General features: G+C 45.2%; 2 protein-coding genes and 1 pseudogene across 6 annotated transcripts in view; 2 read left to right on the forward strand and 1 right to left on the reverse strand.

Annotated features, from left to right (window-relative positions):
* The first annotated feature begins 48,435 nt into the window (after nt 1–48,435).
* On the forward strand, nt 48,436–212,088 carry LOC147464337 (uncharacterized). Of its 5 annotated transcripts, none has more exons than XM_086514216.1 (22): nt 48,436–48,592; nt 48,674–48,861; nt 48,920–48,978; nt 49,066–49,130; nt 99,455–99,498; nt 99,584–99,626; nt 121,101–121,161; nt 121,257–121,324; nt 121,443–121,509; nt 121,609–121,673; nt 141,954–142,020; nt 143,267–143,315; nt 143,410–143,468; nt 143,590–143,670; nt 162,296–162,407; nt 174,901–174,989; nt 175,078–175,134; nt 175,266–175,389; nt 175,475–175,632; nt 175,755–175,827; nt 175,914–176,031; nt 211,705–212,088. In XM_086514216.1, exons 1-22 carry the CDS (start codon nt 48,576–48,578, stop codon nt 211,859–211,861), a joined length of 1,821 nt encoding a protein of 606 aa, XP_086370342.1. In that variant the 5' UTR covers nt 48,436–48,575; the 3' UTR covers nt 211,862–212,088. The 5 variants fall into 5 exon arrangements, with proteins under 5 accessions (XP_086370342.1, XP_086370352.1, XP_086370329.1 ...); XM_086514226.1 differs by having other exon boundaries at nt 121,458–121,509; nt 211,705–212,086; XM_086514203.1 differs by lacking the exon at nt 48,436–48,592 and having other exon boundaries at nt 48,599–48,861.
* A 53,971-nt stretch (nt 212,089–266,059) lies between these two features.
* Nucleotides 266,060–268,803, forward strand: LOC147464338 (uncharacterized; annotated as a pseudogene).
* Nucleotides 268,804–284,316: 15,513 nt separating this feature from the next.
* The window catches only part of LOC147464339 (ADP-ribosylation factor GTPase-activating protein AGD2-like), a 36,199-nt gene continuing 32,157 nt past the window's right edge, over nt 284,317–288,358 (reverse strand). Inside the window, exons 2-4 of the mRNA XM_086514253.1 lie at nt 285,763–285,862; nt 284,865–285,376; nt 284,317–284,779 (exon numbers count right to left, since the gene is read on the reverse strand). Of these exons, the coding sequence (XP_086370379.1) occupies nt 284,656–284,779; nt 284,865–285,376; nt 285,763–285,862 (736 nt within the window). The 3' untranslated portion in view covers nt 284,317–284,655. The remainder of the gene's footprint in view (nt 284,780–284,864; nt 285,377–285,762; nt 285,863–288,358) is intronic.

A 288,358-nucleotide genomic window follows, 5' to 3' on the forward strand; every position in this document is an offset into this window, starting at 1 on the left:
ATGACTTTTGGCTTGACTAATGCACCGAACACATTCAATCTATTGATGGAGAAAATATTTAGACCCTACCGCAAATTCACTAGAGTGTTCTTTGATGATATCATCATCTACTCCAAGTCCCTGGAGGAGCACAAGCAACATCTCTAGGTAATTTTTCAAGCTTTGAGGGAGAACAAGCTTTTTATCAATCAAAAGAAGAGTGAATTTTTCCTTCAAGAGATTCAACACTTAGGTCATATTATCTCTCAAGATGGTATCCATATGGATCCATCAAATTTGGAAGTAATAAAAGCATGGCTTCATCCAAGGAATCTACATGAACTAAGAAGCTTTATTGGTATGTGTGCATACTATACACGCTTCATAGCCAAATTCTCTCAAATAGCAGGACCATTGCATGACTTAACAAAGAAGAACATTAAGTACTCATGGATTGCTAAGAAATATCGACTAGTGACTAATGCTTTATCTCTTCTACCTCATAGTCGAGGATGACTATGATTTCAAGGGAGAGGTAATGCCATAAAATCTAATATCTAACCAACCCAAATTATTTTCTCATATTATATTGATCATTTAATGTGAGAGAATAAACGGGAACAAGGGTTAGAATATAGACACGTGCTTATGGATCTATCTCAACACGGGGTCAAGGTTAAAGGGGTCCAGATGAGAGAGGGTATATCAAAGAGCAAGGTTACCTAATGGAGCTTAAAGACCTTAGGGTGGGGGTTTTCAATCAACGAGCAAAGAAAATCAAGCGAGGCCAATTTTTGAGCAGATATGAGCAATACCGTTGACAAATTGATGTGAGTGTTAACCCTCACACACATTCCTATAACCTACAACGGATGCCGTATTATTTATCTGGTAGAGTCAGGTACCGGGCTTGTCGGTCCAATAGGAAAAGGGTAAGAGTGATCGCCGATGAGAGGTGCACTCTAATTGGAACATTCAAGGGTTAGTTGGCTAAGCATGGGCACCCAAGTGTGAATGGAGCGAGCTCATATAAAAGTCACCTAAACCTAAAAATCATTCATTCTTTCATTTGTGCAATTGAAGAGTGCTCTTGCTCAATCTCCATCTTCTTCTTCTTCATCTCCTTGTGTATGTGTGTGTATGCGTGAGAGAGAGAGAGTGTGTGGGTGATCGAGCATTGCGATGACGCCACAGCGGCGGTGAAGCAGTTGAGCGTGGCGTAGTGGTGGCTCCTTCTTCTTCACGGCGAGGAATCCTCCACGACAGCAAGCGTAGAGTGGTGAGTGACACACCATCGTCATCTTTGAGCTTACTAGTTTAGGCTAGTTGCGTGCTGGGAGCCATTTGTGGCTCGCACACAGTGTATCGGCAAGTACCTTGCATTGACACGTGTGACAGACGCACACATTTTTGGCATTGCTGTCGGGAAATTCCATACACTAAGCTTGAATGGCACTCTGTGCTTCTTTGTGGTGCAATTTCAAGTGTAGGAAAGGTAGAGAAGGAAGGTGTGTGTGTTGAGAAGGAGTTTGTTTTCCTGCTGTGTATTTTTTTGTTAATAAAGAATTGAAAGGTACTGTGTTTTATCTATGATAAGGTGTTAGGATTAAGGTGGTAGATCCATAATACTAGTTCTGTGTAAAGTACAGTAAGTAGTAAGTAGATATGTTAGATCTAATGAGTTACTGTAGTAGTGTATTAGTGTGTAACAGTAGCTGTATTAGTTGTAAGTAAGTGGTTAGGTGTGTGTGTGTGTGCTCGCCTGCACTGCGCGGCTGCAACGACCTTATCCCCACAAAAAATATATATATAAAAAAAATTAAAGTTTTAAAGGTAGGACCGGGATCGAGAATAACCCTCATACCCAAGCCCAAGCTCACGCTCAGGCTCAGGCCTCAGTCGCCCTTTAAAATTATGTATTTTAGCTTCACACGTAGCTAAAAATTGACCTTTTTGAGGACCAATGGAGCTTCAGGTGATGGAACATTGTGTTGTAAAGCACACCATGACCCTCTGAGTGATACGCTCGTTTCGAGCTATCACACACTTTAATCAAAAAACCAATTATAAATTAAAAAATATCAAAAAACGAGTGAAAACGGACGCCTAAAAAAGTAAGCGGTTAACCTTCGAGGTTATTCGCCGACGCTTGTAGGGTGCCAAAGGTGCATGCATATGCGCTCTAGTCGTGTGCTAGAGACGGAGCAATTAGAGAGAATTTTGACTTACGTGAGTTCTGAATATCCACCTACCTTAGGTTTCGGGCCCTCGGCGAGGACCCAAGGTAGTACAAACCAAGACCCAAACATAGCGGCTAGTGACTCTTCCTCTGACTACGACGTCATGGAGGGTTTCCCAATGCCTAATCCCGATAGCTCAAGCCAAAATACATGCATGCCATGGGTCCACGGTCCGGGTTGAGCATGCTTAGCCGCTTGAAGGAAACCTTTAGTAGAGCCACTCGCTCCGAACATGGAGCTAACGATGTAAATGAGGGGGGCGGGGAAGTAAATTCTCCATTCATGACCAACGTAGACCCTATGCTCTTAGAGAGTGTGCACGTGAATACTCCATTCACTGCACCCCCTGACTCTTCAGAGTTATTTCCCTCCGAGGTTATATTACTTGATGGTAGAAGCCTTGCCAAAGTGCAAGAGGTTGAGCAATATATCATCGCGGCTAGGGAAAAAAAAATTGAGAGCTTACGCAAGGCGGAGCAACGAAGAGAGTTAAAAGAAAAAGCTCCTATGTCAATATCTTTGCTAGGAGAGCAATCGAGTGCTTCGTAATTAGCGACCACTAAGGGTCAACCCATAGAGAGCCACATTGCATCTAGTTCAAAGGACACCCCTAGCACCTCAAGCTTAGATGCAGCGTTCCTAAATGAGAACTAGGAGAACGAACTACAAACGGAAACTCTAGCTGACCTATACACATGTCACACCTATCATGTGGGTTGGTTAGATGTCCTACAATCCACAACGGGTGCTACTAGTGTGGAGGATCAACAACAAAGAGTTTGTGAGGTCATCCATAGGGTTATTGAGCTAGAGAGACAGAACAAGGGGATCCACATGCCTTCAACGGGTCTCATGAGATTCTTGGATATAGAAAAGGCTAAACAACCAACCTTATCACAAATGGAGACTCCCCCGGTAAGTCCGATGGATCCCCCATATGTTGTTTCACCAGGGGTCTCAATGCAATCTGAGCCTACAAGTGATAGCTTTACTTTTCCAGGTCTAGCTCATCTTTCTCTTGATGACACCACAACTACCATGCCTACCCCAATGATGGGCATGCCAAGAAACACGCCATGGACCTCATTTGTTAGTAAAGCACCACTACATGGTAGCTCAATGCCTGCAACAGTACCTACAAGTGTGTATCAATCGTATGCACCTATGGGTCCTCGTACTCATGTAGTCCCTACACCTCCCATTGTTTCAACTACCTATGCTCCACAACCACAACACCCAATTTTTTATTTCCATGGGACGATACCGGCTAGCATTAGCATGTCACATCCGACGTCTGCTATGCCTAGGGCCACACATATGAACTTTCGATCGCCACATGGCACAACATCGTACCAAACATGGAATACAAGGGCTTCCTATGTGCCAAGCCCAATGCCAATACCTACTCCACATGTAGTCTCTGGAGCACCTTCACCCACGGTGCCTACTGACTTAGGTGACTTGGCAACGTTTGCTCAAGCTATCGGTCGATCTATTGCTGAGAATATGCGTAACACGCCTTATAGAGAACCTAGAAGTAAGGCAGTACAAATAGCCAAGCTCACACAAAAATTTAGTGGAGACGGGGATGTGAGAAATCATATCGGAGTGTTTGAACAAATATGCGATTCTCTAGGAGAACACAATGACTTGCATAAGAGTAATGCTTTAAGCCTAACCTTAAGTGGGAAGGCAGTGGATTGGTATAGAACCCTAAGGGTGGAAGAAAAAATGATTTACCCTACTATTGTTCTTGAAAGAATACATACGAGAGGGAGTGCTTTGGGGTGTAGCCTCTTAGCTCCCAAAAGCCCAACGAGAGGAAGGAGAGTCGGTGAGAGAGTTTATCAGTCGCTTGAAGCATTTGAATTCTCATTGTAATCCAAATGAACGCTTCAATAATAACCAATTGCTCGATAGATTCATTAGGGGATTACAACATGAGGATATCTACAATGGCCTAGTATCACCACTTGGGAAGCAATCACAACCAATGCGATCAAATTGGAGGATAATTTAATGATTCAAGGAGAAAGAGTGTCTATTGAGCCTAAATCTATTAGCTCACAAGCATCGGGGCATCAGCCAATGACCCTAAAGCCTACTGCTAAGGAGCCAAAGATATCTGAGATGACTTTAGCAGATCTCACCAAGGCAATTCAAGAGAGTCTTAGAGACAATCGTGCTCCGCAAAACAATCATATGTATCCAAGAAGGGAGCAACAATGGTGCTCAGTATGCTATGGACCGCATAGTACCAGTGAATGCCCTACTCTTAGAGTAAAATTCAATGGGAACTGCAATGCTTGTGGGAGGTATGGTCATCAAGCTAAGGATTGCATAGTATTTAAGCGCGCGATGGCCAATAGACCAACCTTAGCATGGACAGACACACCTTGAGTGCCTGCATTGATGCCGACCCCACCTCTTGAACAAACGTCACAACACATGGTCTTTAGGGCCCAAAATGTTGTTCAAACGACACCCTTACCACCTGCAGTGCTAGGACCGCAACCACCACATCCAAGAATCACTTTTGTGAATCAAGTGGATTATGAGTCATCTATTGCTTTTTTGGAGGGCTGTGAAGAGGATATAGAGCCTAATATTGCCTATGGTATGGATGCGCTTGAAGAAAGTCCACAATAATTCATGGAGGACTATTGGGGACAAGTCAAACCTATCTATCAAGTAGCTGCTCTTGCTGCAAGAGGCCAAAATATCAATTAAACTGCTAAGAGACCACCTCTTCAATGCTATGAGTGTGGAGGTCCACATCGTGTGGCCGAGTGTCCTATTAGGGTACAAAAGAATGCCACACTAATGCAAACCAATCAAGCGAGCACGTCTACAATGCCGATACTCATGTGTAATCGATGTGGCATAGATCATTTGATTTCCCAATGTCCAAATAATCCAAATGCATCGAAGATCATGCCATTAAGCTTGATTGAGGTTACCAAGGAGCTATCACAAAGTACACCTGTGGTATCGGTAAATGTACTCACCCGATCGATGTGCCAAAAAAAAAATTATATGCTTGAGGAAAGAGACACGGCATCAATTGCCCAATCTCAAAAAAAGAAGAAAATATGAAGGAAGAGATCGCAAAAAGCAGCGAAGTCAAACCCCAGTTCAAAGACCAACATAGGGACTGGTGACGACCCCGTATATATGAACGACGCTGAAGAGGATTCTGATTCAGGTGAAACCATGGAGACCAAAACGACCACTAAGATAGAAACCAACAAGGAAGATCTTCATGAGCCACAATGGCAAGGATCCGAGAAGAAGATAGGAACTTATCCAAACCCTATAGAGGAGATCGATCGAGTCAAGCAATTAAGGAGTTTGGTAGAAGATACCCAAAGGGATCTAGAACCAGCACCTAGGCAGATCCAGATTATAGACACCGTGTTCCCTACGCAACAACAACCTCACCAAGTCCATAGACCCTTAGCCATACCTAGTGTCATTCAAGAAGAAAGTGACTTAAAGTCATGGGAAAGTGGACGTACTCACTTCTTGATGGAAAGAATGTTTACATAGGGACTACCTAATCCTATCGAAGAAATAGAGATCCCATCTTCCCCACATCAAGGGGATGAAGCCCAAAAGGTGTCGTTAAACATTGCCAAATTGATGGATTTCATGTCTTCAGAAGTTAGAACCACCATCATGTCCAAACTATATAAAGACCCTAAGCTAGTCTCAGCTCTTCAAGCCTTCCTCAATGGAGAACTGAAGTTTGGGCTACCACAATTTGCACAAATGGATGGAGCTGGCGAGATGCCAATAGAGGAGGAGCACTTAGATCCACAACCCAACCTAGATGAGAACCTGTTATAGAAATACATGTTAACAAATTGGGACAATACTTTGAGGGTGATGAATCCAATGCAACCATACTAATCACTACTAAGGGATTAACTGTGAAGGGAATCCTTGATGGTGGCGTTGGGGTTAGCATTGTGACTAAAAATTATTGGGAAACTATGGGAAGACCTCACCTTGCTACCACAACCATAGTAGTGAAGATGGCCAATGGGTCTATTGTTAAACCTATTGGGGTGCTAGAAGATCTCAAGATCAAGGTCTTTGGACATAAAATAAGAATTATCTTCATTGTTATGGATTTCTCCAAGCACACTATGGCATCGGAGATGATCTTAGAACGTCCTTTCATGAGGGTGCATGACTGGTCTAAAAACCATGTCTACCTGCAGTTCCAAGATTCTGTCATTCGAGTGGATCTTGTAACTGGTTAAGCACATCCCCTAGGAAACAGGTTTATAATTGATTATAGATCTGACACCACAGTTCACTCGGCCCCATTGTAGTATTGTTACACGTGTAAAGCGAACACTGATGTTGGGGAAGATTCTCCTTATATGGATGTACTACCTGGGATGACTGAGTCGGACAATGTGGATTGGGTCCACCTAGCAGCAACCATAGACACTTGGGGAAATAGGGGGACGACCTGGGTAACACCTGAGGGGGATGAAATGCCACCACTCGTACCCTTAAATATGCTAGAAGCAATGCATATAGCTTCTGATGACCTACAAGATGAAGGTTTGACTGGCATTGGAACCAGTAGCGTCTCACAAGACTATAGCCCACCCGATTTGATGTCAAAATCATCAATTGAAAATGACTCTGAGGACGAAGAATCTGAGTTAAATCTTAGTGCAAATGTGGGGACAAACCTTTCAAGCCCTAGTGGTACCCTAGATGACAATGTATCTAAGGGAGCAGAAGACACAAGAAGCCATTCATCTAGTGACTCTTCACTAGAGATCGGTTGTAATCAAAAATTAGACAAGAAGAGTAAGAGATATAAGAGGCGACGATATCGAGAAAATGTGTGTGCTAGAATAAATGAAAAGAAATCTACCGCAGAATGGCTTAATTATATAGAGGCATGTGATGCTCATCGGAAGTTGGTAGATAACTGGGGTGAATACCTTCAAAGCGTTATGTGGTGTAGTCCACAACCCATTGACATCGCACAACTAGAGGCTACAAAGAAGCCAAAGTTGAGCCATACCGTAAGGAGACGACAAAATCGAGAGTTAGTTCAACAACAAAAGGAATTGGAAGTGAAATGACAATCCACAGAACAAAAGGACACACCCTGCACACCTGAACATTTCAAATCCTATACCATAGAGGAACGTAAGGTTGTGTATACAAAGGCTCAAAGAAAACCTATCGATGGGAGCAATGGAGTCTATGACGGTCCAGCGATAGTTAAGGAAATAGAGTTAGCAAGACCCAGGAGAAGAGTCCAAACCTGTTTTCATTGCCCAAGATCTGACAGAGACTGAGGAGTGTGTACTTAAAGAACTTCTCAAGGAATTCAGGGATATATTTGCCTGGACATATCATGATATGAAAGGTGTTCCACCTTCCGTGGTGCAACACACAATCCCCATGAATAGCATGGCTAAACCAGTTCAACAATGACCCTACCCAATGAATCCTAAATATGCAAAAATCGTTCAAGAAGAGATTGAAAAGCTTGGAAATGCGGATTCATATACCCTATTGATCACTCAGAATGGGTGTCTCCAATAGTGATTGTGCCAAAAAAGAATGGGAAACTCAGAGTGTGTGTGGATCTCAAGAAGGTCAATGCCGCCACTAGGAGGGACCATTACCCCTTTCCATATTCAGAACATGTGCTTGAAAGAGTTGCAGGGAAGGAAGCATATAGCTTTTTAGATGGGTACTCTGGCTACAATCAAATCACAATTACACTGGAGGACCAAGCTAAAACAACGTTTATAACCGAATTTGGAGTGTTCGTATTTCATGTTATGGCTTTTGGCTTAACCAATGCCCCTGCTACCTTTCAAAGATTAATAAACACTGCTTTTAGAGAATATTTGAGGGAGTTTTGTGAAGCTTTCTTAGATGACCTTTGTGTTTATTCCTATTGGAAATAACATCTATCATGCTTACGAAAAGTGTTTGAGAAGTGCAGATTGTATCGCATCTCCTTAAACCCTTTCAAATGCCAATTTTCGGTTAAACATGGAGTCATTTTAGGGCATATAGTGTCCAAAAATGGGATTTCCACATATCAGAGCAAAATTAAAGCCATTGCTGAATTGCCACCACCTAAAAACTATAAAGGAGTTCAAAGGTTCATGGCCATGTTGGTTATTACCGATGGTTTATTTTAAACTTTGCCGAGATAGCTCATCCTTTGTACAAGCTTCTTATTGAGTTCCAATGGACCGCGGAGTGTGACCATGCTTATGAGTCATTGAAAAAGACCTTGACTAGTGCTCCTATTCTACGAGTGCCTGATTGGAATGTAATTATCCATGTGCATATTGATGCATCGAACTTTGCTATTGGGTGTGTTCTGAAGGAGTACGAGCGGAAGTGCGACGCAAGAGAGAGTGCGAGAAGAAGAGCACGACGATATGGTGAACTCGCTCTATTGTAATGTGTAGATCATAGTGAGTTCTTATTAGGTTTTTACAAAAGAATATGTGTACATACCTGGCGGCCTGCCCACTTACCTGGGCAACCACATTGGGCTTTATACCCCGACAACCTCCCACTTAAAGTCCAATGTGGTACTTTAAGTGTGAGAGAAGTTACTATACAAGCTAATATACAAGATATGTAGAGAAGTAATGTACTACCCTACACCTAACTGCTGGCAAAAATGCGCAAAGCTCTCTGAGGGAAGTCCTTTTGTAAGTAGATCAGCAGGATTTTCTATGGTGTGAACTTTGACAAGCTAAAATTGCTTATCCTCGAGCATTTCCCTGATGAAATGATACTTCACATCCACATGCTTTGTCTTTGAGTGATAAACTGAATTGCGAGCCAATTGTATAGCACTTTGACTATCACAATATAACACAGGCATCTCGTCTTTGATTCCCAAATCTGTTACTAGTCGATTAAGCCAAATTGATTCTTTGCATGCCTCTGATGCTGCAACATATTCAGCCTCTGTAGTAGACTGAGTAACACAATCTTGTAATCTAGAACGCCATGATACTGCTCCACCAGCCAATGTAAAGACATACCCTGACGTAGACCTTCGGTTGTCTAAGTCACCTGCATAATCTGAGTCTGTAAAACCCTTTACACTTAGCTCCTGACTCCCATAGCATATACGCATACTCTTTGTAGCTTTCAGGTATCTCAATATTCCTTTCACTGCCTCCCAATGTTTCTTGCCTGGGTTTGACATGTATCGACTTACTACTCCCACTGCAAATGCAATGTCTGGGAGAGTAGCAATCATTGCATACATCAAACTACCCACTGCAGATGCATATGGAATCTTATCCATTTCAGCCTGTTCTTCCTCAGACACAGGACAATCTTGTTTGCTAAGTTTCACATATGGTGGCAATGGAACACTCAGTTTCTTTCCCTTCTCCATATTGAAACGTTGCAAAACCTTGTCAATATACTCTGTTTGAGATAACCAAATCAATTTCTTTGATCTGTCTCTCTCAATGCGCATACCAAGTATATGACTTGCCTCACCCATGTCTTTCATGTCAAACGATTTTGCCATCTTTGACTTCAAAGCTGAAATTTCTTCCAAGTGCTTGCCAGCAATCAACATGTCATCCACATACAAAATAAGGATCAGCCAACTACCATCCTTGGCCTTCTTTGTATATAGACAGTGATCGAACTCACTACGTTTGTAGCCTTGAGAAAGCATAAACTTGTGGAATTTATGGTACCATGCCCTCGGTGATTGTCTTAAGCCATAAAGACTCTTTAACAACTGGCATACCCAATCTTCCTTGCCTTTCTCAACAAACCCTTCTAGCTGTTGCATGTAAATTTCCACATCTAAATCACCATGCAAGAGCGTTGTCTTGACATCCATTTGGTGCAACACCAAATCTAATATGGCAACCAATGCAAGAAAGCATCTCAATGTAGTCATCTTGACCACCGGAGAGAAGACTTCATCAAAGTCACTGCCTTGGTCTTGCTTAAAGCCCTTGGCAACAAGCCTTGCTTTGTACTTTGGCTGACTATCATGAGCGGTGATCTTATACCTGTAAACCCATTTACAAGGTAGAGCCTTTTTGCCGTGTGGTAATTTAACTAGCTTCCATGTCTTGTTTTTATGCAGAGCTGTCATCTCTGACTGCATGGCCAATTGCCAATTCCCGGAGTCCTTCATTTGCACTGCTTCCTTGTAACATGAAGGCTCATTGCAATCAGTCAACATGACATAGTTCATAGATGGAACAAACCTATCAAGAGGTCGCGTGACACGTCCAGATCTACGCACAATAGGTGGCTCAGGCTCAGCCACAACCTGTGGTTCCAATCTATCCTGTCCTTTCTCCTCTTGAGCCCTGACATTTTGTCTTGCACGTGCAGGTCCATCTTCTTGGAAGAAAACTCTTCTAATCTCCTCAACCCTCTCTGGTTTAGAATGATATTTGGATTCATTAAAGTGAACATCATTGCTGCGGACAACCTTTATGGATTCGGGATCCCAAAGTCTGTACCCCATCTCACCAGAATTACCATAGCCTAGAAAGATGGACTTTCTACTCTTTGGCTCAAGTTTGTTCCTAAATTCCTTTGGAACGTGAGTATATGCCTCACAACCAAAGACTCTGAGATGTTTGTATGAGGGAATTTTGCCTGACCATACCATCTCTGGCACTGAATCCTTCTACAAAACCTTGCTAGGAGATCTATTTACAAGATGAACAACTGTTGATACAGCTTCAGCCCAAAACCCATTTGGCAGCTGTGCATTAGACAACATACTTCCGACCTTCTCTTGTATGGTCCTATTCATCCTCTCAGCAACACCATTTTGAGGAGGATTGTAAGGAGCAGTAAGTTCACGTTTTATCCCTTTTGACTCACAAAAGTCCTGAAAGGCCTTTGAAACATACTCTCCACCATTGTCAGTGCGTAAGCATTTAAGCTTCTTGCCACTCTGATTCTCCACAAGTGTCACAAACATTTTGAAAAAACTAAACGCTTCATCCTTGTGCTTGAGAAAGTAAACCCATACTTTCCTCGAGTAATCATCTATAAATGTCATAAAGTAAGAAGCTCCCCCTAGAGATAGGTTAGGCATAGGTCCACACAAATCACTATGAACAAGTGCCAACTGTGTATCTCTTCTACTGCTTCTATGCTTATGTGGCTGCTGTGTTTGCTTACCATACAAACAATGTTCACAGAATTCAAAATCATTAAATGAAAAGCCAGGCAAATAACCAGAACGAGACAAGATTTCCATTCCCTTCTTGGACATATGTCCTAACCGGCTATGCCACAAAGAAACGTTCAGCTGCTCGGTTACATTGATTACATTTTTAGAGACATTTGATACATAAATCATGTAAAGTCCTCCAGACTTTACTCCATGTGCTACTGTCATAGAACCCTTGGATATCTTCCACATGTTCTGTACAAAAGTGGTGACGTAGCAAGCATCATCAAGTAAACCTGTGTTGATCAAGCTCTTTGTAATTGCGGGAACATGTCTCACATTCTTCAGCGTGAAAGAAGAGCCATTCTGAAACTTCAATTGAACATCTCCAACACCTAAGATCTCACATGTCTGCCCATTGCCTAGCCGAACATGATCTTTAGTGGTCACATAAGAGGTAAACCACTCCTTGTTTGGAGACACATGAAGTGATGCCCCTGAGTCTATAATCCAGTCACTCAGTGCATTTCCATCAGATGCTGTAAGAAGAGCTGAGTCCATTGTATTCTTCAAGAAGTAGATGTCTCCTGACACTAGACTGTCATCCTCTGCAGCAGTGTTTGTCACATTTATTTCTTGAATCTTCTCTGAGGACTTGTTCTTCTCACCATGGTTTCAGCTTTCTCTTTGCCTTTTTCTGCTTTCCATTCTCTGCAGTCTCTTTTCATGTGACCCTTCTTGCCACAATGGTAGAATTCTATGTCACTCTTGCCTTTAGCACTGCGGGACTTGCTACGAGACTGATTCCTCTTTCCACCTTTGTACTTTTCTTTGGTCCTTCCCCTGACAACTAAGGCTGTTCCTTTGACTTTGTCCATTGTCTTTCTATTGGTTTCTTCAGTAAGTAGACTTCCTTCTACACCTGCTATGTTCAAACCATCTGGAGGTGCATAATTACTCAAAGCTGTGCGAAAAGTGTCCCAACTTTCCGGCAATGTGATCAACAGGAACATAGCTCTAACAGGTTCATCAAACTTGGCACCTTGAGCTGACAACTCACTATAGATTGTGTTGAATTCATTCAGATGATTGGACATAGGTGTCCCTTCTTTCATCTTCAAGTCAACAAGCTTCTTAAGCCAGTATACCTGTGAAGCTGCACTCTGCTTCTCATAAAGATCACTCAGCTTTAACCATGCTTGATAAGCCGACATCTCGTCTGCTACATTGAAGTAAACTCTTTCTGCCAAAGTCAGCATAATGGTAGAAAGTGCCAATTCATCCATTTCGCTCCATTCATCTTCGTCCATATCTTCTGGTTTTATCCCCTTGAGCTTTATAGGTTTTATCTGCTTCTTTTGTACCAACACGTGCCAAATCTGCTTCTTCCACAATGGGAAATTGGTTCCATCCAGCTTCTTGATATTGTAAAGAGCAGTGTCTTGTGATCCAGCCATAGCTACGCTTCACAGTAGTTTACTTTTCTGGGAAAAATTCGACAGAGTTTCCCCTATAAACTGACCTCTGAACCAATATCAACCTGTCAAATGAACCAAGAAAGCTTTAGATTCTGCAGAAATTTTGGCAGAATCTCCTTTGTAAAATGGCTCTGGTGTACTAAAAACAAACCCAAAAAATAGCTCAAAAAACCACTGTCTCTCTAACACTGTAAGCTGTGGGTAAACCTGTCCTGCACTTGTACTGTCTCTGACTGTCCTGTCACTATCCTGTAAGCATAGACTGCGACAATGCCTCAACGGCAGTAAAGCAAAGATAAAATCCCAACTGTCTAACTCACAGTCAATACATCCTAGCTGCCTATCTAATGGTGCTCGAGGGATCGCTCCAAGACCTGTATCACCGAAAGGATCTCAACATTCGAGAATCCCCCAGCTCAATAAAACCTCACTCGACCCTCAACAAAGGCTGAAGTAAATCTGACAGTACCTAGACTTCCCACAAAGTCATACATCCACAAATTTCCCACTGTATGCTGTAACCGCTGCGGCGGTTGTTTGCTGCGTGGCTCAGAGCCAGCAAACCCTCAACAGACATACATCATCTCTGACAATACATCCCATGTGGAAGTACCTGCAATGTCAGGATGAAATCTGGAATATCAAGCAGCAAACACAAGCTACCTGATGAACTAGTGGATGTCGCCTACAGTCTGTGTGTAGATGCGCCCATGTCGTATGTGACACGCCTCCAAGAACTGTGAGCCGTCCTTCGATGTGTAGACAGCCACAAATCAACACTCTGGGAGTGTCGATATCCTCAGCACCTGCAATCGTAGGCCGAAAACCCCAAATTTGCAGAGTCGGATCTGCACCCGCTGAGACCACGTAGTCGAACATGACCTGCGTAGAACTTTGTCGAAGCCGGACGGTGATCGAGATGACCTCAGAATGAAATTCTTAGCACACCGAGCCCTAAGGGTTCGCACAAGATTTGGGGCCGTGTCTTTGCCTGTCGAATTTCACTCCAATCTGAGCTGGTGACTCTAGCCTCCTGCAGTGCTGCCCCGAGCCTCGATCTGAGCTCTGATACCAGTTGAAGGAGTACGAGCGGAAGTGCGACGCGAGAGAGAGTGCGAGAAGAAGAGCACGACGATATGGTGAACTCGCTCTACTGTAATGTGTAGAGCATAGTGAGTTCTTATTAGGTTTTACAAAAGAATATGTGTACATACCTGGCGGCCCGCCCACTTACATGGGCGACCACATTGGACTTTATACCCCAACATGTTCTAGCTCAATCAAGAGAACATAAACTGGACTACCCTATTAGATTTGCAAGTCGTCGATTGAATGATGCAGAGAGAAACTACACCACTACAGAGCGAGAAGGTTTAGGTATGATTTATGTAGTGAAGAAATTTCGCTACTACCTTCTGGCCAACAAGCTTATTTTCTATGTTGATCATCAAGCCTTGTTGTATCTAGTAAATAAACCTTGTTCCACACGAAGAATTACACGATGGTTGTTAATTCTCCTTGAGTTTGATTTTACCGTTGTGGTGACACCTGGTAAAAGGCATGTCATAGCGGATCATTTGTCTCACATACCCAATGGTGAAGCCCCTTATGGAGTCGATGATGAGTTGCCCAATACTTCTCTATTCCTAGTCGAAACCATACCTAAATGGAGTGAGAAGATTGTGAACTTTCTAGTTAATGGTTTTCCACCCAAAGAGCTTTGTAAGGAGATAGCTCAAAAACTGTTAAAAGAATGTGAACCTTACTCTCTCATTGCAGGAACTCTCTACAGGCTAGGGAAGGATGATATTCTTAGACGTTGTGCTTGTGAGGATGAGTATTTATACATACTGCAAGAAGCCCACATCGGTATAGCCAGAGGACATTTCTCAGGGGAACTAACAGCTAGAAAGGTGTTGCAATCAGGCTATTGGTGGCCTACCTTATTCAAGGATGCATCACTGTTTGCAAAAGGATGTGATGAATGCCAACGTTACAAGATCACACAACAAAAGGATAAGATGCCCTTACATCCTATTAAAGTGACTTAACCATTTGAAAAATGGGGTTTGGACTTTGTAGGCCCAATTAGTCTGGCAGCTCGTAGCACTCAATCTCGATATATTATCGTTGCCACTGGCTATGTGACAAAGTGGACGGAAGCCAGGGCGACACGTAAGGCCGATGAGAGGTCAACTATCAAGTTTCTCTTTGAGAACATTATTACAAGATTTGGTTGTCCCTTTGAGATTGTGAGTGACAATGGTACTCATTTTATAAATGGAGTAATAAAAGAACTCACTACCAACTTTATGATAGCTCACCATAAGTCTACATCTTATTATCCACAAGCAAATGGACAAGCTGCGAGCACCAACAAGACCTTAATCTCTATCTTGACCAAAACGGTGGAGGCTCATCACATAGATTGGGATTTAAAGCTTACGCCAACTCTATGGGCTTATCGTACTGCGTACAAAGTTGCCATTAACTGCACACCGTTTAAGATGGTGTATGGCCAAGAAGCGGTTATGCCATGGACGTTTGTCGTTCCTAGTCTTCGAGTAGCTTCTCAAGAAGGTTGGGATGGTAACCCCTTAGTTAAGCAATTATATATCCTTGAAAGGCTAGATGAAGAGAGGCAATTAGCTATGCAAAATGCATTTGTGGAGAAAGATAGGAGGAAGAAATGGTTTGACCATCATCTAAAGAACAAAGATATCAATGTTGGTGCTAAAGTCCTTATGTATGGAGTGCGTAACGAAAAGAAAAAGTTGAAATATACGGGAAAAGGACCATATAGAGTATGTGAGATCACCCCACAAGGAACCATTTGTGTGGAGACTTTTGATGGAGTTGAAACCATTGGATTCCTCAATGGGAGCAAATCTAAAAGATACTATGATTCTTTAAGCCAAGAGGAGCTACATGCCATCCATACAAAAAAAAGTAGCCAAGGCACAAACAGAATTGAAGAAGATACAAGCTCAAGCTGAGGCTAAGGAGCGACAACAACGCATAAGACGAAAACAAGAGGCTAACCTTGGAGTTACACATGCATTCCACGTTGAAACCGATGAGGATTGGTTGGACTTTGACACACCTCTACGATACCCTATTGAGCTAAACAACGCCTATGGAAAAGTGCTATATAACGCCTTATTGGACACGGGTGCTAAATATAATCTACTATCATATGGGGTGTGGTGTCAGTTAGGGAAGCCACCTCTATCTAAGATTATTATCCAAGTCAAGGGTGTCAACAAGAAAAAAACTCTGGTTTTTGGAATCTGGCATACTTTTGTCAGTTTTGACAATGGGGTTGTAGCTCAAGACTTTTTGGTCATGCCTGTTGGAACTATGGAGAGTAATATAAACCTAGAACGCACGTGGATGATAGCCACCAAATGCACTATTGATTCGGGAACAGGGGGTGTCACAACACAGAAAACAACTCTTAGCCTTGCCACTCAAGCCATAGTCCCTGAGATATTGCCTCTTAAGGAAATAAAACCCAAAACATTGCATGCCCAAGAGGTTGAACTATATGTCCCCATAGCCCAACTCTCTAGAGCTTCAACTGATGTAGGTTAAATAAAGCTTGAGACACACAAGATCCATCCCAATATAACAAAGAAAACATACAAGTGGGTCCCTAAAGCATATTTAGCGACCATAGCTAGTGGTAAAAGATAGGAGCCTGGTAAGAGACCTACCATTCGTCGCAAGAAATGTAAGGAAACATTGTGTTGGATTCCTAAAAAACTATTGGAAGCTCAAGGCTACTATAAAGGAAATGATCAAATCTGGGTGCCAAAAGGTAAATTATGCTCTTACTTGTCACACCGGGCCCATGTGAGCTCAATCATGCGGCTCCAAAACAAATTGAAGATCGCGGAACGGAAAAAATCACAGAATGCTACACACCCTCTCCAGAGTTAGTTTTGGTACCGAAGAAAGAACAATTTGTTCCACCTAGCTCAGGAACTGGGAAGTCAAATGAAGCTTCTTTCTCTTCATGTAGTTCCTATGTGGAAATAGAAGCTTTGACACAACCTCTACCCACCATTGTACATATACAAAAAAGGAAGATTTTGCACCAACCGTTGTAAGTTCACCACCTACAATAACGTTGCAAATAAAATCATGGGAGAGTACCGTACCACCCTTGCAACTAGATGAAACGCATAGGGCGGTCAAAACTATTAGTTAAAGCCTTCACCCATAAAAACTTGGAACAATTGGTTTCAAAAGGTACGACATCATTCCAAAAGGTATGATCTACCCAAGGAACGGGGGAGTGTTTGTTGACATCCATCATTCACTTGCTTCCCTCTCAACCTTCCTCCCTAAACTCTCAATCTCCCAATCTTAGGGAATGTATATATATAAAGCCTTATACTCACAAAAAACAAAAATAATAAAGAGCAAGAGCAATTAGCAAACGAGTATGCACAATAAAAGTCAAAACATTGACCTAGACCTACACATTCACATCCGGTACACTGAAACAGAAACCTATGTCATGAAACACCTTTGATTCTCATCACTCAAGTGATGGAGGGTAGGTAGGATTAGTACAATAGGAGTTCTATTTTACAGTAAGTGATTAGCAAAGTTCTTTTTTTCCACCGATGTGCCTCCTAGAGGTATTCTTTGTGTTTCCTAGTGTGTACAGGAACGTGTTGCTGTTGTTGTTAGGATTTGGACCTTCATGGGATATTTCTCTCATTCACTCTTCAAATCAAACACGATCATCAACACAAACAGGTGTTTCTTGTCCATTAGCAATTCCCCTTATCTTTTTTGCATCCATGTTTGTTTTCTTTAATTGTAATTGGTAGCATAATATTCAAGGCATTTGCTTAGTATCAAACATTAAATTCAATGTAATTTTTTGTCATAAGCACTTTTCTAGGTTTTAAAAATCAAGCAGTTCGACTAAGCTAGTTTAACCAAGCTAGGTGCTAGAGATCTTCTCTTAATACCATGGGGAATGCATTCCTAATAATCAATGGTTACTTAGATTCTTAATCCGATTTAGGCAGCATTGTGTGAAATGTACTAGGGCTTTCTAGTGGGCTTAGTCCCTATTGACCTTTAGCTTACGTATTATAAAGGGAGTTTACTAGTGTGATGAGCCTGGGGAGGGTAATAATGTTATATGACCCCCCAAAGTTACAAAATTAAAATGCTGAAAACGAACAAACAAAAAAATCAAAGTGCCACAATGTAAATCTTAAGCTGGAAGAGAAATCTCAGCTTGATTTGGTATTCCATTTACATGTATCGCCTATGGTACTAGAGCCCTAGAGGTTCCCAGTGTGGGCGCTTTTCCTTGAAAAGCAAAAAACCCAAGGCATACAAAATAAGCACGCACATCAAAATTGAATCACTGTGAAAAGACTTTAGGGGGTCAAAGAAAAGTAAATAAGTCAGGCGATGATTTCATGAGAATTCCTTTTATCATAGCTTAACTACAAGGTCTTCTAGGTAAAGCCTCTAGTCAACCTTCAAACATGAAATACTTGGCTCTCACGATTAAACAACTTAATTGACCAAAGAAAATTGAGAAGCTTACCCATGGTATTAATAGTCAATGTTTAGTGCCTTTCAACCGTTAAATTAGCGCCCCCAGACCTGTTTAATTTTTTATCTTTACAACTATTTATGCGTTTGATTATATTGCAATTTAATGTCTATTGCTAACAAATGGTTTTAAATTCTGTTACCAATCAAATTGTCTGCCTACAACTGCATATGCTTTTTAATTGTATATAAGAATGCAATTAATGTGCCAATTTTGTTTGATTTTGCAGTGAGGACTGAAGAAGGCTAACGACACTCATCTCAAAGGCTCTTCCACCTCGACAAACGAGCTTCAACTCAATAGCTTCCAATGACGGAATCTACATCAGGAAGGGGGACATGTTAACCCTCATGCACATTCCTATCACCTACAACGGATGCCCTATTATTTATTTGGTAGAGTCAGGTATCGGGCTTGTTGGTCCAATAGGAAAAGGGTAAGAGTGATCGCCGATGAGAGGCGCACTCTAACTGGAACATTCAAGGGTTAGTTGGCTAAGCATGGGCGCCCAAGTGTGCATGGAGCGAGCTCATATAAAAGTCACCTAACCTAAAAATCATTCATTCTTTCATTTGTGCAATTGAAGAGTGCTCTTGCTCCATCTCCATCTTCTTCTTCTTCATCTCCTTGTGTGTGTGTGTGTATACGTGAGAGAGAGAGAGAGAGTGTGGGTGATCGAGCATTGAGACGATGGCACGGCGGTGGTGAAGCGGTTGAGCACGCGCAGCGGTGGATCCTTCTTCTTTGCGGCGAGGAATCCTCCACGATAGCAAGCGTAGAGCGGTGAGTGCTACACCATCGTCATCTTTGAGCTTACTAGTTTAGGCTAGTTGCGTGCTTGGAGCCATTTGTGGCTCGCACACAGTGTATCGGCATGTCCCTTGCATTGACACGTGCGACAGACGCACACACACACATTCCTATCACCTACAACGGACGCCGTAATATTTATTTGGGCACCCAAGTGTGAATGGAGCGAGCTCATATAAAAGTCACCTAAACCTAAAAATCATTCATTCTTTCATTTGTGCAATTGAAGAGTGCTCTTGCTCCATCTCCATCTTCTTCTTCTTCATCTTCTTGTGTGTGTGTGTGTGTGTGTGTGTGTGTGTGTGTGTGTGTGTGTGTGTGTGTGTGTGTGTGTGTGTGTGTGTGTGTGTGAGAGAGAGAGAGAGAGTGTGGGTGATCGAGCATTGCGATGACGGCATGACGGCAGTGAAGTGGTTGAGCGCGGTGCAGCGGCGGCTCCTTCTTCTTCGCAACGAGAAATCCTCCACGACAGCAAGCCCTTTAGCAGTGAGTGACACACCATTGTCATCTTTGAGCTTACTAGTTTAGGCTAGTTGCGTGCTTGGAGCCATTTGTGGCTCGCACACAGTGTGTCGGCAAGTCCCTTGCATTGACACGTGTGACAGACGCGCACAGTGAGCATAAGGTATATCGAAGAAAATACTCATGTCATTTTGGATTTGACTATCTTCTCAACACAAATGGTCGTGCTTCTAAAATTACCACAAAGCAGCGGCCCTAATATAATGGTTAATTATGTATACATCAAAACACCAAAAGGTTAGAATGAACAAACTTCCAACAAGTCTATGAGAAGTAGATAGAACAACCTTGTAAAACTGAGAAACGTCATGATCAAGAGCATAAACATGCTCTCCTATATGATTTTCATTGCACTCAAGCTTTACATGCTCTCTGACAAAGTGAGAGGGTGGAGAGAGAAATCTCTACCATCAATGTCTAAATGTTGCTTAATAGTGTCAACTTTGATCACTTGTGTGTGACTATCAAATGTAAGGACTAGTCTCTGAACTCGTTGAGGGCCATACAAAGTAATGTGTCTGCTTATTGCAAACTCATTGCACACAAGAGATGTTGAACGTAAAGTTGCAAACAAATTTTTGAAGACACAAGTTTATGTTCCAAGAGGAAATCGTCCTTTTGGTCAAGTCATAAAAAATATTATAGAAATGGCCATGGATAGGGTGTTAATTGGCAGAAATGATATCCTAATTATCATTGCACAACCAAAACATCAAAGCAATAAATGTCCACCACATAACGTAAAAGGCGTTTAAAATTTATAGTGGCAAATAAATTTAAATAGTAAAAAGCAATAAAACCCACGAAGCCAAAACATTCATCAAGGAGAAAAATCCGTTACAAAATCACCATCAAATCCATTAGGAAATCAAACCTGACATTCGTTCTGATTTTTTATTAAAAAAAGCACCAAATCTCAATTGATCGTCACATGTGAACCCACTGCAAAGGTAGGGTTTTATAACACTCTTTGTATAGACCTCTCTATTTAAAATCCTCTCTTTGACTACCTCTTTGTTCAATGCTCTCTCCCATATCACTTTGCTTGTCTCGCTCTTGCCTAGCTCACTAGGTTTTCTCTAATAGATCTTGACTCGACAACGGCCCCGCTCGACCATCATAGCCCAGCCCTGCTAAGCTCTTCCCATCATAGCTCAACCTCCTAAAATCGGCTCAACTCATTCCCTTTCAAACTAGGTTCAAGCTATAACCCTATTCATGATCTATGGAAAGCCATGCTAATGAATGTCCTTCTAATCGGTGTTGAAGAGTTGCACCTAGTAATGTGGAAGCATGTGAAGAGGTTGAGCCTTGATATGTGGAAGGCTAGGCCAATGAGCGATGTGTGACGCATCCACGTACATGTCACCAAAGATGTCCATGTGAAGGAGGGACATCGGGCATGCGGATGATGCCGATGGCCAGCTATAAAATGGGGCAAGCAGGGATGCCATGCATGAGCAGGTTGCCACTGTGGCACAACACCCTACATTGGATGTCACGATGGGGGCCATGTCAAGTCATGGCGGCATTATTATTTTTACATGATCATTATTTTCGCACCGATATCTACAACATGTATATTGTGAAGACCAAATTCGTAACAAAGCAAACACTACCGCCATTGATCAAGTAATGGCCTACGTGTCTGAGGTAGCGTGTGTATCTGTGTGTGTGTGTGCATGCCCAAACACACTTGCTCAATGACACTCAGCCTCACTCAACAATGCTCGACCTCACTCAGCTCTTTGGAGCTCCACATGCCTTGTTGATGCCCTGCAAGGAACGCTAGTTTCCATAACAAATTTGAATTATCCACTCATTTGGATCCAGGTGTCGTCAGTGCTCTATAAGCCAACACGTTTTGCCACAATTGGAGCCAACAAGTCACTAGATTCTGCCTCTACCATAGCCTTGTGTAAGCTGTCGAAACCAGTCCGCGCCGGTGCGGACCGATTTCAACAGCATCAGCAAGCTGCTCCTTTATATGTTTTAGTCGACAAATACCCATTGGCCCTTTGAGATTTGTCCATGGCCATGTGAGCGGCGGCAACGGGGCGAAAACCTTGAAATCTCGTGAGGTTTTGTGTGTTTGCAATTGCATCATCAAGTCTCGACCAATAGCAGTTGGCGTACCACAACCTACAACAGCTAGTTACCGACTTTCATTACGACTGACTGCTCGTAGCTCACCCACACTCTTCTATTGTGGTGGTTGCCTAGTGCAACCTGCAGCAACCAATCCCATTCACTACTTCATAACCTGCACAATGTAGGTCACTCTGCCATAGCCTTATGTAAGCTGTCAAAACTAGTCCGCGCCGGTGCGGACTGGTTCCAACAATGTCTGCAAGCAGAATTAGTGCTCCTTTACATGTTATACAAATGAGGTCTTTTGTATAATGACTTGATTAAGAAAAGGAAAAATTACCAAAATATCCCTGTAATTTGTTAAAAATCCCAAAATACCTTTTAAATTTGCAAAAGTCCCATTGTACACCTTGTATATGGACAAAATTTCCCAAAATGCCGTTCAATTTTGCCAAAATACCCCTAGTTAATCTCGCAAACATTAATAAACACGATTCTTTTCAACTCTTCATAGGAAGATTGGTTCTCCTCAATAGAAGACAATAGAGCTAGGATCTAAGATGGTATTGAGGTCTCTTCATATGAAATTGCTCATCATTTTTAACATAGATGCCTCGGTTTGTGAGCTTGTTGGTGAATAATCTTGTCTAAGATGCTAAAAGATAAATCTCCATTGTCATTAACATTATTAGACTATGCAAAAATTGGGGCAAATCTATCCCAAAATAAAATAAGGGTATATTGGGAATTAAAGTGGTGTTTTGGGAATTTCCAAAAATTATAGAGGTATTTTGGTAATTTTTCCTTTTTTTAATCAAATATTGCATTTAAACCTACTCCAAACTAGTCCGTGTTAGCATGGACTAGCTCCATCATGCAATGATGAGTGTTATTTTAGAGGGCTGCAAAGGCCGTCGCTCCATTTTAGGTTACTGCTATTTCCAACACCTGTAGCAATAGAAAGGAGTAGCTAATGGATGGGGAGAATTAGATTTGTTGTTGGTTGGTTTACTCACACTAGATGAGCTATTCAGCCTTATAGACATGCAAAGAGGAAGATATCCACCAAGCTAAACGACACCACTAAGAAAGTGAGTGCCATTCTTTGTTTAAATGGGGCATGAAAGGGTCTGCTTTGCTAGCTGCTGGGGTGATTCTTGTTGTTTCAACTAGATGTGCTCATCAAAGAGTTAACACTAGGCTATACATGGCTCTAGATAAAGTTTAATCAAAGCGCAATTATTTGAAAGTCCCAAATTAACGAGATAAGTTGTAGACAATGATAATGCGGCTATAAATCAACACTCATCATCTCTGTTAAATCATAACGACTATAATACCACTTGGGATTGTCATTAATAGTAGCAACCCAAATAGTGCGAACGCCTTTGCAACCCTCTGAAATAGCACTCTTCATTCCCATCAATTAAAAATTCACTAAAATTGAAATTTTTGTGAACACTGTGCAAGAGAACAACATCTTTGTGGCGTGTTATATATGAGAAAAATATTGAAAGTAGGTTATAATCTTGAACAAAAAAAAAAAGAAACATAGGGCTAAGTTTACATGAAGGCATCAGGTTCACAAAGGGCGGACGCAAGTGCATAGAAAGGTCTAACCTAAAATTTCCTACACGTTGTTTTGTCTTCCAAATTTTTTCTTTGTAATTTCTTAGAGATCCATGTTTGCACTTCCCACACAAATGCAAGATGGAAGACATTGGTTTCTAGGAGAGAAAACAATGGGAGGCTTGACAACCAACCCAGATTGCTTTGCCAATCAAAGCAAGTGACATAGAGAAAACACCCCTTAACATAGCCTTAGGATGTGTCCCTAGGATAGCGAGGAAATAATCCTTCTCTTCCATTGGCTATAGTTGTCCTGACAGCACCCCATGGACACATAGGCTATTTGTGAGGCCTTATCTGTTCAAAAGAATCTCACATTGGCCCACAATTCCCTTATCCTTCCACAATAGCCATGGCTCTTGTGTACTATATTGTTTGAAAAGGCATTGTCATGTCACTTGATATACATTGGTTTGTATGTAAGACTCTTTTGGTTTGTAAATGTGGTTTGCAATGTTTCTTTAATTATGTATTTGCTATACTCTAGGCCCATCTCTTTTACCTTATTATCACTTTTGAAAATCTCTCTAACTTACATAAAATTTATTGAGAGACTCGCTCGTTTTTTTTCTCGCTCGGAAAAACTTGCTCGCCATCTTGTAGGACTCCCTTAGGGTTAGCTTCATTAAAGACCTCCAAAGGTCAGTGTTAAAAGTGCTTTGACCTTAGGAAAAAAGCTAGGGTTGTGATTGAGGTGGGAACCCGACCCAAGCTTGAGGTGCTTGTCGTGCTTGCTGACTAAGGTGCTTGAGGTGCTAGGGGTGAGCTTGAGGTGAGAAACTTCTCCAAGCTTGAGGAGCTCAAGGTGTTCCAAAAAAGTCAACAAGATCCCTACTCTGGGGGGGGGGGGGGGGGGGGGGGGGGGGGGGGGGGGGGGGGGGGGGGGGGGGGGGGGGGGGGGGGAGCCTTCATTGTCGGAGCTAGAGAGAGAACACACACACCCTCACACAAGTCAAGCCTTGCCTAATGAAGCAATAGGGACACATGTCAAGTTCCTCTCCATGTTGCCCTCATAAGGTGCCTAAAGTCGATTGGCTCCCTATTGGTTGGTCTCTCAAGGGGTCCAATGACAATTTAGGTAATTTGATAAATTGAGTATGCATTTATCAAGTCCTCTCTCTCAAAGGGCAAAGGAGGACACTTATCCCAAGGATAACATGCTTGCTTGATATGCACTCTGCATCTGATTGGCTAGGCTTGAAGGGCTCCAATGAGCTTCCACCATGGCTAGAAGAGGGGGTTGACCAAAGCAAGGAGGGGGCTTGCTTGGGGGGTATACTCTCCCTCTCTCTCTCTCTCTCTCTCTCTCTCTCTCTCTCTCTCTCTCTCTCTCTCTCTCTCTCTCTTATTGTGTGAAGTGCAAGTGAAAGAGCTCCATCTCCTTCTCCAAGATTGTTGAGAAGTTGAGAGCCTACACCAACACTCTTGGCTATGGAATGCAAATCCAACCAAGAGCCATGCTCCAATGCTTAAGCTTGCCATCTTCTTCATCATTATTATGCTAGTATGCTATTCTATGCAAGAAGAGTGATGATAAGTGAGGAACTATCTCTTTCTGTATGTTACTTCTTCTTCCTCTTCCCTACCCTCATTCCCCGCTAGCTCTCTCCACCTTCGACGGAGTTCAAATCCAACCAAGAGCCATGCTCCAATGCTTAAGCTTGTCATCTTCTTCATCATTATTATGCTATTATGCTATGCTATGCAAGAAGAGTGATGATAAGTGAGGAACTATCTCTTTCTCGTATGTTACTTCTTCTTCTTCTTCCCTACCGTTCTCAGGAGTTTTTTGGAGCAAGGGATTGCGCATATGTACATACACATGCATGGTGCATCAAATAAGGATTGCCCATTTTCCTTAGCCAGGTGGTTATGTGGGGCCCACATGTGTACAGGTAGGACAAGGTGTACATAGTGCATCGATTTTCACTATTACCAGTACCACTGTGTTTTTCTACAATAACGAGGATTTTATAGCGTGTAAAACTTCTCGAGGAAGCTATCCGCGGGCCGACGACATGAGGTAAGCAGGTGCGTCAGATGGCATCTAGTGGCGTCAGGAGGGCGAACGAGGTCAATATTTGCACGCGGATGAGGACGGACACAACGTGGGTGTTTGCTTGTGAGAATTATGCAGAAAGGTCATCATGAGGACCTTTTTTTGGGGCCACTTCACGTGGTTGCGGGATGCATTATTGGGGAAAGTTGAGTGCTAGGTGTGCGGATGATGCAAAAAAGGTGACAACTATGCACTGCGAGGTCAGTTTTTGGCCTGTTCGGGGTCCGTTTGAGGTCATCTAAAAGGCCAAGGGTGCCCAAGTAATAAAGCTAAGTGTGGGAACTGAAAAACCAGAGAGAAGACCAGAGAAAACGTGGAGAAGAGAGGAGGAACAGCCGCAGGTGTGTTTTTGCTCATTTTGGAGCCTGTTTTGGTCGTAAACTGCTCATCCGAGGTCGGATTTGAGCACTTTGACATTGTAGATTGGGGTTTTGGGCTGTTCCGGACGCGATGGCGCTGTCCATTTTGCCAAATTCCTCACTCTTTTCCTGCTGTTTTTCTGTGTAAGTTTCTCCTGTGAGCGAAGTTTCTGCTCTAGTTTGTGATTGTATCTGGCTTATTTTACCCATATTGTGTGAGCTATTTGCCCCATTGGTGTTGGCCCAAGCTAAATTGTATCTAAACATCATAAATTCTCCTCTTTTGAGCTGAGTTTTTTGGGTGTGTGTGTGTGTGTGTGTTTGTGTGGAGTGGGCAAGTGGATAGTCTCTCTCCTCTCACTCCCGAGGTGTGTTCCCTGTCTCAGCCAGGTGTGTTGTCTAAGCCGAGTGGTGCCCCATAGTGTGTGTGTGTATCTTCCCAAGAGTGTGTGTCGGGTCGTTATAGAGGCGCTGTGTGTGTTTTCATCCCGCTCACATTCTTTTGGTGCCCCCACGGAGGATCTTCTTCGAGTACCTTCTGCGTCGAGCTTCAAGCTTCGAGATTCGGGGTTACAGGTTGCAGGTTGCAGATTACAGGTTACAGGTTACGGTTACAGGTACAGGTACAAGTACAGGTGATTCACATAGGTACAGGTAGCTGGAGTACAGTGATATACTAGCAGTGATGTCACTTCCAGTTGTTGTGGGAATGCATCACTTGGCGCCTATTTGAGCGCATTGTCTGCTGAATTGTACGTTACTTGTGGAAACTGCCATTGTATGCATTTGTGGAGCCATACTTGGTTGTATTTGGCAGTCCCAGCCATTTCTGAGACTTGGTCTGGAAGATAGTCATTTCTGAGACTTGACTATATGCGATTTGCATTAGCCTTCGTGTGAGGGTCAATAGCGTGAGGTTTTTATTGAGCTGGGGGATTCTCAAATGTGGAGATCCTTTCGGTGATACAGGTAGCTGGAGCACCCTTTTTGTGACCTCGCCATAGGCTATGTACTAGTGATTCCTACTTGATGCTCGGGTTCTATTGTTGACAGTTTATGCATACATAGACAGTCTATATTTTGGGTTCCTACTGCTCTACTTCTGGGGAAACTCTGTCGAAATTTTCCCAAGTTATGATGGCTGGTTTTTTGGTATTTTGAGCCATTTATGCTGTTATGCTGCTGAAATTTTGGCAAAATCAGAGGTTGAGTCAGGTGTGCCTTCTTGGGAGCTTCATGGTTGGCTTTAATGGATGATCAAAATGGCCCTCGGTTCACTCCTTTTCATTTAACTCAAAGAATTCAGATTAATGTTCATGTGTCCAGGAAGATCTTTTTCCAGCAGCGCATAGTCTTTATGTTTGGGCCAAGAAGATTGAGAGAGATCCTGGAATGTCCTTTGCCTGTTGTAATTCCAATGATCAACTACGAAAACTCATTTGATGTGCATGTGTTTGTCCTTATCTAAAGCTGAGCTCCATTGAAGTTTCTAGGGATTGGGTAGTGAAAAGTTTTGGGTTCTTGCACGTGTGTTCGAAAGGGTTCTCAAAGCATCATAATTTGGGTAGCCATGGCTTTTTCTTATCCGGAGTTTCATGGAAGAAGTGATGAAGATGTGGAAGAATTTTTGGAAAAGATGGAGGTTGCCTGCATTAGCAACCAGATTCATGACCCTACGCAAATGTTACGCCTTCTCCAAATTTGTTTGAAGAGTGATGCACGAGTTTGGTCCAAGGCATTTGAAGAGGAGTTGCGTGCAGCAGATCCACCTATAAGATTGAGTTGGGACAATCTAAGGCATGGATTGGAAGTGGAGTTTGTGAAGATAGAAGATCCTGACAAAGTGTGGCAAGAAGTACAAGGTTTGATGCAGAAGGAAGGTGAGCCAGTAGATGCGTACATACGTAAGTTTTCATTGGCATGGGAGCGAATGTGCAAGGCTTTAGCACCACAGGTACCCCCGCCTGACATGATGAAGAAGGACAGGTTCTTGGCTGGTCTTTGGGAGAATATACGTTGGAGAGTGGAGCTAAAGAAGCCTAGGACATATGAAGATGCACTAGAGGTAGCAAGGAACAAAGAGTGGAAGCTGAGGAAAATGAGCCAGTTAGGGGTGGAGTCTTTGCCAATGAGGTCTGAATTTCAGCCTATGGACTCTTTACAAGGTCGTATGTCAGGGGTTCATCATGAACCAGTAGTTCCTGTTACTACTCAGGTTATGCCAGCAGTGGTCACTACAGCAGTGCAAGATGATGGGCTAAGGCAAGACATGAGGCAAATGGTAGATTTGATGAAGAATCTCAGCCTAAACATGCTAGGTCAAGTGGGAAATACTCGAGGTCGAGGGCGGTTTGCAAATCAGCCAGTAGGTGAAGAAAGACCTAGGAATGGTGCTGGACAAAGTAATAGTAGGTTTTGGAGGCAGACGCCCACATGTTATAATTGCGGAGAGTTGGGCCACATCAGCCCGCAATGTGATAAGCCACCAAGGATGGGGGGAGACATGTATCCATTGCCAAAACAGGTGCTAACTAGGTCGCATGATTATGGCATCGAAATTAAGGGAGACGAAGGAACCACTGGACTGACCCAAGAGGAAAAGGGAAAGACAAAAGTGCTAAGTGTAGTCACCTTGGAGAAGGCATCAAAGCTAGAGGATACATTAGTGATGCCTATTGGGAAGAGGACCACAGAGGATAAGGAAGGAAGAAGTGCCCCAGGTCCTAGTAAGAAGAAAGGAAAGAGCCATGAAGACGAGGATGTCAAGGCCAAGAGGAAAAGGAGAGCTCGTCGAAAGTTTCATGTTTCAGATTTTCCATTAGGGGATGGGCAATTAAGCTATGACTTGAGGGAGGATCTGACGAGCAGGAAGGCAGATGTTACTTTTGGGCAGCTTATAGAGATGGTGCCTAAGCTAAAGCGACAGTGGAAGAGGATGGTTAACCCAATGGAGAAAGAGCCAGAGAGAGGTTCAGTAAAGGTGTTGGCAATGGATGAGCTACCAGACATTTGTCCAATAGTAGATGTGTGGCATAAAAGGAAAAATTTGGGACAAGGTTATGTGGATGGCGGAGCCCAAATATGCGTCATAACACACTCATGCGTTGAGAAGATGGGTCTCACAGTGGCTGGGGTGTCAGGGTTTCGGATCAAATTGGCAAACCATCAAAAAGTAAAATGCTTAGGTGTTGTAAAGAGCTTAGAAGTGGAGGCATATGATGCAAAGGCAGTGGTTGATTTTCATGTGATGCCAGCAGGGTTGGGAGCATATCCTATTATACTGGGCAGACCATGGTTACGTGCAGTGGGTGCTGTTCAAGATTGGCGACATGGTACAATTAGCCTCTATGGAAAGACAGGTACCAAGAAGCTTTATAATATGGACACAAGGAAACAATTAGAGGAGCTTTATGAAGATGAGGATGAGTCTAGTGATGAAGACTCTTCCACGGTGACAGATGAGGACAGTGATAGCACTACCAGCAGTGATGAGGATGCTGATGTTGCATTTATTTTGATGGATAAAGAAATCCAGGAGTGTGGTTTAGTCGCATTTGCGAATGAAGTTGAAGATGAAAGTGAAGGGCCTTATGAAGTGATTGAAGGGCTGATGCAAACCAAGGTTGAGTTGTCAAAGAAGCAGGAATTAATGACGCAAATGATTAGTGGAGACCTCTCAGCTATGGAGAAGGATATATTTTTGCATATGCTGGCTAGTTTTCCTGATTTGTTCATTACTTCATATGAAGAGATCAGAGGGTTCAAGGGTGAAGAGATGCATATAGAGCTGAAAGAAGGTGCTAAGCCAGTATGGCAAAGGCTAAGAAGGATGGGTCAAGAGCAAATGGAAGCCTTGCGGGTAGAGGTGGACAAGTTATTGAAGGCAGGGTTCATAGTTCCAGTGGAGACCACAGAATGGGTGAGTCCAGTAGTAGTCAGTCCAAAGAAGGATGGGAAGTGGAGAATTTGTGTAGATTTTAAACCCTTAAACGCAGCCACTAAGAAGAACCCATATCCTCTTCCATTCATCGATCAGATCTTGGATTCAGTGGCAGGTTATGAGAGGTACAGTGTGTGTGATGGTTTTTCAGGCTATTTTCAATTGAAGATTGCTCTTAAAGACCGCACAAAGACAACATTTATTACGCCATGGGGCTGCTATTGCTACACAGTGTTGCCGTTTGGGTTGTCAAATGGACCATCTTTCTATCAAGAAAGAGCAAATTGGGTGCTGGAACCATTCATTGGTAGTTGTGTTAAGGCTTTTATGGATGACTTCTGTGTTTATAGCAGTAGGGCTGAACACCATGAGAAGCTGCAGATGGTATTGGCTCGATATGATGAATGTGGAGGACAACTAAATCCAAAGAAATGTCATCTAGCACAGCCAAGGGTGAAGTTATTGGGCCATATGGTGTCAGAAAATGGCATTGAGGCTGATCCAGATAAGGTTAAGTCTATTATTCTTCTTCCATCACCTATGAGTACGAAGCAATTGGCAACCTTTATACACAAAGTGAAGTACATGGCACGGTTTATTCCATTGTCTTCGCAGCTTCTTTATCCATTACAGCAAGTGGCAAAGCATGATCCATTGCAATGGGATGACAAGTGTGAAGAAGTGTTTCAAGAGGTGAAAGAGGTGTTAGGGGGGTTGTCAGCCATGCAGGCTCCTGATTGGGAGAAAGTTTTTTATGTAAATCCATCTGTAGGGGATGATGCCATTGGAGCCATGCTATTGCAAAAGGGGAAGGGCAGCCACTATATGAGGCCAGTGTATTGTGCAAGCCGAGTGAAGTTGGTAGCGGAGAGAAAGTTATCGGAAGTAGAGCTAGTGATGGCCAGTGTAATATTTGCTTGTCGACGATTTCGTCATTACTTGCTACCACGGCCTTTTGTTTTCTTGACGAGTTATGCCTTTTTGCCACAGTTAATTAATGGTATTAACATGTCAAATGTGGTGAAGAAATGGGTAATTGAGCTGCAAGAGTTTGAGTTCTCTTTTCTAGTGGAAGATAGTACAAGGGCTACCCTAGCTGATTTGTTGACCTACAAGGAGAATCCCCTTATTGTTAAGGAAGAGGTGGTGAGAAAGGTAGTTGAAGAAGTGCCACAGATCAGCAATGCACATGTGTTGTTCTTTGATGGTTCATACAGAAAGAGCCACGATGCAGCTTCAGGGGGTATAGCACTTTATGATCCAGAGGGGAAGCTAGTATGCAAGAGAGGGTTCAAATTGGATGCGCATAGTAACAATGAGGCTGAATATGCTACATTGGAAGCCGGATTACACATTTGTTTGAAGCATGGGGTTCGAAGGTTGAGCATAAAAGGTGATGCCTTGTTAGTGGTGAAGCAAGTGCTGGGTGTGTGGAAGAGCAAGAACACCTCATTGAAGGAAATGTGCTTTAGAATTAAAGGCCTGTTAAAAAAGTTTGAAGCATGGAGCATCAAACACATTGAACGTGCTCTAAATGGAGAGGCACATGAAGTAGCTCAAGGCATGATTGGGGAGCTATTCGTGTTAAGGACCAATTTACCTCTTTATCATGGTCGGGAAAGTTTGGCTCAAGAAGAGGAGTTTTTGCTAACAGGAATCATTCCAAAGGAGATTCAGAAGTCTAAGAAGTATGGCTTTGTGCGTAGAGCATACAAGTACAAATTGATTGGTGATGTCTTATACATGAAAGGGGATGATCTCGTGTTGAGACGTGTACCTTGGCGGGAGGAGCTTTACAGAGTGTTGGAAGAGAATCACGAAGGCGCATGTGGTGGCCATTTTGCTCTAAAGATCACCTTGCATAAGATTTTGCAAGAGGGGTATGTATGGCCTAGTTTGCACAAGGATGTTCACCATTGGTGTAGGTCTTGCAATAGGTGTCAAGCATTTGGGAAGAGAGTGTTGAAGTCAGAGCTACGAAAAACCATTATGGCGTTTGATGTGTTTGAAAAGTGGGGGATTGATGCAATAGGCCCATTACCTATCACAAGCAGGGGCAAAAGCTATATTTTGACGGCAGTGGACTATCTCTCTAGATGGGCAGAGGCTATAGCAGTAAAACAGATCACTGCAAAGGATGTGGCAAAATTTGTGTATGATGAAATATGTTGCAAGTTTGGGGTGCCACTGGAGCTACTTTCAGATAAGGGGCCTGGCTTTAGAGCTAAACTGCTAGATTTTTTATGTGCAAAGATGAAGATTAGGCACTAGCATACCACTCCTTATTACCCGCAGTGTAATGGCTTAAATGAAAGGTTCAATGGTGAGTTGGTACAAATTCTTTCTAAAGTGACAGAGCACCAAGGAAAGAATTGGGATTTGGAATTGCCTAGTGCATTATGGGCTTACCGTACTTCAGTGAAGACAGGTACAGGGTTTACTCCATTTCATTTGGTGTATGGAAAGGAAGCACTATTGCCTGTGGAGGTAGAGTTGCCTGCGGTCAAGATGTTAGAGAAGTTGCTTGGGCCGCCTAGTGATGCATTCAAAGAGAGGCTCTTGCAGTTACAAGAGGTCCAGTTGGATAGGATGAGCGCATTGGAGCATTATGGGCAGATGCAGGATAAGGCTTTGGCAAAGATAAATGAAAAGGTCAAAAGTAAGGGTATCAAGAAACATGACTTGGTTTTGCGCTACAACAATAAGCTGGACAGCACCTTCCAAAAGAAGTTTCAAATTAAGTGGGAAGGCCCTTTCAAGGTAGTAGAGTGTTTTCCAAATGGCACATATCAGCTGGCTAACCTGGATGGTGTTCTACATAAGTCAAGGGTAAATGGGTTGCGTCTTAAGTTGTATCATGCCAGGTTGATGATGGTGGAGCAAGATGAGTTTTCTGAAGAGCGAGTGATGTCTGTGAGGGATGAGGAGACCTGTGATGCGGCGAGTCTCATATCTCTCTTTGCTGCTGCTGATCATGAATGATCTAGCAGGCTAGGGGGTGGGCAAATTATGTCAGGAGTTTTTTGGAGCAAGGGATTGCGCATATGTACATACACATGCATGATGCATCAAATAAGGATTGCCCATTTTTCTTAGCCAGGTGGTTATGTGGGGCCCACATGTGTACAGGTAGGACAAGGTGTACATAGTGCATCGATTTTCACTATTACCAGTACCACTGTGTTTTTCTACAATAACGAGGATTTTATAGCGTGTAAAACTTCTCGAGGAAGCTATCCGCGGGCCGACGACATGAGGTAAGCAGGTGCGTCAGATGGCATCTAGTGGCGTCAGGAGGGCGAACGAGGTCAATATTTGCACGCGGATGAGGACGGACACAACGTGGGTGTTTGCTTGTGAGAATTATGCAGAAAGGTCATCATGAGGACCTTTTTTTGGGGCCACTTCACGTGGTTGCGGGATGCATTATTGGGGAAAGTTGAGTGCTAGGTGTGCGGATGATGCAAAAAAGGTGACAACTATGCACTGCGAGGTCAGTTTTTGGCCTGTTCGGGGTCTGTTTGAGGTCATCTAAAAGGCCAAGGGTGCCCAAGTAATAAAGCTAAGTGTGGGAACTGAAAAACCAAAGAGAAGACCAGAAAAAACGTGGAGAAGAGAGGAGGAACAGCCGCAAGTGTGTTTTTGCTCATTTTGGAGCCTGTTTTGGTCGTAAACTGCTCATCCGAGGTCGGATTTGAGCACTTTGACATTGTAGATTGGGGTTTTGGGCCGTTCCGGACGCGATGGCACTGTCCATTTTGCCAAATTCTTCACTCTTTTCCTGCTGTTTTTCTGTGTAAGTTTCTCCTATGAGCGAAGTTTCTGCTCTAGTTTGTGATTGTATCTGGCTTATTTTACCCATATTGTGTGAGCTATTTGCCCCATTGGTGTTGGCCCAAGCTAAATTGTATCTAAACATCATAAATTCTCCTCTTTTGAGCTGAGTTTTTTGGGTGTGTGTGTGTGTGTGTGTCTGTGTGGAGTGGGCAAGTGGATAGTCTCTCTCCTCTCACTCCCGAGGTGTGTTCCCTGTCTCAGCCAGGTGTGTTGTCTAAGCCGAGTGGTGCCCCATAGTGTGTGTGTGTGTATCTTCCCAAGAGTGTGTTTCGGGTCATTATAGAGGCGCTGTGTGTGTTTTCATCCCGCTCACACCGTCATTCCCTGGTAGCTCTCTCCACCTTCGAAGGTGTTTGAGGCCTTGGGACTGAGGTTGGGGATGGTTAATGCTTTTGCAAGTTTATGTTATGCTCGTGATGCGTGAAGCTTTCCATCTTCATCGCATCACCCAGGTCCTTGTCTCTCTTGATGGGAGAATCTATAATATAAAAGTCTATAGGAGGGGGGACTGACTCCACATAATCCGGTCCTCAACTATTGTCAAGTTCTCTACTCGTGATGAATGAAGCTTTCCATCTTCATCGCATCACCCAGGTCCTTGTCTCTCTTGATGGGAGAATCTATAATATAAAAGTCTATAGGAGGGGGGACTGACTCCACATAATCCGGTCCTCAACTGTTGTCAAGTTCTCTAACTCTCTCTCTTGCAAAATTTTTGTTCATGCAAAGTTAATTAAGTAAAATGGTTATGTTGCTACCTCTAATTAAGTTCACCCTCTATGTTATCAAAGTAGTCTCATGAAAATTCTCACCCTAATTCTCTTAATTCTGCTATTCTCAAAGTTCTTAGGCCATTTCCATTATAGGCAATCTTCATGTTGATTGGGGTATGGAGTCTGTATATATCTCTTGTCTCTCCATGTTGGAAGACATTTAGTTTCCAATGCTCTCCAAGCAGAGTAGCTCCATTGTAAAATGTGGCATGATCGTCATCTTCTTCAACCAAAACTCAAGCCAAGGTGAGAAAGTCCAAAAAGCTCATTGCATCTTGGCAAGGTCTCTATAGAGTGCGATATATTTTCCCCTAAGGAGCAATACAATTATCCACCGTGGAAGGTGTTCCTCTGACCCTAATCAATGGGTCTAGAATCAAGTACTATCATTCTGCAAATTGAAAATCTTTACTAGCTCTCTACTTCTTCAGATATGAACAGACCTCAAAGGTTCATCTGTAGAAACCCATCTCCCTCTCACAATCATTATATAGCTTGTGCTGGGTACCTTGTTATGCCTACTACTATTGATGGTCGCTATGTGTTCTACCATTTATATGTGGTACCTCCATCACTCATTTTGTAGCTCATTCCCTTGTCTACCACCGAAACATTCTCCAATCTCTCCCCTAAGGACACTGCTAGTGCCTGCTAGAAGTTGTTGACACATTTACGTGCGGAGTATGTCAGGAATCATCAACTCTACTCCATCTTCTAGTATTACATGTTACTGTATGCAACCGACAAGGTAATCGTTCCATCATCTACAATAGTCTATGATGCATATGTTTGTCTTTTCCATTGTCTACCCTATCCTTTTCACCACCTACTCTTTAATGCACTGCAAGACAGGGTGAAGTGATTTAGGACATAGAGAAAAGGGAAGGTAGAGAAGCTCAATTGCTATGCCGCTCCCATTATGTATTGGGTGGTTCAACATATGCAAAAGAAATTAGATGCTACCACTTCTACTCAGTGAGATGATGGTACTGCTAAGCCAGAAAGCTAAGGGAAAAAGGCAGTAAAGGCAAAAGAGAAAAAATACTTAAAGAATCAATCAAAGAATTATCAACCTTACCTTTCTCAAAGTCTTAGGTAGACCAGGTTGACTCACCCGCTCCAAAAAATGTTACAAGGGGCCACTTCCTTTGCCACCTCTACATTTACCCCGCCTATTGTCAGTGTTACAGGTGCCCAGACACACAACCCAGTTGCCCTGACAGTGCCCCCTACTATTAGCTTGCCTCCTACTACAAGTGCAGAGGCACCTAACTCAAGGCAAGGTGATCCATACGTCAACTTTTTGGCAGAGGCCAACAGACTTGTGGATGTGAATAGAAAAGCACTTCAGAGTATTGTAGATGCGGCACTCACTTTGCAGGGTACTCATGGCCTGCATCGTGTGGTGTATCAAAGTATGCAAAGGGAATTTTGAAGCCACATTCAAAGATCGATGGACAACAATGTGTTGATTGCATAAACCCAAGATTGCATGAGAATTTTCAATAGATAGGTGCAAGATCTCAAAAAAGTGGTTAGATTTTACACATGCAACTAAAAGAGGCAAATGATATGACAAATGTTCAAGAGCTTCCTTTGGTAGTAAATCAAGTGTGTCCCTCCTTCGCCCACACACATTCCATAGCAATTTTGCAATCACCTCCATCCCAGACTACTATCTCTCCAAGTACTATTAGTGTTGCTACAGTAAAAATCCAAGAGCATGTATCAATAAATAACTCTGTGGGTTCAGAATAACCCGCGACTACTAAATCCTTGCATCCAATGTCTACTTCATCTCAGTTTGGAGGACCTTTGGTAGCCTCGCTCTCCCACTTGCCGTAGTCACATTATGCTTTGTTTTACGGTGGCTTTCTCGACTATCCACCATTCCCTGTTGCTCCACCTTCTCACACTACCTAGTGTACCTCCCTCCACGATATCGCCACTACCCTCCACCATACGCCTATTCTCCATCCTCGTACCCACCATTCTATCCGCCTCCAACTCCATCGTCTTTACACCACTAGATAGCCGCATATGGGCGTCTTCACCGCCCATATGCACATACCATAGTAGTGTTCTTGTAGATTTTATAGTACCACCACTCTCCAAAATGGTGAATGGTCTTTTGGCGGGCAACCTGTAGCTAGGCTAAAGTGTCACTTTGCATGGAAAGACATTACAATTGGTCGTGGGTTCACACTAGACTTGACACGTGGTAGGAGTGGTGGTCTAGAGGATAGCGTAGCTAGTTTTTCCTTGCCACAGTTTGGAGATATTCACAACTTGACTATCATGTATATTTGAGTTACTCGTTGGTTGCTCTTTACATATATATGCTCATATTTTCTTTAGTGCTATTCTAGATGGTTTTAAGTCTGAGTTCAACGTTGTGTGTTCAATCTACCACCACACATCTACACTCTCCCTGCATAGTTGAGCCTTGACACCTCCATTGTACTCGTGAGTCTTGGGCTTAGCTGAGTGTGCTGCCAGCCAGAGTTTGTACTGGTTCACATGAGTTAGTCAAGTCCCATGCTATTCGGAGTCTACTGCTGAGTCATTTGCGTTTTCTCCGTTGTTTACGGTATTTTCATTCTATTGGAGTGAGGTTTCACACACATTGCACTAAGGAACACGACACACTATTCTTGCCACAGTCTTCAAGGACATCATATTGGATATGTGATCTTGGTTAGCTTAATTAATGTTAGTGTGGGCATTATTAAGCTCTTGCAAAGGAGTTCTATTAGAGGTGTTTGGGAAATGAGCTTCTGTACTCTACGTTCATGCCACCACTCCTCAAGCCATCAGCCAAGTGCTCCACCCCTAAAGCACCAATCGTTTACACATCAAACTATTGCTTCCCAACAATTCTCCAAAATGGATAGGTGGCTTTTACATGGAGATAACACGTCATTTCATAAATATGAAAACGTAATATAGTATCAATTGGATGCTAAAGATGATTGGTTGAGATGTTGTTTGTCTCAACCCATGGCCTTGTGGGTCAAGTCAAGTGGACGGGAGCTAGAGGGTACTAAAAATAGGGATGCCCTCTTTGGAAAAGCCAACATGCAACATCCATTTGACATCCATGTCAAACTACAGACACGTGCATCATGTTTGGGCCCATAATGGGTGACCTCCTTGAGCTATGAGCATGAGCATGGGCTAAGGCTAGATTCAAACAAATTGGCATTGCAAGTAGTGCTTTGCTTCCACGGACACCCTTGCTTGTTACTTGGTAAGCCTTAGAGTCTGCTTTTTGCCAAGTATTTGTGAGACGGTCGATCTTGTGTGTGGTGTAGTCTTAATTGACATTAGAGGCCATATTGTTGTATGTGTGTTATTATGTTGCCTAATGACGAATAGCCTTAGAGTAGGCAGGTTCCTCCTTGGATAGCCTACAAATGGGCAGTTCCAAGTATGGGCGTGGCACATGTGCAAATTTTTTGCAAGTATTTGAATTATAAAAAGAGGACTTTAGAGGTTAGCTTCGGTGAATTGATCGTTGATCCATTGCATCAAGTTGTCATCGTTTGAGAAGAAGAGGGACGTTGTCGATACGCACAAGAATCATCAACGTGGGAACCGTCACCAAGGAGGATATTTAATGGAATAATTTTATCATAATCAAGATCTATGTGTACAGAAAGCGAGGCGAAAGAGAAGGGAGTGCCGTTGGGAGTGGGCAAGTGGGCACGTCAGGCTTCCAGGAAAGAGGTCGATGCTACCATGTTGAAGCGTGATGAGGGGTGTTAAACACTCATAGACAGAGAGATGTGGTGGCGCTGCAGCAGAGAGAGAGAGAGAGAGAGAGAGAGAGAGAGAGAGACGACACTTTAGGTTGAAATCTTATTGATTAATTCATGTGTGATACATTTATAGACATGTCTTGCAACACCATTTCGTTGCCCTGCACCTCATAATTAATAACAAAGTATTATTTTCAATATTCCACATCCTACTGTTGCGCTTTGGCAACGAGCTCTGGTCATACCAAGATCGAGGCACTCGTGCATCTGCCAGAAAGAGGCGTGGAGTTCTAATTTGTGTAGATATCCAACTTCAAGTTCCCTATCTTGGGTATCTAAACGGAGGCTACATGCACAGAACTCGGCCACATATGTGCCATCATGGCGATCAAAAACTCTGTAAAGGCCATCTTTGTAGATTCAGCTTTCTCAGGGCCTTTTGTCTTTGATAACAGCGAGAGAATCAAAGATCTACAAAGGAGGCTAAGTGGAAAGAAGAGGAACAACACAAAAGTATTGGCGATGGTAGACATGATGGAGGAAGTGAACACGACAGTCGACACAATGGTAGAAATTGCAAAAGAGATTGATAATGGAGATTGCAATAACATGATTGACAAGATGATGGAGATCATGGTAAACATGAGGGAAGGTATGAATTATGAAGAGACCATGACAGAATGGATGAATATGGAAGGAATCATAGCCATAGGGATGCGGATTGACGGATCCATGCAAACAATAATGATTGCACAGGGATAAATACTTTAGACATGGTGGAGGTGGCAATGATGATGAGCGCAGAGACTGGAGCAGGAGGATTGAGATGATACAAACCCTATCTCTTCAAAAGGGCATCAACCTATATTTTCATTTCACTAAGGCTTCCTTTAGTTTAGTTTAGCAACGTGTTTTCCTCACCAATAGATACTCGATATCAATCATCATATATGTTTACATGCACTTCTGTTTTTTTTACAATCTAACAATGCATCTTATATACTACATTGTCCAAATGCTTACTTTTAGTACGAGATGCTTGATGTCAATCTGCATATGTCTTGTTACTTGGTGAGCAAAAGGCTCTTTTCTCCCTATGTGATTGCACAAGCCACCAAGTGGCGACGTCTCACTAGCTGCTTTCACGCTACCAAAAAGCTAAGGACAGATTAATAAATAGAAAAAAACGTCGTTGGAGCTTCTCACGTAGACAGTGTAGACTTATACAGCGTCGCAGGTTCCCAGAAGACAGAGACGGATGGTCCCCACTTCATCAAGCCCTTCTGCCATGCGCTCATATTTGATCTCCTCTCGTAGAGACTCGAGGAGCAGCCTGCTTCGTCCTCCTACGCACCCAATATGTGTAAGAAGAGTCCTCCTTTGAGGCATCTGGAGCCGCAGCCAACGAAGTACGGTCAATTTGCAGGACACAGAGACGTCCACCAGTACTTCGAACTTCTCCACAAGCACAAGTACAGGCAGTTCACAGGTTGATTCCCAGAAGCAACAGGTTTGTGTGTGTGTGTGTGTGTGTGTGTGTGTGTGTGTGTGTGAGAGAGAGAGAGAGAGAGAGAGAGAGAGAGAGAGACCCTACTACTGCATTCATCTGAGTTCATTTATACTTACTTAGTGAGCCAAAGGCAATGAGTTTTGGTGATTCGACTCCAGATTAGGCCAACTGATCATCGATTGAAATCTGATATCTTTTGTTTCAGTAGCACTAGAACAGACCTCTGCAATGGCTTAATCACACGAAATATATGATCTAATCTCCAGCTTGACGATTTGCGAAATATAACCAGGGTTTACAAGGTCGTATTTTGATGAGTAGAACATACCTCTGTCATGGCTTGATCGCACGAAATATTTGATCTTTGAGAGTGCTCATCACGTCGGGAAGCATCCGAAGTACCTTCCAGCTTGATGATCTACGAAATATAACCAGGTTTTGCAAAGTCTCCGGTACTACTTTCGATTCTGTCCGGCTTGCTGCTGTATGGGCAACAACGTAGAAAAAAATGGGGGTAAATCTTGAGAATTAGGCATCGGGAGCTGTGTTGAGATTAGTAAGGAATCATAAGAATGCCTAGAAAAATGAAATTGTACGCAAATAGGGACAAGTATATGCAAATATTCTCAAAGCTCTTAATCAAGGAGTTGTAAGCAAGGGCATGGAATCCAATTGTGATTTTATAAATACTTTGCACTTACCCAAACCCATTCCTTTGAAACACCTTAGTGAGCCAAAGGCAATGAGTTTTGGTGATTCGACTCCAGATTAGGCCAACTGATCATCGATTGAAATCTGATATCTTTTGTTTCAGTAGCACTAGAACAGACCTCTGCAATGGCTTGATCACACAAAATATATGATCTACTCTCCAGCTTGATGATTTGTGAAATATAACTAGGGTTTACAAGGTCGTGTTTTGATGAGTAGAACAGACCTCTGCCATGGCTTGATCGCATGAAATATCTGATCTTTGACAGTGCTCATCATGTCAGGAAGCATCCAAAGTACCTTCTAGCTTGATGATCTGCGAAATATAACCAGGTTTTGCAAGGTCTCCGGTACTACTTTCGATTTTGTCCGGCTTGCTGCTGTATGGGCAACATCGGATAAAAAAATGGGGGTAAATCTTGAGAATTAGGCATCGGGAGCTGTGTTGAGATTAGTAAGGAATCATAAGAATGCCTAGAAAAATAAAATTGTATGCAAATAGGGAAAAGTATATGCAAATATTCTCAAAGCTCTTAATCAAGGAGTTGTAAGCAAGGGCATGGAATCCAATTGTGATTTTATAAATACTTTGCACTTACCCAAACCCATTCCTTTGAAACCCTTTTCATTCAGGAACGTTAGTGGTTGCTTATCTCCTAGACATGAGGGCATCAACCCCAAACAAGATTTTGATCAGGCTGCCCAGTCCCCATGTCAGCCAACGATTTCAAAACTCTCCCTTGAGAACTTATTCTATATCGGGTCAAAAAGAAAAAGTAGTTTTTCCTCTTCAACTCTTAAGAGTAACAAACAAAGACGAAATATATCACAAATTCCACCTCGAGAAAATTACTTTGTGACCTCCAAAACGCTGTCAAGATCAAATACAAGTTCGTGCTTTGAAAGCTTTTTCCTTCACTAGTTTAGACGCAGGCGGAGATAAACAACTTACATAACTCCCTCAACAAATCAGGTTGCCTCTGATCTTTGCGCTATTGGCCGCAGCAACCAAAAACACACTCTCCGCACTTCACCTTGAAAAGGGTATGGTAGTAGAAACTTTTCCGAGGGGAGGAGGTGAAGGAGTACGAGCGGAAGTGCAACGCGAGAGAGAGTGCGAGAAGAAGAGCACGACGATATGGTGAACTCGCTCTACTGTAATGTGTAGAGCATAGTGAGTTCTTATTAGGTTTTTACAAAAGAATATGTGTACATACCTGGCGGCCCGCCCACTGACCTGGGCGACCACATTGGGCTTTATACCCCAACAACCTCCCACTTAAAGTCCAATGTGGTACTTTAAGTGTGAGAGAAGCTACTATACAAGCTAATATACAAGAGATGTAGAGAAGTGATGTACTACCCTACACCTAACTACTTGCGAAAATGCGCAAAGCTCTCTGAGGGAAGTCCTTTTGTAAGTAGATCAACAGGATTTTCTGTGGTGTGAACTTTGACAAGGTGAAGTTGCTTATCCTCGAGCATTCCCCTGATGAAATGATACTTCACATCCACATGCTTTGTCTTTGAGTGATAAACTGGATTGCGAGCCAATTGTATAGCACTTTGACTATCACAATATAACACAAGCATCTCTTCTTTGATTCCCAAATCTGTTACTAGTCGATTAAGCCAAATTGATTCTTTGCATGCCTCTGATGCTGCAACATATTCAGCCTCTGTAGTAGACTGAGTAACACAATCTTGTAATCTAGAACGCCATGATACTGCTCCACCAGCCAATGTAAAGACATACCCTGACGTAGACCTTCGGTTGTCTAAGTCACCTGCATAATCTGAGTCTGTAAAACCCTTTACACTTAGCTCCTGACTCCCATAGCATATACGCATACTCTTTGTAGCTTTCAGGTATCTCCATATTCCTTTCACTGCCTCCCAATGTTTCTTGCCTGGGTTTGACATGTATCGACTTACTACTCCCACTGCAAATGCAATGTCTGGGGGAGTAGCAATCATTGCATACATCAAACTACCCACTGCAGACGCATATGGAATCTTATCCATTTCAGCCTATTCTTCCTCAGACACAGGACAATCTTGTTTGCTAAGTTTCACATATGGTGGCAATGGAACACTCAGTTTCTTTCCCTTCTCCATATTGAAACGTTGCAAAACCTTGTCAATATACTCTGTTTGAGATAACCAAATCAACTTCTTTGATCTGTCTCTCTCAATGCGCACACCAAGTATATGACTTGCTCCACCCATGTCTTTCATGTCAAACGATTTTGCCATCTTTGACTTCAAAGCTGAAATTCCTCCAAGTGCTTGCCAGCAATCAACATGTCATCCACATACAAAATAAGGATCAGCCAACTACCATCCTTGGCCTTCTTTGTATATAGAAAGTGATCGAACTCACCACGTTTGTAGCCTTGAGAAAGCATAAACTTGTGGAATTTATGGTACCATGCCCTCGGTGATTGTTTTAAGCCATAAAGACTCTTTAACAACTGGCATACCCAATCTTCCTTGCCTTTCTCAACAAACCCTTCTGGCTGCTGCATGTAAATTTACACATCTAAATCACCATGCAAGAACGCTGTCTTGACATCCATTTGGTGCAACACCAAATCTAATATGGCAACCAATGCAAGAAAGCATCTCAATGTAGTCATCTTGACCACCGGAGAGAAGACTTCATCAAAGTCAATGCCTTGTTCTTGCTTAAAGCCCTTGGCAACAAGCCTTGCTTTGTACTTTGGCTGACTATCATGAGCGGTGATCTTATACCTGTAAACCCATTTACAAGGTAGAGCCTTTCTGCTGTGTGGTAATTTAACTAGCTTCCATGTCTTGTTTTTATGCAGAGCTGTCATCTTTGACTGCATGGCCAATTGCCAATTCCCGGAGACCTTCATTTGCACCGCTTCCTTGTAACATGAAGGCTCATTGCAATCAGTCAACATGACATAGTTCATAGATGGAACAAACCTATCAGGAGGTCGCGTGACACGTCCAGATCTACGCACAATAGGTGGCTCAGGCTCAGCCACAACCTGTGGTTCCAATCTATCCTGTCCTTTCTCCTCTTGAGCCCTGACATTTTGTCTTGCACGTGCAGGTCCATCTTCTTGGAAGAAAACTCTTCTAATCTCCTCAACCCTCTCTGGTTTAGAATGATATTTGGATTCATTAAATTGAACATCATTGCTGCGGACAACCTTTATGGATTCGGGATCCCAAAGTCTGTACCCCATCTCACCAGAATTACCATAGCCTAGAAAGATGGACTTTCTACTCTTTGGCTCAAGTTTGTTCCTAAATTCCTTTGGAACTTGAGTATATGCCTCACAACCAAAGACTCTGAGATGTTTGTATGAGGGAATTTTGCCTGACCATACCATCTCTGGCACTGAATCCTTCTGCAAAACCTTGCTAGGAGATCTATTTACAAGATGAACAACTGTTGATACAGCTTCAGCCCAAAACCCATTTGGCAGCTGTGCATTAGACAACATACTTCTGACCTTCTCTTGTATGGTCCTATTCATCCTCTCAGCAACACCATTTTGAGGAGGATTGTAAGGAGCAGTAAGTTCACGTTTTATACCTTTTGACTCACAAAAGTCTTGAAAGGCCTTTGAAACATACTCTCCACCATTGTCAGTGCGTAAGCATTTAAGCTTCTTGCCACTCTGATTCTCCACAAGTGTCACAAACGTTTTGAAAACACCAAAAGCTTTATCCTTGTGCTTGAGAAAGTAAATCCATACTTTCCTCGAGTAATCATCTATAAATGTCATAAAGTAAGAAGCTCCCCCTAGAGATAGGTTAGGCATAGGTCCACACAAATCACTATGAACAAGTGCCAACTGTGTATCTCTTCTACTGCTTCTATGCTTATGTGGCTACTGTGTTTGCTTACCATACAGACAATGTTCACAGAATTCAAAATCATTAAATGAAAAGCCAGGCAAATAACCAGAACAAGACAAGATTTCCATTCCCTTCTTGGACATATGTCCTAACCGGCTATGCCACAAAGAAACGTTCAGCTGCTCGGTTACATTGATTACATTTTTAGAGACATTTGATACATAAATCATGTAAAGTCCTCCAGACTTTACTCCATGTGCTACTGTCATAGAACCCTTGGATATCTTCCACATGTTCTGTCCAAAAGTGGTGACGTAGCCAGCATCATCAAGTAAACCTGTGCTGATCAAGCTCTTTGTAATTGCGAGAACATGTCTCACATTCTTCAGCGTGAAAGAAGAGCCATTCTGAAACTTCAATTGAATATCTCCAACACCTAAGATCTCACATGTCTGCCCATTGCCTGGCCGAACATGATCTTTAGTGGTCACATAAGAAGTAAACCACTCCTTGTTTGGAGACACATGAAGTGATGCCCCTGAGTCTATACTCCAGTCACTCAGTGCATTTCCATCAGATGCTGTAAGAAGAGCTGAGTCCATTGTATTCTTCAAGAGGTAGATGTCTCCTGACACTAGACTGTCATCCTCTGCAACAGTGTTTGTCACATTTATTTCTTGAATCTTCACTGAGGACTTGTTCTTCTCACCATGGTCTTCAGCTTTCTCTTTGCCTTTTTCTGCTTTCCATTCTCTGCAGTCTCTTTTCATGTGACCCTTCTTGCCACAATGGTAGAATTCTATGTCACTCTTGCCTTTAGCACTGCGGGACTTGCTACGAGACTGATTCCTCTTTCCACCTTTGTACTTTTCTTTGGTCCTTCCCCTGACAACTAAGGCTGTTCCTTTGCCTTTGTCCATTGTCTTTCTATTGGTTTCTTCAGTAAGCAGACTTCCTTCTACACCTGCTATGTTCAAACCATCTGGAGGTGCATAATTACTCAAAGCTGTGCGAAAAGTGTCCCAACTTTCCGGCAATGTGATCAACAGGAACATAGCTCTAACAGGTTCATCAAACTTGGCACCTTGAGCTGACAACTCACTATAGATTGTGTTGAATTCATTCAGATGATTGGACATAGGTGTCCCTTCTTTCATCTTCAAGTCAACAAGCTTCTTAAGCCAGTATACCTGTGAAGCTGCACTCTGCTTCTCATAAAGATCACTCAGCTTTAACCATGCTTGATAAGCCGACATCTCGTCTGCTACATTGAAGTAAACGCTTTCTGCCAAAGTCAGCATAATGGTAGAAAGTGCCAATTCATCCATTTCGCTCCATTCATCTTCGTCCATATCTTCTGGTTTTATCCCCTTGAGCTTTATAGGTTTTATCTGCTTCTTTTGTACCAACACGTGCCAAATCTGCTTTTTCCACAATGGGAAATTGGTTCCATCCAGCTTCTTGATATTGTGAAGAGCAGTGTCCTGTGATCCAGCCATAACTACGCTTCACAGTAGTTTACTTTTCTGGGAAAAATTCGGCAGAGTTTCCCCTGTAAACTGACCTTTGAACCAATATCAACCTGTCAAATGAACCAAGAAAGCTTCAGATTCTCCATAAATTTCGGCAGAGTCTCCTTTGTAAAATGGCTCTAGTGTACTCAAAAACAGACCAAAAAACAGCTCAAAAACACTGTCTCTCTGACACTGTAAGCTGTGGGTAAACCTGTCTTGCACCTGTACTGTCTCTCACTGTCCTGTAAGCATAGACTGCGACAATGCCTCAACGGCAGTAAAGCAAAGATGCAATCCCAACTGTCTAACTCACAGTCAATACATCCTAGCTGCCTATCTAAGGGTGCTCGAGGGATCGCTCCAAGACCTGTATCACCGAAAGGATCTCAACATTCGAGAATCCCCCAGCTCAATAAAACCTCACTCGACCCCAAACAAAGGCTGCAGTAAATCTGACAGTACATAGACTTCCCACAAAGTCATACATGCACAAATTTCCCACTGTATGCTGTAACCGCTGCGGCGGTTGTTTGCTGCGTGACTCACAGCTAGCAAACCCTCAACAGACATACATCATCTCTGACAATACATCCCATGTGGAAGTACGTGCAATGTCAGGATGAAATCTGGAATATCAAGCAGCAAACACAAGCTACCTGATGAACTAGTGGATGTCGCCTTTAGTCTGTGTGTAGATGCGCCCTTGTCGTATGTGACACGCCTCCAAGAACTGTGAGCCGTCCTTCGATGTGTAGACAGCCACAAATCAACACTCTGGGAGTGTCGATATCCTCAGCACCTGCAGTCGTAGGCCGAAAACCCCAAATTTGCAGAGTCGGATTTGCACCCGCCGAGACCTCGTAGTCGAAAATGGCCTGCGCAGACCTTTGTCGAAGCCGAACGGTGGCCGAGATGACCTCATAATGAAATTTTGACAACACCAAGTCCTTCGGGCTATCCCACAGGATTTGGGGCCGTGTCTTTGCCTGTTGAATTTCACTCCAATCTGAGCTGGTGACTCTAGTCTCCTGCAGTGCTGCCCCGAGCCTCGATCTGAGCTCTGATACCAGTTGAAGGAGTACGAGCGGAAGTACGACGCGAGAGAGAGTGCGAGAAGAAGAGCACAACGATATGGTGAACTTGCTCTACTGTAATGTGTAGAGCATAGTGAGTTCTTATTAGGTTTTTACAAAAGAATATGCGTACATACCTGGCGGCCGGCCCACTTACCTGGGCGACCACATTGGGCTTTATACCCCAACAGGAGGGAGCACCAGCTCTGGCAGCAAAGTTGATTGGTAAATCTTAGTATGCAGCTCCCTTTACGTTCGCACTTGCATGACTCTCGCCCTTAATTCCACATATAGTTTCTGGATAGCACAAGGTAGTGAATTTGATGTGCATGCAACAAAGTGAATATGATGCCTTCTGCTATGGGGACATCGAACTCAAGACGTCCATTATCATGGACAATTGGAAATGAGGATACATAACGTAGGTTAGTCATCATGGAGCCAAGAAGACAAAATGACGACGGAAGTAGCTTACAAAAGAGAGACACACAGAGAGAGAGAGAGAGAGAGAGAGAGAGAGAGAGAGAGAGAGAGAGAGAGAGAGAGAGAGAGAGAGAGAGAGAGAGAAGCTAATATTGATCAAAGGACATAGAACATAAAGTTACATCTGCTTCTCTTTAAGCTTAATCAATATCCTACATCTTTTGTATTTGTCTTAACGTGCGTTTTGTGTATGGCAGGGAGGACATATTCACAACACTGGATGTTGTGATTGCAAGCACGTCTCTAGCTCAAAAACACTACAAGGTCAATTTGCATCCAATTTCTCATGCGCATCCGTTTGCCTGGCGCAACACATAAACGCTATGGGGCAGGGCATGGCTTCCGTTTCTTATAATTTTTTGGAGAGACCACAGTGCCAACTCTCCACCATACTTTTGTATGGCACCTCTGCATGACGTGCACTGTATATTTTACACTTTCAGTCTGTGAGGTTTCATTATAAGACGATATGTTTAACTATTCACATTGCTTTTCTGTAGCTTGACTCAAATATCGGCCTATAGATTCGACAATCAAAAAGCACAAGTACAATATTGCAGGTCAGTAAAGCACCGCATTTCTTGCTGCAATTCATTGATGCACTTAACTTTGTATCCTCCCATGAACACAATAACAATTTTAAAATGTGCATGCTTCTCTTTGAAACTCAACTAACTCTCTTAAAAATCACCTCTATTAAATTGATCCCACGTAACTTTGTTTCCGACCAAAAATATATAACATTTCTAAACGTATTACCCTCTCAGGCAGTGCCATCGTTGCCGAGTTAGTCACAATCTTGTTTCCTTTAGTGCTAGATAGTAAACATATGTCTTTTATATTCTATAGTTGTTATATAGCAAGGCCCACCAAGCAAGACTAGTTATCTTTAAATTGCTCCTAGGTCTTTATAATGTCTTCATTTTCATGTGATGGAGTTAAACTGATGATATCTCTACAATACATTCATTGATAAACATATCGTTCCCAACAACATTCTATGGCAATGCCTACCAAGCAAGACGAGTTCACACCAAGGGGCACAAAGCAACCTGTCCGTAGGAGTGAGTTGCAACTCGTGCCCCTGCAATACAATGGCAAAAGGAACGACCTGTCTCTCTCTCTCTCTCTCTGCGGGTTGTTCCTACGACGTTAAAAATTTCTCTCTAGAGAGTGGAAGCTTCAATCGGGCATGCACACCACCACCACGTGCGACCCCCTCCCCCCCCCCACTTTTTCTTCGCGGCGCCGTTTCTGTATGTGTAAGCTGTTCACTCATTGTGTGTGCAGCGCTACATGCCACATCCTGGTGGTAGGCCATCCTTATGGAGCCAAGGGCATTGCAATGCAGCAGCAGGGTACGAGAAGAAGAGAGAGGCAAGCAGCTCTTTCAGGCCCCCAGCTGTTGTGTTGCGCCAATATGGAACCCAACACTCCTCCCATACCTTCCCTTGCACCTCGTCGCCCCAAGGAAACAAGTAAGCTATCAAGATGTTTGTCCTTCCGCAATAGAAAGAAACCAACTGTTGCTTGCAGGTAACTTGCTACAAGTAGCGGCCTCCATTGGATTAGCAACCACCCTCAGCAAGGCACTTGTAAGTTTCCCTGCATACCTTGGATAGGTTTTCCTCTTCCTTTTGCATCATTGTAGACTTTTTGTTCAACTACGTGGTCGCACGCAGGGATTGCTTAGGGAGGCTTTGTTGGCTGCAGTCTTTGGCGTGGGCCCCGTCATGTCTGCATTCAGGTACTTCTTCCCATTCAGGTTTTCTGAAAAATGGTAGAAAGAAAAACATCATTGTCTAAAGAAGTGATTATCCTAGTTCATTGTGTCATGAATGTGAAACATGAGTCACATAGAAGACTTGGTTTGAGCTAAGATTGGAGAGTTTACTGCAATGGTGGTCCATGGTAGCTTCTTATCGACTTGGTCTCACTATTGATGTCCACTATGAGCTGCATAGAGGGTGTGTTTTTGGCATCTCGAGTGAACTGCCCAGAGTGAGCCCAATATTTATTTTGGCTTTTAGGGATTTATTTCACTTATTTGTCAAAGTCTGGGTAGGACAATTTATTGAGGTTGCTATATAAGCAACCCCTTGCCTCCATTGTATACACATTCTGTTATTCACGGCCAAGGTTGATTGGTTCAGGAGACTCTCTCTCTCTCTCTCTCTCTCTCTCTCTCTCTCGTGCTCACTCCCCTTGGTCTCTACGCTTCCGCAATTTGACTTTGACAAGCCGATGGTTGGTGTTGGTCAGCATTGTCGCTTGCGCTCGAGCAAGGGGGGCCATACTGAATTTGGAAATTTTGGGTTCCTTCTCGCACTCCAAGGGATGGCCACAACAATGCAAGCAATTCGCCAAATAAAAGGTTTACCAAGGCGTATTCTTGGCCAAACACCCTGTCACACAGATGCTCCAAAACTCCTAGGCTACAGTCGATTTTAAGGTCGATGTGTGTCAATCGTCAACAATGTGCATTCATCCAAAACCAATAGCTCCGGACAGGGCGCTATTGGACGGGCTTGCAGAGGCGTGGTGCACTTTGATGAAGCACCTTTCAAAACGTTGCTCATTGAAGGGAGTATAGCGAGCAAAACTGTCACTAGCTTATCAAAACGCTCTAGCGTTCAAAGTGGTCGAACCTCAAAGCACTCACCTCGTACCAAAAACGCAAGGGCAATGTTTTTTTTTGGGGGGGGGGGGGGGAGAGTGTTGTCGGAAAGAGCTTGAGACGAACGTTTTGATACGCTCGGTAACGGGGCCTCTAGTTGGCAGGGGATCTCCATCGTGCTGCTTGAGCACTTCAGCACTAAGGAGCAAGCGTTTTAAAACGTTGCAGGGGGAGATTGATCACCGCCAAGGGAATGAAAGGTATGGCGCCGCTGGGAAGGGAGGGGTTCTTCACGCGTCTTCTCCGAGAGTTGCCTTGCTCCACCAAGGCTCTGATACCATGTCAAAGTGGACGATGCGGAAATGAGAGAGAGAGAGAGAGAGAGAGAGAGAGAGAGAGAGAGAGAGAGAGAGAGAGAGAGATTTTATTATTGTCCTCAGAGGTCAGATATGACCTATGGGACCAAAGTTACATGTGATGTAGTATGTGTATGGCTGATGAGTGTCTCTTGATGCTCCAAAATTGTGGTGATGAGAGTGGCAATGGAGAGCCCACACTGTGGCTGGGAGAGGAAAGCGTGTAGGTCTAAGTCATGGCTGAAAATGTGAGAGAAGCAAGTTTGGATGTGACCAAAAGCTGAGCACTCTAGTAGTGTGTGGTACTCAACTCTCGAACTTGCAGTGAGCATAATGTGCACAATCAATTTGATTCTTCTCCATTGCCCCAACGCCTTGTCTCGCATCGAAGGAAATGGGAGCTAAGCCGAATGACTGAATAGTGCGCATTGCCGACAAGGGGATAGGCTCAAGCATGTAAGTGTGAGTACAGTTTCCTCTTTCAGCGAAGAACATGGTTTTATAGTTGGGGGCAATACATGGTTTTATAGTTGGGGGCAATACGGGTAGTGTAATGTATGAAGCGTGAGCCACCGGATTTCTCCCTCGCTGTAATACATTGGCATTGTAGAAAAGCTTCATTCACTTGGGAGTCAATTGAAGCATCATGTAGCAAATGTAATGCATCCCATCTCCCAAATCACTTCTTTATGTCTTGCATCCATCCCGTGCTTAAGATCTTGCTTTTATGCGTCTTTTGAACTTTTTTGCTTGCTTCCCATGCAATTGTAGGAAGTCGATGTGAGGGGTTTTGACGCATTTTTATCATGTACTTCACAACCCTTTCCACTCCCATAACCTCAATTGGAAGAGATCGCGACTCAAGAAGTAGGAGCATATATAGTGTTTGTGTCTTAACTTGGAGAAAGTTTGTAAGAAAACGCTTTTCGACATTCTCAAACTCTTTCCAAGTAGACTTTGAGATGCTCCTGCCCCACACTTCAACTCCATAAAGAACAACCGGTGTCACCAATGCATCAAAAAGTGTAAGGTGCAACGGAAGTGAATGTTGAACTTTGCTCAAGATGAGTGCTCCGAACTGTGCTCAAGGTTCCTTTTGTTCTTATGGAAGGTAGAGCCTTCCGTTCTTAATGAGAGAGTGCTATGATCACAAACAAAGTGAATGGACACTGTGCGTGCAAGTGTGAGACTGAGAGATAGAGAGAGAAGAGAGATACGACACCATAGACATTGTAAAACCCTCCTCCGAAGGCCCCACTCTCGTTGGCGAGAGTGGTCTACTTATGATTGCACAAACTGGTACAATGGGAATGCATGTGACTGATGCAAGTCTAGGCTATGTCGGTGATGACGACGGGGACGACGAGACCGGCCTAAGGGCTGAAATCTGCAATCTTGTATCTGCTGTCCAAAAACGCTATGGACTGAAATCTGCTGCTAGTCCAAAAACGCTGATTTTGGGGGCTGTTTCTGTGGGTCTTTGTCGTTGGAATTCTGCAGGTTTAGGGCTGAAAACTGAGGTTCTTAAAGGCTGAAAACTGATGGTCTTTCCGGGCTGAATCTGCTACTCTTTTAGGGCTGAATAGGCAGATGCTTCATTGCTGAAAACGCTGCCTAAATCTGTCAAAAACGCTAGGCCAGAACTGATGTCAAAAACGTTAGTTGATGGGGATTTGTGGCGATGATCCTGATGCAAAACGCTAGGCCTGCGATGATTTGCTGATTAGAAAACGCTAGGGGCAAGGGTTTGATGGCGATGGCTAATTGTTGGAGAAAACGCCAATGGGGGAAGATCCTTCTTGCTTGGAGGGGGAAACCGCCATGGTTTCTTGTTGAGAAGTTGCCTGCTGACCTTGGCTCCTGTTGCCTCTTCTGCCATTTACTGCTAGTCTAGGTTTGCTTATATACAAACTTACTCAATTTGCCCTACCTACTTTCCAACAAAAGTCACTTAAAAATAATAAGTGAAAAATGTCAAAAATAGGTAAAATAGGCTAAATGCACTGGAAAATTCCCTTGAAGGATTCTGATGGGAATGCTTATGATCATGCTGTGTGCAACTAGAGGATATGCATCTACACTAAGTGATTGGGCATGCACGGTCTATGAATAGACTCACAAAAAGTGCCAGATCACTTCTAATCTAGACTGACTGGACTAAACTGAACCCTGTTATGCTGTAGCTTGTCCACGGACACATAGGGTTGGATGAGTCACGTGCATGACATCCCCTCCTTTTCAAAGTGAGGTACTGGTACCGAATTGTATGGCGTCGAGGGAGATTGCTAACAGGGTCTGGAAGAATCCCGGGAAGGACTCTTCGCCAGCCCACTTTGATGCGTGGGTCGTGCGATACTTGAACTTCATAAAGGTCTACAACGCCTTCTTCTTTGGGCCGCACCGAAAGCGACACAAAGTCTGTTGTGGCTCCTTCAATGCTTCAACTTCGTCGAGAGTCCTGCTTCTTTCTCCTTCAAGAATCTCCATGGCTAAAAATTCCTGAAACCACTTCCAACACAAAACCATGAACATACCTATTCCATGTAAAGTGAATGGAAAAAATCTTGTCTTTCGAAAAGACTGTGCATGCAATGTAGATGAACAAATAGACGGAGTGCCAAACCGTTCACCACACATACGCAAACCATGAGACCGAATCTTTCTCTGCGGATCTAAAGCAATCAACTGTGGCAATTCACAACGAAAATGCCCATGCTTAGTGCTCATACTTTCATGTGCTCTTGCTACAACTGTGTCGTGCCAAGGAAGAGACATGGGATGTGACTTCCTTATATGCATACTTTTCAACTTTTCATGAAAAATCCGCATACATTCGTGCTCATTCATGAGTGAAACGTGCTCAATGTACAATATGTCATGCCTAGGAAAAGGGATCACACAAAGGCGCTGACTAAAATACAAGAAACGATTACGAATGAAACACTCGAACAATGCATGTTGACCAATCATGCGAACACATAGTACTTCCTGTAAGGGTTCTTTGGACCTAGGCTCGAGAGCCAAGATTGCTTTTTCTTGAGGGGGTTCTTTGGACCTCGACTCGAGAGCCAAGATCTATCCTTCGTGATTGATCGAATCTGCAACGAGGTTAGCTTCGCTAGAAAAAGCATCCACTAACGCATCATCCTTGTGAACAATCACATCATCTTCATGCAACTCATCATGCTTGTGAGAAATCACATCGTGATCATGCAAATCATCATGCTTGTCATTATCATTCAATTCATCATGCTTCTCACAATCATGCAAATCTTGTGTGTCATGCTTTGGAGAAGAAGAGACTGAGAGAGTCTCCTTGCCCCAAATCTCTTGCATCTGTGCGTGAGCTTGAGAAAAGAGTCGCAAGAACTCTTTCATGTGTTGGTCGCTCTTTCCTTTGACGGCGGCTGCTATTCTTTCTTGGTGTTTGCGCTCCATTTTTGCTTTTCTTTCTGCTCTTCTTTCTGCGTGTCTGCGTTCCATTTGTGCCATTCTTTCTGCATGTCTTGCGTCGCATTCTAACTTCCTTTCCATAAACATCTTGTCCAAAGCCTCCATAGGAGTTAGTGCAATTCTTGACGTAGATGGGGAAGGGGGAGGGTCGGAAAAACCTCTTGGTGGGGAAAATTCTTCCTCGCCTCTCATGCTTATCACCTCCAAGCGAAGTATCCATTCTGCTTCGAGTGATGATCATTCTGATGTTGTGGGTTCTTGTGGTCTTGGGTTCTTGAGTTCACGAGGAACTTGGGTTCTTGGGGGTCTTGGTTCTTGGGGTTCTTGGGGTTCTTGAGGTTCTTCTTTCGCTTGCAATCTGTGTTTGAGAAGGATCTTCTGTTCACCCGAGTTCTACTCCTTTCCGCGGGCGCACCCCTTGGCGGCCTTGCGCTCACACCAAGGTTGCTTTTTCCCACCTCACGTCCATTGGCCGGCCGCTAAGTGCACGGTCCGCTCTCAATGAGTGAAAGAGACACAAGGGGAGGCTGGACAAGCCCTTTTTTCTTGGGATTCTTGTCACTCTTCAAAAACTTTTTCAAAAGATAACAAATAACTCAAGCATGCGAAACGACTCCATAGGATTTAGTAAAAAAATATGATGGGTGTCAACAAAAGCTGGTAATAATAGAGGGGGGAGGAGGAGTACCACCAAACGCGTTTCGCTCTTAAGAGCTCATCATTGGTGGTGTTGCTGGCAAAGTGTGTTTGTAAGGGAGGAGGGGAAGGTAGGGGTGTATAAAGGGTGCTTGGTTGAGATTTTTTTTGATAGCTAACAATATTTTTGAAAAGAGTGGAATTAAAGACTAGGTACCAGGGTACATGGTGAGGAGTGAAATTTAAAACTGGGTACTTTGGTACATGGAGAGGAGTGTAATTTAAGACGAGGTACAGGGAGAGGAGTTAAGGTGATTTTAGGTGTAGGTCAAAATCCAAGGTACCAGGGTACAAAGTTTAAGAGAGGAATTTTTTGGAAATAAGAGGGTGGGATAGAAATGAGAAAGAGGGGCTACTTTAGGTGAGAAGGACAGTATGCCAAAATTAAAGTGGTTAGACCTTTATGAAGGTGACATAAAAAGAGTTTAAAAGGTAAGACTAGGGAAGGGGTTCAAATGTCTCCTAAATTTTGAGACACATAGAGAGAGAGAGAGAGAGAGAGAGAGAGAGAGGGAGAGAGGGTAAAATGAAGGGAAAAGATGTAAGGAAAACTGACAAATGGAGAATTTTTAGGAAGCCAAAAGAGTGGGTAGGGGTGGTGTGGAAGGCATAAAGAGTGGGGTAAAAAAGTTTGTATCAAGGGGGGTGTACGCTATGTACCAAAAGGCTATGAAGATTGGGTCCGGAGGTCCAGCAAATGGTAGGTCTAGGGAGGTGGGAAAGATTGGCATTGAGTTGGTAGGCTTTAGAAATGGGATTGCTAATACATTGGGAGGGAAGCATTTTTCTAGTGGTGGGTGTGAAGGGAATTTTGAGCACAGTGGGTGGATTTTTTGTTATTTTGTGCGATGGTAAGAGGAGTGAAGTGCGATTGAGGTAAGAGGCTTTGCAAAAAACTTTTAGAAGAAAGTTGGTTGGGTAGCCCTTAGCCCGAAGGCGTAGGTAGAAAAGGTTGCGGAGGTGGAGGTATCCCTTCATGGTTGATTCCCGAAAATATACCTTTTGAGCTCTGAGATGATGAAGGCAACCTTTTGATGGGTAGGGTGCCATGAGATCCAAGGGATGTAGTTGTAGGCATTCAAAGGTTTTTGATAGCAGTGGGAGTCCAAGAGGCTAGATGAAGTGAAGCGGGTACCTTTAAAGAATTCAATGTCAAGGATAATGGCATGGGTATTGGAGATGGTACTGGAAATTTTAATGTGCTCTTGAAGAGGTTCACCATAAGAGTTTAAGAGATGGGTAAGGGTATTACGGAATCCCGTCCATAATCCAAAAGCATCATCAACATAACGTTTGAAATAGAGAAGGTTAGGGTTGAGTAAGAGGGGGCAAGGGGTTTCCAAGTGACAGAGGAAGAGACAAGCATATACCACGGCAAAGTTTGAGCCCATGGCGGTGCCTTTGGTTTGTTTCCAAAATTTTCCTTTAAAAGTGATGTAATGATGGGATAGGATAAGGGAGGCAAGGGAGAGGATAAAATGGGTTTTGTGAGGGTCAAAAACATGAGAGATGGTAGATTTGAGTGCGGTGAGGCCTTGAATGATGGGGATGCTAGGGTATAGGGCTTCTATGTCAAAAGTAAAAAGGAGGGTGTTAGGTGAAAGGGGGAGTTTGTCTAAGTCTTGGATTAGGGTGAGGGAGCTTTGTAGGTGTTGCTTTTGGCAAAGGAGGATTGGATAGAGCTCAGAATGGAGCCAAATAGAGGCTTTCTCAAAGAGGTAACCTTTATAGGAACATATCGGTCGAGAGACGATGGATGGTTTATGAAGTTTAGGGATGAAATAGATAGGACAAGGTTTAGGGGGTTTGTTAAGGGGGGAGAGGATAAAGTTGCGTTCAATAGAGGGGAGGGAGGAGTAGCGGAGTGTGATAGAGGAAAGAAGGGAAGCTAAGAAGGCAAAAGGGATGTTAAGGCAAGGCTCATAAGTGGAGCGGTCATTGAGATGTGAGAGGGCATCTTTCTCATACCAATCTAATGGTAGGATAACAACACCCAGGTTTTTGTCGGCAGGTTTTATGATTATTGAAGGGTCTAGGGAGAGGTTAGATAAAGCTTCAATGACAAAACGGGGTCGTTTTGAAAATGGAAAATTGCAAGCATTCAAAATGAGGTTAAAGTTATGTCGATTAGAGGACAAAATATGGTTAAGGTTGGGATTTAAAAGAGGTGGTTTCCAAAGTGGATTGGTTTCCTTAAAAGGAGAGGGGGTGGAAGGTTTAAGGTCTTTGAAGAAAAGCTTAAGGTTGAGATTTCTTGATAAATTGTAGTGTGAGTTGAGGAGCAAGAGGGGGGAAGGGTTTGGAGGGGGAGGGATGTATTTTAAGCCTAAGGCTAAGCAACGCCTTTCAGAGAGGGAGAGGGCTTGAGGTGCCAGATTGTGGATTTTAAAGTTAGAGATATCATGCTCCAAAGTTGAGACTTGGTATTTGCCAAAGAGCAAGAGTTTGTAGCCTTGTGGATTAGTGAGTGGAAGCCACATCTTTTTTCTTTTTCTTCCTTTGTGAAGTGGGGGCTCAAGAGTGGCTTTTGAAATCCATAGATATGGGAGGAGGGGGGGTTTGGAGAAGCAGAGGTGTACCCAAGTGTATGGGTGGCTAAACCCTAATCCCTCCTCCCTTTGTCTTTTCCCGAGTGGTTTGCCTTGTGGTGGGTGGTATTATTACGGGAGTGATCCTTATTGTGTGGGTGTGGGTAAGGGTGGTTGATGATTTTTTGTGGTGGAAAAGAAGAGGAGGAACCAAGGGAGATGGGTGTAGGTTTGAGGGTTTTGAGAGGGTACAAAGGATAGGCGGGGGTGTTGGGGAAAGGTGAAAATTTTGGTTTTTTAGATAAAGGGAAAGGTTTTTCAAGGGCGGGTTTGTAGGATGGTTGAGGAGGCCGTTTAATGGGGGTTACATAGGAGGGTTGGGGATGGGGTTGGTGGTGGTGGTGGGGGAATGCTCTAGGCGGTAAAAAAGGTTTTTTAGAATATGGATGGGTGGATTTTTTGGGGGGTGGTGACAATACCGGCTTAGGTGGGGAGGCGGGAGGGGAGGCTTGAGACGTGGGGGGTAATGAATGAAATTTTTCTTTGACAATTTGTTCTACAAGCTCTTTGATGGTTTGCTCCTTGGGGAGTGAGTAATTCTTCTTCAATGTTGTTAATGGCCTTTTTTCGGGCAAGTTTAGCTACATCCTCTTTTGTGGTGGCAAGGTGTGCATTTACAACATGGGTTTGAATATCCAAGAGGAAGCTATGGAGGGATGCGGTTTTCCATTGTTGTAGCTTGAGGCCCCAAGCATGCTTGGAGACTAAGGGGATAGAGACTTGGAGGAGCTTAACAATGAGATCGTTGAGCCGTTCTTCTACTAAAGCATGATAGCCGTCAAGGTAGGTTTGTAGATTATTAATGAGGATGGTTTGTGCTTGTACCAATGCTTTTGTGCAATCTAGTGGATATCTTATGGTAAGTGAGGTAAACTTAGCATTGAGAAGGGCTTGAGCTTGTGTATCCTCTAGGGATAGTTTGGGTAGCTTCATACATAAACTATTGGGTGCTCTTTGATTATTAAGAAGATCTTTGAGGTGATTAAGGAAGCTTTTAGCTTTACCTAATTTACCATAAAGTTTCTTATATTCGAGAAGAGAGTTGGAGATAATACCCTCGAAATCCCGAGGTTGCTTGAGGTGTGGAAGCACTTCTTCATTGGTATGGGGGTTGATCGAGGATAGGCCACCATGTTGAAGGGTTGGAAGATTGTCGGTTTTGAGTGGATTGGTTGTAGGCAAAGAAGGGGTGTTTTCATTATGGTCCGTTCTTAATGAGAGAGTGCTATGATCACAAACAAAGTGAATGGACACTGTGCGTGCAAGTGTGAGACTGAGAGATAGAGAGACAAGAGAGATACGACACCAGAGACATTGTAAAACCCTCCTCCGAAGGCCCCACTCTCGTTGGTGAGAGTGGTCTACTTATGATTGCACAAACTGGTACAATGGGAATGCATGTGACTGATGCAAGTTTAGGCTATGTTGGTGATGACGACGGGGACGACGAGACCGGCCTAAGGGCTGAAATCTGCAATCTTGTATCTGCTGTCCAAAAACGCTATGGGCTGAAATCTGCTGCTAGTCCAAAAACGCTGATTTTGGGGGCTGTTTCTGTGGGTCTTTGTCGTTGAAATTCTGCAGGTTTAGGGCTGAAAACTGAGGTTCTTAAAGGCTGAAAACTGATGGTCTTTCCGGGCTGAATCTGCTACTCTTTTAGGGCTGAATAAGCAGATGCTTCATTGCTGAAAATGCTGCCTAAATCTGTCAAAAACGCTAGGCCAGAACTGATGTCAAAAACGTTAGTTGATGGGGATTTGTGGCGATGATCCTGATGCAAAACGCTAGGCCTGCGATGATTTGCTGATTAGAAAACGCTAGGGGCAAGGGTTTGATGGCGATGGCTAATTGTTGGAGAAAACGCCAATGGGGGAAGATCCTTCTTGCTTGGAGGGGGAAACCGCCATGGTTTCTTGTTGAGAAGTTGCTTGCTGATCTTGGCTCCTGTTGCCTCTTCTGCCATTTAGTGCTAGTCTAGGTTTTCTTATATACAAACTTACTCAATTTGCCCTACCTACTTTCCAACAAAAGTCACTTAAAAATAATAAGTGAAAAATGTCAAAAATAGGTAAAATAGGCTAAATGCACTGGAAAATTCCCCTGAAGGATTCTGATGGGAATGCTTATGATCATGCTGTGTGCAACCAGAGGATATGCATCTACACTAAGTGACTGGGCATGCACAGTCTATGAATAGACTCACAAAAAGTGCCAGATCACTTCTAATCTAGACTGACTGGACTAAACTGAACCTTGTTATGCTGTAGCTTGTCCACGGACACATAGGGTTGGATGAGTCACGTACATGACATCCCCTCCTTTTCAAAGTGAGGTATTGGTACCGAATTGTATGGCGTCGAGGGAGATTGCTAACAGGGTCTGGAAGAATCCCGGGAAGGACTCTTCGCCAGCCCACTTTGATGCGTGGGTCGTGCGATACTTGAACTTCATAAAGGTCTACAACGCCTTCTTCTTTGGGCCGCGCCGAAAGCGACACAAAGTCTGTTGTGGCTCCTTCAATGCTTCAACTTCGTCGAGAGTCCTGCTTCTTTCTCCTTCAAGAATCTCCATGGCTAAAAATTCCTGAAACCACTTCCAACACAAAACCATGAACATACCTATTCCATGTAAAGTGAATGGAAAAAATCTTGTCTTTCGAAAAGACTGTGCATGCAATGTAGATGAACAAATAGATGGAGTGCCAAACCGTTCACCACACATACGCAAACCATGAGACCGAATCTTTCTCTGCGGATCTAAAGCAATCAACTGTGGCAATTCACAACGAAAATGCCCATGCTTGGTGCTCATACTTTCATGTGCTCTTGCTACAACTGTGTCGTGCCAAGGAAGAGACATGGGATGTGACTTCCTTATATGCATACTTTTCAACTTTTCATGAAAAATCCGCATACATTCGTGCTCATTCATGAGTGAAACGTGCTTAATGTACAATATGTCATGCCTAGGAAAAGGGATCACACAAAGGCGCTGACTAAAATACAAGAAACGATTACGAATGAAACACTCGAACAATGCATGTTGACCAATCATGCGAACACATAGTACTTCCTGTAAGGGTTCTTTGGATCTAGGCTCGAGAGCCAAGATTGCTTCTTCTTGAGGGGGTTCTTTGGACCTCGACTCGAGAGCCAAGATCTATCCTTCGTGATTGATCGAATCTGCAACGAGGTTAGCTTCGCTAGAAAAAGCATCCACTAACGCATCATCCTTGTGAACAATCACATCATCTTCATGCAACTCATCATGCTTGTGAGAAATCACATCGTGATCATGCAAATCATCATGCTTGTCATTATCATTCAATTCATCATGCTTCTCACAATCATGCAAATCTTGTGTGTCATGCTTTGGAGAAGAAGAGACTGAGAGAGTCTCCTTGCCCCAAATCTCTTGCATCTGTGCGTGAGCTTGAGAAAAGAGTCGCAAGAACTCTTTCATGTGTTGGTCGCTCTTTCCTTTGACGGCGGCTGCTATTCTTTCTTGGTGTTTGCGCTCCATTTTTGCTTTTCTTTCTGCTCTTCTTTCTGCGTGTCTGCGTTCCATTTGTGCCATTCTTTCTGCATGTCTTGCGTCGCGTTCTAACTTCCTTTCCATAAACATCTTGTCCAAAGCCTCCATAGGAGTTAGTGCAATTCTTGACGTAGATGGGGAAGGGGGAGGGTCGGAAAAACCTCTTGGTGGGGAAAATTTTTCTTCACCTCTCATGCTTATCACCTCCAAGCGATGTATCCATTCCGCTTCGAGTGATGATCATTCTGAAGTCGTGGGTTCTTGTGGTCTTGGGTTCTTAAGTTCACGAGGAACTTGGGTTCTTGGGGGTCTTGGTTCTTGGGGTTCTTGAGTTCTTGAGGTTCTTCTTTCGCTTGCAATCTGTGTTTGAGAAGGATCTTCTGTTCACCCGAGTTCTACTCCTTTCTGTGGGCGCACCCCTTGGCGGCCTTGCGCTCACACCAAGGTTGCTTTTTCCCACCTCACGTCCATTGGCCGGCCGCTAAGTGCACGGTCCGCTCTCAATGAGTGAAAGAGACACAAGGGGAGGCTGGACAAGCCCTTCTTTCTTGGGATTCTTGTCACTCTTCAAAAACACGATACGATTAGGAACCGACACGCCCAAGCGAACTTGGGTTTGTGCGATCACAAGCAAAACAAATTCTTGTGATTGTTGTGGTTCTTTGCTTGAGTGATACAGAACACTACCAAAGCTCTGATACCAATGTTAGGTGCAGCGGAATGAATGTTTGCGCTTTGCTCAAGATGAGTGCTCTGAACTGTGCTCACGGTTCCTTTTGTTCTTATGGCAGGTAGAGCCTTTCGTTCTTAATGAGAGAGTGCTATGATCACAAACAAAGTGAATGGACACTATACGTGCAAGTGTCTGAGACTGAGAGATAGAGAGAGAAGAGAGATACGACACCAGAGACGTTGTAAAACTCTCCTTCGAAGGCCCCACTCTCGTCGGCGAGAGTGGTCTACTTATGATCGCACTAACTGGTACAATGGGAATGCATGTGACTGATGCAAGTCTAGGCTATGTGATGATGACGACGGGAACGACGAGACCGACCTAAGGGCTGAAATCTGCAATCTTGTATTTGCTGTCCAAAAACGCTATGGGCTGAAATCTGCTGCTAGTCCAAAAACGCGGATTTTGGGGGCTATTTCTGTGGGTCTTTGTCGTTGAAATTCTGCAGGTTTAGGACTGAAAACTGAGGTTCTTAAAGGCTGAAAACTGATGGTCTTTCCGGGCTGAATCTGCTACTCTTTTAGGGCTGAATAGGCAGATGCTTCATTGCTGAAAATGCTGCCTAAATCTGTCAAAAACGCTAGGCCAGAGCTGATGTCAAAAATGTTAGTTGAAGGGGATCTGTGACGATGATGCTGATGCAAAACTCTAAGCTTGGCGATGATGTGCTGATGAGAAAACGCTAGGGGCAAGGGTCTGATGGCAATGGCTAATTGGAGAAAACGCCAATGGGGGAAGATCCTTCTTGCTTGGAGGGGGAAACCGCCAAGGTGTCTTGTTGAGAAGTTGCTTGCTGAGCTGTTGCCTCTTCTGCCATTAGTGCTAGTCCAGGTTTGCTTATATACAAACTTACTCAATTTGCCCTATCAACAAAATTCACTTAAAAATAATAAGTGAAAAATGTCAAAATTAGGTAAAATAGGCTAAATGCACTGGAAAATTCCCCTGAAGGATTCTGATGGGAATGCTTATGATCATGCTGTGTGCAACCAGAGGATATGCATCTACACTAAGTGTCTGGGCATGCACGGTGTACGAATAGACTCACAAAAAGTGCCAGATCACTTCTAATCTAGACTGACTGGACTAAACTGAACCCTGTTATGTTGTAGCTTGTCCACGGACACATAGGGTTGGATGAGTCACGTACATGACATCCCCTCCTTTTCAAAGTGAGGTATTGGTACCGAATTGTATGGCGTCGAGGGAGATTGCTAACAGGGTCTGGAAGAATCCCGGGAAGGACTCTTCGCCAGCCCACTTTGATGCGTGGGTCGTGCGATACTTGAACTTCATAAAGGTCTGCAACGCCTTCTTCTTTGGGCCGCGCCGAAAGCGACACAAAGTCTGTTGTGGCTCCTTCAATGCTTCAACTTCGTCTATAGTCATGCGTACCTTCTTCAAGAATCTCCGAGGCTGAAAATTCCTGAAACCACTTTGAACACAAAAACATGAACATACCCATTCCATGTAAAGTGATTGGAAAACTTCTAGTCTTCTGTAAAAACTGTGCATGCAATGTAGATGAACATATAGACGGAGTGTCAAACCGTTCATCAAACACACGCAAACAATGAGGTCGAATCCTGACTTTCTGATCTAAATCAATCAACTGTGGCAAATCACAATGGAAATGCATATGCTTGATGCTCAATCTTTCTTGTGCTCTTTCGGATAGAGTGTCATGTCAAGGAAGAGACATTGAATGTGAATTCCTTGGGTGCAAACATTTCATCTTTTCATGAGAGTTCCGCATACATCCGTACTCATTCATGAGTGAACCGTGTTCATCATACAATATGTCATGCCTATGAAAAGGACGGTGACTAAAATACAGGAAAACATCACGAATGAAACACTCGAACAATGCGTGCTGACTAATCATCCGTACACATAATACTTCCTTTGGGGGTTCTGTGGACCTCGACTCGAGAGCCAAGATCGGTTCTTCGTGATTGATCGAATCTGCAATGAGGTTAGCTTCGCTAGAAAAAGTATCAACTAAACCATCATCCTTGTGAACAATGACATCGTGATCTTGCAAGTCATCATGCTTGTGAAAAATCACATCTTGATCATGCAAATCATCATGCTCGTGAGAAATCATATCTTGATCATCATGCAAATCATCATGCTTGTCATTGTCATTCAAATCATCATGCTTATCATTGTCATTGAAGTCATCATGCTCATCATTATCATTCAATTCATCATGTTTATCATTATCATTCACATCATCATGCTTATAATCATGCAAATCATGTGTGTCATGCTTGGGCGAAGAAGAGACCGAGAGAGTCTCCTTTTCCGAATCTCTTGCATCTGCGCCTGCACTTGAGAAAAGAATCGGAACAAGGCAGCTTTCCTTTCATGTGCTCATGCTATGCTCTATGGCTGCCATTCTTTCTTCGTGTTCACGCTCTATTTCTGCTTTTCTTTTTGCTGTTCGTGCTTCGCGTTCTAACGTCCTTGCTTCGCGTTCTAACTTCCTGTCCATCATCATCTTGTCGAAAGCCTCCATAGGAGTTAGTGCAATCCTTTGCGTAGATGGGGAAGGGGGAGGGTCGGAAAAACCTCCTGGTGGGGAAAACTCTTCTTCGCCACTCCCATGCTCACCACCTTCATGCGAAGTATCTATTCCGCTTCGGGTGATGACCATCCACTGAAGTCGTGGGTCCTTAAGTTCACACGGAACTTGGGTTCTTGTGGGTCTTGGGTTCTTGAGGTTCTTGAGTTCTTGAGGGTCTTGAGGTTCTTGACGTTCTTCTTTCGCTTGCAATCTGTGCTAGAGAAGGATCTTCTCTTCATTCGAGCTCTTCTCTTTTCCGCGGGCATACCCCTTGGCGGCCTTGCGCTCACACCAAGGTTGCTTTGTCCCACCTCACGTCGATTGGCCGGCCACTAAGTGCACGGTCCGCTCTCAATGAGTGAAAAGAGGCACAAGGGGAGGCTGGACAAGCCCTTCTTTCTTGGGTTTCCTGTCACTCTTCAAAAACACGATTAGGAATCGACACGCCCAAGAGGACTTGGATTACGTGTGTGTAGTGCGGATAATGTGTCGTGCTCTCTACAGTGGGTAGTCCTCAGTGCAATGTGCGTGACAATCTCACTCAAACAGACTGAATCTCCCTCAAACAGACTGAACAGAAGGGAAACAATAGACGTCAACAGAGCTCGCAAAGACACAACAGCAGACCAGAACATATGACTTGACTATCTCAAAGACTGATACAGACTCTGGCGTGGCAGCACACTCAGCTCCAGCCCAGGACTCACAGGTACAATGGGGGTGTTGAGGCTCAGATGTGCAGGGATGGTGAAGCAGTGCTCTGTGCATAGACTCACTCTAGACGACTACGTACAAGATAATGCCACTGGCCCCAAAACGACTACTCATATGTACAACCATAAAGAGCCACCAACGGCTCATAAATATCCAGTCAGCTAAGTCTATCTCTAAACTAAGTGGTGGTGGTGACCTAGCCACGATGTCCACTAGACCACCGTCGGTACCCTGCAAGGTTGTAAGGTACGTAGTATTCGGTACGTGTTCGGTACGTATTGTACGTTGTACCGTATGGATAGGGCCATAAGGTACGTAAAATTCGTAGTATATTTTTAAAAAGCTAAAAATACAAAGAATTTCAAATTTATATACAACCTATCTAGTTTAAAAACACTGCACAATACTTAAACATAGCCACAACTTTCAAAAAACACTTAAAATCACCCCACAAGTTAAGTAACCGCTAGATAACTCTGCAACACAATTAACGCACACTTCCAAGTTGAATACAAAACTTACAATCTTTCGCGAGGTCAGGACTCTAGAGTGCCTCCTTGCAGACTCCAAACACAAAGAGATGGAGGGAGGGAGGGAGAAAGAACCTTATCGGTGGCGGCAAATCCTTCCTTGGTCTCTGTGCAAAGACTCTGTTCTACTCTCTGATTCTCTGTTGTGATAATAACCAGTATAGGATAGGTGGACTTATTAAAGGCCTCGCCCACCTAATCCGACCACGGGGAATAGGCACTGTTGGCGATTTTTTATTTCCAGAGGTTTATTTTTTCAGAGTTTTTTTTTTTTTTGGGGTACGTACGGAATCATACGGTGCGTATGGATACCGTACGGACGTACCGTACGGTACGGAACCATACCGTACGTACGTACGGAAACAACCTTGGTACCCTGCCATGTGTCACTCCCAGCCCAGATGGTCCGTCCAGTGTGAACCAGACCAACTGTAACTAACTGTCCAACTGTCTGTCTGTCCTGTGAAGTGACACTGTAGCCCTGGTACAGGTTGTTGCCCGCCACAAGACCGCTCGCCGTCTCGGTGAGAGGAAGACTGAAACTGTGAAAGAAAACTACTAGTATGTACAATGGTGAGCTCTTGAATCTGTCATCCAAGAGATAGAGTGGTGGCCACTGTTGCATCCGAAGTATCAGCCTCTGGAGGTGGAGCCATCAAATCGATTGTGGGTCCCTGCTGTATGTGAGCTCTCCTGTCACTAAGTGTGCTTCCTAGGAAATGACCAGCCACTTGCTGCTGGGTAGATGGGAGCACCTGTCCTGTAGTGTACTGAGGACGTCGAGTAACACAGCCATGGCGATGCGCTCCAGCAACTCCGTCACAACAAGTCATATTTTGCATCTGAGGCAATGGTGACGATTGAAACCCCTGAGGAGGATACCGTTGTTGTTGATTGTAGTACTGAACGTGAACTGGAGTCTATGAGTAAAGTCCCATAAACTGCTGAGAAGGACCCGTTGCTGCATGCTGCATTGGTGTACCTCCTCCAGTCTACCCATATCCCATACCCATCATCGAAGGCTGTGTTGTCCTATTTTCATGTAAGAGCAATTCTCTAAATCCTTGTACTTGATTTTGAAGGTCACTAATCACTTGAGACTTTAACTTTAGGGCCTGTTGGAGTGCGAAAATAGTGGCGTCCCTATCGGTGATGGCGCTCTCAGCAACCTTCAGAGCTCCCTCCATAGCTACGTAAGTAGCTGCATGACGCTGGTGTGTGGCTGCTAAATGCTCTACTCCAAGTTCAATGGTGGCAATGGCTTGCCTGGACTCCTGCAATATATCCTCAGATAGCCGAAAAAATGATGTAGAGTCCGACCCTGTGGAAGGTCCTGTAACATTGTTAGGGTGAAGAGAGCTGGCAAGTGGTACAGCTGGTACTGCTCGTGGTGGACTGGGCGCATGCCTCTCTGTCGGAGTAGAGATGGTGGGAGTGGATGCAGCAGGACTAGGCATAGGAGAAGAAGCAACTGCCACTTGGACGTGGGAGCTAGTCACTGTGGTAGGGGTAAAAATAGCAGCAGTAGAGAGAGGAACACACACTGTAGAAGCCACAGCTGTGACATGCATAGTGTGATCTGCACCACGTGAACTTACCATCGAATCAGTAGCGACCGTATGCGAGGAAGTCGAACAGGTTGCTTCACTGGAAGCTGTTGGCTTTCCGAAACTGGCAGGGAGAGTAAAGACTGCACTGTATCCTTCGCCACTTTTGTCTTTATCTTCTTCCTCTTGGTAACTGTAGGGTCAGCCTGAATGCTTACAGATTTTCTTTTCCCTTTCGAGGGTTCCTGTGGATCTTCAATATTTATGACCCATGCCAAAAGAGGTGCTGCAAAACATTTGAAACTTACTGCACAGATTGCACTTGGGCCCGAAATCTTTTAGCCCTAGACTGCAATGAGGTGAAGAGAATCTGGTGGAATCCACAGGGTATGGTGTGGATTAAACAGTAGAGGCCGTCGCAGTGGGAGAAGATAGTGGGAAGATCACTTTTTTCTTTATCTTCTTTGGCTTCTCTAGCGAGAAAGTAATACCTGAAGATTGCCAGAATCCGTTTGTTCCTTTCATAGTTTGGGTGATCCGAACTGAGCAATTCTTGACATGCTTGAATTGTGGCATCCTTGGACAGCTTAGAAAAAGTGCGTGTAGCCGGCTTCACAGATGGAAAGCTAGTCATTCCCATGGCATGGCCAAGCCTCTCAGCTGTCAACTTGTGGCCCCTTACTTTGGGAAAATCCTGTAACATTTGATGTATCATCTCCACAGGAACAGTGTTAGGTAGATTGGCATCAACCAATGCTGTGAGACCTAGAGTGTGCAGCTGAGCATTGGAAAATACCTCGCTCAGAGATGGTCGAGATTGTTGTAAATAAAAATCCAAAGAGAATGCGGTGCGATTTTTGGATGTTGCAGGCCTCTTGATTATATGACTCATGATTGGCTGTTTCCCTTTCTTTTGAGCTGTTCTTGTATGGTCCTCTTGATCACTCGAAGCATCTGACTCGGAGTGTGCTTCTGACTTGGAGGGGAATCTGCTTTGTAGCTTTCATCACTTGGATCGCTGGAAGTTATGTCATCCAAGCCGTGGCTACTGCTGGGTTGACATCTCTTCACTCTCTGATTCCTCTGATTCCTCAGCCACAGCTTTCTTCTTTCGCAACAATTCTTTTTTGCTGCTACTACCTTCTGCTGTCTGTTTCTTGCTACCTCCTGCCATAGTGAGTACAATTGAAAGTTTGTCAGGTGCGAGATCCCGACAGTAGAAAGAGGTTGATGTAGGGAGCAGTAGATTCTATAGACATGTTTCTGAGTATTCTGGTTTCTGGTATCTCTGAGATTTGTGGTACGTTTTTTAGCCAAAGGGAATAAGGCGAGGGGTGGGGTAGAAAGGTAAAGGAAATAAGGCGATGGGTGGGTAGAAAGCCAACGGAAATAAGGGAGAGGGTGGATAGGTGTGAAGGAAGGGAGAGGGTGGATAGGTGCGAAGGGCAAAGAGGGTAGGGGCCAGGTACAGAAAGGTAGAGGCTAGGGGGTGGTTATGGGCGAGGGCGTGGGTAAAGGGTGGGGACTACCTTCTGCTGTCTGTTTCTTGCTACCTCCTGCCATAGTGAGTACAATTGAAAGTTTGTCAGGTGCGAGATCCCGACAGTAGAAAGAGGTTGATGTAGGGAGCAGTAGATTCTATAGACATGTTTCTGAGTATTCTGGTTTCTGGTATCTCTGAGATTTGTGGTACGTTTTTTAGCCAAAGGGAATAAGGCGAGGGGTGGGGTAGAAAGGTAAAGGAAATAAGGCGATGGGTGGGTAGAAAGCCAACGGAAATAAGGGAGAGGGTGGATAGGTGTGAAGGAAGGGAGAGGGTGGATAGGTGCGAAGGGCAAAGAGGGTAGGGGCCAGGTACAGAAAGGTAGAGGCTAGGGGGTGGTTATGGGCGAGGGCGTGGGTAAAGGGTGGGGGCGAGGGAGAGAGTATGAGCGAGGGTAGAGGGTAGGGGCGGGGGAGGGTAGGGTATGGGCGAGGGTAGGGGCGAGGAGGTGGGTAGAGGGTAGGGGCGAGGGGGTGGGTAGAGGGTAGGGGTGAGGGTGGGTAGGGTAGGGGCGAGGGGGTGGTTAGAGGGTAGGGGTGAGGGGTGTAGGGTAGGGGCGAGAGGGGGTGGTTAGAGGGTAGGGGCGAGGGGGGTGGGTTGAGGGTAGGGGCGAGGGTGGGTAGGGTAGGGGCAAGAGGGGGTGGGTTGAGGGTAGGGGCGAGGGGTGTAGGGTAGGGACGAGAGGGGGTGGGTAGAGGGTAGGGGCGAGGGGGTGGTTAGGGTAGGGGCGAGTGGAGTAAGGGGAGGGTAGGGGCGAGAATAGGAGGGTAAGGGCGAGGGTTTAAGGGGAGGGTAGTTGGAGAATAGGTATGGACGAAGGAAGTAAGGCGAGGGGCTAGAGTAGGGTAGGGTTGAGGGGGTGAGGGAGAGTAGGGCGCTGGGGTTGAGTAGATGGTAGGGGCGAGAGGTTGGGTAGAGGGATAGGGTCCAAGGAGAGAGTAAGGGTGCAGATAACCGGGAAGAGAAGGACGTAGTGGGCAGATACAAAGAGAAGACAATTTTAGGTTCGCAAGCGATCGTTGGAGCACAAAAGTACAGAACTCTAATTGCCCCTGCCTGCCGCTAGAATACTAGCTGCACTGCTAATGGGACCAAAGGTTTTCTGCTGCTAATGGGATTAAAAGTTTTTTGACATAAACTCTGCCATATTCTTCACATAGACATTATTGCATTGTGAGCCTCGTCAAGTGTTTGATTACATATTGTTCCCTGTCTCAATCGCCATCTAAGCAGATACCACTTGTTCAAACTGAACAAAACCACAACTTTTGGAGACTCCTGAACTGGAAAGACCTTAGTACTTAACGGCAAATAACACCGAGGATAGAAACAATTAGAGGAGGAGTGATTGGACTGTAGAAGTTCACGACAATACCCAATTACCAAGACTTAGTGGAGAAAAGATATCTTAGAGGAAAGGCGGAAACTTACAGACATAGCAGAAACTGAGACAGTAACAGAACGGGTTAACAGAACACCCGTTCTGATGGAAAGATAGTGAGGAGGAGAGAGATGGGACATAGAACCTACAGATGGTGGAATACTTGATTCTGGAGCCATTTACCAATGGCAAAGGAATGCCTTCCAAAGTGACTAGTTGGACAGCCCCCTGTGGCAAAATCTCCTGTACTCTGAAGGGCCCTTGCCAGGCTGGGATCAACTTCTTAGCTTTCTTCAGATACTTAGCTTGATAGAGTGGCACCAGCGAGCCCTGCATTATTTTCGGCCTTCGGAGATGGCGATCATGCCACGCTTTGCGACGAATCTGCTCGGCTTGGAGAGCATGTGAAGCTAATCTCCTGCTTTCTTCTAACATTGAGAGTCGCGAGAGGTTTGCTGAAGCACTCCCGGATGTGACACAAATGCTTCCCACTCTTGCTGAACCTGAGTTGAACTCATATGGTGCAATTGCCTCTAAGCCAAAAGCTAGCTGGAATGGGGTGTAGTTAGTGGTTGCCTTGAAGGAGGTGCGATAAGCCCAAACTGTGCCGAGGATAGCCTGAGCCCAAGAGGTTGGATGCAGATGACAAGCTTTCTTAAGAAGCGCGATTAGCACTTTGTTAGTGCTTTCAGCCTGCCCATTTGCTCTAGGATAGTAAGAGCAAGATTTGTGATGAAAAATCTTGTAATTCGTGAGGAGAGTGGAGATCAAGTCGTTGACAAAATGACTACCTCGATCACTGGTGACTTCAAGAGAGTACCCAAACCTGCAAAAAATATTTTCATATAAAAATTTTGCGACAGTGGCGGCTGTGCAGTCGATGGTAGCCACCACTTCGGCCCATTTCGTTGCATAATCTGTTGCTACCAAGAGATACTTACGATTGCCTGGTTGAGCAAATGGAGTAACTGGACCAACAAAGTTCAAACCCCATCTCTCAAAGGGCAACCACGCCATAGATATCTGGAGAGGGCGATTTGATTGCTTGCTAGGCTTAGGCGCACATCGCTGGCAGACATCACAAATCTTGACATGAGCAATAGCATCTCGAAATATATAGGGCCACCACAAGCCCGACTGTAAGATTTTTTGTGCCGTGATTTGACCTGGATAGTGGCCACCAGTAGGACCACTGTGTGCATCCTCTAGAATGTGGTCTACCTCATGAGGGGAGACGCACCTTCGCAGCACACCATCTGGCCCTGATTTATAGAGCTGTCCACCAATCAACGAGAACGGCCTAGATTTCAGCAAGAGTCTTCTTTTTTGCAAGGGAGAAGCATTCTCAGGATATAGGCCAGTAGAGAGCAGATGTAACACATCTCCATACCATTCTGGGGTTGTGTCCACCTTAAAAAGATGACTGTCAGGAAAATCATCATCAACCCCAGTATTGGGCTCACATGTGTGTATGTGAGAGAGATGGTCGGCCATGACGTGCCGCTTGCCTGGACTAAGAACTACTTCGAAGTCGAACTCTTGGAATATGAGTAGCCATCTCCACACTCGTCCTGCAACTTGGGGTTTATTTAGAAGATAGCGTAGCGCATGATGATCTGTGATGATAGTGAAGTGAACCCCTAACAAGTAATGACGAAACTTTTGTGAAGAATACACCATAGCCAAACCTTCCCTTTCTGTGGTGCTGTAGTTGCGCTCTGCTTTGGTGAGCAGATGACTTGCATAGTGAACAGGGCGATCCAGGTTGTACTCTTTACTAGGCTGAGTCAGCACAGCCCCCACTGCCAGCTGACTGGAATCCGTATGCACATGAAAAGGAAGAGACCAATCTGGAGCCACTAAAATAGGTGCTTCAGTGAGGTGCTTTTTTAGGTATTCAAATGCTTCAACTCAGGTTTTGACCATTGAAAGGGAACTGTAGCACTAGTCAGTCGGGTTAATGGTTGAGCCACCTGTGCATACATCCGTATGAACCTACGATGATATCCTATGTGGCCTACAAAGCTCTGAACACCTTTCGGATTGATAGGAGGTGGTAACTTCAAGATTGCCACGATCTTCTCTGGGTCTGGTGCTAAACCTTTGGCAGACACCACATGGCCTAGAAGTGTGCCTTCAGTGACCAAAAGGTGACATTTGTTAGGATTGAGTTTTAGCCGTGCCTCTCTGCACCTGAGGAAGACAGCAGAGAGCTGAGCCAGGTGTTCCTCTAAATTTTCCACTGGGGTTGAACATTGAGCACCTGAGAAGGTCGAAAAATTGTCCATGAAGATGCGAAGATGATCCGTAAGCAGAGGACAAAAGATGAGATACACTGCTTGATTGAAAGAAGGTGGAGCATTTTTCAACCCAAAAGACATTCTAGTGTAGATAAAAATACCCCAGGAAGTCACAAAGGCCGTTTTCAACTGATCACCTGGATGGATACCCAACTGATTGTATCCACTAAACCCATCCATGACACTGTACAATACATGCCTTGCTACATCTTCGAGCACACGCTCAATGAAAGGTGTTGGGAAACCATCTGGGATAGTTATCTTATTCAGAGCACGGTAATCTACGCACACACGGATTTTGTTGGACTGCTTCTTAGGCGCTATCACCATGGGTGATAACCACTCAGAGTGCTCCACAGGTACAATGATCCTTGCCTCTTGCATTTTTTCCAACTCTGACTTGACCGCCTCAGCATACTTCGGGTTGAGCTTGTAGGCTCGGCCTCTTACAGGCTTAGCCCTTTCAACCAGAGGTATAGTGTGGACACCCAATTCTGGTGGGATCCCCTCCAAATCCTTGTAGGACCAAGCAAAAACATCTTTAAAAGAGTGTATGAAAGAGACTACCTGATTGAGTAATGCGGGATGCTCCCATAACCAAGCTGCTAATAGGACGTGCTGGGGGCTGTCAGGGTCGCCCATGTTGACTTTTTTGACAGGGTCAGGAGGTGTAATTGTGGAGGGTACTTCAGAAGTTGAAACATGAGTTGCCTCTTGGAGCTTCGAGACATCATGTGTTGGCGTATGATCGATTGGAAACTCCGCATACTCTTCTTGTAACCATCCAGGCGGAAGCTCATCGAAAGGTAAATCTTCAGACACAGACATAACCAGGTGCTTTAGAGTGGGCGGGGCATCCGACCTGGGAGATGTTAGAGGAAGGGGGGAATCATTGGCGAGTTCATGCAGAGGAGATTTTTCCCCCCTTCGGTGATGTGTGATAGGTTCCCCGAGGCCGACGGCTTCCATAGGAGGATCATCTGACTCTTGAGAATTTGGGGCTGACCCACTTACTGCTTGGACTGGTCCACTGTCTGCTTTAGGACTACTGTCTAGTGTAGGATTTGTGACATCTGTGTCCACCTGAGGAGTTGGAAGAGAGAGTGTTACCGGCACATGTGAGGTTTGAATAGAGACCATATAGCATGGCATCGAGGCGGTAGCTTCCAACCACTGCAGCAGGTCCTCGTCAGACCCGTCAGGTCCTCGTCAGACCCGTCAGGTGGGATGGGCTGCTTAGGGTCGAGGTTGGACTGTAGTGACAATGAGCTGTGATGAGCCACTGGATCCATCCCTCCTTCAAGCCGAATTGGTTGCATTTGGGAGCCAGGAGTATGTATCCACATGGCGTCGTTTACCCAATCATGAAGTGCCTTAGTATGCCGCAACCATGGTCGACCAATCAGCAAAGGAAATCCTCCCTCCACCTGAGGAAGACTGACCACCACAAAATCCAAGCTAAATGTGAAGTCTTGTACCTTCAAAGGCACCTTCTCTACTATGCCCACATGGTAGACTGTCCTCTGGTCTGCCAATGTAACAGTGAATGGAGCAGGGCGGGTAGGCTGCAGACCTAAAGCTGACATGGTAAATTCGGGCATTAGATTGATCCCAGATCCACCATCCACTATGATGCCTGAGAATTGATGTCCAAGAATAGACACAGTGAGACCAGGACTTTTATAGTCGGTGAGGGGAGCAGCTGGATATGAAATCATGTAGGACTCCAAGGGCTGCACAGGTAGGTGCCCGCCACTAGGCCCTGCACCAGGGTACAGAGACTGGATGATGGAAAGGGTGTCACTTCTAAAATTTGCATCAAGTCGAAGCATGTTGTACAGTGACACTTGTTGAAAAGTGTTTTTCAAGATAGACTCTGTTGTGGGCTTGTTTCCTTTGATTAGAGCTTGCTCTGGTATGTTAAGCTTTTGCAAGTCCTCTACTGCTTCGATGAAAGCACCATCAATATCTGATAGAAGCGAGGTAGGCTGGCTCTTGACACTACCTGCTGGTTTGTCAGCTACTACTGGAGGTTGACTCATTTGTGTGACAGGAGATGGAAAGATTGGACCACCAGGGAGGCCGAGGCCAAGAGCAGCTCTTTGTGCCCGTGTGAGCACCCCAGCTGGCTCTTCCACTTGCTTCAACCCTTCTTGAGAGGCAACTACAAGAGTGGAAGGCGGTGCCTGTGAAAATGAACTTACTGTGATGAGGTTAAGCTTTGGGAATGTAAACTCCTGTTGGCTTGTGCTTGCAGATGTGGACGCTTGTTGTTTTGGACAATCCTTACTATAGTGATCCTTAGCTTCAGGGCAATGTCGGCAAGGAGGGGACCCTTCTGGTAAGGGACATTTGCTCTGATAGTGTCCATACTCCCCGTACCTGTAGCACAAAATTGGCCTATTTGAGGGGAGAGGTGGTCTCTGCCCTTGTTGCATGGGACCGGAGGCTGACGTGTAGAAGCTTTGGGGAACTGAAGGAGTACTAGCATGATAAAAGCTGGGAGATGCAAAGTTATTGTGCATACCTTGCTGCATAGGAGGTGTTGTCAGCAGAGGTGGCAATGGGTTTTGATAGCCATAGGGTGAGACCATATTCGATGCAGGTGCTAGCCCTTGTTGGAGAGAAGGACCTAGACTTTGTTGTATTTGCAGCAACCCCTTGATATAGTAGCAATCCTTGTCTTCGTGCCCAGATTTTTCGCAGAAGTGGCAATAAGCCCGAAGGGGACAGTCGTGTGGAGGATGCCTTGGAGAGCGACACGAGCTGCACCATACCATAGCCTTAGTCTCTTGTTGAGACTTAAGCTCTTCTAGCTCTCTCTTGATTTGATCCAAAGCCTCAAGATGTGGGGGTTTCTCCTGGCGAAGAGAGATATTTTTCTCCTCTTGAAGAGCGCGTTGTAGTTTTAGGGCTTCAAGTTCTCTCCGTAAAGAAGTCAATGGATCAGCAGGACTTTCCGGAAACGCAGAGCAGGTCTCTATGTGAGGGGAGTTGTTGAACAACTTCCTAGCCCCCTCTATCCTAGTAGCAGTTGCGATGAACTCCTCCAAAGTGGTGTCGGGCCGGAGACTCTCTCGGAGTTTTTGTTGAGAAGTTTTGGGAAGCGCCTTCTCCACCCACTTCTTCACCATAAATTCACCGGGTTGCTGAGGAAGCTTGGCAACCAGAGACTTGGTCTTAGTCATAAGCTCTGCAAAAGTCTCCTCTGGCTGGAGCACCATGTTGGCTAACTCATCCAACACCTTCTCCTGGTAGACACCGGGCGTGAAAGTTGCACAGAACTGTTGCCTTGAGGCTGCCCAGGTTGCAAAATGGTTCTCTGCAAACTGGCTGTACCATTTGTCTGCTAAGACATCCAAGGTGGATGGAAAGAGTACCAAATAAGCGTCTTCCCTGTTAAGACCACGACCCCTACAGAGAGATACAAACCTCCTTGCATGGTCGTCAGCATCTTCAGAAGAGAGTCCTTTGAATGTAGGGAACTTGATGTTTACCTTAGCCAAAACGCTAGCCAATGGCTCCATGGCCCCTTGCTGAGCCTGTAGCTCAGTAGCCTGTAGCAGAATAGGAGAGAGCTTTACTGGAGAAGGAGATCTCGAAGATGTGGAAGCGGATGAAGGAATGGGCGATGTATGTGGAGGGATATATGATAAGATTGATGGACTTCTACTCGGTACCAAAGGTCGTCTTCTGTTATAGTACTTCAAAGGGCTCAGTAGTGCGCTTTGATGCTCGATTGACCGCCTTGTATGTGTCATGCAGTGACAACCAATCCAACCAACCTTCGGGCAAGAAAACCGTGAACTGACTGAAGACTGGTCTAGACTCTACTAGACCAGGCAAGTGACTAGACCAGGCTGGACCAGGGACGAGGAGGACTAGACCAGGGTCGAGGAGGTCTAGACGGGGACAAGGACAGGTTGGACCAGGGCGAGAGAGGACTAGACCAGTTGGACCAGGCGAGAGGGGAACAGTTGGACCAGGCTACAGAGAACAATGCACGGCAAGGTCGGCAAAGCTAGGCAAGGTAGGCGAAGCTAGATAAACCTAACTAGCTTCAAGATTTGCACCTCACAGAGTGAGATTTCTGTTGAGGTCCCACCGAGATCGCCAAAATGAGAGCACCTGTAGCGCGGATAATGTGTCGTGCTCTCTACAGTGGGTACTCCTCAGTGCAATGTGCGTGACAATCTCACTCAAATAGACTGAATCTCCCTCAAACAGACTGAGCAGAAAGGAAACAATAGACGTCAACAGAGCTCACAAAGACACAACAGCAGACCAGAACATATGGCTTGACTATCTCAAAGACTGATACAGACTCTGGCGTGGCAGCACACTCAGCTCCAGTCCATGACTCACAGGTACAATGGGGGTGTCGAGGCTCAATGTGCAGGGATGGTGAAGCAGTGCTCTGTGCATAGACTCACTCTAGACGACTACGTACAAGATAATGCCACTGGCCCCAAAACGACTCCTCATATGTACAACCATAAAGAGCCACCAACGGCTCATAAATGTCCAGTCAGCTAAGTCTATCTCTAAACTGAGTGGTGGTGGTGACCTGGCCACGATGTCCACTAGACCATCGTCGGTACCCTGCCACGTGTCACTCCCAGCCCAGAGGGTCCGTCCAGTGTGAACCAGACCAACTGTAACTAACTGTCCAACTGTCCGTCCGTCCTGTGAAGTGACACTGTAGCCCTGCTTACAGTGCGACCGCAACAAGCAAAAAAATTTTCTTGTGGTTCTTTCCTTGAGTGATACAAAACATTGCTAAAGCTCTGATACCAATGTTAGGTGCGGCGGAAGTGAATGTTGAACTTTGCTCAAGATAAGTGCTCCAAAGTGTGCTCAAGGTTCCTTTACTTGCGGAAGGAAGAGCCTTCCGTTCCTTTAGTGGGAGAGTGTAATGGACACAAACAAAGTGGATGAACACTGTGAGTGAAGGTGCTGAGACTGAGAGATAGAGAGAGAAGAATACGACACCAGAATGTTGTCAAACCCTCCTCCGAAGGCCCTTCTCTCGATGGTGAGAGAAGTCTATGCTATTGATTGCACAAATCTCTACAATGCTTGGACTTGCGGACGATGTCGACGACATGAGACGGGCTGAAATCTGAAAATGCTAAGGGCTGAAATCTGCAAATCTTTATCTGCTGAATTCTGACTCTATGTCAATGACGATGTCGATGGCGACGATGCAATGACGACGTGCTGAAAACGCAGATGCTGAAATCTGCGTTTTCCGGGCTGAATCTGCAAACTTCACGGGATTTGACCGTGCGGCGAGGATCTGTTGCGGGAAGGTGAGATCTGCAAGGTTTGGGGGTGGTATTGCGGACACTGACCGCTGAAAACTGAAAACGCTGAGTCTAGGGCTGAGCGTTGCGAAGATCGGCAAAAACGCTGAGGTTGATCTGCAAACCAAAAACGCAGGGGCTGAAATCTGTCTTTGCTGAGGAAACTGCTAACGCTAGGGCTGATTTGCCATCGCTAGGGTTGATCTGCTGTGTCTTGTGGTCGTCGAGGCTGATCTGCCATGCAAAAACGCCAAGGGATGATCTGTGGTTGCAAAACGCTAGGTCCTTGCTGCTGTGTGGCAAAAACGCTAGGCCTGCTGGGGTCCTGCTGAGAAGGTGCCTGTTGAACCGAAGTCCCTGCTGCCTCTTCTGCTAGAAAGTGCTAGCGCTAGGTTTCTATATATACAAACTTAGTAAATTTGCCCTACCTAGTTCCCAACAAAAGTCACTTAAAAATAATAAGTGAAAAATAGGGAAAATAGGTCTATGCATTGTAAAAATGCTCCTGATGGGTTCTGATGGTTATGCTGTGTGCAACTAGAGGATATGCATCTAAATTTAAGTGTCTGGACATGCACGGTCTGTGAACAGACTCACAAAAGTGTGAGATCGCTTCCTATTCTAGACTGACTTGACTGAACTGAACCCTGGTCATGCTGTAGCTTGTCCACGGACACATAGGGTTGGATGTGTAGTGTGACAAAAAGATACTTCTTGAGAACCCACACTTGATGTTTCTTGCATTACACATGTTCTCAAATGCATTCTTTCTCGCTTCCAAATGACGCATAGCACATTCATGCCACTTGTGATTGGATAGAACCTCAAGGCCAAGGTACTAAAGCTCCAACAACTTCAAGTGTCTCATTGTTGTATATAATGCATGGCTTCTTCTTATGGTTGGTTTTCACAAGCATAATCTTTGTTTTGGATTCATTCACAATTAGCCCATTATGCAAGCAAAGTTCTCAAGGACAACCATAAGCTTTTGTGCATCTTCTAAAGTGTGTGCTAGAAGCACTACATCATCTGCATACAACAAAAGCATGATTACCGCATTGCAAATAGTGACCTCTTCAATGCCTTCTTCTTGCATAAAGTCAAGTACCATTTGTTCCAATTGATCGATGCATAGACCAAAGAGAGTTGGTGACAACGGACATCCTTGTTTAACCCCGATAGTGTTTACAAAAATTTCTGAAGTTTCTCTTCCCATGCGCAATTGACAAATCACCTTCTCTTAGATTTGAAAAACCGCAAGCCTAAACTCGCTTGGCACTTGTAGTTCTTCCATCCTTCTCCACAAATTGTTACATGGAATCATATCAAAGGCTTTCTTAAGTCCACAAAACAACAATACAATCCCTTGCCTTTCAACCGACTTTCCTCCATGAGAACACGAAGAGTGACAAAATGATCAATGGTGCTATGGCATCGACGAAAACCCGCTTGCCCTTTTGCACGCTTGTCATTCTCTTTAGTCCAATTACTCAATTTCATCTCCATTATGCACCCAAACAACTTTGCCATAAGAGACCTAATCATTATAGTTCGGTAGTTGTTTACATTCTTTACATCCCCTCCTTTATGCAAAGGCTTAACCTAATTAGTACTCCAATCATAAGGTTATCTTCTTTTGAATCAATGCCTTGTATGTATGCAAATGACTTTGATAGTTGTCTTTGTCCATAGTTGCATCAAGCTTTATGCAGAACTTTTGAGCATTTTGACATTCTTTATCAAACCACCTTTTGCGTGATCTATCTTTGTTGATAACATGGAGATGCTTTATGGCAAAGCATTCTTCGGCACAAGAACAAATAACTTTCTTGAAAGCTTCCCATTTAGTTTCCAATGGTGCGTCATATTGAAGCTTTGTCATCCATAACTTTTGCTCAATCATTTCAATGTACATTGGTGCCCGTTTGAAATCCATACATAGTGATAATTTCTCTTTCCTTTGGCTGAGATTATCATGCTTAGTTGCTTCTCCACATGAAAGGTCAATACATAAAGTCCGACGGTCGGATTTCGGGGTCCATTGGCTAAACATAAAACTCTTTATGTGATACGTGATGGCTTCAGAGAGTAGCATATAGTCAATCACACTGTCCCCATTATGTTTCTTACATGTAAATCCATTTGTTTCACTTCACAAAGATACACCATTGGCAATGAGCATACCCGTGCTATTACACATGTGTGAAAGTAACTTTCCATAGTGATCCAGCTCTTTCTCATCCATTGAAGTACGATCATACAAGTGAACTTCCTCCAACTCCCTTGAAATGTATGGCATATCAAATTGTTGAGTATCATGTTGCAATGTGTTTGTGCGAGCATTCATAATCCCAAATACAATAACATCACCTTCGCTTTTGAAATAAGTAATGTCCTCTTCTAAATCCAAAAATGGCCGATCTCTATCCATGCAAGCATAAAAGGGGGAATCATGATGAGGAATGTAGCAACCGGCTATAAAAATGGATGCTCTTTTTGGTGTCATAATTTTCAGCCATACATAACGTTTGTACTTGTCATCTTTCACAATTGATACAAAATCTTCCAATCCTTTCTTAACCATACATGCTACCCCTCCTTGTCCTCTTCGTTGCTTGAGATTCTTTGACCACATCAATGAATGTACGTTTGTAATCCTCCAAGCCGTTAATCCTTTGTGTATCATGCTCCCAAGTTTCAACAAGAAGTACAACATCGGCTTTGCTTGTTAGTTCATCAATGCCAACCCCCACATTCCATGGGTATCCATTTCAATTCCAAAAGCATATTTTCAATTGTAACTCGGTCTTATAGGTCACGCATCTCTATTTGCTCGAGGGACTTGCCTCCTCCTTGGGCACATTTTCTTCGTGAGAGATCTCCTTGTTTTTCTTATTTTTTTCCTCATATGCCTTATGACGCTTATTTTGTTGCTTAATAGTACGATCTTCACATACAAAACATTTTGTCTCTCTCAAATAGATCCAACTATTATTAAGGATAATCTTTCGTTTGGTCTCATCCGGCATGGTGCATACAATTGGCTGTTCTCCCGAGTGAGGAGCTCCTTGCTTCCCCACTCTATGTGCTCTATAGACCATAACTCCGGACATGCCAAAGTGGGTTTTGAAGAAATCTTCAATAACAATGGCAAGAGAAGGAGGTGTCTCTAACTTCTCTTCGGGAATTCCACGAATAACAATGTTCTTGGAACGTCGCTTCCGTTCCTTAAACTCTTCCATATCCACATTCTCAACATTCTTTGTTTGAAAGAGAGAGAGAGAGAGAGAGAGAGAGAGAGAGAGAGAGAGAGAGAGAGAGAGAGAGAGAGAGAAAGAGAGAAATGAAATGTTTTATTAACGTCTCCAAAATGTCAAAATGACCTATGGGACCAGAGCGTTACAATGTGGTGGATCTGATACAAAGTCAGAGTAACAAAATGAAATACTATGAAATTCTAAGCTGTTAGGTGTGAACTAAGCAGCTAGCCGGGATAGCTAAATCACAAGTCACAAGAGATCCAACATTGGCCGCTGGTGGATCTTATCAATCTCCTCCATGGTCAGCAGTCTGACCGGGCGCGTCGTGCATGTTGGGCCAAAGTGATCTGAATCCTCTGATGTAGCCTCCCTCAATGTTGTGTAGTCCTCTGCAGTCGTGGGCGTCTGGATCTCCCCAACTCAGTCGCTCGGTTGATCAGTGTGCCTCTTGTGTGAGGCGACAAGATCTGCTGTGGTAGTAGCTCCTCTGGGTGTCCAGTGTCTGCTCTAAAGAAGTCTGTGATGTGTCTCTGAGATTGGCTGGCCTCTCCTCTCATCAGGCTCTCTCTGTGTCTACGCAGCTCGAGCAGAAACAAACCCAGGCATCTTTGATCCTCGTACCTCATGACTGTGGAGAGTGTTCCAAAGCCCTCTTTGAACAAGCAGTGGAAGTGGCCTTGTATCTCGTAGTAGACGGGGCAGTGACATGTGTAGTGTAACTCTGTCTCAAAGAGAGAAATGAAATGTTATATTAACGTCTTCAAGAGGTCAAAATGACCTATGAGACAAAAAAGTTACAATTGGTGAATCTGATACCATGTCTGAGTACGGAAATTACAAAGTTACAGAGAACTAACACTAACACTAAGACACTAAAACCCTTTTTGGGGGGGGGGGGGGGGGGGGGTGGTGTGGGTACAAATGAAATCTCTCATCGGTCGTTGTCGGATCTCATCGACCTCCTCCATGGTTAGTACTCTGGTTGGGCGTCTTGCATGTCGAGCTAGAGTGATCTGTATCTTCTGTTGTAGCCTTCGTCGGTAGTGGGAGACCCCCCTAGGTCGTGGACGTCTGGATCTGCCCAGCTCAGTGGCTCGGTCAAGCAGTGTACCTAGTATGAGTAGGTTCTGAGATTTGCTGTAATGACTCCTCCGTTGTCTCTCCTCTGGCTAGTGTAAAGAACTCTGCGATTCGTGTGTGTGTGTGTGTGTGTGTGTGCGTGTGTGAGAGAGAGAGAGAGAGAGAGAGAGAGAGAGAGAGAGAGACAAGATGAGCAGGCTGTATAATCCTCAAAAGAGCTAAATCACAAGAGATCCATCGTCGGTCACTGGTGGATCTCATCAATCTCCTCCATGGTCAATTGTCACAAGACGGGCACCACGTCCAATAGAGAAGAACAGACGGAACAGACTTTTAACACTTCAATAAATACAAAACTGAGAGAGAGAGACGACACGTGACACGGAGTGGCGGAATTCCACCCCAGAGAGTATTGGCCCCAAACCTTGGCGCCCCTTTCGGTATTTCTTTATATTGCATCAACACAGTACAAGCCGGTACTCCAAACTCTGCACCTTCGCCAGGAAGCATGCCAGAGAATGAACCCTAGCCTCATATTTAAAGGCCCTTGGCCTGAAAAACAGTTACAGTAAAAAGCCTTTAAAACTCAAAAGCTTCTGGTCCAAAAGCAAAGCCAAAAAGCTGCTAGCGCAATTTACGAAAATCCGTACAGCCTGCCACGTCATCAGCCAACGCTAAACGCGGAAATCCGTACAGCCTGCCACGTCATCATGTCAGCGCAATTTTCGGAAATCTACCACGTCATCAGTTTTTGCGTGTGCGGGTCCTGCTTTATTTTAATCCCTTTATGTCACTAGGGCCCCATCGGACGGGGTCCCCATAAGTTGGTAGGACTTCTTCTTCTGTTCTTGTTCTTCTTAGGGTTTAGGCCCCTCGGCCACATCTGTAAGTTGGCTCCATTCTTTAGGCTTTGACACGTCAGCAGTTTGTTACATCTCCCCTTCTTGAAAGAGAGTAATCATCTGCGATTACAACATATCTGCAAAACAACTCAAGTTAGCTCAAAAATTTCCGAGGGTCATTCCGAGGGACAATCAGTTCGCTCTTTTTATTAAGGATTTAGCTTCTCGTTTCTGCTCTTTTGGTCAAGGAGTTAGCTTCTCCTTTCGGCTGTTTTGATCAAGGAGTTAGCTTCTCCTTTCTGCTCTTTGATCAAGGAGTTAGCTTCTCCTTTCGTCCAGATCAGAACTCTTGATATTCCGGCGTAGTAAAATTAGCCATCACACCCAGACCGTATTGATCTTCCATGGGTGTCTTGATGCACTAAGAAATTACATACCCATGCAATTTCATCCATTTAGGAATATTCAGTAATTGGCAAATCACAATGCAATACAAATGCTTACATATGCATGTTACAAGACACATCAAACAACGTCGCTGAGCACTCCCCGAGACAAACGGTCTGCGGTATGAAGCTACTCAACGACTACCTCGTTACTCCCCCCGCAAATAACCTAAAAAGGTCCGGGCCATGAGCTTAGAGGACTGTACAACCAAACGCTCCCTAGACCGCAGTCTGCGTCGCTTGGAGATTTAAGCATACAACCAAACGCTCCCCAGGCATCCGCATCCGCCTGCGTCGTTTACAGGTTTTCTAGCATACAATGGAACACTTCCCAGGCATCGGCCTGCGTCGTTCCGAGGTTTTCAAACATACAACGAAACGCTCCCCACGCATCGGCCTGCGTCGTTCCGAGGTTCAAACAATACCAAAACGGTATTTCTCACTTCTCCACCCGGGAGTAAAATCACCAATTATTGAAACCAGTATTAAAACCAGAGTCAAACAATTCAAATCGGCACCAAGACAAGTTTAAAACAGATATCATCCATTTCAAACAAATTTTAAACAATACCTTCTCAAACAATGTTCAAAGGTATCTAACTAGAAAACAACTAGAGAGGTCATTCGGGGTTTTGTTCGGACAACCGAACTTTGAGGACAACGGGCTTGCCCTTCTGTATCACGGTGATGGTTCGGTTCCGGACGTGGAGAGTTGCATCATTCTTGTCATGCCAGGGCATGCCCAAGAGAACGTCGCAATTGCCCAACTTCATAATGTGGAAATCGGCTTTTCCATGATAATCTTGTATAGTCATTGGAAGTGCACCAATGAGCGGTACCACTTTCTGAGTTTGCCCCGTGGCTAGCTCAGCTTCAATTTCTCCACCCTCTACATCATAATCAAAGTCCATCTGCTTCAAGAATTCTGGATGGATGAAGTTCTTCATAGCTCCGGGGTCAAAGAAAATAAGGGCTTTCAAGCCGTTGACTTTTCCATAAGCTCTACATAATTCATTAAAACTCTCGAGGTGTATACCATAAATATCGGGTACTAGTCCAATAGCAGGTCTAGCCTTCTTGGCCGGAGGTGGTGTTGGGGATCTGTCTGTTGTGGGAGCAGAAGGTTGCACTGAGGACGTCGAGGCTCGATCAGGACATGTATTGAACGTATGCCCTGTTTGGAAACATTCAAAGCATCTGCCTTCTTGTAACAAGACATCTCGTTGACGTTGTGTCAGACGAGGCCGTTGAGGTTGGTTTTCATGGAATTCCCGAGAATTTGTTCGTTGTTGCCGGGTGTTCTGGTTAGTGGCCGGAGGTTCTTGTGTGGTAAACTCCAACTTTCCTTTCATGAGCTTGTAGCCGACCGCGGCATGGTCCATAAGCTTCTGCATGGTAGAGACTTGCTTGGAGAGACAATATTCCTGCAATGGTGATGGTAGTCCAATGGTGTAGCGCTCGCACTGGTCCTCCAAGGAAATGAACTTAAAGAAGGACACCGGAAGGTACACGTCGAGAAACCTTTGGTTATAGTCGTCCATGGTTTCGGTGGCAAGCATTTTCAAGTTGCCCCACTTTGCCAAAATCCGGACTTCAAACATCGAAGTCATGTAAGTACGTGCAAACTGTCTTGAAAGCTTGCCAGGTCCTTGGAGCATGCGGTTGTGTCGCGATTGAACTCCACCAATTGCATAGCATTATCTTTAAGAAATCTTGCTGCTCCGGAAATTTTGGATTCTTCTGTATAGTTCCCCAAAGCATAGATGTTGTCGAATTGCTGTAGGAACTGCAATGCTTTCTTGCGATCTTTCACCCCGGAAAAAGTGAAAAATTTGACTGCCACCATCTTTGAAATCTTTGGGTTGGTTAGGCGCATATCCCGGGTATGGATAATAAGGGTATCCATATGGGCTCCAACCATTGTAACCTGGTGGCGGTGGTGATGGAGGTGGGGGCAATGGCGGTGGCAAAGGCGGTTGCACTAGATCAGGGTCAGATGGCTGCACCATATTCTTGAAGACTCCCCCGATTGCAACAGACGGCTGAGAAGGTCGCCGGTTGGAAGCTCTCGCGCTTTCTGGTGCCGGAGGAGGAGGTACCACCCGGGGCATCAGAGGGGGTAACATGTAACTCAAAAATTGTTGAGAACTTTGCAGCATCGGAAGATTCTGCTGAGGATGCCGCGAAAGAATGTAGTGAAGCTCGTTAAGCAAAAATTGCAAATATTCTGCAAATATTCAGCTGAATCCATGAATTCCAAGTCTTGGGTTCTTTATGGCTTATGCCCTGTAAGACACAGTGATGAAGACGGGAGCGCGCCCGATGCGCGATGAAGTAAGGGTGGAGGTGACTAATAAGGCCGGGGTCGGAGGCCGAAGATACCTCAAATATAATTCCAATAGCTCTGTATGCTCTTTTGTAGGACCGGTATGCTTTCAGAAAAGCACACGCCTGATGCTCTGATACCACTGTCACAAGACGGGCACCGTGTGCCAATAGAGAAGAACAGACTGAACAGACTTTTAGCACTTCAATAAATACAAAACTGAGAGAGAGAGATGACACGCGACACGGAGTGGCGGAATTCCACCCCAGAGAGTATTGGCCCCAAACCTTGGCATCCCTTTCGGTATTTCTTTATAGGCCCTTGGCCTGAAAAGAAGTTACAGTAAAAATCCTTTAAAACTCAAAAGCTTCTGGTCCAAAAGCAAAGCCCAAAAGCTTGTAGCAGGCTACAGTGTCACTTTCACAGGACACAGTTAGTACAGTTGGTCTAGGCTGTTTCACACTGGACGGCCCCCCTGGGCTGGGAGTGACACGTGGTTGTGGTGGCAGGGTAGCGACGGTGGTCTAGTGGACATCGTGGCCAGGTCACCACATGGCTGACATTTATGAGCCGTTGGTGACCCTTTATGGTGGTACATAGGAGTAGTAGCGTTTGGTGATCGTTATCATCTTCTTCACCTTTGGTCCAGCATCGTCTCTCGAGAGCAGTGAGTCTATACACAGAGCACGTCTTCACCATCCCTGCTCATCTGAGCCTCGACACCCCATTGTACCTGTGAGTCCTGGGCTGGAGCTGAGTGTGCTGCCACGCCAGAGTCTGTATCGGTCTTTGAGATAGTCGAGTCATATGTTCTGGTCTGCTATTGTGTCTTTGCGAGCTCTGTTGACGTCTATTATTTTCTTTCTGTTCAGTCTGTTCGAGGGAGATTCAGTCTGTTTGAGTGAGATTGTCATGCACATTGCACTGAGGACTACCCATTGTAGAGGGCACGACACATTATCCACGCTACAGGTGCTCTCATTTTGGCGATCACGGTGGAACCTCAACTGAAATCTCACTCTGTGAGGTGCAAATCTTGGAGCTAGTTGGGTCTATCTAGCTTCGTCGACCTTGCCTTGCATTGTTCTCCTCTCGCCTGGTCCAACTGTTCACTCGTCCTGGTCATCTCTCGCCCTGGTCCAACTTGCCCTCGTCTGTGGTCTAGACCCCCTCGGCCTTGGTCTAGTCCTCCTCGTCCTTGGTCTAGTCACTTGCCTGGTCTAGTACTCCTCGTCCCTGGTCCAGCCTGGTCTAGTCACTCGCCTGGTTTAGTAGAGTCTAGACCAGTCTTCAGCCAGTTCAAGGTTTTCTTGCCCAAAGCTTGGTTGGTTTGGTGGTCGCTGCATGACCCATACAAGGAGGTCAGTCGAGCATCAAAGCGCCCTCCTGAGTCCTTTGAAGTACTATAACAGAAGACGACCCTTGGTGTTGGGGTATAAAGCCCAATGTGGTCGCCCAGGTAAGTGGGCGGGCCGCCAGGTATGTACACATATTCTTTTGTTAAAACCTAATAAGAACTCACTATGCTCTACACATTACAGTAGAGCGAGTTCACCATATCGTTGTGCTCTTCTTCTCGCACTCTCTCTCACGTCGCACTTCCGCTCGTACTCCTTCAACTGGTATCAGAGCTCAGATCGAGGCTTGGGGCAGCATTGCAGGAGGCTAGAGTCACCAACTCAGATTGGAGTGAAATTCTACAGGCGAAGACACGGCCCCAAATCTCGTGGGCAAGCCCGAAGGGCTTGGTGTTGTCAGAATTTCATTCTGAGGTCATCTCGGCCACCGTTCGGCTTCGACAAAGGTCTGCGCAGGCCATTTTCGACTACGTGGTCTCGACGGGTGCAGATCCGACTCTGCAAATTTGGGGTTTTCAGCCTACGACTGCAGGTGCTGAGGATATCGACACTCCCAGAGTGTTGATTTGTGGCTGTCTACACATCGAAGGACGGCTCACAGTTCTTGGAGGCGTCACATACGACACGGGCGCATCTACACAGAGACTGTAGGCGACATCCACTAGTTCATCAGGTAGCTTGTGTTTGCTGCTTGATATTCCAGATTTCATCCTGACATTGTAGGTACTTCCACATGGGATGTATTGTAAGAGATGATGTATGTCTGTTAAGGGTTTGCTAGTTGTGAGTCACGCAGCAAACAACCGCCGCAGTGGTTACAGCATATAGTGGGAAATTTGTGGATGTATGACTTTGTGGGAAGTCTATGTACTGTAAGATTTACTGCAGCCTTTGTTTAGGGTCGAGTGAGGTTTTATTGAGCTGGAGGATTCTCGAATGTTGAGATCCTTTCGGTGATACAAGTCTTGGAGCGATCCCTCGAGCACCCTTAGATAGGCAGCTAGGATGTATTGACTGTGAGTTAGACAGTTGGGATTGCATCTTTGCTTTACTGCCGTTGAGGCATTGTCGCAGTCTATGCTTACAGGACAGTGACATGACAGTGAGAGACAGTACAGGTGCAAGACAGGTTTACCCACAGCTTACAGTGTCAGAGAGAGTGTTTTTGAGCTGTTTTTTGGTCTGTTTTTGAGTACACCAGAGCCATTTTACAAAGGAGACTCTGCCGAAATTTATGCAGAATCTGAAGCTTTCTTGGTTCATTTGACAGGTTGATATTGGTTCAGAGGTCAGTTTACAGGGGAAACTCTGCCGAATTTTTCCCAGAAAAGTAAACTACTGTGAAGCGTAGCTATGGCTGGATCACAGGACACTGCTCTTTACAATATCAAGAAGCTGGATGGAACCAATTCCCATTGTGGAAGAAGCAGATTTGGCACGTGTCGGTACAAAAGAAGCAGATAAAACCTATAAAGCTCAAGGGGATAAAACCAGAAGATATGGACGAAGATGAATGGAGCGAAATGGATGAATTGGCACTTTCTACCATTATGTTGACTTTGGCAGAAAGCGTTTACTTCAATGTAGCAGACGAGATGTCGGCTTATCAAGCATGGTTAAAGCTGAGTGATCTTTATGAGAAGCAGAGTGCAGCTTCACAGGTATACTGGCTTAAGAAGCTTGTTGACTTGAAGATGAAAGAAGGGACACCTATGTCCAATCATCTGAATGAATTCAACACAATCTATAGTGAGTTGTCAGCTCAAGGTGTCAAGTTTGATGAACTTGTTAGAGCTATGTTCCTGTTGATCACATGGCCGGAAAGTTGGGACACTTTTCGCACAGCTTTGAGTAATTCTGCACCTCCAGATGGTTTGAACATAGCAGATGTAGAAGGAAGTCTGCTTACTGAAGAAACCAATAGAAAGACAATGGACAAAGGCAAAGGAACAGCCTTAGTTGTCAGGGGAAGGACCAAAGAAAAGTACAAAGGTGGAAAGAGGAATCGGTCTCGTAGCAAGTCCCGCAGTGCTAAAGGCAAGAGTGACATAGAATGCTACCATTGTGGCAAGAAGGGTCACATGAAAAGAGACTGCAGAGAATGGAAAGCAGAAAAAGGCAAAGAGAAAGCTGAAGAGCATGGTGAGAAGAACAAATCCTCAGTGAAGATTCAAGAAATAAATGTGACAAACACTGTTGCAGAGGATGACAGTCTAGTGTCAGGAGACATCTACTTCTTGAAGAATACAATGGACTCAGCTCTTCTTACAGCATCTGATGGAAATGCACTGAGTGACTGGATTATAGACTCAGGGGCATCACTTCATGTGTCTCCAAACAAGGAGTGGTTTACCTCTTATGTGACCACTAAAGATCATGTTCGGCTAGGCAATGGGCAGACATGTGAGATCTTAGGTGTTGGAGATGTTCAATTGAAGTTTCAGAATGGCTCTTCTTTCACGCTGAAGAATGTGAGACATGTTCCCGCAATTACAAAGAGTTTGATCAGCACAGGTTTACTTGATGATGCTGGCTACGTCACCACTTTTGGACAGAACATGTGGAAGATATCCAAGGGTTCTATGACAGTAGCACATGGAGTAAAGTCTGGAGGAATTTACATGATTTATGTATCAAAATGTCTCTAAAAATGTAAGCAATGTAACCGAGCAGCCGAACGTTTCTTTGTGGCATAGCCGGTTAGGACATATGTCCAAGAAGGGAATGGAAATCTTGTCTCGTTCTGGTTATTTGCCTGGCTTTTCATTTAATGATTTTGAATTCTGTGAACATTGTCTGTATGGTAAGCAAACATAGCAGCCACATAAGCATAGAAGCAGTAGAAGAGATACACAGTTGGCACTTGTTCATAGTGATTTGTGTGGACCTATGCCTAACCTATCTCTAGGGGGAGCTTCTTACTTTATGACATTTATAGATGATTACTCGAGGAAAGTATGGGTTTACTTTCTCAAGTACAAGGATGAAGCGTTTAGTGTTTTCAAAACGTTTGTGACACTTGTGGAGAATCAGAGTGGCAAGAAGCTTAAATGCTTACGCACTGACAATGGTGGAGAGTATGTTTCAAAGGCCTTTCAGGACTTTTGTGAGTCAAAAGGTATAAAACGTGAACTTACTGCTCCTTACAATCCTCCTCAAAATGGTGTTGCTGAGAGGATGAATAGGACCATACAAGAGAAGGTCAGAAGTATGTTGTCTAATGCACAGCTGCCAAATGGGTTTTCGGCTGAAGCTGTATCAACAGCTGTTCATCTTGTAAATAGATCTCCTAGCAAGGTTTTGCAGAAGGATTCAGTGCCAGAGATGGTATGGTTAGGCAAAATGCCCTCATACAAGCATCTCAGAGTCTTTGGCTGTGAGGCATATACTCACGTTCGAAAGGAATTTAGGAACAAACTTGAGCCAAAGAGTAGAAAGTGCATCTTTCTAGGCTATGGTAATTTTGGTGAGATGGGGTACAGACTTTGGGATCCCGAATCCAGAAAGGTTGTCCGCAGCAATGATGTTCACTTTAATGAATCCAAATATCATTCTAAACCAGAGAGGGTTGAGGAGATTAGAAGAGTTGTCTTCCAAGAAGATGGACCTCCACGTGCAAGACAAAATGTCAGGGCTCAAGAGGAGAAAGGACAGGATAGATTGGAACCACAGGTTGTGGCTGAGCCTGAGCCACCTATTGTGCGTAGATCTGGACGTGTCACGCGACCTTCTGATAGGTTTGTTCCATCTATGAACTATGTCATGTTGACTGATTGCAATGAGCCTTCATGTTACAAGGAAGCAGTGCAAATGAAAGACTCCGGGAATTGGCAATTGGCCATGCAGTCAGAGATGACAGCTCTGCATAAAAACAAGACATGGAAGCTAGTTAAATTACCACACGGCAAAAAGGCTCTACCTTGTAAATGGGTTTACAGGTATAAGATCACCGCTCATGATAGTCAGCCAAAGTACAAAGCAAGGCTTGTTGCCAGGGGCTTTAAGCAAGAACAAGGCATTGACTTTTATGAAGTCTTCTCTCCGGTGGTCAAGATGACTACATTGAGATGCTTTCTTGCATTGGTTGCCATATTAGATTTGGTGTTGCACCAAATGGATGTCAAGACAGCGTTCTTGCATGGTGATTTAGATGTGTAAATTTACATGCAGTAGCCAGAAGGGTTTGTTGAGAAAGGCAAGGAAGATTGGGTATGCCAGTTGTTAAAGAGTCTTTATGGCTTAAAACAATCACCGAGGGTATGGTACCATAAATTCCACAAGTTTATGCTTTCTCAAGGCTACAAACGTAGTGAGTTCGATCACTGTCTATATACAAAGAAGGCTAAGGATGGTAGTTGGCTGATCCTTATTTTGTATGTGGATGACATGTTGATTGCTGGCAAGCACTTGGAAGAAATTTCAGCTTTGAAGTCAAAGATGGCAAAATCGTTTGACATGAAAGACATGGGTGAGGCAAGTCATATACTTGGTATGCGCATTGAGAGAGACAGATCAAAGAAGTTGATTTGGTTATCTCAAACAGAGTATATTGACAAGGTTTTGCAACGTTTCAATATGGAGAAGGGAAAGAAACTGAGTGTTCCATTGCCACCATATGTGAAACTTAGCAAACAAGATTGTCCTGTGTCTGAGGAAGAATAGGCTGAAATGGATAAGATTCCATATGCGTCTGCAGTGGGTAGTTTGATGTATGCAATGATTGCTACTCGCCCAGACATTGCATTTGCAGTGGGAGTAGTAAGTCGATACATGTCAAACCCAGGCAAGAAACATTGGGAGGCGGTGAAAGGAATATTGAGATACCTGAAAGCTACAAAGAGTATGCGTATATGCTATGGGAGTCAGGAGCTAAGTGTAAAGGGTTTTACAGACTCAGATTATGCAGGTGACTTAGACAACCGAAGGTCTACGTCAGGGTATGTCTTTACATTGGCTGGTGGAGCAGTATCATGGCGTTCTAGATTACAAGATTGTGTTACTCAGTCTACTACAGAGGCTGAATATGTTGCAGCATCAGAGGTATGCAAAGAATCAATTTGGCTTAATCGACTAGCAACAGATTTGGGAATCAAAGAAGAGATGCGTGTGTTATATTGTGATAGTCAAAGTGCTATACAATTGGGTCGCAATCTAGTTTATCACTCAAAGACAAAGCATGTGGATGTGAAGTATCATCAGGGAAATGCTTGAGGATAAGCAACTTCAGCTTGTCAAAGTTCACACCACAGAAAATCCTGCTGATCTACTTACAAAAGGACTTCCCTCAGAGAGCTTTGCGCATTTTCGCAAGCAGTTAGGTGTAGGGTAGTACATCACTTCTCTACATCTCTTGTATATTAGCTTGTATAGTAGCTTCTCTCACACTTAAAGTACCACATTGGACTTTAAGGTGGAGGTTGTTGGGGTATAAAGCCCAATGTGGTCGCCCAGGTAAGTGGGTGGGCCGCCAGGTATGTACACATATTCTTTTGTTAAAACCTAATAAGAACTCACTATGCTCTACACATTACAGTAGAGCGAGTTAACCATATCGTCGTGCTCTTCTTCTCGCACTCTCTCTCGCGTCGCACTTCCGCTCGTACTCCTTCACTTGGAACCTGTTAGAAGTCCATTAACCTCATCACCCATACCTCCACATACGACATCATCCATTCCTTCCCCCGGTTCCACATTTTCAGTGAAGCTCTCTCCTATTCTGCTATAGCAGGCTACTGAGCAACAGGCTCAGCAAGGGGCCATGGAGCCATGGAGCCATTGGCTAGCGTTTTGGGTAAGGTAAACATCAAGTTCCCTACATTCAAAGGTCTCTCTTCAGAAGATGCTGACAACCATGCAAGAAGGTTTGTATCTCTTTGTAGGGGTCGTGGTCTTAACAGGGAAGATGCTTATTTGGTACTCTTTCCATCCACCTTGGATGGCTTAGCAGACAAATGGTACAGCCAGTTTGCAGAGAACCATTTTGCAACTTGGGCAGCCTTAAGATAGCAGTTCTGTGCAGCTTTCCGGTTAGGTGACTACCAGGAGAAGGTGTTGGATGAGTTGGCCAACGTGGTGCTCTAGCCAGAGGAGACTTTTGCAGAACTTATGACCAAAACCAAGTCTCTGGTTGCCAAGCTTCCCCAGCAACCAGGTGAATTTATGGTTAAGAAGTGGGTAGAGAAGGCACTCCCAAAAGTTCTCAGCAAAAACTACGAGAGAGTCTCCGACCCGACGCCACTCTAGAGGAGTTCATCGCAGCCGCTACGAGGATAGAGGGGGCTAGGAAGCTGTTCACCAACCCCCCTCACATAGAGACCCCCTCTGTGTTTTTGGAAAGTCCTTCTGATCCTTTAACTTCTTTTCGCAGGGATCTGGAAGCCCTAAAGTTACAGCGAGCTCTTCAAGAGGAGAGGTCCTTCTCTCTTAGACAAGAGAAGCCTCCACATCATGATTCATTGGAACAAATTAAACGCGAGCTAGCAGAGCTCAAGTGTCAGCAAGAGACTAAGGCTACAGTTTGGTGTAGCTCATGCTGCTCTCCAGGGCACCCTCCACAAGAATGCCCCCTTCGGGTTTACTGCCACTTCTGTGAAAAATCTGGACATGAGGACAAGGATTGTTACTACCTCAAGGGATTGCGACAAATACAACAAAGTCTTGGTCCTTCTCTTCAGCAAGGGCCAGCACCTGCATCCAACATGGTTTCTCCCTGTGGCCATCCACACCATATGCCACCTTTGCTGACAGCCCCTCCTATGCAAGGTATGCAGAGCACTTTTATCTCTCAGAGCTTTTCTCATACCCATGCTCCCTCACCACCTCACAGCTTCTATGCCTCCACCTCCAACTCCATGGAGCAAGGACCACCTCGTCCTTCGACTCGTCCAGTGAATCGGCCCATTTTGTGCTACAGATGCGGGGAATATGGTCATTACCAAAGCAAATGCCCTCTGTCCGAAGGGTCTCCTCCCTACCGTCATTGCCCTGAAATGAAGGATCACTACAGTAAGGATTGCCCTAAAATTCGTGCATCTACGGCTTCGAACCCAAGTCAAAGCCAGACTGAGTTTGCCTTTCCCAAGCTCAATTTGATAGCAGTTAGCATTGTTTCTCAGCTGCCCCCTTCTACCCACGTGGTTACCCCTCAAAATAAGCCACCGCAGTTGCCAGAGGAGCCATCAGGCGTCCTCACCCGGGCCCAGAGAGCCGCTCTCGGTCTTAGCATTCCATCAAGTTCAACTTCCCCACACATCGTCACACCACTGGATGCCCTGCGTGCAGCTGTTAACAAGCCATCCCCTAGTGCCATGAAAGAATCCAAATCTTTGCTCTCGGATATTGATGAAGCTTTCTTGGAAGCAGTTTCCGATCTACAGAAGATCAAAGTACCAGAGGAACAACAACAGGTAGAAAAAGCGAAGCATACAGCAGAGACAGTCTTGAAGAACACTTTCCAACAAGTGTCCCTCTATGACATGCTGCGGCTAGATGCGAGTTTAGGAAGTGACACCCTTGCAGTTATTCAGTCACTTTACCCTGGAGCAGGTCCTAGGGCGGGCACCTCCCAGTGCGACCATCAGAGTCCTATATGATATCAATCCTGCTGCTCCACTCACTGATTATAGAAGCCCTCGCCTGGCAGTGTCCGTTTTGGGTCGACAATTCTCAAGAGTGATAGTGGATGGTGGATCTGGCATCAACTTGATGCCCGAGTTCACTATGTTAGCTCTAGGTCTACAGCCTACTCGCCCTGCTCCCTTCACAGTTACACTGGCCGACCAGCGGACAGTCTACCCAGTGGGCATAGTGGACAATGTGCCTCTGCAGGTACAAGACTTTATTTTAACTTGGATTTTGTTGTGGTTCGTCTTCCCCAGGTTGAGGGCGGATTTCCTTTGCTCATTGGAAGACCATGGCTGTGACACACTAAAGCACTTCATGATCGGGGAACGGCGCAATGTGGATACAAACTTCTGGCTCCCCGATGCAACCCATCCTCTTAGAAGGAGGTATGGATCCAGTGGTGCAGCAAGTTTCTTTGTCAATGGAAACCAACCCTGAACAAGAACAACCTACTACACCTGAAGGGTCAGACGAAGATCTGCTTGAGTGGTTGGAGGCTACCAAATCTATGCCTTGTTATGGAGTCTATATTCACTCTTTGCCTGAAGGTACACCCTCTTCAAATGTTTCCACACTAACTAAACCTAATGGGCCACCTAAGCCTATGAAGAAGCATAGAAGCAGTAAGAAATCTCCTCTACGGGAGTTCACACCCCCTCAGACATCAACACCTTTGGTGTCTGCTTCTCCGACCAGAACAAAGCTCTCCTCTGTGTATCGCAAACTCCCTTCATAGAGCGCGTTTTGCAAGATGACTTCCAAAATCAAGATCGTGATAGCTATATTACTAATGATAGCTGTGTGCTCCTCGGTTGCCCCTATCTACCCTCCCCCTCGCCCCCTCCCCCCCCTCACCCACTCACCCTCGCCCCTACCCACCCCCTTACAACCTCTCGCCCCTACCCTCTCCCTCACTTACCCTCGCCCCTACCCTCCCCCTCTCGCCCCTACCCTCCCCCCACTTACCCTCGCCCCTACCCTACCCTCTCCCTCTCGCCCCTACCCTCCCTCCCCTTCCCTCGCCCCTACCCACCCCTACCCTCCCCCTCACTTACCCTCGCCCCTACCCTCCCCCTCTCGCCCCTACCCTCGCCCCTACCCACCCCATCACCCCCTCACCTTCCCTCGCCCCTACCCACCCCCTCACCCCCTCGCCCCTACCCTCCCCCTCTCGCCCCTACCCAGCCCCCCCTCGCCCTATCCGCCCCCTCCCTTCCACTTGACCCTAACCAGCCCCCTATCTATGCCTCCCCACCCCTCTCAGCCTCAGCATGTTTTTCCCCATCCCGCAAGTTTTCCCCCAGCTGAGATGGCTCGATGGTTGCTATCCTGTTGCTGCTGAGAAGGCCTTTCTGTTCTGCCATCATGATGGAGCTTAACCCTATAGCTTAACCCTATTTGCGGTGTTACTCGGGCTAATGGTCATCCCTCCTTTCGAGAAGAGTGTTGTTGCAAAAAGTGTGGCATGGTTCATCTGCAACTGCAAGCATTGACCATATCATTTTCCTATCACTATGGTTAGGGCGGATAAAGACGCGCTGGTATCTGAGCTTATCTCTTTACTGTAGAGCATCATTTTTTGCCAATTGGGATTCTTGGATTATGCAATCATACGGAGTCCCGCCTATTCAAAGCTGTAAACGTTTGCAAGCAGTGCAGTGTGTCTAAAGTCCAATTTTGGGCCTAGAACCTGCTTCAAGAAAGATGTACAGATGCAGTACCTAATGTTTTCTTTCACAACTTTTTTAGTATTCCTCTCACCGGGACGGTGAGCGGTCTTGTGGCGGGCAACCTGTAGCAGGCTACAGTGTCACTTTCACAGGACACAGTTAGTACAGTTGGTCTAGGCTGTTTCACACTGGACGGACCCTCTGGGCTGGGAGTGACACGCGGCAGTGGGGGCAGGGTACCGACGGTGGTCTAGTGGACATCGTGGCCAGGTCACCACATGGCTGACATTTATGAGCCGTTGGTGACCCTTTATGGTGGTACATAGGAGTAGTAGCGTTTGGTGATTGTTATCATCTTCTTCACCTTTGGTCCAGCATCGTCTCTCGAGAGTAGTGAGTCTATACACAGAGCACGTCTTCACCATCCCTGCACATCTGAGCCTCGACACCCCATTGTACCTGTGAGTCCTGGGCTGGAGCTGAGTGTGCTACCACGCCAGAGTCTGTATCGGTCTTTGAGATAGTCGAGTCATATGTTCTGGTCTGCTATTGTGTCTTTGCGAGCTCTGTTGACGTCTATTGTTTCCTTTCTGTTCAGTCTGTTCGAGGGAGATTCAGTCTGTTTGAGTGAGATTGTCACGCACATTGCACTAAGGGCTACCCACTGTAGAGGGCACGACACATTATCCGCGCTACAAAGCTGCCAACGCAATTTACGGAAATCCGTACAGCCTGCCACGTCATCATGTCAGCGCAATTTTCGGAAATATGCCATGTCATCAGTTTTTGCGTGTGTGCGGGTCCTGCTTTATTTTAATCCCTTTATGTCACTGGGGCCCCATCGGACGGGTTCCCATAAGTTGGTAGGACTTCTTCTTCTATTACTTGTTCTTCTTAGGGATTAGGCTCCTCGGCCACATCTGTAAGTTGGCTCCATTCTTTAGGCTTTGACACGTCAGCAGTTTGTTACATCAGTAGGCTGACTGGGCGTCGTGCATGTTGGGCCAATGTGATTGGGGCCCCATCGGACGGGTTCCCATAAGTTGGTAGGACTTCTTCTTCTATTACTTGTTCTTCTTAGGGTTTAGGCCCCTCGGCCACATCTGTAAGTTGGCTCCATTCTTTAGGCTTTGACACGTCAGCAGTTTGTTACATCAGTAGGCTGACTGGGCGTCGTGCATGTTGGGCCAATGTGATTGGGGCCCCATCGGACGGGTTCCCATAAGTTGGTAGGACTTCTTCTTCTATTACTTGTTCTTCTTAGGGTTTAGGCCCCTCGGCCACATCTGTAAGTTGGCTCCATTCTTTAGGCTTTGACACGTCAGGAGTTTGTTACATCAGTAGGCTGACTGGGCGTCGTGCATGTTGGGCCAATGTGATCCGAATCCTCGAGACGTTTGTTAGAAAGAGGCTGATCATATTGTGGCTGCCCAAAACGCAACAACATCAGAACGGGAGCATGATCAGATAAAAGCAAAGAATAATCTATGCTCATTTCGCAGATAAACTCATCAAATTGCTGCATGCCGTGGACATATCATTGATCTAATCTTGCACGATACGCAGAATGAGCATTATGTTGAAATGTGTATCCCGAAATATTGGGATGTAATAGGGTCCACAAGTCCAATATCTGCGTGCATGTAACGAGATTTGTCCAGGTGTGCAATTTCATATTCAGCATGTGCGAATGTCCTGTGGTGTTGTCAAATAAAGTGGGTGTATAGTTACAATCACCACAAAGCAGTGCATTGGAAAGCCATGGATAAGAGGACATCTCACGCCACAAGACAACTCATTGCCCCGAGGCCGTATACCCATAGACACCACCAAATTCATAAATCTGGCCATTGATCGTACATTGGACCACCATTGTCACGTGCACATCTAACCCTATGTGCATGTGGACAAGCTACTTGAGGTCCAGGGTTTAGGTCAGCTTAGGAAGTGTTCTGGCACCTTTGTGATCCTGTGCGCAGGCCGTGCATGTCTAGACACTTCAAAGTAGTTGCATATCCTCTGGTTGCACACAACATGATTATCAGAATTACAATCAATAGCCATCATGAGCATTTTACAGTGCATAGAACCTCTCTCCCCCTTTGTGTTTTCTCTCTCTTGGCGAGTAGTGTGCCTCCACTGATTTCTCTCTCTCTCTAGCGTTATTCCTCTCTTTAGGGTTTTTGTGCCAGATTGCCCTCCTCGTAGTTCCTTTGCGTTTTTTTTGTAGGTGCTCTCCTTCTGTGCCCTCTCTTGCCCTAGGCGACCCTCCCTCTGCGTGTACACTGTAGATCGTGACATAGTTGCTCTCGGAGGTTACTACTTTCCACCATCGGATCCAAGAAATTGTGCATGTGTTGCTGTTGTTTTCAGCCATATCCGTCCATCTACCGCTGCCACTTTTCACGCCAGACTTGACTGAAAATTTATATGCATGGCCAGTTTGGTCATACAACCAAGAGGATGCCACGATTTGGTGACGACATATCTCCATCAAGAAAAAATGTTGCTATATACTTTAATGCAGCCGGAACAGAACTGGAAAGACACTTTCATGCTTGAATCTATTAGAACATAGAAGAAGCGTAGTTCCTCTTAGAGAGTGCTGGTCCTTCAATAGGCGCCAATGGTGGTATATCTCTTTGTTATTGCTAGCAACTACGTACAATTGCTCTGTGAGGCCATTCACATAATCTGTTTTATAACTGGTGCCTTGGCCACATCTTATAGCTCTTCAAAGCCCAAACAATTTTAAAAGCACCGTAATTTACAATTGGGGTATAAAAAAAAACTAGGATTAAAATTGAACCCACAAGGGGTTCTGAGGAAAAGCAGAGCAAGCTGCCATGTCAGAACGGTCTATGTTGCCACATCATCTTGCGTACAGCGCACTGCATTGTGCGTCGGCTTGTCCGCTCACAACACCACGTCATCAAGTCCATACAAGTCCATGTCAGCAATTGCCACATCAGCAGGTATTTACAAGTCCACGTGAGCAGGTTGTCGCATTCTTTGTGCTTCAAGCTTCAACGGATACATAAAGAAATCTTGTTCATAAAAAACAATTGGCATGCCTGCCAATTGAAACTAATGAATATCTAACCTTGATTTCCAGATGGCAACGAGCCAGGGATATGCTCGAGTTTCCTGGGTTCCTCACTTCAAGCATCTTTGCAAGTGTAGCAATTTGTGGCAGGCGTGTTATGAGTGAGAGGGAGGCTGATTTGATAAATTGGGTTAAGGAATAATCTGTATAACCATCAAGAAAGAGAAAAGTGGCCTTGTGTAGAATTAGAGATCAAGATATGGGGATATGGTACCCTTCTCTGCATTTTTTCAGATGCTGTTGTGCCTTTTCGTTTCATTGATCTTTACTGGCTCTAGCAGTTGTTCATTTTTCTTTCAGGATACGAGAGGACAAATGACAGTTGTGCATTGATTTGTCTCTAGAAGATGTTAACTAAATCTTTGTATCTTTCTTTCTTTTTATTTCGGTAAGTGGTAAGGAGACCAACGTATGTTTGCTGGCATCAGTTCGTTGTTAATCTGGATAGATGTGCATACTGTTGTTTGATGTTTCTTGTGGTTGTTTGATTCAGTTATTCCTCAATGCTGCCTGGATTTTTCATGGCGGTTCTTGGAGGTATGTGATAGATTCTGGTCATGAACCATTTTTTCCCCTGGACTGTAATGCCTGAGCAGTTGCTGGTTTGTTTCTTTGTTTTTAGGGATAAATGGGCCATTACAAGTAACAGTGCTGTCTTTCATCAGGTAAAGCGCTGCCTTTTCTTTATTATTGCAAGCCAAACAAACTGTAATCTCGCTAGAAACTGCTATTTCACAAGGGACATTAATCCTTGTATACCAGCCTTAGCAGTGGCATTGGGCAAAGCAGTCCTTCTAGAGAATCTTCAAAAGCACATAAATAAACAGACGTTTGAATGCTACCAAGACAACACAAACTAAATTTAATGGTAATCTCCATCCTCAGAGTTCTCTTGGTGCATCAAAGAGAGACTCAAGAACACAAACAATTTTTGTTTCTCTGCATGAATGTTGCAAGCTGTTTCAGTCAAAATTTTCTTATTTTTTGCAAAATCAGGGATTGAAGAAGCTTTTAAAGAAGCTCTGTGATTGAAAAGTAAAACATTGCTGACGTTCTGCAAAGTTTTTTCTTTTGCAAGAAAAAGATCCTTCCACTAGTTAAGAATAACTGCCCGAAGGCTACAAACCACCTCTGCAAGAGAGGGCTACATCAGAAAAATGGGGAGACTTCGAGTGAGAAAAAGTATGTACAATGAGGGCTAGATCACGAGATGGGAGGAGGAAAAAGCCACACTGGTGGCTGGTAGTGCCATATGGGCACACGCTGAACCATAGTGAAGAAAGGCCCTGGGTGCTAGAGTCGCAAGAAGCCTCTCGGCGCTTCCGCATGCGGTCGGAGCTGCCCTGAAGTCTCTCATACTCCTGAGTGTATGAATCAGCTCCAGCCAGATGTCACAAACAGTCTCTGCCGCGGTGGAACAGGGCGAGCCTCGAGGATAAACCAAAGTGTCACGCCAGATAAACCAAAGTGTCACGCCGCAGATGAGCTCCCAACACCACTCTCTATCATTGCACCACTCCTGGGGGATGAGCTCTGTGGCCAATTGAAGTGTAGAGCTGGCATCAGCCGGAGAACCCGAAGCCAAACTTGCTGTGCCACGGGGCAGTCCCACAAACAATGACGCTGACTCTCCAAAGGATGGCCATAGGCTGCGCTGTGTACCAACCAACTCCCAACTGCTGTAGCCCTGTGCGCTACTAGCCATTGAAACATGGTAACTCTCTTCAGCTGCCTGTGTTGGGTTAAAGGCCTAAATAATCCCCTTTATGTACATTTTTATACTTTGTGAACCTGGACACATTTTTTAAAGTCACTTATAATAAAAGTGGAAAAGCCACAAAACCCAATAAGTGGGTTTCCTAAGAACGTACGAGCTCTCTCTCTCTCTCTCTCTCTCTCTCTCTCTCTCTCTCTCTCTCTCTCTCATACACTTACCTTGGGGTTGTCTTCACTGGGCCAAGGTTTTCTTTGGGGAGAGCAGCAGAGACTAGATTGACTAGAGCTTTTGCGGCCTTGGGAGGCTTGGAGAGGATGTGTTCGCAGGTTCAGTTCCAGGAACCTCGGACAAAGTTATGGCTCTTTGATACCTTAGCAGCCTCAGCAATGTTGTATGGGGTGCAGACATGGGGACCTTCTGTAGGCCAGGATGGTTGGGACTTATGGAGAGGCCCTTGGAATCTATGATCCCTCGATTGATCAAAGCCAAGGCCTCCGTACCCCACGCTATCATTCAAGCAGAGCTAGCTGCCCCTCCTATGGAGATTGAGGCGCTTACCAGATCAGTCTCCTTTGTGCACAGCTTGTGGGATACTACTAGAGACAGATATGCTAGACTTGCCCTTGAGTCTTCCAGACAATTAGCTCTTCAGGGGGACACTTCATGCTGGTATGCACAAATGACATCATGGTTTCAGACGCATGGTTTCACCATGGACAGGCTGCTCCCTTTCCAGTACTCTCTTCAGGCACCCTCGATGTCTCTTACACGGGTGGAGATTACTAGACTCATTCGTCAGATACGATCAGCTGGATACGAGGAGGACATGGATAGAGCCGCCATAGGAGTTGGGCACGAAGATGGCTTTCTATAGAGAGCATCTTCTCCACCTCACAGGAGATGGGTTTGTGATTCGACCCAGCTACATGGACACACATATGTCTCATGGTTTGCGGTGTGCCATTGGTCAGATACGCACATCCTCACATCAGCTGGAGATTGAGACTGGTAGATTTAGAGGGATACTAGTAGCCAGTAGGATATGCCGCTTATGCCAGTTAGAGCCAGAGACAGAGCTACATTACATATGTCATTGCACATGTACTATGAGATACGGGGCTGTTTCCATTGCTTATTTAGAGAGGGTTTCGGTCCTTTCTCTAGGGTCATGAGTTATGAGGATCAGAGATGTCTTGGGCTATATCTACTTGAGTTACACAGATATAAAGACAGTTTACAGGGGAGAGATAGAGAGAGACAGTCCCAGAGACAGATTACAGATTTCTTTCACTAGATATGGGACAGCCAGAGGAGCAGTCATCATTGCATAGCTCGGCCCACACTCATTCGACTAGTACCGACACTCTCATCGACCGAGCACTGGAGCTACGGAGATCCAGACGGCCACGATTGAGGAGAGGGGCTACACAGCATCGACGAAGACTACAGCAGAGGATTCGAGCCACACTCTCGATATCCAGAGTGCAGATGGGGAAGGATTCTAGTAGTAGTATCTAGTTCTTTTGTACCCAGACATGGTATTAGATTCACCATTTTGTAACAGATTGGTCTCATAGGTAATTTTGGCCTTTTGAAGACGTTAATATAACATTTCTCTCTCTCTCTCTCTCTCTCTCTCTCTCTCTCTCTCTCTCTCTCTCTCTCTCTGCTCTCCTTCTTGCACTCACGCCTGGCTCTACCCAACCCAAACCTGCACTCTTTCACCTCGCGCATCTCCCAGTAGCCTCTCCTTCGCGCTTTCAACTGGTATCAGAGCCCTAGGGTCCGAAGCAGGACCTGCACAGGCTTCTGCACAGCAAGTTATATTGCTTTCTCGTGACTATTTTCACTTCCATCGCGAAGCTCCTTGCTTTCGGGGTCAAGAAGGTCATCGAAACTGCCAAAACAGCCCAAAACAGGCTGTTTTTAAGTCAAAACAGGTGATTTACAGGTTGTTATAGGTTATAACAGCAATACGCAAGAGTACCAAATTTATGGGATAACATGTATTGATGTTTGGTGCGAGGATTTGAGTGAAAACCTGAGTACAATGGGAGTTGTTAGTCGATACATGTCGAATCTTGGCAAAGTGCATTGGGAAGCTGTCAAATGCATTCTACGATATTTGCAAGGTACACAATCAAAGTGTATTTGTTATGGTAAAAGTGACTTAGAGTTGCAGGGCTATTGTGATGCAGACATGGCAAGTGACATGGATACTAGGAAATCTACGAGTGGATATGTATTTGCTATTGCCGGTGGTGTAGTCTCTTGGTGTTCTAGGTTGCAAAAAATTGTGGCATTGAGTACTACTGAGGTCGAATACATTTCAGCCACAAAGGCTTCAAAGGAAGCCATTTGGTTGGGCAGACTTGCAAAAGAACTTGGTATGCCTGCTCATACTTCAGTGTTGGGATGTGATAGCCAGAGTGCTGTCTATTTAACCAAAAATGCCATGTTTCATGCGCGTACCAAACACATAGATTTCCGGTATCACTTCATATGTTAGGTATTGGAGGATGGTCTGATCACCTTGACTAAGATCCATACACAGGATAACCCTGCAGATGTTCTCACCAAGAGTCTTGCTAAGGCTGAACATGAGCATTTGTAACAAATTGCTGACGTGTCAAAGCCTAAAGAATGGAGTCAACTTACAGAAGCCGGCCGAGGGGCCTATACCCTAAGAAGAATAAGTAACAGAAGAAGAAGTCCTACCAACTTATGGGGACCCCGTTTCGATTTTAAAGCAAGATTCCGACACACGCCAAAACTGATGACGTGGCAGATTTCTGAAAATTGCGCTAGCATGATGACGTGGCAGGCTGTACGTATTTCCGCGTTGCGTTGGCTGATGACGTGGTAGGTTGTACGGATTTCCGTAAATTACGCTGGCAGCTTCTGGCATTGCTTTTTGGACCAGAAGCTTTTGAGTTTTAAAGGCTTTTTTACTATAAACTGCTTTTGGGGCCTAGGGCCTTTAAATATGAGGTTAGGGCTCATTCTCTGGCATGCTTCCTGGAGAAGGTGCAGAGTCTGGAGTACCGGCTTGTACTGTGTTGATGCAATATAAAGAAATACCGAAAGGCGTTCGAAAAACGCTCGCTGCTGCTCGCGCCTCGTCCGCGTTACTTCCTCGCCATCGCCTGTCCTCCCAGCCTTACAGCTTGCGCTGCTTCTGCCTCCCCTTATCCTATGCCTGCGCTGCGCCCCCCCCCCCCCCCCCCCCCATGAGTTGCCGCAAACAGTCCCAGCCTGCCCACCCGCCACACTACCAGCCCGCCCGTCACACAGCCTGCCCGCAAGCCACATTGCCAGTTCGCCCGTCACACTGTCGGCCGTCAGTTGCAATTCGCTGCCAGCTTGCACAACCAGCCAGCCAGCCAGCCCGCCTGTATTGCAGCCCTACGCTCGCCACGTTTCAGCCCCCCTCCCCTCCCCCCCCCCCCCCCCTTCTTTTTTCGCCGCACCATAGCCCGCCAGCCCCGCCTCGCAATCCCACTCTCTCTGCATTGACATTCTTCTCTCCACCCCTGTTTTCTGCTCGGTTGAAGTCGTCACTCGACTTATTCAATCGTAGAAGGCCACCTTTCGTCATCGACTCTTCGCCCTTTCTTCACGGTAGCAGACACTCATGGAGGCTCATGCTCCACCTCAGAGGGACTCTCAGGAAGCCCCCTCGCCCGACCCTGCAGAGCCCACCATCAGACTTGCTCTATCACCGACAGAGCAAGCGAGCCTCGCAGCAGAGGTGGAGCGCCTTCGGGTGACTTCCGTCATCTAGAAGATGTTCGGCACTAGACCTAGCAGAGGAGAGCTGCGTGACCTTCTCCAAGCCTGTTGCTTGCAGAGGTGGGCAAGATCTTGGACGTTCAGATCCTCGGATGAGGCTACTATCAGATCGAGTTTGAGACCTCCGAGATGGCGTCCAAGGTCATTGCCATGAGCCCCCTGACCATCCGAGCAGTCCGGGCCTACTTTTGACAGTGGAGACATGGTTTTGGCCCTGCTTCAGATGTTTTGGTAGAGGAGGCAGACATTGCCATCTCCGTCTGCTTTCCTGGTTTGAGGAGGGAGTACCTACCACTTTTGTCCAGGATAGGCTTAGCGATTGGGACCGTCCTGGAGACACCTCGCATGGCAGCATCAGTAGCTGCCAAGGCGGCCGGTATTCCCTCAGTTCCCATTCTGGTTAGAGACACACACTCTCTCGAAGGTCATCCTCCTTCCTCGGGTGAGCGGGGGTTGGTTTAGACAGAGCGTGGAGTATTCGGGCCTCTCGAATTAGTGCTTCATTTGTCGACAGATGGGCCATCTTGCGAAGGCCTGTCCACAAAGGAGGCCCCAACATACACCACAGACTCAGTCCTAGCCTGCAAGGGCTGGCCAGCAGTCACAGGTAGAGACAGCGCACACATGCAGAGCCACCCTCCGAGCCTGGGGCTCTAGCGGAGGAGGGATGGCAGCAGGTCTGTGGTCGACGACAGCAGGGGCCACAATGACAGCCTGGCACTCAGAGTGGTCCTCAGGCGCCTGCCCCGCAGCAGTGGGTTCCCACGGGGAACCGTTTCGGTCCTCTTGAGCAGAATGAGGTTCCTGCCCAAGCCCCCACCTCAGCTTCACCCTCGACAGCCCCTCCCCCCCAGAGTTCTTCCCCTCCTCATCATCCTGCCGCCCGCCTCTTGCTCCCGCCGCCTCTTCCCCTCGCCCCTCTTCCTCTGCCGCTCCTTCCCGCCCCTCTTCTACCCCTCTTCCCCCTGCTCCTACACCCCCCCCTCCCGCTCCAGTTCCACAGTCGACCCAGGGGGCAGGGACATCTCCGGCTGCTAGGAGATCTCTTGGCAGCGCCTTTGCCATGAGTCGCTTGGCGAGAGAGGGACAGCCTTTCTTGCGACCCTATCTACAGGTACAGACATCTCCCTTTGCCGCAGTCTCTCGTGGTCTGACGAGCTTCGACATTCGGCGCCGATGGGACTTCTTTGACTACGACTTTACACGTTTTCTCGACGACGCCTCAGCAGACCATGAGGCAGCCTGCTTTAGGGTTTATGTTCTGTTCCTTGCAGCAGGATGTAGACACAAGACTTGGACTCAGCGGTTGGCTTCTCTTTTCCCCTTTGCGGCAGGAACCAGACTGAGTGGACTCTCGCGAGGAGATGAGCTACTGGACGTTGAGTTTGCTGACGACTCAGCCTTGTACTTGGATGGCCACGAGGCCAACCTTCACAGGTGTGAGCAGGCTCTTGAGACCTTTTGTTGTGCATCTGGCGCACTGATCAACTGGTGAAAGACAGTGGCTTTCTCGGTTGGTATTGCTCCAGGGCCTGACTGGATGCCAGGTGAGGATTTCAGGTGGATTCCCCCTGGGACTGCAGTTCGGTACTTGGGCTGTCAGGTTGGTTTGAACTTGTCTCCCGAGCAGCAGATTGCTCCTCTCCTCCTGTGTATGAGGAGAAAGTTGTTACATTGGAGCTCCGCAGGACTTTCTTTGGTTGGCAGAGTTGTAGTGGCCAACCAGGTGCTGTTGGCTACTATGTGGTACATCACTTCTTGCTGGATCTTCTCAAGTTCTTGTATCAGCCAGGTAGAGCGGCTGATCAGGAATTTCCTTTGGTCAGGGCGAGACACTATGACAGCCCGGGCCAAAGTGGCTTGGCAGGTCATCATTCTTCTTTGTTCACAGGGAGGGCTTGGGATCATAGACCCAGCACAGCAGAGCAGAGCCCTTCTTGGGAAGTTCATCGTCCGAGGTCTTCTTCCAGGTGAGGAGCCCTGGAAGGAGTTCTTGTTATAGCGGCTTCGTGCTAGGGTGCCTCAGGAGGAGGCCCCTGGCAACCTTTGACCAGATGGATCTTCCCAGAAATGCGTAGAGTTGGTTTGAGGAGGAGACTGGAGGATCGCTTCGCTGTGGGGTTACGTTGATCTTGGGAGCACTTGCAGCGAGGCCTGGAGCAGCGTTAGCCTACTTGCACGGAGGAGCGCGTGCGACGACAGCCCCTTGTTTGAAACCCGATGGTTAGCACTCAGAGAGGTCACATGGTGGGTAGTCGGCCTCATGTTTCCTGGGGTTCCATGGCAACGGGTCCAACACGCTCTTTAGGTGACTGGTTACAGTTTTCAGGCTTGTCAGAGGAGCTACAGGGCATGAGAGGGGTGCAAAGCATGTGCTAGGACATCTCAGAGGCAGTACCAGCTGAGTGGTTCACGTCTCTCGAGTCAGCAGCGCCCAAATGGATGGGAGCCTTCACGCGACTGGAGGTACTCATCTCTGTTCGGGCTTGCTCAGAGACTGTTCCCTCCCTGTTTTTCGAGCTACAGGGTGAGGGACGCTTATAGCGAGTTGCAGTAGAGGCCCCGCACGTGGCCGAGTGCTGTTTTCAGAGGATCCGAGTGGTGGGCATCTGTGGGAGGACTTGTGTCATCGACCCTGACCCAGTTGCTCTTACGACTGGACATCGGAGACTGTGGGCTTGGGAGTGCTGTCCACTGGCACGAGTACAGTGGGATCCTGGAGAGTGGCTCTGGAGGGACCCCTTCTCTTCTGCAGACCACCCAGGTTTCCCTTTCTTTCAGTACACTGTTCGACTGGGACGTCACATACAGAGAGGCTCGCCCTGTTGTAGCACCTCATTGGCAGGAGGAGGGTCTCACAGCTTAGTTCTTGGCAGCTTTTTGGGAGAGGTTGTGGGACTCCAGACTGCCGAGGCGAGTCACTTTGTTTCAGTGGCTGGTCGCACACAGAGCTACAGCAGTCGGGAGCTGGCTTGTGCATAGTGGCCTCTTGTCCGCATGCACAGCTTGTGACCACCTTGTGGAGAGTCAGCGTCACTGTCTTTGGGACTGTCCCTTGGCACAGCAGGCGTGGCCCCTGCATGGCTTCGTGTTCTTTGGCTGATGCCTGCTCTTTCCACGGCTCGGCAATACACTTGGGGGGCAGCTGCTTGGTCCACTCTCACGGGCCCGGCACTTCAGTTTGAGCTATCATCCACCAGCAGGATGATAGTGATGCAGGGGGGGGCGACCTACACTCCAGCCTGCCAAAGAGCTTACTCCACAGGAGTGGTGCAGTGAGAGAGAGGTGTGTTGGGAGCTCATCAGTGGCCTGACACTTTGGTTCATTTGGCGGACCCGTTGCTTCCGCATCTTCGAGGCGCGGCCTGTACCACCAACAGAGACTGTTCGGGATCTTTGGCTTGAGCTGGTTCATACTCTCAGAGGACAGTTCGAGAGACTCTAGGGAAGTTCCGACTGCACGCGGGAGCGCAAAGAGGCTTTCCTTCGACTTTGGCGTCTTGGGCCATTTTTCACCATGGGCCAGGGTGTGCTCAGATGGCACTACCGTCCACCTATGTGGCTCTTCCCTCCTCCCATCCCCTGATCTAGCCTCATTGTACATATGTTGTTTTTTCATTGGGAGAGTCTCCCCATCATGATTGTTGTAGTCCTCTCTTGTAGAGGAGGTTGTAGCCCTATGGGCAGTTTCATTAACTAATAGAAGGATCTTTTGCTCGGAAAAAAATTAAAGAAATACCGAAAGGGGCGCCAGGGTTTGGGGCCAATACTCTCTGGGGTGGAATTCTGCCACTCGGTGTCGTGTGTCGTCTCTCTCTTCCAGTTGAGTTGTTATTGAAGTGCTCAAAGTCTGTTTAGTCTGTTTTTTTCTATTGGCACGTAGTGCCCGTCTTGTGACAGTGGCAGCAGAGCATCAGGCGTGTGAGTTTCTGAAAGCATACCGGTCCTACAAAAGAGTAGACAGAGCAATCGGAATTTTATTTGAGGGATCTTTGCCCTCCAACCCTGACTTATTAGCCACTCCCACTCTTACTTCATCGTGCATCGGGCGCGCTCCCGTCTTCACCGCTCATGTCTTTTAGGGCATAAGCCATTAAGATCACTTGCAGAAGGATCCAAGATTTGTTTCGAGTTACTGTTTTTGTCAGAGACAGTGCCATGCAGATGTTGACGTCTACAACTACCAAGCCGCACACTTCCAAGGACTTCGCAAGCTTTCAAGAAAATTTTTGCCCGAAGTCATATGGTTTCCGACATCTTTCTTCGGAGTGCAACTTCTGGCAGAGTGGGGAATCCTGAAATGCTTGCCATGGAAACCCTAGCAGATTATATCTTGAAATTTCTTGACATCTCTCAGTAGATGTCTCTTCTTGAATTGATAACCTTTGAGGTTCGGTGCGATAGTTATGTCTTGGGATTACCATCGCCGCCAGACGAACACTGTCTGTCCAAGAGCTGACGGACCATGCTCGGCTACGACCTTATGGAATGAATCTAACCCTAATGTTTGGTGCAGGTTTTAGGATGAAAAGTCAGTCGACTTTTCGAGCTCAACTAATGTCGAGATTGCTTTTTAAGTTTGAATTTTGTCTGAGAATCTATTTGAGAACTTGTTTGGTGATCCTATTTGGAATTTGTTTGAAATGGATGGTATCTGTTTTAAACCTGTCTTGGTGCCGATTTGAATTGTTTGACTCTGGTTTTAATACTGGTTTCAATGATTGGTGATTTTACTCCAGGGTGGAGTAGTGAGAAATTATGTTTGAGAATGCTTGTTCATAGTTATGGCCCGGACCCTTGTGGTTATTTGTGGGGGGAGTATTGAATGATTGAAAAGTGCAGTTTTTTTTAACTCATGGCCCGGACCCTTGTGGTTATTTATGGGGGGAGTATTGTTGTTGTGACTCCCTGCCCAGACTTGGATGGTTATGCGGGAGGAGTATTAAGAAGTCTGAGTAGTGATTACTCTCAGCACCTCCAAACGACGTAGGTTGCGGTCTGGGGGCCGGGCGTTTGGTTGTAAAAGTCCTCTATATCTCTCGGCCCGAACCTTTTTAGGTTATGCGGGAGGAGTGATGAGGGAGTTGTTGAATAGCTCATGGCCTGGGCCTGGATGGTTATTTTTGCGTGGGGAGTGTTCATTGGCGGCTTTATGTTTCTATGTTTTGTAACATGCATATGTAAGCATTTGTGCTGCATTGTGATGTGCCAACTACTAAATATTTCTAATTGGATGAGATTGCCTGGATATGTAATTTTAGTGCATCAAGACACCCGTGGAAGATCAGTACGGTCTGGGTGTGATGGCTAATTTTACTACGCCGGAATATCAAGAGTTCCAATCTGGAAGAAAGGAGAAGCTAACTCCTTGATCAAAAGAGTAGAAAGGAGACGCTAACTCCTTGATCAAAACAGCCGAAAGGAGAAGCTAACTCCTTGATCAAAAGAGTAGAAAGGAGAAGCTAACTCCTTAATACATGTGAGAATCTGCAGCCTTAAAGACAAAGATAATGTGGACGAAGAGGTAAAAGAACTCATGGCTTTGATGGGGGTTCATGAGCCGATGCACACAAGAGCATGGAGAGTGGGCAACAAGAAAAATGGGAGCAAGGGGGAAACCTCGAAAGAAAGGGCACTCATCCTTCGTTTTTCCTCCATGGAAGCAAAGGACTTTTTGAAGAAGAGATCAACCCTTAAAAAAACGGGCATCTTTCTCGGGGATGATCTTACCCTCTCACAGATCGCTCATATGCAGGAGGTAATGCCAGAGATTAGAGTGGCAAGAGAAAAAGGTAAGATCGCTTTTTATCGAGATGGAAGAGTGGTGATTTTGGAGCCATGCTCCACATGACGTTGTGAGACCTATGGGATCACACTCAAAGTTGCTACTTGGAATTGTAATGGATCTATGCGTCTTGATGTGGGTGCTTTTGAGGATAGTTTTACTGGTAGAGACATCATCTTCTACTCTGAGACACATCAGGCCCTTGGGCAGTCTATGCCTCACATTAGTGGATACAGATGGGAGACGGTTTGTAGACAGGAGACATGATCAGAGCACAGAGGACGGGGCTCAGGAGGAGTGGCAGTGTTATTCAGGGAGGAGTTGCAACCATTGATACATATAGCTTGTAGGGATGCGCAAGCTAGGTACATGTGGGTGAGATTGAGAGCGGAGACTGGTAGATATCTTTACATTGCCATTTGATACTTTCCCCCGAGTACGTCAGTATATGCACCACCCAGAGGACAGTCCCCCTTCTCTATTTTGGATGATGACATATGGGAATTTTCTAGAGATGGCGATATTATCATTCTAGGGGACTTCAATGCTAGAACTACCCATCATCAGACGGTATTTTATGATACTTTAGAGGAGATGCTGAGAGAGCTGGATATTGCTGAGATGGGTCTATCCAGAATATCACAGGATGGGGATCATACTGAGTATGGACGGCACTTGATAGACATGGGGACTACACATGGATTGACCATCTTGAATGGCCTACAAAGATTTCCCGATGCGGGAGGCTTCACATGCTTTCCACAAAGACATGGAGCCAGCACGGTGGATTATGTCATGGCACAGCCGAGCCTCATATCTAGTATATAGGATCTCACAGTTGGGCCTAGACCCGTGGGGGTGGCAGTGGATCATGCTATTGTGTCGCTGACCATCTCTTTCCAATTCAATGTAGCACACATTCCACGGGTAGTAGCCCCTACTCGCTACACCTTCATGTGGGAGACGGACTCTGTATACATAGACGGGATTTACAGGCGCCTATCCACTGAGGAGCCTGGGCGACCTCTGGAGGAGCTTACTACCATACTGACACATACATTACATGATGCAGCAGCAGAGGCATACCCACACACAGCCTGAGCAGAGACGTCGTTCTGGGAGCATGCCTCAGAACAGCTGGTACGATGAGGAATGCCGTCAGACTAGAGCTAGACTTCAGAGGGAAGTGCTTTTGGGGGACATCACACACAGACAGTCACAGATTGACTTTCGACGCCTAGTGCGGCGGAAGAAGAGGGCATTTTTGGCTCGACTAGAGCAGGATTTATACCAGCTATTCTTGAGTCAGGACTCGCGTGAGGCATGGAGACTCTTTCACGAGCACTCTTCCCCCTCTGCCATTACCTCTACAGAGACCTGGGGTCAGTACGCATCATTTTTGTACACAGTTTTCGGACAACAGCCCCTTCCCGACCCCCCTGATCCATGCCCACACACATGTGCATTTTTCACCGGCTGAGATGGTGAAGAAGGCCATTGACAGGATGAGGACTGGGAGAGCATATGATCATGATGGCTTAGTGGCTGAGCATTTCATGCATGCCAGAGATCTACTAGCAGAGCTTCTAACAGTTATGTTTAACCGTGCCATGTGTGAGGGCTTGCCTGATACTTGGAGCCTGTCTACGATCGTACCTATCTTCAAGTCAAGAGATCCTATGGAGCCTGGAAATTACCGCACTATCATGATTGAACACACATTGGCACGGTTGTACGCATCCATTCTTGAGCAGTAGCTGAGTAGGTGGGCAGAGAGGGAGAGAATGCGTGCTGTTGGGCAGGCAGGGTTCAGGAGAGGTTTCTCCATGCTTGACCATATTTTGACACTCAGGGCCATCATCGAGGAAGGCAGATCCCGTGAGAGACAGATCTATTGCAGCTATGTGGACTTCCGCAAAGCATTTGACACAGTGCCCAGAGCTAGATTGATGCGCAGATTACAGGAGATGGGAGTACCCACAGAGCTCATTGGGGGATCATGGCACTGTACAGATCAGTAGTAGGGCATGTACGCACCTCAGAGGGTCTATCTACACTGGTCCACTCCACTATTGGGGTGAAGCAGGGATGCCCGCTCTCTCCTACTCTATTTGGTATGTATGTGGATGAGGTTTCTGACTACATTGAGAGAGATGGCGATAGAGGTGCACCGCTGGCAGGACGTGGATTCCGCTATTGTTATATGCTGATGATATTGTGTTGATCTCCGACTCTCCGGAGGGGATGCAACGTCACTTGGATGCTTTGCATAGGTTTGCCCATGAGAGTGGCTTGTTTGTCAACCTTGGTAAAACGAAGGTCATGGTTTTTAATACCACCCCACAATGGACCGGGGGGGTCGGCGCCCGTATTCACAAATGGCCAGGAGACGGTGGAATATATAGATGCTTACACTTACCTTGGAGTGGTTTTTAGTGGACCATCATTTTCTTTGAGGAGAGCAGCAGAGACTAGATTGACCAAAGCCCATTCGGCATTGGGGAGATTGGAGAGGATGTGTTCAGAGGTTCAGTTTCAGGAGCCTCAGACGAAGCTCTGGCTCTTTGACACTTTGGTGGCTTCTGTATTGCTCTATGGAGCTGAGATATGGGGGCCTTCATTGGATCATCATGGGAGAGTAGGTCGTATAGATGGATGGGGGGACATGGAGAAGCCTCTGGTCTCTATGATCTCGCGGCTCATTAGAGCCAAGGCTTCAGTACCACGTGCCATTGTCCGAGTAGAGCTAGCTGCCCCCCCACTAGTAGTTGAGGCGCTCACCAGATCTGTTTCCTTCCTACACCGCTTGTGAGAACTTCCTCTCGACAGTTAGCTAGGCAGGGAGACACAACATGTTGGTATGGGGAGATGATGTCATGGTTCTAGGCACATGGATTCAGTATAGAAAGATTGCCCCCCTTCTAGTACTCACTGGATGCACCCTCTCTGACTCTTACACAGTCCGAGACCACCAGGCTCATCCGCCAGGACCTGATTCAGCTAGACACCAGGAGGACATGGATACAGCCAGGCACATGAGCTGGGCACGAAGATGGCTTTCTACAGAGAGCATCTTCTCCAGCTTACGGCGGACGGTTTTGTGACGAGGCCCAGATACATGGACACCCACCTGTCTCATGGGATACGGTGTGCCATTGGCCAGTTACGCACATCCTCACACAAGCTGTGGATCGAGACTGGGAGATACAGCGGAGTGCCAACAGAGGATAGGACATGCACCTTGTGTGACATGGAGCCTGAGGCAGAGTTACACTACACATGCCACTGCCTCGTCTACTACGAGATACGAGGCCGCTTCCACTGCTTGTTCAAAGAGGACTTTGGACCACTCTCCAGAGTCATGAGGTACGAGGATCAGAAATGCCTGGGTTTGTTCCTGCTCGAGTTGTGTAGACACAGAGAGAGCCTGATGAGAGGAGAGGCTAGCCAGTCTCAGAGACACATCATAGACTTCTTTAGAGCAGACACTGGACACCTAGAGGAGCTACTACCACAGCAGATCTTGTCGCCTCACACCAGAGGCACATTGATCGATCGAGCGACTGAGCTGGGAAGATCCAAACACCCGCGACTGCCGAAGACTACACAGCATAGACGGAGGCTACATCAGAGGATTCGGATCACTTTGGCCCGACATGCACGACGCCCGGTCAGACTACTGTCCATGGAGGAGATTGATGAGATCCGCCAGCGACCGATGTTGGATTTCTTGTGACTTGTGATTTAGCTATCCCAGCTAGCTGCTTAGTTCACACCTACCAGTTTAGGATCCCATAGTACTTTTATTTTATCATTTTGTCATTTCATTTTGTTACTCTGACTTTGTATCAGATTCACCACATTGTAACGCTTTGGTCTCATAGGTCATTTTGGCCTTTTGAAGACGTTAATATAACATTTCATTTCATTTCATTTCTCTCTCTCTCTCTCTCTCTCTCTCTCTCTCTCTGTGTGTGTGTGTGTGTGTGTGTGTGTGTGTGTGTGTGTCCCACAATCGCTCCCCAAAACCTGACAAGAACTCGGCTTTGAGACTCTCCTCCTACCAGTGAAGTGTTGCAGCTGGACGAGCCTCTCTGTGTGGTGTCAGTATGTGTCGTCCCAAGCGAGCTGTGTACTGGAAAAAAGGAGTCCATAGGTGATCGATTGAAGAGAAAGGATCCCGCCAGAACCACTCTTCCGGGTCCCAGTGCACTCATGCCAAAGGGCGGCTCTCCAAAGCTCAAGCTGCCAGTGTCCCGACTCAAGATCTGCTCGGTCAGGAACGATGACACAAGTCCTCCCGCAGATGCCCACTACTCAAATCCTTTGAAAACAGCAGTCTGCCACCTGTGGTGCCTCTACTGAGATTCCGTGAAGCCAACCCTCTCCTTGGCTCTCGAAAAACATATGGGGCATTGTCTCCGAGCAAGCCCTAATTGCAATGAGGACCTCCAGGCGCGTGAAGGACCCCATCAATCTGGAAACTGCTGCCTCAAGAGGGGTATGCCACTCAACTGGTATAGCCTCTGTAATATCCTGACACATACTCTGCACCCCCCTCATGCCTCGTAGCTGGATGCTCTGAACCTCCTCGGGAAGGTTTGAAAACTATAGCTGGTCACCGAGAGTGCGGGCTAGACCCTCGGCCATGGGACCCCAAGAAACATAAGGCCTGCTGCCAACCAAATGGCCTCTGTGTGCTAACCATGGGGTTCCAAACAAGAGGCTGCCTGAAGCGCTCCATGCAAGTGGGCTGGTGTTGCTCGAGGACACTCTGCAGTTGCTCCTAGGACTTAAGCAGGCTCTAGCAGGCTCGTAGCAAAGCTGTCCTCCTAGCTCTTGCTCACGCCAACTCGGTGCATCTTTGTAAAAGTCCACCTGATGGACGGGCTCCAAGGGCCGCCCATATGAGTGACTCGAGCACGATCCGGTGTAGCAAAAATTCCTTCCAAGGCTCCTTCCCTAGAAGAAGTCCTCTGACCACAAGCTTCCCAAGGAGGGCTTTCCTCTGCAATACTGGGTCGATGTTCCCTAGCCCTAGCTGACTGGGTGTCGCGCCCTGACCACAGAAAATTCTTGATCAGCCTCTCCAGCTGGCTGATATAGGAGCTCCAGCAAGAGATGATGTACACATAGTAGCCAAAAGCACCTGGTTGCCCACTATGACTCTACTAGCCAAAGAGAGCCGTGCAAAACTCCAATGAAGCAGCTTCCTCCTAATAGAGAGGAGGGGAGCAATCTGTTGCTCTGGAGACAGATTGAGGCCAACCTGACAGCCCAGATAACGTACAGAAGTCCCTGGGGAGATCCACTTGAAGCCCTCTCCCGACGACCAGTCAGGCGTAGGAGCATTGCCAACCCAGAAATCCACACTCTTCCTCCAACTGATCGGTGCACTGAATGCACAACAAAACACCTTGAGAGCCTGTTCACACATGTGCAGATTGGCCTCATGGTCCTCCAAGTACATGCCTGAGTCGTCAGTAAACTCAGCGTCAAGCAACTCGTCTCCCCTAATAGGGAGCTCTAAACCATGCAAACCAACCTCCTGTAAAGTCAAAAATCTTCTCATCACCTCAACATAGAAGAGAGAAAGGAAGGGGGCAAGAGGGCAACCCTGTCTAACCGAACACGTGAGCATGAAGCGTTCCCCTCTTCCCCCTACCAAGAGCACCTGACTGTGCGCACATCTGTAGAGAGATGAAACTCCTCTGATCCAAGCGTCTGAAAAGCCCATCTTGCGCAGAGTGTCCTCGAGGAAATCCAAGTCAACTCTGTCGTAAGCCTTCTCAAAGTCGAGGAGTATCACAAGATCCTCTCCTCGAAGACGTGCCAGGGCAAACGCCTCCCAAAAGGTAAAGATGTTGTGAAGGATATTGCGCTCCTTGACAAAACCTGTCTGAGTCTCATGTATAATGCTCTCAAGTAGCAATTGAATCCTCAAACTCAAAGCATTTGCTAAGATTTTCTAGGCTGAGTTGAGAATAGTGATGGGCAGCCACTGCCGAATCTTATCCAAGGAGCCTCTCTCCTTGGGAATAAGGTAAATCAGACCCTCACTCATGTTGTCAGGCATCTCACGAGTGTGCAAGATGTGCTGGTAGGTGCTACATAGATCCGAACGAAGCAACTCCAAGTACTCAAAGAAAAATCTGGGAGTCGAACCATCCTCCCTTGGGCAGCTACATCGGGGGAGTGCTCTAAAGTGCGTGGAAAGTCACTGTTTACTTGGGATTTTGTCCGTGGAGACTTCTATTGTGGTTATGTTGCTGAAATCGGGTTAGAGTAGGAGAATTTCATACCGATAAAAGTGGGATAGCTTGTAGAAGTTTAGAGATTTTTTTCAAGTGTAATAAGAATAAAGAAATACCGAAAGCGGCCCCAACCTTTGGGGCCAACACGGTGTCACTGTCTGCTTGGAAGCACTGTAGCTACCAAGCCGTGGTTTGTTTGAAGTGTTAATTCCAATCACACGTCTATTCATGAAGTTCCTTTGTGTCGTAAAGTTGAAGTAAAGTTCTTCAAGTAAAGAATCGGGTGAAAGCTAAAGTCTACCGCCCTACGGGCCCGTTTCAAGTGCCCTGAGGGCCTCATGGAGCTCCTCTAGTTGGAGAGGCATCTCTAGTCTGACGCGTCTTCTCAGTAACTAGGCAAGGCTTTGTGCCCAAACGTGCTCTCTGCATGCACCCTAGCGCTTTGTTTGTGGCTCACCTGAAAGCAACCCATGGTAAAAGTTAGTAACAACTGCACACATCCTTAGGCTCTGAAGCAATTTACCTTGAGGTCTCCTCAACTGGCAAACACTGGTGTGCGCATAGCGAGGCCCCGCAGTCTCAAAGAACTCACCAATAACTTTTGTCGCCTACCTGGGTCCACTGAGATGCTAGTCGATGAAAGGCAAACTCGTGACGCCGCTCCTCAATGGTGGTCAGCTCCTGTGGAGCTTGCTGCAGCTACTCCTCTAACCAAGGACTGTCTGGATGGTGCTCCTGCATGCGCTGTAAGGAAGCAATGCCTCGTCTGAGCCGCTTCTTCTCCTGCTTGTTGGCCGCAGCCCAGTGAGCTGCAAATCCCTGAAGGAAGAAGCGACTAAGCTCAGCAAGTCCAGTGGCCACTCTGCTAGCAAGGGTACCTTGAGTGCCCCAACTCTCTGTCCAAAGTGCCACCCACCCGCTTTCTGAGCTCTGTATCTAGCAAAATCCTCTCGAGGATGCGCTACATCGCCCTCCCACTCTGTCCGTTTGTCACAGTAAGAATCACTGGCGCATGATCTGAGAAAGAATTCCCTGCTAGAATGCAAACAGATCCTCCCATGTCACCAATGGGGCCACTCGTGTAGAAGCGAATTGTTCGAGATAGATTCTCTCCTCCTACCACGCGGTCAGAGCGAGAGAAAATTAAGTTGTCGATGGGCCGCACAGCGTTCAAACCCTGCATGCTGCCAAACATTTAAATCCTCAAGGTCATAAATAAACGCTCGCAAGCTGCCAACTCAGCCCCATGCACAGTAGCATGGCTACTCTCAATTCTATTTGAGGGGTCCTCAACATGTTGAAGTCTCCCCCGACACACCACTACTCTGCATGCGGCAAAGACTCTACAATATGTGTCCAAAACTTAGCTCGTGCACTTGCCACGTTGATCACCCTAGACAATAATATGTCAAATGATTAATGGGCCCTATTTATAGCTGTCAGACTGGGCCTCTGATTGACTATCAACTATGCAATTATCACAGTAAGACTGAGCCCGGTATTTACCACTTCCATTGCTAGTCTGACTTCTTGATTGGGGGTTGATCCCACTATCTACATTTCCTTCCCCTCTTTCTTTGAATTTTGGAATATTTCCAAAATTCTAGTTGTGATACTAAAAATGAATGATATCTCATGGAATGGACCTAAATCCACCCAATTTTCTTTGAGCTCTCTCCTCTGCAATGGATCAGAGACTCAGCTGGTGTTCCTTCTTGCCAGCTGAGGTAAGGTCTCTCAGCTCTCTGTGCTTGTGCACTGGTTTGCTTACGTGCATAATAATCCATTGGGCCCAGCCTAGCACAATAATACCTCTACCTACAATGGCCTGCTGCCATGAGTCCACAATAGTCATACATACTCTTCCGTGAATGCCTCCAAGCCCAAAAGCAGCTGACCAAAATGTCTCATAGCGGCCTCGTAGAATCTGACATTGCCGAATGTGGCTCTCACAAAGATGGTGCTCTTGAAGCATAAGAATATCAATCATACCACCCACAAGGCACCTGACGCAAGCGACCCCTTTGATGCTGAAATTGGGGTCCACCTAATCCCTACACAGTCCATGAGACAATCCTCATGGGATCAGTGAGAAAAAACCGATGCTGCAACAACAGCCAACCTCGCTATCTTCGAGACGGCTTGGATGGGGAGTAATCCGCATCCGAGTGACCCCGAGATATTCGTGATTGTAGAGATTGTCCAACCCCAGCCCAGGAAGAGTGTGTAGTCCGTCAGACTACAACTTTTGTCCTTAATTCCTCATGTACATATACATAGCAGGGTGTACTCTGCGTGTCAGCAAAAATGTGTACCACAATGTCCCTACATCCTGCTGTATCCGGATGTGTCATAGAAAACTTGGCCAATGGCCAGAGAGTCTGTATCAAATCTGTCACCCCCAAGTCTCCCGTGTGATGAGGGAACTCGAGAGCTTGAACCTGAAGCCAATCCATCAATGAATCCAAAATCTACTTAGTCTGATCCCCGCCACACAGTGGGAAGAAGAAACCAATTGCCGTGTCCAGGGCTTCTATCCCTCTAGCTGCTATAAACGGTACGTGGACTCTGGAGTCTGAAGCAAGATGCCTCGGGAGAAGAATCATCGAGGAATTGTAAGCAAAGAAGTCCCACCGGTGACGGATGTCAAAACTAGTCAGTCCTCTGTAAAAGGTGACGTCTGCAGAAATGGCCGCTCCTTTTGCGCCACGCGGATCGCGGCAAAAGCACTGCCAAGAGACCTCCTAGCTGTCGATGAAGGTCCTGTCCTCTAGGCTGGCTGTGAGATAGGAGAGGGAGAAGATGACGGAGCAAGGAGGCTAGTGGGTGGGATGGGAGGGGCGGCAGCGGGGGGGAGGCGGTGGTGATAGAGGCGGGGGGTAGGGGCGATAGGCGGAGCGGGAGGAGGGGCTGTCCGTGGTGAAGCTGAGGTGAAAGGGGTATCCATGGGCTCCTCCTGTTGTAGGGTCGAAACGGTTCCTTGTGGGAATGTTGCTGGCCTGGTGCAGGTCGACTACCAGGGGCGCCGAACTGGCGTGGCGGTCTCTGGGGACGTCGACCACAAACCTACTGCCACCCCTCCTCCGCTTGGGCACGAGTCTCGGAGGAAGAACCTGCCTAAGCTCCTTGTGTCTCTGCCTACTAGCCTTAGGAGGCAGGGTTTGTGTCATGGATCGGGCCTCCTCCATGGACATGCCTTCACAAGATAGCCAATGAAGCACTGATTCGGGAGGCCCGAATACTCCACATTCTGAAGGAGCCAACCACCACTCACCTGAGGTAGTAAAACGACCTTCAGGAGGGTGTGGGTGTCTTGAACTAGAACGCGTAGTGTAGGTATGCCTGCCGCCTTGGTAGTGACAGACGCTGCGGTGTGTGGTGTCTCCAAGACAGGTCCAATCAATCTCGGAGCCTATTGTCAGGCCAAGGAAGCAGAGTGAGATGGGTAGGTCTCCCTCCTCGACAAGAGCATCGTTAGCCGGATTGAAGCCATGGCGCTACTGTCGAAAATGAGCTCTGGTTGAACAGATGGCCAAGGGGCTCATCGCAAAGACCTTGGATGCCATCTCGGAAGTCTCAAAGTCAAATGTGATAATAGCCCCCTCTGCTAGGTCGGGTGCCGATGATCTTGCACATAACAGAGGTGGCTTGAAGGCGCGTCGCCTCTGCCTCTAAGCTCACTTGCTCTGTCGGCGAAAGAGCAAGTCGGATGGTGGGTTCCGCGGGGTCGGGCGAGGGGGCTTCAGTGGAGTCCCTCTATGGTAGAGGAGAATCCTCCATTTGTGTCTGCTGCTAGGAGTCTAGGACGACGAACGAATATGGGGCGAAGGCGAAGTTGGAAAACGAAGACCCTGCCCATAGAGAGCAGGAGCCGGGGAATGAGGAGGCGGGCTGGGGGCTGCGTGGGGGGGGAGAGGAGGTCCTTGGCGGGCTGGGGCAGCAAGGGCGTGAAGGCAGGGGGCATTGCGGGAGAGCTGGGGCAGCACGGGTAAGAGGGCAGGGGCAACGCAGGCTGAAAGGATGGGGAAGGATAGCGATGGCAGGGGATAGCGCAGGCAGCAGGGAGCGACCGTGTTGCAGGCCGGTTTTCTGCTTGTACTTTCGCAAAGTTAATTGGACTAATTTTCTACTGCCTGCCAACATCCAATTTCTAACAGAATGAAGTAAATTGAAAGCTGAATTTATTTTTACCCAGAAGTTAATTTTACAAACCCACCTGATCAAACTCCAGCTATGCGACAGCTGATAGGGGTTCATTCTATTGACAGTCTTCTGTAAACAACCTGTCAGACGCTTGTAAACAGTCTTCTTGAAATGAAGTGGCATCCATTCTACTTAATTTACTCTCCTTTGACATTGTGAGGCCTTGTCTTTGACATGTCCAAGTATGCTGCAAGTTCATCTTCCATATGCATCATCGAGCAATACATCTCTATCATTCTGAATGTAGTAGAAGAGTTTGACACATTTCACACTGAATGATACAAACCTGTTCAAAATGCTCGACAGACTCTATTCTCCTAATTCTACTTTAGCCTTCATGTTTAATTGAAACTGACTGTTTATTCGGTTAGTGGTGGTTCTTTTTCAGTAAGCATGAAGAAACAGAAGGGCGACTATTAGCAGGGAAACTTTCAACAGCTATATGTTTGGTAAACATATCTCTCTTGTGGCTGGAAAAATTGCACCTGCTTGGTATTCTAGATTGTTGCAGGCGAGGCATGGCCTGATGATGAGTTTATTGCAGATTTGTGGTGGGCTTTCTTTGGCAATTTTTCTCTTCTCAGGTGCCATTATTGATACAACAGCCCCTGGGTACTTCCTTGCCTTGAGTATTATTGTTAGGGTGTCTGCTTCATTTCAAGTATGTGTTGTCTACTCTAGCTGCCTTACGGTTTCCCATTTAGATCGCCCTTTTTATCACTTGAAGAAGTGTATTTGAATGCAGCCTGTTGACCTTGCCCAATGGTTCTGTTACCAGAAATTTGGCAATTTTACAGGTGATGATGATGTTTGTAAAGTCCTAAACTTGAAACGTTCATTAACGCTTATTTAATATGCATGATCGTTGCTCACTTTTTCTGGTACTCTTCAACCAGCTGAAAATTATGGCTCCATGCACCTTGCTGTCAGGGCTTATAGGTGTTGGTTTTGGGACTCTAAGGTTGGTATTTTCTTTCTTTTCTTTAAGCACCTGTAGCAATGAAAGGTGCACACCCTATTCATGCAGGAGACTCTTAACTTGATAGTGGTAATGCCTATTTTGAATATTCCAGCTCTACTCTGTCTCTCTTTTATCACATCAACGAACAGCCCAACCTTAGGGAAAGAGCTTATGTTACCGGATTTAATATGCACCTAAGGTGCTGCAGTCGCCCAAAATGATTCTGTCGATCCAGATAGCAAATGAATCTGATCCTAGAACTGTTGTAGTCTCACACAAAGCCAAAAAATCCCCTGATCTACTCTGTTTCTGTATGAAAAATTCACACTGTAGGTTCGCTTTTTAATTCTCAGCATTGGCCCCATAATTTATAGTCTTTTGCCTGCAGAAAGGGTGTAATTCTACATGGACAGTAATCCTACATTCTCAGCAATATATATTTTGTCTCCTTGGGTTGCTGCGCATAAATTGTCCCTCAGTCAAAGGTCCAACACAGACAGTGAATTTTGTTGAGGCAATTGTTTCTGTTGATTTTCTGAAAACATACTCATTTGGGCGACAGAAGGAGTTTCCAAGTTAGAGTGTCTGAGCCACATTAAAGAATAAGTGAATCTGCTAACCGACCCTATGAACTTAAGGAAGAATCTTCATGCTGTTCTTGAAGGTGGTATTGTCTAAAATTGTTCCCAAATGCAAATTTTCATTAAAGAGAGCTCAATTTTGAATTTCTGGATCAATTTTGTGCAATCATATAAGTCCTCGATGAGGCAGTTGAATGAGGAGGCATAGAGCACCAAACTACTATCAAAACTCCAGCATGTCTTGTGCCATCAGAACCAGCCCAAACATAGTTGTTTACCAGGCTCCTTAGCTAATATCTCTAGACAGCTTCCCCGGTAAACAATGTTTGTGTTTTGCACAGTCCTCTGCACAATGGCAGGTCCTGTAATTCCAAGGGTGGGAGGAGTCTTCCTTGGGGATCCACTAAAAACCAACAATTTTTTTAATATTTTTTTTGGGGTTATGGTTAGTATAGTATCAACAAAGAAACTCTCAAAAAACAAAAGCTTTGATACCATTTTCAGATGCCGGATGATATAAACATGACACAGAACACACTAATCCAACCATCCCTTCCTTTCCCGGTTGTGCAACTACTTAGTCCTTTGGTTCTTTGTGTAGGGAAAGTTCCTTGACCTTTAAAATTCCACATGCACACTGGCTTTGTGTGCCATGTGGACATGCTACATCCATGTCGAGAGTCAACTAGCAGTGTCGTAGAGCTTAGGGGTATGTGCCGGCAATTTTGTGTGCCAGTTCGTAGGATTTGCAAGGCCGGTCAAGTCCATTAGATTTTGTTTCCAGATTTGGAACCCTCTTGCATAGCCCAGCCAATGCGTGTCCAATCATGATAGTGCGTTAGTTCCCAGGCTCCATAGGATCTCTTGCCTTGAAGATAGGCACAATAGTGGCAATATTCCAAGTGTTCGGGAGAACCTCACACATAGTGCGGTTGAACATCACTGCTAAAAGATTTGCAAGCATATCTCTGGCATGTATAAAGTGCTCTGTCACCAGGCCATCATAGTCATATGCCCTCCCAGTCCTCATTTTGTCAATAACTTTTCTTACCATCGTGGCAGTAAAGAAAGTGCATGTTTGAGGGCATGGCTTTGGAGGATTTGGTAAAGGTGGCTGTCCCGGGACTATGCTGGATGCTTACCCCAAGTCTCAGTGGAGGTGATGGCTGGGGGTGGGAAGTGCTTATGAAAAATTCTCCATGCCTCACGTGAGTCCTGACTCAAAAATAGGTGGTACAAGTCCCGCTCTAGCTGAGCAAGGAGGCCCTCTTCCTCCGTCGCAGTAAGCGTCGGAAGGTAGTGCGTGACTGTGTAAGTGGTGACCCCCAATAGTACCTCCCTCTAAGTCCCACTCTCGTCTCTCTACACTCCTCATCATACCAACTGTTTTGGGGCATGCTCCCAGACCGTCGTCTATGCTCTGGCTGAGTGTGAGTACGCCTATGTCAATATGTGGGTGAGCTCCTCTACTGGCTGTCCTGGCTCCTCTGTGCACAATCGTCTGTAAAGCCCATGTGCACACCGTCAGTCTCCAGAGTGAAGGTGTAGTGAGTCGGTGCAGATACTCGTGCCACACAAATTGAAAAGAGATGGTCAGTGTGAGGAGCACATGGTCGCCTGCTATACCAACAGGCTTAGGGCCGACTATAAAGTCCTGAATAGAAGATATAAAGCTGGGCTGAGTCATGACATACTCAACTGTCCTGGCCCCATGTCTATGCGAATAACAAGTAAAACTATCTGCTACTGGGAATCTAGATCTATAGGACATTCAGTATAGTCAACCCATGTGCAGTGCCCATATTTGTCAAATATCTCCCATGCTTTGTGTGTTCCTCATCTTGGGAACATATAGCCAGTCCTATGTCACCGACATCTAGCTCTCTCAACATTTTGTTTGCAGTGTCATAGAATGTTGTCTGGGAGAGGCCTGCCGTCTTGGCATTGAAGTCCCCCAGAAGGATAATATCTCTTTTCTTGGAAAATTCCCACAGGTCATTATCCAAACCCGAGAATGGGGACTGTCCTCTAGATGTCACATAGAGTGAAGTACTGGGAGAAAAATAGCATATAGCAATATAGAGGTATTTGCTAGTCTTTGCACTCAGTCTCACCCATATGTATCTAGCTTCTTCATCTCTTCGAGGCCCGTTGCATCTCCTTCCTTGGAAAATTCCCTGTGTCATTATCCAAAACCGAAAAAGAGGATTGTCCTCTAAACGTCGCATAAACTAAAGTACTAGAGCAAAATAGCATATAGCAATATAGGTATTTTCCAGTCTGTGCACTTAATCTCACCCAAATGTATCTAGCTTCCTCCTCCCTTCGAAAGATGTGTAAGAGTGGCTGTAGCTCCTCCCTGAAAAAAACTCCTACACAACCCCCCCCCCCCCCCCCCCCGGTGACCCTCGACCTCTGTGCTGAGATCTAGTTGCTGTTCAGCATGTAGTCTCCCATTTGTAACCAGTCACATGTGGCAAAAGCTGTCCCGGTGCGTGATGTGTCTTTGGGTAGAAGACAACGTCTCTCCCAGTAAAGCTGTCCTCAAAGGTGTCTACATCAAGGTGAAGTGACCCATTACAATTCCAGGTTGCTATCTTTAATGTGGTCCGATAGGTCTCGCACCGTCATGCGGAGCGTCGCTCCATTATCATCACCCTCCCATCTCTGTAAAATCAATCTTTCTTTTTTCCCTTGCCGCTCTAATCTTCGGCATTACCTCCTTCGTGTTAGCAATCTGCAAGAGTGTGAGGTCGTCTCCAAGAAAATTACATGTCTTCTCAAGGGTGGGTCGTTTCTTCAAAAAGTCCTTCGCTTCCATGGAGGGGAAGTGGAGGATAAGCGCTCTTTCCTTTGAAGTTTCCCCCTTGCTTTCACTTTTCTTGTTACCCACTCTCCAAGCCCTTGTATGCATCGGCTCGGTAACCCCCATCATAAACATGAGTTCTTTGATCTCTTCGCCAATGTTATCTTGTTCTTTGAGCCCATAAATCCTCACATATAAGGCACTTATACGCCTCCTTTGCTCCTCTGCTAGTGTCAAGTTAATGGTGGTGAGTTTGGGGGTTGACTCATTGCCTTTGCTTTTGTTGGTACCTCAATCCATTTCTCGGCCCTATCTGCTTTTTTTTTTGGTTTTTGTAATTATATCCACCCAAGAGGTCGTCATTTCTTGTTTTGCTCACTCTGACTGACTTTGTATCAGATCCACCCCATTGTAACTTTCTGGTCTCATAGGTCACTTTGGCCTTTTGAAGACGTTAATATAACATTTCATTTCATTCATTTCATTCTCTCTCTCTCTCTCTCTCTCTCTCTCTCTCTCTCTCTCTCTCTCTCTCTCTCTCTCCGAGAGATCATGGACTCTCGAGATCAGAGACAGCTCGGACGTTTCTTACTAGAGATACAGAGCCATCGGGACACACTACTACAGCCACACACAGCTACACAGACAGAGGGGAGACAGTCGCAGCTCACAGGCTTCTTTCAGAGGATTGCCGCCCCTCCCTCACCAGACACTCAGAGGGGAGTGACACTCCCACAGGCGGAGGTGAGCCGAGCTAGACGACGACCACGAGTCACAGGCTACAGGGGCGCGAGCTCCCACCACCGACAGATCGAGGAGATCCGAGCCCGGGAGCGCCGTGCCACTGAGGAGCGAGTGGCTCAGATGAGGGCCGACCCGACAGCTTTCATCCGGGTAGCCTTGGCACCAGACCCGCCCATGTACCACATCTTACATCCCCCCATTAGTACAGGATGGAGCTAGATAGCTTGACGCATTCTCATGATTGTACTACCTTGAGCATATAGACATGCATATACCCCTAGAGATAGAGCTCCATCCCTCCTCAAATACTCCACTACCTACATTCAGTTCAGTTTTGTATGAGTTTTGTTTCATTTGTCTTTCCGATAGACGGATGACATACACACCATGTACATTTGATTTGTCTCATAGGCCGATTTCGGCCTGACATAGACGTTAAAAATCTTTCTTTCTTTCTTTCTTTCTTTCTCTCTCTCTCTCTCTCTCTCTCTCTCTCTCTCTCTCTCTCTCTCTCCATCCCTTTTGAAGACGTTAATATAACATTTCATTTCATTTCATTTCTCTCTCTCTCTCTCTCTCCATCCCTCCTCAGATACTCCACTACCTACATTCAGTTCAGTTTTGTATCAGTTTTGTTTCATTTGTCTTTCCGATAGACGGATGACATACACACCATGTACATTTGATTTGTCTCATAGGCTGATTTCGGCCTGACATAGACGTTGAAAATCTTTCTTTCTTTCTTTCTCTCTCTCTCTCTCTCTCTCTCTCTCTCTCTCTCTCTCTCTCAGGTTCAGTTCCAGGAACCTAGGACAAAGTTCTGGCTCTTTGATACTTTGGTTGCCTCTACTTTGTTATATGGGGTGCAGGTTTGGGGACCTTCTATAGGCCAGGATGGTTGGAGACGTATGGAGAAGCCCCTGGTATCTATGATCTCTTGGCTGATTAGAGCCAAGGTTTCCGTACCGCATGATATCATTCGAGTGGAATTAGCTGCCCCCCCTATGGAGATTGAGGCGCTTACCAGATCAGTCTCCTTTGTACAGAGTTTGTGGGATACTACCAGATACAGATATGCCAGGGTGGCTCTAGAGTCCTCCAGACAATTAGCTCTTAATGGGGATACATCATGCTGGTATGCACAGATGGCATCATGGTTTCAGACACATGGTTTCACCATGGACATGTTGCCTCCTTTTCAATACTCTCTATAGGAACCCTTGAGGTCTCTGACACGGGTAGAGATTAATAGACTCATTCGTCAGGATCTAATCCAGCTGGACATGAGGAGGACATGGATAGAGCCATTACAGGAGTTGGGCACGAAGATGGCTTTCTATAGATAGCAGCTTCTCCACCTCACGGGGGATGGGTTTGTGATTCGACCTAGCTATATGGACACGCATCTTTCGCATGGTTTGCGTTGTGCCATTGGCCAGATACGCACGTCCTCACATCAGCTCGAGATTGAGACTGACAGATTCAGAGGGACACCAATAGATAGCAGGATATGCCGCTTATGCCATCTAGAACCAGAGACAGAAGTACATTACATATGTCATTGCACAGTGTACTATGAGATACGAGGCCGTTTTCATTGTCTATTCAGAGAAGGTTTTGGGTTTTTATCTAGGGTCATGAGTTATGAGGATCAAAGATGTCTTGGGCTATATCTACTTGAGTTACACAGGCATAGAGAAACTTTACTTAGGAGAGCTGAAGAGAGACATCCCTAGAGACAGATCACAGATTTCTTTACATTAGATATTGTACATCCAGAAGAACAGACAGAGGAGCAGCTAATGGTGGAGAGGTCTACCCGCACTACTGGCATTCTCATAGACCGAGCATTGGAGCTAGGGAGATCTAGACGACCCCCATGGAGAAGAGGAGCTACACAGTTTCGAAGGAGGCTACAACAAAGGATTCAAGCCATACTCTTTCGTCGTCCAGAGTGCAGATGAAGATGGATCTCTACTCCCCTCCCATATTATCTTCACATTGTACTGCTTAGTTTAGGGTCCTGCAATATTGTAGCAGGCTACAGTGTCACTTTCACAGGACACAGTTACAGTTAGTACAGTTGGTCTGGTCTGTTCACACTGGACGGACACTCTAGGCAGTGACATGTGGCAGGGATACGGATGGTGGCCTAGTGGACATGTGGCCAGGTCACACTTAGCTGGCTGACATTTATGGGCCGTTGGTGGCTCTTTATGATTGTATCTATGAGTAGTAGCCGTTGGGTCATTATCATTATCTTATATTATCTGGTACGTAGTCGTCTCGTGGGAGTCTTACACAGAGCACTGCTTCACCATCCCGGCACATCTGAGCCTCGACACCCCATTTGTACTTGTGAGTCCTGGGCTGGAGCTGAGTGTGCTGCCACGCCAGAGTCTGTACATGGTTCTTTGAGTTAGTCGAGTCCACATGTTCTGGTCCACTGTTGTGTCTCTGTTGTTATCCATTGTTTCTGTGTTTCATTCTGTTTGAGAGATTTTCCATTTGTTTGAGTGAGATTGTCACTCACATTGCACTGAGGGGCACCCACACTGTAGAGAGCACGACACATTATCCGCGCTACAGGTGCTCTCATTTTGGCGATCACGGTGGTAGTTAATCTTCCCCAGGTAGAGGGAGGTTATCCCTTGCTGATTGGTAGGCCATGGTTGCGACATACGAAAGCACTTCACGACTGGGGAACCGACGCCATGTGGATACATACTCCTGGCTCGCCAATGCAACAAATTCGTCTCGAAGGAGGTATGGATCCGGTCGTTCAGCATAGCTCTTTGTCAGTAGAGTCCAACCCTGACTTGGAGCAGTCGGTCCCTCCTGATGGGTCCGATGAAGACTTACTGCAATGGTTAGAAGCTACCTCTTCGATGCCATGCTATGTAGTCTCTCTTCAACCTTTGCCCACAGATTCACCCTCTCCCCCTGATCCTATACCTGAAGCGAGTAATCTCAGTCAGCCAAGTGAGCTAGAACCAACTGGACCGGTCTCTGGTGCCCATCCTTCAGAGGGTCCCTTAATGGAAACCATCGGTCTGGGTGAGCCTATAATCCACCATAGAAGGGGGAAAAAGTCTCCCTTGCAAGAGTTGGCCAACACCCCAGCTGCTTCCTTAGCCTCTACCCCATGTGACTCTCCACCCATGCCGGAGCACTTTGAAGTATCTGAGGATTTACCATTTGCAGAGCTTCCATCAGGATGGTTGCAGGAAGAGTATGCTGATTTCAACATTGATCAGACGCCAGCTCATAATGTCCAGAAGCTAACAGAGGCGGCAAGGTCTTCTCTCCCTAACGCAGCCTCGCCTATTGCACGGCCTTACCCAGTCAGAGAGGTCAACCTAGGCGGCCCTGACAACCATCAGCCCATCTTGTTGGCCACTTGGTTATGGGATCACCCCGCTCTACTCGACCTGGTAATCTCTTTCGTGCGCTCTTTCAAGGATGTGTTTGCCTGGTCTTACCATGATTTGGAAGGAATCCCAGCAGAGCTAGGAGTCCACACAATTCCTCTGGTTGAGGGGGCTTAGCCGGTCAGAGGACGGGCTTACAAACTGAATTCCAAGTATGCAGAAGCAGTCAAAATCGAGTTGGAAAAAATGCAAGAAGCAGGTATTATTGTACCAGTAGAGCACTCAGAATGGTTGTCCCCTATGGTTATTGCCCCAAAGAAGCAGTCCAACAAAATTCGAGTTTGTGTCGACTACCGGGCTCTGAATAAGGTTACAATACCTGATGGATTTTCGACACCTTTCACTGAGAGAGTTCTCGAAGATGTCGCTGGCCATGTATTGTATAGTTTTATGGACGGGTTCAGCGGCTACAGTCAGTTAGGAATACATCCTGACGACCAAATCAAAACAGCTTTTGTGACTCCCTGGGGTATTTTCATCTACACTAGAATGTCTTTTGGGCTTAAAAATGCACCACCTTCTTTCAATCGCATAGTATATCTCATCTTTTGTCCTCTGCTTACTGATCACCTTCGCATATTCATGGACGACTTTTCCACCTTCTCGGGTGCTCACTGTTCGACCCCAGTAGAAAATCTAAAGGAGCATCTTGCTCAGCTCTCTGCAGTCTTCCTCAGGTGCAGAGAGGCACGGTTGAAGCTCAATCCGAACAAGTGTCATTTTTTGGTCATAGAGGGCACACTGTTGGGCCATGTGGTCTCTGCTCAAGGTTTAGCACCTGACCCAGAGAAGATAGTGGCTATCTTGAAGTTACCTCCTCCCATAAATCCCAAAGGTGTTCAGAGCTTTGTGGGCCACACCGGCTATCATCGCAGGTTTATACTTATGTATGCATAGGTGGCTCAACCGTTGACCCGGCTCACCAGTGCTGCTGTTCCCTTTCAGTGGTCAACACCTGAGGCCGAAGCATTTGCATACCTCAAAAAACGCCTCACTTAAGCGCCTATTCTAGTTGCCCCGGATTGGGCCCTACCTTTTCATGTGCATACAGACGCCCAGTCTGCTGGATGTGGGTGCTGTGCTGACTCAGCCTAGCAAAGAGTTCAACTTGGATCGCCCTGTACATTATGCAAGTCGCCTGCTCACCGAAGCAGAGCGCAACTATAGCACCACAGAGAGGGAAGGTTTGGCTATAGTGTATGCTCTACAAAAATTTCGTCACTATTTGCTAGGGGTCCACTTCACAATTATTACGGATCACCATGCCTTGCGCTATCTGCTTAATAAGCCACAGGTCGCAGGTCGAGTATGGCGATGGCTCCTCCTATTCCAAGAGTTTGATTTTGAAGTGGTACTCCGTCCTGGTAAGCATCATGTAATGGCTGACCACCTCTCTCGCATTCACACAGGTGAAGAAGCTACCGGGATTGCGGATGACTTTCCAGATAGCAGTCTTTTTAAAATCGATACAACACCGGAATGGTACGGCGAGGTCCTACAATTTCTATCTACTGGGCTGTACCCAGAGAAGGCCTCTCCACTGCAGAAGAGGAGATTGCTGTTGAAGTCTAGGCCTTTCACTTTGATTGGGGGCCAGCTCTACAAATCGGGACTAGATGGTGTTCTCAAGCGTTGTGTCTCGCCTCATGAGGTGGAGCATATTCTGGAGGATGCCCACAATGGTCCCACTGGTGGCCATTACCCTGGTCACATCACGGCCCAGAAGATTCTGCAGAGTGGTCTATGGTGGCCCTACCTTTTTAAGGATGCAATAGCATATTCTAAGGTTTGTAATGTGTGCCAGCGCTGTGGGCCGAAGCCAAGTAAGCAATCCAACCGTCCTCTGCAGGTCTCGATGGTGTGGCTACCTTTTGAGAGATGGGGCTTGGACTTTGTGGGTCCAATATATCCCCCGGCTCAACCAGGTAATCGCAAATATCTGCTAGTGGCTACTGACTATGCAACAAAGTGGGCGGAGGTTCTAGCGACAGTAGATTGCACTGGCAATACAGTAGCCAAATTTTTATATGAAAATATTTTATGCAGATTTGGATGTTCCTTAGAGATCACCAGTGATAGGGGTAGTCATTTTGTCAATGACATGATCTCAACTTTACTGGCAAATTACAAGATTTTTCATCGCAAGTCGTGCTCTTATTACCCTAGGGCCAATGGGCAGGCCGAGAGCACCAACAAGGTTCTGATCGCACTCCTGAGGAAAGCATGTCATCTCCATCCAGCATCGTGGGCTCAGGCTGTGCAAGGCACTCTTTGGGCATACCGCACATCTTTCAAAGCAACAACGAATCACACTCCTTTTCAACTCGCTTTCGGTTTGGAAGCCATAGCTCCATTTGAGTTCAACTCCGGATCCCCTAGGGTGGGCAGTCTGCGTGCAAGTTGGGGCATGGGAGCAGCTTCTATATCCCGTCTTACCTTATTGGATGGAAGCTGCCTTTTAGCTTCTCATGCTCTGCAAGCGGAGCAACTTCGTCGCAAAGCGTGGCATGATCGCCACCTCAGAAAGCCGAAAATAACGCAAGGCACATTGGTGCTACTCTATCAGGCAAAATATTTGAAAAAAGGAAAGAAGCTTGTTCCAGCTTGGCAAGGGCCCTTCGTGGTGGAAGAGATTCTGCCACAGGGGGCTGTCTAGTTAGTCACCCTGACAGGAGTTCCTTTGCCACTGGTCAACGGATCTAGGATTAAGTGCTATCACTAGTCCTAATCATATACAAAGCTAATGAGGATAGCCATCTCACCACCATATGATTATCAACTCCTAGCTCGGTATTTCTCTAGGGCTTACCATCTTCATCTCTTCTCCAACCTTCATCATGGCAGTTCTTATCTTGGAAAAATCCCCTTGTTGCACTGATGCATCATTTATTGTTCTAACTCTGTCTCGGGTACATTCTGTTCTTGTAATTTTCGAATTCAAGTCTCATTTAATAGCCATTTTGATTATGGGATAGTGTTGAAGATTAAAGCAGCTCAACTGCATCCCCCTTTTTCGTCTCTAACTTAATTTTATTCTCTATCTCTCACAGCATTTATATCTAGCTCTTTCTCTCCTCCTTGTTCCTTCCTTTTCTACCGCATTGTTCCCTTGCTCAATAAGTATCTTAGCATCTCTTAACCTGCCCCATGTTCTCTCCTCAGCTGTGTTCATTGGCTTAAATGAGTACCACATAACCTACGGTAAGCATCGGCCCAGATTCTTAATTCCCGTCGCTTTTTCCCTTATCTCACCTCATCCTAACCATTCAATTCTCCAGCCCTTTTTCCACCTATTGAACCCCTAGACCTCCCCTCTCCAGCCTCGCCCTCGCCCTTACCTATCCAGCCTTCGCCCTCGTCCCCTACCTATCGACCCCTCGCCTCAGCCCTGCAATATTCGCCCTACCCTACCCAGCACATAAAATTCGCCCCTACCCTATTTTTTTTTGGACTCGCCCCAGCTGGTAAAATTCGCCCCTACCCACTTTCTCTCAACAATTCGCCCCTGCCTATTCTCAATTCGCCCACTCTCAAAATTTGCCCCTACCTCTCAGCACCCCTCTCGCCCCTACCCTCCCACTCTCGCCCCTACCCTCTCCCAGCACCCCCTCTCGCCCCTACCCTCTAACTCTCGCCCTACCCTCTCCCACCAACCCCTCTCGCCCCTACCCTCCCACTCTCGCCCCTACCCTCTCCCACCAACCCCTCTCGCCCCTACCCTATACCCCTCGCCCCTATCCTCCCACTCTCGCCCCTACCCTCTCCCAGCACCCCCTCTCGCCCCTACCCTCTCCAGCACCCCCTCTCGCCCCTACCCTCTAACTCTCGCCCCTACCCTCTCCTAGCAACCCCTCTCGCCCCTACCCTATACCCTCGCCCCTACCATCCCACTCTCGCCCCTACCCTCTCGCCCCTACCCTCTAACTCTCGCCCCTACCCTCTCCTACCAACCCTTCTCGCCCTTACCCTCTACCCACCCAATTTCGCCCCTGCCCTAAAAACAATTTCGCCCCACCCAATTTCGCCCCTGCCCTATTTTTGTTCGAATTTGCCCCTACCCTAAGTTACTCGCCCCAGCCTAAATCGTTTTGCAGATTTTCCAACTTGGTCTGCATCTGACTGAGCCATGAAATAGATGACTTTACCTCCAGTGACCCAAGTGATGAGAGCTACAAAGCAGACTCAGCAGCAGCATGTGATGATTCAAATGTAAATTCTGAGTCAGGTGCTTCCAGTGATCAGGAGGAACATTCAAAAGTGGCTCTGAAAAAAGAAAAGCAGCAAATCATCACTGATGAAATCAAGCGGCCTGCTTCTTCAAAAAATCGCACAGCATTCTATTAAATTTTCATATGCAGCAACCTCAACCATCTCTCAGTGAGGTGCTTTCGACTGCTCAGCTACAGACTCTGGGCCTCACAGCATTGGCTGATGCAAATGTACCTAATACAGTTCCAGTAGAACTGATATATCAACTGTTGAAAGACTTTCCAAAGGTCCGGGGCCACAAGCTAACAACTACAAGGCTTGGCCATGCCATGGGTATGACCACCTTTCCAGCTGTGAAGTCTACTACTCGCACTTTCTCTTTGTTGTCCAAGGATGCGACAATTCAGGCATGTCGAGCTGTTGAGCTCGGATCACCCAAATTATGAGCGAAACAAACGGCTTCTCGCAATCTTCAGGTATTACTTTCTGGCTCGGGATGCCAACGAAGATAAGGTAAAAACAGATCTTCTTGCTATATTCTCCCACTGCGATGGGCTATACTGCTTAATCCACACTATCCCATGTGGATTCCACCAAATTCTCTTCAGCTCTTTGCAGTCTACGGCTAAAAGATTTCGGGCCGAAGTGTAGTCTGTGCAGTTAAGTTTTAAATGTTTTGCGGCATCTCTCTTGGCATGGGTCATAAACATACCTATTAACATAAATGAAGTGGATGAGGAACAGGGAACCTCGAAAGGGAAAAGGAAAACCGTGAGCATGCAAGTTGACCCCACAGTCATCAAGAAAAAGAAGATCAAGGCGAAAGTGGTGAAGGATACAGTGAAGTCTCTACTCTCCTTGCCAGTTTCTGAGAGCCAACAGACTAGGGTACATCTTCAGCGTCATACGTCTACTTCTACACCTGGTTCTGCTGTGCTGGCACCAGTGTCTACTGCCGCTCCTCAGGATAGGATGGTCACTTCACCCATACAGGATCCTCTTCCTTCTCCTCCCATCTTCACTCATACACCGGTCAACATATCTCTCGCGCCACCTACAACAACAATCTCCGAGGCATCTACTACACCAACTGTACCTACTTCTAGCTCGCCAGCTGTGCCACATGTGCGCCCTCCAGCATCACATCCATCTGAGGGATCTTCAGGTAGGACCGACTCCACTTCTTTGTTTCAGCTTTCAGAGAAGTTACTTCAGGACTCCAGAGCTGCTATTGCCACCATCGAGATAGGTGCGGAGTAGCTAGCTGCAACCCACCAGCATCACTCCGCTACATACGCAGCTATGGAGGGATCTCTGCGAGTTGCCGAGAGTGCCATCGCAGATCGAGATGCAACGATTTTTGCACTACAGCAGGCATTGAAGATAAAGTCGAGGATTATTGATGACCTAAAAGCACAGGTGGAGGGATTTCAAGAAATGCTTATGTATGATAACAGTCCTACCCAGGCTCCTGTGGGATATTGATGGACTGGGCCAGGGATACAGGTCCAGAATCCAGCAGGCTTTGCAGCGCCAGCAGGTCCCTCTCAGCCCTCTCAGCAGTTCATGGGACAGTACCCATAGCCCCAGTTCCAGTACTTCACTCAGCAGGGGTCTCAGGTCCAAATGCCACACATGCAGAGCCAGATTGTTCCTTGCTGTGACGGTGTTGCTGGTGCACACCGCCATGGGTGTGTTACTAGGCATCCGGAGTTCACTTCAGGGCAGGTGCTTCCATCCGCTGTGCAGCAGATGGCTGCTACAACCTCTACTGCTACAACCACAGGAAACCAGGTTATGCAGAGCACAGTACAGCAACCACATAGTTACACAATCGATTTGATGGCTCCTCCCGATCCAGATACTTCTGGAGCAGCAGTGGCGACGACACTTTACCTTGGGTGACAGGACTGTGCTCTTACCCCACCTTTCATTGTACATATAGTTACTTTTGCAGTTTCATTCAATTTTGACTCACCGAGACAGTGACCAGTCTTGTGGCGGGCAACCTGTAGCAGGCTACAGTGTCACTTTCACAGGACCTAGTTACAATTAGTACAGTTGGTCTGGTCTGTTCACACTGGACGGACACTCTCGGCAGTGACACGTGGCAGGGATACGGATGGTGGCCTAGTGGACATGTGGCTAGGTCACACTTAGCTGGCTGACATTTATGGGCCGTTGGTGGCTCTTTATGATTGTATCTATGAGTAGTAGCCGTTGGGTCATTATCATTATCTTATATTATCTGGTACGTAGTCGTCTCGTGGGAGTCTTACACAGAGCACTGCTTCACCATCCCGGCACATCTGAGCCTCGACACCCCATTTGTACTTGTGAGTCCTGGGCTGGAGCTGAGTGTGCTGCCACGCCAGACTCTGTACATGGTTCTTTGAGTTAGTCGAGTCCACATGTTCTGGTCCACTCTTGTGTCTCTGCTGTTATCCATTGTTTCTGTGTTTCATTCTGTTTGAGAGAGTTTCCATTTGTTTGAGTGAGATTGTCACGCACATTGCACTAAGGGGCACCCACACTGTAGAGAGCACGACACATTATCCGCGCTACAAATATTTATATTTTGTTATCCTAGTTTAATTTATTTTGTTAATCTGACTTTGTATCAGATACACCGCATTATAACTTTCTGGTCTCATAGGTCACTTTGGCCTTTTGAAGACGTTAATATAACATTTCATTTCTCTCTACGCTAGTTTTTTTCCCCCTCTTTCTCTCTCTACGCTATTCATCTCTCGTTTCCCCCTCCCCCCCCCCCCCCCCCCCCCCCCCCCCCCCCCCCCCCCCCCCCTCTCTCTCGCGCTCCCCTCTCTCTCTCCCCCCCTCTTTCTCTCTCTACTCAATCCCCGCCCCCCCTCCCCCCCAATGGAGGAGATTGATGAGAGCCGCCAGCGACCGATGCTGGATCTCTTGTGATCTAGCTATCCCAGCGAGCTGTTTAGCTGCTTAGTTCACACCTAGCAGTTTAGGATTCGATAGTATTTTATTCTGTCATTTTGTCATCTTGTTACTTTGACTTTGTATCAGATCCACCACATTGTAACTTTCTGGTCTCATAGGTCACTTTGGCCTTTTGAAGATGTTAATATAACATTTCATTTCATTTCATTTCTCTCTCTCTATTGTATTTTGTCATCTTGTTACTTTGACTGACTTTGTATCAGATCCACCACATTGTAACTTTCTGGTCTCATAGGTCACTTTGGCCTTTTGAAGAGGTTAATATAACATTTCATTTCATTTCATTCTCTCTCTCTCTCTCTCTCTCTCTCTCTCTCTCTCTCTCTCTCTCTCTCTCTCTCTCTCTCTCTCTCTACGCTACTTTTTTTCCCCCCTCTTTCTCTCTCTACGCTATTCATCTCTCGTTTCCCCCCCCCCCCCCCCCCCCCTCTTTCTCTCTCTACGCGATTTTCTCCCCTCTTTCTCTCTCTACGCAGTTTTTTCCCCCTCTTTCTCTCTCTACTCAATCCCTCCCCCCTCACCCCCCTCCTGTCGCTTTCTATGTAGCTAGATTGGGGGGGGTTGCGGGGAGAGCCCGAGGGAGCAGCAGGGGCAGCGGAGGGAGCAGGGAGCGGGGAGCAGGCTAGGCAAGGCTGCGGAGGCAAGGGCAGTGGGGAGCAGCAGTGTGAAAGAGGGGGGAGGGGCAGCGGGAGCGGGGGGGGGCTAGGCAGGGGTGCGGAGGCAAGGGCAGCGGGGAGCAGCAGCACGAAAGAGGGGGGGTGGGGCAGCGCGAGCGGGAGCAAGGGAGGTGGAAGCACGTGGGGAAGCAGGGGCAGTGGGCGGGAGCAGCAGAGAGAGAGGGAGCAGCGAGCGGGAGGGGAGCAGGAGTAGGGGGCAGGGACGTAGGGGGCAGGAGCAGCAGAAATGAAATGAAATGTTATATTAACGTCTTCAAAAGGCCAAAGTGACCTATGAGACCAGAAAGTTACAATGTGGTGGATCTGATACAAAGTCAGAGTAACAAGATGACAAAATGACAGAATGACAAAATGACAAAATAAAATACTATGGAATCCTAAACTGCTAGGTGTGAACTAAGCAGCTAAACAGCTAGCTGGGGATAGCTAGATCACAGGAGATCCAGCATCGGTCGCTGGCGGATCTCATCAATCTCCTCCATGGTCAGTAGTTTGATCGAGCGTCGTGCATGTCGAGCCAAAGTGATCCGAAATCCTCTGATGCAGCCTCCGTCGATGCTGTGTAGTCCTCCGCAGTCGTGGGCGTTTGGATCTCCCCAGCTCAGTCGCTCGGTCGATCAATATGCCTCTAGTGTAAAGCGACGAGCTGTGCTGTGGTAGTGACTCCTCCGGGTGTCCAGTGGCAGCTCTAAAGAAGTCTATGATCTGTCTCTGAGACTGGCTAGCTTCTCCTCTCATCATGCTCTCTCTGTGTCTGTGCAGCTCGAGCAAAAACAAACCCAGGCATCTCTGATCCTCGTACCGCAGAGAGAAATGAAATGAAATGAAATGTTATATTAACGTCTTCAAAAGGCCAAGATGACCTATGAGACCAAAAAGTTACAACTGGTGAATCTGATACCATGTCTGATTACATAAATTACAAAGTTACAAAGTTACCAAGTTAACAAAGAACTAACACTAAAACACTAAGGAGAAAGGAAATAGGGGGGGGGGGGGGTGGGGGCTCGTGGGTTCAGATGAAATCTCTCATCGGTCGCTGTCGGATCTCATCGACCTCCTCCATGGTCAGAACTCTGGTTGGGTGTCTTGTATGTCGAGCTAGAGTGATCTGTATCTTCTGTTGCAACCTTAGTCGGTAGTGTGAGACCCCTCGAGGTCGTGGACGTCTGGATGTGCCAAGTTCAGTGGCTCTGTCAAGCAGTGTACCTCGAGTATGAGTAGGCTGTGAGATCTGCTGTAATGACTGCTCCATTGGCCTTCCTCTGTTTGGTGTAAAGAACTCTGTGATTGGTCTCTGAGACTGTCTTTCCCCTGATGTCCTCAGCAAGCTCTCCCTAAGTCTGCGCAGCTCTAGCAGGAACAATCCGAGACACTTCTGATCCTTGTATCTCATGACTCTAGAAAAAGGTCCGAACCCTTCTCTGAACAGGCAGTGGAAGCGGCCGCGTATCTCATAGTATGCCGGGCAGTGACATGTGTAGTGCATCTCTGTCTGTGGCTCTAAGTTACGTAGGTGACATAACCTGGCTCCTGCCGTCACCCCTCGAAATCAGCCAGTCTCGATCTGGAGCTAATGTGAGGATGTGCGTATCTGTCCAATAGCGCATCTTATCCCATGAGATAAGTGTGTATCCATGTATGCTGGCCTAGTCACAAAGCAGTCCTCCGTGAGTTGGAGAAGATGCTCTCTGTAGAAGGCCATCTTCGTGCCCAACTCCTGTGTCGGCTGTATCCATGTGCTCCTGGTATTTAGCTGAATCAAATCCTGGCGTATGAGCCTAGTTATCTCTGTCTGTGTGAGAGACAAGGAGAGTGCATCCAAGGAGTATTGAAGCGGGGGTAATCTATCCATTTTGAGACCATGCGACTGAAACCATGATGTCATCTGTCCATACCAACATGTTGTATCGCCTTGTAGAGCTAGTTGTCGAGATGACTCCAAGGCAAGCCTAGCGTATCTGTCTCTGGGAGATCCCATAGACCGTGCATAAAGGAAACTGATCTCGTCAGTGCCTCTACCACGAGGGGGGGGGGGGGGGGGGGGGGGGGGGGGGGTGGCTAGCTCGGCTCGAATAATCTCATGTGGTACTGAGGCCTTAGCCCGAATTATCCGAGCGATCATAGAGACCAGAGGCCTCTCCATACATCTCCATCCATCTGTGTTGCCAGATTTCCCATGGTGGTCTACTGCGGGTCCCCATACCTGAACTCTATATAGCATAGGTGGAGTTACTAGCGTGTCAAAAAGCCAAAGCTTTGTTCGCGGTTCTTGAAACTGAACCTGCGAACACATCCTCTCCAGTCCTCCCAAAGCTGCATATGCTCTCGTCAGTCTAGTCTCTGATGCTCTCCTTAGTGAAAACACCGGTCCACTGAATACTACCCCAAGATAGGTATATGCATCTGTGTACTCCACCATCTCCTGGCCATACATAAATGAGAGAGAGAGAGAGAGAGAGAGAGAGAGAGAGAGAGAGAGAGAGAGAGAGAGAGAGAGAGAGAGAGAGAGAGAATGAATGTAAATGAAATGTAATATTAACGTCTTCAAAAGGCCAAAATGACCTATGAGACCAAAAGGTTACATGTGGTGAATCTAATACCAGGACTGGGTACAAAAAGTACAAAGAACTGAAAAGAAAATAGTGGGTAGGGGTGGGTTTAAAGCTGATACAATGGAGCTCTCTGACAATCGAGGCATCATATACATATACATCAATATCCAAAAGGCTATAGAGGAAGAAGAGAGTTTTAACTTCGTAGGAAACTATCATACCAAGAGACCTTAAAGATCTAGCCGAGGACATGACACTGCGGAGATCCAAGCCAAGACGCACTAGCCCTAAAGATTGGCGCCCCTTCTGCTCTTCGTAAAATACAACTCCCGATGGTTCCAACTCTCTCTGAGACTTTGCGTCCGTATGCTCTGCGAAAGAGTGTCCCGAGGGGCACTTATAAACTTACAAGAGATGCCCAAGAGCAGAGCCCCAAAAGCATCAGATCCAAAAGCACTTTACCCAAAAGCTTCTGCCACCAAAAGCTCACGTAAAATTGCCAAAAACAAGCAGCACAAATCGTGGAAATCCGTACAGCTGTGCCATGTGGCAGCCAACGCGTTTTATGGAAATCCCAGCCAGAGATGAATCTTTATGTTTTTAGGTGGGCTTCTTGGCCGGTGCTCTATATGTTTTTCAAGTCAGTAGGGGTTAGGTGTTTAACTCCTAACCCATTTTAGGCCTCTCGGCCACATTTTGTGGGTTCAAAGCTTATTCAGTTCTTCTGGTTCCAGTTTCTCTTTGTCCTGTCTGCCATTTTAATTTTTTATTCCAGCTGGGCACTCCACATCATCACTTTATGACAAGTACCATCTACTCCTGCAGATGAGACCACCGACTTGACCTCCACATAGGCAAGGGATGTCATATTGGTCGTTCTCGTGGCATCACGAAAAAAATGGGGAGAGAGAGGTACATGCCTCAAGGCTGCCGGTGTGGCTGCTCTCTAGGGGTTATGGAGGTCTTTGCTCTCGTAGGCTTGCACCAATAGACAAGTGCTTTGCCTCTGCACTTGATGCCCACCAAATGGGCTGCCTTGACGATAAAACTCGAAGGAGGTGTAGTGCTGCCCATCGCCTAACTGAAGAGCCTACTACAGAGGATTAGCTCTTTGGAAATTTAAAAATGCTAGCGCCACGTTTGATTTGGCTTAGGGGTTTGCATAAATCTGGTTTAGTACTTTAGAAATTTCCACATATGATGTTCGATTGGCATCTGAAAAAATTATGCTTGAATCACTCTCTAGTTGCTTTTGCCTACTTGGAACTCCTTTCCATTAGTCTCTTTAAAGTGCGACCACTGATGCAAAAAATGTGTTACCCCACTGGTGTGTTATCACTATAGCTGGCTGCACTCCTCGTAATACCATGCTAGTAATTGTAATTGTCTTTTTTCATGGACCTAGCCCACACTCCAAGGCATTATTCCTTCATGTGCAAGGGAGCCCTTGGCATGCTTGAGTTTACGACCACCAGTCCTCTATTGGTCATCTAGGTGGAAGTGTGAACTTTAGTATTTCAACCCATTACTTTGGTTCCACCACCTTTTGATGTATCATTATCTAACTCAAAGGAAAACTTTAAAAGAGCATAAAACATTAACTTAAAAATCAGGATATAAGGGGATTCAATTTATTCATGGGGTTGATACCCATTAGGTTCCCGCAAATTGATTTCTGCTCCACTAGCACAAGAGCACAAGTTCAAATCCATAGCAACTTTGGTACGGGACGGGACGTATAATGCACGTACTAGAGGTATTTTTTGAGGGTAAAACTAAAATATGTTGTTTTTTAAGAAATATATTTTCTTATAAAATACTAAGTATAGGTAACCCACTTGAGGATTTTGTTTGCACAAAATTTGATTGAAAATTGAAATATGTAAAGACTAAAGTACACTTAAAACTTAAAAATTCCAGCTTGGCAGCGTGCAATCACATGTGCGTGGCTTAGATGGCCTTTTCAAGAAGGCCCCTTAAATGAAAGGCCCAGTCCCTGACTTTTAGAAGGGTCCAAGTTTTTTGTCAATAGTACATACAATACGTTTCAAAACATGGTTAAATAAAATATGCGTATTTTAGCTGCTATGTTTAAATCTGACTGTATTGTTTCCATGCCATCTTGTGAGAAGATAGGATAATGATGTTTCATCGGCAGGATTTACTATTTTGTGGTTTTTAATAGGACGGTATTTAAAAGGTTTTGGTTTGGAATTTCCCTATTTCTCGATATGGTGTGCTGGTTCCTAGTTAGAGTTTATGTTTTCACATATGAAACTTTTTAATGGTGTTCTCTCACAGTGCAGCAGGAGTTTATGAAATACTCGCGCTAAGTCCAATAATCTCCAACTTGTCTGTGATTGCCGGGGTGTGTTCACTACCTTATCTCCAAGTCCCTTGTCAGTTCATTTATGTAGATGCAGAGATTTAGACCTTAAGATCAACTGTACAAGTTTTAGCATTTTGCAATCAATTAAAGTCTCAATTTGTCTGTTATTCCACTGTGGGTTAACAAGGTGACTTGTAAGAGTCTTCAAGGGCCACATCATCTAGGATTCAGAGATTTAGACCTTATGTAGATGCAGAGATTTTAAACCTTAAGATCAACTGTACAAGTTTTAGCATTTTGCAATCAATTAAAGTCGCATTTTGTCTGTTATTCCACTGTGGGTTAACAAGGTAACTTGTAAGAGTCTTCAAGGGCCACATCATCTAGGATAGACAAGTTAGGATCATTTTTGAGTAATGTCACCTCCCTTCTTTGGGATTTGCACGAATATTAAGAGGTTGCGTCCCTATATTATTGCGCATTATCACCAGCTATGCTGAGGGGAACCCTGTAGGCACACGAGGGAAGCCAATAGTGCTTGGAAAGCAAAAAATATGACTATCAAGGTTGTGCAGAAGACTTCTGTACTGTCTTACAGTGGGTACAATGTGGATTTAACGCAGTAATTTTCTAGAAACTCTTGTTACTGTTTCAAGCTGTAAAAAATATAACTTCATGCTCTTTGGGTTTGATCCAGCACTCTAATTGCTGATTGTGATTTTGGACTCCAACAATGAGCAGGATCAACCAATATTTCATTTTTACTATGGAAGATTGGAAAGTTCGGCGGTCTATGAACTTTTTAAACATCTGTTGTGTAAAGTTGTACAGTGTTTCCAACAAGCTTACATAAATGATTGAGAAAACCCTTAAGGATAATAAGCAGTCAAGCCTAATTGAATCACAGCATAGCTGGCACATCTCTTATGAAAGGGCCTTGAAAATTGTGCTGTTTCTAATGGATCAAGAAGCATTAACAAGCCTTGTTTCTCGATGGTTACGGGAATTGACTCCTCAAATTCTAAACATGTTCTTGAAAGTTCGTTCACCTGCAGTATCTCAGAGATGCTTGTTAATGGAGATAATCACGTGTGGATTGTGCAAATGAATTGAGGAAACTGGATTGCTTAAGAACTTAATATTGAACAGCTGACAAAGCCCTGAAACTTGGCACAATAGAAGAAAGACCGTTTTTTTCCACTGGCTTTGGGGCTACAATTGCTTTTGTTTCTCTTTTAGTCTTTCCTTTTGTAAAGTGACCAACTTTCCTGATGTTCACTTTCAGGTAGTCGTGTATCTGACATTATCAAAATCTGGCAAAACTGCATTAAGAGGTCTCAAGGTCTCACTGAAAGTGCTGTTTTTGACGTAATGTCTTATCTGTAGTTTAACGCTAAGCTCGATTGTATGGTTTGGTTTGTGGTTCAGGAGCCATTTCTCTGGCATTGGGAGTGACAATTGGTGCATTTGGTCAATGGATTTGGCAGGTACAAGATTTTGGCAACTTTACAATCTTTGTAAGCTGCTTATGTAGTCATTCCTTGGAATGTTTTCAGTCTTAAACCCAGGTATGCAAGAGATGCTCATTTTGAATTTCAATGCATTCAGGCAAAAGCACAACAAGAGTTGGGACTCAAGTTTTTACCATTCCACTCAGTCAATCCACTTAAGGACAGAGATTTACAGGAGGTTGGTGCTTCTCTGTTGGAACTCGATATTTTGATGCATTATTGGAAGGCTGTGTAGCTCCAATGTTTTTCGCACCTTATGAGACTTAGTACTGGAATAGAGTGCTGACAATCAGTGAAGACATGTCACCCAAGATTTAAAAAAAAAACAATCCTGGTTGCTTGGGTCCCTCCGGATTCGTAGAAGACCCAAGCTATAGCCTGCTCTTATCCCAGCAGATTTCTTAAGCTTCTGCAGAACCAGCAATGATGGAAAGTGCTCTTCATATTGAGAACTACCTCCCTCCTGACCATTGCTAGTGATTAGTTTTTTGCTATATCTCCATGAAGGCTTTGAACGAGGGTGGGTATGAGATAGGTAGAACCATATGCAGGACAGGCACATTACCTGTTTGTGGAGCAGCTGTGCACCTCTTCTTAGATTCTCTTTTTGTAGCTTTTCTTTACTTCGGGCTTTGATTTCATCCAATTTTTTTGTTAGTGCCTGATGGTTACATTGTTTTGTGAATGACTACCATGAGTCTATAACTTGTACTTTTCTTTATATTTGAATCTGGGTTTGAACCGGGTTAATTCTGGAGTCATCTATGCAGATATAGAGTTCTTGTTGTGAATTCATTTTCTTGCTCAATTGCCTGCCAAATATGAACCAAGGTTACCTTCTCTAAGTACTATCCGGCCACGTCCTTTTTCTCTTGTAGGCAGTATAATGTAGCAGGCTACAGTATCACTTGCACGGGATAGGCAGTTGCAGTCGGGGTCTTGGGTTCACACTGGGTGGACTCTGGCCTGGGTAGTGACACATGGAAGATACAGGGAGTGGTGGTCTAGAGGACACCCTGGCGAGTTCACCGCCACCACAGTTTGGAGATAGGTGCAGCTGGATTGTCACAGATATTGTGTTGGCCGTTGGCTACCCTTTATAATTGTATATATGCTCAGTTGTTTTATGCATCCTAGACATATGAGTCATTGAGTCTAGAGATTTGAGTTCAGTCCAACACTGCACACTTGCACCCTCCCTGCACAGTTGGAGCCTTGACACCCTCATTGTACCCGTGAGTCTGGGCTTGGAGTTGAGTGTGCTGTCAGCAAGAGTCTATACTGGTTCCATGAGTTAGTCAATCTCCATTAGGTTTGAAGTCTACTGTTGTGTCATTTGAGTTAGTCCTGCTTGTTCCATATTGTTCTACAGTGTTCATTTCTATGTTTGGAGTAAGGTTTCTTCCACGTTGCACTGAGGAGCACTTACAATAGAGACCATGAAAAAATTTTCCCGCTAGAGGTGCTCTCATTTTTGGCACGCCCGGTGGGACCTCGACTAAAGTCTGAATCTGTTGAGCGAAGGAGCTAGCTAGTTTAATCTCTTGGCTCGTCTAGTCTGCTGGTCTAGATTTGTCTGGTCTAGTCCACCTTTGCTTTCGTCCAGCTTGGTCTAGCTGGTCTTTACCTTTGTCCAACTTGATCTAGCTGGCCTAATCTCTCGCCTTGGTCTAGTCTGCCAGTGTAACTGGTTTGGTCTAGCCTGGTCGAGTCCACTTTGGCCTTCTTCCAACTTGGTCAAGTTTGGTCTAGTCCACCCTTGCCCTCGTCTAGCTAGCCTGGTCTAGTCGAGTCGGTCTAGACTGTCCAGAAAGTTCAAGGGTCTTATTCCCCAGAGATTGAGTGGCTCTGTTGCTACGGCATGACACATACAAGGCAGTCTAGAGATCCACCAAGCCCCCTACGGAGTTCTATGTAGTACTACCATAGAAAGCGTCAGCCTTCTTACCTAGTAGAAATTCTCCACCCCCGCTTCCACTACCCTCTCTGGCATCTATCTCAACCAGCTCCTCACGACCCATGCCACCTCCCCCAATATACTTTCCACCGTGTTACAACTGGCTGTTGAGCAGGCCGCAATGGAGGAGCTGACAAGCATTCTGGTAAAGTTTTACTTTCAAGGGGTTCTCCACAGAGGATGCAGACGACCACGCATGGAGGTTTGTATCTCTTTGTAGAGGTCGTGGTTCAACTAAGAAGCTGCCTTCCTAGTGCTCTTCCCGTTAACACTAGATGGCCTAGGAGACAAATGGTACAATTAGTTTTCTGAGAACCGCTTTACAAATTGGGCAACACTTAAGGCAATAGTTTTATGAAGCTTTCAGATGACCAGGTAATTTTCAAGAGAAGGTTTTAGGTGAGTTGGCAAACTTAGTACTCCAACCTGATAAGACTTTTGCGGAACTCATGACATGAACAAAGTCTTTGTTTGTCAAGCTTCCCTAGCAACCAGGAGAATTCATGAGCAACCAAGAGAATTCATGGTCAAGAAGTGGGTGGAGAAGTCTCTTTGCAAAACTTCTCAACAAAAGCTGGCCCCTGGCCAAAAGCATATAAGTGAAAACCCTTGCTCCAAAAGCCATTGCTCCCCGAAAGCTCTGCTTCAAAAAATTACACCAAAAACTCCTTAGCGCAAGGTGCGGAACATCCGTATAGGGTGCCATATCACAAATTGGTGACGTGACAAAGCCACCCGATGCTGACGTGGCAGCCAGTACGGACGCCCGAAAAATGCACCTATAGGCTGACATGACTGTATCGATTTCTGCGATACTCGCTGACTCTGCTGACGTGGTAGCAGTGTACGGACTTCCTCTTTTTGCACTGACAGTGTACGGGTTTTCTGCAGATTACGCAGACAGCTTTTGACCAGTTTCTTTTGGAGATTATGGCTTTGGATTTTAAGATGCTTTTGGGGCTTTGCTTTTAGCAACCCTTTGTACTCTCTTTATAAGTGGCCTTAGGGGCTCACTCTTCAGAGCATCTGGACGCAGAGTCTGAGAGCGAGCACCCGTGGGTTCAGTTGTACTTTGCTCAAAGATTAATGTAAAATTAAATACCGAAAGAGGCGCCAGTCTTTGGGGCCAATATCTCTTGGCACGGAACTATGTCGGGCGGTGTCGACTCTCTTGTGATAATTAAACTAATTTGAAGTGAATCTCTGCTGTGTCACGGTAGAATCTTGACTTGGGGTGTCCAAAGTTATCATGCCAGTGCAATTTTCGGAAACCTGCCACGTCATCAGTTTTTGCGTGTGGATCCTGCTTTATTTTAGATTCTTTGTCACTGGGGCCCCATTGGACGGCCCCCATAAGTTGGTAGGACTTCTTCTTCTGTTACTTGTTCTCTTAGGGTTTAGGCCCCTCGGCCGACATCTGCTAGTTGACTCCATTCTTCAGGGCTTTGACACGTCAGCAGTTTGTTACATCTCCCCTTCTTGAAAGAGAGTAATCCTCTGCGATTACAACATATTTGCAAAACAACTCAAGTTAGCTCAAAAATTTCCGAGGGACATTCTGAGGGACAATCAGTTTGCTCTTGTTGTTAAGGAGTTAGCTTCTCCTTTCGTCCAGATTGGAACTCTTGATATTCTGGCGTAGTAAAATTAGCCATCACACCCAGACCGTACTGATCTTCCACGAGTGTCTTGATGCACTAAAATTACATACCCAGGCAATCTCATCCAATTCGAATATTCAGTGGTTGGCACATCACAATGCAACACAAATGCTCGCATATGCCTGTTACAAGACATAGAAACATAAAGACGCCGATGAACACTCCCCCCGCAAATAACCATCCAAGTCCGGGCCTTGAGATGTTCAACGACTCCCTCAGCACTCCTCCCGCAATAACCTAAAAAGGTCCGTGCCATGAGATATAGAGGCCTTTTACAAACAAACGCCCCCCAGATCGCAGCCTGTGTCATTTGGAGGTGCTGCTCCCCCTGTGAATAATGATGCAGGTCCGGGCCATGAGTAACAACACTTTTCAATCATTCAATACTCCCCTGGCAAATAACCACAAGGGTCCGGGCCATGAGTATGAACAAGCATTCTCAAACATCATTTCTCACTCTCCACCCGGGAGTAAAATTACCAATCATTGAAACCAGTATTAAAACCAGAGTCAAACATTTCAAATCGGCACCAAGACAGGTTCAAAAAAGAGACCATCCATTTCAAACAAAGTTTCAAGCAACACTTTCTCAAACAAAGTTAAAAAATATCTAACTATTAAACAACTTGAGAGTTCATTCAGGGTTTTGTTCGGACAACCGAACTTTGAGGACGACTGGCTTGCCCTTCTGCATCACGGTGATGGTTCGGTTCCGAACCTGGAGAGTCGCATCATTCTTGTCATGCCAAGGCATGCCTAATAGAACGTCACAATTGCTCAACTTCATGATGTGGAAATTAGCTTTTCCATGATAATCTTGAATAGTCACTGGAAGAGCACCAATGAGCGGTACCACTTTCTGAGTTTGCCCCGTGGCTAGCTCAACTTCAATTTCTCCACCTCTGCATCATAATCAAAGTGCATCTGCTTTAAGAATCCTGGATGGATGAAGTTCTCTGTAGCTCCGGGGTCAAAGAAAATAAGGGCTTTGAAGCCATTGACTTTGCCATATGCTCGACACAATTTGTTTGTACTTTCAAGGCGTATGCCATAGATGTCAGCTACTAATCCAATAGCCGGTTTAGCTCGTTTGACTGGAGATGGTCCTAGGTTTTTGTTGACTGTTGACGCGGGAGTCGGCTCCACGGGTCTGTCAGTGCGTTGGGGACAACCAAAATAGTTATGTCCTGTTTGAAAGCATCTGAAACATCGGCCTTCTTGTAGTAAGGTGTCTCGTTGTTGAGGTGTCAAACGAGGCCTTTGTGGTTGACTTTCACGAGACTCTTGAGAGCTTGTTCTTTGTTGGCGAGAGTTGTGATTAGTGGCCAGAGATTCTTCTGTGGTAAACTATAGCTTTCCCTTCATCAGTTTGTAGCCGACTGCGGCATGGTCCATAAGTTCTTGCATGGTGGAGACTTGCTTGGATAGACAATATTCTTGCAATGGTGATGGTACTCCAATGGTGTATCGCTCGCATTGGGCCTCCAAGGGAACAAATCTAAAGCAGGACATCGAAAGGTACACGTTGAGAAACCTTTGGTTATATTCATCCATGGTTTCATTGGCAAGAATTTTCAAGTTGCCCCACTGCCAAAATTCGGACTTCAAACATAGAAGTCATGTAACTACGTGCAAAAACTGTCTTGAAAGCTTGCATGGTCCTTGGAGCATGCGGTTGTGTCGCGATTGAACTCCACCATTGCATAGCATTATCTCTAAGAAATCCTGCTGCTCGAGAAATCTTGGATTCTTCTGTATAGTTCCCCAAAGCATAGATGTTCTTGAATTGCTGTAGGAATTGCAATGCTTTCTTGCGATCTTTCACCCCAGAAAAGGTGAAAAATTTGACTGTCGTGCCGCCATCTTTGAAATCTTTGGGTTGGTTAGGCACATATTCTGGGTATGGATAATAAGGGTATCCATATGGGCTCCAACCATTGTAGCTTGGTGGTGGTGGAGGTGGGGGAATGGCGGTGGCAAAGGGGGTTGCACTAGGTTAGGGTCAGATGACTGCACCATATTCCTGAAGACTCCCCCGATCAGAACAGACGGCTGAGAAGGTTGCCGGTTGGAAGCTCTCGTACTTTCTGGTGTCGGAGGAGGAGGTACCACCTGGGGCATTAGAGGGGGTAACATGTATTTCAAAAATTGTTGAAAACTTTGCAGCATAGGAAGATTCTGCTGAGGATGCCGCGAAAGAATGTCGTGAAGCTTGTTGAGCAGAAACTACAAATATTCTGTTGAATCCATGAATTCTATGTCTTGGGTTCTTTATGGCTTATACCCTGTAAGACAGAGCGATGAACACGGGAGCGTGCCTGATGTGCGATGAAGTAAGGGTGGAGGTGACTAATAAGGCTGGGGTCGGAGGCCGAAGATACAGACACTTTAAATATAATTCCAATAGCTCTGTCTGCTCTTTTGTAGGACCGGTATGCTTTCAGAAAAGCACATGCCTGATGCTCTGATACCATTCTCACAAGACGGGCACCACGTGCCAATAGAGAAGAATAGACTAAACAGACTTTTAGCACTTCAATAACAACCGAACTGAAAGAGAGAGACGACACGTGACACGGAGTGGCGGAATTCCACCCAAGAGAGTATTGGCCCCAAACCTTGGCGCCCCTTTTGGTATTTCTTTAAATTGCATCAACACAGTATAAGCCGGTACTCCAGACTCTGCACCTTCTCCAGGAAGCATGCCAGAGAATGAGCCCTAGCCTCATTTTTTAAGGCCCTTGGCCTGAAAAGCAGTTTACATGAAAAGCCTTCAAACTCAAAAACTTCTGGTCCAAAAGCAATGCCAAAAAGCTGTCAGCGTAATTTACGAAAATCCGTACAGCTTTCACGTCATAAGCCAACGCAAATTGCGGGAATCCGTACAGCCTGCCACGTCATCATGCCAACGCAATTTTCGGAAATCTGCCACGTCATCAGTTTTTGCGTGTGGATCCTGCTTTATTTTAGTTTCTTTATGTCACTGGGGCCCCATCGAACGGGGTCCCCATAAGTTGGTAGGACTTCTTCTTCTGTTACTTGTTTTCTTAGGGTTTAGGCCCCTCGGCCAGCATTTGCAAGTTGACTCCATTCTTCAGGGCTTTTACACGCCAGCAGTTTGTTACACAGTCTACTTGTGTATCCGGTATATTTGTTCTCCCTATGTGGATGTCGATGTATGCTAATGTGCAAGCTCGAAGGTGATTGGGTGCATGCCAGAGATTTGACATGGGTTGGAGTATTGTTGGTTATTGAATTGCCTATCTGTGGGTTTGTGGTGCTCTGAAGGGGTATAGGTGGATGCAATCTTGATATGTTTTGCAATTGGGGGTGTGTAGTCAGGGTCGATTGGGTATGGGCACAGGTAGCAGAGGTGGACAGATTGGGTGTTTGTGCGTTTGCTAATCAGGGGACAGGGTGCCGTGGAAACCCTGGGCTATCGAGAGGCATTTGGATTGTGTGTTGGGTGTGTTCCCATTTCCCCCTTTCCATCTTGTGGTGTCCCCACTGAGGACCACTGATTGCTCCTTGGCAAAGCGTTCGTGAATCAAGATGAAGCAAAATTTTGGTGTGGTGTTCAAAGGTGATGAAGATGCGGACGAGTGGATTGCAGATTTTGAGCTATTTATGTTATCACTATGGATGCCATGTGATGAAGGGTGGTGAAATGAAGAGGAAGTGCTTGTTCCAGAATCAGCAACGAGAAAGGTAGCAGAGGCAGTGTTACCGTGGAACGCCATCCCATGGGCAAGGATCGCCGGAATGGCGTTCCAGGGGTGTATTCATGGCCTAGAACGGCCCAGAACTGCCAGACGTTCCAGACAAGCATGTGATACCAAAACAGCCGGCCTGGAATGGCTTGGAAAGGTGAGACTTTCAGGTTTGGGTGTTTTATCTTGTGAGCCTCCCACTTATCAAATGCCCCTCCCCCCATCCCTTACTGTCACAATGCACACAAGCTTTCAAGGGCCAAGGCTCAAGCTCTACCCTCTCGAGTCTCGGCTCTCAAGCTCTAGCGTCTTTCAAGCTATCAAGTCTAGACTCTACAAGGCTAAAAGCTCTCTCTCTCTCTCTCTCTCTCTCTCTCTCTCTCTCTACTTTCAAGCTCCCTCGCTCTCCCCCTCTCTCTCTCCCCTTCTCAAGCTCTCAAGTCTACACGACATACGTTTGCCATAGTAAGGTTGAATGGTCTTTAAGTCAAGTTTTTTGTGAGTATCAGAGTCAAAGGACTCTATACTACTTCTATTCAATCACACAGAGCTAAAAATTGCATTGTTTGGGTGTGTTTATGCCACCCGTTCGGCGCCGTTCCAGTTTCGGACCCCTTGTCGTTCCCCCTAGCCGTTCCCGTTCCGGACCCCTTGCCGTTCCCTGGTTCTGCAGGGATCCAGTTGCCTTTCCCGTTCCGGGGCGTTCCAGGTAACTCCGAGCAGAGATGCCAGAACCGAAGAGTTCAGAAGAGGAATCCGGAAGTGTCTATGTCTGAAACTTATGATGTTTTGCATGTGGATGTAGTGGTAGAAGGTATACACGAGTTGCATACAAGCCAATGGAGGTCAAAGAAGAGCTAGTGCAGATGCAGAGGTACCCTATGTGAATCAACCAATTGAGCAACTCTCTCTTGTATCTTGTGATGGTGAGTCCCTTCTAGAAGAGGAGGTATGGTTTCATTGTACATCTGACTTGATTGAAGAACAGGCTCTTGAGAATGACTTGTAGGAGTTGGAAACAATAGCAGAGGTATGTCAAAGTGATTTGTCTAGGTAGGGGGTGGGGAAACCTTGCCTTGATGGGCATGTAGAGGTGCACTATAGGGTTCCAAAGTTGGTGTGTGGCCATGTCACAAGACGGGCACCACGTGCCAATAGAAAAGAGCAGCCTGAACATACTTTTAGCACTTCAATAACAACTAAACTGAAAGAGAGAGACGACACGCGACACGGAGTGGCAAAATTCCACCCCAGAGAGTATTGGCCCCAAACCTTGGCGCCCCTTTCGGTATTTCTTTATATTGCATCATCAAAGTACAAGCCGGTACTCCAGACTCTGCACCTTCTCCAGGCTGCACCTTCTCCAGGAAGCATGCCAGAGAATGAGCCCTAGCCTCATACTTATAGGCCCTTGGCCTGAAAAGCAATTATAGTGAAAAAGCCTTCAAACTCAAAAGCATCCGGTCCAAAAGCAAAGCCAAAAAGCTGCCAGCACAATTTACAGAAATCCGTACAGCCTGCCACGTCATCAGCCATCGCAAAACGCGGAATTCCGTACAACTTGCCACGTCATCATGCTAGCGCAATTTTCGGAAAAGCTGCCACATCATCAGTTATGCGTGAGTGTGTATGTGGGTCCTGCTTTATTTTACTTCCTTTATGTCACTGGGGCCCCATTGGACGGGGTCGCCATAAGTTTTAGGACTTCTTCTTCTGTTACTTGTTCTTCTTAGGGTTTAGGCCCCTTGGTCCACATCTGTAAGTTGGCTCCATTCTTTAGGCTTTGACACGTCAGCAGTTTGTTACATCTCCCCTTCTTGAAAGAGAGTAATCGTTCGCGATTACAACATATCTGCAAAACAACTCAAGTTAGCTCAAAAAATTCCGAGGGACAATCAGTTTGCTCTTTTTGTTAAGGAGTTAGCTTCTCCTTTCGGCTCTTTTGATCAAGGAGTTAGCTTCTCCTTTTGGCTGTTTTGATCAAGGAGTTAGCTTCTCCTTTCGTCCATATTGGAACTCTTGATATTCCGGCGTAGTAAAATTAGCCATCACACCGAGACCGTACTCATCTTACATGGGTGTCTTGATGCACTAAAATTACCTACCCAGGCAATCTCATGCAATTAGGATTCAGTAGTTGGCACAGCACAATGCAACACAAATGCTCACATATGCATGTTACAAGACATAGAAACATAAAGCCGCCGATGAATACTCCTCTCGCATAACCTAACAAGGTCCGGGCCGAGAGATATTCAACGACTCCCTTATCACTCCTCCCGCATAACCTAAAAAGGTCCGGGCCGGGAGATATAGAGGCCTTTTACAACCAAATGCCCCCCAGACCGCAGCCTGCAGAGTAACCACTGCTCAGACTTCTTAATACTCCTCCCGCATAACCATCCAGGTCCGGGCCGGGAGTCACAACAACAACTCCCCCCGTAAATAACCACAAGGGTCCGGGCCATGAGTAAAAAAAAACAGCACTTTTCAATCATTCAATACCCCCCCCCCAAATAACCACAAGGGTCCGGGCCATGAGTATGAACAAGCATTTTCAAACATAATTTCTCACTACTCCAATGGGGAGTAAAATCACCAATCATTGAAACCAGTATCAAACCAGAGTCAAACAATTCAAATCGGCACCAAGACAGGTTTAAAACAGATAGCATCCATTTCAAACAAATTCCAAACAGGATCACCAAACAAGTTCTCAAACAGATTTGAAACTTAAAAAGCAATCTTGACATCAGTCGAGCTCGAAAAGTCGTCTGACTTTCCATCCTGAAACTTGCATAAAAAATTAGGGTTAGGTTCCTTCCATAAGGTCGTAGACAACCACAGCATGGTCCATCAGCTCTTGGACAGACTGCTGGAATTAGGGTTGCAGAGAAACACACACAGCTTGGAGAAGACGAAGGAAGCTCAAGGCACACAATAGAGAGTGTGTTACGTAGTGTGCAATGGAAAGATAGATAGCCCTAGAGTGATGGGCGTATATACAATGCTCGGGGGAAAAAACCTCCTAAAGAGGGAAAAAATGCCCCGGCGGTCCTAGTGTGTTTACACACATCACTACCACATGTATATGGTAACAAATCCCCCCTGGAGTGATGTGGTGAACGTGAGCTGGCACATGAGTAAAGGGAAGTGCCATGCCCTGAGGACAGGATCAATCCACAAAGGGGAGTAAGCCCAAAGCTTTGCGGAAAGCTTCAAGCTTCTCACGAGACAATGCCTTTGTGAAAAGATCTGCAAGGTTGTCCTGTGTTGGCACATAAGCCAAGCTGATCTCTCCTGCTGAGAGCCTCTCCCTGACATAGTGGTAATGCACCTCAATGTGCTTTGTGCGAGCATGAAAAACTGGGTTTCTCGCAACTGCCAATGCGCTCTGACTGTCAGTGTAGATAGTGTTGGCAGTGTCCTGTCCAACACCCAAATCAGCCATAAGGCGTCTAAGCCATACACACTCAACCGTAGCTGTGAAGACTGCCCTGTACTCAGCCTCACAACTTGAAGTGGCCACAGTAGGTTGCTTCTTGCTCAACCATGATATACATGAACTGCCAAGTATGAAACAAAAACCACTTGTGGACACTCGCGTGTCAAAGCAACCAGCCCAATCTGAGTCCGAAAAAGCATGTAAGTCTTGCGGCAATGATCCCCCCTTGGGATAAAACAAGCCAAGATGTAAAGTGCCACTAAGGTAGCGGAAAATCCTCTTGACAGCCTGCCAATGCTTAGACCCTGGGCTATGCATAAATCAGCTGACCTGTGAGACTGCAAACTGAATATCCGGCCTCGTGTTGCATACATAGATGAGGCAGCCAACAGTAGTTTGGTAAAGAGTGACATCAGCAGGATCGCCTGCATCATGTAGACTTAACTTCAAACCTGTTTCCATGGGAGTGGCAATAGGTTTGCAATCCTCAAGTCCAAACTTACATAGCAATGTCTCTATGTAACTTTTTTGACACAAGGCAATACCACCATCACACTGCTTAAACTGTATACCCAAGTAATGATGCAACAACCCCAAATCTTTCATCTTGAAAGTAGCATTCAAATCAGCCTTAAATTCAGCAATATGTCTCTCATTTGGTCCAGTGATCAACAAATCATCAACATAAAGAACCACAATGAGAAGTACATCACCCTCACGCTTTACATACAATGTGGTTTCTGTTGGACTGTTACGACAGCCTGGTTTGACCAAATGAGTGTCAGCTTTCTCATACCAAGCACGAGGAGATTGCTTCAACCCATACAAAGCCTTCTTACATCTGCACACTTTGTCCTCTTATCCTTTTATGACAAAACCGCGAGGCTGCGTTACATAAACTTCCTCAATTATGTCACCATTCAAGAAAGCTGTAACAATGTCTGATTGATGTACATCCCAACCAAAATGAGCTGCCAATGGACATAGAAAAGGCATAGTAGTCATACGACAAGTGGGAGCAAAAGTCTCTTCATAATCTATGCCTTTTTGCTGTGCATAACCCTTTGCAACAAGTCGAGCCTTATGGCGATCGATCTCACCATCCGGCTTGCGTTTCAACTTGTAAACCCACTTCGTACCAATGGCCTTTTTGCCAGGAGGCAAATCACATAAAGTCCATGTGTCATTCTCTATAAGTGCATCATATTCTAATTGCATGGCAGCCATCCAATTTTTTGAATTCTGTGTTTCATCAAAAGATAGAGGCTCCTCAACATCATGTAGACTAGACACAGCCAAAGCATAACAATCTGATGCATAAGATGCATGGCGAGAGCCTGAACGAGTACGACTAGACAAAGGTGCATCCAATTTACTGTCACGCAAAGTGTGCACCAGCCATTTTGGCATACCTCTAGCCTGCTCATTTTCAGCCCTTTCCTCATCAAGTACATCATGTACATCTATATCAGTAATAGGCTGATCTGAAACATTTTCAGAAACCCCCATAGGCTGTACATTTGCCTCATTGGAACTTACATTCGTATTTCCACCATTGAAAAGAGGCAACAAAGTGTCATAAATGTCCTGTGAGCTTACATTACCGTCTCTAGTACATGACAGCAAGGGCTAAACAGAATCTTCCACAAACACTATATCCCGTGAAACCAGAATACGTTTTGTTTGCGGATGATACAACCTGTAACCTTTGCTTTCAGCACTATAACCAACAAAAATACATTTGACAGCCTTATCATCCAATTTTCTGCGCTGCACTTGTGGCACCAAAGCATATGCCAAACAGCCAAAAACACGCATGTGCTCAATAGAAGGTTTTCTATCATGCCATGCTTCATATGGAGTAATAGACTGCAAAGCTTTCGTAGGACACCTGTTAAGTACATAAGTGGCACACATAATGGCCTCAAGCCAAAAAGAATGCGGTAAAGCTTGACTTTTGACCATACATCGTGCCATTTCCGTCAGTGACCTGTTTTTCCTCTCAGCAACACCATTTTGTTGAGGTGTATAAGGCACTGTACATTGGTGTTTTATCCCAAACTAGCCAGAAATGCATTAAATTCATGAGACGTATACTCCTCCCCTCGATCAGAACGGAGGGTGCCCATAGTACATTTCGAGACATTTTCTGCCATAGCCAGAAATTGTTTGAAGCACGTAAACACTTCGGACTTCGCTTTAAGCGGAAATACCCATGCATGCCTGGAGTAATCATCAATGAAAGTCACGAAGTACAGGTAATTTCCCAAGGACGGAGTTTGCATGGGTCCACAAACATCACTATGCACAAGCTGCAACCTGCATGTGGCCCGAATTGAACCATCCTTTGGAAACTTAGAACGCTGCATCTTACCCAAAATACAGCCTATACAAACATGTTTGACAGGTGCTTTAAGAGGTGGCAAAGAAGCAACCATATCAGATTTCTGCAAACGCAGCAAACTGGCAAAATTCAGATGACCAAAACGTGCATGCCAAAGTTTTGCATATGAAATAGTCCTTGAATCTGCAACAGTATTTGCAAAATTTTGTCCACATTTGTCATACAAAGTGAGCTTATACAACCCACGGCACAAAAGCCCAGATGCAACAATTTCATCATCAAAACTGAGATCATGAACTGTACATCTGTCATCCACAAATTTGACTACAAGTCCAAGCCTAGCAAGTGCGGATACAGACAAGAGATTCTTCTTGATCCCAGGTACATAAAGTGCATCAACAAGTGTGAAGGAACTGCCAATAGCAGCAGTGAGCACAATCTTTCCAACTCCCTGAACTGGATAAGAGGCGTTGTTGGCACAAGTGACTGAATTCCCATGAGGGACAGACTCAACAGAGGTAAACAATTCACGATGTGAGGTAATGTGCTTTGTAGCACCACTGCCGAAATACCACACATGTGAATCTGCAGCAACTGACAAGCATGCATCATGGACAACAGGATTGTAAGTGCACTCTGCGCTAAAAGCCCATTCTGCATCAACATCAGCAACACAGTCTCCTTTCACAGAAGACTCAACAATGGCTGCATTTGTAGTGGAACCAGCATTTGCAGTGGAACCACCCTCTTTCTTCTTAGCCTCTTTGGCCTTCAACTTAGGACACGACTTGATCAAGTGATCATTGGCTTTACAATAATGGCAACGCATCTTCTTTTTGCCCTTATCACCAGAATTGCCAAACGAAGTACTGCCAGCAGAAGCATTAGGAACATAATTTTTGCCACTCGCAGCAGAACCATAAGAAGTGGCTGCATTACTGTTACCACCCTTTCTTTGAGAAGCAATAAAAGCCTGTTCAACTGTACGCTGCCTAGTCCTGTTTTTTCTAGAAAGTGACTCTTGCAACAGCAATGTGCATAATGCATCAAACTTGACAACTTGAGGATTTCCTTGGGTCATCAATCTCCAAGTACTAGCAAAAGTCTGGTAGGAATTTGGTAAGGCATCAAGAACAGTCTACACAAGGGAGCTGTCTGAAATGACTTCACTTGCAGAAATAAGCTGCTCATTGATATCCTTAACACTAGCAAGGAAAGTGTCCATATCATCTTCCTCATGCATAATCTTCGACTCCAGCTCTTTACGCAGCAAAGCAATTTTAGCCTCATTGCGGCTTGCATAAAGACCTGCTAAAATATCCCAAGCTTGTTGTGCAGATTTTGTTGAACGGATGTGAGGAACAATGGTGCGCTTCACAGACAACGCAATCAATGCATGAGCCTGCGCATCCTTAAGATCCCAACGAGCTTGTTCTGCCGTAGGCAAAACAACTCTAACAGCTGCAATCCTTGCAGCAAGACCTGCAACATCCTCAACATCGCCTACATCCTCAGAACCAGGACGTACATCAATGCCCTGCACAATGTTCGAGACACCCTTTGACACAAGAACATGTTGCATCATATAAGACCACATAGGGTAGTTGTCCCCATCCAACCTGTCCTCAGCAACAAACATCTTGAACACATCTGTGTTGTTGTTGTCAGCCATGGTAAATGCTGCACCTAATGTGAAAACTGCCCGAAAATAGGAGAAACGGAGCGGGAACAACCTGTGCTATATAGCACAAACCGTAGAAGATTATAAGGCACCTGTTATGCAGAAAACGGCATTGACAGAAATTCTGCACTATATGATGAAATAGCCTGTGCAGTACTGCCTGTAGTGGAAACGGAGGTTGAAATGAGCCCAAATCAAAATTCTGAGCAGACCAAGCTCTTCGAGCTTGCCCAAAATTTTTGTCGACCTGCGAACGCTCACCAAAGCTCACTGAAATCGGAGAAAGTGAGCAGGCGTGTGCTGGAGCAGCTGGCGACTAAGCCCGGGAGGACGTGACCTGCTCTGATACCAATTGTTGGAATTAGGGTTGCAGAGAAACACACACAACTTGGAGAAGACGAAGGAAGCTCAAGGCACACAATAGAGAGTGTGTTACTTAGTGTGCAATGGAAAGATAGATAGCCCTAGAGTGATGGGCGTATATACAATGCTCGGGGGAAAAAATCTCCTAAAGAGGGAAAAAATGCCCCGGCGGTCCTAGTGTGTTCACACACATCACTACCACATGTATATGGTAACACAGAGAGTGTTTGTCTGGCGGCGATGGTAGTCCCAAGACATAACAATCGCACCGGACCTCCAAGGTCATTTGCTCGTGAAGAGACATCTACTGGGAGATGTCGAGAAACTTCAAGTTATAATCTGCTAGGGTTTTCATGACAAGCATTTTAGAATACCCCACTCTGCCAGAAGCTTCACTCTGAAGGAAGATGTCAGAAACCATATAACTTCGGGCAAATTTTTTTTTTTCTTGAAAGCTTGCCAAGTACTTGGAGTATGCTGCTTGGTAGCTGTAGACATTAACATCTGCATGGCACTGCTTCTGAAAAAAACAGTGACTTGAAACAAATCTGGATCCTTCTTTTGCAAGCGATCTTAATTGGCTTATGCCCTGTAAGACATGAGCGGTGAACATGGGAGCGCGCCCGATGCGCGATGAAGTAAGGGTGGGAGTGGCTAATAAGTCCGGGTTGGAAGGCGAAGATACCTCCAGTAAAATTCCAATAGCTCTGTCTGCTCTTTTTCGTGGGACCCGTATGCTTTCAGAAAAGCATACGCCTGATGCTCTGATACCACTGTCACAAGACGGGCACCACGTGCCAATAGAAAAGAGCAAATTGAACAGACTTTTAGCACTTCAATAACAACTGAATTGAAAGAGAGAGACGACACGCGACACGGAGTGGCCAAATTCCACCCTAGAGAGTATTGGCCCCAAACCTTGGCGCCCCTTTCGGTATTTCTTTATATTGCATCATCAAAGTACAAGCCGGTACTCCAGACTCTGCACCTTCGCCAGGAAGCATGCCGGAGAATGAACCCTAGCCTCATATATAAAGGCCCTTGGCCTGAAAAGCAGTTACAGTGAAAAGCTTCTGGTCCAAAAAGCAATGCCAAAAGTTGCCAGTGTAATTTTCAAAAATCCGTACAGCCTGCCACGTCATCATGCGAGCGCAATTTTCAAAAATCTGCCACATCTTCAGTTTTTGGCGTGTGTCCGGATCCTGCTTGATTTTCTTCCTTTATGTCACTTGGGGCCCCATCGAACGGGGTCCCCATAAGTTGGTAGGACTTCTTCTTCTGTTACTTGTTCTTCTTAGGGCTTAGGCCCCTTGGCCCACATCTGTAAGTTGGCTCCATTCTTTAGGCTTTGACACGTTAGCAGTTTGTTACAGGCCGTGGAGGGGTAGCTCTGTCAATGGGCTTTGTGGAGACCGGTGTAGGTGCAGCCTATGAGAGCGAGGCTCCATGCAAAGAGAAAGGTGTTGCCAACCTTGCAGGAGACGAGCTATTGGATCCGTTTTCGTCTTGCTTGTTCAATGATATGGTGATTGAGCCTGTGTTTGAAGAGTAGGTTGAAGGTTTAGCAGGTCATACTCTTGTGGCTAAAGAGTTGGGTGTCAGATCGGTCCTTAAGCAATTATAGAGGTTGTGGAAACAGTTTTGCAGGGAGAACAGGTGTGCTTGGCTAGGCAGCAAGTGAAGGCAAATGGCAAGGTATTGCAGCTGTGTGTTATATCCTTGATGGATATGCTATTGGAGGTTGCTTTACAGGTAGATTTGCATCGACTGCAAGGCTTTCTTGTTGTGGATTATGATATGGAGACTTCTCTAGTAGATGGCTGGACAATTGTGTGCTGTGCAGGTGATTCAAGGGTTGGTATACATGCTCACCATGTGTGCAAAGGTTTGTGGATGCAAGTTCCTAAAGAACCATGCTATGAAGAGCTGCCGGGATTGGTATACATGCTCACCATGTGTACGAAGGCTTGTGGATGCAGGGTGCTAAAGAACCATGCTATGAAGAGCTGCTAGGGTGGTTTATTTTTGGGTTTATAGGTGCAGACACAGGCTTGAATATAAATGATGTGCAGGTGGATGGCTATGGTAAGTGCCGCATGTTTGATCTTGGGGATGATGGCTATTACCCACGGAAATCGTATGCTTTCGGTTTTGACCCACGCTACAAGTCTTTCACGCATTGCGTGATCATAGATTAGTTATCAATGCCAAAAAGAGCGAGTTTTTGTTGTGGCAGATACACTTTCTGGGACACATCGTCTCAGCAGCAAGAGTACAGATGGACCCGGTCAAGATTGAGACTATCCGCCATTGGCTAGACTAGAAGAATGTTCATGAAGTTAGAAGCTTTTGGGCTTGTGTTCTTACTACCGGCGGTTCATTCAAAAGTTTGTAGAGGTAGCATCCCCTTTGCACATATTGACTCAGAAAGGAGTCCGGGGACCGATAGAGGTGACTGCCTTTCAGACACTTAAGGAAAAGCTGACTACTGGATCAGTGTTTGCTTTGTCAGACTTTCAAAAGCCATTCGAAGTTTATTGTGATGCTTGTGGTGGTAGTCTGGGAGCGGTCTTAATGCAAGAAGGCCGTGTGATTGCTTATGAAAGTAGAATGTTTTCAAGGCCAGAATTGGTAGCACAGATTTATGACAAAGAGCTATTGGCAGTGATCCATGCTCTTACTTAGTGGCTACATTACCTACTCGGAGCCGATTTCACGGTCTTTACTGATCATCAGAGTTTACGCTACTTCTTGTCATAGAAGCAGCTTTCGGAAAAGCAGACGGGAAGGGCTAACATCTTGTCACATTTTCACTTCCAGATTGTCCATGTTCAGGGTCAGAAAAACTTAGTGGCAGATGCATTATCTCGAAAGTCCCTAGTTTTGGCTATTTTTGCGATTTATCATAGAAGCTTCGAGGATATGGTTGATCAGTACGCCACTAATCCGGATTTTTCCGGTTTGTTTACTCGGATACAGAATGGGGAGATAGTACCGGGGTATTCCATACAGGATGGCTACTTGATGAAGAAAACAATGTTGTGGTTGCATAGCCGTTGAGGGAAAAGGTTTTGACTGAGTGCCATTGTCCACCTTTTACAGGTCACTGGGGCATTGACACCACCTTGAAAGGTGTGGAGCGTTATTTCTTTTGGCCGAGACTCAAGAAGGATGTGGACGATTTGCTCGCAGTTGTTTAGTATGCCAGAAGGTCAAGTTTGACAGGCATAAGACACATGGATTACTACAGTCTTTACCCATTCCTACCTGCAATGGCTTTCATCTTTGATCTCCTGAAGACATAGGAATATAACCAAGAGCCAACAATGCAGTGCATAATTCCATTAGGGTAAAACTCCTCTGCAAAGGCCACCAAAGCTGCTCAAAACACTCTGGTAAGTGCTCTATTTCTTCCTGAAAATTGGCGCAAATAAAGAGGTCCATTAGTTATTGTGAGAGGAAACAAAGCCGGGACTGTCCTATATCCTTCCACACGTACCACACTTTTTGTGAAGTCCTATGCTAAGCTGTCAAGTCATAGCACAATGTCTGATATTGGATGCAACGTTTCTGTGAAAGTGACACAAGCTTTTGTTAATCTGAGGCTGGGATATTTTGAGAATTTTGTTTCAATGATTGAAGGTTTTACGGATGCTACTTCCTGCTATCCTTGGATCGAGTATGCTTCAGCTCGCCACTCTCACAGACATGTATTTTGCATCATTCATTCCTGGAGCTGCAGCAGGGCTTGGCTGTAAGTCTCAAACAGTCCATACTCTATTTATTTGCATGTGAGCCTCTTTAAGAAAGTGCTAGTCGTATTCACATTCATGCAGTTATAGCAATAATAAAACAGCTGTTACCATGTAGTCTTTCTTTGCTCACATGCATTATGAAAATTTATGAGTTAAAAACTTCGTAGAAGTGCACATGACTGAAGCAGAGTGAGAATATTCACAGGGAAGAAAAGATCGAGTGTGGATAAAGATAAGAAGAACCTGAAGACAGAAACTTCTTTGCCATGGTTTGGTGAACAAATCAAGCTGCTGCACCAATAATTGCAAGTGCATGCCCACATTACGCTGTTTGTAGATGGTATTGTTCTGATTTCTGAGTCACAGGAGGGACTACAGCAGGACGGACATGTATCAGAGGTAGTACAGATGGAGGTATCAGAGTGAACCTTGGTACAACCAAAATTATGATCTCACTTTTGAGGGTAGCCAGATAGCATCTTCATCAACACAAAGATTGACATAGAAAGATGGATCCCCATTTCGAGCTTGCATAGCTCGCAAAGCCCCAAGCACTGTTTTCGACACTTGGAAGATACTCTCACAATATTCTGTAAAAAGGTAACGGCGAAGAAGATGAACCACGACATGTATTTAAGCTTTTCAATAAGTAATGGCAATGTCGCCAACGGGAGCGCACACGAATAATAATCAAGCTGAAAATAAATAATCTTTCAACGAAAAGAGTTGAAGGAGTTTGGGACCAGAAGATGGGTTGGTTCCCCCCCTTAAAGAGAATCCTTTTTAGGGAGAATCCTTTTACAAGCACAAGAACCGGAGTGACCCCTCCGTTCTAGATCTTCCGACAGGATGGTCAATTTCCTTCCCCTGCGGGAATTTCCCAAGAGACGAGCTCTGAAATCTATTTCCATCTGTTCGCAGAGCGTAAAAGCTCTACAGACCGTTCCGATTCCGTTCCCGGAATCTCCGAGCATAGGCCAAAGCCTCGTTGCTCCTTCTCCGTGCAAATACGAAACAACTCGAATCACGAATTCACGATTGGTACCTATAGCACCTTGCACGGAAAAACAACCTCCGTGCTCCGTAATCTCGCGATCACTTGCATCTCCTTCCTGGTGGAATCTTCCTCCAAGCTAGCGTTGGCAAAATTTGGAAAAGTGGGAGAGAGAAGTTGCTTTTATAGGCTCCCGCACCCGACAAGAATAGCCGGTGGGGGCCGGTGGGATTAGGGCCAGCCAGGTAGCACAACCTTGCGGGCTGTTTTTTGCGCAAAGAAGATAGCGTCACTCGTAAGCAGCTCGCGTTGGTGTTTTTTTAAAAGGCTTCTTTTATTTTTATGTGAACCTAGTCAAAACTCAATAAAACTGAGTGAGTTGAAAATGGATGCTATGCAATCACATTCCAGGCGTCCCCGGGTGCAGTTCTCAGGCACAGATGCAATGCAAACATAGATTTCTCATGGGAAAGCGTCTGCTTTTCTCGGGAAACAATTAAAAAATATTCCTCTTTTTTTAGAAAAAGCTTCTCAGAACCCATCTTTATTCTTGTGCTTGTGTCTTTACGCGTATCCCTTTTCCTAGTTCGGGTTCCCAGTTTGGGTTTCCTGCGGGATCAACGGAATATTCTCTTTCCGATGTTCTCGTCACCCATTACATGACGCATCAAGAATATCCGTTTTCCAGTCTCTCCTACCAAATTAACGGTACAACCCCTTCGGGATGCTTAATGTCACCCAATATATGACACATCAAGGTTGTCCGTTCCTGATGGCTTTTTAATAATTCCAGTAGATCTACAGTTCCTAACCTTATGGTTCAAGTGCACACATATAAATATCCTAATTTCAATAAAAAGAAATTACTCGAGAAAATAAGAAAATAGCCGATTTAGCAACATCCCTCTAGCTTCTAAATAGTTGTCCTCAATTGTAGTGCTTGTACATATCCTTCCAGTTTCGTGGGATAGAGTGCTAATTCCTGCTCGGTTGTCCCTTGAGCATCCAAAGTGTAATCTTTCTAAACTTAAGTGTCTGGTCCTGATGATGGATGATCTGTTGCAGTAGGAGTATCTCTTATGTAGTTAGATTGTAGGTCCTCAACAATGATTGCTGACTCCATCATCCTTTGAAGGGTATTATGAGGATACACCTTCACGCTCTTCCGAAGCTGTGGTACGAGACCCACTTCGATTTTTTGCATCTTTTCCTTGTTGGAAATCTTTATGAAAGAAGTAACCTTTAGAAGAACCAACCAATACTTGTCAACATAAGTGGTGACTTTCTCATGTCCTCTCTAGGCCAGCCAATCCATTCCTTTTGGCTATCCTTCTTGAAATCCGGTGGAAGGAATTGTTCATAAAACTCAGCTTTGAACCGAGTCTACGTTTTGGCTTGAGAGCCTTCGAGAATCTTTGCTAACCACCAATTGGTTGCCGTCTCCTTGACATACATTCCAACATGATGCAACTTGGATTTTTTTTTGAAGTGCTCATTTGCAAAAGCACCTTCAACTGCCTGATAGAGGATAGTGCTTTAGAGATATCTCTTTGTCCACTATAGGTGTGAAACTTGACATCCTTGTCGCTAGATTTGAAAATCCTCAGGCGTCAATGAGACTTACGACTATCCTTCTTGAATCTGGGCTTTTCTTTAGTTTTACGTAGGGCAGTAGTAGTCGTGATTCTTTCTTCTTGGGAGAAGATTTAGATACTGTATAAGAAGTGGAAGTAGTATAATCAGGAGAGTAAGATGGAGAAGAGATAGAGACATCCTTGCTTTCATCCAGCAGAGAGAGTTCCTTTTCTTGGGCTTTGCTCTTGTAGGCCGTTTGTTCTGATCCGAAGATCCCTTGTGCGTATCGGCACCATCCTCACCATGTTCATCCTACGGTTTTGTACCACCCACAGTATATTCTTGATGCCCACCGGCATTTGTTCCTTGCGTGTTCTTAAGTCCATCCAAAATCTTCTGGACATTTGGCAATGTGAGAAGTTGTTGCAATTCTGCAAGCTGAGCTCGCACTTGCTGAAGTTTGTAGCAGGGCTACAATGTCACTTTCACAGGACACAGTTAGTATAGTTGGTCTGGTCTAGTTCACACTGAACGGACTCTCTGGCTGGACAGTGACACGTGGCAGGGATACGGACGGTGGTCTAGTGGACACCGTGGCCAGGACACTGATCCTTCCGGTGCAGTTATAGCGACTACTCTTTCTCTGGGATGATGATTGACAGTCTTTTCACCATGACAGTACAATCGTCATTTATTATCGCAGTTCAGTCTTCTAGCAGTTTCAGTAGTTCTCTCACCGAGACGGTGAGTGGTTTTGTGGCGGGCAATCTGTAGCAGGGCTACAGTGTCACTTTCATAGGACACACAGTTAGTACAGTTGGTCTGGTCTGGTTCACATTGAATAGACTCTCTGGGCTGGACAGTGACACGTGGTAGGGATACGGACGGTGGTCTAGTGGACATCGTGGCCAGGTCACCACCACTCAGTTTCGGGATAGACTTAGATGGCTGACATTTATGAGCCGTTGGTGGCTCTTATGGTTGTATATATGAGTAGTAGCTGTTGGGTCATGGGTATCATCTTCTTCATATCTGGTCCAGCGTCGTCGTCTAGAGCAGAGAGTCTATACACAGCACGTCTTCACCATCCCTGCACATATGAGCCTCGATACCCCATTGTACCTGAGAGTCCTGGACTCGAGCTGAGTGTGCTGCCACGCCAGAGTCTGTATTAGTTCTTTGAGATAGTCGAGTCATTTGTTGTGGTTTGCTGCTGCCGTGTCTCTGTGAGCTCAGTTGTTGTCTATTGTTTCTTTCTTTCAGTCTGTTTTGAGTGAGATTGTCGCGCACATTGCATTGAGGAGCACCCACTGTAGAGAGCATGACACACTATCTGCGCTACAGGTGCTCTCATTTTGGCGATCACGGTGGGACCTCAACTGAAGTCTCACTCTCTGTAAGGTACAAATCTTGAAGCTAGTTAGGTTTATCTAGCTTCGTCTACTTTACCTTGCACTGTATAGCCTGCTGGTCTGGTCTTCTCTCGCCCTCGTTCTCTCTTGTCCTCGTCCAACTGGTATGGTCTCTCTGCCCTGGTCCAATTAGCTCTCGTCCGGATCTAGTCCTTCCTTGTCCCTGGTCTAGTCCCTCCTCGTCCCTGGTCCAGGCTGGGTCTACTAGAGTCTAGACCTGTCTTCAACCAGTTTAAGGTTTTCTTACCCAAAGCTTGGTAAGCTTGGTTGGATTGGTGATCGCTGGATGACACATACAAGGCGGTCAGTCGAGCGTCAAAGCGCACTACTGAGTCCTCTGAAGTACTACGACAGAAGACGACCCTTGGTACCTAGTAGAAGTCCATCAACCTCATCACCCATACCTCCACATACGACATCACCCATTCCTCCATCCGGTTCCACATCTTCCAGATCACCTTCCCCAGTAAAGCTCTCTCCTATTCTGTTACAGCAAGCTATTGAGCAACAGGCTCCTGAGCAAGGGGCCATGGAGGCGTTAGCTAGTGTTTTGGCCAAGGTAAACATCAAGTTTCCTACCTTCAAAGGACTCTCTTCAGAAGATGCTGACGACCATGCAAGGAGGTTTGTATCTCTCTGTAGGGGTCGTGGTCTTAATAGAGAAGATGCTTATTTGGTACTCTTTCCATCTACCTTGGATGGCTTAGCAGACAAATGGTAGAGGCAGTTTGCAGAGAACCATTTTGCAACTTGGGCAGCCTTAAGACAACAGTTCTGTGCAGCATTCAGGCCGGGTGACTACCAGGAGAAGGTTTTGGATGAGTTGGCCAACATGGTGCTCCAGCCAGAGGAGACTTCTAGGCCATGTGGTGTCTGCCAAAGGTTTAATACCTGACCCAAAGAAGATCATGGCCATCTTGAAGTTACCACCTCCCATCAACGCGAAAGGTGTTCGGAGCTTTGTAGGCCACACAGGCTATCATCGCAGGTTTATACGAATGTATGCAAAACTGGCTCAACCTTTGACTCGATTGACTAGTGCTATTGTACCCTTTCAATGGTCAAAACGTGAGGCTGAAGCATTTGCATACCTCAAAAAAAGCCTCACTGAAGCACCTATTTTAGTGGCTCCAGATTGGTCTCTCCCTTTTCATGTGCATACTGATGCGAGTCAACTGGCTGTGGGTGCTGTGTTGACTCAACCTAGTAAGGAGTACAACTTGGATCGCCGTGTTCATCATGCAAGTCGCCTGCTCACCAAAGCAGAGCGCAACTACAGCATCACAGAAAGGGAAGGTTTGGCTATGGTGTATTCTTTACAAAAGTTTCGTCATTACTTGTTAGGGGTTCACTTCACTATCATCACGGATCATCATGCGCACCCCAAGTTGCAGGAAGAGTCTGGAGGTGACTACTGATAAACTTGGAATTCGACTTCGAAGTAGTTCTCGATAGCACCTGTGGTACCCTCGTCATTCTCTCCCATCTCTAGCTCACCCACTGAACCTGCTACCACTGTCACCCCGACCACTGTAGTGCCTCTGGGACACCCTGCTACTACTGTCACCCCGGCATCAACTGGAGTGCCTCATGGGCACTCTACATCTCCAGGTGCTACTACCGCTTCTTCTAGTGGAGGCGACTCTACGTCGTCATTCAAAATCTATGAAGGAAACTTGCAAGAGTCAAGAAATGCCATAGCAATGATTGAACTTGGTGCAGAGAAATTAGCAGCCACCCACCAGAAGCACTCGGCCACATATGCGGCCATGGAAGGCTACTTGCGAGTTGCAAAGAGTGCCATTGTTGATAGAGATGCTACAATTTTTGCCTTGCGTCAGGCTCTGCACGTAAAGTCACAGATAGTTGATGATCTCAAAGCTCAACTGCAAGGATTTCGGGACATGCTAGTCCAAGGGGACATGCAGTTTCAGCAGCAGCCTCAGGCTACCATGGGGTATGGGTGGGTTCGTCCAGCTAGATCAGTACAGCCGTCTATGGAATATGGTGAGTACAGTCATCGACAGTTTGGGGGAGGTGCAGCTTCACAGCAGCAGTTTGACTACTACCCTCAGGGATTTCAGAAGCCTGGCACCTTTAGCTCCTTACCGCACATGTCATCCTCACAGACGGCTCCTTGTGATGGCTTCGCAGGCGCACATCGACATGGGTGTGCGAATCGGCGGCCTCAGTACACTTGAAGCCAGGTACTCCCATCCGCCGAGCAGCAGGTGGCTGCTCCTTTCGCTGAGAGTCGGTTTGTGGATAGCACTCATAGAGTACAGAGTTTTCCCATCGATTTGATGGCTCCACCTCTAGAGGCTGATACTTCGGGTGCAGCAGTGGCCAGCACTCTATCTCTTGGATGACAGATTCAGGAGCTCACCATTGTACATATGCAGTATCTAGTGGTTTTCATTCACAGTTTTTCAGTCTTCCTCTCACCAAGACGGTGAGCGGTCTTATGGCGGGCAACCTATAGCAGGCTACAGTGTCACTTCCACAGGACAATTAGTACAATTTGGACTTTACAGTTGGTCTTTGGTCTAGTCGGTTCACATTGGACGGACTCGCTGGGCAGTGACACGTGGCAGGAATACGGTGGTTTAGTGGACATTGTGGCCAGGTCACCACCGCCACTCAGTGGAGATAGACTTAGATGCTGTCATTTATGAGGGATAGGGTGGTTTAGTGGACATCGTGGCTAGGTCACCACCGCCACTCAGTGGAGATAGACTTAGATGCTGTCATTTATGAGCCGTTGGTGGCTCTTTATGGTTGTAAATATGAGTAGTAGCGGTTTGGTCAGGATCATCTTGATGTAGTCTTCTAGAGTGAGTCTATATACACATCACGTCTTCACCATCCCTGCACATCTGAGCCTCGACACCCCATTGTACCTGAGAGTCCTGGGCTGGAGCTGAGTGTGCTGCCACGCTAGAGTCTGTATCAGTTCTTTGAGATAGTCGAGTCGTTTGTTGTGGTCTACTGCTGCTGTTGTGTCTCTGTGAGCTCAGTTGTTGTCTATTGTTTCCTGTTTTCAGTATGTTTTGAGTGAGATTGTCACGCACATTGCACTGAGGAGCACCCAGTGTAGAGAGCACGACACACCATTGTACCTGAGAGTCCTGGGTTGGAGCTGAGTGTGCTGCCACGCTAGAGTCTGTATCAGTTCTTTGAGATAGTCGAGTCGTTTGTTGTGGTTTACTGTTGCTGTTGTGTCTTTGTGAGCTCAGTTGTTGTCTATTGTTTCCTGTTTTCAGTATGTTTTGAGTGAGATTGTCACGCACATTGCTTTGAGGAGCACCCAGTGTAGAGAGCACGACACACTATCTGCGCTACAGATTGTTGTAGCCCTCTCTAGTAGAGGTGGTTCTAGCCCCATGGGCAGTTTCATTAACTAATTGAAGGATCTTTTCTTGGGAAAAAAGCTGTTTTCTGGTAGACTTCATAGCAGTATTCTATTGAAAACAACCTTAAAATCCTTCACAAATATTAACACTCAAAAGCACCCACATCATCAAGAATTTTATCTATAAACGAAGATGATATGGATCTTTCTTTTTTGGTGCATTGGGTGGCTTAAAGTGCACACATCTTTCCATTATAGCAGGAAAAGTGTGTAGTGCTTCCTACTCTGGGTACTTCTTAGTGCAATATCTGTGGAACCTCACTCCAATAGAAAGAAAACGCGACATAGCAATGGAATTGGCAACTTAAAACACCATGGAATTTGGCTAACTCATAGAACCAGTACAGACTCTGGTTGGCAACACACTCAGCACCAAGCCCAGGATTCACAGGCACAATGGGGGTGTTGAGGCTCCAATGTGCAAGGCAGGTGTAGATGTGTGGTGCTAGACACAAGACTCAAGACGCTAGACCATAGAAAGTAGATGAAGCGTCTGATGACTAGCACCAATCACTCATATGCACAATCATTAAAGAGCCTCCATGGCTAGCAAAATATCCTAGTCCAACTTCGTCTATCTCCAAACTGTGGTGGTGGTGGTCTGGCCACGGTGTCCATTAGACCACCACCCATATGAATGCCATGTGTCACTGCCCAGGCGAGAGTCTATCCAGTGTGAACTCCAGACTAATTGTAACTAACTGCTTGTCCTGTGCATGTGGGTGCAACAAAAGTGTTTAAGGATTTAGCTCGGATCTAGTACTCTGCACAAACACAAGGGACAATTTACTTCTCTTGAAAGACTGAAATGAATTGAATGAAAGAGAGAGACACAAGAACATAGAAAAGAGACGACACCGAATGTCGGGTCCCAAACCCTCAAGGGCCCCCTTGCTCTGTTGCCAGAGCAAGTACTTTCTTTATTCTTGCACAATGCTGATACAATGACTAAATGCTGAGATGCTGATGCTAATGGGTACTGATGCTACCAATGGGTACTGAGGCACTCGTGGGTTATGTGTTGACGACGATGACGACAACGACGAGGTACTGATGGGTTCTATGTCGACGACGGGGTTCTTGATGGGTCTATGTTGACGAAGACGATGTTGACGAGGAGGTACTGATGGGTCTCTGTTGACGACGATGCTGTCGACGACGAGGTACTGTGGGGTCTATGTCGACGACGAGGTACTGTGGATCTATGTCAACGACGATGAGGTTCTTGCCGGATCCGTGGATCTGTGTCGACGACCATGATGACGGCGACGAGGTTCTTGACGGGTCTGTGGATCCTTATGTCAAGCCAAGGCACAAGGGGTACTAGGTGCTTGGGTACTATGTCGATGACGACGACGGGTCTGTGGCTGAATGCTAGAACTGCTAGCGGTGTCGATGGTAAGGGGTCTGCAACCACGACGAGGCTAGGCTGAATCTGTTGGCGACCGAAGGCTGGAAATGCCGGCCGCCTTGGGCCAAAAATGCTGGTTTCCTGGCTGAAAGCACTGGTTTCTTGGGCTGAAAACGCTGATCATGGAGGGATGAAAACGCAGGTCATCATGGCTGGAAGCGCTGAGGAAATCTGAGGGAAAGGCTGGACTTGCTTCTCCCGCTTCGTGCTCTACAAACGTTGCCCCCTGGCTGCCTATATACCCACCAAAGGCTGGGTTCAGCAGGCTAATAGGCAGCCCACGATTTTATTAATTTGGTAAAAGTCACTTATTAATTAAGTGTCCAAATAAAAGGCGGTTTACGCGGTAAAAATGCATGTATGTATGCTGACTGCTTTGTGCAAGAGAGCGTATGCAATCTATTGATCGGCTTGGACGAGCACGTCCTGCTAGAGGCTCACAAATTGCCAGGCTCAGTCCTAAGCTAAGACTCATGCTAGACTGTAGCAGAAGCATGTCCACAGCGCAAGTGAATTGCACACCTGACATCCCCCCCTGTTGAAGGTGAGGCAAAATTGTCGAACTTCTATCTAGATTCTTGCTGTACTTCTAATGCTGATTGCTTCTAATGCATGTAGATACATAACTGATGAGAACTCCTCCAAATGGGTGGATACTACGGATGTAGATGTGCTACGATGTAAACACCGACCAATCGAGTTACCAGGTAGCTCTACTACAGTGGCAGCATACCAACCTTCCTGTTGATTCTTCCTTGCGAGCAAGTACGACCACTCAAATAGTCTTGTCGTGAAAACATTGCGGGTGAAGCTGAAAGGTAAGGGTGCTCGAAGGTATTTCCAAGGGTTTCTTGTCGACGAAAGTGGATACACGCTACATGCGAATGCGAATGCAGAAGAGTGTCAGGGATCCTGTCTCCAACTTCCATATCCGCATAAGAGGCAAGTAGATACTAGTACTCAAGATCTGGGTTCTTGTGTATCGATGTCAATCTTCCTTCAAAGGCATAGCAATGCAGATGGGATCTAATAAGTCCATGATTGGGACTCGAAGATTCTTTCAGGAAAAAAAACCATGAGAGGTTCCTTGGGTTCTTGATGGTCCTTGGGTTCTTCTTCCCTTGACTTCGCGAAGCCAAAGCACGCACAAAGCTTTGATACCAATGTTATGTGCAGCTGAAGTGTTTAAGGATTTAGCTCAGATCTAGTCCCCCGCACAAACACAAGGGACACTTTACTTCACTTGAAAGATTGAATTGAACTGAAAGGAAGAGAGAGACACAAGAGAGAGAAAATGAAATGAAATGAAATGTTATATTAACGTCTTCAAAAGGCCAAAATGACCTATGAGACCAATCAGTTACAAAATAGTGAATCTAATACCATGTTTGGGCACAAAAGAACTAGAAAAGAACTAGAAGTGGAACAAAATACTACTACTACTACTACAATCTAAAACTACGTGGGTGTAGCAGCTGATACAATAGGTACCCGGTAAACTGGATGTAACAGTGTGTGAAACAAAGATGGAAGAAATGGTGAGGATCCATCCTCATCTGCACTCTGGATGTCGAGAGAGTATGGCTCGAATCTTCTGTTGTAGTCTCCGTCGATGCTGTGTAGCTCCTCTCCTCAGTCGCGGTCGTCTGTATCGCTGTAGCTCCAATGCTCGGTCGATGAGAGTGCCAGTAGTGGTCGAATGAGTGTGGGACGAGCTCTGCAGTGGTGGCTGCTCCTCTGGCTGTCCCATATCTAGTGAAAAGAAATCTGTAATGTGTCTCTGGGACTGCCTCTCTCTAGCTCTCCCCAGTAAAGTGTCTCTATACCTGTGTAACTCAAGTAGATATAGTCCAAGACATCTCTGATCCTCATAACTCATGACCCTAGATAGAGGACCAAAACCCTCTCTGAATAAGCAGTGGAAACGCCCCCGTATCTCATAGAACACTGTGCAATGACATATGTAGTGCAACTCTGTCTCTGGCTCTCTCTGGCATAATCGGCATATCCTGCTGTTTGCTGGTATCCCTCTGAATCTACCAGTCTCAATCTCGAGCTGATGTGAGGATGTGCGTATCTGACCAATGGCACAACGCAAACCATGAGACATATGTGTGTCCATGTAGCTGGGTCGAATCACAAACCCATCTCCTGTGAGGTGGAGAAGATGCTCTCTATAGAAAGCCATCTTCGTGCTCAACTCCTGAGGCGGCTCTATCCATGTCCTCCTGGTGTCGAGCTGGATCAGGTCGTGACGAATGAGTCTAGTGATCTCCACCCGTGTAGGAGACAGCGAGGGTGCCTGAAGAGAATATTGGAAAGGGGGAGAGAGAAAAGAGATGACACCGAATGTCAGGTCCCAAACCCTCAAGGGCCCCCTTGCTCTGTTGACAGAGCAAGTACTTTCTTTATTCTTGCACAATGTTGATACAATGACTAAATGCTGAGATATTGATGCTAATGGGTACTGATGCTACTGATGGGTAATGAGGTACTAGTGGGTTTTGTGTTGACAACGACAATGACGACGAGGTACTAATGGGTTCTATGTCGACGACGATGATGTCAACTACGGGGTTCTTGATGGGTCTATGTCGATGACGATGATGTCGACGACGAGATACTGATGGGTTTATGTCGATGACGATGATGTCGATGACGAGTTACTGATGGGTCTATGCAACACACTCAGCTCCAAGCCCAGGACTCACGGGTACAATGGGGGTGCCAAGGCTCTAATTGTGTAGGGAGAGTGCAGATGTGCTAGTGCCAGACTGAACCCAAGGCTCTAGACTTAGTGACTCATAAGACTATCTAGGAAGCGTACAACGACCCAACCCAACCGAGCATATGTACAACCATAAAGGGCAGCCAACAGCTACCACAAATATCTTTGACAATCCAGCTGTGCCTATCTCCGAACTGCGGTGGGAGTGAACTGGCCACGGTGTCCTCGAGACCACCACTCCTTGTGTCTGCCACGTGTCATTGCCTAGGCAAGAGTCCACCTAGTGTGAACCCAAGACCAACTCTAACTGCCTGTCCCATGCAAGTGACTCTGTAGCGTGCTACACAATTGTCGGTCCATCACCGACCTCAAACTTGCAGGTCGACCCGCACTGCAACCTCTCTCACCATTCCCGTCATCTTTTTTGCCCCCAAAAATGATGGGCCTTTGGTTTTTGATAAGTGAGGTCTCATGGAATATGTGGTTGACTTTTATAAGGCCAATTCCACTCTCCTAAGTAAACTCAGAACTCGAGTCATCTCCACCAACTAGTTGCTGTTTTCCCTGCCCTCAATATTTAGAAGGTATGAGCTAATTAACTTGAGTTCTTTCAGCCATGGCCACATGAGCTGTGCCTTTACCAGCTTCTGCCTAAGTGAAAGGAACTTGTAGAGGCAGGCTGGAGAAGATGCACAGCCATGGACAAATCTTTGTTTGTTTTGTCTTATCCTCATACTCTTTTAAAGCCAGAGGGGGTTCACATCAAATCACATAGTCCACATTTTTACTGTCTATTTGTTTTCTTTGTTAGATGAGCCCATTGGGAATTGCTCAACACCACAAAGAGCGATTGTGTGGGACTTATGTTCCATGTGTGTGGAACTTAACTCTTCATTATTGTATATTAGGAGCAGATGATACATGTGATCGAAGTTTTAAACGCAGTTCTGTTTTTTCTAGATGCCTATCTTATGGTCATGGCTCCCCTAGGAATTCTTTCAAGCGCAATCCTATTACCAATGTCATCTCTCTTTGCCAGGCTTTTGGAGGTACTGTATGCAAATGTACTTCAATTTTCTTTTCACCTTTTCTTGTGCTTATCTCAATATTATATGTTCTGTTTTTCTGTCCTACCAGCCGTCAAAGAGGGCAGAACTGAAGAGCAGGGTTGGTGAAGGTCTTCTCGTTTTACTGGTAAGATTTTCTGTAGCATCTTCTACCTGTAATGTCTCTGTATAGGAACTGCTAGCATAAGTGTGTTTCCTTGTTTGTGTCTGATGGTACGCAGCGACTAAGTGTGTTTCCTTGTTTGTGTCTGATGTTAGGCAGCGACCTTGCCAATTACAGCTGTGGTTTTATCTTTATCCAAGCCATTGGTAGAGGTTGCATTGCAACGCTCAGCCTTTGATTCATCTGCATCTATCCTGGTCTCCTCTTTAGTGGCATGCTGTAAGAAAGCTAAATGAAATTTCATTTGATTTACGAAGAATAAAACTCGAGTTCAAATGATTTAACATATCATTGTTTGGTCCAGATGTTGCGGGGTCATTTGCATCCTTAGCTCGAGATCTACTAACTCAACTTTTCTATGCTCTTGGCGAGGGATATATACCATGTTGGATAAATATGATTGCCCTTTTTATCAATGCTATACTTGATTGGAAGCTAGTGCACATTGGTCCTGTTGGCCTGGTAGGTTGAAAGTTCCAATTTCTTGCCACTGCCGCTCGTTTTTGAGTTTGGATTACCGCTCTTTTCTGAAATCAGTCGCCAACTCTTGGATCAAGCATGGATAAGTTTGTGTGATGATCCAGGTTCTCGCAACAATTTTTGCCAATGGGTTTTCGGTGTTAGCACTGTTGATACTTCTTTCTAATAAGCTCCAAGGTAACAGCCAGATTTTTTAATAGTGAATGACAATGCTTTACATTACACATGCATCAACCTGAGTGATTTTGATTGTTTGAAATCAGGCCTTCCTTTCAAACAGTGGATTCTCTCCTCCCTTAAGATGATTGGAGCCTCAATCGTATCAGGACTCATTACAAAGTTCACTTACTCGTGGTTAACTGTTACCTTCATATACATTCGGTAAGTTTAAAATCTGCAGTAGAGTCCACTTGTCCCAAAGTAGCTACTACCTTGTCCCTTATGTGAATAGAATGATCACTCTTAAAACCTCTTCTTGGTTAGGTCTTTGCTGGCTCTCCATGCCTTGGTGCAGGGGGTTGCCTCTTCTTCTTTGTACCCGAGTTTGGTACATGGCTCTCTGCCATCTTGTTCTGGTGTGGATCCCTCCTCCTCTACTATGCTGGTAACTTGTATGCGGAGATGGTGGGCATGTTGCATCTTCTCCTCTTTGAGGGTGGTGTGCACGAGGATAATCTCTTCTTTGTGTGCCCCTTTTGATGTTCTTCTTGATCACCTCTACTCAGCCCTCTTTGGTGGCCTCTAGTTTCCCATCAATGTTCGTCGTGACAGCTTCGGTGACCTCCTCTTTGATGGCCTCCTTTGTGCCTCCTCGGGGGTAAGGGATGCCATTGAAGCCTTGAGAACATAGTTACCCGAACGCGGAACGGGAACGGCGACGGGCTTCCCTGCGGAACGGGGAACGGCGCGGAACGAGAGGCATAAAAAACACCCAAATAATGCATTTTTTAGCGTTATGTGTTTGAATACAAGTAGTATTAGAGTCCTTTGACTCTAATACTCACAAAAAACATGATTTGAAGACCATTCCACCCTATTATGGCTTGATTGCATCGTGTGGTGATGCACGGCCATAGTACATTCACAATAGCCAGAGTGCATGCTTGAGATAGAGAGCTTGAGAGAGGCTTCACTTCTTGAGACCAAGGGAGAGAGAGCTTGAAGGCTTGAAAGTTGAGGGAGAGAGAGCTTGAAGGCTTGAAAGTTGAGGGCAAGCCCGAGAGAGAGCTTGAGAGCTTGAGGCCCGAGCGTGAGGTAGAGCTTGAGAGCAAGGAAGAGAGAAATGAAATGAAATGAAATGTTATATTAACGTCTTCAAAAGGCCAAAGTGACCTATGAGACCAGCGGTGTATCTGATACAAAGTCAGATTAACAAAATAAATTAAACTAGAATAACAAAATATAAATACTGCGGGATCCTAAACTAAGCAGTACAATGTGAAGACAATATGGGAGGGGAGTAGAGATCCATCTTCATCTGCACTATGGACGACGAAAGAGTATGGCTTGAATCCTTTGCCATAGCCTCCTTCGAAATTGTGTAGCTCCTCTCCTCCCTCGGGGCCGTCTAGATCTCCCTAGCTCCAGAGAGCCTTGAGGCTTGTTGCATTTGTGAAGGAAAGGGGTGAGGGGGAAGCAATTTATAAGGAAACACACACACCCGAAATCTGCCTCTTTATGCTTTCTTACCATTGCTGCCGTTCCGGGCCATTCCGAGACGTTCCGGGCCGTTTCCGCCCTGTCCCCCCCTGCCGTTTCGGTGATGCCTGGTCTGTCTGAACGCCTTGTCGTTCCGGGCACCTGCAGCCGACCGGAACGCCGTTCCGGCGTGCCAGGCCCTAGTAGGGGCATTCCCTGGTAACTCTGCTTGAGAATGGCCATTTGGTCCCGCATCTCCTCTTTCTCCTCCTTCCACTCCTCTTGGGTTGCCTTTCTTTCTCCAAAATCTCCTTCTCTTTTCTCCATTCCTCCTCCTCCTTGGTCAATGCTTTGACCTCTTTTTCAAGCTTTGATAGCTGGTTGATGATGGTGTTGAGGGTGGAGTCGATTGTCTTCTTGGTGTCCTTGATGGAGGTGGTCATCTTGTCCTCAAGCTTTGCCACCTCCTCCTTCGTGGCGTTCTTCGTCATGCCTGGGTGAGGGTTTTTTCAATGCCGTACCCTCATAGGTGTCTATTGTGTGAGAGTTTGTGTGTGTCTGTGGGGGGTGGGGTGGGGGTGCGGGGAGGATGTGTATGTGATGTGTGTGGAATATGGTGCATGTGTGTGTGGTGTGTATCTGTGGGGATGAATGTGCGTGCGCGCGCGCGTGTGTGTGTGTGTGGGCGCGCGTGTGTGCGAGAGAGAGAGAGAGAGGTGTGTCAGTGCAAGAGAGGGAGACTGCGTGACCTGTGTTGCTGTGCGACCTGTACCCTAGGCCCTGCTCAGCCTGCACCCCTGTGGGTTGATCATCATCTGCGTAGCAGTTTTGTCCTCAGAGTGCTCAATCCTGCCTGCGCGTACTTACCAGTGCGATCTTGCTGTCTGCAAGTGCCTAGCTGTGTGGCAGCGTTTGCACCCTTCTGTTCCGACTCGGCACCTCCTGCTGCAAAAGACAGTTGGGTACCCCTGCGTGGTTGTAGACCTACAGGTGTTTTACGTGCAGTCTGTGATACCTTTAGTGTGGGTTAGATTTACTGTGTGTGTGGTGTGTGTGAGGGGCCAAAAGTTCTCCAGCGGCAGCGTTTCTGTACAGCGAGCCTGCATGTGTGTGTGTCTATGTCGTGTGTGTGTGCGTGTATGCTCGTGGGGGATTTGGGTGTGGTGAATCCTTCTGCCCCCCGTCTATCGCGCGACTCTGTTCTGCACAACATCTACCCTTTGCAGGCCCTTCACACTGCATCGGTGGTTGAAGTTTGATTTCGCCTACATGCGGTCCTTCCGTCGTTTTGTGTGAGAGAGAAAGGTGGGAGTATTTCTGTACAGCTAGCCTGTGTGTGTCGGTCTGTGTCTATAGCAGTCAAATTTCAAAAACCTCCCAAAAAATTGTGTGTGTGTGTGTGTGTGTGAGCTTCACATGGATTCGACTGATCAGTGTATATATAAGCGCCGGAAAGCCATGGAATCTTCGGATATGGATGCTTTAAGCCTTATCAAAGAATGTTTGCATGAGGACTTCGAGAATGTAGTCAAGCGTGGGAAGGGTCCGCTCCCGTCATGGAAGTGCGCATCCCTATACAGGAGCTTATGGATCCTGTTGCTCAATATGCACTTAACGCGGTGATTCTTTTTTTCCCGGGTAGAATGCCTACGGCTCAGGATGTAGGCCAATGGGTTGATTTCCTACTCAAATGGCAAGCAGTCCGAGGGGTTTACTTTGGCGCGCGAGGGTTCTATGAAGTCTTGTTGGCCAACATGGATGCTCGAGATGCTCTGCTTGAAATGTCTTCTCTTTTTTCAATACGCAGATGACTCATGTGCTGCCCTGGGCTCTTACCAAGGACTATCAGAGTCTCATTCGTCACAAGTGTCCCGTTTTGGTTGAGGTGGTCGACTTTCCTCGCACTTCGCGTCAGCTGAGCAGTCATTTGCCCTCCTAAGCTGGACGCCAACACAAACCGTTTTTGTATTCTGTGGGACACGGATATCCCCACACTAGCAGGTATTTCGATCGATTTTGGGGATGTAGTGGTTGGAAAGCGTCCATTTAAGATTAAATGGAGCAAGTTTGCAAATTCTTGCTTCCATTGTGGCAAATTTGATCATATGCAGTCCGAATGTCCGGAACCAAATCTGCAACCACCTCCTTCTGTCACGGGGACGTGGCAGTTGTTAACTATGTCACAAGGACGTGGCAACTGCTAACCTTTTTGTTTAATTTTTGAGACCCTCTTTTTGAAGTAGCAAACGGTCGGACATTGTATGGCCAATGTGAACGGTAGTTTCACCCGCAGATGGGAAGTGGTCGACACTGGAATTCGTATAGTAAGCCCCCCGTCGCACTTCGCAAGTTGGTGGATACTAGGAAGTGAACTCAATAAAGGCATAAAGTCAAGGTGGGACTACCAACTGAAAGTATCCGACAGTTGGGCCACATTGCACTTTTGGATGCGGTCCCAATGAGGATAGATGGTCAGAAGACCAGTGGAAGCCCAATGGAAGCATCTCCTAAAATTTAGGGAACTGCTATTTTGGGCCGTGAAATGTGTTCGCGTCATTACCTCCGGTATAACTAGGGGAACATTTTACAACTTTGCCGCGAAGTCAACTGAGCAACCAGTCGAGTGATTTTTAGGCGGCAACCCCGAAACGGGAAAATACATGTAATCATGCCAAGTGGCACATTTTAGTGAACTTTCACATTGCAAAGAAGAGGTAGCGCTGAATATATAGCTGGGAGGCTCGTTTTTGAGTTTCTTGTCACAGGTTAAGAGCTATGGAGTGCTTGCTTTCCCTCTATGTACAGTGTGGTGCTAGGAGTGATGACCTGCACACTACACACTGCTCTCTCTCTCCCCTGCGTGCAATTATGTGATGCCCCACAAGAGGGCTTTTCATTTGACTAATGTACAGTTGTGTGGGTTCATGTGCGATTGCTGAGGCAAGAGCCTCTTGCACAGGTACTGGATTAGCTAGTGCCTACTCCCCCGCACGTACAGGTGAATTCGGAGAGGTTTCACGTGACAAATCTCGTCCGATTCAAAGGGCAAGTAGCCCTACGGGTGCGGGAGCTTGAGGACTTACTACGGATGTGACCGGGAGGGGAAACGGAGCCCAAAACAGGGAATTACAGCCTGCTGTGTATTTTTGCAGGTTTAGGGTTTCGGCCCTGAACGGTCCCTAATATCCCCTAGGAGGTTCGGGGACGCAAGTGGACCGCAGTAGAGGTGAACTGGCACATTTTCGAGGCAGAAAACAGAGAATTCAGTGTGCTGCAGATTCTCGCCAGGTTTTGCAAAGTGTCCGTATGCGTCGGGAAAGTCATCTATTGCGTGGGGATACTGACCGTGAAGCGTCCTAGTACAGCTATGTTGCTGAAATCGGGCCAGAACAGGTGTATTTCAGCCCGAATGATGTGGGACAGCTCGTAGGAAATTACAGGTTATATTCCCTCTGTTAAAGAATAAAGAAATACCGAAAGGGGCGCCAATTTTGGGGCCTACAGGTTGTCGACGTCTGCTCGGAGCATTATAGCTTCTGAGCCGTGTGTGTGCTTTAGTGTTAATTCCAGTCGCAAGTTTCCTTTGCACGTTCTCTTTGTGTGTATCTAAAGTAGAATTTTGGGTGAAAGCCAACGCCTACCGCCCCAAGAGCCGGTTTCACCTTCAGCCATCCTTGCTCCTCAATCTCGCTCGCCTCCGAAATCTTCTATTGAGGTTCAAACCAAAGGAGCTTCAACCTCCTCCCCGACAGCTGGGGAGATTATAGGCAAAGGGAAACAATTACAATTGTCTGCACTTTCTGCTTCTCCAAATATTAAAGACAAAGGAAAAGAACAGGTTTCGACCTCTCAAACTTGGATAGTGCCGAAGAAACCTGCCAAAGCTGCTACAACTCGTGTTCTGGCATCTTCTCGTAATTATGTGCCTCCGTTGAAGAATGTTGCTCAGAAAAAGATCCCTTGTAATGACAACACTTCTTTGGGTGAAGCTTGGGACAAGGTGGTTCGCTCTTACAAGGAACTTGTTATAGGAGACGCCTCTCCAAGGTGCCTTTATTTTCAATCATCCGGGTCCAGGTCTTAACCCACGTCCTCAGGCACCTACAGCTGGGAAGGATGTGTCGATGGGCACTGGTACTTGAGTTTTCTCTCCCCTTTTCCCGTTTCCTCGCCCATTGTATATACCATATAGAATGCATAGTTCTTTGAATTGCATCTCCTATAATGTAGGTGGGTTATGCAATCACGACAAGTGGGGGTTTACTTGGCACTATGTACATACATGTGAAGCGGACATTGTGGTTCTTCAAGAGCACCAATTTGGAGGACAGACTTCTTACTTTGCGGGCTACTAGATAGCTTATGCAGGATCAACTGGCTATTCTGAAGTGCTTATGCTTGTTCGACATGAACTCTTCTTGACCTTGGTTTTCAATGACCTGCTGTCTGGGAGATGGATGGTCATTCAATGTATTGTTAATGGGGAAGTTTTCAAATTTGGAGGATTATATGTATACATAGCTTCTGCAGATAGAGCACGGTTGTGGAGTGCTATCTCTTCTTATTGTTGGCGTTCGAATGCCTTTCTCTGCGGGGTTTTTAATAATGCACCAAACTTTGTGGATAATACTACTGGCCATTCTCACATGCTTCATATGGAACGGCAATCATGGCACCAATTTATGTCGACCTGTAATGGGCTTGATTTGTGGCTCTTTTTGCATGTGACTGATCCAGGATTCACTTTTCAGTATAATGCTCAATCTATGTATCGCGCTCAGCTGGATCGCTAGTATCTTTTTCACATGCAACAGTATGATGACTTTGTATGCGAGATGAGGATTGATTATGCTATGTGTCTCTCGGATCATTTTCCTGTATGCTTGAAACTTCGTTTTGGCTCTTTTGATGTCAATGATCGTCTACCCAAGAAGAGACTTTTGCATGTCAATAATGCTCATCTCAAGCAGGAGCCTTTTCGCGCTATAATTGCGGATATCATCCCGCCTTTGATCTCCTAGATGTATGTTGATATGGACATAGCCTGGTTCCGTTTTGTTATGCGTGTTCAATCGGCTATCCAAGATTATGGGAGGGATTATTTGTCACGTCTAGGGAACAGGTTAATCAGGCAAAGGATGCTTGTAGCCGATTAATGCACTTGGCTAATCATTCTTCTCTTATTGACGCTCCAATGACTGAGTTGTTTTCTGCTCGTGCTATGTTAAGGCACAATGATGAGAGGAAATTGGCCAAATGGTAGACTCAAGCTCGTTAGCAGGCTTTTCCAGATAAAAGATGTGCTTCTAAATAGTTCTTCCAGCATTTGCATCACTCGAGGTAGTCTCAAGCTATACGGAGAGTTAAATTACCGTCAAGGGAGTGGGCCTCCACTTTTCGAGAGCTAGCACTAGCCCTACACTCTCATTATGGCAAGATTTTTGAGGCTACCATGAGAGAAGCTCTCCAAGCGCGTCACATGTTTCTATCGCATGTTACTCCCATTCTCTCGATGTGTCAGGCTCAAGACTTGGAAGGTGTTTTCACTGAGTCCGAATTGTATGCTAGCTTGCTTGATTTGGGTCGATGGAGAGCTCCTGGTTGAGATGGTCTCTCTGTGGAATTTTTCTTGTCTTTCTAGGATTATTTGAAGTTGCCTCTGTTGTTCATGATGAATACAGCTTGGGAACAACAGGAACTGCCCTCCTCTTGGAAAGAAGGTTTGCTCAAGCTGATACCTAAGCATGCATTGTGTGAAGAATTCTCACATTGGCGGCCTATTACACTCATGCTTGTGGTATATAAATTAATGGCAAAAATGCTTACTAACCGATTGAAGTGCTTTCTGCATGAAGGCTTGCATCAATCTCAATACGGCTTCATTCCAAGACGCAAATTACTGATAACCTCGCAAATGTCATCATTGGTATGGAATATGCAAAATATACTCGACACGATGTCTTGGTCATGCAGGTCGACATTAAAAAGGCATTTGATACTATTCTTTGGAATTACATTGCGGATACCATGCAACATTTGGCTTTGGGCCTAGGCTATCCCGTGTCGTGCTTTTCTTGTATGCACATAGTACTTCTGTTGGCTTGTTGGATGGTTCTCAAAGAATCTTGGCCTTTGGAACGGTCGGTAAGGCAGGGTTGTCCTTTGAGTGCTTTCTTTATGCGATCGCTACTCATCCCTTGTTTATGTATTTGTATTCCTTGACTTCCACTGGTAGGCTACATGGCCTGACTTTACCTTCTAGTCGGCAGTTTGCTGGTCAAGCTTATGTGGATGACTCTTTGTTCATGACTCGTAATAACTATGATGATGTACAGCAGACTATGCATACTCTTCACTTGTTTGGATTGGCTACAGGTATCAAGTTAACTTTTGCAAATCCAATCTATTGCCTCTAAAAGAGTGGATTGGCATAAGATATTGTGGCCTGGGGAGATTGTTCCTCCACATGTTCTGGTTCGCCATTTGGGTTATCCACTGGGTTGGAATGTATCGGCTATGCAGAAACTGGATTGGGTGCTCAACGTCTGCATTCCAAGTTGAATTATTGGAAATTGTCCACCTGGCCACTTCATGTGCGTCTCAGGATTGTCCAATGCATCCTTGTGGCTTATGTGCAGTTTTACTTGCCTTTGTTATCCTGGCCTCGTTTGCGCTTGCAATCCGTTGTGTCCAATATTTTAGAGCATTTTTGGTGGACCTTGTCTAGCAAGAGGGGCCTTCGGCTTCTATCTATGGACAAGCTGTGTCCTCCCAAGCGGCTTGGAGGGTTAAATATTTTGGACTTGAGACATCATCTTCCGGCTCAAAAAGCTATGTTGTTGCCAGTTTTGGTGGAGCAGCAGCAACCTTGGGCTCTCATGGTCACACATTTGTGTACGCACATGTCACCCCTTCTTTTGGTCATTGAAAACCGACTTATTGGGATGCTGTTTTTGGGAAGCTTGAAGGACACATTCCTGGATGTCCCTTTACTTCTTCTCAAATTGTTGATTGGAAGGTTGTCACTTCGCATTTGGCTTGGGATGGTCGACAATCCTCTATGGGTAGCTCTCTTCTCTTGGAGAGTGTGCATTGGAGCAGGGCTTTCGCTTCGACTTTGGTTCAACTGTCTCCTTGCCCTATGTATTTTCTTTCCCAAAAAGGAATGTGTTAGGTGCATCAGGTGGTTGATGACTCGGGTTATGTTCTTTCTTTCGTTGATGCTGTCTCCCGCTTTCGGTTGGGCCTTCACTATTCTCCTCTCTGGCGGGAGATTCAAAGGATGCTTGCTGCTCACTCACCCATTCCTCCTCTGGATGTGGAATCTCGCTTCTCTGATTGGAATCTGGCTACTACTAGATTGGATTGCATCTCAGCTGCCAGTGTCTATGCCATCCTTCAGTCTGACGTATGGATTGTGCATCAAGGTAATCAGCTGTGGTCGCTTTCCGAGTCATCCTTGTGGTGACAACACACATTATCTCGCATTTGGCAGAGTCATCTGCCTTTGAAGGAACGTGTTTTCTTGTGGCGGTGCTTGGTGGGAGCTCTACTTGTTGGCAGTGTGTTGCATGCTCGGCATATTGTGCCTTCTCACTGCCCCAGATGCCTTGAAGCTGAGGAGACCGTGCCACACTTACTATGGTGTTATCGTTACTCCAGAGCCTTCATTCGGCAAGTGTCGACTGCTCTTCGGCTGTGTTTTCCTTCCGGCTCTTTTCACAGACGATTTTGGCTTTTTGGGGTACTTCGGTCACCGCAATCTCAATTTGCGGTGTTCTTCACCTGGGTCAGATTTTGGACTATGTGGGCCATCTGGCACCATAGGAACTCCTTAATGTTCCAAGGCACTTCTGTTGACCCCTTTCCCTATTTCAAATTATCTCTTGGTCAAGCGCTGCATTTTGCCTATGACGGTGGAGACATCACTCTTGATACCTATAGGATTTACTCTGACTGTTTCTAGCCTTCAGAGCCTCAAGGTGCTCCGCTTTTTGTATCCCTTTCTTTTTGTGGGTTTTCCTCGCTTTGAGGTTTCCCACTTGTAAATTAATCAAAGCAGATTTACAAAAAAAAGTGTGTGTGTGTGTGTGTGTGTGTGTGTGTGTGTAAAGCTATATTGTAACCAATCTTGGTGCAACAGCAGTAGCCCTGGACACTTATGGTGTATGCGTGAGCATATTGTTACGCCATCCTTTGGTCATTGGTAGCCGACATATTGGAAGGTTATTTTTGGGCAGCTTGAAGGACACATTCCAAGATGCCCCTTTACTTCTTCTCTCATTGTGGGCTTGAAGGTTGTCAGCTCGCATATGCAATGGCATGGTTGCCAACACCTTCTTGGCAGTTCCCTTCGACTGGAGAGTTTGCATTGGAGCAAGGCTTGCTCCTTGACTTTGGCTCAGCGGTCTCCTTGCCAGGCCTATTTTCTTTCGTGAAAAGGAATATACCAGGTGCATCAAGTGGTGGATGATACTGGATATGTTCTTTCATTTCCTGACGCGGCATTCGCTTTCGCTTGGGGCACCATTACTCTTCTCTCTGGCGGGAGATTCAGAGGATGCTTGCTGATTTTTCTCCTATTCCTCCTTTGAATGTGTACTCACTTTTTTTAAATTAGAAGCCTTCTGACTTGAGGCTGGACTGCATTTCTACTGCCAATGTTTATGCTCTATTACATTTTAATGTATGGATTGTGCGGCTTGGTAATCAGTTGTGGTCCCTCTCCAAATCAGCCTTGTGGCGGAAGCGAACCTTGGCTAGTATCTGGCAGAATCATCTACCGTTGAAGAAACGTATTTTCTTGTGGCACTGCTTGGTGAGAGTTTTACCTGTTGGCAGCTTGTTGCGTGCTCGGCATATTGCGCCTTCTCATTGTCTCAGATGTCATGATGCTGAGGAGACTATGCCGCACCTATTGTGGGGTTGTCGTTGCTTTTGGTCCTTCATTCGACAGATGTCAACTGCCTTCGGTTGCGTTTTCCTTCCGCCACTTTCCACAGACGGTTTTGGCTTTTTGTAGAGCTTCAGTCTCTACAGTCAGTCTTTTTTCACTGGGTAGATTTTGGGTTCTGTGGACCATTTGGCACTTCGAAACTCCTTGATGTTTCAAGGCATTGCTGTTGACCTGTTTCCCTACTTCAAATTTTCGTTGGGTCAGGCGTTGCATTTTGCCTATGATGCTAAGGACATCACTCTTGATGCCTATAGGATTTATTTTGATTGTTTCTAGCCCTTGGGCGTCATAAGCCGCCAAGTTGGATGGCTTGATTAGGAAGGATGCCCCTAGGAGGGTGATGGCTCGATTAGGAAGGATGCCCCTAGGAGGTTGTGACTTGGCAACCTGTGGTGAGCCATCCCGAATAGTCCTCTCGAAAAAGTGGTGATCTGCCTCTGTATGTGGAGAGAGAGAGAAATGGAATGATATATTAATGTCTACAGAAAGCTGACCTATAAGACCAAAAAAGTTACGAGTGGTGAATCTAGTACAATGTCCAAGTACAGCTAAAAACAAAAAGGGGGTGGGGCGGGGTCGGGGGGATGAGAGTTGATACAATGGTACAATGGGTGATATAAAAATAAAAATAGTAGGAGAGAGAGAGAGAGAGAGAGAGAGAGAGAGAGAGAGAGAGAGAGAGAGAGAGAGAGAGAGAGAGAGAGAGAGAGAGAGAAATGAAATGAAATGAAATAATATATTAACGTCTTTAAAAGGCCAAAGTGACCTATGAGACCAAAAAGTTACAATGTGGTGGTTCTGATACAAAATCAGAGTAGCAAAAGTAACATATTGACAAAATAAAAATACTATGCTATGGAATCCTAAATTACTAGGTGTGAACTAAGCAGCTAGCTGAGAGAGAGAGAGAGAGAGAGAGAGAGAGAGAGAGAGAGAGAGAGAGAGAGAGAGAGATGAAAATGAAATGATTTATTAACTTCTTCAAAAGGCCAAAATGACCTTTGAGACCAAGCAGTTACAACATAGTGAATCTGATACTATGTCCGGAATCAAAAAGAACTGAAACAAAAAATACAACTACTACAAGCTCGGACCGTGTGAATGTGCCAGCTAATACAAAAGGTGTCCAGTACAATGTGTAGAGCAATGAGAGAGGCGGTTTGGGGGGTGGGGGGGGTGGGAGGGGGCGCGAGGCGAGAGAGAAAGAAGATATGGTAGAGGTCCATCCTCATCTACACTCTAGACTTTGAGAAAGTATGGCTCGAATCCTCTGCTGTAGTCTCCATCGATACCTTGTAGCTCCTCTCCTCAATCGCGGTCGTCTAGATCTCCCTAGCTCCAATGCTCGGTCTGTGAGATTGCCAATAGTGGTAGTATGAGTGCGGGCAGAGCTAAAACGACTCAAGCAAGGCAATACCTGCTAAGCAATGTATCCTCACTTTCAACGAAAAAGAAGACCAGATGAAGCTACTGCGACAATCCCACCTTCTCAAAGGAGGAACGCTCTAGATCACCGAGGAATTGATCCCAAACCAGCTTAAACTCAAGTCGATCTAGCTTAATAACTCAGCCCGTCCCCTTCCACCGTGGGAAGCCCCCCCCCCCCCCCCCCCCCCCCCCCCCCCCCTCTCTCTCTCTCTCTCTCTATATATATATATATATATATATATATATATATATAACTGTCTCTCTCCAGCTCTCCTTGGTAAAATGTCTAAAACCGGCCCGTGGGGCGGTAGGCTTTGGCTTTCACCCAAAATTCTTTACTTTAGACACACAGAGAGAGAACGTGCAAAGGAACCCTGTGAGGGGAATTAACACTTAAGCACACACATGCCTCGAAAGCTAGAATGCTTCGAGCAGACGCCGACAACCTGTAGGCCCCAAAATTGGTGCCCCCTTTCGGTATTTCTTTATATTTTGAGAGGGTAAATTACAAAGTAGAGTTCTGGGAATCCTTTACCTGTATTCAGCTAGATACCACCTGTTTTGGCCAAATTTCGGCAGCATAACAGCCCCAAAACTCACGCAAAACCAATTCCCCTACTGGAACTCCCTTCCATTGACATAAACCCTCTAATTCCTGCCCAAAAACAGTAAATTCAGCACGCTGTACTTACTGGTTTTTGCCCTGTTTTCAGCCCCAAACAGTCCCCTAACTGTCCTCTGCCAGTGGGGCACTATTCCCAATGGTTCTAGCGTCCGTATGGCTGAAAAACAGTCAATTTACACCGCATACACAGCGCTGTTAACGCACCTGTACGGTGAGGTTATGACCCTCACCGGTACCTGCTTGGGAGTAGTAGTTAGCTACCCCTGTTCCTGCTCAAGGAGGCTCTTGCCTCAACACAAAAGCATGAAACCACACAGTTGTACATCCTTGTCAAATGAAGAGCCCTCTTGTGGGGCATCACATAACTGCACATAGGGGAGAGAGAGAGAGCAGTGTGTAGCGTGCAGGGCATCACTCTTAGCACCACATTGTACATGAGAGGGAAAGAAAGCACTCCATAGCTCTTAACCTATGAGACTGAAGCGTCCCCCTAGCATAAATCGAGCGCCCCCTCTTCTGCGCTTGACCTGTAATGCATCTGTGAACGAATAGATGCAAAAAGGGGAAGATTTCCATGGTTGCCAAAACCTGTGTATCGCTGAAAACGCAGCAAAACAGCCTTGTAAACACGCAGCTGATGCCTTCCAATGTTGCAATCGAGCTCCTTGGTCCTAGGTGAAGTCATGGGGAGCTGAAAAATGGAGAGAAATGACTGAAAATCACAATTATCAGCCTCCAAAACTGCTCTAATAAGTCAGTTACGAGTTCTGCTCTCCCAAACTTGGTAAATTGGCCAAAAAGTGCCACTTGGCACTCATGCATGCAATTTCTCCGCATTGGGCTTCTTGCTTAAAAATCTCTCAACTGGTGCATCAATTGACTTTGCAGCAAAGTAATAAAATGTTCCCCTTGTTATTTTGAAGCTAATGACACGAACAAATTTCGTGGCCCAAAATAGCAATTCCCTAAATTTTAGGAGATGCTTCCGTTGGGCTCCTACTGGTCTTCTGACTATTTATCCTCATTGGGACCGCATCCAAAAGAGCAATGTGGCCCAACTATCGGATACTTTCTGTTGGTGATTCCACCTTGACTTTATGCCTTCATTGAGTTCACTTCCTAGTATCCACCAACTTGCTAAGTGCGACGGGGGTACCTACATGATCTTGAATTGAGCCTAGACATCCTTTCACTTTACGAGTTCCAGTGCCGATCAACTTTCCGTTTGCGGGTGAAACTACCGTTCACATTGGCCATACAATGTCCGACCATTTGCAACTTCAAAAAGAGGGGCTCAAAAATTAAACAAAAATCATTGGAAAGAAACCAACAACTAAGGTTAGCAGTTGCCACGTCCTCGTGACAGTGTCTCTATGCCTGTGTAATTCAAGTAGATACAGTCCAAGACATCTTTGATCCTCATAACTCATGACCCTAGATAGAGGCCCAAAACCCTCTCTGAATAGACAATGAAAACGGCCTCGTATCTCATAGTACACTGTGCAATGACATATGTAATGTAACTCTATCTCTGACTCTAGATGACATAAGCGGCATATCCTGCTATCTGCTGGTATCCCTCTGAATCTGCCAGTGAGGATGTGTGTATCTGGCCAATGGCACAATGCAAACCATGAGAAAAATGTGTGTCTATATAGCTTAGGTCGAATCACAAACCCATTCCTTGTGAGGTGGAGAAGATGCTCTCTATAGAAAGCCATCTTCGTGCCCAACTCCTGTACCGACTCTATCCATGTCCTCGTGTCCAGCTGGATGAGTGAATCTACTAATCTCCACCCGTGTCAGAGACATCAATGGTGCTTGTAGCATAGTTACCCGGAATGGGAACGGGGAACGGGAACGGGAGGGCTCGGAATGGGACAGGAACGGGGAGAAGGGGGGACCGGAACGAGAACAGGGCCGGAACGGTCAACTAAATTAATGTTTGAATTACCTCCATTTAGGTTAGTCCCAAATCAACTCCTAAACAACCCCAAAACTGCCCCAAACAGTCCCAAATCTGCCCCCAAATGCCTACTTTTACCCATCTCACCTCGCGCTCCGCCATTCCGTGTCACGTTCCGCCCCATTCCCCCTCGTTGCGGAACACCATTCCTGTTACACCCTGTTCCGAAACGGTGTTCCGTTCCCGATTCCATTTTGGAAACGGGACTCGTTCGGAACACCGTTTCGAAACGTTTGGGCTAGGTTCCGCCCATTCCCTGTTACACTGGCTTGTAGAGAGTACTGAAAAGGAGGCAGCCTGTCCATGGTGAAGCCATGTGTTTAAAACCATGATGTCATCTGTGCATACCAGCATGATGTATCCCCCCTATAGAGCTACTGTCTGGAGGACTCTAAGGCCAACCTGGCAGATCTATCACTGGTAGTATCCCATAGGTTGTGTACAAAGGAGACTGATCTGTTAAGCGCCTCAATCTCCATAGGTGGGGCAGCTAACTCCGCTCGAATGATATCATGCGGTACGGAGGCCTTGGCTCTAATCAGCCAAGAGATCATAGATACCAAGGGCCTCTCCTTCCTTTCCAACCATCCTGGCATAGTAGAGGCAACCAAAGTATCAAAAAGCCATAACTTTGTCCTACGTTCCTGGAACTAACCTGCGAACACATCCTCTCCAATCCTTCTAAATCCGTATAAGCTCTAGTCAGTCTAGTCTCTACTGCTCTTCTCAAAGAAAATCTCGGCCCAGTAAAGACTACCCCCAGGTAAGTGTATGCATCTGTATACTCCACAATCTCTTGACCATATGTGAAAGTAGGTGTTGATCTCCTGATCCACTGTGGTGTGGTGTTAAACACCATAACCTTGGTTACACACAATCCACTATCCTCTACAAAACTGTGTAGTGCATCCAAATGTCGTTGCATACCCTCTGGTGAGTCAGGTATCAACACAATATCATCAGCATATGTCATCATCTAGTATAGAGAAAGGCGACTGCCCTCTGGATGCAGCATATATTGACGTACTGGGAGGAAAGTAACATATGGCAATGTATAGAAATTGACCTAGATCAGCTCTCAGTCTCACCCACATGTATCTAGCATGCTCATCTCTCCGTACAATATGTTGTTGTGGCTATAGCTCCTCTCTAAATAGAATGTAATCAGAAACCTCATCTATATACATACCAAATAGACTAGGAGACAATCGACAAACCTTGTGTCACTCCAATAGTGGAGTGAACTAAATCAGATATCCCCTTTGGAGTGCGTTTGTGTCCCACCATTGATCTGTATAGAGCCATAATCCCCCAAATCAACTCAATGGGCACTCCCATCTCTTGTAGTTTGCACCTCAATCTGGCTCTGGGCACCATGTCAAATGCTTTTCGAAAATCCACAAAGCTACAATAAATCTGTCTCCCATGTGTCCTCCCCTCCTTAATTATTGCTCTGAGTGTCAGAATATGGTCAAGAGTCGAGAAGCCTCTCCTGAAATCGGCTTGTTCCGCTGCCTGTATGCCCTCACTCGTTGCCCATCAACTGAACTGCTGCTCAAGGATAGATGCATAGAACCGTGCCAATGTGTGTCCAATCATAATAGTACGGTAGTTTCCAGGCTCCGTAGGATCACATGTGTCACAAACTGCTGATGAGTCAAGCCACTGAAGAACGGAGCCAACCTGTAGATCCCAGCCGAGGGGCCTACACCCTAGAAGTAGCAAAAGAAGAAGAAGAAGCAACAAAAGAAGTTTCACCAACTAACCCGACCATGTAACATGGCTAATATTTGGAAGGGATAAGCGCCTCCCCTTGTGGCCCATTTGGAAGTGTGTCGAAAAAAATAATAATTCACCAACTTACAAAGTCTTGCCGAGTGGCCCATATTTAAAGAAGAGTTCCCACCAACTTATGGACCCTGTCCGATGGGGCCCAACAAGTGACCTAAAAAAATTAAATAAAGCATGACCCACTTACACACACACACACACACACAATGGAATCTATTGGTGTGGCAGCTGTACGGACGCTCGCGTTTTGCGTTGCAATGCCACATGGCAGACTGTACGAAATTCCGCGCTTCACGTTGGTGGGTGATGACGTGGTAGGTTGTACAAAATTCCTTGAAATTGTGCTAGCAGCTTTTGGACCAGTTGCTTTTGAGTTTGAAGCTTTTCATGGCCAAGGGCCTTCAAATGTGAGCCAAGGGCTCATTCTTTGGCACGCTCCCACGTGGAGGTGCAGAGGATGGAGTACCAGCGTTGTACCTTGTTCAAGCAATATAAAAAAATACTGAAAGGGGCGCCAAGGTTTGGGGCCAGTGCTCTTTCGGGGTGGAACTCCGCCACTCCCCGTCTTGTGTCGTGCATCTCTTTCCATTCAGTTGTTATTTGAAGTGCTTAAAGTTGTTCACTCTGTTCTTTTTCCGTTGGCACGTGGTGCCCGTCCCCGTGACGTGGTATCAGAGCTTCAGGCGTGTGCTTTTCTGAAGGCATACCGGTCCTACCAAAGAACAGACAGAGCAAGGTGGCGTTTCTAAAGTTTACACGAAATTTTATTAAAAAATCTTTGTGTCCCGAACCCTGACTTATTAGCCACTCCCACCCTTACTCCATCGTGGTATTCTCCGAAAATCGAAAAAGTCGTCTTGAAAGCTGGCTTCTAGACATCTCTAGGAGCAATACAGATCTGATGATAATCACTCTTCATATCAATTTGGCAAGTAGAATTCTGAAGTCTGTCGAGTATATCATCGATCCTCGTAATGTGGAAATCTGTTTTGGTTCATTGCTTCTTTATTTGGACCTCGGCTAACTCTGTAAGGTGGCCGGTTCAGTGTCGTACTACCAAGAATCAATCATGTGATCTTCACGACGTAAAGGAGACAAGTCGCTTTGGACTCCTTCAAATAAATAGTCAGCCCCTATTGTAGAAAATCTTGTCGTTCTTTTTCGAGGTCAAACATATTCGACCTTCAATCATCATTCAGTTCTCTTAAGAAAATCAAGTAAAGAAACTGAATTTCATCAAGTACAATCTCTTGTGCCCTTCATTTGTCAAAAAGTCGCTTTCTTAGCTCGATAGTCAACCACGTCGTCGTTCTTGTGGTACCAAGGGATTCCTCGGAGGACATCACACCCTTCCAAAGGCATGATATAACAGTCCTCGTGCCCTAAACACTCCTAACATTGCTATGCATAAAAGAGACTGATCGAGTGAGCGCCTCCACTACCAACGAAGGGGCAGCAAGCTCCACCTTGATAATCTCATGTGGTACTGAGGCCTTGACACTAGTCATCCGAGAGATCATAGAAACCAAAGGCCTCTCCATACATCTCCATCCATCAGTATTGCCAACTCTGCTGTGATGATCCATTGATGGTCCCCATATCTCCACTATGTAGGCAGAAGTGACCAAAGTTTTAAAGAGCCAAAGCTTTGTTTGAGGTTCCTAGAACTGAACGTGCAAAGACATCCTCTCAAGTCTCCCTAATGTTGCATAAGCTCTGATCAATCTCGTCTATGCTGCTTCCCTCAAGGAGAATATTGGGCTAGTGAAGACCACCCCGAGATAGGTATATGCATCCATATACTCCACTGTCTCTCGACCATATGTAAAGGTGGGAACTGATCTTCTGACCGACTGTGTTGTGGCGTTAAACACCATTACCTTGGTTGTAAATGACGTTGCATCCCCCCGGAGAATCTGAAATCAGCACAACATCATCAGCATGTAACAAGATCAGAGTCCATGTCCTTGCTAGCTGAGCACCTATAACCGGCCTGTACAACGTAGAGGGCGGTACTATTTCAATTACCTGTTAACTTTACACAGAGTACTGAGAAGGGAAGAGAACACAGTTGCCTCCAACGACTAGAATGTCACTGCGCACACGAGACCGACACCCTATCGGCCCCAAAGACTGGCGCCCCTTTCGGTATTTCTTTATTCAAATTAAGGTAGACGATCCGACCACTTAGCACAAGCTTTCACAAAGCTGTCCAAACCTGGCGAGGGCTGAAAACGCAGGTTTTTGACCGGATTTCGGCAACATAACGGCGCAAAAACCCCTGTAGGTTAAAAGCACCTGTCTAGGACGGATTCCCTCGCTATCTGGAAGCTTTCTGGTGAGCTGTCACAGAAATTCAGCGGGCTATAATTCTTTGTTTTTCACTGCCGGGTGCCCAAAAGCCTGTACACGCATCCCAAGGCTCTTACGAGGCTCCCCCGGGGTTCCCTTGCTGTTTAGGTGCGAAACCCTAAACCTGCAGGAAAACACAGCAGGCTGTAGTTCGCTGTTTCGGATCGTTTTTTGCGGAGCGAACACGCCTACGCGTGTCCCAAGGACTCCCGCACACAATGGGACAGTTCCCCTGTGAATTGGACGAGTTTTCACGCGAGAAAACTCTCCAAACTCGCAATCTTTCGTGATGGAACTGTGCGTACCTGTGGGGGATTAGCAATTAGCTAATCCGGTTCCTGTTCAGAAGGCTCTTGCCTTGGCAAACGCACATAAACCCCCAGAACTGTACATGTTCATCTGAGTAGCCCAACTAGTGGGGCATTACCAAATGTGCCAAAGGGGAGAGAGATGCACGAGAGCAAATTATCGCGCTACATGAGACAGAGGAGAAGGCAAGGTTTCCATTAAAGCTGTAGACGTGCACCCACTACTCACACACACACTGTAGGTCACTTATTGAGCAAAAAACAGTCCCCCAGCCTCAAATGGGCGCCTCCTCTTGCTGAGGTGTCCTGCAGGCTGCTCTCCTCCTGCCAAGTGTCCAGTTTGCCCCTTTGAGTTAATTCCCTAGTTCCCACTGACTTATAAAGTTGTAAGTGACTTTCCGAGTGGCCCAGATTTCGTTTAGCGGGCACAGGCTTCCATACTCATCAGAATTCAGTGCTAACTGGCCCGACCAGTCCCAGACTGACCGACCCACTCCCGATGTGAGAAACCTATTCGGCCGCAGCCGTTTCACATTGGCCATGCAATGTCCACTTGCACCTTTTCAAGGGTCCCGGGAAACAAGTAAAAATAAAAATAAATAAAAATATCTAGTACTTATTTATTGAAGGCAACAGTAAAAATACACCTCCTGGTGACACACCCCACCCTTGAAGTACTGCAAGCGACCTCGCTTGCATACCAAAAATACATGCGGTATCTCTTGATATCACATATATTCTATGATGGGAATCCAAGATATACATGCTTCCGGAAATGTAGCGTTGGACGATTAAACAATCCCACCAACCTAGCTACGACACATATATCAAGCATAGAAGCCTTCTAGTGTACTCTGAAGCACAAATTTCTCTAGCTAAATTCTATATGGAAAGAGTAGATACAATTGCTTAACTACTCTCTTGAGCATCATGAACCATGCTCTTGCCTTGCTCCAAAAAGGCTATATCAAGTCACTGTGGGTTCCATCTGAAAGGCTTCAAGATACAATTGCAATAGCTGAGGTGAATCAAGCAATTCAGACTCTTCCATCCATTTGGCATCCAACGATGGATAGTTCTTGAACTTCACCAAATAGCGTCTTGCAACTTTTCCTCTAACCTTTCTTTCCTTATGTGCCAATATCTGTTCAGGAACAAGGATCTCATCCAATTCTTCCACTTCGGGTTGTTCCTCATCAAGCATATTCTCTGGCACATTACCAACAAAGGGTCTTAGAAGGCTGACATGAAAAGCATTATGTATTTTCCAGCCTTCTGGTAGCTTTAACCTGTAAGCTATATTGCTGATCTTTTCTGAAATCTGAAAAGGACCATAGATCGCATACTGAGCTTAGGAAATAAGCGTTCCTTGCCTTTCCTTTTCCTTAACCTTGCCTTTTCAAGGCGCAAAAGCACCCAATCACCAAGTGAAAATACAAGTTCACGACGGTGACGATCAGCAACTTTCTTTTGCTTAGCCTGAGTCTTCTCAAGAGCAATCTTTATCTTCTTGTATGTTTCATCCATATCTTGCACATACTTATTTGCCTCAAAAATCTTGTCCTTAGTCTGCAAAATGGGCGGGACTTTCTTCCCTCCTTCCACTATCTCAAATGGTGCCTTACCTGCTGACGTATGCACAGTGTTATTGTAAGCATATTCAACCAATGGAAGGTGGTGTTCCCAAGTTGCCTTGTGCTCTGACACATAACATTTGAGCAGATCCAGGACAGTAGAATTTGCCTCTTCTGACTGTCCATCAGTTTGCGGATGAAACGAAGAAGAGAATTTAACGTAGTGCCCATGTTCTCAAACAATGCCTTCCAGAAAAGACTGGTCATACTTGGATCCTTGTTGCTGACAATTGACTGAGGCATCCCGTGATATTTAAAGATATTGCTCATGAATATCTTGACCATGTATTTTGGCTTTATCTTCTTCCTCACAGGAATGAAATGGGTCTGCTTACTGAACCTACAAATGATAGTCCAAATCCCATCATTGCCTGTTTGCGTCCTTGGAAGATCAAAGATAAAGTCCATTGCTATGCTTTCCCATGGCCTATCTGGGATCGGCAATGTCTGCAACAATCCCGGTTGCTTTTGTCTGTCAAATTTGACTTTTTGGCATACTAAGCATGATCTACAAATGTATCAACATCTTGACGCAAAGCTGGCCAATAGAAGAATGCCTCAACCCCTTTCACTGTCGCATCAATTCCACGATGCCCAGCATAAGGTGGAGCGTGACTTTCCATCAAAATCTTTGGCCGTAACTGTTTTGTAACGCATAACTTTCCATGCATCATGAGAAAGTCATTCTTAAGCATATAGTGCTCATGATGTTGCCCATCAACAAGCTGGTCATAAATCCTTGCAAAATCTGAATCTTCAACATATTGTGTCTTCATTTCGTCTAGTTCACAATGGTACGGAATTGACACTGCTGAAATTTGGGGCTTTCGTGACAACGCATGAGCCACCACGTTCTTTTTCCCTTGCACATGCACAATCTGAAAATGGAACATTGACAAGATGTTTGCCCATCGCATGTGCTTCTCAGACAACTTCGTCTGTGTGAGTAAATATCGCAAGGTTTGATGATCCGTTTGGACAACAAAATCAGCCCCTAGCAGATAGTGTTTCCAACTAGTGAGAGCATGAATTACTGCCAGCAATTCTTTCTCATAGACTTGCAAGTTCCTTTCAGTCTTCGAAAGAATTTTGCTCTCATATGCGACTACTCGGCCATTCTGCATTAGAACTGCACCAAGACTATGGCCACACGCATCACATTGAACCACAAAAGGTTTCGAAAGATCTGGCAAAATGATTACCGGATCTGAAGTCAGCTTCTCTTTCAAGTGTTTGAACACTAAAATTTCCTTGGCTGTCCACTTGAAAGTAACTTCTTTTCCTTGCAGTGCATGGAGTGGAGAAGCAATCTCAACAAAATTTCGGATGAACCTCCTGTACTAGGAAATAAGCCTAGAAAGCTTCGAATGTCATGTACGGACTTCAAGTCTGGCCATGACCTAATTGCTTCCACTTTAGCAGGATCCATGCGTACCCCATCCTTTGAAACAATGTGCCCAAGGAAGTGAATCTCTTGCAAAAAGAATTCACTCTTCTTCGCATTAATGAGTAGCCTGTTCTTACGTAACTCATTGAAAACTGCAAACAAGTGATCCTTATGCTCCTCTTCAGACTTTGAATAGACAATCATGTCATCAAAGAAGGTACCCACGAAGTTTCTATGTGGTCTAAAAATTCTGTCCATCATTCTATTAAATGTGGCAGGAGCATTTGTGAGACCAAATGGCATGACAAGAAACTCATAGAGACCAAATGTTGTCTTGAACGCAGTCTTATGGACATCTTCTGGCCTAATGCGTATCTGATGGTAGCCACTCTTTAGGTCTATCCTTGTAAACAATGACGCTCCCTCAAGCCGATCAAGAATGTCATCTATCCTCGGTATGGGGAATCTGTTCTTGATGGTATTCTTATTTAAGGCGCGATAGTCAATGCACATGCGCCATGAACCATCCTTCTTCTGCACTAAGAGTACAGGCGAACAAAAAGGGGATGAACTGGGCTGAATTAGCCCCTTCTCTAAAAGCTCGTTGACCTGACTCATAATCTCTTTCTGCTGGGCTGCACTAACCCTGTATGGTGGTCTATTCGGTGGACTAGAACCTAGCATAAGATCTATAGTATGATCCTCAGGTCTCTCAGGAGGTAACTCCCCTGGCAAAGAGTCCGAAAAACAATCATTGAAACCACTCAAAAAAGTTGACCTGTCTTTATTTAAGGTAGACAAATTAGATACAACTTGAGGTACTTCTTTTGCAAAGATCAAGTACGCAAAAAGATGATTCTTTATTACAGATGAAATAGCAGAAGCAGAAACAACTGGAACAGACTCGCCTTTAAGCTTTACATCAAGGACATGAGTCTTTCCTCTATGTACAAGGGTAATCTTTTTGTTGTAAGTATCCACCATAGCATGCAACCTGTAACACCATGGGATACCCAGTAACACATCACAGCCCTCAAGTGGCATAATATGAAATTCATCTGCATCCACATAGCTCTGAATGTGCAGACGAAGCTTTCCCAAAATGGGAGTAACAGGCTCTGAATGACCTGGGCATGCCAAACCTGCTTCCCCTATCATACCCATCTCCTCTATACGAATGCCCAACTTTGATGCCAATTCTGGTGATATGAAATTTGCACGGGCTCCTGGATCAAAGAAAACCAGCACTGTCTAGTCTCTAACTTTGCCCCAAGCTCTGCACAACTCCGTGGCATCTGTGTTTGGCTGGAATCTGGAACAAGTCCTGCACTTGGCTTTGGCTTCTTCCCTTTATGGTCTGACTTGTCATCCTTATCTTGTGACTTCTTCTGTGGGCATTCATTTGCAAAATGTCCTTCCTGTTCACAAATGTAGCATTTCTTGGCCTCCCTAAGAGCTTTCCTTTCTTCAAAAGTTTTGCCAAAAAAATGCCTTTTTTGTCCTTGTCCTCGTCCCGAAGAAGACTTAGACTGCTTCTTGGACGTATCACCTTCTTCAATGGAGGGCTTCTTTGTGGGAGGCTCAGAAGGCTTTGCTGCAACTTGCCCTTGGCTGAAAACTGTTTTCCCTGGGACCCTTTCTTGTGGCTATTAAATCCATTGGAATCTCCCTTCGATAGATTGCTGGCCACTCTTGCATTCTCAATCAACTGAAACATATTCATGACAGTAGTCTTTGTGCAGTAGTCCCTGATTTTCTTGGGCAATCCGCAACAGTACTTCTCAATCTGTTCTGACAATGGCACAAACCTGTAAGAGGTTGAGGCTCCCCCGGGGTTCCCTTGCAGTTTAGGTGCGAAACCCTAAACCTGCAGGAAAACACAGCAGGCTGTAGTTCGCTGTTTCGGATCGTTTTTAGTGGAGCGAACACGCCTACGCGTGTCCCAAGGACTCCCGCACACAATGGGACAGTTCCCGTGTGAACTGGACGAGTTTTCACGCAAGAAAACTCTCCAAACTCGCAATCTTTTGCGATGGAACTGTGCGTACATGTGGGGGATTAGCAATTAGCTAATCCTGTTCCTGTTCAGAAGGCTCTTGTCTTGGCAAACGCGCATAAACCCCCAGAACTGTACATGTTCATCTGAGTAGCCCAGCTAGTGGGGCATTACCATATGTGCCAAAGGGGGGCGAGAGATGCACGAGAGAAAATCATCGCGCTACATGAGATAGAGGAGAAGGCAAGCTTTCCATTAAAGCTATAGACCTGCACCCACTACTCACACACACTGTAGGTCACTTATTGAGCAAAAAACAGCCCCCAGCCTCAAATGGGCGCCTCCTCTTGCTGAGATGTCCTACAGGCTGCTCTCCCCTGCCAAGTGTCGAGTTTACCCCTTTGAGTTAATTCCCTAGTTCCCACTGACTTATAAAGTTGTAAGTGACTTTCCGAGTGTAGCGCGGATAATGTGTCGTGCTCTTTACAGTGGGTGGTCCTCGGTGCAATGTGCGTGACAATCTCACTCAAACAGACTGAAAAGAAAGGAAACAATAGACGTCAACAGAGCTCACAAAGACACAACAGTAGACCAGAACATATGACTCGACTATCTCAAAGACTGATACAGACTCTGGCGTGGCAGCACACTCAAGCTGCAGCCCAAGACTCACAAGTACAATGGAGGTGTCGAGGCTCAGATGTGCAGGGATGGTGAAGACGTGCTCTGTGTATAGACTCACTCACTCTAGACGACTACGTACGACCCCTCTGACCCAAAACTACTATTCATATATACAATCATAAAGAACCACCAACGGCTCATAAAGAACATCATCTAAGTCTATCCCCACTGGGTGGCGGTGGTGACCTGGCCACGATGTCCACTAAACCACCGTATCCCTGCCACGTGTCTCTGCCCACCTGGCCACGATGTCCACTAAACCACCGTATCCCTGCCACGTGTCTCTGCCCAGCGAGTCCATCTAATGTGAACTGACCTGACCAAAGACCAACTGTAAACTAACTGTCCTATGAAAGTGACACTATAGCCTGCTACAGGTTGCCCGCCACAAGACCGCTGCCCGTCCCGGAGAGCGGAACTGAAGAAATGAAATATCGGCGATCTACTGTTGGTGATCGGATGATGGAGGAGGAGGAGGAAGAGGATGATAGAAAGGTGGGTAAGGAGATGGAGGCCATGTGTATGGTGAGGGGTAGTGGCCATGAGGAGGATACATTGGGTATGGAGTAGCCACCCCATGAGCAGTAGGCTGAGTAGGGTGAGTAGGTGGAGCGGGTGGAAACCCAAGAGAAGACTGGGTAGGTTGAGAGTGTGGAACAGGTTGTTGGAATCCAGGGAAGCCGTAGAATTGCTGAGGAAAGGATGGGGACTGGGAGGGGGAGGCCATAGAGGGTCCATGAAATTGTGATGAGACTGATCCTGTTGGCTTAGACTCCATATTGGTAGGATTTGTTTTCTCTGCTGCTTGAGAATCCCCTGAATGGGTTGTGGAAACGTCCGTTTGTATCTGTGTTGCCATAGCAGGAACTTGCGTAGAAACCGGGGTTGTAGTTGTAGCTGCAGCTGTAGTTGTAACTGTCTGTGAAATGGCTACAGCTTGGTATTTGGCACATGAGGGACACAGTGTATGTACCACAGGAGAGAGGTCCTGAACTGCTGCGGCCATATCATTTGCCTCTTTTAACTGTTTTTGCTGAGTGTGGACAATATGTTTGAGGTCCACTACTTGTTGAGTTAAGAATTTTATGAGATCTTGAGCCGTAGCAATTAACATGTCCCTATCCATCGCTTGTTGAAGATGAGCTTGCACTTCCCTTTGCATACTGTCATAGCAAGCGCGATGTAGACCGTTGGTACCTTGCAATGAGAGGGCTACATTCATAATCGTCGAAATGTCTCTTTTGTCCACATCTAAAAGACTGTCGGCCTGAGGCGCAAAATTCTCATATATGTCATGCTTTTCAGATGTAGGTGTCCCAGAGCTAGATGCCCCTGCAGTACCCCTAGGTGCCCCTGCACTAAGAGTAGTACGTGGCGCTGGCGACACAACTAGAGGTTGTGTTTTAGTGACTGCAACACTACTCACAAGAGGTGGTGTGAAAGTTGAGGTGGCCACAGAAGTAGACATACGCACTGTTGGTGTTGTAGTATGGACGTCAGAGATTTTGACCTATGATTCGGAGAAGGATAGTGTTGCTAGCTGTTCAGACGAATCTTTTTGTACCTTTGCCCTCTTGCGCAAGATGCCTTTCCCTTTGGCCATTTTGGAACGGTCTTGTTCTTTTGGATCATCTTGCAGGGTGAGAACAGCTGTTGCATCTGCCTTTTGCTGCATAATCTGCACCACCCAATACATAATAGGGGCTGCATAGCAATTGAACCTTTCCGCTTTCCCTTTACGCCTAGTCCAAAAACGCTTTGCCCTGTCCTGTAGCGCTTTAAACAGCAGATGGTGAAATGGATACGGCAGGCAGTGGTAGAGACAAAAAAAAAACATCGCATATTGCTGGAGAACCTGGAGAAGATGGAACCCCTGTTCTTTCCGGTGCGTGTAGTAAAAAATAATACTGTAACACTAAATACAGCTGCTGACTCTTGTGATAGTCTGGATGTGAGTCCAGCAAAAGTTCCTGGCAAGCATTTGCAGTTTCTTCTGGTGAGAGATTCGAGAAGGTTCTGGTTGCAGACAGAGGTGCCAGCACAGTCAATATTCCCATAGCCTGTCCGATATCCTCCACTGTAAGTGTAGTACCATTCAGCTTTGGAAAAGTGAGCAAGAGGGAACTTAGCTTGGCAGTAGAGATATTGCAGGACAAATCGGCTTGAGCCAAATTTTGAAGACCCAAATGTATCATTTGCTGCTAAGAGAACACATCCTTGAGTGCCGGGTTCGGCGCCTGTAAATGATATATCATTAGTAAAGGTGTACCTTGGAGAGGGCACCAGAAGGGCGAGGCACCTAGAGAGTGGTGACCCTGTCAGCAGTGACTGATTGGGGTGAATCTTCCTTTGAAATTTCCTCTGAAAGCTGCTGTGAACTAGGAGTATAATCTGATTTACTGTCAGGGCTATCCCCAGAGGCAGAGGACTCTTCCTCGGACTGGAGATACTTCTCTCTATTCCGAGTACGAACCATCTTGATAAACTGTGCCCGAGAATCTTCAACTGATTGATGAGTCTCACTGTAGCAGGAGCAAGGGCGAGATCAATTTCCGTCATGGATGACTGATTGAATGGAGTACCAAAGCTTAAATAAACGCTATCTGCTTTTCGCAGGAAAAATAACGCCTTTCGCTGGGAAGTGCTTTTCGCAGGTGATTCCTTTGATTTATGTTTTTTTTTTTTTTTTTTAAGAAAGCACTGGCGAGCGCGAGGGCGATGAAGGCGAGGGGATTGGAGTTCAAGAGGCGAGGGCGCTGGAAAGGGCTAAGGCGAGGGGACACGGTTAGGGCGAGAGGCGAGGGCTAGGGCTAGGGGCTAGGGGCGAGGGGCGAGGAAATAGGGAAGGGTGAGGGGCGAGGGGCTAGGGGCGAGGGCGAGGGGATAGGGGAGGGCGAGGGCGAGGGCGAGGGGGAGGGGGAAGGGGAGGGCTAGGGCGAGGGCGAGGGGAGGGACAAGGGCGAGAGGCGAGGGGCTAGGGGCGAGGGAATGGGAAAGGGCGAGAGGGGCGAGGGGATAGGGCGAGAGCGAGGGCTAGGGCTACGGCGAGGGGCGTGGGAATGGGAAAGGGCGAGGGGCGAGGGAATAGGGGAGGGGGAGGTGGAGGGCGAGGGGAGGGGGCGAGAGGTTATTAGATAGGGGGAGGGCTAGAGGCGAGGGGGTTTGAGAGGAGAGGCAAGGGCTAGGGGTGAGAGCAGAGGGTGGTAAAAGAAGAAGAAGAGAGTTTTAACGTGTAGGGAACTATCCTTGAGACCATAAAGATCAAGCCGAGGAGTTGAACTGAAGACCTACTATTGAAGAGGGTTATTGAAATAGGAAAATGAAATGGCATAGCCAAATACCACACTTGGATATAGAAAGGGCGTCACGGCAACAATGCTTCAGGGTGAGGTGAGGTGAGGTGATAATGATATTTTCAAGGCACTCACAAGCAAAGAGAACAAGAAGCAAAGGGAAGGAGTGAAAGGACATCAGAAGCATTACACAGCAGGTACAGGGACTAGCAAGGCACGAGCAGGAAAGATTCCCGGAATCGGAGATCATCTAACCCTCTGAAGGGTTCCGGGGCAGATAAAACTCGAAGTAAACTTGCTGGTGAAAAAATTACCTTCATAAATACCCCACTCAAGAATACTAATGCATTTATGCATAGCAAGAGAACTGAGTTTCACTTGAGACGTTATAGATCAAAGAATTCTGTGCTTTGCAAAAAAAAAGGCATGAGTCCGGGTTGAGGAGGGTAGGTTATGCTCGAGACTAGAATCATTCCTACACACAACACAGAGGGGTTTACATAGGAGACAGACAGAGATTGAAGATAGACAGTGAAGGGTAGAGTTTATCCACTTCCAGAATCAAACTCATTGAGCTTAATAGAGTCTGCAGAAGGAGAGCTGTCTAAGGAGAGGATGTATGAGATAAGATGAAAAGGAACAGCAAGGATGCCGAAGATAGTGATTCCGAAGTTATTTAAAGGTTCAGGAATCGGCAAAGCTCAACACTTGCTTGTAGACCGGTTAGACCCTTGATGAGCAGCTTAAGCATGATAGCATTTGATCCGAGATCCATTGACTAAAGGCAGCGGAACTCCTTCGAGGGTGGCTAATTGTACAGCTCCGTGGGGTAGAATCTCCATCACCTTATATGATCCTTGCCATGCTGGGACCAACTTCTTTGCTTTTTTCAGAAACTTGGCTTGATAAAGTAGCACCAATGCTTCTTGCGTTATTTGCGGCTTTCTGAGATGGCGATCATGCCAGGCTTTACGACGAAGCTGCTCTGCTTCCAGAGCCAGTGAAGCCAAACTTCGGCTTTCATCCAAAAGGAAAGGACGAGAGACAGATGCCGACCCCAAATCTCCATTGACACGAAGACTGCCTACTTGTGTTGATCCTGAGTTGAATTCGAAAGGTGCTATCGCTTCCAAACCGAAAGCTAATTGAAATGGGGTGTGATTGGTTGTGGCTTTGAAAGAAGTTCGATATGCCCAAAGGGTACCGTGGATAGCTTGAGCCCAAGTTGAGGGATGAAGATGACATGCTTTCCGCAGGAGTGCTATCAGAATCTTATTAGTGCTCTCTGCCTACCCGTTTGCTCTAGGGTAATAGGAACAAGATTTTTGGTGGAAAATCTTGTAGTTGGCAAGCAAGGTTGAAATGGTTTCATTCACAAAGTGACTACCCCTGTCACTGGTGATTTCCAAGGGACATCCAAACCTGCACAAAATATTTTCGTAGAGAAACTTGGCTACCGTAGTGCTAGTGCAGTCCGTTGTTGCTAGTACCTGTGCCCACTTTGTTGCATAATCTGTAGCCACCAAGAGATACTTCCGATTGCCGGGTTGGGCGGAGGGAGTAATGGGACCTACAAAATCTATGCCCCATCTCTCAAAGGGTTGCCATGCCATAGAGACCTGCAGAGGACGGTTTGACTGCTTGCTTGGTTTAGGGCCGCAGCGCTGATATACATCGCATACCTTTACATAGGCAATTGCATCGCGAAAAATATAGGGCCACCATAAGCCACACTGGAGAATCTTCTGTGCAGTAATATGACCAGGGTAATGGCCACCAGTGGGACCACTGTGGGCATCCTCCACGACTCTATGAGGGGAGACACACCGCCTTAGAACACCATCCTGCCTTGATTTGTATAGCTGGCCCCCAATCAGAGTGAATGGCCTAGACTTCAGCAACAGGCGTCTCTTCTGCAGTGGAGAAGCGTTCTCTCGGTATAGGCCAGTAGACAGCAGATGCAAAACATCGCCGTACCATTCCGGAATGGTATCCACCTTAAAGAGACTGCTATCGGGAAAGTCATCAGCAACCCCTGTTGCTTCTTCACCAGTGTGAACGCGAGAAAGGTGGTCGGCAAGGACATGATGTTTGTCGGGCCTGAGTACCACTTCGAAATCAAACTCTTGAAATAAGAGTAGCTGTCGCCATACTCTACCTGCAACCTGCGGCTTGTTGAGCAAATATCACAGGGCATGGTGATCAGTAATAACTGTGAAGTGGACTCCTAATAAGTAATGCCGAAATTTTTGCAGAGCATACACAATAGCTAAACCTTCCCTTTCTGTGGTGCTATAGTTGCGCTCTGCCTTGGTGAGTAGGCGACTCGCATAGTGAACAGGGCGATCCAGGTTATACTCCTTACTAGGCTGAGTCAGCACCACACCCACAGCCAGTTGACTGGCATCTGTATGCACATGAAAGGTGAGAGACCAGTCGGGAGCTACTAAGATAGGCGCTTCAGTGAGGCGTTTTTTAAGGTATGCAAAAGCTTCAGCCTCTGCATTTGACCATTGAAAGGGAACAGCAGCACTGGTTAGGTGGGTTAGGGGTTGAGCCACCTGTGCATACATGCGTATAAACGTGCGATGATAACTTGTGTGGCCTACAAAGCTCTACACCCCTTTTGGGTTGATGGGAGGTGGTAACTTTAAGATTGCCACGATCTTCTTTGGGTCAGGCGCTAAATCTTTAGCAGACACCACATGGCCTAGAAGTGTGCCCTCAGTAACCAAAAAATGACATTTGTTAGGATTTAGCATTAGGCGTGCCTCTCTGCACCTAAGGAAGACAGCAGAGAACTGAGCGAGGTGTTCCTCTAGATTTTCCACTGGGGTTGAACATTGAGCACCTGAGAAGGTCGAAAAATCGTCCATGAAGATGCGAAGATAATCCGTAAGCAGAGGACAAAAGATGAGATATACCGCCCTATTGAAAGAAGGTGGAGCATTTTTCAACCCAAAAGACATTCTAGTGTAGATAAAAATACCCCAAGGAGTCACAAAGGCCGTTTTCAGTTGATCACTTGGATGGATGCCCAACTGATTGTATCCACTAAACCCATCCATGAAACTGTACAATACATGCCCTGCTACATCTTCGAGCACACGCTCAGTGAGGTGTTGGGAACCCATCTGGGATAGTTACCTTATTCAGAGCACGGTAATCTACGCACGCACGGATTTTGTTGGACTGCTTCTTAGGCGCTATCACCATGGGTGATAACCACTCAGAGTGCTCCACAGGTACAATGATCCCTGCCTCTTGCATTTTTTTTAACTCTGACTTGACCGCCTCAGCATACTTCGGGTTGAGCTTGTAAGCTCGGCCTCTTATAGGCTTAGCCCCTTCAACCAGAGGTATAGTGTGGACACCCAATTCTGGTGGGATCCCCTCCAAATTCTTGTAGGACCAAGCAAAAACCTCTTTAAAAGAGTGTATGAAAGAGACTACCTGATTGAGTAATGCGGGATGCTCCCATAACCAAGCTGCTAAGAGTACGTGCTGAGGGTTGTCAGGATCTCCTAGGTTGACTTCTCTGACCGGGTCAGGGGGTGTAGCTGGAGAGGGTGCTTCTGAAGATGAGAGGTGAGCTGCCTCCTGGAGCTTCGAGACATCATGTGCAGGTGTTTGATCGATTGGAAACTACGCATACTCTTCTTGTAACCATCCTGGTGGAAGCTCCTCGAAGTTTAAATCTTCAGACCTAGACATAACAGAGTGCTTTTGAAGGGGGTCCGACTTGGGAGATGCTACAGGAAGGGGGGAATCTTTGGCGAGTTCATGCAGAGGAGATTTCTTCCCCCTTCCGTGATGCGTTATAGGTTCCCCGAGACCGAGGGCTTCCATCGGCGGGTCATTCAAAGCATGAGAATTTGGGGCTGACACACTTTCTTCTTCGACTGTTGTACTGTCCGTTGTAGGACTTTGGACATTTGTGTCCTCCTGAGGAGTTAGAAGAGAGAGTATTATCGGCGGCACCAGTGAGTTTTGAATAGAGACCATGTAGCATGGCATCGATGTGGTAGCTTCCAACCACTGTAGCAGGTCCTCGTCACACCCGTCAGGTGGGATGGGCTGCTCAGGGTCATGGTTGGACTGTACTGACAATGAGCTGTGATGAGCCACTGGATCCATCCCTCCTTCAAGCCGAATTGGTTGCATTTGGGAGCCAGGAGTATGTATCCACATGGCGTCGTTTACCCAATCATGAAGTGCCTTAGTATGCCGCAACCATGGTCTACCAATTAGCAAAGGGAATCCTCCCTCCACCTGAGGAAGACTGACCACCACAAAATCCAAGCTAAATGTGAAGTCTTGTACCTTCAAAGGCACCGTCTCTACTATGCCCACAGGGTAGACTGTCCTCTGGTCTGCCAATGTAACAGTGAATGGAGCAGGGCGGGTAGGCTGCAGACCTAAAGCTGACATGGTAAATTCGGGCATTAGATTGATTACAGACCCACCATCCACTATGACACCTGAGAATTGATGTCCAAGAATAGGTACAGTAAGACGTGGACTTTTATAGTCGGTGAGGGGAGCAGCTGGATATGAAATCATGTAGGACTCCAAGGGCTACACAAGTAGGTGTCCGCCACTAGGCCCTGTAACAGGGTACAAAGACTGAATTATTGAGAGGGTGTCACTTCTAAGGGTTGCATCTAGCCAGAGCATCTCATAAAGAGACACTTGCTGAAAGATGTTCTTCAAGATTGCTTCTGCTGTGTAGCTCTTACAATCTGGGCCTCCTCGGAAACTTTGACCTGTTGCAAGTCGGCCACTGCTGCCAAGAAGGCTCTATCAATGTCCGAAAGCATAGAGATTGGCCTATTCTTTTCACCACTTACGGGTTTGACATTTTGAACAGGTTGCGAAAGGGTTGGATAGGATGATCCCGTTGGCAAACTTAAACCCAGGGCTGCTCTTTGTGCTCGAGTGAGCACGCCAGCAAGCTCTGCTGCTTGTTGTGGCCGAATTGTATGTGTAGCAGGTGCTGGCTGAGGGGTGGTGCTCACTGTGATAGATTGATTTCGGGAATGTAAACTCTTGTTGGTTTTGATTCGGGCCTGAAGATGAGGATGCCCTTTGTTTGGGACAATCTTTACTATAGTGGTCCTTAGACTCCGGACAATGTCTGCAAGGAGGAGACCCTTCAGGTAAAGGACACTTACTTTGGTAATGCCCATATTCACCGCATCTGTAGCATAAGATCGGCCGATTAGATGGACGAAACGGGGGATGAGGTGGTCGGTGCTCTTGTTGTTGCATGGCGCTGGAGGCTGAGGTGTAGAAGCTTTGGGGAACTGAGGGAGTACTAGCATGAAAAAAGCTGGGGGGTGCAAAGTTGTTGTGCATACCTTGCTGCATAGGGGGTGTTGTCAGCAGAGGGGGCAACGGTTTTGATGGCCATAGGGTGAGGCCATGTTGGATGTAGGTGCTAGCCCTTGTTGGAGAGAAGGACCTAGACTTTGTTGTATTTGTCGCAATCCTTTGATATAGTAACAATCCTTATCTTCATGCCCAGATTTTTCGCAGAAGTGGCAATAAGCCCGAAGGGGACAGTCCTGTGGAGGATGTCCTGGAGAGCGACAAGAGCTGCACCATACCATAGCTTTAGTCTCCTGCTGAGACTCTAGTTCTCTCTTGATTTGATCCAAAGCCTCAAGGTGCGATGGTTTCTCTTGTCTCAGAGAGATTGATTTCTCTTCTTGGAGAGTGCGTTGTAGTTTGAGGGCTTCAAGTTCCCTGCGCAAGGAAGTCAATGGATCAGCAGGACTACCTTCCAAGAACACAGAGGGAGTATCTATGTGAGGAGATTTGTTGACAGCTTCCTAGCCCCCTCTATCCTAGTAGTAGCTGCGATGAATTCCTCCAGAGTGGCGTCGGGTCGGAGGCTCTCTTGGAGTTTTTGCTGAGAGGTTTTGGGGAGCACCTTCTCCACCCACTTCTTAACCATGAATTCATTGGGTTGCTGGGGAAGCTTGGCAACCAGAGACTTGGTTTTGGTCATAAGCTCTCCAAAAGTCTCCTCTGGCTGGAGCACCATGTTGGCCAACTCATCCAACACTTTCTCTTGGTAGTCACCCGGCCTGAAAGCTGCATAGAATTGTTGTCTTAAGTCTGCCCAAGTTGCAAAATGATTCTCTGCAAACTGGCTGTACCATTTGTCTGCTAAGCCGTCCAAGGTGGATGGAAAAAGTGCCATATAAGCATCTTCTCTGTTAAGACCACGTCCTCTACAAAGAGATACGAAACTCCGTGCATGGTCGTCAGCATCTTCCGAAGAGAGTCATTTGAAGGTGGGGAACTTGATGTTTACCTTGGCCAACACACTAGCCAACGCCTCCATAGCCCCTTGTTGAGCCTGTTGCTCAATAGCCTGTTGTAGCAAAATAGGAGAGAGCTTTGCTGGAGAAGTTGATCTGGAAGATGTGGAACCGGATGAAGAATGGGGGATGTCGTATGTGGAGGTATGGTGATGAGGTTAATGGACTTATACTAGATACCACAGGTCGTCTTCAGTTATAGTGCTTCAGAGGGCTCAGTAATGCACTTTGATGCTCAACTGACCGCCTTGCATGTGTCATGCAGTGACCACCAATCCAACCAAGCTTTGGGCAAGAAGACTCTAACTGAGGGCTGAACGACACAGGTCTAAAACAGGACAAGTGAGGATAGTGACTAGACCACCTGGTCCAGGACCAATGACTAGACCACCTAGCTGGCAGGGCGAGGAGGACTGGACCAGGGCGAGGACTAGACCAGGACCAGGGACGAGGACTAGGACTGGTTGGACCTAGGCGAGAGAGGACCAGACCCGCAGACTATCTACACAGTGCAAGCAAGTGTGCGGAGCTAGGTAACAACCAATTAGCTTCACGATTTGTATCTCCACAAGAGTGAGACTTCCTTTGAGGTCCCACCGTGATCGCCAAAATGAGAGCACCTGTAGCGCGGATAATGTGTCGTGCTCTCTACAGTGGGTGTCCTCGGTGCAATGTGCGTGACAATCTCACTCAAACAAACTGAACAGAAAGGAAACAATAGACATCAACAGAGCTCACAAAGACACAACAGCAGACCAGAACATATGACTCGACTATCTCAAAGACTGATACAGACTCTGGCTTGGCAGCACACTCAGCTCCAGCCCAGGACTCACAGGTACAATGGGGGTGTCGAGGCTCAGATGTGCAGGGATGGTGAAGACGTGCTTTGTGTATAGACTCACTCACTCTAGACGACTACGTACGACCCCTCTAACCCAAAACTACTACTCATATATACAATCATAAAGAGCCACCAAAGGCTCATAAAGAACATCATCTAAGTCTATCCCCATTGGGTGGCGGTGGTGACTTGGCCACGATGTCCACTAAACCACCGTATCCTTGCCACGTGTCTCTGCCCAGCGAGTCCGTCTAGTGTGAACCGACCAGACCAAAGACCAACTGACCAAAGACCAACTATAAACTAACTGTCCTGTGAAAGTGACACTGTAACCTGCTACACCGAGTGGCCCAGATTTCGTTTGGCAGGCACAGGCTTCCATACTCATCAGAATTCAGTGCTAACTGGCCCGACCAGTCCCAGACTGACCGACCTAGACTCCTGATGTGAGAAACCTATTCGGCCGCAGCCGTTTGACACCTGCCATGCAATGTCCACTTGCACCTTTTCAAGGGTCCCGGAGAAACAAGTGAAAATAAAAATAAATAAAAATATCTAGTACTTATTTATTAAAGGCAACAGGAAAAATACACCTCCTGGTGACAGCACCTCTCTCCCCCTCTCGCTCTACATAGTCTAAACACTCATCCACACACATTTCAAAAAGAGTCGGAGGTACGCGACATCCCCGCTTCACCCAAAAGTGGAGTGAACCGTGTGTGTGTGTGTGTGTGTGTGTGTGTGTGTGTGTGTGTGTGTGTGTGTGTGTTTGTGTGTCTTGATGGAATGTATAAAAACTAAAGCTTTTCATTGTTACACGCAGGGTTTTCCAAGTTGTGAAAGTGTGCTCCTTAGTGATGGCAGGCTTCATGGGTGTTGTTACTTTTTCTGTAGCCTTGTATGTTTTTGGACAGACAGAACTAGAACTATTGTTGAGACTTTGCTGGAGCCAAATGAATTATCAAACAGACTTTGTGTAACCACCACCCTCCCCCCCCTCCCCCTTCTTCAAAATTCTTCCCCTTTATTTAAGAGATGTTAACCGAAACATATATTGTGTAGAAGGAATAGCTTGCCTTTGAAGTGTTACTATGTTGGTAGCAATCAAGCAGAAAAACAAAATATTTGAGAAGTTCACTGTCACGTCATGGAATCACAATGCTTCAGGGACCACAGTGCAAACCGTGCTGTTTCTTATTTTCAAAAAATCACTGGACAAGAGTATATTATGACAAGTACAGCCTTCTCATCCTTCCTAGTCTTCCAACTGCTTGGTTTCGCTCGCCACATCTGCTACCATTTGTGCTGGATCCTAGAACCAGTATTCCTGCGCTTCCCTGCACACATACGCCCTCAGCGGCCAGTTCCCCTGCCCGCCTCACGAACCCCCTCCTCTCTTGTACATAGCCCGTCACCATGCTCCTGTCCCCCCACTTTGTCTCAGCCAGGCTGCCTTGTTTACCTGGCTGAGCTTGTTGCTGTCTATAGCAGATCGCTTCCATAGCTTAATGCATTGAAGGTTTGCATCAGCCGTTGCTAGGCAGCCTTCCCTACACCTTCAGCCAGTACATGCACGCTTACACATTTTCATCCATTCACACACCCATCCAAACCTACAAACCCACCACACTTCCTCACATCGTTTCAGCAGGCTTATGACAGACAGGGTCTTCAAGGAAAAGGGTCGATGTATTTTCACCTGAGGCTTACGGTGCAATCCTTTTGATGTTGCCATTGACAAAGCTGATCTGTGGGCATCTGTGAGTGCCTCTTGATCTTCATGAGGCCACATGTGTAGCCTCAGCACGACTGAGTGCAAGAGGCATTGTTCTAGCAGGTCACGCAACAAGCCCCCCCCTCTCCCTCTTCTGGTCTTGCTGTCGTTTGACGTCTCTAGGTGAGGCTTGCCCATCATCAGTTTTGGTCATTCATCTTCGCTGCATACAGTCCATGTGGTGTTAGTGGTGCTCTCCATCGACGGCAATCTGGTGTCCATGATAAACCAAAAGATCAATTAACAATTGATTTATGGACTCCACGTGTTAATGAAATAATGTGCATGTCATTGATGTACAGTTAGGGCAGTCTATAGGTTAGAAGGAACCTCGTGAGCCATGTTTGGGACGGAGTATGGGCCAATCAACAGATTGTTGAGTTGCATGCTTTGTGTTTTCCATACACACGCTTTTATGCAGTAGACTAAGGGTAGGGGCCATGATTGCAAAAACTGATATGGGGGCAAGCGACAGTTTGACCAAGGAGTGGGAATTGTGTGGGTAACCCACTGATGGTAATTAGTGAAAATAAGATGCAGATATTCGCCAGGCAAGTGGTGGGACGTTTCATCCCACGCGACATACTCAATCTGGGGGCATAGTGAAGGGGGATTTCATTAAAGAAGGCTGTAGAATGTTAGATGTGTTGGTCATTAATATATATTTGGTTCAGGTCCATCCTTGCTGCAGTTTTGTCCTTGTCATTCAACAAGGCAAGAAGAAACCCTTCATTGATTGGTGCTAGCAAGGAAAATTTCCAAAAGGCGATATCTTTTGCTGAGTGTCTTGCAACATCAATTCTAGAAGCATGTCCGGGATGATAGGGTCTGTGTAAGTGTCTTAGGGAGGTGTTGCTTTACCCATAATGGTGCCACTAGTTGATTGATTTCCATAAATTCCTCATGACTGAAGGATAATGTTCCCGCCATTCCTTTTGTTCTTTTGAATCTGCCTCAATAGTAGTGCTCATAATAGCACTCAAATCATGTAGCCTAGCAATTGCCATAGCTGGATTTTGCGCATGCATTCTCAGCCATGTAGGGATATCTAATATGGATAGTAGCATCAATTCACATTTCTCATCATTATTAATTTTCTTTATGTCATGCTGAATGATGGTGTTTGAAAAATAGGGTCTTTGATGAAGATTGATAGCACTTGGATCAACTTTGGGACAATTGGTAATCTATCACCATACCCCAAAGGGTGTGTGGTGGCATCCCAGCCAGTGACTATGCAAGCAATATAACCGTTACCTGCATCCATTATAAACCAAAATTTCAATTAGCTGTTAATTTATGGACAATAGGTGTCAACGAAATAATGCAGTTGCATCAATGTACACAGGTTAGTCTATAGGTTAGAACGAACCTTGTTAGCCATGTTGGGGCTTCCCAAGTTGGAGTACGGGCCAATCACCGGGCCGTCCAGCTGTATGCTCTTTGTGTTCCATACACACACATTTATGTGTTGTTCACCTCTGCCTGGTACAGATTTCGCCCCCTTCCTTTGTGCGTGTGTGTGTGTGGGGGTGTATAAGGCAGTGACGATTGGTTTCGGGTTTAGTGAATCCTTCTGCCATGTGTTTGTCGCGCGACTCTGCCCTACCCAACTCCTACACTGTGTGGGCCCTTCTCAGTGCATCGGTGGTTGAAGACAGTTTTCACGTGCACGCGGCCCTTTTGTCAGAATCCAGATACTAATGTGAGTGACCGTGGGTGTGTCTGTGTATTTACTTTCAGTAGGAGGTTCTTTTTGTCGGTGTGTTTAGCAAAGTCTTTCCTAGAAAGCTCGAAAAAAGAAAATATAAAGTGGGTGCTAGTCCAATGTGTGATCTAGAAAGTGCAGTTTTGATTGGTTATTGCAAAAGAAGCTGTATATAAGCGTAGGATATAGGTGGATTTTTCCTCGATGGTGGATGCTGCAAACATCATCAAAGAGTGTTTTTCGGAGGATTTTGTTGATGCTCAGAATGCTTGGGAAGGTCAGCAACCAGCTACTGCAGTGGTTATTCCGGTTCAGCAGCTTATGGATCCGGTTGCACAGTATGCGTTCAATACATTTTGTTCTTTCCTCGCAAGATGCCCTCGGCACAAGATGTAGGTCAATGGGTGGATTTTCTGTTGAAAAGACAAGCTGTCCGAGGAGTGTATTTTGGTGCCCGGGGTTTATGAGGTGTTACTGGTAGACATGGAAGCTCGCTCGCAATTATTGGAAATGCCGCCCTTGTTTTCAATATGCAAATGACACATGTATGGCCATGGACGCTTACTAAAGACTATCAGAGCTTGATACGACATAGATGCCTAGTTTGGGTGGAAATAGTTGGATTTCCACGAAGTTGGAAGCATTTCTTGCCTCTCCTAGCTGCTCAGTTTGTCAAAGTGATATGCCCCCCAAACTTGGATACTAATTCCAATAGATTTTGTGTGGTGTGGGATACGGATAAGCCGACGCCGTCAGGAATAACAGTTGCCTTTGGTGATCCAATGGTAGGCAAAAAGCCGTTTAAACTCAAATGGGAAAAATCTGCAAGTGCATGTTTCAGTTGTGGCAAATTTGACCATATGCAGTTTGAATGATCTTTGGTGAAACTACCACCCTTTGTTGTTCTTGCATCTGGAACCCATGTTGCCTCTCCCTCCTCTTCATTTGTGAGACCAAAGTTGGGGGATGCTAATGGAAGCATGCAAGCCAAACAGGGAAAAGATCAAAATAAAAGCATGCCTAATGTGCATCCTGCTGTTGTCACAAACTGTTGATGTGTCAAAGCCCTGAAGAATGGAGCCAACTTACATGTCACGGCTGAGGGGCCTAAACCCTAAGAAGAACAAGTAACAGAAGAAGAAGTCCTACCAAGTTATGAGGACCTCGTTCGATGGGGCCTTAGTGACATAAAGGAATTAAAATAAAGTAGAATCCAACCACACACACACGCGCGCGCGCAGCTGATGACATGGCATCAATACAAACGCTCCGTAAAATCACGCTGACAGTGCTGATGTGGCAAGCCGTACGAATTTCCGTGTTTTGTGCTGACATGCTGACGTGGCAGGCTACATGGATTTTGGTAAATTACGTTGGCAGCTTTTGGGCATTGCTTTTGGACCATATGCTTTTGAGCTTGAAGGCTTTTCATGTAAATATGCTTTTGGGGTCTAGGGCCTTTAAATATGAAGCCATGGGCTCATTCTCTGGCATGCTTCCTAGAGGTGTAGAGTCTGGAGTACCGGCTTGTACTGTGTTGATGCAATATAAAGAAATACCGAAAGGGGCGCCAAGGTTTGGGGCCAGTACTCTTTGGGGTGGAATTCAGCCACTCTGTGTCGCATGTCCTCTCTCTCTCTCTCTCTCTCTCTCTCTCTCTCTCTCTCTCTCTCTCTCTCTCTCTCTCAGTTCAATTGTTATGAAGTGCTAAAAGTCTGTTCAGTCTGTTCTTTTCTATTGGCACGTGGTGCCCGTCTTGTGACAGTGGTATCAAAGCATCAGGCGTGTGCTTTTTTGAAAGCATACCGTACCAAAGAGCAGGCAGAGCAAACCGGCACTTCCAAAAGTCTACTAGAATTTTATTTGAAGTATCTTCAGGTCCCGACCCCGAACTTATTGGCCACTCCCACCCTTCATACATCGCACATCGAGCGTGCTCCCGTCTTGACCGCTCATATCTTACACGGAATAAGCCAAAAAGATCACTTGCAAAGAAGGATTCAAGATTTGTTTCGGGGTCACTGTTTTTCTCAAAAGCAGTGCCATGCAAATGTTGATGTCTATAGCTACCAAGCCGCACACTCCAAGGAGTTGGCAAGCTTTCAAGAAATTTTTTTCCCGACGTTATATGGTTTCTGACATCTTCCTTCGGAGTGCAACTTCTGGCAGAGTGGGGTATTCTAAAATGCTTGCCATGGAAACCCTAGCAGATTATAACTTGAAATTCTCGACATCTCTCAGTAGATGTCTCTTCATGAGCAGATGACCTTGGAGGTTTGGTGTGATTGTTATGTCTTGGCACTACCATCAACGCCGTTGTGGTCGACTACGACCTCATAAAAGGAACCTAGCCCTAATTTTTGGTGCAGGTTTCAGGATGGAAAGTCAATCGACTTTTCGAGCTCGATTGATGCTGAGATTGCTTTTTAAGTTTGAATTTTGTTTGAGAATCTGTTTGAGAACTTGTTCGGTGATCCTGTTTGGAATTTGTTTGAAATGGATGGTATCTGTTTTGAACCTATCTTAGTGCCGATTTGAGCTGTTTGACTCTAGTTTAAATATTGGTTTCAATGCTTGGTGATTTGCTCCTAGGTGGAGTAGTGAGAAATGATGTTTGAGAATGCTTATTCATACTCACGGCTCGGACCCTTGTGGTTATTTGCGGGGGGAGTATTGAATGCTTGAAAAGTATTGTTGTTACTCTCGGTCCGGACTTGGATGGTTATGCGGGAGGAATATTAAGAAGTTTGAGCAGTGATTACTCTCAGCACCTCCAAACGACGCAGGCTACGGTCCGGGGGGCGTTTAGTTGTAGAAGGCCTCTATATCTCCCAGCCCGGACCTTTTTAGGTTATGAAGGAGGAGTGATGAGGGAGTCGTTGAATATCTCCCGGTTCGGACCTTGTTAGGTTATGCGGGAGGAGTGTTTATTGGCAACTTTATTATGTTTCTATGTCTAGTAACATGCATATGTGAGCATTTATGTTGCATTGTAATGTGCCAACCATTGAATATTCCTAATTGGATGAGATTGCTTGGGTACGTAATTTTAGTGCATCAAGACATCTGTGGAAGATCAGTGCGGTCTATGGGTGATGGTTAATTTTACTACGCCGGAATATCAAGAATTCCGACCTGGACGAGAGGAGAAGCCAACTCTTTGATCAAAAGAGCCGAAAGGAGAAGCCAAAAAAAAAGAGCAAACCGATTGTCCCTCGAAATGTCCCTCGGAATGACCCTCAATTTTTTTTTAGCTAACTTGAGTTGTTTTGTAGATATGTTGTAATCGCGGATGATTGCTTTCTTTCATTAAGGGGGCATGTCACAAATTGCTGACGTGTCAAAGCCCTGAAGAATGGATCCAACTTACAGATCACGATCGAGGGGCCTAAACCCCAAGAAGGACAAGTAACAGAAGAAGAAGTCCTACCAACTTATAGGGACCCTGTTCGATGGGCCCCAATGACAGACAGGAATTAAAATAAAGTAGGATCCACCCACACACACGTGTGCAACTAATGATGTGGCAACAGTACAGACGCTCCGAAAATCACGTTGCCAGTGCTGACATGGCAGGTCGTACGAATTTACGCGTTTTGCGCTGACATACTGACATGGCAAGCTGTACAGATTTTCGTAAATTACGCTAGCAGCTTTTGGGCATTTCTTTTGAGCTTGAAGGCTTTTCATGTAAAACTGCTTTTGGCACCTAGGGCCTTTAAATATGAGGCCATGGGCTCATTCTCTGGCATGCTTCTTCCTAGAGAAGGTGCAGAGTCTGGAGTACCGGCTTGTTCTGTGTTGATGCAATATAAAGAAATACCGAAAGGGGCACCAAGGTTTGGGGCCAATACTCTCTGGGGTGGAATTCCACCACTCCGTGTCACGTGCCGTCTCTCTTTCTCAGTTCAATTGTTATTGAAGTGCTAAAATTATGTTCAGTCTGTTCTTTTCTATTGGCACCTGGTGCCCTTCTTGTGACAGCTGCAAAGGCAGATACCAAAGGTAAAGCCAAAATGACAGATTCTACTGATGGTTGGCAAACTCCAAAGAAGCCAGTTAAGCCTCGTGTTTCGCTTGTTTCAAGTATGTGTCTGCTTTGGATGCGCGAAGTGGTGGACCTTCTACATCTATATCTCATGATCACAAGTCGCTCGTTAGAGCGTGGGACAGGTTGGTAGACTCATATAAAGATGCTCTACTTGAATCAACATCTGTGTCGTTGCCGCTGCATCAGAATCCCCACCAAGGAACGCATATGGAGTTCGTTGTATTGATTGTTAGTATGGAAGTGGCCATGGGCAATACCACTCGATGATAGTGCCTCATGCTTCTCTTGTAAATACTGTACAGATGCATTCTCCTCTTAGATGCTTTACGTATAATGTGCGCGGATTGTCCAACCACGACAAGTGGAAGTTAATTTGGCATTATGTACATACAAATAAAGCAAATATTATGGTGTTACAGGAGCATAATCAACGTGATTTCATAGGTCAATCTTGGTATTATGTCGGATCTTGGATTGCTTACGCTGGTACTAGTTCTTTCTCGGGTTTTTTGATGATGGTGTGTCATGAACTGCAGCCAGTTTTAGCCCATAATGATCCGGTGGGGCGTTGGATGGTAGTTCAATGTCTTGTCCAAGAGAATATTTTGGAATTTGCTGGTATTTATGCTTATACTGCCTAGGCACTAAGAAGTCATCTTTGGCAAGAGTTGGTCAAATACCCTAGCATTCACATGTTTTTTGGTGTGGGTTTTTTTTTTGCACCTGCAAACACGGACAACACAATTGGTCATTCGCATATGTTGAGCTCTGAATGCTCTTCTTGGGAAGCCATGCTCAGTATTACGGGTGTCTTGGATCTATGGGCCATCTATGGGCCAACACGCACTCTTCAGACCAGGGTTATACATTTACTCATAATGCTCACTCTAGATATAGAGCACGATTGGATCGCTGGTACTAGGCACTCCGCAATATGATATGTTTGCATGTGATATGACGATTGATCGTTCTTTCACCTTATCTGATCATTTTCCTCTTTGGCTCTGGGTCTATTTTGAGACATTAGATGTAGATTTCCCGCTCCTTCGTAAGCGGTTGTTGCATATTAATAATGCATCTTTCCCATAGATCATTTCAAACTTTGATTGAAGCGATAATTCCTCCACTTGTCTCTCATATATTTATTAATGTGGATGTGTCCTTGTATCGTTTTGTCATGCGCATCCAAGCAGTCATAAAGGATTATTGTTCATGTACATGTACCAATTGAGAAATAAAGTGCAGGAAGATAAGGCAACCTATCAAGCCTTAGGAAGTCTTGCAGATACTAGAAGGCTTACTGATTTTGAACAAGAGGAATTATGTGCAGCTCAAACCTCGTTAATTGTACCAGGGCTACAATGTCACTGGCATGAGACAAGCAGTTAGTTGCAATTGGGCTGTAGCAGGGCTACAATGTCACTGGCATGAGACAAGCAGTTAGTTGCAATTGGGCTTGAGTTCACATTGGGTGGACTCTCACCTCGGCAATGACACGTGGCAAGTGTTACGGATGGTGGTCCAGTGGACACCGTGACCAGATCACCACCACCTCTGTTAGGAGATAGGCTTAGCTGGATTGGGATATCTGCCAGCTGATGGTGGCTCTTAGGAGATACATATGAGTGGTTGGTTCCAGTCATACGGACGTATTATGATCTACTTTTGTGTGGCCAGTTATTTAGAGTCTCTTATCAAAGTTGTACACAACACGTTTGTACCATCCCTCCACAGTTGAGCCTCGACACCCCCACTGTACCTATGAGATCTGGGTTGGAGTTGAGTGTGCTGCCACGCCAAAGTCTGTATCGGTTTCTTTGAGTTTGACTATGTTCGTGCTGTCCGTAATCTGTTGAGTCATACTGTTGTTGCTCTGTTTTTCTTTGTCTTCTGTGTTTTCATTCTGTGGAGTGAGATATCACGCACCTTGCACTGAGGAGCACCCACTACAACGGGCACGACACATTATCTCTATAGGTGCTCTCATTTTTGCATGCCCGGTGAGACCTAAACTGAAGTTTCACTCCACTGTGTCTACAGGTCAAGGAGCAAGCTCGTTTAATCTCTTGCCTGTGTTGGTCTGGGCTAGCTTAGTCGAGTTTGGTCTGTCGAGCTCCATACTAGACCAGCTAGTCTAGTCACTCGTCCTGGTTTGGTCCTCTCTCGTCTAGGTCTAGCCAGAGTAGGTTGGGTCTAGTCTTCTCTCGTCCAGGTCTAGGAGGTGGTCTAGTCACTCGTCGTGGTCTAGTGGAGTCTGGTGCAGTAAGTGAGGGTCTTCGTGGTCAAGGCTTGGGTGGGCTTGTGATTACTGCATGACATATACAAGGCAGTCAAAAGAGCGACGAAGCCCACTACTAAGTCCTTTGAAGTACTACCACAGGAAGCGTCAACCCTTCGTGCCAAGTAGAAATCCTCTAGTCCCATTACCCCTACCTTCCCCTTTAGCCAGTTCTACACCTCCCCAGTCACCCCCGTCAATAAACTTCTCATCCCCTGTGTTACAGCAAGCTCCAGTGCAACAAGCTCCTGCGCACAGACAACCATGGAGGAGCTCACAAGCGTTCTAGCTAAGGTGAATATCAAGTTTTCGACTTTCAAGGGTCTCTCCACAGAGGATGCTGACAACCATGCTCGGGGTGGCCCCAACCGAGAAGATGCCTACTTAGTACTCTTCCCATCTACCTTGGATGGATTAGGAGACCAGTGGTACAATCAGTTTGCAGAGAGCCACTTTACTACTTGGGCTACATTAAGACAACAATTTTGTGAAGCTTTTGGGCCAAGCGATTTCCAAGAAAAGGTTATGGATGAGTTGGCCAACCTGCTGCTTTAGCCCAAAGAGACTTTTATAGAACTCATGACCCGAACAAAGTCTTTGGTCGCCAAGCTTCCTCAGCCACCAGGTGAGTTTATGGTCAAGAAATGGGTAGAGAAGGCTCTTCCAAAGACTTGTCAGCAAAAACTCAGGGAGAATCTCCGACCTGACGCCACCTTGGAGGAGTTCGTTGCACTGCAACTAGGATAAAGGGGGCAAGGAAGCTGTTCACCGACTCCCCTCAGGTAGAGACCCCCTCAGTGTTATTGCAAAGTCGTCCTGATCCTTTAACTTCTTTATGCAGAGAACTGGAAGCCCTAAAGTTATAGCGAGCTCTTCAAGAGGAGAGTCCTTCTCTCTTAGAGAGGAGAAGCCTCCACATCACGAAGCATTGGAACAGATCAAGTGCAAGCTAGAAGAGCTTAAGTCTCAGCAGGAGACTAAGGCTATGGTTTGGTGTAGCTCATGCCGCTCTCCAGGGCACCCTCCACATGAATGCCCCCTTCGGGTTTACTGCCACTTTTGTGAAAAGTTTGGACACAAGGACAAGGATTACTACTATCTCAAGGGATTGCGACAAATACAACAAAGTCTTGGTCCTACTCTTCAACAAGGGCCACCACCTACATCCAACATGGTTTCCCCCTATGGCCATTCAAACCACATGCCACCTTTGCTGACAACCCCTCCTATGCAAGGTATGTAAAGCACTTTTCGCACACCCGGGGAAGGAAGCTATTCTAAGATAGTGGAAGGGTTTGAAGTCAAGTGTTTGATCAAGCAAGGTTGCCCCACTGCTATAAAGGGGAAATTCAAGGTCTTTCACTTCTTGGAGGAAAACAACTGCTTGCTAAGTTGTTTGCAGACGACTCTTTGCTCTTTCGTAAACCCAACTCAGAAATGCTAAGAAGAGCCCTCGACATTGTTCAACTGTTTGCTTATGCTTTTGGATCAATGTGCAATATTGAGAAATCAATATTGATTTCTCTCTCAGAAAGCGACTCGTTCGACCCCACGGAATGGTCAAGGGAAGTTATAGGTAAGGGCACTGTGTTCATGCACCTAGGCACTCCACTTGGGGTGAGCATTACGGATAACCAAAAATTTGACTAGTTCTTGACCAAAATAAACTGCAAAATGAGAAGGTGGAAGTTTGTGCTCCTCCCCTTCCATAGCAGAGTTATGATGATTATGCTTTCATGATCTCATACATCTCATTTGTATCACCGTTGCTAAAACTAAGCAAATCCAATTGGAAAGAATTTCTGAAGCCTATCAAACAATTCCTGTGGAAAAGCAACACAAAAACCTCAACCCCTTGCCAATGGGGGAGATGCGAATGGGTAGCAAGACCAAAGAATCAAGGCAGAATTGGGATTATTGACCCCATGGTTCATGCAAAAGCTTTGAGTGCCAAACTGGTGATCTCATTGACGGACCAAAAGGAGGAATGTACGATTATGGCCTGAGATATGATTAATGAAGCAAAGCTGGGCACTTGGAAGAATGCCACAGTGCATGACAAGATTTTGGCACCCTCATGGACACTTCTGAAGCTTGGAGGTTGCGCAGGGGGCTAGCACGAAAGTGCAACAAAGCAGCTTCAACCCTGGAATGGGTGGAGAATTTCAAATACTTCAGGGATTCCTCTCTCAATTAATCCCCCAGGCTCTCCAAACTTGGAAAGGGTCCCTTAGACCCTTTTGGAGGGAAGTTGCATGCTAGATAAACAACAAAAAGGAATCTCTAAAAACTCTCATCTTTGGGATGACAGAAGCTTCTACTGGAAGGATGTGGAGCTCGTAGTGATGCAACATAACTTGGGTATGTACGAAAGGCTTCTGATCAGTAGACTCTTAAAAGTGCTTGTAGCCTCACCTCCATCTGTCAATGGATCATAAAATGATTGGAGAGCCTGGCATTGACCGAAAGACAGATTTTTCTCGCTTCCCAAGACCCAGAGTACCCATAATATGTTGATATACAAAGCGGATTGGTTCGACCCACTCACTAGAATCTAAAAAAAAACTGGCCAGGACAGCATTGGGAAAAGAGTGTTAAGGCTAAAGGGCTGAAATACATGAAGTAATTCATTTGGAAGGTGCTCTTGGGAGCCTTGCCTATTGGGATCAAGGTGTGCGCTAGAGGGCTCGACTCTGATACTTTCTCTGGTTGTAGGTCATCCTCTGAAGACCCCCTTCATCTATTCTTCAAGTGCCCTACCTCACGGGGACTGGCCACCAAGGTTTGCAAATGGGTATGGAGGACTTGGAAGATCATCTTCTTTACATATCACCTGATCTTGGGAGGGTGTGGATTCCAAAGCCAGGCCATTTTGGTGTGCACCCAAATTACTAGACCTTGCTACTTGAACCATGTCTTGAGGTCTAGGAACCTTCGGGTATTTGAGGCCAAACTAACTGTAGCCCGTTTTGATGAAATTGTGTGCATGAGCACTGAGCTCATCCATGGTGTTGCAGCAAGAAGAGGATCAGCGGACAAGGATGTAGAATGGATGCATGCATTGAGATGCTTAAAACACTCAAGAGGATAGGTTTCTCACTGTTGGTTTTGTATCCTTTGTGTTTGTTTACAAGCCTCTATTGACCTTAGCCCCCCCAAGGCACATGTAGTGCTTGAGGGCAATTGTATTCTTTTCGACTTAATATAATTTCTGTCAACTCACAATTGTGAGTATGGTCCAACAAAAAAAAAAACCCAAACCGAACTAGCTTTATTTTTTCAACCATACAATCTAACCTTTAATGTTGGAAAACAAATCTCAACACTCTACAAAATTTTCCTAAGGGCTTGGAAGGTTACCTGCTCCGAGACCACACATCTCTATTTGAAGTGATTCACAACATATATTTGCTTCCTCAATCAAACAAAGAAAAAATAAATTTTTAGTTTCACTTCCATGCCGTTTCCAATAAACCCCACATTAAAAGAGAGGAAAAACAAATTCGGGTAATAGGTGTGGCAAAGGGTTTTATTAAGGGGAATATTGAAAGATCCCTTGGGCTAAGAGAAAGGAAATACTTTTCCTTCATTGATTTGATAAGTTAAGTTGGTGGGGGAGTTCTCAAAGGTAAGCAAGTGAGAAGGGCCCCGCGTGAGGAGAGGAGGGGGGGGGGGGGGGCACAAATTTTATGCAGCGACTACAAGGCAAGGCAACAAGAGGGCGTGTGAGTTGGGGTGAGAAGATATGGTTATCGCACGGGCCAAGACGTAGCCTTGGACTATCCCACATACACAGTCCAAAAGCTATATACATACTGCATTAGCGTGAGCACACGGTCTCACACAAGCATACTAGTCATAGCACTTGCAAGAAACATGACTTCACCTTGCGTATAATTCTTCACCTTCAGCTTGCGCAAAATTGTTATTTCCTCACACACATAATTCTAGTGGAGTATATTCCCAGCTATAGACACACACACACACACACACAAACAAACAAACAATTGTTTGCCTTGGTGCTGGCATCGATACTCTCACAAAATCTGTTCTCCTAAACACATCACACACACACACACACAAAATTTTCTACGGCCCTTTCTACAATTGTAAGGCTTTCCCTATAACCAATACAACACAAACCTCAACAAAGAGCGAGCTTCGAGTTGCAATAGTGGTATCGAGCCTTGGATGAGGCAAAGATGACTTGCTTGACAAGAAGAACACTGGATTCTCCTTCAATTTCTGAAGGTGGGCTTTTATACACTCATGGAGAACGAATTGTCTATAAAGGGGAATTTCAAAAGCACTGCCTCCTCCTCCTCCCAGGTTGGCTCACTTAATGATTTTTTTTTGGACTACAAATCATGCCCTCTCAAAATATTGAGATGCTTCCTATTTTACTCATAACTTTTATGACTTATAATATGCTACTTCATGTTATTCTTCTTTGGAAAACATTATGAAGATATAATCTTACTTGCATGCTCCTATGCCTGGGAGTAAGACTCTTTGTATGTTTTCATCCTTTGGATGTCTCACAATTCACTTAGCACTAGGTTGGTAATGAGACATTTACATGTCCTAGGACACTTTTATGTCCTACTGAGTAACCATTTCCTTGTATTATTTGAGGAGTTTCAAAAAGAAACTTTTAGTGTTATATATCCAAAAAGTTGGCTTATGAGTTGAATGAAGGTTGATTTTTTTTTGGGCTACTAATTTCACTTTTAACCTTATACTTGCAAAGCATTCCTCAACCTAAATTCTATAAAAACTATGAGCTGTTTTTGACCTTTTTTCAAAGAATTACACCTACAACACATGAAAACTCATCTTTGTGATATCTATAGTGCTAGAGAATTAGTCTTAGTAGTTCTCAACATGTTTTCATGCTTCTAAGGAGAACCAAACACTTATTGTGAAAGTTATGATCTAAATATAATCTAAACTAAAGAAGTATATATCACACTTATGGCATCAACAGATTGGTTCCTTCCCCTGAACAAACAGGTGGGAATGAACTCGCCAAAAAGAAGATGGGTGAACATTACCAAGAACATCTGGGGCCCACAGTTGCCTCAAGATATGAAGGTTTTCCTCTAGAAGGTATTGTGGGGAGTCTTTCCAACCAGGGTGAAGGTTCTGGCTAGGGGGTCGGCCTAGACACGTGCTCTCAATGCAAAACAGCTAGTGAAGACCTCTCCCATCTCTTCAAGAAATGCCCAACAATCTGTGGTCTGGCAGGAAGGATATGCAAGTGGGTCCAAAGGACTTGGAAGATATGCTTCTATAAAAATGATCTCTTCCTGGGAGGAAAGGCTTTTAAGAATCGGGAGATGCTAATTGCAACACAAATTGTCAGACACTGCTACCTCAAACAAATCTGGAAGACCAGGAACAATCGAGTGTTCAATAACACCATGGAAATAGCCAAGTTTATGAAAGTAGTTCAAGAAAGCAGGATGATGATTATAGCCTTAGGTAAATGGAAGAACTTGGACGAGTGGATCAAGGTGAAGAACATCGTGGTGATTGGCTTGCAAGGTTAAAGAAGTGGTCCTTCCAGGGTGGCTCCCTTGTCAGCCGATGTATCTATGGTCTCCTTGTGATGTCATGGCTCGATGCGAACAATATAAAAATTTGTATTTTTTCTGGGTTGATCAATATAATCCACTCACAATTGTGAGTTCTAAAAAAAAAAAAAAAATCCTATTCCTGATTTTTTGCCAAATTTTACACTTTCATGATATTTTTAGTGACATTAATAAAATCCAAAGATAGCTTTAATTATGCACATGGGTTTCATAACATGAAACTATTCTTCCTTGAGTTTTGGGGCACCCAATACCCAATTAGCAAACAATACAAGCATGGTCGAGTTTTTAGATTCAATAAGAATTAGGGCCAGTCTACATTAACAACTTTAACCTTCATAGTGTTGCTAATTTTAGCAGCTAGCTACTTTGTAGCTTATATCCATATCTAGTCATGAACTTTAAGTTTTCTTATATATTGAGCATTCTCTATGGGATTGAAAAGATCAAAACATGGAGCCCAATTTTTTCATGTTTGCTATATTAGTATTTTTGTATTACACACAAAATTGTCAATGGTGGTGAAAGTTTTTTCAATGTTTTTGAAGTGGTCCATGGATAGTTATGAATGTAAAGGCCCATGGGACCTAAGAAAACATGCACTTAATAGCACCAATGAGTGTGACTATACAATCTTTGATGAGATGTCAGCAAAATGGAAACAATTGCAACTTTTTTGAACCTTACTCTTTGTCCCAAAGCAACATTGGTGAGGCTAAAACAATGACATGGTATGATCACTCACTCATTGAAGTTTATGAAGATTATGGTCTAGAAAAATTCTCATCTTGTTTAGTATGCAGTCGATTGGAAAAAATTATTGTTTTTGAGTAAAATGCTACGGTACATCAACTTTGGAGGCTTACCATGACCAAATAGTGAGGAATTTTCAAAGTTTTTTATTTTCTCCATAAGTAGTGGATCTTAACTTCAAGCACAAGAAAGGATTTTAAAAAAAGAATGGAATTTGTACGAATTTGAAGGGTTTTTCCAAAACCCTAAAAGGACACTTTCATGCCTTATTAGGTTACCAACCTACTGTATCTTTAGTTTACTATGAATTGGTTGTATAAATAGCAAAAATGCTACCTTAAATTTTTCTTGTTTCTCATTTGTAGATGCTAGCTTCTATGGCATCCATTGGCAACTTGTCTAACAAGCTCTTTTTCTTTAGTTTACTATGAATTGGTTGTATAAATAGCAAAAATGCTACCTTAAATTTTTCTTGTTTCTCATTTGTAGATGCTAGCTTCTATGGCATCCATTGGCAACTTGTCTAACAAGCTCTTTTTAGTAGAACCATATGTTTTAAACCAAGTTTTGGTCATCATGGTGTACATCGGGGGGGGGGGGGGAATTGGAAGAAGCTAGATTCTAGAATTCCTAACAAGCTCAATCTATTTGTGGATATTCTATATATGCAAACTAAAATCGAGATGACAATAGCTTAGTTGTGGATATAAAATTGGGATTTAATGAGTGGTTCTCATGTTTACTTTTCATGTTTTCAAGAAGAACATTGAATCATACACATATACACATAACAATCTGATGATGTCTGTGCGTGTCTGTCGCACGTGTCAATATGAGGGACTTTCCGTACACTATGTGTGAGCCACAAATGGCTGCAAGCACACAACCAGACTAATCTAGCAAACTCACCACCCTACGCTCGCCTTCGTGGAGGATTCATCGTCGCAAAGAAGAGGGAGCTACTGTCTTGCCGTGCTCAATCGCCTTGCCGCCACCGTGCCATCGCAATGCTCAATCACTCACTCACTCTCTCTCTCTCTCTCTCTCTCTCTCTCTCTCTCTCTCTCTCTCTCTCTCTCTCTCATGCGCGCGCGCGCGCACACACACACACACACACACACAAGGAGATGAAGAAGAAGATGGCGATGAAGTAAGAGCATTCTTCAATTGCACAAATGAGGGAATGAGTGATTTTTAGGTTTATGTGACTTTTATATGAGCTTGCCTATTCACACTTGGGTGCCCATACTTAGCCAACTAACCCTTGAATGTTCCAGTTAGAGTGTGCCTCTCATCGGCGATCACTCTACCTTTTTCCTACTGGACCGACAAGCCTGATGCATGACTACTAGAAGTAGATGCCGGTGGTTAACATGCCCCTCTTCTTGATATAGATTCCACCATCATACTATAATAGTGCAACACCAGGATCCACAATAGGAGTAATTGTGGGTAGGAGAAGAAATACAACATTATGAAAGCTTAAAGGCAACATGTGCAGACGTGCAATAAGTGAGATGCATACATGATATTCTAGAAAATGCAAAAAAAATCATGAATTGTAACATTGCCAACTAGAACAAGCGTAGTACCTAAATAGAATGCAATTGAGTTAAGGTCTATTAGGTTGACTTTAAGAGAATTACACAAGAGCTAGGGCTAAAGTAAGTACTAGATTGACCAACATTACTTAAAAGATGTCGATTAAAGAGTAGTTAACCTTAGGAATACTCGTCGGGGTCTAAAGACTAGTGATCTTGTCACTTATACCACCTAAGTGTGATCAATATAAAATACAAGGAAGTTTGTGCTATTTGCTTTTTCTTTTTTCTCTTATTATTTTCATAGTTGCTACAAGTAGCTAGGGGACTCGAGGTCTCAAATACCAGCAGCTGGGAGACTCGAGGTCTCAAATACCAGCAGCTGGGAGACTTGAGGTCTCAATACCAGCTTGAGCATAAACTAGCCGGGAGACTCGAGGTCTCAAATACCAGCTTAACACATGGACTTTCACAACACAAGTCACACTTAGGTGGAATAAGCTAGAGAGAACTATATCCTCATAGCCTAAAACATTACTAAAGCTACTACAATTAATAGACTATTTAGGAATTAAAGTTAGCAATTAAGTGCCATAGTTTAGCCTAAGGTCCTAATATCTACTTAAAGCCAACTAATAGATCAAACTCAAAGAGAAGATCAAGGTACTAGAAGTTTGAAAAAAATTATAGCATCTAAATTGGCAATGTCACAACTTCATAAATTTTATGCATTGTTAGAAACTCAAATGACAAGATGCAAATATGTAGCTGTGGAAAGCATAGATAAAAGGAAGTAGTACACCTGATATAATGTAACATGTAAACATCCATTGTCGTTGTCCTTCAAAGGCATCCTAGTCACAAACTGTACAATAGTCACCACTAAACATCCACCTTCAGTGGGAAAAAAGAACTTTGCTAATCACTAAACTCTAAAACAAAAACACTCCTATCGTACTAATCCTACTTACCCTCCATCACTCGAGAGATGAGGATCAAAGGTGTTTGATGACATAGGTTTCTATTTCAGTGTACCATATGTGACATGTGTAGGTTTAGGTCAATGATTTTGACTAGTATTGTGCACACTCCTATGCTAATTGCTCTTGCTCTTTACTATTTTTTTAATTTTATTTTTTTAAACTAGGGTGGTTAGTTATTATATATCTATATATATACACTCCCTAAAATTGGGAGATTGAGAAGTCAGAGAGGAAGGTTGAGAGGGAAGCAAGTGAATGATGGATGCCAGCAAACACTCCCCCCTTCCTTGGGTAGATCATACCTTTTGGAATGATGTCGTCACCTTTTGAAACCAATTGTTCCAAATTGTTATGGGTAAAGACTTTGACCAATAGTTTTTGACCGTCCTAGGAATTTCATCTAGTTGCAAGGGTGGTAAGGTACTCTCCCATGATTTTATTTTCAACGTTGCTGTAGCTGGTGAACTTACAACGGGAGGTGCAAATTCTTCCTTGTTTGTATAGATATGTACAATGGTAGGTGGAGGTTGTGTCGAAGCTTCTATTTTCGTATAGGAACTACATGAAGAGCAAGAAGCTTCATTTGACTTCCCTGTTCCTGAGCTAGGTGGAACAAATTGTTCTTTCTTCGGTACCCAAACTAGCTCTGGAGCGGATGTGTAGCATTCTGTGATTTTTTCCTTTCCACGATCTTCAATTGGTTTTGGAGCTACGGGATTGGGCTCACATGGACCAGGTGACAAGTAAGAGCACATTTATGTTTTGGCACCCAGATTTGATCATTTCCTTCATAGTAGCCTTGAGCTTCCAATAGTTTTTTAGGAATCCAATGCAACGTTTGTTTACATTTCTTGGGAAGAGTGGGACGTCTCTTACCAAGCTCTTGTCTTTTAGCACTAGCTGTGGTCGCTAAAGAAGCTTTATGGACCCACTTGTATGTTTTCTTTGCTATATTAGGATGGATCTTGTGTGTCTCAAGCTTTATTTCAACTTTCTTAGTTGGAGCTTTAGAGAGTTGGGCTATGGGGACATATGGTTCTACCTCTTGGACATGCAATGTTTTGGGTTTTATTTTGTTAAGAGGCAATATCTTAGGGAGTATGTCTTGAATGGCAGGGCTAAGAGTCGATTTTTGCGTTGTGATACCCCCAGTCTCCCAATCAACAGTGCATTTGGTGGCTATCATCCACGTGCATCCTAGGTTTTCCAGCAGGCATGACCAAAAAGTCTTGAGCTACAACCTCATTGTCATAACTGACAGAAGTGTGCCAGATTCCAAAAATCGTAGTTTTTTCTTTGTTGACACCCTTGACTTGGATAATACCCTCAGATAGAGGTGGCTTCCCTAACCGACACCACACCCCATATGATAGCAGATTATACTTAGCACTCGTGTCCAATAAGGCGTTATATAGCACTTTTCCACAGGTGCTATTTAGCTCAATAGGGTATCGTAGAGGTGTGTCAAAGTCTAACCAATCATCCTCTGTTTCAACGTGGAATGCATGTGTAACTCCAAGGTTGGCCTCTCATTGGCATCTTATGTGTTGTTGTCGCTCTTTAGCCTCAGCTTGAGCTTATATCTTCTTCAATTTTGTTTGTACCTTGGCTGCCTTTTTTTTATGGATGGCATGTAGCTCCTCTTGGCTTAAAGGATCATACCATCTTTTAAATTTTCCCCCATTGAAGAATCCAATGGTTTTAATTCCATCAAGAGTATCCAAACGAATGCTACATTGTGGGGTGATTTCACATACTCTATATGGTCTTTTTCTCGCATATTTCAATTTTTTATTTTTGTTACGCACTCCATACATAAGAACTTTATCACCACCATTGATATCCTTGTTCTTTAGATGATGTTCAAACCATTTCTTCCTTCTATCTTTCTCCACAAGTGCGTTTTGCACAACCAATTGCCTTTCTTCATCTAACCTCTCAAGGATGTATAAGCACTCAACTAAAGGGTTACCATCCCAACCTTCTTGTGAAGCTACATGCAGACTAGGAATTACAAACTCCCATAGCATAACTGCTTCTTGGCCATATACCATTTTGAATGGTGTACAATTAATAGCCACTTTGTAAGAAGTACGATAAGCCCATAGGACTGAAGTCAACTTCAAATCCCAATCTGTGCGATGAGCTTCCACCGTTTTGGTCAAGATAGAGATTAAGGTCTTGTTGGTACTCTCAGCTTGGCCATTTGCTTGTGGATAATAAGGTGTGGACTTATGGTGAGCTATCATGATGTTGGTAGTGAGTTCTTTTATCACTCCATTTATAAAATGAGTACCATTGTCACTCACAATCTCAAAGGGACAACCAAATCTTGTAATAATGTTCTCAAAGAGAAACTTGGCAATTGACCTTGCATCCGCTTTACGTGTCACCCTAGCTTCCACCCACTTTGTCACATAGTTAGTGGCAACGATAATATATCGAGACTGAGTGCTACGAGCTGTCGGACTAATTGGGCCTACAAAGTCCGAAACCCATTTTTCAAATGGTTGAGTCACTTTAACAAGATGTAAGGGCACTTATCCTTTCATTGTGTAATCTTGTAACATTGGCATTCATCACATCCTTTTGCAAAAAGTGATGCATCCTTGAATAAGGTAGGCCATCAATAGCCTGATTGCAACACCTTTCTAGCTGTTAGTTCCCCTGAGAAATGTCCTTCGGCTATACCCATGTGGGCTTCTTGCAGTATGTATAAATACTCATCCTCATGGGCATAACATCTAAGAATATCGTCCTTCCCTAGCCTTTAGAGAGTTCCTGTGATGAGAGAATAAGGTTCACACTCTTTTAACAATTTTTGAGCTATGTCCTTACGAAGCTCTTTGGGTGGAAAACTGTTAACTAAAAAGTTCACAATCTTCTCACTCCATTCAAGCAGGCATAGTCTCGACTAGAAATAAGGAAGTATCGAGCAATTCATCATCGACTCCAGTAGGAGCTTCACCATTAGGTATGCGAGACAAATTATCCGCCATGACATGTCTTTTACCAAGTCTCACTACAACGGTAAAATCAAACTCAGGGAGAATTAACAACCATCGTGTAATTCTTCCCGTGGAACAAGGTTTATTTACTAGATACAACAAGGCTTGATGATCCACAGAGAAAAAAAACTTGTTGGCAAGAAGGAAGTAGCAAAATTTCTTCACTGCATAAATCATACCTAAACGTTTCGACTCTGTAGTGGTGTAGTTTCTCTCGGCATCATTCAATTGACGACTTGCAAAAAGCTAATGGGATAGTCTAATTTATGTTCTCCTCGTTGAGCTAGAACACATCCAATAGCAAAGTTTGATGCATCAATAAGCACATGGAAAATTACATTCCAATCGGGCATTCATAGAATAGGAGCTTTTTTGGCACAATCACTATTGGAGACACCCATTCTGAGTGCTCAATAGGGTATATGAATCCGCATTTCACAAGCTTTTCAATCTCTTCTTGAACGATCTTTGCATATTTAGGATTCATTAAATAGGGTCGTTGATGAATTAGTTTAGCCATGCTATTCATGGGGATTGTGTGTTGCACCACGGAAGGTGAAACACCTTTCATATCATGATATGTCCAAGAAAATATATCCCTGAATTCCTTGAGAAGTTCTTTAAGTACACACTCCTCAGTCTCTGTCAGGTCTTGGGCAATGAAAGCAGGTTTGGACACTTCTCCTGGATCTGCTAACTATGTTTTCTTACCTATCGTTGGATCGTCATAAACTCCATTGCTTCCACCAATAGGTTTTCTTTGAGCCTTTGTATACACAACCTTACATTCCTCTGTTGTGTAGGATTTGAAATGCTCAGGTGCAGGGTGTAAGTCTGTGGGGTCCTATTGTTCTGTGGACTGCGATTTCACTTTTGCTTCCTTTTGTTGTTGAGCTAACTCTCGATTTTTTCATCTCCTTATGGTACGACTCAACTTTGGCTTCTCTGTAGCCTCTAGTTGTGCAATGTCAATGGGTTGTGGACTACACCACATAACGCTTTGAAGGTATTCATCCTAGTTATCTACCAACTTCCGATGAGCATCACATGCCCCTATATAATTAAGCCATTCTGTGATAGATTTCTTTTCATTTATTCTAGCCCACATATTTTCTCGATATCATCGCCTCTTATATCTCTTACTCTTCTTGTCTAATTTTTTATTACGGCCGATCTCTAATGAAGAGTCACTAGATGAATCGCTACTTGTGTCTTCTGCTCCCTTGGATAGGTTGTCATCTAGGATACCACTGGGCCTTGAATGATTTGTCCAATGCCAGTCAAACCTTCATCTTGTAGGTCATCAGAAGCTATATGTATTGCTTCTAGCATATTTAAGGGTACGAATGGTGGCATTTCATCCCCCTCAGGTGTTACCCAGGTCGTTCCCTGTTTCCTCAAGTGTCTATGGTTGCTGCTAAGTGGACCCAATCCACATTGTCTGACTCAGTCATCCCAGGTAGTACATCCATAAAATGAGAATCTTCTCCAACATCAGCGTCCATTTTACATGTGTAACAATACTGCAATGGGGCCGAGTGAAGTGTGGTGTCAGATCTATGATCAATTATAAACTTGTTTCCTAGAGGATGTGCTTGACCAGTTACAAGATCCACTCGAATGACAGAATCTTGGAACTGCAAGTAGACATGGTTTTTAGACCAGGAAAGCACCATTTTTGCTTCCCTCTTGAAAGGACATCCTAAGATCATCTCAGATCCCATAGTGTGCTTGGAGAAATCCATAACAATGAAGGTATTTCTTATTTTATGTCCAAAGACCTTGATCTTGAGATCTTCTAACATCCCAATAGGTTTAACAAAAAGACCCATTTGCCATCTTTACTAGTATGGTTGTGGTCCCAAGGTGAGGTCTTCCCATAGTTTCCCATCAATTCTTTGTCACAATGCTAACCCCAGTGCCACCATCAAGGATTACCTTCACAGTTAATCCCTTAGTAGTGATTGGTATGGTTTCATTTGGTTCATCGCCCTCAAAGTATTGTCCCAACTTGTTAACAAGTATTTCTACAACAAGGTTCTCATCTAGGTTGGGTTGTGGATCTAAGTGTTACTCCTCTATTGGCATCTCCCTAGCTCCATCCATCTGTGCAAATTGTGGTGGCCTGACCTTCAGTTCTCCATTGAGGAAAGCTCGAAGAGCTAAGAATAGCTCATGGTCTCCATATAGTTTGGACATGATGGTGGTTCTAAATTCTGAAGCCATGAAATCCATCAATTTGGCAATATTTAATGTCACCTTTTGGGCTTCAGTCCCTTGACGTGGGGAACATGGGATCTCCATTTCTTCGATACGATCAGGTACTCCCTCTATAAACATTCTTTACAGCAAGAAGTGAGTACGCCCACTTTCCCATGACTTTAAGTCACTTTCTTCTTGGATGACACTAGGGATGGCTAAGGGTCTATGGACTTAAGGAGGTTGTTGTTGCGTAGGGAACACTGTGTCTGTAATCTAGCTTTGCCTAGGTGCTGCTTCTAGATCCCTTTGGGTATCTTCTACTAAACTCCTTAATTGCTTGACTCGCTTAATCTCCTCTATAGGGTTTGGATAAGTTCCTATCTTCTTCTTGGATCCTGGCCATTGTGGATCATGACGATCTTTCTTGTTGGTTTCTTTCCTAGTGGTCGTTTTGGTCTGCATGGTTTCACATGAATCAGAATCCTCTTCAACGTCATATATACGGGGTCGTCACCAGTCCCTATGTTGGCCTTTGAACTGGGGTCTGACTTCGCTGCTTTTTGCAATCTCTTCCTTCGTGTTTTCTTCTTCTTCTGAGATTGGGCAATTGATGCCGTGTCTCTTTCTTCAAGAATATAAGTTTGTTTTTGGAGCATCGATCGTGTGAGTACGTTTACAGGTGCCACATGTGTACTTTGTGATGGCTCCTCGGTAACCTCAACCAAGTTTAATGACGTGATCTTTGGTGCATTTGGATTATTCGGACATTGGGCAATCAAATGATCTATGCCACATCAATTACACATGAGTATCGGCATTGTAGATGTGCTCACTTGATTGGTTTGCATTAGTGTGGCGTTCTTTTGTAGCCTAATAGGACACTTGGCCACACGATGTGGACGTCCACACTCATAGCATTGAAGAGGTGGTCTCTTGGCAATGTAATTGATATTTTGGCCTCTACAGCAAGAGCATCTACTTGATAGATAGGTTTGATTTGTCCCCAATAGTCCTCCATGTAGTATTGTGGACTTTCTTCAAGCGCATCAATCCCATAGGCAATATTAGGGTCTATATCTTCCTCACAACCTTCCAAACAAGCAATAGATGACTCACACCCCACTTGATTCACATAAGTGATTCTCGGATGTGGTGGTTGCGGTTCTAGCACTGGAGGTGGTAAGGGTGCTGTTTGAACATCATTTGGGCCCTAGGGACCATGTGTTGTGACGTTTGTTCAAGAGGTGGGGCTAACATCAATGCAGGCACTCAAGGTGTGTCCGTCCGTGCTAAGGTTGATCTATTGGCCATCGTGCGCTTGAATACTATGCAATCCTTAGCTTGATGACCATACCTCCCACGGGCATTGCAATTCCCATTGAATTTTACTCTAAAAGTAGGGCATTCACTGGTACTATGCAGACCATAGCATACTGAGCACCATTGTTGCTCCCTTCTTGGATACATATGATTGTTTTGGGGAGCACAATTGTCTCTAAGACTCTCTTGAATGGCCTTGGTGAAATCTGCTAAAGTCATCTCAGATATCTTTGGCTCCTCAGCAATAGGCTTTAGGGTCATTAGTTGATGCCTCGACACTTGCGAGCTAGTGGATTTAGGCTCAACAGAAACTCTTTCTCCTTGAATCATTAAATTATCCTCCAATTGGATTGCATTGATGATGATTGCTTCCCAAGTGGTGATACCTCTAATGACTAGGCCATTGTAGATATCCTCATGTCATAATCCCTAATTAATCTATCAAGCATTTGGTTATTATTGAAGCACTCATTTGGATTACAACGAGAATTCAAATGCTTCAAGCGACTAATAAAGTTTCTCACCGACTCTCCTTCCTCTCGTTGGGCTTTCTGGAGCTGAGAGGCTAATCCCAAAGCATTCCCTCTCATATGTATTCTTTTAAGAACAGTCTCCTAAGAGTAGGGTAAATTGTTTTTTCTTTCACCTTTAGGGTTCTATACCAATCCCCATCCTTCCCACTTAAGGTTAGGCTTAAAGCATGCATTCTACTAGAGAATCACATCTTTATTCAAACACTTCGATATGCTTTCTCACATCCCTCCACTAAATTTTTGTGTGAGCTTGGCTATTTATACTATCTTGCTTCTAGGTTCTCTATCAGGTGTATTACGCATATTCTTAGCAATAGATTGAATTGATAGCTTGAGAAAATGCTGCCAAGTCACCTAAGTGAGTAGGCACCGTGGGTGAAGGCGTTCCAGAGACTACATATGGAGTAGGTATTGGCATTGAGCTTGGTGCATAGGAAGCCCTTGGGTTCCAAGTTTGGTATGGTGTTGTGCCATGTGGTGGCCCAAAGTTCATATGTGTGGCCCTAGGCATAGAAGACGTCGGATGTGACATGTTGTTGCTAGCCGGTATGGTCCCATAGAAATAAGAGCTTGGGTGTTGTGGTTGTGGAGCATAGGTTGTTGAAACAATGGAAGGGGTAGGAACTACATGAGTACAAGGACCATAGGTGTATATGATTGGTACACACTTGTAGGTACTGTTGCAGGCATTGAGCTACCATGTAGTGGTGCTTTACTAACAAATGAGGTCCATGGCGTGTTTTTGGGCATGCCCATCATTGGGGTAGGCATGGTAGCCGTGGTGTCATCAAGGGAAAGATGAGCTAGACTTGGAAAAGTAAAACTACTACTTGTGGGCTTAGATTGCAATGAGACTTGTTGTCTTTTGAACTAGATGCAATGTGGCTCTCTATGGGTTCACCCTTCGTGGTCGCTAATTCAGGAGCACTCGATTGCTCTCCTAGCAAGGATAGTGACATAGGGGCTTTCGCTTTTAACTCTCTTCGTTGCTCCGTCTTGCGTAAGCTCTGAATTTCCTTTTCCCTACCTGCAATGATATATCAGTCAACCTCTTGACTTCGGCAAGGCTTCTACCATCAGGTAATATAACCTTGGAGGGGAATAGCTCTAAAGAGTCACGGGGTGCAGTGAATGGAGTATTCACATGCACACTCTCCAAGAGCATGGGGTCTACGTTGGTCATGAATGGCGAATTTACTTCCCCACCCCCTTCAAAAGGGTCGATTTTTACTTAAGCGTGAGGCTAAAATAAGTAATTCCAAAGGGTGACTGAGGCCTGAGCCTGATCCTAAGCGTGGGCCTGGGCTTGGTCTTGGGCCTGGGGAATGTTCTCGATCCCGGTCCTACCCTTTTTTTTTTGGGATAAGATTGTCGCGGCCGCACCGTGCGCGCGAGCACACACACACCTTATCTACCTACTTGCAACTAACAGAGCTGCTGTACACACTAACACAGTACTACAACAACTAATTAACTAACATATCTACTTACTGTACCTTATAGATCTAACATTATAGATCTAATACCTTAAAGCTAACACCTTATCAACAGAAAACACAGTACCTTACAACAAAAAAACTAACACCTTATTAACAGAAAACAGTACACTGCAACCAAAACAAAGGTCATAAATCCTTCTCAACAAGCCACACACCTTCTTTCTCTACCTTTCCTACATTTCATAATGCATCACAAAGCAGCATAGAGTTGTTGGAATTAGGGTTGCAGAGAAACACAAACAGCTTGGAGATGGACGTATATACAATGCTAGGGGGGAAAAACCTCCTAAAGAGGGAAAAAATGCCCCGGCGGTCCTAGTGTGTTCACACACATCACTACCACATGTATATGGTAACAAATCCCCCCTGGAGTGATACGGTGAACGAGAGCTCGCACATGAGTAAAGGGAAGTGCCATGCCCTAAGGACATGATCAGTCCACAAAGGGGAGTAAGCCCAAAGCTTTGCGGAAAGCTTCAAGCTTCTCACGAGACAATGCCTTTGTGAAAAAATCTACAAGGTTGTCTTGTGTTGGCACATAAGCCAAGCTGATCTCTCCTGCTGAGAGCCTCTCCCTGACATAGTGATAATGCACCTCAATGTGCTTTGTGTGAGCGTGAAAAACTGGGTTCCTCGCAACTGCCAATGCGCTCTGACTGTCAATGTAGATAGTGTTGGCAGTGTCCTGTCCAACACCCAAATCAGCCATAAAGCGTCTGAGCCATACACACTCAACCGTAGCTGTGAAGACTGCCCTGTACTCAGCCTCAAAACTCAATGTGGCCACAATAGGTTGCTTCTTGCTTAACCATGATATACATAAACTGCCAAGCATGAAACAAAAACCACTTGTGGACACTCGCGTGCCAAAACAACCAGCCCAATCGAGTCCGAAAAAGCATGTAAGTCTGGTGGCAATGATCCCCCCTTGGGATAAAACAAGCCAAGATGTAAAGTGCCACTAAGGTAGCGGAAAACCCTCTTAACAGCCTGCCAATGCTTAGACCCTGGGCTATGCATAAATTTGTTGACCTGTGAGACTGCAAACTGAATATCTCGCCTCGTGTTGCATACATAAATGAGGCAGCCAACAACAATTTGGTAAAGAGTGACATCAGCAGGATCACCAGCATCATGTAAACTTAACTTCAAACCTGTTTCCATGGGAGTGGAAATAGGTTTGCAATCCTCAAGTCCAAACTTACATAGCAATGTCTCTATGTAACTTTTCTTACACAAGGCAATACCACCATCACACTGCTTAAACTCTATACCCAAGTAATGATGCAACAGCCCCAAATCTTTCATCTTGAAAGTAGCATTCAAATCAGCCTTAAATTCAGCAATATGTCTCTCATTTGGTCCAGTGATCAACAAATCATCGACATAAAGAACCACAATGAGAAGTACATCACCCTCAAAGCTTTACATACAATGTGCTTTCTGTTGGACTGTTACGAAAGCCTCGTTTAACCAAATGAGTGTCAGCTTTCTCATACCAAGCACGAGGAGATTGCTTCAACCCATACAAAGCCTTGTTACATCTGCACACTTTGTCCTCTTGTCCTTTTATGACAAAACCGTGAGGCTGTGTTTCATAAACTTCCTCAAATATGTCACCATTCAAGAAAGCACTAACAATATCTGATTGATGTACATCCCAACCAAAATGAGCTGCCAATGCACATAGAAAACGCACAGTAGTCATACGACAAGTGGGAGCAAAAGTGTCTTCATAATATATGCCTTTTTGCTGTGCATAACCCTTTGCAACAAGTCGAGCCTTATGGCGATCGATCTCACCATCTGGCTTACGTTTCAACTTGTAAACCCACTTCGTAGCAATGGCCTTTTTGCCACGAGGCAAATCACATAAAGTCCATCTATCATTTTCTATAAGTGCATCATATTCTGATTGCATGGCAGCCATCCAATTTTCTGAATTCTGTGCTTCATCAAAAGACAGAGGCTCCTCAACATCATGTAAGCTAGACACAGCCAAAGCATAACAATCTAATGCATAAGATGCATGGCGAGAGCCTGAACGAGTACGACTAGACAAAGGTGCATCCAATTTACAGTCACACAAAGTGTGCACCAGCCATTTTGGAAAACCTCTAGCCTGCTCATTTTCAGTGCTTTCCTCATCAATTACATCATGTACATCTGCATCAGTAAATAGGCTGATCTGTAACATTTTCAGAAACCCCCATAGGCTGTACATTTGCCTCATTGGAACTTACATTCGTATTTCCACCACTGAAAAGATGCAACAAAGTGTCATAAATGTCCTGTGAGCTTACATTACTGTCTCTAGTACATGATAGCAAGGGCTGAACAGAATCTTCCACAAACACTACATCCTGTGAAACCAGAATACGCTTTGTTTGCGGATGATATAACATGTAACCTTGGATTTCAGCACTATAACCAACAAAAATACATTTGACAACCTTATCATCCAATTTTTTGCGTTGTGTTTGTAGCACCAAAGCATATGCCAAACAACCAAAAACACGCATGTGCTCAATAGAAGGCTTTCTATCATGCCATGCTTCATATGGAGTAATAGACTGCAAAGCTTTCATAAGAAACCTGTTAAGTACATAAGTGGCAGACATGATGGCCTCAAGCCAAAAAGAACGCGGCAAAGCTTGCCTTTTGACCATACATCGTGCCATTTCCGTCAGTGACCTGTTTTTCCTCTCAGCAACACCATTTTGCTGAGGTGTATAAGGCACTGTACATTGGTGTTTTATCCCACAACTAGCCAGAAATGCATTGAATTCATGAGACATATACTCCCCCCCTCGATCGGAACGGAGGGTGCCCATAGTACATTTCGAGATATTTTCAGCCATAGCCAAAAATTGTTTGAAGCACATAAAAACTTCGGACTTCGCTTTAAGCGGAAATACCCATGCATGCCTAGAGTAGTCATCAATGAAAGTCACGAAGTAAAAGTAATTGCTCAAGGATGGAGTTTGCATGGGCCCACAAACATCACTATGCACAAGCTGCAACCTGCATGTGGCCCGAATTGAACCATCCTTTGAAAACTTAGAACGCTGCATCTTACCCAAAATACAACCTTCACAAACATGTTTGACAGGTGCTTCAAGAGGCAGCAAAGAAGCAACCATATCAGATTTTTGCAAACGCAGCAAACTGGCAAAATTCAAATGACCAAAACGTGCATGCCAAAGTTTTGCATCTGAAATAGCCCTTGAATCTGCAACAGCATTTGCAAAATTTTGTTCACAGTTGTCATACAAAGTGAGCTTATACATCCCACGGCACAAAATGCCAGATGCAACAATTTCATCACCAAAACTGAGATCATGAACTGTACATCTGTCATCCACAAATTTGACTACAAGTCCAAGTCTAGCAAGTGCGGATACAGACAAGAGATTCTTCTTGATCCCAGGTACATAAAGTGCATCAACAAGTGTGAAGGAACTGCCATTTGCAGGAGTAAGCACAATCTTTCCAACTTCCTGAACCGGATAAGAGGCATTGTTGGCACAAGTGACTGAATTCCCATGAGGGACAAACTCGAGAGAGGTAAACAATTCACAATTTGAGGTAATGTGCTTTGTAGCACAACTGCCGAAATACCACACATGTGAATCTGCAGCATCTGACAAGAATGCATCATGGACATCAGGATTGTAATTTCACTCTGCGCTAAAAGCCCATTCTGCATCAACATCAGCAACACAGTATCCTTACACAAAAGACTCAACAATGGCTGCATTTGCAGTGGAACCACTCTCTTTCTTCTTAGCCTCTTTGGCCTTCAACTTAGGACACGACTTGATCAAGTGATCATTAGCTTTACAATAATGGCAACGCATCTTCTTTTTGCCCTTATCAACAAAATTTCCAGACGAATTGCTGCCAACAGAAGCATTAGGAACAGAGGTTTTTCCACTCGCAGCAGAACCATAAGAAGTGGTCGCATTGCTGTTTCCACCCTTTCTTTGAGAAGCAATAAAAGCCTGTTCAACTGCACGCTGCCTAGTTCTATTTTTTCTGGAAAGTGACTCTTGCAACAACAATGTGCATAATGCATCAAACTTGACAACTTCATGATTTCCTTGGGTCATCAGTCTCCAACTACTAACAAAAGTCTGGTAGGAATCTGGAAAGGCATCAAGAACAGTCTGCACCAGGGAACAATCAGAAATGACTTCACCTACAGAAATAAACTGCTCATTGATATCCTTGACACCAGCAAGGAAAGTGTCCATATCATCTTTCTCATGCATAATCTTCGACTCCGACTCTTTACGCAGCAAAGCAATTTTAGCCTCATTGCGGCTTGCATAAAGACCTGCTAGAATATCCCAGGCCTGTTTTGCAGATTTTGCTGAACGAATGTGAGGAACAATGGTGCGCTTCACAGACAACGCAATCAATGCATGGGCATGCACATCCTTTACATCCCAACGAGCTTGTTCTGTCGTAGACAAAACAACTCTAATAGCAGCAATCCTTGCAGCAAGACCTGCAACATCCTCAACAACGCCTACATCCTTAGAACTAGGACGTACATCAATTTCAACCACAATTGACACAAGAACATGTTGCATCATATAAGCCCACATAGGGTAGCTGTCCCCATCCAACATGTCCTCAGCAGCAAACATCTTGAACGCATCTGTGTTGTTGTAAGCCATGGTAAATGCTGCACCTGATGTAAAAACTGCCCGAAAATAGGATAAACGGAGCGGGAACAACACGTGCTATATAGCACAAACCGTAGAAGACTATGAGGCACCTGTTATGCAGAAAACGGCACTGACAAAAATTATGCACAAAATGACAAAATAGCCTATGCAGTACTGCTTGTAGTGGAAACGAAGGCCGAAATGAGCACAATTGACCTGATTGTTCTCTAGAAGTCTCCTTTCTGTCTTGCACAATTTGATTTCTCAGTGCTTGCTCCTTGATAAGAGACATCTCTTACACAATGCCCATTAAAGTGTGTTTTTACTTCATTAAAATAACTGCCTTTTTGTGCTTTTGCTTCTGCATACACATATTGGCATAATTTAAATTGTGCTTCTAAGGTGATGGGGTTTTGTTACAACAATTTTTTTGTTGTTGTTTCTCTCCCCGAAAGTTAGACCATGCTTCCTTAAAATTAGAGTTCTAATCTAATTCCATACTATGGGACAAATCATTTCTAATGTCCATAAGGACCTTCCTTTTAAAAGTTGATAAGATACTAATAAATCTTGTCACATATAAAGAAGATAAACGACCTCTTCTAAAAATAGGTTTTTACTATGATCACTCATAAGTATATGGTAGGAGTTACTACTCTTTTTTTTTTAATATACTCGAATGTTGGGAAAATGGGACATGGATGACAACTGTTGGATCCATTCTAAACTTGCATTCCATGTTTAAACAAGAAAACTGATGATTTTTTTGTTTACATGATGGTTGCAGATAAGGATTCCAGCTTCTCTCATCTTTGGATTCAATGGACTTTTGCTTTATTAATGTAGATACCACTTACTGCAACTACAATAACTCTTTTAATTTTTAGATGTTAATAAACATCAAAAGTAATTTTCATATGTGCAAATGTTTACATAAAAATATATGTACCCACTTATACTAGCCTCTATCAATTCTTTTTTTGAATTTTTTGGTCCAAGTTGTGGATAATGTATATAAATTAAAACTCTCTTTTTTCAAACCATTTATTATTGCCAGCTAGGCAACTACCTATTGTGGCTGTGTGCTATGGTATTTGTTCAACTTTGAACAATAACTGCTGAGAAATCCTATACTGTGAAGCAACACACACACACACACACACACACATTTACTAGTGCTATATTTTGAGCCCATTTTTTGGATGAATTTAAAAAACCTTGATCCTTTTCCAAAATAGGGGTGACCACGTGGAACACTCTCTCTCAACTCCTAATCTCTCATTGAAACTTGTAGCAGTACATGTAATGTTGTTGTGCTTGACTATGGTTCTCCCTCTATCTCTATACCTTGCCTTGGTTATCTTAGTGGGTTTTCCCTCTTAATACATCTCAGGTTTATTTGATGGTAATTGAAGCCCCTTCAACCCTTAGCTATGCTTCCTTCAAAATTGCTACTTTTTTAAAACCAATATTCAGTTGAATAAGGCCATTGTAGATTAATATTTTATTCCTATGATCTATTGCATTTTATTCTAACAATACACCTCAACCCCTTTGCTACAATCTTCTTGAAAATGGATACTCTACAGTTTCATTTTGATGCCCCAATTCTATGAGAGTCTTACCATAAATGCCAATTCTCTAGTTTGGGAATACCTTTTTGGGTTTTCTAATAACCCTAATTCTCACTTGGAGCCCCCTCCTCACTAATCCTACCTACTAGTTTACTTACAAAGTGGCGTGATAAATGACCCTCTTATGTGGCCTCTCACTGAAATCGAGTCCTAGATATTTAATTGATTAAGAAGTGCTTACAAAATATGGGAACCTCCCCTTCTCTTCACCTTCCTACCTTATGAAAGAATGGGAAGGTAGATATTTTTTCCTTCCACATCATAGTACCAAGTTCAAGTCTATCTCGTGTTCTTGACTCTATCGTGCTCTGCACAGTTGACTTCCCCATACTTTCTGCTCTATGTAGGCATTAGTCTTTACACATTATTTTTTTCATGACAATGGGCTTGAGCTCCCTTGAAAGGGTTCGTTCAATAGACAAAGGGCTCAATTTGGCATCATGCAGTTATTGGATCCTCCCTCTCTTGTGCCGTGTAAGTACTATATAGGCACCCTCTTGATATCTTACCTATAGGTTTGCCCTGCAATGTGCCGACAGGTGCCTAACTACCCCTTTGTTTCCTTGCCTACCCTTGTTTGCTTTACTCAAGGGCATTGTCTTCTTTCTCTCAAGGTATGGCATGCTAAGTTATTGCTAACACTTCATTGCTTTATTCAAGGGCATTGTCTTCTTTCTCTCAAGGTATGGCATGTACAATCATTGCTATCACTTCATTGATTTACAATCCTTACTAGGAATATTGATGCATCATCCTGCATTTGGATCACAATATTTTGAAGGAATTTACCTTGCCAAGTTGTAAGCACTGATTGTTTCCTCCCCTTAAATTACTGACACTTGGACTAGATAGCCTCAAACTTATCTTGGTGGATGATGGTTGCCAGCAAACTATAGAGATCCCAAAATAGTCACTTAAGGTGAGGGAGTTTGTGCCCCTCTGTTACCCTTGGTGTTATATTTAACTTGATCTTAAGTATCTTTCATGCTAGAGACTATGTGTAAGAAAGTATGCAATTATTGTGATGCTATCTTGATGATCATTGAAAGTACCATGGCTGATCAATGGTTTTTACTTGCCTTTGCCTACCTACAGGTACATGTTGATGCTAATGGGAATATTCCCTTGGCTTGGCTTGCTCAGACACTAGCTAACTGAAAGTGCCATGGCTGATCAATGGATTTTACTTGCCTTTGCCTACCTGCAGGTACATGTTGATGCTAATGGAAATATTCCCTTGGCTTGACTTGCTTAGACACTAGCTACTATGAAAGATGGTTGATGACCTAGCACATTGCCCCTTGTTTATTTAAAGGTGAGGGATTTCTACACTTAGCCTTGTGAATTATTAATTTTTGTCTATAAAGAGAGTGAGTGTGAGAGGATGTGGTGTGTTTATGGGACAAACTCTTGTTGTGTCTTACATGTTGGTTGCTGATTTTTGGGATCTCTGATTGTCATGAATATTATGGAAGGATCTTTCTCACAGGTCTATACTTGATGCAGAAGTTGTTGGCTTGCTTTTAGTTTAATTTTTTTATAAAATACCCTAGCAATACTCTAGTGCTATGGTATGGGGCATAAAATGCTTGCACTTATTATTTCAACTTGATTTTCTTTGGTTAAAATTAATATGTGACTAAGTTTAGTTGTGATGCAATTTTCACCAATGATTGGCTTGTTTCCTTTCTTACTCATGTTACCATATACATGTGGTAGTGATGTGTGTGAACACACTAGGACCGCCGGGGCATTTTTTCCCTCTTTAGGAGGTTTTTTCCCCCGAGCATTGTATATACGCCCATCACTCTAGGGCTATCTATCTTTCAATTGCACACTAAGTAGCACACTCTCTATTGTGTGCCTTGAGCTTCCTTCATCTTCTCCAAGCTGTGTGCGTTTCTCTGCAACCCTAATTCCAACACCTCCTGTTTCTAACTAGATTATGTACATACTTTCTTACTTTTGGCTTGTTTCCTTTCTAATGCTTGGTTCTGACTAGATTATGCAAATACTTTAGCATTTAGGCATACTTGGTAGGTAGTGAAACTGTGTAATCAAGTTATACTAAGTGTGAGTGCGGGTAGAGTGTGTGTAGTGAGTGCGGGAAGGAGAAGATGAGCTCCCTGTTAGCCATTAGCAGCTCTACTTTGATTGTTTCTGAGTTACAGTTTGTAATACTTTCTATGGGTTTTTCTCGCCTTGAGGTTTCCCATTTGTAATTCAATGTGACATTACCAAAAGTGTGTCATATAATCAAAGAGATAAAAAGAGGCAATGTAGACCCACTCTAATGAAACTCTTGATTATGCATTATCAAATGAGATTACAATTTCTTTTTTATAAGCTTAGACACATGGATCTCACATCTTCTTTACACACTCTCCAAAAAGCAATTTTTTTGAACCAAGCATTTGTAAAGCATGAAAACAACCTTGCTTTTCACTTCAAAAACTCCCAACATTGCACAAGCAGCATTTTAGACAAAAAAATAAAGTAATTCATAATGAAAATCTATTTTATTTATTTTTAGAAGAGATTCAAAAATCAAGGATCTTACATCTTCACACACTTGAAAAATTCGAGGTGTCATAACCTCAAACCCTCTATTAATATAAGCTAAAAAGACTATCCCATAAGATATTCAATTATGTTTCCATCTTGGAGACATTTTGTTTGCAATAGTATGGAATAATGTTGGAGCATTCGCGAGTACAAAAGATACTAAAAGTTCTTCATTTGTTCCTTGATCTCCAGTTGTATAAACATGACAATACGACTGATTTTTGTCCACCTCGAGGTTGTTGATTTTTTCTTAGACGAGGTGGTCTATTGTTGTTGGGTGGTTCATTTCTTGTAAAGATTGGATTTCCAGGTTTGAAATTCTCTTGATTCTGTGGTGGTCTCTGGTCTTGATACAAGCTCTTATGTGTCGCATTAGGTCTAGGCTTTGAATTTTTGAAGCTCTTAGCGGAATTAGTGTTTGTAGTTCTAGCATCATTTTGTCTTGCAATTTTATAATTATTTGGATCATTAAACGTACAATCTTGATATACATGGTGAGGTTCAAAATAATTAAATCAAAAGTGATCTATTATTACCATCTCATGTAACATGGATTCTCGAGTCTGAGAATATGAAGCTTTAGATTCATCCTCTAATCAAGGTCTTTTGAATTCATGATTTGGAAAAACCTCCGACTTACTCTCACTATCATTCAATATTTCAAGCTCAACGGGATTGCTAGTCTTAAGAATATCAGCAAAATTTGTAAGTTGCAGGCTCTGGAGTCTAGCCTTTAAAGAATAGTGTAAACCAAACATAGAACGTGCTACCTTGACTTCCTGAGTCATTCCCGTTGGAGCGTACTTGGCAAGGATCAAGAAATAACCTTAACTTCCTGAGTCATTCCTGTTGGAGCATACATGACCAGGATCAATAAATATTGGTAGTATAACGGTAAGTTCCTAGTTCCTTGAGTAGAATGAAGAAATTCATCCATGCGGTCTTAGTGATATATCTTATTATGATAATTCTTCTTTCACCTTCTCTACACGTCCATCCACGCCATGGCTTGCTCGCGGTGGCACCCACCCTAGACAAAGACTATCAATCCCTACATGGAAACTTGGGCTTATCAAAAGACAACTCTATATTCTATTATTCAAAAGCCTTTACAATATATATAGCTTTTCCTTTTTGCCATGCAAACTCCATGCTAAACTTCACTGGTAATTGGCCTTGCCTGCATGCCATAGGGCATGTTCCCACGAGTACAACGGCGGGCTTGAACCCAACGATCCCCCCCTCAAGCCCAAACCAAGGAAAATGGACTTGGCATAGGCCATGGCAGAGTTCAATGACCTGAAACTATAAATAGAAGCCCCCCCCCCCCCCCCCCCCCCCCCCCCAAACCTCCAGCCCACCTCTTGATAACAATATAGGTGTGTGTGCGCCCTTCCCTCGGACAACAATCAGAGTGACACAACAAGAACTAAAAACCAAACATAAATGGGAGGTATTAGCACTTTTCTTCGTGGTAGTGTCTATAACACGTACAAATTTATGAGACATGGTAGTAACTGACAATTGATTAGCTAAAAGAAGGCTTTGATTGAAAACAGTAATTTTGTTGACAACAAACAAAACATAAGTCTATGACACTGAACAAGGAAAAATAGCTTTTTGAACTCTGTTTTGTTGATGTACCGAGTGCTTGAAATATCGACTGTCGTCTTCATCAACCGAGACAAGATTGACGTAGTACTTCACATTAAAGTTATTTTTTATGTTGCAGTAAGTTGAAAATGAGATCGTAGTCACTGAGAAATAATATGATGGGTATTGATTCTCCACAGATAAGTTCATCATCCATTAGTTCAAATCTTGATATGCAAACAATCTTCAATACTGACACAACCATCAAGGTTGCTAGCCCTGTGGATTTTGAAATGCATCGAGTGGGAGTTACCTTTGTCTCGTCACTTGGCAAACGCCTTTGAAGCCCGTCGGATGGCCTTTTACAATGCTATAAGAGTTGCCAACCGTATCACCTTTGTAGTGCTTCAAGATGCTTTCACTTGTTGAGAATAGGTAATCTTTTGAGATGCAGCAAAAACTACCTTTGAAATGCTCCTATACTACTTGCTTTTTGAGATGCTAGCAGGACTTTGTTGCCAAGGGCGTTTTGAGATGCCTTCTTGGACGGACCTGCCGGTTTGACTACTATGAGCATTTTGAGATGCTTGTCTAGTAGAGATAGATAGTAGCATGCTGAAATGCTTTGCTTCACCACCAAGGCAAATGTACAACAACGTTTTGATATAATCGAAATTGTCGATTGGCGTTGCCTTGGTAGCGACAGCGTTTTGAGAGGCAACACCTAGGACCACCCACAAAGCATCATTTTGATAGGTTGCTCTATGAAGCCAACGCCCTCCTGGGTTCTGCTTGGGCCACAAACGGGCAACATTTTGAGAAGTACACCGGTTGTGACCACGACCTGAGCAATGGATGGCGTTTTGATATGCCACCTCCAAAACTGTTTGGCACTCTGATACCAATTGATAGGCTTCGTATAGGGTGGGTGCCACCTCAATCAGGCCATGGCGTGGATGGACGTGCAGAGAAGGTGAAAGACAAGAGGACGAGAGAGAGAGAGAGAGAGAGAGAGAGAGAGAGAGAGAGAGAGAGAGAGAGAGAGAGAGAGAGAGAGAAGACAAAAGACAACGCTATATTCTATTATTCAAAACCCTTTCCAATAAATATAGTTTTTTCTTTTCCCATGCTAAACTTCATTGGTAATTGGACTTCCTGCATGCCATAGGGCATGTTCCCACGGGTACAACTGGCTTGAACTCAATAAAGATTGACATGATTCTCATCACAGTCATCCTTCCACCAACACTTTGTCGTCTTTTTTAATTTGAACTTGGCAATGATGGCTTTGTTATCAATATTAATACTTCAACCAATCCATTGTAAACCAATCCCATTCAATTTTGCACAAGAAGACAACTCAAGCAAGTATTGTCACCAATCAAACTCACTCATCAACACTCATAAATTTTTTTTTTTCCAAAAAGCACTCATGAATGCGTGCATGATGCATAACTAGTCCCAAGCTATGTTTATTACCTTAAGCTCTAATATTAGGTGAGAGATACCCCTCCCCACGGGTCTGTGTGAGAATTATACAATTTACACCTTTATACGATTTCAATATACCTCAGAGTTGTTGAAGTGATAACATAGGGAAGGAGTTCTCAGTGCCCGAACTAGCATGTAGTTTAAGCCATGAGCGAGGCTGCATCTAGAGGTACCTAGCAACTAGTGCTACCCTTGAATGTGTATGAATGAAAACTTACTCAATAAAATGACCAAGTGGAGGATGAATATATAATGTATACACCACATTGAGGGAAGAGAGAGAGAGAGAGAGAGAGAGAGAGAGAGAGAGAGAGAGAGAGAGAGAGAGAGAGAACATAGATGACACATGAGAATGACAAAAGAGAGAATCTTTAAATGCCTCACCTAAGTGAAACAGGAAAACTATGAATTAATGCAATAACAAAATATGAGAAAACCATAACTTCAAAACCATAAATGACTAAGTAAAGTCATTTGACCATGTGTAGGACACACAATCCACCCATCCACATCTGCTCCTACTACAGATAGAGAGAATTTTACTATGCCAAAAGCAAGCCAGAACACATTCCAACTTAGTTCAGCCAGGCATAAGCCAAGGCTGCTTCGCCTCCTTCCATGAATTTGAGCTATGAAAGGATTCCAAACACCACTAGGTGGTAGGAGATCAACACCAACCATATTAGTTTAGATGCCATTTCTATTCGGTGCTACACGGGATGTTAGGCTAAACCAAGGCAAGATCTCTGATGCGTTAGCAGTTTAGTCATTCAACCCCCGATGCACTAACCGTGTAGATGAATCTTTTTTAAAAAAAGGAGATCTAGGAAACACTCTCAATCCAGGAAAAACCCAGGTCATCGATCCTTTCATTTACGGCTAAGCGATTTAAGTGATCCTAATTTTGTATCGATGCTATCATGAGAAACATAATACATTAGTCCAATCAAAATAGCATTTTACATATGCATAAGCAATCCTTTCCAAGGCAATCAAATTGTACAGTCTCTCTATCCTTACACCTCTGACATAAACCATCATAACCACTTCATAATCCAATCCAAAACTATAGACCATAATCCAATCCTCATCACATGGGTGGGCAATCCACCTGCTTTCTAACCAAAAATCACAACCAAAACTATAAAGGATCTTCATTCCTTGACCATAATTAACCAATGTTCCTCGCTGAGTTGACTCCCACACTTGGAGTTTTGACTATACACACTACAATCAAAGAGAGCCAACACACATCGTCCTTAAAGGACAAATTTCTATGTATAAAGATAATTCTAACTAGAGACTAAATATAATCTCAAAATACCATTTTGGAAGTGTTTAACCATATATATATGATGTACTATGATCGTACCTCATCCCCCCTTTTGCACAAATTTAGTTTTGTTCTAAAAGGGTAGAAAACACATGCACATGAGATATCCACATCCATATTTGAGGTTTCATACATCATACAACATCGCCACATCAACCCAATCATGACACAAAATAGCCCCACCATATTGATCAACCATTTACCATAACTTCACATATAGATGCAAAACAACTTTTTTTCCTATTTTTGGATGTGCGCATGATATGCAAAAGAAAGTGTTTGATGTCATAGCAATCTATCAAGATCATCTCTGTAACATAGACGAACACCTTATCGCATCACTTCATCCATAGGACACTCATGCTAACAACCATGACACGAAAAGAAATTCATTCTATATAAATTTATTATACATTAGGGGCATAAATGATCGATAGAGGTAAATTTATTGAAGGTCTTTTTTTCAAATCCAAAACATCAAGAAGCATAAATACGTTTGTTTATGCTCACCTAACAGAGTTGCATTGCTTTAGCTCTATACATATGAAGAATTATTTGATGGCATACACAATCCTTACCTAAACACCCATCAGTGCCTTTGTTAATCCATGATAAGGACTAAGAGATCGTAACTTGGGACAACCAATGAGAGATTTCAAAATCCATTGTCGAAGAATCTTCTCATCCTCGCTCTTTGTCTTATTTTTAGCATATTCTAGTCATCTCCACAAAGGCCAACATGAGTGAGGTGCATGTGGGGTCTGAGCAACAAGACAAGCGCACAGAAGAAGAAGCAAAGGAGACCTAGAGCTTGAAGGAGCGTCAATGGGGAAGTGGTATTAGGTTCCATCAACAAGCAACATAATGTGAGGCAAACGTGGCATAACAAGTAATAGACGCACATGCTGAAGATGAGGAACACATGAAGCTGAAGAGGGAGCTTTGCAACAACAACCTACAAGAAGGCATGCACTCTTATCATCCTATCCTATATATCTTTGCTTACTTTACGGACATCATTCTTGGGTTTCTCCTTCGGCTTAAGTTTTTTGCTTTCTTGCATCTTTTGTAAAAGCCAACCTCTATTTTTGGTTCGCTTGAATCGTGCCACTTGTGGCTCCTTGAGCCGTCTGTGAATTCATAAATTTCCCAAGTAACTCTGTAAGATTGGTAACATTTGCATTAAGTGCAGAGAGGTTGCGTTCAAGTACGCTTTGGCAATTTTTCAAAGTCTTGAAAGCAGCTATATCTATAAGGCCATGATCTCTTAGATCATCGTTATCCTGTATATTAGTATCAGCCGCATCCATGGTGCCCTGATTTTGATCTACCTGCTCAAAATCAAACGTGTGTATAGGTGGTATATCCTCACTGGCCATGGTAAACACACACTAATAGAACGAGAGAAAAAAAAACGTCAACTTGTTCCTTGTGAAATTGAAGTCTTTGTGTTTTGTATGCTCCAGGATTTGCGTTGCATGCGAACCTCGCCTTGCGGGAATAGGAGCACTTTACGTGTCGTTCGTTGTAAGAACACCTTTGTTGATTCTTCACAAAAACCTGTCGTTTTTGTGAAAGCTTTTGTTCACTTTGAAGCTACCTCTTTGAGGAAAAAAGAAATTTTGGAGGAAAACTTGCCTTCCTCCAAGAAGTGAAAAGGAAGGGTGAAGCTACTTTCTAGAAGTTTGAAGCTTTACCTTTCCTTCTAGTTTTCCTTTTAACACAAGTATGCTATCTTTCCTTGCTATATACAACAAGGGTCAATAGCTTGATGGTAAAGTGTTGGCATCTTACCCTCATGGGGTGGGTTCAACCCTCCTTCATGCAAGCGTTAAGCGGGCCTTCCTACGTGCGCAGCCAACGGAAGCCTTTGGAGCCTCGGTGCTATAGAGTTGCCGATCGAGTTTGCCTTCGTCGCCCGCCTTGGTTGTGTGCTGTGGAGGGCGTAGATGCGGCGGTCGCAGTCCGTTGTTGTTGTCTGTCCACGCGCTACGCACAAGAGAGCGTACCTTTCTTCTTTTGTTGCACAGCGGAGACGTCACTGTTTGCGGAGCGTGAGAGAGAAGCAGCGCGTCGCACGCACATGCAACCCGCTTTTTCTCCTCTCCAAAAATAGCTCGGATACCAATGAAAGGGAGGTGGTAATGCGTGTGTTAGTCTCCACCCAACCGTGCTATCTTATAGCCTCCCCCTAGCGTACACATTGTCCGGCCGTGCCGGTGGCCTTGCCCATAGGACCCATGTCCTTACATTCACAAAACAATGTGGGAAATTTGAAGAGTCCCTAGAGGTAGCAGACTGCAATGTCAAGAATGGTTGGGTGGGCAAGCTTGAAAATGCAAAAAGAATATTAGAAATACTGGAATGGGTGTAGTAGCACCATCATTTTGGGGCATTAGAACTTGGGACAATGGAAACGAGGGAGGGCAAGGTCGAAGGTTAAATGCTCATGGCAAATCTACAACACAATATCCCAATGTCCAGGGCGAGTGCCAAACACATGGCCTGTGGAAAAAGGGACAAATTTGACTCCATCTTAAATGAAGATGCTAGAGAAAGGAGGATTTAAGGTTCAAAAATAGTTAGTGAATGAGCCAAAAAACATGCGCTATGGTCAAGATGTCTCAGTCGGTTGAAGCCAAACAAAGTGACTCTGCAATATCTATGGAGGCTAAGATTTAGGAGCATATTGTAATTAAAGAAAAATAGCATGAGAGGTTTATGGTGGGTACTTCGAGTTTGCTCATACGTGATGAGGTGTATGAAGTTCACATCGCCACAAACCCCATGTGTACATGTCAAGACTTTGCAGATCGAGCAGCACAAGGACGACAATACCTAGCATGCAAACACATCTACTATATCTTCCTGCGTATCTTTGGGTTATATGCAAACCATAATATGCTCATCCATCAATGTAAGCTCGCAAATGAGAACCTTGCACGTGTGTTCAATGCGCGTCGCACCTTCTAGACTGTGGGAATTTCATGTCCTTTAGTCAAACTCCTAATTAGAGCCACGAGTTTCGGGCTGATTTCTTTGTTGTCTTGGTGCCACAATAGTTATAAATCATTACTTAGTGGTAATACATGAGTACCTCTTAATCCAGGACAATTCGAAAGAGCGGATAACATGCACATTAGTTGGATTTTGCAATGTAGTGCAAGATTGTTATTTTCTTGAGACAACAAATTAAGACTGCAGGCATGTGAAAAAATTAGCAAGAATGATGCTCTCAAGTCCGATATTGAGAAAGCAATAGTGGTTAAGGTAAAATTGTAAAAACGGGGCCACCGGTTGCGTCCTCTTTCCTTTGTTGTGTATTGATGCTACAACAGTTAAAGATGATTACATAGTGGTGATATATGAGTACCTCTTAGGCCATGACAATTAGAAGAGCCTGCAACATGCATGTAAATTGGTTTTTACATTGCAATGTAAAATTTTATTTTTCTTGAGACGACAAAAGAATTTTGAGAGCTTTCCACATTCAAAATACGATACAAATAGGTTTCATAGATTTTTTGACCCTACTTACTTATACCTAGTTTTACCAATGCAATTCACATACACACAAAAAAGCTTCCTCTTCACATATCAAACAAAGGAATAGGAGATGATGTACTTTAAAGAAACAGAGACACGATGATGGGATGGAAGGAGGACCTACTTTCCTTCATGACAGAAAAATGAGGACACACAGGTTGGTACCTATGGCATATTGAACTAAAGAGCAATCTTTTGAAAGATCTTTGCAAGTGATAATTTTTTGAGTTAGTTTTTTTGATTGGGAGTAAGCTTTAAGAGTGAGCTTTTTTGGTCGGGATAGAGCTTTGTAGGTGAGATATTTTAGGGAAGACCAGCCACATGGCACAAGAAAACTAAAAAGCTCACTTGACAACTCGCGCCAAACCTGCACTCCAAAGTGTAAGGGTGAACTATTATAGAGGGTCATCAACAATAAAGGGATAGGGATAGAAAATACCCTCAGCATTTGTATGTTCACTCCTATCCATCTACTCAAGTGCAATACAATGTCCAGACAACTATTCACTTCCAAAACTTGCCCTTCTCTATGGTGCAACTCCCTTGAAGTCTTGTTGTTGGCCTCTAGGTTTCTTTAACTACCTTTGGCAACACCCTTTTCACTACTAGTCCTAGCACCTTGCTTTCATGATCTCATTACAAGCTCCTTTTCCAATCACTCAGCTTGGCCTCTAACACACATAAGAGAGACCCCTTCCCCCCTGAACTTCAATGTTTCCTTGGTACTTCCTTATGGAACATACTTTTTGAGTGATTGACCGTTTTGGATGTAACCCTTTACATGCTCAATTTCTTTTCCCACCTTATAGAACCTTCAGAACTTGTGATGATGTGTGTCCCTCTATGGTAGACCTTCATGTGCTCACAAATTTTCCACTTTATAACCTTCAATTTTCATCAAGTCTACCCTTGATGTCTTCCATAGAGTAAGACATAGAGTTTTGGTTCTGGTATCTAAATGACATCTTATATTTAAACTAACAACCATCTTGGGTATGATATTACATATGCAACTCCAGCATGAGAATGATGGGCCTATCTAACTCCTAGGGGTTCAAATTCTTCTTGAAGCTCTCCGCAACCGTCTCATGGGATAGTTTCCTACGTCATTGAAATCCTCTTCTTCTTCTTCATGCATTCTACATAACTCTACACCTTTGTAATCCCAGTTTCTTGTGGAACTCCCTTTTTTCTCTTACACAACTAGCCCCATTTCTCAAGTATCCCATATTTTTCTGTACTATCAATTGAAGTTGACAACCCCCTCTTTGGCGACCCTCCCTTATCTTTTCTACTATAGAGGTTTTCTAAAACTGGTCCCATTTTCTAACCACCTTGTTAGTCCCAACTCAACCCTTGTTTCAAAGAAACCTCACTTAAGGTAAATGTAAGTCTCATGCAAAAATCCATTTACTGATGATGCTAGAAAGTTTTGCATGCTTGGCTTTTGATATTTATAAACATGTCTTGATGAGACCCAAGAGGTCGAAACGTGTTGGCCATGATAAATGCAATTTCCTTACTCTACTCAACCTGTCAATCTTGAGTCCCTCGCCTTTTTTTTCCCCCTTATCATTACATTGGAATTTTTTGCACGTGGCTATAGAGTTTGTACAAACTTGCAATCAAAATTGAAGAAAATTCTTAGTGCTTTTCTTGTAGCCAAGAATTAAGTCAAACCATGCTCTTGATGCAACTTGAGAACTAAAGGGGGTGGTGTTTAGATTTGCGGGTGAGTGAGAAAAATACGAACTCTAGAAGGTGACAAGGTCTCATATAATGGGGGAGGAGAAGCCTTGACTAGAATTGGTTATCATGCATTGTCCATCTCCGTAACACCCCCATCTTAGATCAAAGGGAGTGGGAGCTCAGCCGAATAATTGCAAATAGTGTGCATCATCAACAAAGCAATCAGATCAAGCATATAAGGGCAATTACAAATTCCTCTTTCGGTGAAGAACATAGTTTTGTGGTTGGGGGCATTATGGGTGGTGTAATGTATGAAGTGTGACCCACTAGATTCCTTCCAAGCTGTGATACATTGGCATTGTAGAAAATCTTCATTCACTTCGAGTTTATTGAGGCACCATGGAGCAAGTATAATACATCCCATCTCCCAAACCACCTCGTTATGTCATGCATCCATCTTGTGTTCAAGATCTTACTGTTATGTGTCTTTTGAACTTTTTTTCTTCTTGCCCAAGCTATCGTAGGAAGTTGATGCAAGGGTTTTCATGCATTTTACCATGTACTCCACATCCCTCTCCATGCCCTTAACCTCAATTGGAAGAGATCTAGACTCAAGAAGTCGGAGCACATATGGTGAGAGAGAGAGAGAGAGAGAGAGAGAGAGAGAGAGAGAGAGAGATTACACCACTACTTGGAATAAGGAAACTTACTAATGTGGGGGGTCCCAAGGATTTTCTATTGTCTAGGCTATTGCATAGAGCATGTCAAATGAGCTTCTTTTTAATACATCTTCTCCTAGTTGTTTGCCCAACTGGTTCACACAAGACCCTCATTCACATTATAGTTTGAAAATTTGGTAGATGATTAGCTACATTTAGCTATGTTGTTTCTATAGCATGCTGGATGAGCTTCTCTATCCCTACAATCAACATTTGAAACATCATATCTGCCTTGGATGCAAAGATAGTGCAAGCACTCAATCACTACTTCACACAAGATGTTGCAAATTATACATAATTGATGATAATGCATAGCTAATAAACTAGTTATAGTGAGAGGTCTTTGCTAGGGTCTGAATTGTTATCTACTGGGTCTTTCTCAAGAATTGTTGACTTCATTCTTCTAAACTTTGAGTTAACATAGTAGTTTTATCTAGATGACCCACCTATATGCAATCATACTTCTTGCTTTGCACAATGGATCTCTATAGTTTATACTTCATTTACCACTTAGAATTTGAGAGCTTTGCTTGTGTCTTGATTGTTTTGTGGCTGTTTTGTGGGTGTCAAGATTATGCATAGGCAACACTCACAACTTCACACAATACCCTAAAATAAATAGTTGATTAGCCACTTACAAATGGAGGGCTTTGCTTGTGTTGAAATATTCCTTGAGAGTATGCTAGATGACCTTCTCTCTAAGTTGCCATGCCCTATTCTGGTGAGCTTCCCTTAATCTAGTAGTTTTCCCAAATGATCCAAACATGACACTCAGCCATTGCTATAGTTGATAAAGAATAATGTTGAGGTTCACTTTGTTTTCATTAGAGTTCAATACTTAGTTCTAAAGACCCCTTTTTTTGCCTTGTTCTATTCTTTCAAGCTTGAACAATTCGTTCGTTCAAACTAGTTGTCTTTTGAGTATCAATGTAATAGTTCACAAAATGCTACATATTAAATAATTTGTATTGAACTTGTCAAAATTTCCATTGAAATCCAAAACTTTGATGATTTTCTCGTTTGCATTAAAAATGCACTTGATTGATATGACCATATTGTAAGATTATGATATGAACAATATGAGCATATTACAACTCTGCATATCTTAATAATTATCTTATATTGTTTCCAACACGTGATACAAAAACCCCACTTCTTTTGTTTGAGATTCCCCAGGCTAACAAAAAAGAGGGCACATTCTTTCCTAATTATTATAAGGGGAAATTACCAAAATACCCCTCTAATTTGTGGAAATCCCCAAAATACCCTTTATCTATTTTGAGTGGATTGTTCAAGATTTTCTAATCTTTATTCCTTTTTGATTGTCGAGAGATCCATTTTTGAGTGCTTAGCATGTAATTTGTCACAAATTACCCCGCAAAAAAAAACAATTGTCTAAAAAAAGATGAAGTAATTCATCTTCAAAGCCTACATAACCAACTCAAATTTTAGTTTTAGCATCTTGTATTGATAGACAATCAGTTTGCTTATGAAAAGTTGTAGCTTCTTCCACTAAAGATGTTATCAAAGATGTCCTTAAATACGATCACACCTCTAAGAGACATGAATGCCACCTACGCAACCTCTTCCATCAAAGAAATATTACAAAAACCACATCATAATTTGTAGCAAGGCTACAGTGTCACTTTCACAGGACACAATTAGTACAATTTGGACTTTACAGTTGGCTGGCCGGTCCACACTGGACAGTCACGTTGGGCAGTGACGTTGCATGGATACGGTGGTCTAGTGGACATCATGGCCAAGTCACCACCACCACTCAGTCGAGACAGACTTAGATGTCTTCATTTATGAGCCATTGGTGGCTCTTTATGGTTGTATATACGAGGAGTAGCGTTCTTGGTAAGGTGATCTTTATGTAGTCGTTTTGAGTGAGTCGATACACAGAGCACGTCTTCACCTTCCCCGCACATCTCAGCCTTGACACCCCATTGTATTTGAGAGTCCAGGGCTGGAGGTGATTGTGCTGCCACGCCAGAGTCTGCATCAGTTCTTTGAGATAGTCGAGTCATTTGTCGGGTCTATTGTGTTGTTTTGTCTCTATGAGCTCAGTTGTTTGTCTATTATTTCCTATTTCAGTCTGTTTTGAGTGAGATTGTCACACACATTGCATTGAGGAGCACCCACTGTAGAGAGCACGACACACTATCTGCGCTACAGGTGCTCTCATTTTGGCGATCACGGTGGGACCTCAACTGAAATCTCACTCTGTGAGTACAAATCTTGAAGCTAGTTGGGTCTATCTAGCTGAGCCTACCTTGCTTTGCACTGGTCTCTTCTTGCCTGGTCCAACTGGTCGGTCTAGTAATCTCTTGCCCTGGTCCAACCTGTCCTCGACCCTCGTCTAGACCTCCTCGTCCCTGGTCCAACCGGGTCTAGTCACGTACCTGGTCTCGTCCCTGGTCCACAGCCGGTCTAGTCACGTACCTGGTTTGGTCTGGTAGAGTCTAGAAGTTACAAGTTTTCTTGCCCAAAGCTTGGTTGGACTGGTGGTCATTGCATGACACATACAAGGCGGTCAGTCGAGTGCCAAAGCGCACTACTGAGCCCTCTGAAGTACTATCACAGAAGACGACCTTTGGCACCTTGTAGAAGTCCATCAACCTCATCACCTATACCTCTACATACGACATCACCCATTCCTTCATCCGGTTCTGCATCTTCCTGATCACCTTCTCCAGTAAAGCTCTCTCCTATTTTTCTACAGCAGGCTATTGAGAAACAGGCTCAGCAAGGAGCCGTTAGCTAGTGTTTTGGCCAAGGTAAACATTAAGTTTCCTACTTTCAAAGGACTCTCTTTAGAAGATGCTGACGCCCATGCAAGCAGGTTTGTATCTCTCTGTAGGAGTCGCGGTCTGAACAGAGAAGATGTTTATTTGGTACTATTTCCATTGTTAAGTATGCAGCCTGATTTACCCTTGTAATTTTCTGTGGTAAAAGCGCACATTTGTAAGGCCCTCATTATGAAGAGAAGCCATCGTGCGTGAAGGAAAATCACTCACCGGAAACCAAAATTTTCACGGACAAGAATCAGGGGCAACTTTAAAGGCCTCGGGGGCGGAGGCCCCTGAGACTTTTTTTTCTGCCGGAATATTATGGCCGGACGGCGGCCAGAAAGTGATCGGAAAACAACCGGTCGGTTGGCCGGTGGCCGGTGGTCGGAAGTCAATGGAGGACTTGTCTTCTCAAGGGCGACCACACATGGGCGGATTGGAGGGTCCGATTTGGACTTATCTACACAAGGGCGGCTACACATGGCTGCCTCTCATGAGAGAGGGCAGCCCTTTTGGCCTATAAAAGGAGACCATTTCTACACACATTTCATAGTGTGAAGTTGATGCAACAAGGTGAGTGTGAGGTGGTGAGAGTGAAGCAAGGCGGGAGCTCCATTAAGGGTATAATCCCTTTGTAAACTACTTCTTGTTTTGAAGTACTAAAGCCATTGAGTGGCTGCTTTCCCGTGGACGTAGCCCACATTGGGTGAACCACGTATATCGTGTGTACTCTCTCTCTCTCTCTCTCTCTCTCTCTCTCTCTCTCTACTCTATAATCTCGTGTATATAAATCTGTCTCTCTCCATTAAGTAATCTACTCAATTATCTATTTAGCTACGTCTTATTTCCTAACAACTGGTATCAGAGCAAGGTTTGCTCGTAACTAAATTATCTCAAGGAAAGGATTCCTTGAATTGAGTGGGAGTTATGGCGGAGGAAGGGAAGCTCAAGATTGAGAAGTTCAACGGCAAAAACTACCAACATTGGAAGATGCAGATTGAAGACTATCTCTAGGAGAAGGACCTCTATTTGCCACTAGGCGGTCTTGCAAAGAAGCCCGCAACAATGGCAGATGAAGCATGGATTGTCCTTGATCGAAAGGCACTGGAAACAATCCGGTTAAGCTTGGCGTCAACGATGGCCTTCAATGTTTCGGAGATGAAGACCACGGAGGACTTGATGAAGTCACTTGACGACTTCTACGAGAAACCATCGACATCCAATAAGGTATTTCTTATGAAGCGCTTGTTTAATCTAAAGATGGCAGAGAATGGTTCAGTTGCAGAACACCTAAATGACTTTAACACAAACATAAGTCAACTTCGATCAGTGAAAATCAATTTCGATGACGAAGTGCGAGCTCTCTTTATACTATCATCTCTACCGGATAGTTGGGACAGCCTTGTGATGGCTGTAAGTAATTCTATCTCTGGCACAAATACTCTTAAGTTTGATGATGTTGTGGGTGTTCTCCTAAGCGAGGAAATGCGAAGGAGAAGCACAAGAGAATCATCAAGTGCTGCACTATCAGTGGAAACAAGAGGAAGGATTAAGGAGAGGTTCAAAAACCAAAAGGGTCGTGATCGCTCAAGGCGGAGCAAGTCACGCACAAAGTCAGTTCTTGAATGTTGGAACTGCGGCAAGAAAGGCCACGTCAAGAAGGATTGCTGGTCCAAGAAGAAGAAGGAGACAGAGTCTCAAGACAACAAGCCAACATCGGAGGCCAATGTGGCAGGTAAAGTAGAGCAAGATGCTCTAATTCTCTCATTAGACAATGTGTCTAATTCCTGGATAGTAGATTCCGGAGCTTCATTCCATGAGACACCACACAAGCAACATTTCCAAGACTACACCAAAGGTAATTTTGGGTATGTATACTTGGGAGATGATGAAGCTTGTGAAATTGTCGGCAAAGGTACAGTTTCTGTCAAAACTGCTAACGGAAATGAATGGAAGCTTAAAGATGTTAGGCATGTTCCTTCTCTTCGCAAAAATTTGATCTCTACAGGAAAATTGGACGATGAAGGTCACAACATTGCATTCCGAAACAAACAGTGGAAGATCTCAAAGGGATCTTTGGTGGTTGCCAAGGGAGAAAAGGTCGGTACACTTTACTTCTGTACTGTTAGCGCGCAACCTTTAGCTTGTGCAGCAACTACAGAAGTTGATAGTGCGGTGTGGCACTATCGACTTGGGCATATGAGTGCCAAAGGAATGCAAATCCTTAAAACAAAGAAGCTTCTACCAAGTTTGAAAGAAGTGGACTTAGAGTTCTGTGAAGATTGTGTTTATGGTAAACAAAAGAGGGTAAAATTTCAAAAATCAGGAAATGAAAGAAAAAATAAAAAACTTGAGTTGGTTCATTCTGATGTTTGGGGCCCTGCAAGTACACCATCACTTGGTGGCTCATTGTACTATGTAACATTCATAGACGATGCGACTAGAAAAACATGGGTTTATGTCATGAAGAATGAATCCGATGTATTTTCCATATTTCAAAGGTGGAAAGACTTTGTGGATAATGAAACAGGTACCAAGGTTAAATGCCTCAGATCCGACAATGGAGGTGAATATTGCAGCCAAGCTTTTGAAAGCTTTTGTGCTAGCAATGGCATTCGGAGGCAAAGGACAACCCCAAGGACACCTCAACAAAATGGGATTTCGAAAAGGATGAACAAGGCAATCATGGAACGAGCACGAAGCATGCGGCTACATGCAAGCCTACCGCTTGAGCTTTGGGCGGAAGCTGTAAGTACGTCTATGTACTTAATCAACCGGTCACCCTCAACGGCATTGGATGGGGGAGTTCCAGAAGAGGCATGGACAGGTAAACCGGTGAATTATGCATTTCTCAAAGTGTTTGGGTGTGAGGCTTTCATGCACATAGATAGAAGCCTAAGATCAAAGTTAGATGCAAAGTCCAAAAAGTTTTTCTTCATTGGCTATGGAGAAGGAGACTTTGGGTATCGCCTATGGAATCCTGAAGATGGTAAAATCTTAAGGAGTAGGGATGTAATTTTTAACGAACAAAATATGTACAAAGATTACTTGGAAAGAAAACAAACAAAAGAAACAGGTGATGAGTACATGGAGCTTGAGGACAGTGAAGACTCAAGGACTGCAAACGGTGACAATGTGCAACAACGTCAACCAAATGAGGAGCTTCAACCTATTCCCCGAAGATCTACAAGAGCAAGTAGACCTCCAGAAAGGTTTGTTCCTTCCTTCAACCATCTCTTGATCTTAGATTCTGGAGAGCCGGAATCATATGAAGAAGTTATGCAACATGAATCCAAAGAAGAATGAACGAAGAGCATGCAAGTGGAGATGGACTCACTACATCGCAACCAAACATGGGAGTTGGTTGAGTTGCCTAAAGGTAAGTGGGCACTTCAAAACAAATGGGTGTACAAGCTAAAGGAAGAAGAAGGTGGGAAGAAAAGGTACAAGTCTAAGCTTGTGGTAAAAGGTTTTTCTCAAAAGAAAGGTATTGACTTCAATGAAATATTTTCTCCTGTTGTAAAAATGAACTCAATTAGGCTTGTCTTAAGCCTTGTGGCTGCTCATGATCTAAATCTCGAGCAAATGGATGTAAATACAGCATTCCCTCACGGTGACTTAGAGGAGGAAATCTACATGCTTCAACCAAAGGGGTATGAAGTAAAAGGTAAGGAGAAAATGGTTTGCATATTAAAGAAGAGCTTGTATGGTTTAAAGCAAGCATCAAGACAATGGTACTTGAAGTTTGATCGATGGATGTTGGATCATGGATTCACAAGATGCAACTCGGATCACTGCGTCTACACAAAGAATTTGAGAGATGGAAAATTCATCATCCTAATGTTGTATGTTGATGACATGTTGATTGCAAGTGCTAACATGCAGGACATCAAAGACCTAAAAGAGGAGCTGTCCAAATCTTTTTCAATGAAAGATTTAGGTGCTGCAAAGAGGATCCTTGGTATGAAAATATCAAGGGACAGGACGAAGAAGACAATAAAGCTATCTCAAGAAGATTACATCAAGAAAGTACTAGAAAGGTTTGCAATGCAAAATGCAAAACCAGTTTCTACACCTTTGGCTGGTCATTTTAAACTAACGAAGGATGTGTCCAAAGACACAAGAGGAGATAGTCTATATGTGTAAAGTTCCATATGCTGCAGCGGTAGGTTCTCTAATGTATGCTATGGTCTGGACAAGGCCAGACATTGCACATGCAGTGGGAGTTGTGAGTAGGTTCTTGGACAACCCAGGTAAAGAGCATTGGCAAGCTGTGAAGTGGATACTTAGGTATCTAAAAGGGACAACAACAAATGCTTTGTATTTTGGAGGAACTGATATTTTTCTAGAAGGGTATGCTGATGCAGATATGGCAGGTGACAAAGATACTCGAAGGAGCACTACTGGCTATGTGTTCACGGTTGGAGGCACAGCAGTAAGCTGGGCTTCAAAGCTGCAGAAAGTGGTTTCACTTTCTACCACGGAAGCAGAGTATGTAGCAATGACGGAGGCAAGCAAAGAAATTTTGTGGCTTCGAGAGATTCTTAGAAGAGCTTGGATTCAAACAAGACAATTGTGTCTTGTACAGTGATAGCGAAAGCGCTATCCATCTTGCGAAGAACTTAGCCTTTCATTCAAGGACAAAGTACATTGAGATGAGATATCACTTCATACGCACTCTTTTGGAAGAGGGACAACTAAAGCTAAGAAAGGTGCATACAAGTGAAAATCCTGCAGACATGTTTACAAAGGTGGTCAACAAGGAGAAGTTGAGCTTTTGCTCATCTTCAATCGGCATTCAACGATAAGAAGCCAGAATGGAAAGCAGTCACAGGTTTGGTTTGGAGATCAGTCTCCAAGTGGAAGATTGTTAAGTATGGAGCCTGATTTACCCTTGTAACTTTCTGTGGTAAAAGCGCACATTTGTAAGGCCCCCATTATGAGGAGAAGCCATCGTGCGTGAAGGAAAATCACTCACCGGAAACCAAAATTTTCACGGACAAGAATCAGGGGCAACTTTAAAGGCCTCGGAGGCGGAGGCCCTCGAGACTTTTTTTTCCATCGGAATATTATGGCCGGACGGCGGCCGGAAAGTGGTTGGAAAACAACCGGTCGGTTGGCCGGTGGCCGGTACTCAATGGCCGATGGCCGGCGATCGGAAGTCAATGGCCGGTGACCGGTGGCCGGTACTCAATGGCCGATGGCCGGCGATCGGAAGTCAATGGCCGGTGACCGGTGGCCGAATTCAAAAGCGGACTTGTCTTCTCAAGGACGGCCACACATGGGCGGATTGGAGGGTCCGATTTGGACTTATTCGCACAAGGGCGGCTACACATGGCTGTCTCTCATAAGAGAGGACAGCCCTTTTGGCTTATAAAAGGAGGCCATTTCTACACACATTTCATAGTGTGAAGTTGATGCAACAAGGTGAGTGTGAGGTGGTGAGAGTGAAGCAAGGCGGGAGCTCCATTAAGGGTATAATCCCTTTGTAAACTACTTCTTGTTTTGAAGTACTAAAGCCATTGAGTGGCTGCTTTTCCGTGGACGTAGCCCACATTGGGTGAACCACGTATATCGTGTGGACTCTCTCTCTCTCTCACTCTCTCTCTCTCTCTCTCTACTCTATAATCTCGTGTATATAAATCTGTCTCTCTCCATTAAGTAATCTACTCAATTATCTATTTAGCTACGTCTTATTTCCTAACATCCATCCACCTTGGATGGGTTAGAAGACAAATGGTACAGCCAGTTTGCAGAGAACCATTTTGTAACTTGGGCAACCTTAAGACAACAGTTATGTGCAGCCTTCAGGCCAGGAGACTACCAGGAGAAGGTGTTGGATGAGTTGGCTAACATGGTGCTCCAGCCAGAGGAGACTTTTGTAGAGCTTATGACTAAAACTAAGTCTCTAGTGGCCAAGCTTCCCCAACAACCTGGTGAATTCATGGTTAAGAAGTGGGTGGAAAAGACGCTCCCCAAAACTTCTTAGCAAAAACTCCGTGAGAGTCTCCGACCCGATGCTACTCTGGAGGAGTTCATCGCAGTGGCTACTAGGATAGAGGGGGCTAGGAAGTTGTTCAACAACTCCTCTTCCATAGAGACTCCTTCCATGTTTTCGAAAAATAGTCCTGCTGATCCATTGACTTCTTTGCGCAGAGAACTTGAAGCCCTGAAGTTACAGAGAGCTCTTCAAGAGGAGAAATCAATCTCCCTCAGACAGGAGAAGTCCCCACATCTCGAAGCCTTGGATCAAATCAAAAGAGAGCTAGAAGAGCTTCGGTCGCAGCAGGAGACTAAAGCTATGGTTTGGTGCAGCTTGTGTCGATCTCGAGGACACCCTTCACAGGATTGTCCCCTTCGAGCATATTGCCACTTCTACGAAAAGTCGGGGCATGAAGACAAAGATTGCTACTATATCAAGGGACTGCAAAAAATACAACAAAGTATTGGTCCTCTCCAACAAGGGCTAACACCAACATCTAATATGGTCTCTCCCTATGGTTATCAAAATTGCATGCCACCTTTGCTCAATACCCCTATTGTCCAAGGTATGTCAAGTACATTTCCACATCAAAATTTTTATACTCAAGCTGCTTTAGCTCCTCAGAGCTTCTACACATCAACCTCGAACTCCATGCAACTGTAGCGCGGATAGTGTGTCGTGCTCTATACAGTGGGTGGTACTCAGTGCAGTGTGCGTGACAATCTCACTCAAACAGACTGAACAGATTGGAAAAAGTAGACGTCGACAGAGCTCACAGAGACACAAGAGCAGACCAGAACATATGACTCGACTATCTCAAAGACTGATACAGACTCTGGCGTGGTACCACACTCACCTCTAGCCCAGGACTCATAGGTACAATGGGGGTGCCGAGGCTCAGATATGCCGGGATGGTGAAGACGTGCTCTGTGTGAAGACCCACTCTAGACGACTACGTACAAGATTAGAGGTGAAGAAGATAATCGAATAACCAACCTCTACTACTCATATGTACCACCATAAAGAGCCACCAACGGCTCATAAATGTCAGCCATGTGGTGACCTGGCCACAAGGTCCACTAGACCACCGTCAATACCCGGCCTTGTGTCACTCCCCATCCCAGAGGGTCCGTCTAGTGTGAACGAGCCTAGACCTGTCCTGTTAAAGACACTGTACCATGAAGGACACTATAGCCCTGCTACAGGTTGCCCGCCACAAGACCGCTCACCGTCTCGGTGAGAGGAATACTGAAAAAACTGTGAAAGAAAACCACTAGGTACTGCATCCGTACATTTCTTGGAGCAGGTGCTAGGCCCAACCATGACCTTACATGCCTCAAAAGTGGAGTAAAACACTGCCCTGCTTGCAACGCCTTAAGCCTTTTAATAGGCAAGAACCTAATATGATGGCATAGTCCAAGAATCCCAATTGGCAAAACAGACAGCTTGGCTCCTCAGCAAAGAGATATACTCGGTTTGGATCCAACGCATCTTTATCCTCCATAACCATAGTGAGAAGAAAATGACATGGTCCTCACTTGCAGATGAAATTGTTGAAAAGACTGATCATCAGAAGCTCGAGTAATAACGCAGGTGAGGTTAAGCTCTATCTTAATGGCAGAACAAAAAGCATTAACAACAACGGGATGCTTGAAAGCCACAAGGAACGCACGTGAATGCTTGAAAGCGAAGGGGTGGGTAGGTAGTACCCATGTGAATGCTTGAAATCCGAGGTAGGTAGGTAGGTAGGGCGAGCGAGAGGGCGAGGAGTAGGTAGGAGGGCAAGGGAGAGGGCGAGGGGGTAGGTGGGAGGGGGAGGGCGAGGGGGTAGGTAGGTGGGAGGAGAGGGCTAGGGCAAGGGGTAGGTAGGTAGGAGGGCTAGGGCGAGGGGGTAGGTAGGTGGGCTAGGGGGAGGGCGAGGGAGAGGGCGAGGGGATAGGTAGGGGGGAGGGGGGGGGGGGGAGGGCGAGGGGGTAGGTAGGTGGGAGGGGGAGGGGGAGGGCGAGGGCGAGGGGATAGGTAGGGGGGCTAGGGCGAGGGGGTAGGTGGGAGGGGGAGGGGGAGGGAGAGGGCGAGGGCGAGGGGGTAGGTATGGGCGAGTAGGGGGAGGGCAAGGGCGAGGGAAAAAGGGAGGAGGTGGGTAGGGGCGAGAGGGAGGGACTAGGACGAGTGGGTAGGTGAGGGGGCGAGGGCGAGTGGGTAGGGGGCGAGAGGGATAGACAAGCGATTGCGACAATTTCATCTGCTAAACAACAGAATGCAGGAACCTGTCCCAAGGGAGGATTCTGTAGGAGCCAACACCAACCGAGGGCTTGCCGCCAGGAGCCTACAGCAGCAGGGGAAAACATTAGTGCCTGCTCTCTATTGTTTTGGTGACTCTCATGTAGATGATGGGAACAACAATGTTCGGCGCTCTTGATGATCTCTTTGCCACAACTGTGAACCCGAAGGATGTGGGCATTCTGATTGTGGGTAAGGTCGAGGGGGTAAGGGTAGATAGGTACAAGTAAGGAGCAGACCGCTATCATGAGCAAGACAGCTATCAAGATCTTGGAATTCATCTTGCAGGACGGGCTCTGAGAATAGAGTTTGCTAGACACAAAGGAGAGCTTTCTTCTGGTGGAAGAAGAAAGAGACACCAAAGGGGTTGATGTTTGAGGGGGAGTGAACTCCTGTAGAGGAGATTTCTTCCTGCTTCTTCGCTTCTTCAAAGGCTCAGGTGGCTCATTTGTTAAGTATGGAGCCTGATTTACCCTTGTAATTTTCTGTGGTAAAAGTGCACATTTGTAAGGCCCCCATTATGAGGAGAAGCCATCGTGCGTGAAGGAAAATCACTCACCGGAAACCAAAATTTTCACGGACAAGAATCAAAAATTTGCCGGAGTATTCCTTTTCGCCGAAATATTATGGCCGGACGGTGGCCGGAAAGTGGTCGAAAAACAACCGGTTGGTTGGCCGGTGGCCAGTAGTCAATGGCCGATGGCCGATGGTCGAAAGTCAATGGCCGGTGGCCGATGGTCGGAAGTCAATGGCCGGTGGCCGAATTCAAAAGCGGACTTGTCTTCTCAAAGGCAGCCACACATGGGCGGATTAGAGGGTCCGATTTGGACTTATTCGCACAAGGGCGGCTACACATGGCCGTCTCTCATAAGAGAGGGCAGCCCTTTTGGCCTATAAAAGGAGGCCATTTCTACACACATTTCATAGTGTGAAGTTGATGCAACAAGGTGAGTGTGAGGTGGTGAGAGTGAAGCAAGGCGGGAGCTCTATCAAGGGTTTAATCCCTTTGTAAACTACTACTTCTTTTGAAGTGCTAAAGCCATTGAGTGGCTGCTTTCCCGTGGACGTAGCCTACATTGGGTGAACCACGTATATGGTGTGTACTCTCTCTCTCTCTCTCTCTCTCTCTCTCTCTCTACTCTATAATCTCTTGTGTGTGAAATCTATCTCTCTCCATTAAGTAATCTACTCAAAAATCTATTTGGCTACGTCTTATTTCCTAACATCATTATGTTTCGTAACTATGGAAACAATTGAAAAGGGTGTACCTTCAGGCAAACAGTGAATAGAGACTCCATAACAAGGCATAGACTTGGTAGCATCCAACCATTCCAACAGATCCTCATCCGACCCGTCAGGTGGAGTAGGCTATTCATGTTCAGGATTGGTCTCCATTGACAAAGAAACTTGCTGGGCCACGGGATCCATACCTCCTTCTAAGAGAACCGGTTGCATCGGGGAGCCAGAAGTATGTATCCACATTGCATCGTTTCTCCAATCGTGGAGTGCTTTAGTGTGTCGCAGCCATGGTCTTCCAATAAGCAAGGGAAATCCGCCCTCAACCTGGGGAAGACGAACCACCACAAAATCCAAGTTAAAAGTAAAGTTTTGTACCTGCAGAGGCACATTGTCCACGATGCCCACTTGGTAGACTGTTCGTTGATCGGCCAATGTAACTGTGAAAGGAGCAGGGCGAGTAGGCTGTAGACCTAGAGCTAACATAGTGAACTCGGGCATCAGGTTGATGCCAGATCCACCATCCACTATCACTCCTGAGAAATGCCGACCCAAAACGGACACTGGCAGTCGAGGGATTCTATAATCCGTGAGTGGAGCAGCAGGATTGGATATCATATAGGACTCTGACGGTCGCACTTGGAGGTGCCCGCCACTAGGACCTGCTCCAGGGTAAAGTGACTGAATAACTGCAAGGGTGTCACTTCTGAAACTCGCATCTATCTGCAACATGTCATAGAGGGACACTTGTTGGAAAGTGTTCTTCAAGACTGTCTCTGCTATACGCTTCGCTTTTTCTACCTGTTGTTGTTCCTCTAGTACCTTGATCTTCTGTAGATCGGAAACTGCTTCCAAGAAAGCTTCATCAATGTCTGAGAGCAAAGATTTGGATTCTTCCATGGCACTAGGGGATGGCTTGTTAACAGCTGCAGGCAAGGTATCCACTGGTGTGAGAATGTGTGGGGGAGTTGAACTTGATGGAATGCTAAGACCAAGAGCGGCTCTCTGGGCCCTGGTGAGGACGCCGGATGCCTCCTCTGCCAACTGCGGCGGCTTATTTTGAGGGGTAACTACGTGGGTAGAAGGGGGCGGCTGAGAAACAGTGCTCACTGCTATCAAGTTGAGCTTGGGAAAGGCAAACTCATTCTGGCTTTGACTTGAGTTCGAAGCCGTGGATGCACGAAGTTTAGGGCAATCCTTAATGTAGTGATCCTTCGTTTCAGAGCAATGACGGCAAGGAGAGGACCCTTCTTGCAGGGGGCATTTGATTTGGTAATGTCCATATTCCCCGCATTTGTAGCACAAAATGGGCCGATTCAAAGGGCGTGACGAAGTGCGAGGTGGTCCTTGCTCCATGGAGTTGGAGGTGGAGGCATAGAAGCTGTAAGGTGAGGAGGGAGCATGGGTGTGATAAAAGCCTTGAGAGGAAAAAGTGCTCTGCATACCTTGCATTGGAGGGGCTGACAATAAAGGTGGCATGTGGTGTGGATGGCCACATGGAGAGACCATATTGGATGTAGGTGCTTGCCCTTGTTAAAAACTAGGACCAAGACTTTGCTGTATTTGTCGCAACCCCTTGAGGTAGTAGCAATCCTTGTCTTCATGTCCCAACTTTTCGCAGAAGTGGCAGTAAACCCGAAGGGGAAAGTCCTGTGGAGGGTGTCCTGGAGAGTGTCATGAGCTGCACCATACCATAGCCTTAGTCTCTGTTAGGAAATAAGACGTAGCTAAATATATATTTGAGTAGATTACTTAATGGAGAGAGATAGATTTCACACACAAAAGATTATAGAGTAGAGAGAGAGAGAGAGTACACACGATATACGTGGTTCACCCAATGTGGGCTACGTCCACGGAAAAGCAGCCACTCAATGGCTTTAGTACTTCAAAACAAGAAGTAGTTTACAAAGGGATTATACCCTTAATGGAGCTCCCGCCTTGCTTCACTCTCACCACCTCACACTCACCTTGTTGCATCAACTTCACACTATGAAATGTGTGTAGAAATGGCCTCCTTTTATAGGCCAAAAGGGCTGCCCTCTCTCATGAGAGGCACCCATGTGTAGCCGCCCTTGTGTAGATAAGTCCAAATCGGACCCTCCAATCCGCCCATGTGTGGCCGCCCTTGAGAAGACAAGTCTGCTTTTGAATTCGTCCACCGGCCCCACCGGCCATTCACTTTCGACCACCGGCCACCGGCCATTGACTACTGGCCATCGGCCAACCGACGGTTGTTTTCCGACCACTTTCCGACCGCCGTCCGACCATAATATTCCGGCGAGGGGAAAAAAAAGGAATATTCTCCTAAAGTTGCCCCTGATTTTTGGCCGTGAAAATTTTGATTTCCGTTGAGTGATTTTCCTTCACGCACGATGACTTCTCCTCATAATGGGGACCTTACAAATGTGCGCTTTTACCACAAAAAATTACAAGGGTAAATCAGGCTCCATACTTAACAGTCTCCTGCTGAGACCTAAGCTCTTCTAGCTCTCTCTTCATTTGATCCAAAGAGTCGTGATGTGGGGGCTTCTCCTGTCTGAGGGATATTGATTTCTCCTCTTGAAGAGCTCTCTGTAACTTTAGGGCTTCAAGTTCTCTCCGCAAAGAAGTCAATGGATCAGCAGGACTACTTTCCGAAAACACAAAGGGAGTCTCTATGGAAAAGGAGTTGTTGAACAGCTTCCTAGCCCCCTCTATCCTAGTAACAGCTACAATGAACTCCTCGAGAGTGGCGTCGGGTCAGAGCCTCTCTCGGAGTTTTTGCTGAGAAGTTTTGAGAAGCACCTTCTCCACCCACTTTTTAACCATGAATTCACCGGGTTGTTGGGGGAGCTTGGCCACCAGCGACTTAGTTTTAGTCATAAGCTCTGCAAAAGTCTCCTTTGGCTTAAGCACCATGTTGGCCAACTCATCCAACACCTTCTTCTGGTAGTCACCTGGCCTGAAAGCTGCACAGAACTGTTGTCTTAAGGCTGCCCAAGTTGCAAAATGGTTCTCTGCAAACTGGCTGTACCATTTATCTGCTAAGCCATCCAAGGTGGATGGAAATAGTACCAAACAAGCATCTTCTTTGTTCAGACCACGACCCCTACAAAGAGAGACAAACCTTCTTGCATAGTGGTCAGCATCTTCTGAAGAGAGTCCTTTGAAGGTAGGGAACTTGATATTTACCTTGGCCAAAACACTAGCTAACAGCTCCATGGCCCCTTGTGTAGCCTGTTGTACAATAGCCTGCTGTAGCAGAATAGGAGAGAGCTTTACTGGAGAAGGTGATCGAGAAGATGCGGAACCGGATGAAGGAATGGGTGATGTCGTATGTGTGGGTATAGGTGATGAGGTTGATGGACTTCTACAAGGTGTCAAAGGTCGTCTTTTGTGATAGTACTTCAGAGGAATCAGTAGTGCGCTTTGACGCTCGACTGACAGCCTTGTATGTGTCATGCAGTGACCACCAATCCAACCAACTTTGGCAAAAAAGGGCCCTCAACTGTGGGCTGAACAACAAAGGTCTAGACTAGGACAAGTGAGGATAATGACCAGACCACCTGGTCCAGGACCACCAATGACTAGACCACCTAGCTAGACCAAGACGAGGAGAACTGTACCAAGGCGAGAAGGACTGGACCAAGACTAGGGACTAGACCAAGACAAGAGACGAGGATCAGAGACTAGGGACTAGTCCACGACGAGAGACTAGACCAAGACGAGAGACGAGGACCAGATACGACGACGAGGACTGGTTGGACCAGGGCGAGAGAGGACCAAACCAACAGACTAGCAACCCAAATGCAAGCAAAGGGGCGAAGCTCGGTAACAACGAACTAGCTTCACGATTTGTATCTCCACAGAGAGTGAGACTTCATGTGAGGTCCCACCGTGATCGCCAAAACCAGAGCACTTGTAGCGCAGATAGTGTGTCGTGCTCTCTACAGTGGGTGGTACTCAGTGCAGTGTGCGTGACAATCTCACTCAAACAGACTGAATCTCCCTCACACAGATTGAACAGAAAGGAAACAACAGACGTCAACAAAGCTCACAGAGACACAATAGCAGACTAGAACATATGACTCGACTATCTCAAAGACAGATACAGACTCTGGCGTGGCAGCACACTCAGCTCCAGCCCAAGACTCACAGGTACAATGGGGGTGTCGAGGCTCAGATGTGCCGGGATGGTGAAGACGTGCTCTGTGTAAAGACCCACTCTAGACAACTACGTACAAGATCAAAGGTGAAGAAGATAATCGAATAACCAACCGCTACTACTCATATGTACCACCATAAAGAGCCACCAACGGCTAATAAATGTCAACCATGTGGTGACCTGGCCACGAGGTCCACTAGACCACTGTCGGTACCCTGCCACGTGTCACTCCCCAGCCTAGAGGGTCCGTCCAATGTGAACCAGCCTAGACCTGTCCTGTGAAAGACAGTGTACCGTGAAGGACACTGTAGCCCTGCTACAGCAGCAACAAGAGCAGCGACCACCTCGTCCCTCGTTTCGTCCATCCAATCGGCCTATCTTATGCTACAGATGTGGTGAATATGGGCATTACCAAAGTAAGTGTCCTTTACCTGAGGGGTCTCCCCCTTGTAGACATTGTCCGGAGTCTAAGGACCACTACAGTAAGGATTGTCCTAAGCAAAGGGCATCCTCATCTTCGGGCCCGACTCCAAACCAACAAGAGTTTACATTCCCAAAGATCAATCTAATCGCAATAAACAACCCCCCTCAGCCAACACCTGCTACTCATACAGTTCGGCCACAACAAGTGGCAGAGCCTGCTGCGTGCTCACTCGGGCACAAAGAGCAGCCCTAGGTTTAAGCTTGCCAACAGGACAATCTCGTCCATCACTTCAGCAACCCGATCAAATTGTCGAACCTTTAAGTGGAAAAACGAATAGGCCAATCTCTATGCTTTCGGACATTGATGGAGCCTTTCTGGAAGCAGTGGCAGACTTGCAACAAGTCAAAGTTCCGGAGGAGGAGGTCCAAAGTGTAGGAGCTAAGCCTACGCGAAAGCAATCTTGAAGAACACCTTTCAACAAGTATCCCTTTATGAGATGATTCGGCTAGATGCAACCCTCAGAAGTGACACCCTCTCAGTAATTCAGTCTCTGTACCCGGGTGCAGGGCCAAGTGGCGGGCACCTACCTGTGCAGCCTTTGGAGTCCTACATGGTTTCATATCCAATTGCTCCCCTCATCGACTATAAGAGTCCCCGTCTCACTGTGTCTATTCTTGGGCATCAATTCTCAAGCGTCATTGTGGATGGTGGATCTGGGATCAATCTAATGCCCGAATTTACTATGTTGGCCTTAGGTCTGCAGCCTACCCCTCATGCTCCATTCACTGTTACCTTGGTAGACCAGAGGACAGTCTACCCAGTGGGCATAGTAGAGAAGGTGCCTTTGAAGGTACAAGATTTCACTTTTAGCTTGGATTTTGTGGTGGTCAGTCTTCCCCAGGTAGAGGGAGGATTTCCTTTGTTGATTCGTAGACCATGGTTGCGGCGTACTAAGGCACTTCATGATTGGGGAAACGACACCATGTGGATACATACTCCTGGCTCTCCCATGAAACCAATTCGGCTCGAAGGAGGGATGGGTTCATCACAGTTCATTGTCAATACAGTCCAACCCTGACCCTGAGCAGCCCATCCCACCTGATGAGTCTGACGAAGACCTGCTCCAGTTGTAGGAGGCTACCACCTCCATGCCATGCTATGTGATCTCTTTTCAAAACTCAACCGCGCCGGTAACACTCTCTCTCCCAGATCCTCAGGAGGACACCAATGTCCCAAGTCCTAATCCTACAGCAGACAGTGCACCAGTCAAAGAAGTGTAAGTGTGTAACCTCTGGCTCTCATGATTCAAATGATCCCCTGATGGAAGCCGTCGGCCTCGAGGAACCTATAACACATCACCGAAGGGGGAAGAAATCTCCTCTGCATAAACTCGCCAATAATCCCTCCCTTCCTCTAACATCTCCCAGGCCAGGCGCCCCGCCGCTTCAAAAGCACTATGTCATGTCTTTGTCTGATGATTTACCCTTCGAGGAGCTTCCACCAGGATGGTTACAAGAAGAGTATGCGGAGTTTCGAATCGATCAGTCACCAGCACATGATGTCTCGAAGCTCCAAGAGGCAGCTCACCTCTCAACTTCTGAGGTCCCATCCACAGTTACATCTCCTGACCCGATCAAAAAAGTCAACCTGGGCGACCATGAAAATCCTCAGCACGTACTCTTAGCAACTTGGTTATGGGAGCAACCCGCCTTACTTGATCAGGCAGTTTCCTTTATACATTCTTTTAAGGATGTTTCTGCATGGTCCTATAAGGATCTAGAAGGGATACCACCAGAATTGGGTCTACATACAATTCCCCTGGTGGAAGGGGCTAAGCCGGTCAGAGGCCGAGCTTACAAGCTCAACCCAAAATATACAGAGGCTATCAAGTCAGAGCTCGAAAAAATGCACAAGGCCGGAATCATTGTACATGTGGAGCACTCTGAGTGGTTATCACCCATGGTGATAGCGCCGAAGAAGCAGTCCAACAAAATCCGTGTGTGCGTAGATTACCGCGCTTTGAATAAGGTTACTATCCCAGATGGTTTCCCAACACCTTTCACTGAGCGTGTGCTCGAAGATGTAGCAGGGCATGTTTTGTACAGTTTCATGGATGGGTTTAGGGGATACAATCAGTTGGGCATCCATCCAGGTGATCAGCTGAAAACGGCCTTTGTGACTCCCTGGGGTATTTTTATTTACACTAGAATGTCTTTTGGGTTGAAAAACGCTCCACCTTCCTTCAATCGGGCGGTATATCTCATCTTTTGTCCTCTGCTTACGGATCATCTTCGCATCTTCATGGACGATTTTTTGACATTCTCAAGTGCTCAATGTTCAACCCCAGTAGAAAATCTAGAGGAATACCTCGCTCAACTGTCTGCTGTCTTCCTCAGATGTAGAGAGGCACGCCTAAAGCTCAATCCTAACAAATGTCATTTTTTGGTCACTGAGGGCACACTTCTAGGCCACTGAGAAGAGTATGCGGAGTTTCCAATCGATCAGTCACCAGCACATGATGTCTCGAAGCTCCAAGAGGCAGCTCACCTCTCAACTTCTGAGGTCCTAGAGAAAATCGTGGCAATCTTAAAGTTGCCACCTCCCATCATCCCAAAAGGGGTGCAGAGCTTTGTAGGCCATACATGCTATCATCGCCGGTTTATACGCATGTATGCACAGGTGGCTCAACCCTTAACCCGGCTAACCAGTGCTGCTGTCCCCTTTCAATGGTCGAATGCAGAGGCTGAAGCTTTTGCATATCTCAAAAAACGCCTCACTGAAGCGCCTATCCTAGTGGCTCCAAATTGGTCTCTCCCTTTTCATGTGCATACTGATGCCAATCAACTGGCAGTGGGGGCTGTGCTGACTTAGCTTAGTAAGGAGTACAACCTGGATCGTCCTGTTCACTATGCAAGTCGTCTACTCACCAAGGCAGAGCGCAACTATAGCACCACAGAATGGGAAGGCTTGGCTATTGTGTATACTCTGCAAAAATTTCGGCATTATTTATTGGGGTCCATTTCACAGTTATTACTGATCACCATGCCCTGCGCTATCTGATCAACAAGTCGCAAGTTGCACGTCGAGTATGGCGATGGCTACTCTTATTTCAAGAATTTGATTTCGAAGTGGTACTCAGGCCCGGCAAACATTATGTCCTTGCCGACCACCTCTCTCGCATTCACACAGGTGAAGAAGCAACGGGGGTTGTTGACGACTTCCCAGATAGCGGTCTTTTTAAGGTGGATACCACTCCGGAATGGTAAGGCGATGTCTTGCATCTGCTTTCTACTGGAGTGTACCCAGAGAACGCTTCTCCACTGCAGAAGAGACGCCTGTTGTTGAAATCCAGGTCATTCACTCTAATTGGGGCCAGCTATGCAAGTCACGAAAGGATGGTGTTCTGAGGCGGTGTGTCTCCCCTCATGAAGTGGAGCACATTTTGGAGGATGCCCACAGTGGTCCCACTGGTGGCCATTACCCTGGTCATATTACTGCTCAAAAGATTCTCTAGTGTGGCTTATGGTGGCCCTATATCTTTCGAGATGCGATTGCCTATGTAAAAGTCTGTGATGTGTGTCAACACTATGGTCCTAAACCACGCAAGCTGTCAAACCGTCCTCTGCAGGTCTCTATGGCATGGCAGCCCTTTGAGAGATGGGGCATTGACTTTGTGGGCCCAATTACTGCCTCCCCCCAGCCAGGCAATCGGAAGTATCTACTAGTGGCTACAGATTACGCAACAAAGTGGGCAGAGATACTGGCAACAACGGATTGCACTGGCACTACTGTAGCCAAGTTTCTCTACGAAAATATTTTGTGCAGGTTTGGGTGTCCACTAGAAATCACAAGTGATAGGTGTAGTCACTTTGTGAATGAAACAATTTTAACCTTGCTTACCAACTACAAGATTTTTCACCGCAAATCTTGTTCCTATTACCCTAGAGCAAACGGACAGGCTGAGAGCACTAATAAAGTTCTCATAGCACTTCTGCGGAAAGCATGTCATCTCCATCATGCGACTTGGGCTCAAGCTATCCACGGCACCCTATGGGCATACCGAACTTCTTTCAAAGCCACAAACAATCACACCCCATTTCAATTAGCTTTCGGTTTGGAAGCGATAGCGCTGTTCGAATTCAACTCAGGATCTCCGCGAGTGGGTAGTCTGCGTGCCAATGTGGATTTAGGATCGGTATTTGTCTCTCGTCTCGACCTTCTGGATGAAAGCCGAGGTTTAGCTTCTCTGGCTCTAGAAGCAGAGCAGCTTCGTCGCAAAGCGTGGCATGATCACCATCTCCGAAAACCAAAAATAACGCAGGGTTCCCTAGTGCTACTTTATCAAGCTAAGTATTTGAAGAAAGCTAAGAAGCTGGTCCCAGCGTGGCAAGGGCCATTCATGGTACAAGAGATTCTGCCACAGGGGGCTGTCCAGTTAGTCACTCTGACAGGAGTTCCTTTGCCACTGGTAAACGGATCAAGGATTAAGTGCTATCACTCGCCCTAATTATATACAAAGCTAATGATGATAGCCATCCCACCACCATATGATTATCAACTCCCCAGCTCGGTATTTCTCTATGGCTTACCATCTTCATCTCTTCTCCAATCTTGATCATGACAGTTCTTATCTTAGAAAACTCCCCTTGTTTCACAGATGCATCATTTATTGCTGTTCTATCTCTGCTACCCTCTGTTCTTGTAATTTTCGAGGTTCAAGTCTCATTGGATAGACATTTTGATGATCGGATAGTGTTCGACGATTAAACCAGCTCAACTGCATCTCCCTTTTTCGTCTCTAACTTTTAAATGCACTCTTTCACCATCACATCTCTCTGTTTGCCTTTCTGGGGCTATCACTTCTGTATTACTCCTCAAATTGATTCAATTGGGTATCTGTTTCCTCTCTTTCACACACGTGCAAGGTCAGTGTCTCGAGGGTGTGAATTTCAAAAAATCTTTCCAAAGCACACATCTGGTCAATAGCCCCGTCCTGGGTAGTGAGACTCCATAGCCTAAAAGACAGGTGCCTAAAAGTGTTATTCTCTATCTCTGACAACATTTATATCTCGCTCTCTATCTCGGCCTTGTTCCTTCCTTTTCTCCCGCATTGTTCCCTTGCTTAATGAGTATCTTAGCATCTCTTAACCTCCCCCATCTTCTCTCCCTCAGCTGTGTTCCTTGGCTTAAATGAGCACCACATTATCTCTTAACCTCACCCACCTTCTCTCCCCCTGCTGTAAGGGTTGGCCCCAGATTCCTAATTCCCCTCACCCTTTCCCCTCTCTACACCTCACCCGAGCCACTAATTTCCCTCGCCCTTTTCCCCCCTATCAACCCCTAGACCACCCCCCTCTTCAGCCCTCGCCATCGTCCCCTCTCCAGACCTCGCCCTCGCCCCTCCCTATCAACCCCTCGCCCTCCCCTCTCCAGCCCTCGCCCTCGCCCTCCATATCGAGCCCTCGCCCTCATCCCCACCTATCGAGCCCTCGCCCTCGCCCTCCCCTATCGAAGTTGCCCTCCCGTCCTCGAACACTCGCCATCCCCTATCGACACTCGCTTCCTCTCCAGCCTTCAAATTAGCCCCCTGTCGAACCTGCACCTCTGCCATACCTCGCGAGTCCTCGCCCCCCTTCTCGCGCAGATCCTTGTTTTTGGCTGGGCCTCCACCTATTAAAGCTACATCAGCCGGTCTGCACCCAATTGAGAAAGGCGTTAATCCACCATTTTCTCTCGCAGCAGAACAGAACAAATAGAAAGAGGCTTTAACAAAGCTGCAATTTTTGGGATTGAATTGCAATTGTGCGAGACACAAGGATGTATGTACTGATGTATGTATTCACTGGGGATATTGTCCATGTATGATCTTTGGAATCCCACAAATCCACTCTGCTACAGTCAGTTTGATATAAGCTTTCAGTCAGTTTGATATAAGTTGTTGGGTTGTATAAAAGACACTACTACAGTGTGTACAATCGACAACAAATTGTTATGGCAGGCGGTAAAAAATTGTTGCCTAGGAAAAAGGCTCAACCACACAGAGAGGAAATTGATGCAACTGACGAAGAATCAGAACATACAAGCCATGGGGTCACTGACATGTCTTCTAGTGCTCCATCCGACGAAAGTTACAAGGTCTCGGCGTCAGAGGCACAGTCCAGCTCGGACGTGGATAGTGATAGCACTTCAAACGACAGCTCAAGTGATCAGGAGAAAGATCCAAAAGGAAAACGAAAAATCATGAGTCATGGTTAATCAGTCATGAGGTTGCTAGGCCTGAAAAAACAAAACATAAAACAAAGTTTTCACTAAATTTTCACTTGATAACTTGGGTATCAAATCACTAGCTGAAGCTATCCTCCCAGATGACATACCTGTCGGCATGGTTCATCAGATGTTGATTTTTTTTTTTTTAAATCAGAGGTCACACTTTGACAGCTGCACGTCTAGGAAATGCAATGGGGATGACCAACTTTCCCGCCCTGCAGCCTAGTACCCGTTCTTACTCAAAGCTCTCCAAAGTTGATACCATAAAGGCATGCAAGGCATTGTTCGAACCTGATCATCCTGAGCTGCAGCATCACAAAGCTCTCTTAGCAGCTTTCAGATATTACTTTTTGGTGCGAGATGCGCAAGGAGCAAAGGGAAAAGTAGAAGTGCCGACCACATTTCCACTGTGTGATGGTCTTTACTGCTTAATCAAGAACATTCCTTGTGGGTTTCATCAGATCCTCTTTACATCATTGCAGACAAGAGCGAAAAGGTTTAGAGCACAAGTACAGTCATCTCAATCCAGCTTCCAATGTTTTGCCGCGTCACTATTGGCCTGGGTGATCAACATCCGTATCAACCCTTTGGAAGTGGATAAGGATACAACAGTACCACTGCAAGTAAAAAGGAAATCTCTTGGCACAGATGATCAAAAGAAGAAACAAAAGAAAAGAGTCAAAGTGGTCAAAGATACGGCAGAGACCCTACGACCTCTGCCATTTTCAGAGAGTCAGACTAGGGTGACAGTTCCTCCAAGACGTTCTTCTTCTCACCCCGTTCCCATCTTCACAGTGCCAGAGGCCGTTGTGAGATCCGATGTTCTTAGTACGCCCACTACTGCTACTGAGGCGGTCTCTCTTCCACAGGTATCTCTTCCCACTCCTACCATTTATACTACTGCCAATATTACAACACCATTCTCGACAGCACCTGTAGTAGCCTCGTCATCCCCCCCCAATCTCCAGCTCACCTACTGAGCCTACTACCAGTGTCACTCCGATCACCCCGACCATTGCAGTGCCTCCAGGTAACCCTGCTACTACTACACCTCCACGTGCTACTACTGCTTCCTCTAGTGGAGGCGACTCGTCTTCGTTGTTGAAAATCTTTGAAGAAAACCTACAGGAGTCAAGAAATGCCATAGCAATGATTGAACTTGGTGCAGAGAAATTAGCAACCACCCACCAGAAGCACTCGGCCACATATGCGGCCATGGAAGGCTGCTTGCGAGTTGCAGAGAGTGCCATAGCGGATAGAGATGCTACAATTTTTGCCTTGCGTCAAGCTCTGCACGTAAAGGCACAGATTATTGAAGACCTCAGAGCTCAAATGCAAGGATTTCGGGACATGCTAGTCCAAGGGGACATGCAGTTTCAACAGCAACCTCAACCTACCATGGGGTACGGGTATGTTCGTCCAGCTAGATCAGTTCAGCCGTCTATGGGATATGCTGACTACAATCATCGACAGTTTGGGGGAAGTACAACTTCATAGCAGCAGTTTGACTACTACCCTCAGGGATTTCAGCAACCTGGCACCTTTGGCTCCTTACCGCACATGTCATCCTCCCAGACACTTCCCTGTGATGGCTACCCAAGCGTACATAGACATGGGTGTGCGAGTCAGAGGCCTCAGTACACTTCAGGTCAGGTACTCCCATCTGCCGAGCAGCAGGTGGCTGCTCCTTTCACTGAGAGTAGGTTTGTGGATACCCCTCATAGAGTACATAGTTTTCCCATCGATCTGATGGCTCCACCTCCAGAGGCTGATACTTCGGGTGCAGCAGTGGCCACCACTCCATCTCTTGGATGCCAGATTCATTCAGGAGCTCACCATTGTAAATATGCAGGGGATAATGGTTTTCTTTCACAGTTTTTCAGTCTCTCTCACCGAGACGGTGAGCGGTCTTGTGGCGGGCAACCTATAGCAAGGCTACAATGTCACTTTCATAGGACACAATTAGTACAGTTGGGACTTTACAGTTGGTCTTGGGTCTAAAGTTGGGTTTGGACGGTCACGCTGGGCAGTGACGTTGCATGGATACAGTGGTCTAGTGGACATCGTGGCCAGGTCACCACCACCACTCAGTCGGGATAGACTTAGATGTTGTCATTTATGAGCAGTTGGTGGCTCTTTATGGTTGTATATACAAGGAGTAGCGTTCTTGGTCAGGTGATCTTTATGTACTCGTTTTGAGTGAGTCGATGCACAGAGCACATCTTCACCTTCCCCGCACATCTGAGCCTCGACACCCCATTGTATGTAAGAGTCCAGGGCTGGAGCTGAGTGTGCTACCACGCCAGAGTCTGTATCAATTCTTTGAGATAGTCGAGTCATTTGTCCGTCTATTGGGCTGTTGTGTCTCTGTGAGCTCAGTTGTTTGTCTTTATTTCCTGTTTCAGTCTATTTTGAGTGAGATTGTCACGCACATTGCACTGAGGAGCACCCACTGTAGAGAGCACGACACACTATCTGCGCTACATAATTGATGTAAAGGATGGATTTGCATCTCACAGACTAGATGCAGGGTATGTAGAGGTGCATGTAGATGCCCAAAACATGAGAGCATACAAGGTCGATATACAACTCTTATAGCGCAGGCTTTCTTAGACCTTGCTACTATGCTACGGGGACACTTCACCCCCCACCTATGCATGTCATACTACACCCCAAGTTTGGTGCTGGATGAAGCTAGCTCATCTTTTGAATATCATGGTTGGACTCCCCTAGGGTAAGAGCTAAATCCATTATCTCACACTTGTTTACACGCCACCACATCAATCTACTTTACTCAAACAACATGTTTATTTTACTTTTGTCCTTTTTGAGAATACAAACATGTACATTCCATCTCAAGGGCCAACTTTGACCTCTAGAAGATCTAATAAAGCGAGCTTTCTCTCCCTCACTCCAACGTTCGCCCATAGCTCTTTCACTTGCTAATGACGTTTAACTAAATTTTCTAGGCAAGCACATGACTTGCTCATACAAGCATAGGCCTTCTTAGCATAACACGGGCAAGAGGGCTTCTTCTTCCACAAATAGCACACATCCACATACACTTGCCTACGGACACATGGATGCTCACATCACGAGTGTCATTAGGTGATCCTCCCCCCCCCCCAAAAAAAAAGGCCACTCTTAACATCCCCTTTGGTAGATAAAATAAAAGGATGGCCCCGTCCCTCTAAGAGAAGCTTGACACACTCAATGAGCCTCCTCATCTCTGCTCACTACGCTTACACTATCCACCAACTCTCAGGGTCTGAAGAGCTGTGCCATCGTCAAATTCTTCGATATACCAACTCCCACTGAAGCCTTGGACATGGGGAAGCAAACTATTTTGCATACCATACTCTCTGGTCACCTGATACAGCCAACTTTCTAGAGGCCTCATAAGTGAGCCTCCAGAGTCTTGTAGGTAATGCAAACCTCCCATGTATTGGGCCTTAGCCACATAGAAGCAAAATATTGAGATCAGCATGGATGTGAGGAATCAAGTGGCATGCCTTGCACTCAAAGAATGACACATTACACCGTCCACATTGCCTCCAATTCCAAAGGTATTTTCTTTTCTAAAAGAGGAGACGGCACTAACCCATACATGCCTCATTGGCAACTCACACCATAGTAACAATCTGGCTAGATTCCACTTTCTTTGTTGTGACATGCGGTAATTGAGCACTAAGGAAAGAGTTACTTTTGAACAGGTGTATACAACGAGCCAATGTGCCATGATGAATGGAGCGGAATGGAACGGGCGAGCATGGTGCGAATTCATTCAGCACTAAATTCCATTACAAAGCAATATAATATTAGAACTGATCTGAAGCAAATCAATAATCAAGATGCTATTTTCGTACATTGAACAGAACCTGAATTCAGGTAAGGAAATTTAGAACTCCTTATCATAGAAACATTGACTTTACTTACACAGCTTCGGAAGAATAATTTTTAACTTGCATGCCAAAATATGCATTTCTAGGAACCAGCAGAAAATTTTGTCTCTTTATGATGTGTTCCTCGTATACAAAATGTGGGGCATCTGACAGACATGTTACAGCATAAGCGATGAGAACACTCGGCCAAAAATCATCGCAACTCAGGGAACCATCTTGCTTCCCCTTGATGTAAAGCACAGTTGTTGAATCATGAAAAGCTAGTTACTTGGGACAAAAGCACAAAAAGCTCCTCATCCGTCACGGCACCAAGCTCCATAGCAATCTGCAGTGGTGTCTTGCCATCTTCATCAATAGCAGCTGGACTAGCTCCTCTGTGAGCCCAAGCAAATTGCGTGATTTGTGAGCAAACAGGTGAACTTGTATGTCAGACACTGAATATAAATCAAACAACCATACCTGGTAAGTAAGAGCTTTGCAACCGAGTTTTTTCTATACAGTATACAAAGGTGTAGCGGTGTTCTTCCAAGACTGTCTCGAGCATTCACTTGCGCTCCGTATTGTAATAAGAGCTCGACCATGCCGACATCATCCATATAGCAAGCCAAATGTAGAAGTACCCACCCATCCATTTTCAGACCATCCATGATGGAGTCCAAAGTTTTGGTCGACAAAGAAGAGCTTCCAAAACGCTTGGTCAGAAGGTCAAGTTCTGAATCAAGTGAGTTAGCATACCTGTTCTCACTCTCTGATGTCAATGCAGTTGGTGGCTCTGATGCAGGCTTTTGTGCGCCCTCTTGAGCTTGTGACATGGCTTGCTCATAAGTGGTATTGACATCAGCATCAAAACACAAAAGAAGAGCATAGACTATCTGCTTGTTATTGACTTGTACTGCATTCCAGATTCTACAAGCAACCGATAAGAGTCGCTGAGGCACACTACTTCTCAGAATAAACTGTTTTTCTGCATACTGAGCACATAACAAAAGAACGTTAAGTATTGAGAAAGCAAGAGAAGCCAACTTAATTCAACCATCTCTATACACCCGTGTCTAATTAATTCTACATTTGCGTATGACCTCTGCAGAAGCTACCTTAATCCAATTAAGAGAAGCAGTCAAGAGTATTCCAAGCCAAGTGTTCACTACGCAAGACCATACCAATTATCATGTCTACCAACTTGACCTTCTCTATGTATCATACTGATTTTCACTTCTCGCTCAGTGATGAAGTTTTGAACAGTGGCTCACATGGAGAAATAGCCCAAGAGTAATAGTAACTGCCGGAACGTTAAATTTACAGATATCTAGCTGTGACAGTCAAGATATATGAGAGAAAATGGAGAAGTATCACAAACCTTTGTATGTATGAATTTCTCCTTCAGTGATAAAGGATCTTTTGCACGAGGCTTGAAACTTGACACTGTTAGCTCCTCTTTATCTTCATCAAGATAGTTCCTGCAAAAATAAATCCCATGCTTATTTTATATGTTGACTGATAGAAAACGAAATATAAAAAAAGAGCAAAAACAAATCCTTCTATTAGTTATTAATTTGCCAATGGGCCAGTTTAATAATCAGCCACCTGCTTAATGGAGAACTAAACAAGATTTGGAATCTTATACACACATTTTGTGTAGCCTTGTGGAAACACAGTTGTTTACAAGCAACAGAGATATTGCTAAATTGCTCATCTCAGCAGGCACTTTGGTCCCAAAAGCAACTCAAAACTCACACACCATTTACACCGTGCTTAAAAGCACTTAAAAATCATCTTCTGAAAAAACTCAGGCTTGGGAAGCCACCCTAGCGAAAAAGCAAGCATTAGTATGAACGCTGCCTGCTGTATCATCATTCCGTACAGGCCCGCTTTTTCTGCCATGATGTGCAGCAGGTTTTGTGGTGCGAGTTGCAGGTGGCTGGGATTTATCTTTGGCAGGGAACTCTGGTGCACATGTGTGTGTGTCCCGTCCAGTCCATATCTGCGTCGTCAACATCTTGTCACATACTCCTTAGAGAAGTGCAAGCGTCCTCGGTTAAACCGGTGGACACAGAAACTCAACCAACATTGTTAACAGTTGCTACCCCATGCAGTCATGCAAACGAAGCCAATCAGTAGACCAATAACTTTTGACGAAGCGAGAGTGCTGCAATTGTGCATCTTTGGGCACGGATATAACAAAAAATAGACACAAAACATAGAGTGATTGCATGATACCATCCTCAAGTCTTTACGTTGTTCACATATGATTACCTAGCAAGCCAGCACTCATACCTCTCACGTATCATGCCTTTCCTCTATTCCATACACGATTGCCTAGTATACCTAAAACACATACTTTTCATGTATCATGCTCTAAGATGGCAAAAATATTTTTCAATTCTTTATTATTTATTGATATTATGATAAAACAAACACCATTCTATCATAGTTTTGAGTCAACTACTCAATCCCTCCCCAAAGGATCGAGCATATGATATCCACAGATTGAAGCATGATCACTTTATTCCAATATGGAAAACCAATATGTACGCTGAGAAAAAACCTTTGCTGGAGTTGTTGAAACTGAGAAAATCATCAAGAAGATGGTCAAAACTGAAATCTGTAGTGTCTCCAAACTCTCAACAGCTTTAGAGATTTTCAGAATATTCCGAAACACTCAACTGTAACGGCTTTCTTTTCACGCTTTTAGAGAAAAAACGATCTTATAAAACAACAAAAACAATTTGTGAATGATTTTCCATCCTTGCACACTCCCCCATCCAATTCCACGTTGGTCAACCCATGGTCAACATTGGTCAAACCTAACCCAAAGTGGTCAAATGAGGAATGTTCTCTACTCTTCCTGGTGAATTTTCAATTCCACTGCCTTCTTCCTCTAGATCTTCTTCTTCTAGTACCATCCTCTTATATGCTTCTCCTTCTTCAAAATGCTTGTTATTATTATTTGCTTTTATATAGAAATCCTCCCCTTGTTGAGTCAAGTTCTCCTTTGTTGTCATTAAATTTGTAAAAGCTTCCATCTTACTGAGGTGATCGCTCTTCTTATGAGAACAAGGGACGTATTGAGCTCTGATACCACTGTAACTGACAGGCATACATGCCAATGAGAATAATAATGATACAACTAAAAAATAACTGAAAAAAAATAGAAAACACCACAATTTGTCGATAATTTTCCATGCTTGCACACACACCCCCATAAGTGGTCAAATCAAGAATGTTCCCTACTCTTCTTGATAGAAAATGTCAATTTCGTTGCCTTCCTCCTCTAGATCTTCTTCTTATTGTACCATCTTCAAACATGCTTCTCCTTCTACAAAATGCTCATAATAATTATCTGCTTTATAAATATATGCTGTGCAAAAATCCTTCCCCTGTTGAGTCAAGTTCTCCTTGTCGTTAAATTTGTAAAAGCTTAATCTTGCCAAGGTGATTGCTTCTCTTATGAGAACAAGAAAGGTGTTCAGCTTCGAAACCACTGCTGGTGGGAATGACAATGATACAAGTGGATAAAAATGGAAAGCACTTAACAAGTCCACATGCAAGAGGCATCCCTTTAGAGAGAAATGGTCCTCAAGTTAAATGCCCCTGCTGTCCTATGACCTAGTATCTATGTGATGCCCTTTCTTGGATCTATCTCTAGTCTTACAATACGTACTCCTCCAGTTTAGTTGGGCCCTATGTTGCACCTAATCATGCGATACCCATGTTTTGCCTATGTTGCTTGTCTAGCTATATTATCTTCCGAAAGCGTCCCTTCTTTTGTGGATTGATGACCAATGCAAGCGGGATGCTTGTGTGATGTAGTATGTCACCTTTGAAGTAATCTCTAGATGCTTTGATCTCTTCAATGTAACCAGAACCTCATATACACTTATTGGATAGAGTTTGTTCAAAGCTATACCGTAGGCTAGGAGCATAGACAACACTAGAGATCACAAAGCGAGATG

Source organism: Adiantum capillus-veneris, chromosome 1 (assembly GCF_014529385.1).
Source record: "Adiantum capillus-veneris isolate H3 chromosome 1, ASM1452938v2, whole genome shotgun sequence".
In the NCBI taxonomy this organism is placed as follows: domain Eukaryota; kingdom Viridiplantae; phylum Streptophyta; class Polypodiopsida; order Polypodiales; family Pteridaceae; genus Adiantum; species Adiantum capillus-veneris.

Excerpts from the sequence above, each read along its gene's own strand:
- LOC147464337 (XM_086514203.1), top strand. The coding sequence starts at position 48,642 with ATGTGTAAGCTGTTCACTCATTGTGTGTGCAGCGCTACATGCCACATC. Across the intron at positions 99,627-121,100 it reads ACAGTGCTGTCTTTCATCAG|TAAGCATGAAGAAACAGAAG; the intron begins GTAAAGCGCTGC and ends GTTCTTTTTCAG. Across the intron at positions 176,032-211,704 it reads GTTACCTTCATATACATTCG|GGTTTTCCAAGTTGTGAAAG; the intron begins GTAAGTTTAAAA and ends TGTTACACGCAG.